We start from the raw sequence: 279,712 nt of genomic DNA, 5'->3' as shown, positions 1-279,712 counted from the left end.
TGTTTTGCAGTTAGGGACGCGTCACAAGGGCTGGAGACTGCGAGTGTGATTTGTTGGATGTCCCCACGTGGTCCCCAGCCCTGGAGACCCATCCCTAACTACAGAGCATTAGCTCCGCTGTATACCTAGATGCTTCACACTAGCGATGCAATACCAAATATGTATATAAAACATTTTTTTAACATTTTTTGGGTTTGAAATTGGGAAAATGGGACAATTTCTGTTTTTAATGGGGGATGGGTTTTCCCTTTTTTTACTTTATTTTTTTACTTTTATTTTTACACTTTAATAGTCCCCATAGGAGAGTATTTATAGCAATCATTCGATTGCTAATACTCTTCAGTGCTATGCATAGGACATAGCACTGATCAGTGTTATCAGTCATCTTCTGCTCTGGTCTGCAGGAAGGCAGATCAGAGCAGAAGATGCCGGGAAGGCAGCGGAGGCATGTGAGGGATGTGCGGCAGCGCTGCGGGCGATCCAATCATCCATTTTAGTAACCGCGATGCTGCAGATGCCGTGATCTGTATTGATCACGGCATCTGAGGGGTTAATGGCGGACATCCGCAGGATCGCGGATGTCCGCCATTACCGGCGGGTCCCTGGCTGCGATCAGCAGCCGGGACCTGCCACGCATGATCCGGGCATCACTCCGATGCTCGCGGTTATGCTTAGGACGTAAATGTACGTCCTGGTGAGTTAAGTACTAGCTCACCAGGATGTACATTTATGTCATGCGTCCTTAAGGGGTTAAATTATGGACTGTGTGCATAGCTCCGCCCACCTTAAGTGAGTGTCCATTTTATTGTATATAAAATCACCCCTGGTGCCATGTCTTATATGTCAATCTGAGGAAGGAGGAAATACCCTTTGAAACACATCATTGGAATTATACTAATAAGCACCGTGCCTCCTGGCACTTTCTTCTTACACAATTGTGTTTTACTGTCCTGGATTTGCGAACAGCACCTAGACAAGGTTCCCTTTTTTTTCTTGCTTCTTTCCTTTAGATACTGTGAAAGGCAAGGCAAAATTACTTTTTTAAGTGTACTGGAGCGCATTGTCATCCCCTTATAAGTGCATACCACATATATACATCTAAGTTGTGTACTATTTTGTTCCTACTAAAGTCTTAAGGGCTTAGTTACTGTGAAAGGCCAGCCAAAAGTACACACCTGCTGATGTTCTAGACAAACACTGAAGCGTATTGTACTCCGCTCATATAGGCACTAAGTATGTCAGACAGAGAAGTGCCAGGACGTGCACAGAAGAGTGGCAGTGGTCTATATTCATCAGGCACAGGCAGAGATCGCAGCAGACTAGGGCCGAGTGGTAGCAGGAGTCGCAGCGAGAGGCCTGACCTCCTGGTATCAGCTAACGGTCGTGTCTCGACCAGCAACCCATCTGCTGTTATTGACTGGTTAACTCGGTCATCCACTAACTCAAAAGGGACATCTGACACACCCAGTCAACAGTCGGTGGGTTGGTGGGTTGCTCAGACACAACCATCAGTTGGCATGGCCCGAGAGCAGTCCCTGTCCTCCAATTGCATCTGTCCTATGCTGTTCCCACCCCCCATAGAAGTATCCTATGCTCCACTTTTTAGTCAGGACGATCTACTAGAGAACAGTTAGCAGCCCAGCCAAGAAGTGGAAGAGACATCCCCCGTTTCCTTCGCTAGGCGGGCAAGTAGTGATGAGCAGAGTGGCGTGTTGGTGGTGTTGGGAGCACTCAGGTTCCTGAAGCACACACTGATGAGGAACCTGAGGAGGACATCAGTGATGTGCTGACACAACTCGATGATGATGAAGCCGATCGCAATCGGGAGCCAGTTGCAGAAGGGGTTTCACCATCAGGAAAAGAGGGTAGCAGGTTGCCCGTGAGGCAGCAGTTGAGCCAGCAAGGTGGTAGCATGGTTGCGAGTCAGCATGGTGACAGCAGTGGAAAGTCTGGAGCCAAATGTGCCTGGGGAAGACCACCTGCCCGGGAGGTAGTGGAACATGTCAGCGGCAGTAGCAGTCAGTCAGTGCAGATTGTTGGGGGGAAAATAAGCTACTCTGCGGTGTGGAAGTTTTTCATCAAGTATCTGGAGGATGTTAACATGGCCACATGCAATTTAAATTTTTTTTTTTAATCTTTTAAATTATGAGACCCTTTGGTCTGGTCAGGCTGCCGCCAGCTCCAGGCTGTGTCATTCTGTCACTATGTGGTCTACTCTTGCTGCTGCCACCTCCAGGCTTGGTCATTCTGCCACATTATGGTCTCCTCATGTTGGTGTCACCTCCAGGCTGTGTAATTTTACCGCCATGTGGTCTCTTCAGGCTGCTGGGACATGAACTTAAACATTTTTAAGGTAGCACTAGTTATTTAAAATCTTCAATTTAGTTGATTTTAATTTTAGGAATTGTTAAGCCTCATGTTCTCATAATGTTGCTGCCGCCTACGGGCTTGGTCATTCTGCCACTAAATGGTCTCCTTATTATTGGTGTCACCTCAAGGCTGTGTCACTGTGCTGCCATGTGGTCTGCTCATGCTGCTGGCACATTACGTAAAATAAAATAAAAAATAAAGTGTGAATTAATTTTAATATATACATTTTCATTAATTTTCATCAATAATTTTAATAAAAATGCCCCTCCAGCATACCATATGTGCAGGGCACGGCGGTGTCACACTGTTCTTCACATGGTTTGCCTTGGCAAACTGAGTCACACAGGAGAGGAACTGTTAAAAGTCATACATCAAGAAATCGAATCATGGCTTACTCCACGAAAACTGGAAATGGGAACCATGGGGACCGATAAGGGGAAGAACATCTTGGAAGAACAGGCTGCTTCAAGGAAGCCTGAGCCATGCGCCCTGCATAGAACACGTGTTCAATCTGGTTGTCAAGCGATTCCGTAAGTGTTCCCCCATCTGCAAGACATCCTAACATTTGAAAGAAAACTTTGCATGCACTTCAGCCAGTTGTCCACAGCAAAGCACATCCTTCTTAAGCTGCAGGGTCAGACCCGCATCCCCCAATATAGACTGATTTGCGACATTTCCACACGTTGGAATTCCACCCTCCATATGTTGGAAGGGCTATGTGAAAAGAGAAAAGCCATCACTGATTTCTTGATGATCCAAATGGATAGGGGGACTCCACTATGTAACTTCAACATCAATCTGTGGCAGCTTACACATGACATCTGGTGTTTGTTCAGGCACTTTGAGGAAGCCACATTATTAGTCAGTCGCCAGCATTACGGGATGAACAACGTCATTCCACTGCTTCATATCCTACAACATGTGTTGGAAACGATGGCTGGGCAGGGCACTGGAGACATGGCACCTACATCTCGTGGCCACATGAGCCCTGTGGGGGCTGATCTGGAGGAGGAGGGGGACAGTGGAGCACAGGCAAGGCTTTGCGAAATGGGTGGTTTTTATAGTCATCTGAAAGGAGAAGAGGAGCTGGCTGTCGAGCTACAGGGTGATGAGGAAGACGAGACAGATAACCCGGACACACCGTGACCATGTTGTCTCCTCATGCTGCTGGCACATTAAATGAAACTTAATCATTATCTATTTTAAATCTTCAATCAAAATTTTCCAAAATATTTTTAATCCTTTCAATTGTGAATCCCTATGGTCTCCTCTTGCTGCCGTCAATTCCAGGCTGGGTCATTCTGACAGATTAAGATCTCCTTATGCTGCTGCCACCTCCAGGCTGTGTCATTGTGCCACCATATGGTCTCCTTATGCTGTTGGCACCTTAGATTAAACTTTTAAAATGTTCATGTATCTAAAATTTTCAATTTAAATTTTACAAAAAAATATCTTCTCTATTGTGAGGCCCTATTGTCTCATCGGGCTGCTGCCACCTCTAGGCTCTGTCATTGTGCCGCCATTTGATGCCTTGTTAGATTGAGTTTTGTGGTCAAAGTAACCACCGGGACATTAAACTTGTGAATGTAATATAAATTTTAATTTAAAAAAATCTATGTAATCTTTTCAAGACAGAGGCCCTATGGTCATCGATGTCATATATTACCTGTGGAATTACCACAAGAATCCAATGAAACAGGTTGGATTGATAACAATGAACCATAACTGATTAAATGAAACATTTGTACTTTCACAGTCAGGGGGGCGCTGAGAGGCAGGGGCTGGAACAGGTGGTATTTCGCCTGGCAGAGGACCGCCAGCTCGATTTTAAGATACAAGCATGAGTTTTTTCACTGCAGCCACTTCCAGCTTTATGCACCCTCTAATTCAACAGCACAGAAACTGATTGTGCTCCTGTCTAAGTTGCTGGTACTGCAGTCCCTCCCTTAAGTGGCCACTGAGAATATGGGGGTGCGCTTAGAGGCAGGGGCTGGGACAGGCAATAGCTGGCCTCGCGATGGCCTCGCCAGCTCAATGCTCACCAAAATGGGTACTCAAAATATTTTAATACATTCAAATAAAATAACAATTACATAAAAAATCTCTTTATTCTCTTCAATTTTGATGCCATATGATCTCCCTGCTGCCACATCCATACGCTCTGCGGCAGTGATTCTAATAGCGATGCCTGTAATCCGCATGTCATACTGAATAACAGTATTATTTCACGAACACATCACACTCCCTATGCGTTTTACGACAAGGCAAAGTGTTCTACACCATTATTGAGACTCTCTGTAGGCCGGAAATAGCCATTTTTAATATTGATTCACTGCGAATAATTTTGGATCAAACTGAATTTTTTAGGGAAGATTTGGCAAATCGGCCAAATCGAATTTTTCAAAAGTTAGCTCATCTCTAATCCTAACGCTTTCAATTTTTCATTTCACCACAAAATTTACGGCCAAACCAGAAAAAAAAGTATTTGTGTGGCATAATTTTTTAAAAACCGTCATTTTGTTGGCTTCCGATTCTACGCAGTGCAATTTTCGGTAAAAATAACACCATATCTTTATTCTCAAGGTCCATATGGTTACAAGGAATTCCAATTGATTTAGGTTTTATTTTATTTTACTACTATAAATTATAACAACAGGTACCAAAAAAATTGTATGTGTAAAATTGTCATCTTCTGACCCCTATAACTTTTTCATTTTTCCATATACAGGGATGTATGGGGGGGGGGGCTCATTTTTTTGCACTGTGATCTGAAGTATTTATTGGTACCATTTTTGTTTTGATGGGACTTTTTTTTATCACTTTTTATAAATTTTTTTAGGGTTTACAGAGTAACCAAAAATACGCAATTTTGAACTTTGGAATAGTTTTTTTACTTGTACGCCATTGACCGTGCGGTTTAAATAACATTATATTTTTATGGTTTGGACATTTATGCATGTGGCGATACCACATATGTTTATTTTTATTCAAACTTTAATTACTGAAGGTTTTAAATCACATTTATTCACCTAAAAGAGAAGGGGGGGGGGGCTCAAGCTAATACCATAAGATATCAAAAGGGGGTGCTATCCGGCATAGAAAACCATGAAGACGACAAAAGCAACCAGACTGAAATGCCATAAAAGGATGCACACCCTAGACAATTATTGAAAAATTAAATAGCTTCATTATAACAACAATGAAAATAAATGATATGGGACAACACAATGTTAAAAACACTTAAAAAAGCTCCAAAGAGCCACACTACAACAGTGGGGCCAATAGTGGCCACCACAGGACATGGGTGTAAATATAGATTCCTCCTTACACTCACAACAAAATAATAACAAGATAAATGACAGTTGAGGAGTGAACAAATCCAGTGTGCATAATAAACCCTTAAGCCAAATATAAATAATACAAATGTAAAGAGCAGGCATAGAGGGGAAAATAAACACAAAATCAAACCATCAAAAAATGAAGTGCAATAACTGGAAAGGCAGACCCCAGACGGAGGAAGGAGGGGAAATAGCTCAATCAGCCCATGTCCACATAAAAAAGACCCCACGTGTTCCATCACCGATGTGACTACCCCTGAGGAAGTCACATCGGTTACGGAACGCGTGTGTCACGATGCCGGCTGGCAGGTAGTGGATCCTCTGTGCCAGAGAGGGATTGGCGTGGACCGTGCTAGTGGATCGGTTCTAAGTCACTACTGGTTTTCACCAGAGCCTGCCGCAAAGCGGGATGGTCTTGCTGCGGCGGTAGTGACCAGGTCGTATCCACTAGCAACGGCTCAACCTCTCTGGCTGCTGAAGATAGGCGCGGTACAAGGGAGTAGACAGAAGCAAGGTCGGACGTAGCAGAAGGTCGGGGCAGGCAGCAAGGATCGTAGTCAGGGGCAACGGCAGGAGGTCTGGAACACAGGCTAGGAACATACAAGGAAACGCTTTCACTGGCACGATGGCAACAAGATCCGGCAAGGAAGTGCAGGGGAAGTGAGGTGATATAGGGAAGTGCACAGGTGATAACACTAATTGGAACCACTGCGCCAATCAGCGGCGCAGTGGCCCTTTAAATCGCAAAGACCCGGCGCGCGCGCGCCCTAGGGAGCGGGGCCGCGCGCGCCGGGACAGGACTGACGGAGAGCGAGTCAGGTACGGGAGCCGGGGTGCGCATCGCGAGCGGGCGCTACCCGCATCGCGAATCGCATCCCGGCTGGAGGCGGTATCGCAGCGCCCCGGGTCAGTGGATCTGACCGGAGCGCTGCAGTGAGGAGAGTGTAGCGAGCGCTCCGGGGAGGAGCGGGGACCCGGAGCGCTTGGCGTAACAGTACCCCCCCCCCCTTGGGTCTCCCCCTCTTCTTAGAGCCTGGGAACCTGAGGAGCAGACTTTTGTCTAGGATGTTGTCCTCAGGTTCCCAGGATCTCTCTTCTGGACCACAACCCTCCCAATCCACTAAAAAAAAGGTTTTCCCTCTGACCTTTTTAGATGCCAGAATCTCTTTGACGGAGAAGATGTCCGAGGAGCCGGAAACAGGAGTGGGAGGAACAGATTTGGGAGAGAAACGGTTAATGATAAGTGGTTTAAGAAGAGAAACGTGAAAGGCATTAGGAATACGAAGAGAAGGAGGAAGAAGAAGTTTGTAAGAGACAGGATTAATCTGGCACAAAATTTTGAAAGGACCAAGATAGCGTGGTCCCAACTTATAGCTAGGGACACGGAAGCGGACATATTTAGCGGAGAGCCATACCTTGTCTCCAGGGGAAAAAATGGGAGGAGCTCTTCTTTTCTTATCCGCGAACTTCTTCATGCGTGATGAAGCCTGTAAGAGAGAATTTTGGGTCTCTCTCCATATGATGGAAAGATCACAAGAAATTTCATCCACAGCGGGCAGACCAGAGGGCAAGGGGGTAGGGAGGGGGGGAAGAGGGTGACGGCCGTACACCACGAAAAATGGGGATTTGGAGGAAGATTCAGAGATTCTGAAGTTATACGAGAATTCGGCCCATGGTAGAAGATCTGCCCAGTCATCCTGGCGGGAGGAAACAAAATGTCGTAAATAATCACCCAAGACCTGGTTAATTCTTTCTACTTGTCCATTGGATTGAGGATGATATGCAGAAGAAAAATTTAATTTAATCTTGAGTTGTTTACAGAGAGCCCTCCAGAATTTAGACACGAATTGGACGCCTCTATCCGAGACGATCTGCGTGGGCAACCCGTGAAGACGAAAAATGTGTACAAAAAATTGTTTAGCCAACTGAGGCGCTGAAGGAAGACCAGGAAGAGGGATGAAATGTGCCATTTTGGAGAATCGATCAACGACCACCCAAATAACAGTGTTGCCATGGGATGGGGGTAAGTCAGTAATAAAATCCATACCAATCAGAGACCAAGGCTGTTCGGGGACAGGCAGAGGATGAAGAAAACCAGCGGGCTTCTGGCGAGGAGTCTTATCCCGGGCACAGATAGTGCAGGCTCGCACAAAGTCCACAACATCCGTCTCCAGAGTCGGCCACCAATAGTAGCGAGAGATGAGTTGCACAGATTTCTTGATGCCCGCATGACCTGCGAGATGGGAAGAGTGGCCCCATTTGAGGATTCCGAGGCGTTGGCGTGGAGAAACAAAGGTCTTTCCTGGAGGAGTTTGCCTGATGGAGGCTGGAGAAGTGGAAATCAGGCAGTCAGGAGGAATGATGTGTTGCGGAGAGAGTTCAACTTCAGAAGCATCCGAGGAACGAGAGAGAGCATCGGCCCTAATGTTCTTATCGGCAGGCCGAAAGTGAATTTCAAAATTAAATCGGGCAAAGAACAGAGACCACCTGGCCTGGCGAGGATTCAGCCGTTGGGCAGACTGGAGGTAGGAGAGGTTCTTGTGATCGGTGTAAATAATAACTGGAAATCTTGATCCCTCCAGCAGATGCCTCCATTCCTCAAGTGCTAATTTAATGGCTAGAAGCTCTCGATCCCCGATGGAGTAGTTTCTCTCCGCCGGAGAGAAGGTCCTAGAAAAAAAACCACAAGTAACAGCATGCCCGGAAGAATTTTTTTGTAGAAGGACAGCTCCAGCTCCCACAGAGGAGGCATCAACCTCCAATAGGAAGGGTTTAGATGGGTCAGGTCTGGAGAGCACGGGAGCCGAAGAAAAGGCAGACTTGAGCCGTTTAAAGGCGTCTTCCGCTTGAGGAGGCCAAGACTTGGGATCGGCATTTTTTTTGGTTAAAGCCACGATAGGAGCCACAACGGTAGAAAAATGTGGAATAAATTGTCTGTAATAATTGGCGAACCCCAAAAAACGTTGGATAGCACGGAGTCCGGAGGGGCGTGGCCAATCTAAGACGGCAGAGAGTTTGTCTGGATCCATTTGTAGTCCCTGGCCAGAGACCAAGTATCCTAGGAAAGGAAGAGATTGGCATTCAAACAGACATTTCTCTATTTTGGCATAGAGTTGATTGTCACGAAGTCTCTGAAGAACCATACGGACATGCTGGCGGTGTTCTTCTAGATTGGCAGAAAAAATCAGGATATCGTCCAGATATACAACAACACAGGAGTATAAAAGATCACGAAAAATTTCATTAACAAAGTCTTGGAAGACGGCAGGGGCGTTGCACAGGCCAAAGGGCATGACCAGATACTCAAAGTGTCCATCTCTGGTGTTAAATGCCGTTTTCCATTCATCCCCCTCTCTGATGCGGATGAGATTATAAGCACCTCTTAAGTCCAGTTTGGTAAAGATGTGGGCACCTTGGAGGCGATCAAAGAGTTCAGAGATGAGAGGTAGGGGGTAGCGGTTCTTAACCGTGATTTTATTAAGACCGCGGTAGTCAATGCAAGGGCGTAGAGAGCCATCTTTTTTGGACACAAAGAAAAATCCGGCTCCGGCAGGAGAGGAGGATTTACGGATAAAGCCCTTTTTTAAATTTTCCTGGACGTATTCAGACATGGCAAGAGTCTCTGGGGCGGACAGGGGATAAATTCTGCCCCGGGGTGGAGTAGTGCCCGGGAGGAGGTCGATAGGACAATCATAAGGCCTGTGAGGAGGTAGAGTCTCAGCTTGTTTTTTGCAAAAAACATCCGCAAAGTCCATATAGGCCTTAGGGAGACCGGTTACGGGAGGAACCACAGAGTCACGGCAAGGGTTACTGGAAACCGGTTTTAGGCAGTCCTTGGAACAAGAGGGCCCCCAACTCTTGATCTCCCCAGTGGACCAATCCAGGGTTGGGGAGTGAAGTTGAAGCCAGGGAAGTCCAAGGAGAATTTCAGAAGTGCAATTGGGAAGGACCAAAAGTTCAATCCTCTCGTGATGAGGTCCGATGTGCATTAGAAGGGGCTCCGTGCGGAAACGTATGGTACAGTCCAATCTTTCATTGTTTACACAATTGATGTAGAGGGGTCTGGCGAGACTGGTCACCGGGATGTTGAACCTGTTGACGAGAGAGGCCAAAATAAAATTTCCTGCAGATCCGGAGTCCAAGAAGGCCACAGCAGAGAAGGAGAAGGCAGATGCAGACATCCGCACAGGCACAGTAAGACGTGGAGAAGCAGAGTAGACATCAAGGACTGTCTCACCTTTGTGCGGAGTCAGCGTACGTCTTTCCAGGCGGGGAGGACGGATAGGACAATCCTTCAGGAAGTGTTCGGTACTAGCACAGTACAGGCAGAGATTCTCCATGCGGCGTCGTGTCCTCTCTTGAGGTGTCAGGCGAGACCGGTCGACCTGCATAGCCTCCACGGCGGGAGGCACAGGAACAGATTGCAGGGGACCAGAGGAGAGAGGAGCCGGGGAGAAGAAACGCCTCGTGCGAACAGAGTCCATATCCTGGCGAAGCTCCTGACGCCTTTCGGAAAAACGCATGTCAATGCGAGTGGCTAGGTGAATGAGTTCATGTAGATTAGCAGGGATTTCTCGTGCGGCCAGAACATCTTTAATGTTGCTGGATAGGCCTTTTTTAAAGGTCGCGCAGAGGGCCTCATTATTCCAGGATAATTCTGAAGCAAGAGTACGGAATTGTACGGCATACTCGCCAACGGAAGAATTACCCTGGACCAGGTTCAACAGGGCAGTCTCAGCAGAAGAGGCTCGGGCAGGTTCCTCAAAGACACTTCGAATTTCCGAGAAGAAGGAGTGTACAGAGGCAGTGACGGGGTCATTGCGGTCCCAGAGCGGTGTGGCCCAAGACAGGGCTTTTCCAGACAGAAGGCTGACTACGAAAGCCACCTTAGACCTTTCAGTGGGAAACTGGTCCGACATCATCTCCAGGTGCAGGGAACATTGGGAAAGAAAGCCACGGCAAAACTTAGAGTCCCCATCAAATTTATCCGGCAAGGATAGTCGTAGACCAGAAGCGGCCACTCGCTGCGGAGGAGATGCAGGAGCTGGCGGAGGAGATGATTGCTGAAGCTGTGGTAGTAACTGCTGAAGCATAACGGTCAGTTGAGACAGCTGTTAGCCTTGTTGCGCTATCTGTTGCGACTGCTGGGCGACCACCGTGGTGAGGTCAGCGACAACTGGCAGAGGAACTTCAGCGGGATCCATGGCCGGATCTACTGTCACGATGCCGGCTGGCAGGTAGTGGATCCTCTGTGCCAGAGAGGGATTGGCGTGGACCGTGCTAGTGGATCGGTTCTAAGTCACTACTGGTTTTCACCAGAGCCCGCCGCAAAGCGGGATGGTCTTGCTGCGGCGGTAGTGACCAGGTCGTATCCACTAGCAACGGCTCAACCTCTCTGGCTGCTGAAGATAGGCGCGGTACAAGGGAGTAGACAGAAGCAAGGTCGGACGTAGCAGAAGGTCGGGGCAGGCAGCAAGGATCGTAGTCAGGGGCAACGGCAGGAGGTCTGGAACACAGGCTAGGAACATACAAGGAAACGCTTTCACTGGCACGATGGCAACAAGATCCGGCAAGGAAGTGCAGGGGAAGTGAGGTGATATAGGGAAGTGCACAGGTGATAACACTAATTGGAACCACTGCGCCAATCAGCGGCGCAGTGGCCCTTTAAATCGCAAAGACCCGGCGCCCGCGCGCCCTAGGGAGCGGGGCCGCGCGCGCCAGGACAGGACTGACGGAGAGCGAGTCAGGTACGGGAGCCGGGGTGCGCATCGCGAGCGGGCGCTACCCGCATCGCGAATCGCATTCCGGCTGGAGGCGGTATCGCAGCGCCCCGGGTCAGTGGATCTGACCGGAGCGCTGCAGTGAGGAGAGTGTAGCGAGCGCTCCGGGGAGGAGCGGGGACCCGGAGCGCTTGGCGTAACAGCGTGGGGTCTTTTCTGTGTGGACATGGGCTGATTGAGCTGTTTCCCCTCCTTCCTCCGTCTGGGGTCTGCCTTTCTAGTTATTGCAAAACACATTTATTAACTTTTTTCTTTTTTTCCTTTTTCTATACACTTTTTTGTAGTCCCCTTAAGGGACTATTACATGCAATCCTTGGAGTGTGTAGACTGTTCAATGCTATTCCATAGCATAGCATTGACCAATGTCATCGGTGCTCTGTGGCTCCAGCCTAGATCTCAGGCATGGAGCAGTAGAGCGGTGATCGTATGGCAGGAAGCAAGGCAAGAAGCCTCCCGCTGTCCTCTTAGTTGTTCAGGACGCCGCTGTGTCTAAAGGGTTAATACCGGACATCAGCCTGATCAGCGATGTCCGGTATTAGCCGCGGGTCCTGTTAACAACCGGGACCCACTGGGTATGAAGTGCGCTCAGCCCCTGAGTGTGCGTCACATAACGGGAGCAGGTGCAGGATGTAAATATAAGTCTTGCATTGTTGAGGGGTTAATGTTAAACCTAGAGATGAGCAAATCGAATCTGATGAAGTAAAATTCATTCCGAATTTCATGAAAAATTTAATTTGGACCGAATCCAAACTTCTACTCGATCCTAAACAACAAATTTCTTCATTAGCAACACCCCTGCAATCACCCTGTATAATTTATAGATGTGAGCGGCTTTCTCCTGCGCTCACATCTCTGCAATAGATAGGATGATCACAGCGGGTGTCAGGAGTGACACTTGCTGTGATCTGTCCTTAACTGCAGGTACTACTGTTCCCAACATGGAGCAGACTCTGCTCCATGATGGGAGCTGTAGTACCTGCATTAATAGACAGATCGCAGTGGGTGTTACTTCTGACACCCGATGCGATCGTCCTGTATAATGTATAGATGCGGCCGGCAGGCCGCTTCTCTATGGTCCCACTGTAGTATAAACATACGCCGTATATATATACCTATTATTCATATTTCCCCCAGAGAGCTGTGAGTGGCTGAAACCATCTGGCCAATCACAGCTCTTTGCGGGAAATATGAATAAGTGATTTGAAGTATAGTGCAGAGATTGGAGAGCAAAAGAAAGCCGCTTCGTCTCTGCTATCGAAAGGACAATCACATCGCGTGTCAGGAGTGACACCTGCTGTGATCTATCTATTAGTACAGGTACTACAGCTCCCATCATGGAACAGTCTGTTCCATGCTGGGAGTCGTAGTAGTCCCTAAAAATTTTCAAAAACAGAAAAAAAAAAAGTGAAACCCACATACACACAATAAACACAATATTAAAATACACTACTAATAAAAATTAAAAAAAATGAATTATAAAAAATATATTGTTTGCATTTAAATGGCCCCTTTCTACATTTTTATTATTGTCAGCAACATTTTTAGGTCCCTGCCTGTTTAAAAATTAACATTAAATTATTATTATTACTATTATTTTTTTTTTTTTTGTGGCTTTATTATTTTGTATACATTTTATACAGAATGGAGTCTACATTTTAGGCTGCTTTCACACTATGAGTAGTCATCCGTTATTAAACATCTGTTTTCTGTATTGTATGATTAAAAAAACGGATGTATAATAGTGGATTAAATAATAGGCGCTAACCGCTGAATAATGTTCGTCAAAATAACGGGCATATTCATCCTTGTTATAACATCCATTATGTACCGTTATTTTATGGCCGTTTTAACACCACACCTCTGCCTACAGACTTCCGCAGCTGGGACTACTACTACTCCCATCATGGAACTTACTTGTTTCCATGATGGGAGTAGTAGTTCCCCAGCTGCGGGAGTCTGCCGGTGGCTGGGGAGGCTACATAAGTGTTTGTTCTCGTAGCCCATCATGGAACAGAGCGATTGATCGCATCAGGTCTCACTTCTGAGACCCGATGTGATCAGAAGTTATTAAACAGGGGAGCGGGTGGCATGCTTCATGTCCCGCATGTAGGCTTCATTCATTCATTGCCGCCGCCCGACATGTCCCCGCTGCTGCCTTGCTCCTAGCGCAATCAGCGCACCGCCGGCACATGTCTATTCTCTGCTGCTCATCTCCGTACGGAGATGAGCAGCAGAGAATAGACATGTCCTGGCAGTGCACTGATTGCGCTAGGAGCAGGGCAGCAGCAGGGACATGTCGGGCGGCTGCGGTGAATGAATGAAGCCTACATGCGGGACATGTTGGCTTCATTCATTCACTGCCGCCAGTTCCCGACATGTCCCACTACTGCCCTTCTCCAAGAAGATGAGGAGCAGGTATCGGGAGAGGAAAAAAGGATGCTGGGGGGGGGGGTGGGGAATAAGCATAAGCACACTGGAGCCAACCAATGAATTATTATAAACACACTGGGGACAATTAATTATTATAAATATGCATAGGGGGCATACATTTGGGGGTCAAATTAGTAGTTTAAAAACCCCACCAGGTGCCCTGAATGGCTCCCCGGTGGTGGCTATTCAGGGTTCCCGGCGGGGAATTTAAAAGTAAAATTAAAATACACAGTACATCACAGGGGAGTGGAGCATGTTGCCCACTCCCCTGTTTAATAACTTCTGATAGCATCAGGTCTCAGAAGTGAGACCAGATGCGATCAATTCCTCAGCCCATGTACTACAACCCCCATCTTGGAACCGAGTCTGTTCCATGATGGGGGTAGTAGTACAAACACTAATGTAGCCTCCCCAGCCACCTGCAGACTCCAGCAGCTGGGGAACTGCTACTCCCATCATGGAAACAAGTCTGTTCGATGATAGGAGTAGTAGTAGTCCCGGCTGCAGGAAGGAGTCTGTAGGCAGAGATGTTAAAACGGCCATAAAATAACGGTACATGACAGATGTTATAACTGGTCTTAACGGATGAATATGCTCGCTTTTTTGAAGGACATTATTCAGCCGTTAGCACCCGTTATGTCATCTGTTATTAGACATCCATTTTTTTATTATACAATACAGAATACGGATGTTTAATAACGGATGAATACTCATAGTGTGAAAGCAGCCTAAAATGTAGACTCCACTCTTGGGTGTATAAAAAATTATAAAGCCACCCAAAAAAATGTTAATTTTTAACCCCTTAAGGACTCAGGGTTTTTCCGTTTTTGCACTTTCATTTTTTCCTCCTTACCTTTTAAAAATAATAACCCTTTCAATTTTCCACCTAAAAATCCATATTATGGCTTATTTTTTGCGTCACCAATTCTACTTTGCAGTGACATTAGTCATTTTACCCAAAAATGCACGGCGAAACGGAAAAAAAAATCATTGTGCGACAAAATCGGAAAAAAAAAACGCCATTTTGTAACTTTTGGGGGCTTCCGTTTCTACGCAGTGCATATTTCGGTAAAAATTACACCTTATCATTATTCTGTAGGTCCATACAGCTAAAATGATACCCTACTTATATAGGTTTGATTTTGTCGCACTTCTGGAAAAAATCATAACTACATGCAGGAAAATTTATATGTTTAAAAATGTCATCTTCTGACCCCTATAACTTTTTTATTTTTCCACGTACAGGGCGGTATGAGGAATCATTTTTTGCGCCGTGATCTGAAGTTTTTATCGGTTTTGGTTTCAGTATCGGTTGATTTTTGTTTTGATCTGACTTTTTGATCACTTTTTATTCATTTTTTTAATGGTATAAAAAGTGACCAAAATACGCTTTTTTGGACTTTAGAATTTTTTTGCGCGTACGCCATTGACCGTGCGGTTTAATTAATAATATATTTTAATATTTCGGACATTTACGCACGCGGCGATACCACATATGTTTATTTTTATTTTTTTTACACTGTTTTATTTTTTTTTATGGGAAAAGGGGGGTGATTCAAACTTTTATTAGGGAAGGGGTTAAATGACCTTTATTAACACTTTTTTTTTAACATTTTTTTTGCAGTGCTATAGGTCCCATAGGGACCTATAACACTGCACACACTGATCTCCTATACTGATCACTGGCGTGTATTAACACGCCTGTGATCAGCATTATCGGCGCTTGACTGCTCCTGCCTGGATCTCAGGCACGGAGCAGTCATTCGTCGACCGGACACCGAGGAGGCAGGTAAGGGCCCTCCCGGTGTCCGATCAGCTGTTCGGGATTTCACCGTGACGGTCCCGAACAGCCCGACTGAGCAGCCGGGATACTTTCAGTTTCACTTTAGAAGCGGCGGTCAGCTTTGTCCGCCGCTTCTAAAGGGTTAATACCGCACATCGCCAGATCGGCGATGTGTGGTATTAGCCGCGGGTCCCGGCCGTTGATGAGCGCCGGGACCGAAGCGATATGATGCAGGATCGCGGCGCGATCCCGCTTCATATCGCGGGAGCCGGCGCAGGACGTATATTTACGTCCTGCGCCGTTAAGGGGTTAAACAGGGATCAATTTATGTGGGCATGCAGGGACCTAAAAATGTAGCCGACAATAATAAAAATGTAGAAAAGGGCCACTTAAATGTAAAAATAATATATTTTTATAATAAATTTTTAATATTCTTTTTATTATTAATGTATTTTAATATTGTGTTTAATAAAGTGTGTGTAAGTGTGTTTCACTTTTTTTTCTCTATTTTTTAAATTTTTTAGATAGTACTACTACTCCAAGCATGGAACAGACTGTTCCATGATGGGAGTTGTATTACCTGTACTAATAGACAGATCACCCAAGGTGTCACTCCTGATACCCAATGCGATTGTCCTTTCTATTGCAGAGATGGAGCGGCTGTCTCCTGTGCTCTCATCTCTGCACTATACTCTGGCCGGCCAGTGATGTGAATAGAATTCACATCACTTATTCATATTTTCCGCAAAGAGCTGTGATTGGCCAGAGCCACTCACAACTCTCTGCGGGAAATTTTATTAAAAGGTATATATACGGCACATCCTCATACTACAGCTGGACCAGAGAAGAGCAACCGCCCGTCCGCATCTACACATTATACAGGACGATCGCATCGAGTATCAGAAGTAACACCTGCTGCGATCTGTCTATTAATGCAGGAACTACAGCTCCCAGCATGAAACAGAGTGTGCTCCATGTTGGGAGCAGTAGTACCTGCAGTTAAGGGCAGATCACACCAGGTGTCACTCTTGACACCTGATACGAACATCCTATCTAGATGCGAGAAAGCTGCCCGCATCTATACATTATACAGGACGATCGCAGCAGGTGTCAGGAGTGACACTCGGGGCAATCTGTCTATTAGCACAGGCACCACTACTCCCATCATGGAACAGTATAAAAAATGTAAAAAAAAAATTGAAAGAAGGTGAAACACACACACACTTTATTAAACACATCGTTACTAATAAAAATTTGCCAATAATTTATTCAAATCGAATCGATTATGTTTGAAAAATTCGGCAAATCGGCCGAATAGGCTTTTTCAAAAATTTGCTCATCTCTAGTTAAGCCCTATGGCTTGGGAGTCACATCGCCAGCCTCACTGAGGGAACTGATACTGCCTCTCTCATAGCTGACTTTTAGGGGTCCCTCTAGGAGCTGATCCTTACCCTGCTGCAGTGGCAATTGAAGCATAGCTTATCTGCTGTTACCCTCAGCAGGGGATCCCTGCACTCTATGTTGCTTGCGCCACACTTTACTCCCAGTCTGGCACCAGATAGAGATATGATGATTGGAGGTTGCACACTGCCATCACTAATACAGAGTTATGTACTGTTGTCAACACAACAATTGTGTCGCCCCCCCCCCCCCCCTTACATGTATTGCTTTAATCCAGTGTCATCAGTGGGATAGAAAGTCATATACATATGCACATGGTAGTGTGGAGGTATTTATGGTCTTCGTAGGCTGACATCATCACCAGTCATATAGACTCTTATTGAAATTTAATTTACCAAGACTAAGGCTAGGTATCCACACAGGATATTTTCTGGCATTATGTTTTTTTAAACTGCCACAGTAGTTTTTAAGCCAAAGCCAAAAATATATTCAAAAGGAATGGGAAATATAAAGAAGAACTTATACTTCTTCTTCCAATTAGATCCACTTCTGACTTTGGCTAAAAAATGTTGGCGCTATTTTTCCAAAAAACGGCAAAAACAAAAGACTGGGTGAAAACTTTGCCAAAATGTGCACGTCTTCAGACTTATTGTCAGGAGGCAATAGTGTACACTGGTGTCCCTACCCTGTGCAAATCGCACATGTGATTTTCACAGCATAGGGACACTAGTGTACACTATGCCCATCCTTGTCAGATATTCTACAATATACATTTCTTTCCATCATTTTTCGTAATTTGGCAATAACCAATATGGCTGCTATCACTGGCAAAAACATGGTTGTCATGACGACTGGGACTTCTGTTGGTGATTGGTTTCCGATTCTTGGTGAGCCACTTCCGCATTGGCGCATTGACTCACAGGGCGGTGTGGCGCGTCGGGGAACAGAGACAGCATCCCATGCTATGATTGTCCATTCATCGGTAGACAGCAAAAGCCTTGGAAAGTATGTGCATGTTCCGCACCTTTTACTGTAAGCACTCAACTTTTGATATGCTGATATGCACGATCGTATATGCACTTTGGTCATATGACCTCTTATGGCATCTTTGCACAGTACACTGTTTGAAATGTAATATGTATTTCCACAAAATAATGTAACAGATTACACTTTTTGCACTTTATGTACTTACTGTATTGTTGTTATGCTTGAGAAAGGCTGCAAGTGGTCAGCCGAATAGTCGCCATGGTATTTGGGTGAATAAAATACACTTGATTTTCATGGAAAAAAAAAAAAAGCAGCCAAAACATTGCCATGATATTTGGGTGAATAAAATACACTTGATTTTCACGCAATTCGGAGTGCTGCAGAATAACTTTTTTGGATGGATATTACTTATGACCCCTAACCTGGGACATTTGCCAGCTTGCACCCGTCATCACGTGCCATAGAGTGGTTGTGCTGCTTCTCCTTGTTGTATCTATCTATCTGTATATATATATATATATATATATATATATATATATATATATATATCATCTATCTATCTAAATATCTATCATCTATCTGTCTATATATCTATCATCTATCTATCTGTCTATATATCTGTCATCTATCTATCTGTCTGTCTGTCTATCTTACTACTTGTCTATCTTTTCTTCTACTACAAAACTGTTAAAGATAAAAGAATGAAATGACCTGTCACATTTTTTGTATCCAGTTGTCACATATGTGTCAGGATCCGGACTGGTATGCAGCGAGGACACTGGTGGTGGATCCTCTGTGTCAGTGGGGTGATGACGTGGGCCGTACAAGGGGAACGGAGTCTAAGGGGTTACTGGTTTTCACCAGAGCCCGCCGCAAAGCGGGATGGACTTGCAGCGGCAGGTAACCCCCAGGTCGTTCCACCCGATAGCGACTCAACCCCAGCTGACAGCTGAGACAGGCGCGGTACACAGGGACAAGGCAAGAGCAAGGTCGGACATAGCAGAAGGTCAGGGCAGGCAGCAAGAGTCGTAGTCAGGGGCAACAGCAGAAGGTCTGGGTACACAGGCTTGGGAACACACTAAACGCTTTCACAGGGCACAAGGCAACAAGATCCGGCCAGGACAGGAAGGGGAAGTGGGTTTTTATAAGGAAGGTACAGGTGCAGGTACTGATTGGGCCAGGCACCAATCAATGGCGCACTGGCCCTTTAAATCCCAGAGAGCTGGCGCGCACGCGCCCTGGAGAGCGGGGTCGCGCGTGCCGGGACTGAGCCGACAGAGAACAGGGCAGGTGAGGAGATTGGGATGTGACCCGCGGGCGGGCGCGTGCGTCCCGCTACGCAGATCGCATCCCCGCCGGCGATACTAGTGCAGCGCTCCCGGTCAGCGGGTCTGACCGGGGCGCTGCACAGAGACAAACGCCGCAAGCGCTCCGGGGAGGAGCAGGGACCCGGAACGCTCGGTGTAACAATATGTTATGGCATTCGATGTTCAAAGTTTCAAACAGAATAGAAGTGATCTGAATTGAAGGAAATTCTCCAAGGACATTTGACAGCGCAAGCATTTCCCTGGCCCAATGAAGGATATATGGAGTATGTCAGTTATTCAACGCATGGGCTGTCTGTTTAAAGTATCCCTGGCGCACACAGTATCAAGTGGGTGAGGAACCTTATGGGAGCTTAGTATATATCACCAGGCTGGAACTTTATTTCTTTTAGCACCGCAGCTTTGAGAAAAATATGGAGCAGGGTGATTCTTTAGCAATTATGTTGCCTATCACCAGCTTCCTTATGCTTCCTGAATATGTAACTGCTCTTAACATATGTCACATGGGTACCATGAGCTTAGTGCATACAATGTAGCTTGACATAAATGACAATGAGTGGCAATGAGAGACTAAGATAATTACATTCTCCCTGTAAAATCACACCGCTGAGCAAAATAAGCAATGTAGTGAATAGACTTACTATCCCAAGGGGAAATGTTCTACAGTGAAACTTAATACATCCTTTGCACTTGTTTAGTTGTTCCCTCGATTAAAAACTAATTTAGTCACATCTTTTTCTCTATAGTACATTTTCTTCCTTATAATATTCATATGAATAAGCGGTACCTATTATGCCCCGATGAAATGACATAAAATATAAAGTACAATATCATCAGAGAAAAAATATCTTCAAATATCCATGAGGATATGGAAAGAATGTATTTAGCAAATGTTATACAGTATTCTTAGGATCTAGCCCTTCAAAATTTGTAGATGAGCGTCACTAACTAAAAACTGTAGCAACAAATGACCCATTGTTTACAACTTTTCTTGTTCAGTTATGACAAATTTCATTTTTTACAATAAGGTTTCTCTTACTCTGTGAGGAAACAGTTGTGAAATGTGTGTAGTTACCAAAACAACTTATATAGGAAAATGGCAACAATATTCCAAAGCAGGGAGAAAAAGCAGCTGCAGACAGTGTGATGTATTTGTTCTGTGTTCAGTGTGACAATTTTATGTTCGGTACACTCAGGGTAAAACACACAGTTATTTAGACGCAGATTCATGCCATGAAATTATTGCTAGTGTCACACATATAGGTTGGAAAATCATCAAAATGGGAGCTCAGTATTTAGCACTGTTGCCTTGCAGCTCTGGGATCCTAGGTTAAAATTCCACCAAGAATAACATCTATAAGGAGTTTGTTCTGCCCATGTTCGTGTGGATTTCCTCTGTGTATTCTAGTTTCCTTTTACACCCCAATGCATAAATTCACATTTTAGATTTGTTGAATCCACTGCCTTAGGCAACTAATGGGGTGTGTCTGGCCCAAGTTGCAAATACCCTGTTGCCATTACTCTAAAAATGCAGCCTCTGTCTTGCACAATCATGTGAAGGAGAGGGCGGGCAACTTCATGCAGTTGTAACCATGTAGCTCAGTGCCTGCAAAGGTAGATACTTGATGTAGCACGTGTGACATCTCTACAGTTGTGCAAATCCAGCTCAACTTCGGACATCTGCCACCTATCCTTCTCTTCATCCAGGTCCTCCTCAACTGACATGTTACATTCTTCCATATAGCAGAGCGTAGCTTACACTTTTTCTCCTTCCTCCTTTCTTACGTGAAGCCAAGTTGAGATAAGCCACACAGCGGAAGAGTTGCTACCATGTCTGCAAGATGAAATCTCATGCTGGTTGCCTCCTCCTAATCTGAGGTTGAGCAACATGTTCACAGATAATGGCACAAACATTGTAGCTACACTGCGTCTAGGTGACATGTCACAATCTCTGTGTTATATCTTGTCATAACACATTTCTTAAAAAGTATATTGACCCACTAGACACTGTTCTGTTTTTTTATTAATAAATATTGATGGGCATTTACTAATCTTTTACTATGTAGTCTGGTTTTTACCCTGTTTTTTTCTACTTCATTTTTGACTATGTGCAACAAATGTACTAAATTGTTGCACTGCGTTAATAAATTTGGCACACGTAGGCAAAAGTGGGAAATTTACTTCATGTAGTAGAAAAAATAGTCTGTTCCTTTTTCCTGCTGTTGAATAGAAAAATGGCTGCTAGGTTTCCATCTGGATCTTTTTTTTTTTTTTTTTTTTTAGCTTTTTCACCACATCTAAATAATTCAATAACTAAATTGTAGTCATGTCTCAGAATAGTGGTAAAAGGCGTTTAGTGTGTGTGTGTGTTTATTAAATTTTTTAACACTGTTTTTCTCCCTAAATGTACTTACTCTTCTTTTTTTTTTTTGTTACTTCTTCTACAGATGCGTGTATCCTGTGGACTCCTTCGGATTCGGTGGACTACTTCGAGGACCAGAATTTTTCTTGGCTTGATGTTAATAAACTGGTTAATGTGGGCTTGTGTGGGGAGTGTTTTTTTGTAATAAATTTTTTTTTTTAATTGTGTTTTTTTTTTTTTTTACTTTACTGGACAGGCTTAGTAGTGGAAGCTGTCTTACAGACGGAGTCCATTACTAAGCTGGGCTTAGCGTTAGCCAGAAAAACAGCTAACGCTAACCCCCAATTATTACCCCGGTACCTAATGCCACAGGGGTGCTGGGAAGAGCCGGTACCAACAGGCCCGGAGCGTCAAAAATGGTGCTCCTGGGCCTAGGCAGTAACAGGCTGGCGTTATTTAGGCTGGGGAGGGCCAGTAACAATGGTCCTTGCCCACCCTGGTAACGTCAGGCTGTTACTGTTTGGTTGGTATTTGGCTGAGAATAAAAATAGGGGGGACCCTATGTGTTTTTTTTTTTCAATATTTAATTGTTTATTTAAAAAAAATGCATAGGGTCCCCCCTATTTTTATTCTCAGCCAAATACCAACCAAACAGTAACAGCCTGACGTTACCAGGGTGGGCAAGGACCATTGTTACTGGCCCTCCCCAGCCTAAATAACGCCAGCCTGTTACCGCCTAGGCCCAGGAGCGCCATTTTTGATGCTCCGGGCCTGTTTGTACTGGCTCTTCCCGGCACCCCTGTGGCGTTGGGTACCGGGGTAATAATTGGGGGGTTAGCGCTAGCTGTTTTTGTGGCTAACTTTAAGCCCAGCTTAGTAATGGACTCCGTCTATAAGATAGCTTCCACTACTAAGCCTGTCAAGTAATGTAAGGAAAAAACACAACAGGTTTTAAAAAATATTTTATTACAAAAACACTCCCCCACAAGCCCTCGTTAACCATTTTATTAAAATCAAACAAAGAAAAACGCTGGTGATCGAAGTAGTCCACCGAATCCAAAGGAGTTCACAGGATACACGGATCTGAAATGAGAAGAAAAAAAAAAGGGTTAGTACATTTATTATCACCTGCTCACACATCTCCCGCCCCGCACAACTACAACTGCCAGCATGCCCTTACAGTAAGGACAGGCTGGGAGTTGTAGTTGTGTGGTGCAGGAGATGTGTGGGCAAGTGACAAGCTTGTCCCCTGCCCCCAGCTGCAGGACTACAACTCCCAGCATGCCCTTACAGTAAGGTGGGGCGGAGGCCAGGCACAGTGTTTCCCAACCTGGGAGTTGTAGTTTTGCAACATCTGGAGGCACCCTGGTTGGGAAACACTGGCCTAAAACAGGCTGTCCAGGCATGCTGGGAGTTGTAGTCTTGCAACATCTGGAGGCACCCTGGTTGGGAAACACTGTTTTAGGCCAGTGTTTCCCAACCAGGGTGCCTCCAGATGTTGCAAAACTACAACTCCCAGGATGCCTGGACAGCCAAAGGCTATCCAGGCATGCTGGGAGTTGTAGTCTTGTAACATCTGGAGGCACCCTGGTTGGGAAACACTGTTTTAGGCCAGTGTTTTCCAACCAGGGTGCCTCCAGATGTTTCAAAACTACAACTCCCAGGATGCCTGGACAGCCAAAGGCATGCTGGGAGTTGTAGTCTTGCAACATCTGGAGGCACCCTGGTAGGGAAACACTATTTTAGGGGTTGGGCAACTTACTGTCTTCCGTAGGATCCAGCGCCGCACGAAATTGCCGCAAGACACTGCCGCGCGACAGTGCCGCCCGACGATCTCCGTCACCGATTGTCGCTGGAGCCTCGGAAGGGTAAGTGAACGTCTTCGCCGGTCCCCTTCAGCTGTTTAGTTTTGCAACAGCTGGAGGACTACAGTTTACAGACCACAAACCAGTGGTCTGCAAACTGTGGCCCTCCAGCTGTTGCAAAACTACAACACCCAGCATGCCCTGACAGCCAAAGCCTTTGGCTGTCATGGCTGTAGCCTGGGCTGACATTACAGTGCAGCCGCCCGGGCTCCTCATACTGCCTCCCCGCTACCCTCACTTATGGGGACACTGATATACATCCCCCCCTTGTCTCCCGCCCGCGCCGCTCAGCTCCCACTGCTACAAGACTACAACTCCCAGCGTGTCCTCCCTGTAAGGGAATGCTGGGACTTGTAGTCTTGCAACAGTTATCAGACAGATGGGAGTTGTGTGGCGCTGGCAGGTGAGAGGGGGGGGGGATGTAAATCACTGCAGTGTCCCTGTAGCGAAGTGAGGGTAGCGGGGAGAAAGTATGTCGGAGCCCGGGCGGCAGTAGCTTTTCCTGCTCCATGTTGGAGCTGGAGTAAATTTTGTCAATTTTTACGGCCGTTGCGACTGCTTATTGCGCTGCTGCGACTGTCGCAGTTAATAAATACCTGACCACTGCAAGTCAAAAATGCAAACTAGCCTAAATCTCTAGCTCTTGCTAGAGAAAGTCGCACGAAAAATAGGGTAGGCGCAATTGCGACAATTTAGTGCCAAAAATAGTCAAAAAAAATGACTAAACCCCTTAGTAAATGCCCCTTATTATTTGTATTCTGGGCGAGTCCGGATATTTTAGACTAGCGCCAACATACTTGTCTAAAAAGTATATTGGTCTGAATCATGTGCAGGACATGTCCAGGAGAATTTTGATTCTCTTAAGCAATTCTTAGGCTTTTAAGCACAACTTTCTGGAAAGCCTTAAATGGTCTTTTTCAACAATGACTAATCTGTGACACAAGAACTCAACCTTACACATGTTGATTATATGATCACCATAGAAGACAGAATCCAGCACTGTTACTATATCTTCCGCACTGTTTTTCCCCTTTAAATGTGCTGGACGGTGAATGCGTGGAGTGGGAACAGGTGCTGCTGGCGGTGCTGCTTGCATGGGACTATAGACAGACACTAGATTTGCATGAAGAAATGAACGTAGCACTCATCCTGTAAGCTGGCTGCAGCTGAATGTCTCACATCACATCCGATCGGTGAGAGAGCAGGGAGGTGGTAAATGGAAGTGGGGGATTTCAGACGTCCATTAGGTGCTTCGTCAGGCCCCTAAAGGTGTGATTCAGTCAGTGGCCCGGCTCCTGAACTCCCCCGCTTCCCCATATCTACCCCCTCCCTGCTCCGTCACCAATCGGACGTGATGTGAGAAAGCTTACCGGGTGAGTGCTCCGTTCATTTCTTCATGCGAAGCTTACACATGTTGGACTGCCTGTATCAGCATGACAGTAATCATGATGAGGACAACGACCATATTGATGACCACCGACAGAACCAGCTGGGCCCTCTAAAAGGTGGCAAGTGAGGAGACTTACATTATGCTAAATTCTTTCTTTGCTGAATTGATCTCAGCAAACAAAGAGTTAATAAACTTAAACAAGAAAAAAGTTGAATCTGTACATTAATTCCAGTAATGGTACAGTCCAGGTGAATATAAGGACCCCTCAGTTGAAGCCCCTCCTCTTTATTTGCTGCTAATGGTTAAAATAAGTACAGTATTTTTGCTCTGTATCTATATATATATGTATATTTATATAAATATATATAGAAGAAGATATAGCGAAAAGTAGCACACCTTATAGAAAATATCTCTGGTGCAGGCAACCAAATGGACCCTGGTCCCTGGTCCCCAATGTAGAAGGCAAAAAGCGATTGCAGCACACAAAATAAGTGAAAAAATAGTGGTAGCTTTAATCCATTAAGCATCTGTATTTATAATGGATTAAAGCTACCACTATTTTTTCACTTATTTTGTGTACTGCAACCGCTTTTTGCCTTCTATAAATATATATATATATATATATATATATATATATATATATATATATATGGGATGAGTATTTACCTATTTGCCTCAGGGCGAGGCCACCACTCCTGGTGTAACGGAGCTTCAGAAGGCCATTAACCTCTTCAGGACATAGGGCGTATGGATACGCCCTGCATTCCGAGTCCTTAAGGACCGAGGGCGTATCCATACGCCCGTGGGAATTCCGGTCCCCACCGCTAGCCAGTTTAGGACCGGAGCCGGATGCCTGCTGAAATCGTTCAGCAGGCATCCCGGCATATCGCCCAGGGGGTTCATTATGACCGGAATTACTGGCTGTTCGGGGCCGTCTCTGACGGCCCCGAACAGCCAGCGCCTGCAGGGGTGAGGTGGCACAAGTGCCACCTCACAATCGCCCTGATTCGTCGGCCGGATTACCGGCCAACCAATCAGGGCGCCTGCTGCGGTGTCACTCCCGCACCCGCTCCGCCCCTCTTCCGGAGGACGTGAGCGGGTGCGGGACGTGCACTCCAGGTGCTGGGGACCCCGATCCCCGGCGTCAATGTTGGGATCGGGGCCCCAGGAGCAGCGGCGGCGGTGACGACGAGGGACTGACCTCATGCGGCTGGATCGTTGGAGGTGAGTGACAGCCTCCTGCTGTTGCTTAGCAACAGCTCCCAGCATGCAAAAAGGGCATGCTGGGAGCTGTAGTTATGCAACAGCAGGAGGCAGCCCACCACAACTCCCAGCATTCCCTTATGGGCATGCTGGGACTTATGGTTTTGCAACAGCTGGAGGCACATTTTTTCTATGGAAAAGTGTACCTTCAGCTGTTGTATAACTACAACTCCCAGCTTGCACAATCAGCTAAAGTGCATGCTGGGAGTTGTAGTGGTGCATCTGCTGGTTGCATAACTACATCTCCCAGCATGCCCGTTGGCTGTCGGTGACTGCTGAGAGTTGTAGTTTTGCAACAGCTGAAGGCACACTGGTTGTGAAACTTAGAGTTTTTTTTACCTAACTCAGTGTTTCACGACCGGTGTGCCTCCAGCTGTTGCAAACTCCAACTCTCAGCAGTCAATGTGCACCATGCACCGTACATACTGGGAGTTGTAGTTTTGCAACAGCTGGAGGCACACTGGTTGTGAAACACTGAGTTAGGGCACAAACTCAGTGATACATAACCAGTGTGCCTACAGCTGTTGCAAAACTAAAACTCTCAGCATGTACAGTCTGTCAGCGCATGCTGGCAGTTGTAGTTTAGCAACAGCTTGATGTCCCCCCCCCAATGTGAATGTACAGTGTACACTCACATGGGCGGAGGATTACAGTAAGTATCTGGCTGCAAGTTTGAACTGCCGCATATTTTCTGCCGCAGCTCAAACTGCCAGTGAGAAACTACTGTGAACCCCCGCCCATGCGAATGTACCCTAAAAACACTACACTAACAAAAAATTAAATAAAAAGTAAAAAACACTACATATACACATACCCCTACACAGCCCCCCTCCCCAAAAAAAATGAAAGCGTCTGGTACGCCACTGTTTCCAAAACGGAGCCTCCAGCTGTTGCAAAACAACAACTCCCAGTATTGTCGGACAGCCGTTGACTGTCCAGGCATGCTGGGAGTTTTGCAACAGCTGGGGGCATCCTGTTTGGGAATCACTGGCGTAGAATTCCCCTATATCCACCCCTATGCAAGTCCCTAATTTAGGCCTCAAATGCGCATGGCGCTCTCACTTTGGAGCCCTGTCGTATTTCAAGGCAACAGTTAAGGGTCACATATGGGGTATCGCCGGCAGAAATTGTGTTAAAAATTTTGGGGGGTATTTTCTGCTTTTACCCTTTTTAAAAATGTAAAATTTTTGGGCAAACAAGCATTTTAGGTAAAAATTATTATTTTTTTTTTTACATATGCAAAAGTCGGGAAACACCTGTGGGGTATAAAGGTTCACTTAACCCCTTGTTACGTTCCCCGAGGGGTCTAGTTTCCAAAATGGTATGCCATGTGTTTTTTTTTTGCTGTCCTGGCACCATAGGGGCTTCCTAAATGCGGCATGCCCCCAGAGAAAAATTTGCTTTCAAAAAGCCAAAAGTGACTCCTTCTCTTCTGAGACCTGTAGTGCGCCAGCAGAGCACTTTTCACCCCCATATGGGGTGTTTTCTGACTCGGGAGAAATTGGGCTCCAAATTTTTAGGGGTATTTTCTGCTATTACCCTTTTTAAAAATTTAAAATTTTTGGGAAAACAAGCATTTTAGGTAAAAATTATTATTTTTTTTTTACATTTTCAAAAGTCGTGAAACACCTGTGGGGTATAAAGGCTCACTTTATCCCATGTTACATTCCCCGAGGGGTCTAGTTTCCAAAATGGTATGCCATGTGTTTTTTTTTTGCTGTTCTGGCACCATAAGGGCTTCCTAAATGCAACATGCCCCCCAAAAACCATTTCAGAAAAACGTACTCTCCAAAATCCCCTTGTCACTCCTTCCATTCTGAGCCCTCTACTGTGCCCGCCGAACACTTTACATAGACATATGAGGTATGTGCTTACTCGAGAGAAATTGGGCTACAAAGACAAGTAAAAATTTTGTTCTTTTACCCCTTGTAAAAATTCAAAAATTGGGTCTACAAGAACATGTGAGTGTAAAAAATGAAGATTGTGAATTTTCTCCTTCACTTTGCTGCTATTCGTGTGAAACACCTAAAGGGTTGAAACGCTGACTGAATGTCATTTTGAATACTTTGGGGTGTGTAGTTTTTATAATGGGGTCATTTATGGGGTATTTCTAATATGAAGACCCTTCAAATCCACTTCAAACCTGAACTGGTCCCTGAAAAATACCGAGTTAGAAAATTTTGTGAAAAATCGGAAAATTGCTGCTGACCGTTGAAGCCCTCTGGTGTCTTCCAAAAGTAAAAACACATCAATTTTATGATGCAAACATAAAGTAGACATATTGTATATGTGAACCAAAAAAATGTATTCGTAATATCCATTTTCCTTACAAGCAGAAAGCTTCAAAGTTAGAAAAATGCAAAATTTTCAAATTTTTCATCAAATTTACGGATTTTTCACCAAGAAAGGATGCAAGTATCGACAAAAATCTACCACTATGTTAAAGTAGAATATGTCACGAAAAAACAATCTCTGAATCAGAATGATAACTAAAAGCATTCCAGAGTTATTAATGTTTAAAGTGACAGTGGTCAGATGTGCAAAAAAACGCTCCGGTCCTTAAGGCCAAAATGGGCTCCGTCCTGAAGGGGTTAAGCACTCCGCGGGCATTCTGGATAGGGGAATATGCAAAGCAGCTCATTACATCACCTTTTCAGGTAATGTTCCCTGGTATCAGCTTAGCTCCTGTTAAGGAATATAAAAAGCTGATCGGGATTTTATGCCAAGCCAGACTACGCCCCAAAAGGGAAGTTTCTACCCATCTGCAGACAGCTGTTTCGTGGTTTTTGCCACTCGTCAATACAGAGCAGGGTGATCTGACATGGCTGGGGTAAGAGGCCTGAGAGCAGCTAAAGGGGATGAGTATTTGCCTCAGGGCGAGGCCACCACTCCTGATATAACAGAGCTTCAGAAGGCCATTAAGCACTCCGCGGGCATTCTGGGTAGGGGAATATGCAAAGCAGCTCATTACATCACCTTTTCAGGTAATGTTCCCTGGTATCAGCTTAGCTCCTGTTAAGGAATATAAAAACTGATCGGGATTTTATGCCAAGCCAGACTACTCCCCAAAAGGAAAGTTTCTACCCATCTGCAGACAGCTGTTTTTTTTTTTTTTTTTTGGGTTGAAAGAGCTTTATTTTCCGTTCAGTCATTACAAGTCGTACAATAAATTACAGTCACACAAAGCATGATAATACAATACACAGCAAAGGTTCCCTAAGCTATACATCGCACACCATGCTACTCTAACACTCAGCTCAATCCTATAGTAGAAAGGCACAAGAGATCGAACAACAAAACAATACAATCTGTGATCGGGGTAGGGGTGACTATGTGGGGGTGGGGAGGGGGCGGATCACAGGGCCAAACTGCTGGGCTGTATCTTCAGGGAGACATGGGAGAAGGAGAGGGGTCTTCACTCCTCTTCTTCCTCATCAACGGCCGGGCTGTCCAAGATGGAATAGTCTCTAAGCAGGTTCTTGATGAACCTCCGGCAGTCCCGGACAGACATGTTTTCCCTGTTGATCACGATGCGGTTCCTGGCAAGCCACACTGCATCCTTAAAACAGTTCATAAGGCGCCAGGCCTCCTGGATGGCCTCCACGTCGTGGGTCCCAGGGAACAGACCATGAAGCACCGAATGGTACGATAGGCAGCTCCTGGGTACAGAGTCTCTGAGTTCATGTTCTAGGGCGTCCAACAAACCCTGTGCAAAGGGGCACTGCCAAAACACGTGAAAAGATGTTTCCTCCACGTAGGGGCACCGGGGGCAGTACCGGGTCTTACACAGGTTGCGGGCATGCATGAATGTCCTGAGAGAGAGTCCTCCCTTGACGGCCATCCACGACAAGTCCTTGTGTCCATTGGTAAGCCGCTTTGAGGCCACATTATTCCAAACTGTCTCTGCAGTGGCTGCGGGGAGTCCCGGAACCAGCTCGGTCAAGTCCTTAGCTCGGATGAGCTTGTGGATTGTCTTCGGCTTCCATAGGTCGGGTTTCAGTCCTTCCAGCTGGTGCTCCCTCACAAACCGGACAACATCCCCATAGAACCAGGGAGTGTCCCACTTGTCCCAGCCCAGCTGTCTCCAGAGGGGCAGGAGAAGCAAGCGAGACATGGACCTGCCCGCTGAGCCAGTCTTTTCAACCAGAGTCCGCTGCACGGTGACACATGCAAAGGAGGCCCTCAGCAGAGTGGGGATGTCGGGTATTACCTTCCCACCCTTGCGGGGCTCCTTGTACATCACAGTCCTCTTGACTCTGTCCATTTTGCCCCAGATGGAGCCAAACACTGTCCGGGTGATGGCTTTGCAAACGGTGGTATGGGGAGGCCAGGCCTGTGCGGTATATTGGAGCACAGGCAAAACTTCACTCCGCATGACAAGTGCCTTGCCTTCCATCGAGAGCTTTCTGGAGCTCCACAGTCCGATCTTCGAGTTTATCCTTCCTAGTCGGTCTTTGCAAGACTTAAGGGCCGCTCCTTCCTTCCCGAACCAGACTCCAAGAATTTGAATGAAGTCCGGCTTAACTGTGAAGGGGAAGGGGGCGGAAGAAGCCAGGTGCCACTCCCCGAAGAGCATGGCCTCCGACTTCCCGCAGTTGACTTTTGCCCCCGAAGCTCTGCCGAAGTCCTCACAGGTCTGGACGAGCGCAGTCACCGAACGCTGGTCAGCGCAGAAGACGGTCACGTCGTCCATGTAGAGCGAGCACTTGACCTCGAAGCGATCTGGTCCTGGTGCGGTGATCCCTCTGATCTCTCCATTCTCCCGGACAGCAGACAGCTGTTTCGTGGTTTTTGCCACTCGTCAGTACAGAGCAGGGTGATCTAGCTTGGCTGGGGTAAGAGGCCTGAGAGCAGCTAAAGGGGATGAGTATTTGCCTCAGGGCGAGGCCACCACTCCTGGTGTAACGGAGCTTCAGAAGGCCATTAAGCACTCCGCGGGCATTCTGGCTAGGGGAATATGCAAAGCATCTCATTACATCACCTTTTCTGCAGATGGGTAGAAACTTCCCTTTTGGGGAGTAGTCTGGCTTGGCATAAAATCCCGATCAACTTTTTATATTCCTTAACAGGAGCTAAGCTGATACCAGGGAACATTACCTGAAAAGGTGATGTAATGAGCTGCTTTGCATATTCCCCTATATATATATATTTTCATTATATATATTCCCTTATTGTTTTAATTAATTTAATCCTTTGTCAATTTCTATAGATTTTCATTCTCTTCATCTCTATTTTCCATAGTTTTCTTTATATCTTTTAACACATTAAATTCCTATCTTCTCTCATATATATGCTATATATTTCTATTCTTAACTACTACTAATTTTCAATGTTACTGCGTTTTTACAATTCATTGTCGTATTGTACATTTACATGTGTCCCTGCTTCCTGCGCTTGGGCTGGTCATCAGCCACAAGCGTACAAATCACCTCAGACATAGGCATCCATATTCCTGTCACATCACTGATTCTCCTGTCAGCTGGTTACCTCGCAGATCTGTGATGTCTCTGCTTCCTGGACTTGGGGTGATGACCGGCTCCACACTCAAATCACCTCAGACACACGCAGCTCCACACTCAAATCACCTCAGAAACAGGAATCTATTTTCCTGGCACATAACTTCGGCAACCAGAGCTTTCAGTCAGTGTTCAGCTCCATTAAAATACTGCTGCCATCTAGTTTTCATTTCAGATAACTACATTCATTATAATATAGTATTTCATTTTGTTCAGATTCCTTTTCTTCAATTCATACTATTAATGTCATTAATTTAATAATAAATATATAAATAACTGAAGTCAATAAATAATTAGTAAATAATTTACTAATAAATAAATTATTCTGATAAATAAATTATAAATTAGACTAATAAATTAATAATTATTGTTAAAATGAATTCATATATATTCCTAAACTATTAATTACATACACATATTTTACAATTACCATGAAATTCTATGTATCCTTAATTTATGATATATTTTCTCTCATATATATATATATATATATATATATATATATATATATATATATATATATATTTCTCTATTCATACATGGAGAACGAGGAAACAACAATAATATCTGACACTCATAATTTTGACATTATAAATCAAAATCTATTACACCCTATGGTGGACCAGTCGGTCAATAAATCTATACAGACAGATTTATTACACAATGTAATTGCTAAATCCGTGGCTTTAGCAATGAACCGCATAACATTTCATGGTTTCCCTCAAATGAGTCCAGCCACAACCTCTGAGTTGTTTTGGTCCGCAGAGGACTCCACCTCTCATATGGCTGGTGGATTTAAACAGGGTAAAGCTACCCAAAATTGACGTCACCTCATTACCGATTCTTCTGCTGCCAAACAAAAGAGAATGGCATCACAAGCAGGGGATCAGGTTTCTATGAAGGCTTTATCTAAAAGCTCAACTCAAGAGGTCTCTAAGTTACCTCATAGACCCTCGGCCCCAGAGGAAGTATACAATAAGCGGGCAGCTAAGGCTTCTTTCCTACTAGGCCCTCATAGACCCTCGGCCCCAGATGAAGTATACCATGAGTGGGGAGCTAAGGCCTCTTCCCAGAGAAAGCCTACCTATTTCCCTACTTCACCTGATCATTCCTCCTCTGATGAGGCTGATATTATGGACCCAGGTGACGACTCACAGTATGAGGACGTTTCTGAGGAAGTAGATGATATATTGGGTGACGAATCCTCTGGTCCTGTCATTCTGGATAGTTCGAAGAATCCATACTTTGACCCGGGTGAGATTAAACACCCGTGGTCGGGGGAATGGATTCCCCATCCACAAGTTTCAAAGTTTGGTAGCCTGTGGGTTAAGATACCGCTTGATGACAAAATGGCAAGGAACAAATTAAAATTGCAGTGCCCTAGAGCCTATTGATCTATCTACTCTTAAATGTTGGGCACAATGTGCTTTATGCATGTTTGAAAATGTCAATGCCTCTATATGTATGGAGCAGAAGTGATCCAAATGGATTAATTGAAGATCCAGTGTCATTAGACTCTACCCCATCTGCTGATAAATATCTGTTTGGGGACTCATACATTGAAGAAAGAAACAAATATGTCAGACAATTATACAGAGGCCTTCCCCCACCTAGACCAGATACCTTCTCTTTACCACAGGTTTCTTATCAACCAACCCCCTTCTTTCCAAGCATAGGATGTCTACGGAGGGCTAGAGGCCATAGAGGCTTCCAACGATCGAGACCCCCTACAGGTAAGTGTTCCTCCATATTCTTCTCAAATACCCGTAGGAGGGAGAATAGCTCTTTTTTTTCATTCCTGGTCCACGATAACTTCAGACACTTGGATTTTGAACACGGTTCAAGGATATCAAATATAGTTTATTTGTCCCACTGTTCAAACTCAAGTACCTCAACCACTGATGTTTTCAAAATCAGATCACAACCTTGTTGAAATAGAAATCAAGGAACTATGTTCCAAAGGCACCATAATTCCAGTACCCTTCAATACTCCAGGCTTCCTGAGCAATTTATTCTTGTTGAAAAATAATACATCTTTTACAGGATCTATTATTACAAAATGACTGGCTGGCCAAGATAGATCTCAAAGAAGCCCATCTCACATGCACCCCATGTCTCTACCATACCTCCAGTTTTTATGGGAAGGTCAAAGTGGCAATTCACCAGCCTGCCATTCGGTCAATCCTCAGCCCCTTGCTGCTTCACAAAATTATTGAAACCAGTAATCGTTACTTTGAGGGCTCAAGGAGTTTATCTTATAATATTTCTTGACGATATTCTCATCATGGCCGATTCGTTAAATCTCATTCACCTTCACATACATTGGACACCAATCTTACTTACCAATCTTGAATTTCTAATCAATCTCGAGAAGTCAGTTCTCGAACCTTCAAAAGAAGTGGAATTTTTTGGATTCCTGGTCAATACTCAATCAGCCATACTAAGTCTTCCCCCAAGAAATTAAAAATAATTTAAGTTCAATACGATCCCTTTTGAACAAACAATTAGCCATTGTATGATTACTTTCTGCTTTCATTCAAGCAATCTTCCCAACACCTCTTCACTACAGGACACTTCAAGGCTCAACATTTGAGAAATGGCTTGAATTATTCAGATGAGATATCCCTTACTTTAGACACCAAAGAAGAACTTCAATGGTGGCTTCATCATATTTAGGCTTGGAACGGCAAAGCCAACTTCAGTTCAGTTCTGGATATGATTATAGAATGGAATGCCAGTCGTCTGGGTTGGGGTGCTCGCTTCAGTTCCCTTTCTACAGGAGGGAAATGGTCATAAGAAGATCCCTTCTTCATATCCACTGTTTAGAACTTTTGGCAGGTTCTTTTGCCCTGAAGAGTTTCGCCAAAGACAATCACATTTTTGTATTCTACTGTGGATGGACAACTGTTACGTTATGCACTCCGGCCGCACATGCTGGCCGTGAGCACATGGTCCCGTTACCTGCTGCTGCCAACGGGGCTGGGACTCACATCGTGGGACGAGCCCACATGGGAGCCCCAGTTTGTCACTCCCCGGGTGTTTCTCCTGCCCCCGCCTCTGCCTCTCTGCCCTGGCGCACGTGTCCCCGTCCGCTAGGGGCTTTGCAATTTAAAGGGCCAGTGTGCTCATTAGTGTAATTCACCTGTGGCGCATTGATAAATTCCTCCACCCTCCTCACTTCCCTGCCAGATCTTTGTTGCCTTGAGCCTGAGAGAAAGGTTTCCTGTTATTACCTTGCTGTCTATCTGATCACCTTTGCTCCGTGACCTGACCTTGTTCCTTGCCGCCTGCCTACTGACCATTTGCTATGTTCCTGACTATGCTACTTTGCTGCCTGCCCTGACCTTCTGCCATCCTTACTACGAGCTGCTTTACCCCTCCTGTGCCTCGCATCTTCTCAGCTGCCTGTGTGGTCGAGCCTTGCCAGGGGTAGCGACCTGGGTGCCGCCTGCCGCAGCAAGTCCATCCCGCTTTGCGGCGGCTTCTGGTGAAAACCAGTGGCACCTTAGACTCTGCTCCCTGGTACGGTCCGAGTCATCTGGTACACAGGTCCAGTGGATCGACATCCACCAGGGTTCCTGTCTTCTGAACGTGAGTGCTACATTAAGACCCAGCCATGGATCCCGCTGAGGTAACTCTGCCTGAAGTCGCGGATCTTCTCTCCATTGTGGTACATCAGTTGCAGCAGTTGGCCCGACAGGCACTGCAACTTTCTCAACTTTCAGCTATGATGCAACAGCTTTGTATCGTCCTTACGACTGCCCTATTGATCTTCTGCCTGGTACCACTCCTCCTCGTGGAAGGGTATACCTCCTATCGGTTCCTGAGACCAAAGCCATGGCTGAGTATATCCAGGAGAATCTCCAAAAGGGGTTTATCCGTAAGTCCTCTTCTCTTGCTGGAGCAGGTTTCTTATTTGTAGGGAAGAAGGATGGCTCACTCCATCCATGTATTGACTACAGGGAACTTAACAAAATCACGGTCAAGAACCATTTCCCTCTACCTCTTATCTCAGAACTTTTTGACCATCTACGTGGTGCCAAGATCTTCTCCAAGTTGGACTAACGCAGAGCATATAATCTCATTCGTATCCACAAGGGAGATGAATGGAAAACAGCCTTCAATACGGACATTTGTAATGCCTTTTGGCCTCTGCAATGCTCCAGCCGTGTTTCTTGAGTTTGTCAATGATATCTTCGGTGCTGCTGGCCCTGACCTTCTGCTATCCTGACTATGAGCTGCCTTATCCCTCCTGTTCCTTGCATCTCCTCAGACACCTGTGTGGTCAAGCCATGCCACTGGTCTAAGTATGGTCAAACTCATCTGCCACACAGGTCGAGCGGATCCACATCCACAGGGTTTCCTGTTTTCTGAAACAGTGTTACAACAACATTCATGCGGTACAATACATCGACTAGGAGATACCAAATTGAAAATGTTAGCCAATATCACAAATTATTTTTGGCACTTTTGTCAAAATATAATTTTTAAACCAAATTACCTCCCAGGTTTGTCCAACTCTATAGCGGGCTTGAACTCTTGTTTCCTAATCGACCACAGCAATTGGAGACTAGATCCTCTTGTTTTAAATCAGCTCAATTCTCTCTGGGGTCCCCTTCATCTGGACTTGTTCACATCCTGTCTGAATCACCAACTTCCACAATTCTTCAGATGCATTACTTCAACTCAGAGACCCTTTATGCATTTCAACCATTTGCATTAATTCAGAGATTTCTCCTATTAACCAAATTACACAAATCGACAAATATCCTGATAAGCAATCTTGGTTCCCTCAGATTCTGGGAATGTCTATAGATTTTCCTCGCATCCTATCAATTCATCAATCCATCCTATTAGATCTGTCAGGGAATCCACATGCTCTGATTTTGTCAGACCAATTGTCTCCAGTAGCCTGGTTCATCTCAGGTCATCAGAACCTGATTTTGAAATTTCGTAATCAGCTAGAGATATCCTGTCAGACGCGTGGGCTCCAGGTACCAGATCAGCTTACGGATAAGCCTAGAAAATTTGGTCTAATTGGTGCATACAACGGGATTTGGATCCCATAAATGCATCTATAACTCAAGTCATCAATTTCCTTTCAGATTCTTTTGATGTGGGTAAAGCTATCGTACTATTAGATCTGTCAGGGAATCCACATGCTCTGATTTTGTCAGACCAATTGTCTCCAGTAGCCTGGATCATCTCAGGTCATCAGAACCTGATTTTGAAATTTCGCAATCAGCTAAAGATATCCTGTCAGACGCGTGGGCTCCAGGTACCAGATCAGCTTACGGATAAGACTAGAAAATTTGGTCTAATTGGTGCATACAACGAGATTGTCACGATTCGGCTTCCAGGTAGTGGATCCTCTGTGTCAGCGAGGGATTGGCGTGGACCGTGCTAGTGGACCGGTTCTAAGAGGCTACTGGTGTTCACCAGAGCCCGCCGCAAAGCGGGATGGTCTTGCTGCGGCAGTAGCAACCAGGTCGTATCCACTAGCAACGGCTCAACCTCGCTGACTGCTGAGAAGGCGTGGGACAGAAGGACTAGGCAGAGGCAAGGTCAGACGTAGCAGAAGGTCGGGGGCAGGCGGCAAGGTTCGTAGTCAAGATGGATAGCAAGGGTTCAGGTAACACAGGCTTTGGACACACTAAACGCTTTCACTGGCACAAGGCAACAAGATCCGGCAAGGGAGTGCAGGGGCAGTGATCAGATATAGTCTGGGAGCAGGTGGGAGCCAATTAAGCTAATTGGGCCAGGCACCAATCATTGGTGCACTGGCCCTTTAAGTCTCAGAGAGCTGGCGCGCGCGCGCCCTAGAGAGCGGAGCCGCGCGCGCCGCCAGCACATGACAGCAGGGGACCGGGACGGGTAAGTGACCTGGGATGCGATTCGCGAGCGGGCGCGTCCCGCTGTGCGAATCGCATCCCCGACGGCCATGACAGTGCAGCGCTCCCGGTCAGCGGGACCGACCGGGGCGCTGCGGGGAGAGAGACGCCGTGAGCGCTCCGGGGAGGAGCGGGGACCCGGAGCGCTAGGCGTAACAGTACCCCCCCCTTAGGTCTCCCCTTTTCTTTGTACGGTAACTGCCTCCCCTGGGATGAGGACACCGGGAAAGAATGGAGGGTTTCCTCAACGGCAGGCAGCACAGCAGGAGTGGGAATGGGGAGGGAGGGCAGAGGGCGAAGCCTGGCACGGGGCAGTGTGACACCAGGACGGGGGCCATGAGGAGGCACTGAGGCTTGCCTGACGGGACTGGGAGGGGGGAAGAGGCACTTCCTATGGCAGGCAGAGTCCCAGTTCTTGATCTCCCCGGTGGTCCAATCAAGGGTGGGAGAATGAAGCCGGAGCCATGGCAGACTGAGGAGGACCTCAGAGGTACAGTTGGGAAGGACGAATAACTCAATCCTTTCGTGGTGGTGTCCAATAGACATCAGGAGGGGTTCTGTGCGGTAACGCACGGTGCAATCCAATCTGACTCCGTTGACCGCGGAAATGTAGAGCGGCTTGACGAGACGGGTCACCGGGATGCTGAATTTATTCACAAACGACTCCAAAATAAAATTCCCAGAGGCACCAGAGTCCAAGCAGGCCACGGCTGAGAGGGAGGAGTTGGCTGATGGAGAAATCCGCACGGGCACAGTGAGACGTGGAGAAGCAGACTTCATACCAAGAGACGCCACACCCACGTGAGCTGGGTGCGTGCGTGCGTTTCCCAGACGTGGAGGACGGATAGGGCAATCCACCAAGAAATGCTCGGTACTGGCACAGTAAAGACAGAGATTTTCTTCCCTACGGCGATTCCTCTCTTCCTGGGTCAGGCGAGACCGATCCACTTGCATGGCCTCCTCGGCGGGAGGCCCAGGCGTAGATTGCAACGGATACTGTGGGAGAGGTGCCCAGAGATCTAAGTCTTTTTCCTGGCGGAGCTCTTGGTGTCGCTCAGAAAAACGCATGTCAATGCGGGTAGCCAAATGGATGAGTTCTTGCAGGTTGGCAGGAATCTCTCGTGCGGCCAGCACATCCTTGATGCGACTGGATAGGCCTTTTTTAAAGGTCGCGCAGAGAGCCTCGTTATTCCATGATAACTCGGAAGCAAGAGTACGAAATTGGATGGCGTACTCGCCCACTGAAGAATTACCCTGGACCAGGTTCAGCAGGGCAGTCTCGGCAGAAGAAGCTCGGGCTGGCTCCTCGAAGACACTCCGGACTTCAGCGAAGAAGGACTGGACTGTGGCTGTGGCAGGATCATTGCGGTCCCAGAGCGGTGTGGCCCAAGACAAGGCCTTTCCTGAAAGAAGGCTCACTACGAACGCCACCTTAGACCGTTCTGTAGGAAACAAGTCCGACAACATCTCCATATGCAGGGAACACTGAGACAAAAATCCACGGCAGAGTTTAGAGTCCCCATCAAATTTGTCCGGCAGGGACAAGCGGAGGCTAGGAGCAGCCACTCGCTGCGGAGGAGGTGCAGGAGCTGGCGGAGGAGATGGTTGCTGCTGTAGCAGAGGCAGAAGTTGCTGTAACGTGGCGGTCAACTGCGACAGCTGCTGTCCTTGTTGGGCAATTTGCTGCGATTGCTGAGTGACCACCGTGGTAAGGTCAGCAAGACTTGGCAGCGGCACCTCAGCGGGATCCATGGCCGGATCTACTGTCACGATTCGGCTTCCAGGTAGTGGATCCTCTGTGTCAGCGAGGGATTGGCGTGGACCGTGCTAGTGGACCGGTTCTAAGAGGCTACTGGTGTTCACCAGAGCCCGCCGCAAAGCGGGATGGTCTTGCTGCGGCAGTAGCAACCAGGTCGTATCCACTAGCAACGGCTCAACCTCGCTGACTGCTGAGAAGGCGTGGGACAGAAGGACTAGGCAGAGGCAAGGTCAGACGTAGCAGAAGGTCGGGGGCAGGCGGCAAGGTTCGTAGTCAAGATGGATAGCAAGGGTTCAGGTAACACAGGCTTTGGACACACTAAACGCTTTCACTGGCACAAGGCAACAAGATCCGGCAAGGGAGTGCAGGGGCAGTGATCAGATATAGTCTGGGAGCAGGTGGGAGCCAATTAAGCTAATTGGGCCAGGCACCAATCATTGGTGCACTGGCCCTTTAAGTCTCAGAGAGCTGGCGCGCGCGCGCCCTAGAGAGCGGAGCCGCGCGCGCCAGCACATGACAGCAGGGGATCGGGACGGGTAAGTGACCTGGGATGCGATTCGCGAGCGGGCGCGTCCCGCTGTGCGAATCGCATCCCCGACGGCCATGACAGTGCAGCGCTCCCGGTCAGCGGGACCGACCGGGGCGCTGCGGGGAGAGAGACGCCGTGAGCGCTCCGGGGAAGAGCGGGGACCCGGAGCGCTAGGCGTAACAGAGATTTGGATTCCATAAATGCATCTATAACTCAAGTCATCAATTTCCTTTCAGATTCTTTTGATGTGGGTAAAGCTATCGTGCTATTAATGTAAATCGTTCAGATATCTCTCTTTACCATACACCAGTGCACGCTTTACTGTTAGGAAAACACCCTTCAATGTGCAAGTTATTGAAAGGTATTAAATACATAAGACCCCTTGCTCCTAAGTATCAATCTACTTCGGATGTCATGGTAGTCTTAAATTTGATCAATTCATGGGGAGATAATGATTCTATACAATTAAAATTATTATCTTATAAACTCCAAATGTTATCATGTCTCATTTCTTTTAAGAGCCTCAGACATTAGAGCTAGAGATGAGAGAATAAAAACTGACGAACCCCAATTCGCTACACATTTCAGGAAATATTCCATTAGCAATGAATGCAAATATCGCCGTGATTCTATCGCACAAATTGCTTAATTAAACTCCATTTACTGCGGTGCAGGCTCCAGGGCATCTAAAATGGCTGATCTATATGTCAGTACATGGGGCAAGGAACGCTGGGAAGGCGGGAAGGCAAGGCAGGAAGGGAAGTAGGCGGGATGACCCTGAATCACATGCAGAATGCAGCCTATCAGCGACCAGTCACCCCTGTGATGTCACAGCCCTATATAATCGCGGCCATAATTCCGGCTCCTCACTTTATTACAATACACTGCAAAAGGAGTATAGGATGGAGTGCCTGTGTGTGTGTTACAGCCGAGAAAAGCGCATTCCAGCAGCGTTTAACATTCTCCTCGTCACATCAGCGTTCTCGTGGACGGAGAGCATTGTTTTTTCACAGATTTTTACTGCAGCTGCAGGCATTAACCTCTCACTCACTTTCTTCGGCGTAGTATTACAGAGAGGGGCAGATAGCTGTGTGTTGCCTCATACATTTCAACAAGCTGCCTCAACTTCATAAATCTTAGCAAAGAAGGCAGGAAGAATTTTTCTGCGCAAGTCAGTGTCTTTGTTCCACAACAAATCCACTGCTGGTTATACTAGTCTGTAGATGGTATAATACCCAGCAGTCCATTCTTAATAGTCTTTGACAGAGTGCAATTTTGTGTTTAGTACACAGCTTTTTTTGGCCACAGCACTGTTGTGTACTGCTGGTGTTTTACAAAAATATGTTTTTTTTTAAGGGTACATTGCGCATATTTCTGCCCTCATAAGTGCATACCACACATGTACATCTAAATAGTGTACTTTTTTTTTTTTTCAAGAGTAAGATTTATTAAAGTTTTGCATAGTAATAAAGCAAAAACACAAACACAAACAGATGCCAAAACACACGCAGGTGTCTGGGCGCAGCATTTCTATAGTTAAGATGATAGCAATACATCTTAGCTCCAAGGTGGAGAGTCAACAAGACAGTTCTGAGTGTGATCTGTGGCATATCTACTATAATGCGTGAACTATGGCCACAACAAGTCGAACATGAGTAGGATAATACCGGGAATGGAGCATGACTAGGGAAAGCGGTAAGGGGGGAAGAAAGAGGAAAGAGAAAGAGAAAAGGGAGGGGAAAAGAGAAGAAAGCATATAAATGCATACCTCTCCGAAGGACGCGCAGGACGGACTCCCGGACATGGTGTGTCGGCATCAGGTAGCAACTGTGTAGAAAACAGTATGAGGGGTCGAACACTAACCGATCAGCCCTCAGGTAGGGAATCAGGGGGGGGGGGCAGGTGTAGGTCTCTGTATTCAGTAGAGGAGAGAAAATTTATCCACGGACCCCAGATGAGGTGGTGTTTGTCTACCAGACGTCTGGAATCCGCAATCAGTTCCTCCATCCTGTGGAGGTGGGAGTGTTCCTGGAGCCACGACGAGAGTGATGGAGGGGTATTGTTTTTCCACAGCCTGGGAATGACTGTCCTGGTCGCCAGTAGCATAGTGTACTTTTTTATACCTGTTAATCTGTCAAGGGCATACATACTATGAAAGAACCAACAAAAGTAATCACCCGCTGGTGTTTTACAAAAATACAGAGTTTTTAGGCGTACTGTAGCGCATTTTTCTGCCCTCATAAGTGCATACCACATTAATGTATGCAGAAGAACTTGGAACATGGAGCATGAGAAATGTGTCACATTAACCCCTTAAGGACCCAGCCATTTTACACCTTAGGACCCGACCATTTTTTGCACATCTGACCACTGTCACTTTAAACAGTAATAACTCTGGAATGCTTTTAGTTATCATTCTGATTCCGAGATTGTTTTTTCGTGACATATTCTACTTTAACTTAGTGGTAACATTTTTTGGTAACTTGCATCCTTTCTTGGTGAAAAATCCCAAAATTTGATGAAAAATTTGAAAATTTAGCATTTTTCTAACTTTGAAGCTCTCTGCTTGTAATGAAAATGGATATTCCAAATATTATTTTATTTTATTCACATATACAATATGTCTACTTTATGTTTGAATCATAAAATTGAAGAGTTTTTACTTTTGGAAGACATCAGAGGGCTTCAAAGTTCAGCAGCAATTTTCCAATTTTTCACAAAATTTCCAAAATCACAATTTTTCAGGGACCAGTTCAGGTTTGAAGTGGATTTGAAGGGTCTTCATCTTAGAAATACCCCACAAATGACCCCATTATAAAAACTGCATCCCCCAAAATATTCAAAATGACATTCAGTTAGCATTTTAACCCTTTAGGTGTTTCACAGGAATAGCAGCAAAGTGAAGGAGAAAATTCACAATTTCCATTTTTTACACTCGCATGTTCTTGTAGACCCAATTTTTGAATTTTTACAAGGGGTAAAAGGAGAAAATGTATACTTCTATTTGTAGCCCAATTTCTCTCGACTAAGCACATACCTCATATGTCTATGTAAAGTGTTCGGCGGGCGCAGTAGAGGGCTCAGAAGGGAAGGAGCAACAAGGGGATTTTGGAGCGTACGTTTTTCTGAAATGGTTTTTGGGGGGCATGTCCCATATAGGAAGCCCCTATGGTGCCAGGACAGCAAAAAATACCCACATGGCATACCATTTTGGAAACTAGACCCCTTGAGCAACGTAACAAGGAATAAAGTGAGCCTTAATACCCCACAGGTGTTTCACGACTTTTGCATATGTAAAAAAATTTAAAAAAATTTCAATAAAATGTGTGCTTCCCCCCAAATTTCACATTTTTGCAAGGGTAAGTAGCAGAAAATAGCCCCCAAAATTTGTAACCCCATCTCTTCTGAGTATGGAGGTACCCCATAAGTTGACATGAAGTGCACTATGGGCGAACTACAATGCTCAGAAGAGAAGGAGTCATATTTGGCTTTTTGAGAGCAAATTTTGCTCGGGGGCATGTCGCATTTAGGAAGCCCCTATGGTGCCAGGACAGCAAAAAAAAAAACACATGGCATACCACATTGGAAACTAGACCCCTTGAGGAACGTAACAAGGGGTACAATGAGCATTTACCCCCCACTGGTGTCTGTCAGATCTTTGGAACAGTGGGCTGTACAAAATTTTTAATTTGCGCAGCCCACTGTTCCAAAGATCTGTCAGACACCAGTGGGGTGTAAATTCTCACTGCACCCCTCATTACATTCCGTGAGGGGTGTAGTTTCCAAAATGGGGTCACATGTGTTTTTTTTTTTTTTTTTTGCGTTTGTCAAAACCGCTGTAACAATCAGCCACCCCTGTGCAAATCACCTCAAATGTACATGGTGCACTCTCCCTTCTGAGCCTTGTTGTGCGCCCCCAGAGCACTTTGCGCCCACATATGGGGTATCTCCGTAGTCGGGAGAAGTTGCATTACAAATTGTGGGGGGCTTTTTTCCCTTTTACCTCTTGTCAAAATGAAAAGTATAGGGCAACACAATTTTTTTTTTACACTAACATGCTGGTGTAGACCCCAATTTCACCTTTTCATAAGGGGTGAAAGGAGAAAAAGCCCCCCAAAATTTGTAAGGCAATTTCTCCCGAGTACGGCGATACCCCATATGTGACCCTAAACTGTTGCCTTGAAATACGACAGGGCTCCGAAGTGAGAGCGCCATGCGCATTTGAGGCCTGAATTAGGGATTTGCATTGGGGTGGACATAGGGGTATTCTACGCCAGTGATTCCCAAACAGGGTGCCTCCAGCTGTTGCAAAACTCCCAGCATGCTTGGACAGTCAACGGCTGTCCGGCAATACTGGGAGTTGTTGTTTTGCAACAGCTGGAGGCTCCATTTTGAAAACAGTGGCGTACCAGACGTTTTTCATTTTTATTGGGGAGGGGGGCTGTGTAGGGGTATGTGTATATGTAGTGTTTTTTACTTTTTATTTTATTTTGTATTAGTGTAGTGTAGTGTAGTGTTTTTAGGGTACAGTCACACGGGCGGGGGGGTTACAGCGATTTTCCCGCTGCGAGTTTGAGCTGCCGCGCAAAATTTGCTGCATCGCAAACTTGCAGCCTGATACTCACTGTAAGCCCCCTGCCCATGTGAATGTACCCTGTACATTCACAAGGGGGGGACCTCCAGCTGTTGCAAAACTACAACTCCCAGCATGCACAGTCTATCAGTGCATGCTGGTAGTTATAGTTTTGAAACAGCTGGAGGCACACGGGTTGGGAAACACTGAGTTAGGAAACAGACAATGTTTCCCAACCAGTGTGCCTCCTGTTGTTGCAAAACCACAACTCCCAAACATTCTCAGGCATGCTGGGAGTAGTAGTTCGGCAACATCTTTAGAGCCAGATGTTGCTGAACTACAACTCCCAGCATGCTTGGAGTTGTAGTTTGCAACATCTGGAGGACTACAGTTTGCAGACCACTACTACAGTGGTTCCCAATCTGTGCCCTTCCAGATGTTGCAAAACTACAACTCCCAGTATGCCAAAACTGTCCAGTCATGCTGGGAGTTTTAGTTCTGCAACATCTGAAGGGCCAGATGTTACAGCACTACAACTCCCAGCATGCCTGGACAGTAAGGGCATGCTGAGAATGTGTAGTTTTGCAACATCTGGAAGGGCACAGTGGTCTCCAAACTGTGGACCTCCAGATGTTGCAAAACTGCAACTCCCAGCATGCCCAGACGCCAAGGGCTGTCTGGGCATGCTGGGAGTTGTAGTATATAGGGTCCCAATACAGCAATGCATGTCGCTTTACGGCGACGTGCATTGCTGTAAAGGGCCCGACCGTGGCTGAAGATCTACTCACCTGTCGCCGCCGCCGCCATCTTCCCCGCCGGGATCCGGGTCTTCAGGGACGAGGTAAGTACCGGGGCCGGTCCCCAGCACTCCCCCGTCCCCCGCCGCATCCTCCGGTCTTCCTCCCGTCCTCTCCGGACTTCAAGGGGCCGGGCAGGACGGGAGGAAGTAACAGCCCCCCCTCCTGCGATTGGTCGGTTAACTAACCGACAGATCGCAGGGAATAGGAGGAGGTGGCAGGCTTGCCACCTCGCTCCTAGGCTCCAGCATGGTCCTGGCTGTCTGTGACAGCCGGGATCATGCGAAATTACCGGGCGGTCGGGTCCCAGAGACCCGATCAGCCCGGTATCGCCGCAGATCGCAAGGGCGATTTCCCTTGCGATTTGCGGCGATTGCCGACATGGGGGGCATACATGGCCCCCCTCGGCGTTTGCCCTGGATCCCTGCTGAAGGATTTCAGCAGGGATCCGCTTCCGATCTCCGCCGGGTGAGCGGCGGAGACCAGGAAAAGACATGACGTATGCATACGTCATGGGTCCTTAAGACCCAGGGTGTGATGGCGTATGCATACGTCATGGGTCCTGAAGAGGTTAAAGGGTACCTTTCATGAAAAAAAACTTTTGATATGTTATAGATTATTGTATGCAGAATAACTTTCCATTAGCATGTTATTAAAAATATGCTTCTATTTAATTTTCCACTTTGAAAAAATGAGCACTAGGGGTCTCCCTACCAGTCCTTTTTTTTTTATAGATTTCAGACTCATGTTGGAGTCCTAAATCTCAGACTGCAGCCGGAAGACAGACAAACTCACCACTGCTCACTGCCAGGGAGCAGTGTTGAGCTTGTCTGTGTCCCGGCTGCAGTCTGAGATTTAGGACTCCAGCATGAGTCTGAAATCTATAAAAAAAAAAAAGGACTGGTAGGGAGACCCCTAGTGCTCATTTTTTCAAAGTGGAAAATTAAATAGAAAGAAGCATATTTGTAATAACATGCTATTGGAAAGTTATTCTGCATACATTAATCTATAAGATATCAAAAGTTTTTTTGATGAAAGGTACCCTTTAATGTGACACATTTCTCATTGTCACGATGCCGGCTGGCAGGTAGTGGATCCTCTGTGCCAGAGAGGGATTGGCGTGGACCGTGCTAGTGGATCGGTTCTAAGTCACTACTGGTTTTCACCAGAGCCCGCCGCAAAGCGGGATGGTCTTGCTGCGGCGGTAGTGACCAGGTCGTATATACTAGCAACGGCTCAACCTCTCTGACTGCTGAAGATAGGCGCGGTACAAGGGAGTAGACAGAAGCAAGGTCGGACGTAGCAGAAGGTCGGGGCAGGCAGCAAGGATCGTAGTCGGGGGCAACGGCAGGAGGTCTGGAACACAGGCTAGGAACACACAAGGAAACGCTTTCACTGGCACAATGGCAACAAGATCCGGCGAGGGAGTGAAGGGGAAGTGAGGTATAAATAGGGAGTGCACAGGTGAACACACTAATTGGAACCACTGCGCCAATCAGCGGCGCAGTGGCCCTTTAAATCGCAGAGACCCGGCGCGCGCGCGCCCTAGGGAGCGGGGCCGCGCGTGCCGGGACAGGACAGACGGAGAGCGAGTCAGGTACGGGAGCCGGGATGCGCATCGCGAGCGGGCGCTACCCGCATCGCGAATCGCATCCCGGCTGGAGACGGTATCGCAGCGCACCGGGTCAGTGGAGCTGCCCGGAGCGCTGCGGTAGCGAGAGAGAAGCGAGCGCTCCGGGGAGGAGCGGGGACCCGGAGCGCTCGGCGTAACACTCATGCTCCATGTTCCAACGCATTTCTCCAAGGTGTTTGCAGTGGGTTCATCAGGGGTGGCGGAGAAGTAGAGACACATGAACAATACAAACAATGATACAGTATAAATACAAAATAAAGTATGTGACAATACACATGAGCCAAATGATAACAGAATGGGAGGGAAATTTAAAGTACACCAATAATAATCTCAACATGATGGAGAATAGACAGCAGTCACCGTCAAAGGTATAATCACTGGTATTGTCAGTGGTTGTCAGTCAATGACAGTAATGTTAGATACAGATAGGTTAATGATGAGAAGCAACAAACGATATACATATAAAAAGGGTCCAGTAGGTTAGTACTAAACGGACAAAAGTAATACCACAAATGGTCTATGGGTATAAAGGATGCAAAGATACACCACAATTTATCCGGAAATTATGTTACAACATGCCCCATAAATACAGTAATAACATTAAGAGGGGATTGCAGTCATAAATATTGAATGTTGTGTAATGATGAACGCTCCCATATATGACCTGTGGATACACTAGACCAAATTCTGGTCCCTTATAGAGCCGTGCTTCTCAGCATTTATATTGAGTAGATGTACAGTAGTCGCAACAAGCCACATATGGCCGGAGCAGAACCCAATTTCATATGTCTGTCACAGACTTGATGATGTGAGAATCATATTGCAGCTTCATGATGTGATATTGTGGCAAATGTGATGACTGCCTCGCTTGAAACCATGCGTGGACTGGCTTCTCCTCCACTCCTGATGAACCCACTGCAAACACCTGGGAGAACCGCGTTGGAGCATGAGAAAAGTGTCACATTAAGTTAATGTTTTTGTCTATAATTATCGTGGTGTCATTTATTTAGAGCCATCCCTTACCCCATTCCACACTTAGGTTCAGTGGGGTAAGGGATGGCTCTAAATAAATGACACCATGTTAGGCAGGGAATAGCAATTGATAGGTACTCACCTGTACCCCTATCTCCTTCTATCAGCAATATTTTGATCACATAGCCTTGATCTGACTTTGAACCACACCTTCTTTATAACATTGTAATATTTTTTAATACATGAAAATCTAGTAAAAGTTATATTTTATGCATCTATTGCCTCACGAGTGAGGTTCACTCGGTCATCCACTTCACCCAAGTGACATCTGACACCCCCAGTCAACAGTCGGTGGGTTCCTCAGACTCAACCCTCAGTTGGCATGGCCCCCATGCTGCTGCTGCCACCTCCAGGCTCTCTCATTCTGCTGCTCTATGGTCTCATGCTAATGCTACCACCACCACGCTGTCATTGTGCCACCATATGGTCTCCTCATGCTGATGCTACCACCTTCAGGCTCTGTCATTGTGCCTCCATATGGTCTCCTCATGCTGATGCTGCCCCCTTCAGGCTCTTTAATTGTGCTGCTCTATGGTCTCATCATGCGGATACTATCACCTCCAGGCTCTCTCATTGTGCTGCCATGGAAACTGCAAAACATAATTAAGGTGCTGGTCCCCAGTTTCAGAAAATCCTTGCATTAGGGTCATTTTCAGGACTCCTGATGCCACCTCTTGGCGATTCAGCCACTATATGGTATCCTCTTGCTTCAGCCACCTCCAGGCTGTGCCATTCAGACACTATATGGTCTCCTCATGCTTCAGCCACCTCCAGGCTGTCTCATTCAGCCACTATATGGTCTCCATATATTGACTGTGTATCAAAATGAATGTTTTATTTTTAGGGATTGTGAAGCCCTGGTGTCTACTTATGCTGCTGCCAACTCCAGGCTGTGTCATTTAGACACTATATGGTCTCCTCATGCTTCAGCCACCTCCAGGCTGTGTCATTCAGCCAATATATGGTTTACTGATGCTGCTGGGCCTGGGCCTAAAACATTTTTATGGTAGCACTAGCTACCATAAATCTTCAATTTAAATGTCAAAATGTATCTTTTAATCTTAGGGATTGTGAAGCCCTAGTGTCTACTCATGCTGCTGTCAGCTCCAGGCTGTGTCATTCAGCCACTATATGGTCTTCTCATGCTGCCAACACCTCCACACTGTGTCATTCAGCCACTATATGGTCTCCTCATGCTGCCAACACCTCCACGATGTGTCATTCAGTCACTAAATGGTCTCATGATTCAGCTTCATCCAAGCTGTGTCATTAGGCCAACATATAGTCTACTCATACTGATGCCACCTCCAGGCTCTGTCATTGTGCCACTCTGCGGCAGTGATTCTAAAAACGATGCCTGTAATCTGCATGTCATACTGAATAACAGTATTATTTCACTACCCCAGCACACTCCATATGCATGTTAGAACACAGCAAAGTGTGGCTCTCTGTAGGCCAGAAATAGCCACTTTTAATATAGATTTGCCGCAAATAAATTCGGATCAAACCAAATTTTTTTGAAAAGTTTGGCGAATCAGCCAAATCAAATTTTTCTAAAGTTCGCTTATCTCTAGTTAGAGCTATAGATATTTCTCACAGACAATTTTCTCTTCAAGGAGTTATATTTTTCCATAATTGAATGAACTAAGACCAACCTTTGCAAGTTGTTTTTTACCCACCAAGAAAATGTATGTGTTTGTTGCTTGAAGTCTTTCGAACTAAAAACAGAAACTCTTAGGAGTCACTCGACTTCTGAATGACTCATTTACTGGTAACTTCTCCTACCCTTAGTGATGGAAAATTTAGATTTTATAAATGACAGGAGACCAGCATTATCCCACCCATGTACCCAACCCTATCTATTTATGTTTGTTTTCTTTCAGCCTAAACAAGTTACAACTCTGGGTTTCCAGTTATTCCTTCTTATATAATGGATCACCCATCCTTAAAGGGGTTATCCAACATAAGGTGACTTTAGTACGTGCCTGGCAGACAGTAATGGACATGCTTAGGAAGGATCTGCGCTTGTCTTGGAACTTAATGGCTATATCAGGAAATTACCATAATACTGCAGCTATCTTTTTTGTGAACTGGTATTTCCTGTTTCAGTTTTCTTTTTTTAACTACAAATCCCATAATTCCAATTTCATCCACCCCACCCATTGAAACATAAATGAGCTGCATCAATTCAAAAGACCTGTGGTTTTCAAACAGGGTGGCTACAGCTTTTGTATTAGTTGCAGATTGATCCCTCCACCCATTGAAGCAGACAGGCTCCCTGTCATCAGCTGACTAGTGATGTGAGGTCTCGGCTGCATTGCAACCTGGGAAAAATCTGAGCCAACAGTCATTTTGTATGCCGTTAAAAATAAATATTGGGGTGAAAATCACAGAAGAATTGTGAGAAAACGTCACACAGATACAAACACTATATTATGAACTACACTAACGTTACAGCCCTTGTAGCATAGTCAAATAAAAAAAAAATACCCCTTTAAGTTGACCTGCAATTGGTTCCATTTCCATTCATTGTGATTTTTACACGAGGACTTCTACTTTACATTATTCTCATCTACAACTTCATCAAAGAAAGAGGAAGGGCTTCACCTGAGGGGTCCTTATGTTCACCTGGACTGTACCATTACTGGACTTAATGTACTGCTTCAACTTTTTTCTTGTTAACTGTTTATTAACTCTTTGTTTGATGCTATCAATTCAGTTATGAAAGAATTTAGCATAATGCTCTTCTCCTGTCTTTAACAAAATCTATATTTCCATCACCAAGGATAGGAAAATCTCCAATTTTTATACAATCAAGCTTTGCAGCCAGCTTACAATGCCTTTACAACAGCAAACAGCTGCCAAGCAGGAGGCCAATCTCCACTCCCCTCAGTCTCCACTCCACTGCTTTTGACAGAACTACCTCTTTAACCCTTTCAGGACTGAGCGTTTTTCCATTTTTGCACATTTGTTTTTTACTCCTTACCTTTTTAAAAATCATAACCCTTTCAATTTTGCACCTACAGACCCATGTGATGGCTTGTTTTTTTGTGCCACCAATTCTACTTTGTAATGACGTCAGTCATTTTACCCAAAAATCTACAGCGAAACAAAAAAATATATTTGTGGGAAAAAAATGCCATTTTGTATCTTTTGGGGGCTTCTGTTTTTATGCATTTCTTTTTTTTGTTAAAAATGACACCTTATTTTTATTTTTTAGGTCTATACGATTAAAATGACACCCTACTGATTTTGTTTTACTTCTGGGAAAAAATTATAACTACATGCAAGAAAATCAATATGTTTAAAAATTTCTTCTTTTGACCCCTATAATTTTTTTTATTTTTCCGCATACAGGGATTTATGAGGGCTCATTTTTTGTTTTGATCTGACCTTTTGATAGCTTTTTATTCATTTTTTCAATTGTATAGAATGTTACTAAAAATACGCTATAGCCATAGCATTGCATTGATCAGTGTTATCGGCACTCCACTGCTCCTGCCTGTATCTCAGACACAGAGCAGTGAATCGGCAATCAGACAACGAGTTTTACCGCGGTGGTCTCAATCAGCCTGACTGAGCTGCCGGGAATGCTTTCTTTGAACTCTAGCTTTCTTCATCAACTTTGATCGCCGTGTCTAAAGGGTTAATGACAGGCATCACCGTGATCGGTGATGTCCGGTATTAGCCACAGGTCCCAGCTATTGTTAGCCTCTGGGACCGACCGGATATGATGCGGGTTGCGGGAGCAGGACGTACAGGTAAACCCTGCATCCTTAAGAGGTTAAGAGGCAACAGCAGCAGTTGCAACAATAGTAGCAATATATCCAGTATGCCAACATGACATAAATATTTATCAAAGGCATGTTCAGCACCACCTGAGCAACCAGGTTAATTCATACCTGAGATGTTCCTTTTCTGGCTGACACAATCAACCCAGACTCCATGGACTTCTGGGTCACCAGAATAGACAACCACTTTTAATCTTTTTTTCATCATGGAATGAAAGGCATATGAGTTTAAGGGAAGCAAGCTTTAGATTTTACCATATAATGCTTGGCAAGACGTTATATATGGTAAATTTTTTAACCTTACCATCCATTTGTAAGTCTCTCCCACCGCCCAGTAAGTAGCCCCTTGTTGGGGAGCTATACCTACCTAGTCCCGCCACTCCAGCATTAGTAAAGCCTCTTCAGCGTGATTGCCAGCAGTTTCATCGCTCCTAAGCAGGAGCTTCATAAGCAGATGGAGCAGAACAGAGACACAGGCTGTTAATCATGCCAAGGTAGCGTCACTATGGCCGGAGTGGTGAGACTAGGTAACTATAGCTCTCCGTCGAGGAGACTTCTTACAAGGCGGCGGGGGAGACTTAAAAACTTCATATCCTCCCCATCTCTGCGGGCAGAAACATCCCCAGGGATGGTGAGGATAAAGATTTTACAATCTATAATGCATTGCCAAGAGATAAACATGGTAAAATCTAATGATTGCTTCACTTTAAAGGAAAAAAACGTAGTCAAAGATTTGTCTTATCAGGACTGTTTGTCTATGGTCAGCTCAGCTACAAAATGTACTGACAGATGCAGTTTGCAGGATGCGAGTGCCTAATAACTGTGCTGCAAATTCCTGATTAGATCATATCCATGCTAAACAGTTTATGAACTTTCCGTCATTGGAAAGGTGAAAACGAGCGCACAAATAGAGCAAATACTGTATGTTGCATTTAATTCCATAAAGAGATTAGCCTAAAATCATATCCTTCTGTACTTCAATCAAGTCTTGTATTATAGAGGTATTGCTGACATGGTGAAATCTTTATCAGAGTTTGATGAATTGAAATACTTTCTGAAACACTGTTTTCTGTTTTGTAAAGAAGCACATCTGGCCTTCTAAAAGACACTTTTATCAAAATATTCGAATGACAAATAAAAAAAAAGTCAAAAGATCAAAAATCCTTATATGATCTCTAGTCCTACCGTGTACAGAAATGCATTGAGATAGAGAAGATAAAAGGAAGACAAAGCAGAAAGCACAACAACCAGAAGTTATTGAAATGCAGGTTTACTTCATAGTTATAAAGCTACTAGTAAAAAAAATTAAGTGTAAAAAAGTCTATATCGACATAACCTAGAAGAAATTTATAAATAAAAGTATATGATAATGTCACAGCTTATTTGATAAAAACAAACTTAATAAACATTTATTTCGTACATGTGTCTTATATAAAGCCTGAAGTTTAGTTAACTTAAGCTGTATATATAGATATACATAAGTTTCCTGTCTCACTGTTTTCTATGTGGTTTATTAGTTGAACCCATGTTTTCTTTTAAATATTATTGTCTTACTTATACAACAGTGCACCCAACATTGAATAGGTATTTAGGTTCATAGACTGATTTTAATTCATCTCTGAACACAATTTGTGTTTATAGATATTATTCACAGAAAAAATGTGCAACTTAGTTTCTCTAAGCTTAGACCAACTATTAGTTGGCTCACTTCCAACCAAAATCATGTGCCACAATTTTGGTGCATTTTTGGCACATTTATCTCACGCCCCTTTAAAAAAAAAAAAAAAAAATCAACGTTAAACCTTATTACAGAGGCCTTTTTTGTGTTACCTGGTGGAAAAGTGTCTAAAATAAATGTGGTGCAAGTCATGTAAGGCAGTTTTCTGGCGCAAATATGCCCAAAATTCTGGCATTTGCACAGCAATTTGCATTCTAGTTGCTTACTATCCATACCAAACACTGGACAGTTATCCAATCTAGAAAAAAGTAAATGTCAAACTGCAAAAAAAGAATTCGACAAACTCCACTACCTTGTCAACTGTTAAATGGATCCAGAGACTGTAAAACAGGCCTCTACTATGATCAGTAGAGCATAAGTTAAACCAGCCATATATACTTTTTTAAAAGTTTAAAAAGTCATATGATTTAGGAAATATCATTGTGTCATGGTGACTTAACTAAGGGGAGATTAAAATAATGGACCAATGGTGTAATATCCAAAAGGGACAATTAGATTACAGCCAAGATATTTCCTAGGTTGGAAAATGAAAGCATCTGTCTAATTAGATGTATCAGGCGAACCGAGCACTTTTCTTTTACACTAGATATGTTATACATCTCTGCCACAATATAGTGTTGGGGTACCCGTGTCCCAGCTACAAATATGTGAAGTTGTTGTGTGGCTTAGGTATTTCTTGCTAAGTACCAACATTTGTGGGGTATTGGGAGTTACAGGGGTATTCCAGTGAAAAACTATATATTTTTTTTTCATATCAACTGACTCAAGAAAGTTAAACAGATTTGTCAATTACTTCTATTAAAAAATCTTAACCCTTCCAGTACTTCTCAATTGCTGAAGTTGAATTGTGCTTTTCTGTCTGACAACAGTGCTCTCTGCTGACACCTCTGTCTGTCTTGGTAACTGTCCAGAGTAGGAGCAAATCCCCATAGCAAACCTCTCCTGCTCTGGACAGTTCCTGAGGCAGACAGAGGTATCAGCAGAGAGTACTGTCAGATAGAAAAACTTAACTTCAGCAGTTCTTTAGAAGTACTGGAAGGATTAAGAATTTTTAATAGAAGTAATGAACAAATCTGTTTAACTTTCTGGAGCCAGTTGATATGTAAAAAAAAAATTCACAGGAATATCCCTTCAACTTGCATAACTGTATATTGCACTGATGGTATTATGAATATTCTGTTTAAGATGAATGAATCATTGACATACTCCCCAGCTATTATTTATGCATAAACTTCTGGAATGGCTGAGGGGGGAAGTCCCTAATCCAACCTAATATCTCTACCCAGAGTGGTAGACATATTTCTCCTTGTTCTGCTACTGCTAATTAAACTAGTCAGTCAGAGTCTGGCTCTAGCTAGAAAGGTGTATGCACCTAGTCAGAGTGTTCTTCTTAGCTTTAGTTAGTAAAGTTAATGCCTCTTTAGTGACCTGTTTAAGTTAAAGTCAGTCCAAACCACTGTTCCCTTTGCAAGAATGATTTAACCTGGGGCAGATCTGGGTCATGTCCACAATGATCACGGCACTGTGCTGAGTTTCTGAGGATTTCACTCAAAAGGTCTTTTTCCAGTCCACACTGTAAGTATCTTATTTCCAGCTCCAAGAAGGAGAATCTACTAGTCAGAAGTAAAGAATAAACTGAGCAAGGGATCTTCTGCAGAACAGTAATTTCTTTGTAGGCTTCCAGTCAGAATTAGTTCTGCGTGGCTCAACATGCCATTAATAGATTTTTCAGCATATGCCCTGCAAGTAAGATTTTAAGAACTTAGCAACTCTGTTCAGTAAAGTTCTTTGTTGTCTGCCAGCAACAAAAGTGTCTGACTTTTTTTATTCCAACACTACACTAAGTGTACCCTCATTGACAAAAGTGTTGCTGGGCTCACAGGGGATCAGGTTAGCCAGACTACCATACCACATTATACAACCATTTTGGGCTACCAAGGGACTACTCCTCCTCAGCCTGATTACGACTCCTACTCTTCTCATTGGTACCACTATAATACTTCTAACTATTCATTTATGTATTAGCCTATGCAATACCTCATATTTACAATTACAGTGTTTTTAAGATTTAAAAGGCTGCACATTGATATTAAGTTTAAAAAAAAAAAGGCATCCACAAAAAGAAAAAGAAAAAAAGCAAAAAAAACATCACAATTAAAAAGAAAATTAAAGGGGTACTCCACTGGAAATTTTTTTTTTACAAATCAACTGGTGCCAGAAAGTTAAACAGATCTGTAAATTTCTTCTATTTAAAAATATTAACCATTCCAGTACATATCAGCTGCTGTATGTTCCAGAGGAAGTTCTTTTCTTTTTGAATTTCCTTTCTGTATGACAACAGTGATCTCTGCTGACACCTCTGTCCATTTTAGGAACTGTCCAGAGTAGAAGGAAATCCCCATAGCAAATCTATTCTGCTCTGGACAGCTCCTGACATGGACAGAGGTGTCAGCAGAGAGCACCGTGGACAGACAGAAAGGAAATTCAAAAGGAAAATAACTTTCCCTGGAACATATAGCAGCTGAGAGGTACTGGAAGGGTTAAGATTTAAATAGAAGTAATTTACAAATCTGTTTAACTTTCTGAGAAAGAAAAAAATCCTGGGGAGAACCCCTTTAATATAGCATTAATCTAACTGTTGAATGTATTACTTTCATACCAATATATAATTATAGTGAGTTAATAACTACATAAAAAGACCACAAAAAGATAGCAGTACACATCCTTTCTTTTCATTGGAAATATCATACAATAAATTTCATATAAATTGAATGTTACATCTGCATTTCATCCATTGAGCTTATCAATACAGTATATTATAGTGCACATGCTACATTAAAACACACACAACTGACATGATAACATGTTAATGAGATACTGTACATACTGTACATATACAGTACATAATGAGGTTAAAAATAACAGTTAAAAAATAGTCCAATTTTTATTTTCATGAGCTGAAAGCCGGGTTTCGGACTCCGCATAAAACCAAACTGTTATTCTTATTTCTGTTCAGGAGTGCAAGGGAGATTGTGAAAAAACAAATGCTGGTGACACCGAGGATGACTACTCCTGAGATAAGTGCGCTGGTTACTGAGTTCATCTGAAACTGCGCACTATGTGGCTGAGCTGCATAAAAAAAGGATAGTAATGTAATTAATATATGCATCTCCAGGACGGTACCAGGTTGAACTAAAGAATTATATGCAAATATTCTTCCTGTTCAAAGTGTGTGGAAACCTATAGTCAACACATTCTAGAAGCCTTGAATTTTAAGGCCATAAGATGACAAACAAAAACACAATTGAGAATTAGAAAATATCATCTCTTTCCCAACATATGACATACTTGTATGTATTGGAGAGATATGATATGAAGTCACTCTATATCCTAACAGCTGCTATCTGCAATTTACACAATAGTTACAATAGTTCTCTCCAATGCCAGTAATTTTACCTGTTAGATGCCATCATCAGTAGCAACTGTGGCATCTAGCAGCCTTTGATCAACACCTCATGGAGCGATTGCAGAGTTCCAATTGTTTTTCATTGCAGCCAGGGACCTTTTGAAGGCCTCTGTGGCTGCCATGTTAGATTTTCAGTTAAAGATTGCCATGCCATTGTACCAGTACATGCTGGGATCTTGTCTAGGTGGTTTATAGGCTGCAGGCCTCAAGTGTTCTGTAGCCTATAAGATGAAGTAGTGAAGCAAGAAGCTGAAAGCACCATGCTCTGATGTTGCATTCAACTGCACTTGTGGAGATCTGGGATCATGGGCAAAAAGGTTTTGTGCTACTGATGCCATTTGGTGGGTCTATGGCACAGGTGATGCAATGTATCAGTGCTTCCTTGAGCAAGACTTCAAGCAGCCCAGGTCTCTAGCTTCAGGAGGCCCATGGCCAGCAATGCATTAAAGGGGTACTCCAATGGAATACATTTTTTTTCCAAATCAACTGGTGCCAGAAAGTTAAACAGATTTGTAAATTAGAAAATTATATAGGTATGTGCAGCTCACAACTAATACGCACCGAGGTCAAACTGGGCAAGCCACTATACCTTAATTGCTGGAAAAGGGAAAACCAAAAAATACACAATGTAGCCCGGACCTTCTAGGTGAGTGGATGAAAATAGATATACGTGGATCGTGCTTCAATAATAATCAATATTTATTATAAAAGTATGAATAAGATTAGGTACTTCTCACAGGGCCCTTGTGAGAAGAACATACATATTAAAAGGCAACCTAACAATATATTTAGGCATATAATAGTTAAAACTATAATCCTGGCATAAGATAATACGATAACAAAGTGAGATCGGTACCAAACAAATATGTTGAAGAGTTGCTCTTAGGGTAGATATGTCCCTTTTAGATACAGTAGCAAACAGTCTGTAGTATTAAAATTGTTACCGGTCTTTGAATGGTAACTCAGGCGATGGGTGTTGTTCCCGCAATGGCTGGGTGTCCGTGGTGCACACAGTCCTCTGTGTAGCGCTTCCTGGTCCAGTATTGTCTTCTCACAAGGGCCCTGTGAGAAGTACCTAATCTTATTCATACTTTTATAATAAATATTGATTATTATTGAAGCCCGATCCACGTATATCTATTTTCATCTACTCACCTAGAAGGTCAGGGCTACATTGTGTATTTTTTAGATTTGTAAATTACTTCTATATAAAAGCATTAATCCTTCCAGTACTTATCAGCTGCTGTATGCTGCAGAGGAAGTTCTTTTATTTTCTATCTGACCACAGTGCTCTCTGCTGACACCTCTGGTAGGGACTATCAGGAACTGTCCAGAGCAGGAGAGGTTTGCTATGGGGATTTGATTGTACTCTGGGCAGTTCCAGACATGGACAGAGGTGTCAGCAGAGAGCACTGTGGTCCAACAGAAAATAACAACTCAACTTTCTCAGTAGTATACAGCAGCTGATAAGTACCGGAAGGATTACAATTTTTAAACAGAAGTAAATTACAAAGAAAGTTTAACTTTCTGGCACCAGTTGTTTAAAAAAAATGTTTTCCACCGGAGTACCCCTTTAAGCAGCTTAAGGAGACATGGAACAGAAGTTAAGTGAGTACTGGATTTCTCTTTTTTTTTTTTTTGTAAACCTAATTTTGGGGAGCATAGGGAGCATTATCACTAATGGGGGAACTTTAAGGGCTCCATTAGTTCTATTGGGAGCACTTTGGGGGGCACTATTACTATTCGTTGAGTTATGCATAGGTGATCAGTGAGAGCATCGATCTACTACTCTGGTCTGCTAGAAAGCAGACCAGCGGGGAAAATTGCAGCAGACGGCCAGGAGCAGGTGAGTAAAGCTCCTGCAGCCATCTTGATTCATCAGATCCCCTCGATTGCACCACGGGTGGTGTCATAAATCCCCTCAGACTTCGCAGATACTTCAGATGCCATGATCAGTATTTTTTACAGCATCTGAAGGGTTACAGGTGGGCATTAGCAGGATTGATGATGTCTGCCATTATTGTTAAGTCCTGGCTGCTGATAGCAGACAGACCTCACCTGCTATGTAGCAGGCAGTGTTTCTGTTCTTGCTTCATAGCTCTGCCGTTAATATGCAGTGCTGTGCGCAAAGTTACTAACTGCTGGGCCATACATTTATGGTGCGTGTCCATAAAAAGTTAATAGCTGCTTATTAAGTAATATTGAAAGGACACAACATCAAACACTGTTATATAGGCTGTGCACTCATTACTACTACTACAGTCTAGCAGAGGGTCATTTCTTCAATGTTGTCACATAAAAAAATATAAAAAAATATTTACAAAAAATGTGATGGATGGACTCACTTATGTAAGATACTATATGAACAATACAGTTAGAGAGTTATTTATCAAAACCTGGGCAGAGGAAGAGTGAAAGCAGTTGCCCATAGGAACCAATCAGATCACTCATTTTATTTATAAAAAGGCCTCTGAAACATGAAAGAAGTGATCTGCATCACTCTTCTTCCACACAGGTTTTGATAAATCTCCCCCTTAAAGTGTATTTGAACAAGGTCATATAACGTGCAACACTGCTAAACTTCTACTTCAATCATGTCTATGATTACTTATGTCACCCTTCTCATTGACATACATAAGTATACATTGTGGGTATATACTGGAATATATTAGATCATTTGATATATTAGATGTTTATAAAATCACTTTAGGAAGAGAACATTTCAGTTTGCTAAGGTGAACAAGAAAAAATACATATTTTTTTTTGTTGTAGAAAATCCATAGTTCTTGCTGCCCATGAAATACATTAAAGTGCTGTTGTGTTTAGTTTATGTACCTGTCTTTCCACATTCACTCAGTTTTCTTCCACATTCAGTATTTGTTAAAGCCAAATTTTGTTAAGCTGATACAAAACATATATGCGTGTATGCATACAAATAACAGTACCTTTGAATATTAATGACAGCCAAGCAGACGTAGTAGCACAGCATTCATCTTTTAGTACAACAGTTATTATGAAAATAAAATAAACTTACCAAGCTGTGAATTGTTTGTGGGTGTTTCATCTGGAACAAAACATAAAACATATTCAGCTGTTTGCTCTGCTTGTAAGGCGATTTACAAAAACTACTAAAGAAGACATACAAATAGATGGATAGATAATAGATGGATAGACTCAGAGATTCATTCCCCTGTCCGGCATCCAGAAACAAGGGACACTGGATGCCATACAACTGATGCACATTCATGTAATACGGAATATTATTATTTTTTTAAAGTTATCTATTTCCTTTTTTACAGTTAAATGAAACAAAAAGAAATAGATGTTTGGTATCATTGAAATCTTACTGGCTCATAAATTAAAGTAAGCATGCCAGTTTTACTGTATTGTGATCTTCAGAAATATTGTTGCCCAACATAATTGGCCAATGCCATATTTTTTTTAAAGTTTTTCTCTCCCTTTCATTTTCTTCGCAATACATTATATGATAAAATAGTATAAGTACGCCAATGAAAAATACAACTTGTCCCACAAAAAAAATTATCCTTAATACAACTTTTTTAGAGCAAAAATAAACAAATTATGGCTCTCAAAATATGAGGAAGAAGAAACCGTAAGCCACAAATCAGAATTTGAGGGATCGTGGAGGGGTTAACTGAACTTTTTTATGTAAATTGATTCGTTAAATGAAGTAGATGCCAAATTACAATTTTTAAAGTTTGCAATGGTTTGCTTTTCTTTGTTAGCACATCTTCACACTAGTTTTATTTTTAGACATACTATATGTCTTGTCTAAAAATGAACCAGAAATGATTTTTCGATGGATAACAATTTGTACAGACTGCAATTATTCAATTATCAGTTTGTGTCAGTTTTGTCAGTATCTGGTTTAGTTTTAGTACAGGATTTAAATGTACTGAAAATGAAACTAGATACAAAGTCTGATTAAAAGCTGATACAAATTGACACAATTTTTTTTACATGTTATATCTAACTAGTTTGGCTAAATTGCACAAAAAATGAAGATTCAAAACATACATTACAGTAAGAATAAGTTCTATTCATGTGTTGGTCAGGAGGACTATATGTTGGTTTATGACTTGAGTAAAATAACAAAAGAGAGAGACAATCACACATTGACATATTAGAAAAGAAAGTTAGAAAATATTACCATCTCCAGATGTCCACAGTCAATATCAAGGATATGACTAGAGAGCAATAGGGGGGGAAAAAGGGGCGCTCCCTTGTGTAGTTTATCAGTTGGTGTGCAACCATCCACCACATAGAAAAATATTGACCTTGTTGAGTTGTGCTTAGAATAGCATGAATATTTGAGTGGTATCCGAGCTACTGCACTCCAACCTAATCCCACTCCTAGGGGAGCGGATAGGCAACAAGGAAGTAGAAAACAGAGGCAGAATTTGGTCTTGGAGGCACTGCTAAGTGTAGACACAAATACGACTGAGGAGGAGGAACAAGACAACATGTATTTTATTGAGTTTAAATGGGACAACATGTTTTGGCACTACCTAGTACCTTCTTCAGGTCAGCCAGAATTATTCAAAATAAAAGCTAAAATTGAAGTATATGTATTTTTATTTTTGTCCCACTCCCAGACAAAAAAAATGTCCTCAACTGTATGCACAAAAAGAGACATTAACCTTTGAAATGTATGGCAAGATCCAGGGAATTAATTCTGCCCACTACAATAAGCCAGTACCATACATGCATTCCTAATCAAGTTCTTAGTGTTAGCCTGTAAAACAGCTAATGCTAACTCCCTTATTATTACCCCAGTACCCAAATACACCGGGGGGTACAGGGAAGAGCTGGATATCATCATGGCTCAAATATCAAACATGAAGCTCCAGGTCTGGAGTAGGTGCAGAGGGACATTTTTAGGGTGAGAAGAGTTAAAATAAATGGCATTTCCCATCCTGGTATTACTATGGTGCAGCAGGCTTTGCGACTAGCCCATGGAGTTTAGAGACAAATCCAAATCAACAGTGGAATGCAAAATGAATTTGATGGTAGATTCACAAGAAACCTACCTAAACAAATCTTGGGTGGTTCACTTATTTATGTCTGTTAATAATATATTTACAAATATGTTTGTGTAAGTTGAGTAAATGCTCAGTGTTCATCAAAGGGAAATTCATACCATCAAAATTGAAAGAGGGAAGCCAAAAAGCTTGCATACAAAAGTCGCAAACAAAAGTAATTTTGCACCAGCGTATTTGATTTTTAGACCAGCATATGAAATGTCATTTCATTTTCACCAAAATCTTTAAATTGTGGAATTTAGTCTGTTTTTACATACGAATTGGAAAAATCATTCAGTCTCACACTATGGGCTGCAGAGATCAATAAAGGAGTAATACATTGGGTGATACCCAGCTTTTCACAAAGTCACCATCTTACTGCCACTTAAATATTAAGGGGATTTACTGTTTTAGAAAATAGATGTTATTCCTTTAAAAACAAACAAATAAAAGGTAATACAATGTTGCAAAATGCTATGAGGTCGTATTGACAACTGGAAATCTTTATTGGTAAAAATCTGTCCTGATCACGCAATAGACACACAGGAGCAGTACTCGTACAAAGGCACAAAACTGGTATATGTTCTACACATGCTCTACACATGTGTTCTACACATGTGTTCATATAATCTAGAAGTAAATTTACAAATTTGTTTTACAAATATTAACTTTTAGTTATTGAAACTTTGATTATTAAGCCACCCATATTCATTTTCTACATGTAAATACTATATTCTATCTTCATGTGACAATTAAAGATGAGCAAATATTAGAAAAATTTGATTCGGCTGATTCGGACACATTTTTTGAAAAAATTTGATTTGATCTGAATAAATTCACGGCAAATCGATATAATAAAGTGCGTGTGTGTTTTTAACTTTTTTTTCTTAATTTACATTTTTTTTAAGGTAGTACTACTATTCCCAGCATGGAACAGACTGGGAGTAGTAGTACCTATTCTAACAGACAGATCACCCTGGGGTCTAACACCCGTTGTGATCCTCCTATATAATGTATAGATGCGGGCGAGCAGCCGCTCTTCTGCGCGATCCTGCACTATTTTCTGCGATGTCAAGTTCTTCCCATCACAGATTCATATTTCCCGCAGAGAGCTTGGCCAGATGGTTCCAGCCAATCACAACTCTCTGCGGAAAATATGAATAATAGGTATATATATACATTATAAAGGACCATTGCAGTGGGTGTCAGGAGTAACACCCGCTGTGATCTTTCCTTTATTGCAGGTACTACTGCTCCCAACATGAAGCACACTCAGCTCAATGCTGGGAGCTGTAGTACCTGCATTAATAGACAGATCGCAGCGAGTGTCACTTCTGACACCTGTTGCGATCTGTCTTTTAATGCAGGCACTACAGCTCCCAGCATGGAGCTGAGTGTGCTCCATGTTGGGAGCAGTAGTACCTGCAGTTAAAGCACAACTGTCATGGATTTTAACCCCCATAAACTAGCCCCAGGAGGACAAAGTTGTTAGAAATTATGGTTCAAGCATACCTTTTGCTACTTTCTACCAGGTTTTTTGTTTCTTTTATTAATCATTGCATAACCTTACAGAATATTAAAGCAATAGACATATACACCATACTTTTGAACATGCATAGGACGTTGAGTATATGGATATATAAACCTACAAAAGTATATTATGACGGGCTTTCAAAAAGACTATCTTGGTGGCCCGAGGGCTTCAAAAGCCACAGAGAGAACAAAGCAAAACTAAAAAGTAAAACAAAAAAGAAAAGAAAAGAAAAAAAAATCCCTCCTTCTCTCCAATTCCGAGATTAGTATCGCTATCTATTTAGCCAATTGTTCCAAATCAAACTAAATTTGTCTGTTTATCCCCTCTTATATAGTTTCTCCCATGCCACCACCTTCTCCATCTTCTTAATAAATTGTTTTATAGTTGGAGGTTTTGGGTCTTTCCAAAGCTGAGCTATTCATTTTCTCGGATTATATAGCAATCTACCAAGAGCTATTTTAGTGTACGCTAATATATTTAAGTTATCAAGATATCCCAATATGCAAATTTTTTATTCTACAGCTATATCAATTTCCCATACAACCCCAAAATATTCTGTGATTGATTTCCAATAACTTTGGATATATGGGCAATCCCAGAACATTTGTATGAGATCTGCGGGGTCTTGCAGGCACCGAGGGCATTTTGCATCTTTTCGATATCCGATTTTCAAAAGAAGGGCCGGGGTTCTCTTCCCCTAATGCTTGACTTGGGATATTATTGAGAACGGATTTCCATTGTTCTCTATTTTTATCTGCTTCCACTTGCCATTTATGAATGCCGGTGTCGACTGTATAGTCCAACCCTTTATAGCTAGTAGTTGACATGTTCTGTAAATAAACCCCACCTGTTTCTTTTCTTTTATTATTAAATCCAGAATTGGATTGCTAGTTGCAATTAAAGAAAAACACTTTTGCTGGGCAGCGATTGCATGCCTTAACTGAAAATATTGAAAAAATACTTTACCAGGTACATGGAAATCCTCTCGGAAATCCCTAAAAGAATGGAGACTATCAGATTTAAAAAGGTATTTTACCCAGACCACCCCTTGCCTTCTCCAATTATTAAAACCTTTCAATTTGTTTAATTCTGGGAGCAGTGGATTTTCCCATAATGGGCTATATTCATTAATTTTGCCCACCACCCTAATTTGTTTTACTTTAATCCAAGTTTTATGTATTAAATTGAAAGTTGGGAGGGAGAGATGTTTTTTCTTCTTAAATTCATTTTTCTCTAGGGCCAATATTAAGTTATTACCAGAAAACACTCTTGCTACAATAACCATATTGGGATTGGAAAGATCTAGATTATCCCAACTCCTAAAATCCTGTTTCTGACGCTGTAGGTATTCTAGTTTTAATTTAGGCTTTCGCCCATTCCAGATCAAATCTCGAAATTGGGTGTTGATTCTTTGGAAAAGACCAAATGTTAACCAAATAGGGGAATTATGTAACAGGTATAACAGCTGTGGCATCACAATCATTTTAATACGGGGGATCTTCCCACTGGGGATAGACTTAATTTTCGCCAGGCAGTACTTTTGTTCTTAATACGATTAAGCAAAGGTGTTATATTTAGCTTCTCAAAATTGGAAATAGAAGATGTTATTTCTATACCAAGATACTTGATTTGAGTGGCACATTCTATACATAAATTCTCATTTACCTGCACATGGGGAACTAAATACGATTTATAACAGTTTATAGCAATTCCAGAGAATTTGCCAAAAATGACTAAATTAGTTATTACCCCGGCAACTCTGCAATGCTACCCTGAGCGTGACACGGGGTTACCGCTCCAGGCAGGGAAAATTAACCCAGAGTCACGCTCAGGATAACTGCTAAGAAGGTTAAGGGATGACCCCATATAATTCAAAAACAACAGAGCGTCATCCGCATTTAGCTAGATCTTTTTTGAACAGTCTCCATACCGAAACCCTTTTATCTCCGGGCTAGCACGAATAAATTCCGCCCAAGGCTCAATTGCAATCGCGAATAACAGTCTTGTTCCGCGATGCAATAGAAAACTCAGAGAAACCTGCCCAATACGTGCTATTGGATCTTTATATAGCAGTCCAATCCAGGCAATTAACCTTGGGCCAAATTCCATTGCCTCCAGAGTCACCCAAAGACAGGGCCATTCTACTGAATCAAATGCTTTTTGTGCATCTAAAGAAAATATGGCCCTGTATTTGGGGGGAGTCGGGAGGAACCTATAAACTTAGAAAAAGCCGTCTAATATTTGTTGATGTTGATCTGGTTGGAATAAAACTTGTTTGATCCGGATGGATCAACTTAGCGACTACTTTATTTAACCGCAGTGGTAAGACCTTAGCCAGTAGCTTTCCATCGCTTGTTAACAAAGAAATGGGTCTATAAGAAAAGGGATCTATTGGGTCCTTACCCTTTTTCAATATAACCACAATAATAGCCTCCCGCATTGATGGAGGTAGAAAACCATCATCAAATGATTGATTAAAGAGATCCAAGTACATTGCCATATTTCTTGTATATTTCTACTGGAAAACCATCTATACCAGGTACTTTATTATTAGAGGATATATTGACAGCCTGTTCCAGGCTTCAGCCTTTGAGAGTTGGGGAAGTCTTTCTTGTTTGAGGAATTCCTGCATGTCGCTGGAAGAATATTCACCTCTAGATAGAATAGAATTCCACGAACACATTCAATATTTCCACATCACGGTACCATGTTTATCTGCTACCAATGATATATGTGATGAGGAATCTTGAGCTTTCACTACATTAGCCAGTATATCCCCCTCCGCATATTCTATCTGTTGGTCCATCATCCTCCTGTTGTTAGCTGCATCTAAAAAGATGTCATCTCAATTCAGTTTGAGCTTTGTACATTAATTCCTCCATTCGGCCAGATGGGCCCTCCAAGAATCTTATTTCTGCAGAGTGCACAGAATCATTTAATACATCAGTTTTTAAAGCAGTGCTATGTTTTTGCGTTGCAATAGATTTTAGTAGGATACCCCAAATGAAAGCCTTCATAGCATCCCATATAATTTGGGTAGATGCAGTATTATTATTTAGCATAAAATATTCAGAGATTCATATTCTGGGCATCCTCCAAAATAGAAAGCCAATATGGGTTAAGCTTCCATACAGGCTTTCCCTGCTTATCATTTTTCACTACAAATTTTATCTGCAATGGGGAATGATTGGACAAAGTTCTAGGCACATAAAAGATATTGTTTATGTAAGAAAGAATCAGAACGTTCCCCAGTGCCAGACCGATCTTTGAGAGGGAGAAATAAGTAGCTGAACCGCATGAATACTGTCTCGTGAATGGATATTTTATGTGCCACAGATCTGACAACCAAGCTTCTATAATCAAATTACCAAACGGGGTGATTTTACCTTTATCTACACCCATATAAAGGGAGCATCTATCCAAAACAAGGTCTATTACAGTATTATAATCACTAATCATCAGTAGAGGGACATCTGGATGTAGTGCAGCAATAGAGAGAATTTTACGTAAGATTACAGATGAGTATGGTGGGGGAATATATACATTCATGATCAGAAATTTTCTATCATGAATATTACATACAATACCCACATATCTTCCCAGATCGTCCACATACTTTTTGATAAATGAAAACAATAACTTGCGGTGAATTAAAATGCTCACCCCTCTCGAAAGGTTGGTAGGAGTTGAGTGATAAGATGCTTTTATCCAAGGTTTCTTAACAATATGTAAGCGATCTGGGGTGAGATGTGTCTCCTGTAAGCAAAAAATTGAGGCGTGTGATTTAAGTAAAAAATGAAAAACTGCATCCCGTTTATTATGCCCTAGTAGTCCCCGAATATTCCAACTAATTACAGAAACAGACATGGCTTTTTTTTCTCTTAAAGAGGTAATGAAAGGAAAAAAATTGTTGGGAGCGGAAGGGGAAAAAAAAAATTTAAACACCACAGATAAAAAAAAAAACACAATAATATATACCACCAAAAGGGCCATAGCATAATGCATTCAAAAAACTTTATTATGGAAAACCCGCCACCCATTACTAAATCTAACCTGTCCAGAATTGGAGAGTGGAAGGTACTTATTTCTATACCTGACCCTAACGAAACACCCATAGGACATTGGTTTTTCCACCTCTAAATCATATGTCCTTGAGTGAAATATTAAGCCCCCTTATAACTAACACAAATCTAGTTTCTTCCTGACCCCTTTTCAGAGGGCTGAGACTTATAGTGGCTAATACGACCCTCATTAATATCAAGCCATTTGCATGCTTCCTCTGCACTTTCAAAAAAAAAAAATCCAGAGTCCAGAGCCACTACTCTGAATCGTGCCAGAAGTCTCTTTTTGACCTCTTTGAATTTGGTCCTGAGTTTCTCAGCCGTCTCAGGGAACCCCAGGAATCGAATATTGTTTCTCCTAGAATGATTTTCCACATCATCTATCTTAGTAGTTAGAGCAGAAATTTCTTTGGTATTTATAACGTATTGTTTACTGCACTCAGCCAATTTGTCTTCAGCAGTAGTAAGCCTTTGCTCTGCATGTAGTACCCTTAGGGACATTTTTTTTTAAATTATTTCTCAGGATTGAGGGGATGCATGTATTAATGGAGAGGCGTTAACATCAGATACCGCCTGTTGAATTAATTCAGCCTCCATTAGAGATGTATTATCCACTGTAAATGATCTAGAGGATTCTGGATGCCCCCCTGATATGGGTGAGGCTTCCATACTTTCACCGGCAAGTTCCTCATTATATTCCTCAAGCCCTGTCAATTATGTTTCGGCTACAACAGCCTCCTGGATAGCCAATGCTATAGCTAAGGCTGTAGCGCGTCTTTTAACAGCTTCCATAACTGTATCCTTGTCCTCCCCACTGGTTATTTTGCCCACTTAGGCCCATTCACCACTACAGTTGCTCCTCAATAAAGACAGTGCATGCTATAGCAGTTATCCAAAAAAAAATATAGCAGTTAAAATTTTCCAGCATATAGCGTCACTCACCCCCCTCCGCAGGAGTACCTGACATTCAGTCTAGGGACAGCCAACTCTTCCCCTGATCCTCTGCTGACAAACAACAGGAGTTCTGTCACAGCACAGCTTGTCCGGACCTCCAGTTTTGCTCCCCATATCGCTCCCCATATGGCAGGGGGAGCAGCGAGCTCCTCCACAGCGTGACCTTTCCAGATCCTCCGGCCGCACTTGCCCAGTCACGTGGGTTCAGTGCCGCCCACCAAGGTCAAAGTGCAGAGGCAGGATCCACCAATAGGGTAGCTCTCCTCTTCCGGGACACAGGAGCACAGCACAAGGGCCTCCACCAGGAACCAGGGGTCGCAGCGGAGCCACGGAGACAACGTTAAGTAGTGCAGTGGGAAAAAAGAAACACCAGAGCACTGGGGGGGAGGAATAGTATCCAGGGGATTGACTCAGAAACACCGGGACTCATCTCAATAGAGCCTAGATTCTCGGGATCGTGAGAGTGAGAGGCAGCACCGGACCCCAACAGGCCCCTTTCTAACAGCTTTTATTGGGCTAAAAATTTTTTATGAAAGTCAGCAACAGTCGGATATCCCCTGTATGTCAGGGCTGGGACCGCAGTGTGATTGACTTATTGATTCTTCTTATATGTGGGTAGCGCATATGCAGTGCCCGTTCTCCTGTGCCCAGCAGTGATGCGATGCGGGCAGCCACAGCAAGCGTACGGTTCCTAAGGCCCTATGCACGGCGCAATGCAGTAGCGGAATGAGCCGGCAGCCCATTATCCTGTCTTCCTAGAGTGAACAGCGGTGATGCGATGCGTGTGGCCAGCTCATTCCGCTACTGCATTATGTCGCCCACGGGGAGAGAGCTGTGAGAGCTGACCGCCCGCATCGCAACACCGCTGTGCACAGGAAATTAGACACTGTTTATTCTTTTACAGTAGAAAACTCGCCACCCACATATTAGAATAAGGAGCCTATGTGCTGGGACCTGTGTGTCAATCACACAGCGGTCCTAGCACTGACATATAGTGGATATCCGACTGTTGCTGACTTTCATAAAAATCATTTTTAGCCAGATTAAAGCTGCTAGAAAGCAGCAAAAGGTATGCTTGAACTGTAATTTCTAACAACTTTGTCATCCTGGGGCTAGTTTATAGACAGATTGCAACAGGTGTCAGAAGTGACTCCCGCTGTGATCTGTCTATTAATGCAGGTACTACAGCTCCCAGCATGGAGCTTAGTGGTGATCGACCTGTATAATGTAGAGATGCGGGGCATGGCCGCTCTTCTCTTGTCCCATGCACTGCCATATATATATATATACATACATATAATATATATATATATATATATATATATATATATATATATATATATATATATATACATACATATGTATACAGTCATGGCCATGAATGTTGGCACCCCTGAAATGTTTCGAGAAAATTAAGTATTTCTCACAGAAAAGGATTGCAGTAACACATTGTTTTGCTATACACGTTTACTCCCTTTGTGTGTATTGGAACTAAACCAAAAAAGGGAGGAAAAAAGCAAATTGGACATAATGTCACACCAAACTCAAAACATGGGCTGGACAAAATTATTGGCACCCTTAACTTAATATTTGGTGGCACACCCTTTGGAAAAAATTACTGAAATCAGTCACTTCCTATAACCATCAATAACCTTCTTAAACCGCTCAGCCGGAATGTTAGACCACTCTTCCTTTGCAAACTGCTACAGGTCTCTCTTATTGGATGGGCACCTTTTCCCAACAGCAATTTTAAGATCTCTCCACAGGTGTTCAATGGGATTTATATCTGTACTCAATACTGGCCACTTCAGAACTCTACAGTGCTTTGTTGCGATCAATTTCTGGATGCTTTTTGAAGTATGTTTGGGGTCATTGTCCTGCTGGAAGACACAAGATCTTGGACGCAAACCCAGCTTTCTGACACTGGGCTGTATAGTGTGACCCAAAATCCATTGGTAATCCTCAGATTTCATGATGCCTTGCACACATTAAAGGCACCCAGTGCCAGAGGAAGCAAAACAACTCCAAAACATCATTGAACCTCCACCATATTTCACTGTAGGTACTGTGTTCTTTTTTTTGTAGGCCTCATTCTGTTTTCGGTAAACAGTAAAATGATCTTGGTCTCATCTGTCCACAAGAGATTTTCACAGAAGGATTTTGGCTTACTCAAGTTCCTTTTGGCAAAATGTAGTCTTGCTTTTTTATGTCTGTGTCAGCAGTGTGGTCCTCCTGGGCCTCCTGACATAGCGTTTCCTTTCATTTAAATGTTGGCGGATAGTTTGCGCTGACACTGATGCTGCCTGAGCCTGCAGGACAGATTGAATATCTTTGGAACTTATTTGGGGCTGCTTATCCACCATCCGGACTATCCTGCGTTGACACCTTTCATCAAGTTTTCTCTTCCGTTCATGCCCAATGAGATATGCTTCAGTGCTATGGGTTGCAAACTTCTTGATAATGTTGCTCACTGTGGACAAAGGCAAATCTAGATCTCTGGAGATTGTCTTGTAACCTTGAGATTGTTGATGTTTTTCCACCATTTTGGTTCTCAAGTCCTCAGACAGTTCTCTTCTCCTCTTTCTGTTGTCCATGCTTAGTGTGGCACATACATAATCTCAATGCAAAGACTAAGGGAACTTCTCTCCTTTTTATCTGCTTTCAGGTGTGATTTTTATATTGCCCACACCTGTTACTTGCCCCAGGTGAGTTAAAGAAGCATCACATGCTTGAAACAATCTTATTTTTCCACAATTTTGAAAGGGTGCCAATAATTTTGTCCAGCCCATCTTTGGAGTTTGGTGTGACATTATGTCCAATTTGCTTTTTTCTCCCTTTTTTGATTTAGTTCCAATACACACAAAGGGAATAAACATGTGTATAGCAAAACACTACTGCAATCCTTTTCTGTGAGAAATACTTCATTTTCTAGAAAAATTTCAGGGGTGCCAACATTTACGGCTAACTCTATAAATATATATATATATATATATATATATATATATATACACATACATACTTATTATTCACATTTCCCGCAGAGGGTTTTGATTGGCTGGAACCATTTGGCCAATCACAGCTCTCTGCAGGAAATATGAATCTGTGATGTGAAGAACTTCACATCGCAAAACATAGAGCAGGATCGAGAAGAAGAGCGGCCGGCCGCCCTCATCTATAGTTTCAGTTTCAGGGTCTTGGCAATCTTCTCATGGCCTAGGCTAGAACAACAATTTTTTTTTCAGATTCTCAGAGAGTTCTTTGCCATGAGCTACCTTGTTGAACTTCCAATGACCAGTTTTAGAGAGTGATGTGGTGACACAAAATTTAAGACACCTGCTCCCCATTCAAACCTGAGACCTTGTATCACTAACAAGTCATATGACACCAAAAGGAAAAATGGCTAATTGGGTGTACTTTGTTGGTTGCTAATTGGGTGCTAGTTTGTTGCCAAGGTTAAGACATTAATGGTTTTGTGTGTAGAGTTATTTTGAGGGGACACAACATTAAAACTGTTATACAGGCTGTGCACTCACTACTTTATATTGTAGCAGAGTGTAATTTCTACAGTGTTGTCACAAGAAAAGACATGATAAAATATTTACAACAATGTAAGAGGTGGACTCACTTATATGATATAGCTAGATAGATTTAAAAAAAAAGGATAAGTTGGCCAGCACATACTGATACCAAAATACTGCATGGACCAGGCATTCAGGTGCACGCTGCTATAAGATAGATCATTTTTATAGATAGATAGACAGATAGATAGATATAGAGGCTGGGACAAATTGAGTATTTTAGCTGACTATTAGCTTTTGTTACATATTGTAATTATAATGTATTTTAACTGGTAATTGTAGCTGACCTCAATGGTAACTTTCAAGCTGTGGGATACATTCTTGCTGTAGCTGACATTGTCACTGGGAATACATCATGACTGGCACTGTGTATGCTTGTGATGGGAGGTAGAGGTATTATATAAACTGTATCAAAACAGGGACACTATATAAAGGGACACTGTGACTGGGACACTGTATCAAAGTGACAGAGTACTGTCAGAGTACAGACCTTAAAGCACACACTGGTAATACTGGGGCATACTGTAACTAAAATGTTTGTGGGCACATTGTGGCTTTTGCTATATTAGTGGGCATACTATGTTGTGCACACTTTACAGAGTTACATTGGGCATCATAAAGAAACTGTAAATGACTGATTTGGAACACACTGGTCTTGATTTACTATTGTGAACACAACCTGCTTGTGTTGGGTTGTGCACTGAAATGGTCACAATATTGATTGCACAATATTGCACATTGACCATCAATAAACCTACAAACTTGGCAAACTTGGAAAGTCGGCATGGTCGCCCCCCCAAAAAAGGACATGTTCTGACAACCCAACCTATTTACTATTGAATTCACACTAAATTCTGTGGGGAAAAAAAGCTGATCATTACTTTTCCGACCTTTGAATCCCCACAGTAAATAGACTGGAATCCCACACTAATAAAAACCCAACAGTCTTAGTAAATCAGGGCTACTGTGTATGTCTGGAGTCAAAGTAAGGGGATCTATGTTAAACATTTTTATTTTTTATTTTCTTACTCTTCCCATCCCATCACTGTGTTCTCCTGAGTTGGTGGGGAGCAGTGGCGGATCCAGGGGGGGGGGGGGGCAATGGGGCAATTGCGGGGCACAGGGCAGGGGACATTATAAGTCTGGGTAACATGTCAGGGGGCATTATATGTGAGGGGCACACGACGGGGCATTATATGTGGGGGCACATGACGGAGGACATTAAAAGTCAGGGTCACATGTCAGGGGGCATTATATGTGGGGACACATCATGACGGGGGCATTATATGTGAGGGGCACAGGACGTGGGGCATTATATGTGAGGGGCACAGGACAGGGGACATTATAAGTCAGGGTCACTTTGTCAGGGGGGCATTATATGTGGGGGCACATGACAGGGGGGCATTATATGTGAGGGGCACATGTCGGGGCATTATATGTGGGGGCACATGAGAGGGGCCCCCCTGTCATGTGCCCATATAATGCCCCTCTGACATTTGCCGCTTACTTATAATACCCAAGTGCCCATCACTTATAATGCCCCCTGTCCTGTGCCCCTCACATATAATGCCCCCCTGTCATGTGTCCCTCAAATATAATGCCCCCCTGTCATGTGCCCCCCACATATAATGCCCCTGTCATGTGCCCCCACATATAATGCCCCTCTCATATAATGCCCCATGTCCTGTGCCCCTCACATATAATGCCCCCCTGTCATGTGCCCCTCATATATAATACTCCATGTCCTGTGCCCCTCACATATAATGCCCCCTGTCCTGCCCCCTCATGGGATATTATATGTGAGGGGCACAGGACATGGGGCATGATATGTGAGGGGCAAAGGAAAGGGGGCATTATAAGTCAGGGACATATGTCAGGGGGGCATTATATGTGCATTATATGGGCACATGACAGGGGGGGCTGTCCTGTGCCACCACATATAGTGCCCAATGTCCTGTGCCCCTCACATATAATGCCCCCTGAGGGGACTGGACAGGGGGCATAATATGTGAGGGGCACAGGACAGAGGACATTATTATTATGTGGGGGGAACAGGACGGGTTATAATTATTATATGTGGGGGCACAGGATGGGTGAAAACCAGGAATCCTATGGGAGGACTATATGGGAGGACTAAAACACAACTTCCCATACCGGGAGTCGAACCCGGGCCGCCTGGGTGAAAACCAGGAATCCTAACCGCTAGACCATATGGGTTGACCTAGGGGCAAAGGATGGGCACAGGATGGGCACAGGATGGGGCATTATTACTATAAGTGAGGGTTACAGAGTGTTTTGCATTTCAGAGGTATAGGCCGGCATTTACCATTGTAGGTGTAAGTGAAGTATTTTTCTGTGTAGGAGCACCAAATTTATTAAAAGGTAGAAGAGCATTTGATAAATTTTGTGCAGGTCACATTTTCTAAAATTTCACTCTTCACATACACCAAAAAGCTAAGTCTGGGCTGGTGTAGTTTTAGAGACTCTTCAGTGGCTTTGCGCCTTTTTTGCGCCTTTTCACAAAAAGACGCAGTTCATAAAACCTGTCCATATCATGTGTATTGCCAAAATCAGTGGATTACAACTCAAAAAAGGCACAAATAAACCCTGCTTGCACCTTTTTTGCACCGTTTTTAGACACAAAAAAACAGTCTAAAGACAATTATACATGTCGGCCATAGTGTATATTATAAGGAATTTTTGGGGTAGTATGGTTTTTATGGGCCACAATACATTACGGTATTGTATTCAGAGGGTGCATGGCAAGGTTATATTCAGAGAGCACAGTGTGTGGTAGTATTATATTCGGAGGGTTCAGTGTGTTGTAGTAATATATTCAGAGGTTCGGTATGTGGCGGTTTTATATACAGAGGGTACGGTGTGTGGTGGTTTTATATTCAGAGGTTACGGTGTGTGGCGGTTTTATATTCAGAGGTTACAGTGTGGCGGTTTTATATACAGAGGGTACGGTGTGTGGCGGTATTATATTCAGAGAGTACAGTGTGTAGTAGTATCATATTCAGAGGGTACGGTGTGTGCCAGTATTATATTCAGAGGATACAGTGTTTGGCAGTATTATAATGATTATTGTTTTCATATAGAGGATCAGAATCCGCTGACATAGTGAGGAACCTTCAAGTTCTGCTGAGTGAACATTTAGCTGCAACAAGTTCTGGTGGTATGTACTATCTGAATTAGATAAGGAAAGACTAGAGAAGACGTCACCTGTAATCACTGATATTATTGTGTATTCTCCTCACTATAGAGAAGACGTCACCTGTTGTCACTGATATCATTGTGTATTCTCCTCATTATGTCCTATCAGAGCTGGAGTCACTTGTAAGCTCTGCAGTAATGATGGGTGAAACAACAACTCCCAGCATAACCTTACCACATGCTTAAGGTCATACTGGGAGCTGTAGTTTTAAATGGTAAAAACGTCTTTAGCACTTTCCCATTCTGTGGCAATTGGTATCTTTGATTATTATACTGGAAATAATTTTCTGCAACATGCTACAGCGCGGGCATCACAACATCCTACTGCGCAGGCATCACAACATGCTACAGCATGGGCATCACAACATGCTACAGCACGGGCATCACAACATGCTACAGCGCGGGCATCACAACATTCTACAGCGCAGGCATCACAACATGCTACAGCGTGGGCACCACAACATGCTACAGCGCGGGCTTCACAACATGCTACAGCGCGGGCATCACAACATGCTACAGCGCGGGCATCACAACATGCTACAGCGTGGGCATCACAACATGCTACAGCGCGGGCATCACAACATGCTACAGCCCGGGCATGACAACATGCTACAGCCCGGGCATGACAACATGCTACAGCATGGGCATCACAACATGCTACAGTGCGGGCATCACAACATGCTACAGCGTAGGCATCACAACATGCTACAGCGCAGGCATCACAACATGCTAAAAAAAAACAGGGCCTATATCCCTTAATGTTATGTTTTTGCAAATATTCATCCAGTTGCTGTTTAAACATCTGTACAGACTAATAAAACCGCATCTGCAGGCAGAGGATTCCACATCCTTATTGTTCTTAGTGTAAAAAAAACACTTTACTTTGCCTTAGACAAAATCTCCTTTCTTCCAGTCTAAAAGTTGCTGAGTTGCCCATAGCAACCAATCAGATCACTTCTTTCATTTGTAAAAAGGCCTTGGTTGCTATGGGCAACTGGTCAACTTTTCCTCTGGACAGGTTTTGATAAATCTCCCACTAAATGTGTGACCCTGTGTCCTATGTGTAGTCCTGTTTATGTAAACATTCTAATATATTATGCGTAAACTGCTTAAAATGTCTTATGATCTTTGTTATATTGATATATCTGTTTAAACATATCCTATCTGTCCGCAGGGAACATCTCTGTGCGGACAGCCGTCTCCTAGATGGCTAAGCATTTTGTGCGGTGTCTGCAGAAAGAATGAACATGTTCATTCTTTCTGCGGAGACAGAAAACAGAATTTCCGTGCTGGAAACATCTGGCATGGATATTCTGCCGTGAGCACAGCGCAGCAGAATCCTGTTGAATTACATGGGACTCTGCTACAGCGGAATTCCCGGGCCGAATTCCGCATTGGAAATTCTGACGTGAACATGGCCTATGAGTCTAAAACAAGGTTAGGACTGTATGATACATTTAATATTGTAAGTACCTTAAGCAACACCTTATTTTCTGTCCGCCAACACAAAATACTCTAATAGTGCCCCTCCTGAGACTAAACTCTGGATCTGCCCCTGGTGGGGAGGAGAGGGGTATGATTGGGTTAAAAAAAAAAGTGATGAAAAAAAATGAGGATAGGATATGAAGTCAAAAGCTTCCTCCTTCCTGCCGGGTACTCAGCTTGTATATAAAAATAAAAAAATGACCCTTTTTCTTTAACCTCATCCAACCCTGAGCTGAATTTAACCCAAACAAGTGTTTTATTTTAAATCTGATAAGATGGTGCATGCAAGATAGTTACTAAGGTTATGACCATTAATGTTTAAAGTTTGAAGTGTTGATGAGTAAAAAGTTTTTTTTTTTATGACACTTTTATTGCAAAACATGTCCCTTTTTTTTTATTCCTGCTCAAATTCAATATTTATATCAGGCTCCTGGCACTAAATCTCAAGCTGTCATAAGGGTTGTATTACTTTAGTCCAAATAGGCTTGTGGTATTTGTGGAATCATTTAGCCTCGGAGAAGCATCACTAATTGCAAAGGATTCTGCATGCCTCTGCCAGTGCCGCACATATACCAATAGCTGGCAGCATTAAGCCACCACTTAGAGTCGAATTAAAAACAAATACCACATTTAAAAAGCTGGCCCAGTCAGCAGGCACACCTATCACAGCATTAGAATGCAAGGGCACTAGACTTTAATTAAAAGTGCCTTATGTGTTATCACTGGACGTTTGATAAAGAATGAATTCCACTTCAGAAGAAATATCTGTCAGGAATTCATCTTCTAGAGAAATGATAAGAGCACTTCATTTCATAAGTGCTTGTTTGCTGCAATATTGATTAGTGGCTTATAGTGGTATTGATTGTACAATACTGATGGATCTAAGGGATGTTATCCAAGCCGCTTCTTCCGAAGAGTAGCGAGGTGTAAAGTTTTGTACTTCACTGTCAAGTCCTGTCATTTCTTTTGCAATCGCTCTTTTGTTCTATACAGACCTGGAATAACTTGCACGTAAAAAAAAATGTCCTGTCATCTTTCCTATACATTTTAATGTCAATGCTTTGAGTAATTTGTATGCTAAACAAGCAGTTTAGTAAGCTTATCAACCTGGCTGGAATGATAAGTAACCAATTCTGCATGCTAATTAATCATTTCCTTTTGAGAGTTCTGTCTACTCCTGAAGTGCATAGGTAACACAGAAGGAGAAAGTCACTCGGCCTCCTTCACACAACAAAAACTTCAGTATACTGTATGTCTCAGAGACAGCTCTTACAAAACTTGAGGACTATGGATGGAACGGTCTAGAAATACAACATAAAAAGCAAGTGTGAGATAGGGAATTACTTGAGCCAACCAAATGAAATGATTTTAAAAAGGGCCCCATTTGTCAGAGAGCGCGTGTTGACAACCGCATGAATCATCTGTCAACACGCCCCCTCAAAACAGTGCACAGCGCTATGGCAGAGCAGAAGCGCTGCCTTCGGCAATCTCTGGCCCTGCCATAGTGTTGTATATGTTGGCTGCCGCATTGTGCCGTGGTCAACACGCACTCTCTGGCCAGCGAGCTGAGGCCCAGTACGGGAGATCGGGGGGGGGGGCCTAGCGGTTGGATCCCCCTGTGATCTGAACCATATCCCCTATCCTTAAGGTAGGGGTTGAGTTGTTCTACACTGGACTACTGCTTTAAATTTAACCCTTGTGCTTGATTCACAGTTTACAATGTTAAAGGGGCTATCCAGCATTTGGTGATTTTAGTACGTACCTGGCAGACAGTAATGGACATGCTTAGGAAGGATCTGCGCTAGTCTTGGGGCTAAATGGCTATGTTGTGAGATTACCATAATACTGTGGCTAGCTGTTTGTGAACTGGTATTTCCTGACTTTTCTTTTTTTTACTTCAAATTCCACAATTCCATTTTCCTCCCTCCCACAAATCAGCCACCCCACCTATTGAAACATAAATGAGCTGCATCCATTCAAATTAGTGTGGTTTTCAATCAGGGTGCCTACAGCTGTTGCAGATTGATCTCTCCCCCACCAAGCGATCGCTCCACCCATTGAAGCAGACAGGCTCTCTACCACTTGGGGACGCAGGGCATAAAGGTATGCACCTGTTCCCGAGTTCCTAACCCCTTGAGGGCACAGCCCATTTTCAACTTAAGGACCAGAGTGTTTTTTGAAAATCTGACTACTGTGACTTTAAGCATTAACCTGTTAAGGACCAAGGGTGTACAGGTACGCCTTTGCTCCTTGGTACTTAAGGAATTACTTAAAGAATTTTGGTCCCCGCCCGACACGTGATATCGATCAGCAGCACCCCGCGCAAATGCCCAGGGGGGTCATCAGACCCCCCCCCCCCATGTAGGCGATCGCAGAAAACTGCAAGTGAATTCACACTTGCGATTTTCAGATATTCCGGTGATGCGGGTCACGTGTGGTGTGTGGTGTTAAGGCTCACTGTATGCCTTGTTACGTTCCTTGAGGGGTGTAGTTTCCAAAATAGCAGGCCATGTGGGGGGTTTTCTGCTATTCTGGCACCATAGGGGTTTCCCAAATGGGACATGCCCCCCAAAAACCATTTCAGCAAAATTTGCTTTCCAAAATCCAAATGTGGCTTCTTTTCTTCTGAGCATTGTAATGTGCCCGCAGTGCACTTGATGTCCACACATGGGGTATTTCCATACTCAGAAGAGATGGGGTTACACATTTTTGGGGGAATTTTCTACTATTACCCCTTGTAAAAATGTAAAATTTGGTGAAAAAAACAGCATTTTAGTGAAAAAATAATTATTTACACATCCAACTTTAACAAAAAGTCATCAAACACCTGTGGGGTGTTAAGGCTCACTGCACCCCTTGTTACGTTCCTTGAGGGGTGTTATTTCCAAAATAGCATGCCATGTGTTTTTTTTTTTTTTTTGCTGTTTTGGCACCATAGGGGCTTCCCAAATGGGACATGCCACCCAAAAACCATTTCAGCAAAATTTGCTTTCCAAAATCCAAATGTGACTCCTTCTCTTCTGAGCATTGTAGTTCGCCCACAGTGCACTTGACGCCCACACATGGGGTGTTTCCATACTCAGAAGAGATGGGGTTACAAATTTTAGGGGGGATTTTCTCCTATTATCCCTTGTAAAAATTTAAAATTTGGGGAAAAACCTGCATTTTAGTGAAAAAAAATTTCATTTAAACATCCAACTTTAAAGAAAAGTCGTCAAACACCTGTGGGGTGTTAAGGCTCAGCAGACACATTGTTACGTTCCTTGAGGGATGTAGTTTCCAAAATAGTATGCCATGTGGGAGGTTTCTGCTGTTCTGGCACCATGGGGCTTCCTAACTGGGACATGCCCCCCAAAAACCATTTCAGAAAAACTTACTCTCCAAAATTCCACTGTCGCTCCTTCCCTTCTGAGCCCTCTACTGCACCCGCCAAACATTTGACATACACATATGAGGTATTTCCTTACTCAAGAGAAATTGGGTTACAAGGAAGATTTCTCACCTTTTACCCCTTGTAAAAATTCAAAAACTGGGTCTACAAGAACATACCAGTGTAAAAAATTAAGATTTTGAATTTTCTCCTTCACTTTGCTGCTATTCCTGTGAAACACCTAAAGGGTTAACACACTTACGGAATGTCATTTTGAATACTTTGGGGGTACAGTTTTTATTATGGGGTCATTTATGGGGTATTTCTAATATAAAGGCCCTTCAAATCCACTTTAAAACTGAACTGGTCCCTGAAAAATTCGGCTTTTGAAAATTTGGTGAAAAATTGGAAAATTGCTGCTATACTTTGAAGCCCTCTAATGTCTTCCAAAAGTAAAAACCTGTCAACTTTATGATGCAAACATGAAGTAGACATAGTATATGTGAATCAATATATAATTTATTTGGAATATTCATTTTCCTTATAATCAGAGAGCTTCAAAGTTAGAAAAATGCAACATTTTCAATTTTTTCATAAAATTTTGGAATTTTTCATCATGAAATGATGCAAGTATCAACAAAAATTTACCACTAACATAAAGTAGAATATGTCACGAAAAAAAATCTCGGAATCAGAATGAAAGTGAAAAGCATCCCAGAGTTATTAATGCTTAAAGTGAAAGTGGTCAGATGTGCAAAAAACACTCTGGTCCTACAGTGAAAATTGGCCTGGTCCGTAAGGGGTTAAATGGGTACTCCGGTGGAAAACTTTTTTTAATCAACTGGTGCCAGAAAGTTAAACAGATTTGTATATTACTCCTATTAAAAATCTTAATTGTTACGCCGAGCGCTCCGGGTCCCTGCTCCTCCCCGGAGCGCTCGCGGCGTTCCTCTCTCTGCATCGCCCCGGTCAGACCCGCTGACCGGGAGCGCTGTACTGACACTGCCGGTGGGATGCGATTCGCATAGCGGGACGCGACCGCTCGCGAATCACATCCCAAGTCACTCACCTGTCCCGGTCCCCGGCTGTCACGTCCTGGCGCGCGCAGCTATGCTACTTAGGGCGCGCGCGCCAGCTCTCTAAGATTTAAAGGGCCAGTGCACCAATGATTGGTGCCTGGCCCAATCAGTCTGATTAGCTTCCACCTGTGCACCTGTCTATATAACCTCACTTCCCCTTCCCTTCCCTTCCTTGCCGGATCTTGTTGCCTTGTGCCTAGAGAAAGCGTTTACAGTGTTTGCCTTACCAGTGTTCCTGACCTCTTGCTATCTCCATTGACTACGAACCTTGCCGCCCGCCTCGGCCTTCTGCTACGTCTGACCTTGTCTCTGTCTAGTCCTTCTGTCCCACACCTTCTCAGCAGTCAGCGAGGTTGAGCCGTTGCCGGTGGATACGACCTGGTTGCTACCGCCGCAGCAAGACCATCCCGCTTTGCGGCGGGCTCTGGTGAATACCAGTAGCAACCTAGAACCGGTCCACCGACACGGTCCACGCCAATCCCTCGTTAACACAGGGGATCCACATCCAGCCTGCCGAATCCTAACATTAATCCTTCCAGTACTTATTAACTGCTGAATACTACAGAGGAAATTACTTTCTTTTTGGAACACAGAGCTCTCTGCAGACATCACGAGCACAGTGCTCTCTGCTGACATCTCTGTCCATTGTAAGAACTGTCCAGAGTGAGAGAAAATCTCCATAGAAAACATATGCTGCTCTGGACAATTCCTAAAATTGACAGACATGTCTGCAGAGAGCAGTGTGCTTGTGATGTCAGCAGAGAACGCTGTGTTCCAAAAAGAAAAGAGTTTCCTCTGTAGTATTCAGCAGCTAATAAGTACTGGAAGGAGTAAGATTTTTTTAATAGGCGTAATTTACAAATCTGTTTAACTTTCTGGCACCAGTTGATTTAGAAAAAAAAAAGTTTTCCACTCGAGTACCCCTTTAATAACTCTGGAATGCTTTTACTTTTCATTCTGATTCCGAGATTTATTTTTTTGTGACATATTCTACTTCATGTCAGAGGTAAATTTTCATCGATACTTGTATAATTTCTTCAAAAATTTGATGAAAAGTGTGAACATTTAGCATTTTTTTTTACTTTGCAACTCTCTGCTTATAAGGAAAATAGACATACCAAATAAATGAGATATTGATTCACATATACAATATGTCTACTTGTAAGTCGACATGTTTTTACTTTTGGAAGACATCAGGGGGGCTACAAAGCTCATCAGCAATTTTCCAATTTTTCACAACATTTTCAAAATCTTAATTTTTCAGGGACCAGTTCAGATTTGAAGTGGATTTGAAGGGCCTTCATATAAAAAATACTCCATAAATGACCCCATTATAAAAAATGCACCCCTCAAAGTACTCAAAATGACATTCAAAAAGTGTGCTAACCGTTTAGGTGTTTAAGAGGAATAGCAGCAAAGTGAAGGAGAAAATTCTAATTCTTAATTTTTTACACTCTCATGTCCTTGTAGACCCAGTTTTTGAAACTTTACAAGGGGCAAAAGGAGAAAAAGCCCCCCTCAGAAAGGAAGGAGCAACAATGGGATTTTGGAGAGTGAGTTTTTCTGAAATGGTTTTTGGGGGGCATGTCACATTTAAGAAGCCCCTATGGTGCCAGAACAGCAAAAAAGAAAACACTATTTGAAAACTACACCCCTCAAGGCACGTAATAAGCAGTCCGGTGAGCCTTAAATAATAAATGTTCATTAAAGTAGGATGTGAAAAGGAAGAATTAGATTTTTTTACACTAAAATGCTGGGGTTACCTCAAATTTTTCATTTTCCAAAGTGGTAACAGAAGAAAATGTCACCATAAATTTGTAAATGCATATCTTTGGAGTAAGGACATACTTCATATTAAGATGTAAACTGCTCTGCGGGTGCACACCAGGTCTCGGAAGAGCAGGAGCGCAGTCAGGGGCCTCATTTACTGAGCTACTATGGAGCCAGAACTGCGGGACCCCCCTCAAGGAAAGTTAGATGGGGTACACTGAGTTAGTAAAGTGGGGTACAGTAGGCCATAAAATTACAAAATAGGTAATGTTCCAAGAATGATGACCCAGAGCATAGCCAAAACTAAAAAATCTGCCCACCCCTCTGAATTATCATTCTGGGAATGTGATGGGTGTGGCTTTCTCTAACATGTTGCCTCAAATGGGCACCCCGCTCAGGTGGAGAGAGAGTGCTGCGCATTTGAGGCAGCATAAAAAAGTCCCTGATGATAGTGACTCAGTGACCCATGACACATATTTGGAAAAAATTCCCTCAGAGGTCTTATCAATTTTTTTCATGAAATTAGGCAATTTAGTGGTTTATGGGGTTAACATTTGGAATGTACTCTGGACTCGGTACATTGGGGTCAAATTAAGAGAAATTAAAATGAAAAGGGAAAATTTAGTACTGCATGGAAGTGTCATACTCCCTCAAGCAGTTTTTAATGCAGAGGCCCGGATGATCGGGGCAAGTGTCACATTGAGTGGTGGTGTCCTTCCGTATCCCCTCTTGTGACACACTTTGCATTTTTTTGGGGATCATCCCTTCTTTCCAGTGTGGAGGACCTCACTCGGAAAGTGCTGGCCTGGGACGATCCTGGCACCTATATTTCCAGTTCCTTGAGAACTCCGGCCTGCTCTTTCACGGTCACCAAAGATCATGGCCTTTAGGACTTCTTCTTGGAACTGGAGGTATGTCCTTGTGTAGCCAGCGTACTGGGACAGTACAATAGAGTTGTACATGGCAACCTGTACCAAGTAGACCACAACATTTTTTACCATACCCGTGTTTTCCGCATAGCCATGTTTGGCTTGAGGACTTGATCAGAGAGATCAACTCCCCCCATATACTGATTGTAGTCCAGAATACAATCAGGCTTGAGGACTGTTGTACTGGTACCTCGCACAAGGACAGGTGAGCTGCCGTTACCATGAATAGTGGTCAGCTCAAGGACATCCCTCTTATCCTTATACCTGACCAGCAACAGGTTTTCATGGGTAGGGGCACGGGACTCACCCAGACATAGGTGTCTGTACAAAATTTAGAGGGAGGCCTCTCTGGTGCTTCTGCACGATCCCACAAGCAGACGTGGATCTGGCGGCAAAGGATGCTGGTATAAAAGTTATCCATTTAAAGGTGGTAACCCTTTACATGGATAATGGAAATGGGTGCACAAGGTCCCAAACAAGAGTGGTGGGATATCCTGGGGGTTCAATATGGGAATCCCATCCCTCATATACTCTAAATTTGCAAGTGTACCCGTAGGTACTCTCGCAAAGTTTGTAGAGTTTCACACCATACTGTGCCCACTTCTAGGGAATATACTGGCAGAAGATGAGTCTCCCCTTAAAACTGATAAGAGATTCATCTACCGAGAGCTCCCTGAGCGGTATGTAGGCTTCCCAAAATTTGGCCCCAAAGTGATCTATGAACGGCCTCACTTTGTAAAGCCGGTCACAGGCAGGATCACCTCGGGGGGGGGACATGCCGCACTATCAGTGTAATGCAGGCATTTCCGAATGGCTTCAAACCGCTTCTGTGTCATGGCCAAGTGGGGTCTGGTAGAGGATGTCCCCACTCCAGTACTCGGTTTTTTGACTAGGCCCATGTGCAGCACGAGGCCCCAAAATGTCCTCATTTTGGCTGCATTGATGGCGTACCATCCATTGGGCCTAACCAAAAACGAGGCAGGAGGGAGGGTGTGTGGGGGAGGGGGTGGCCAATTGTGTAGTGTATATGTTTGGTGAAAACTTTATAAAACAGTGTGCGATTGTAAGTCAAACACCGTTATAAAAAAACAAAAAAAGCTATAGCAAAAAAAAAAGGGGGGGGGGAAATGCAGCACCCTGAAACCCTAATAGGTCGCGGTGCAAAATCAGCGGTGGACCCTTGAGGACCTATTAGGGGGTTGGGGGAATTTTTTTTTTTAACCTCATACCTGTCCCTGTACTGAAGCCCACACTGCACTAAAAGCACTTCTTCAGCCCTGAGGGGCACAGATCTTCACAGGGGGGGGGGGGGGGTCCCTGGATTCTTCTCTCAGCTCTACCCGCTGACTGAGCTCAGAGGGTGAACAGAGCTGAGAGAAGGGGACATTAACCCCTACTCTGCTGGCTACTATTGGTCAGACTGACCAATAGCAACGCTCCTTAGGAAGTGATGGGATCGCCACCTCCCCCCAGCTACAGGAGGTGATTGGCGGTGTATAGTACACCGCCGATCAACTTCTGAATGATTTCAGCTGGCATCCCGGTCCGGTCCCAGCCCGGCGCGGCAGGGACTAAAAGTCACACAAGCATACAGGTATGTCCTGTGTTCTTAAGTACCAGGACGTCAGGGCATATCTGTACGCCCCCTGTGTCCTTAACGGGTTAAGGACTCAGGGCGTACTTGTACATCCTGAGTCCCATTACCAGGTTTTAAAGCATTCTCACGAGTGCTTCAAACCCCATGGGTCCCGACTGCTACGAGCAGCCAGGACCAGTGGTTAATGCATGGCAGCACCAATCAGGTCGATGTCCGGCATTAACCCTTTAAATGCCTTCATCAGTTAAAGGGGTATTCCAGGCAAAAACTTTTTTTTATATATCAACTGGCTCCGGAAAGTTAAACAGATTTGTAAATTACTTCTATTAAAAAATCTTAATCCTTCCAATAGTTATTAGCTTCTGAAGTTGAGTTGCTGTTTTCTGTCTAACTGCTTTCTGATGACTCACGTCCCGGGAGCTGTGCAGTCCCTATGGGGATATTTTCCCATCATGCACAGCTCCCGGGACGTGACATCATCATTGAGCAGTTAGACAGAAAACTTCAGAAGCTAATAACTATTGGAAGGATTAGGATTTTTTAATAGAAGTAATTTACAAATCGGTTTAACTTTCCGGAGCCAGTTGATATATAAAAAAAAGTTTTTGCCTGGAATACCCCTTTAATCGTGGCATCTAAAGTGAAAGTAAAACTTTCCCCGCAGCTCAGCATAGCTGATCGAAACTATCGCGACAGAATTGCGATGTCCCGATCAGCTAACTGGGCGACAGGATTCGCTGATCCACTGCTCCAAGTTTGTAAAAAGTGTAAAAAAAAGTGTAGAGAAAAAAGTGTAAACATTTAAAAAATAAGAGAGAATACATGTGAATAAGCCCCCCTTTTCCTATTTTTTAAATAAAATAATTTAAGAAAAAAAAAGAATTTGTGGTACCGCCGCATGTGTAAATGTCTGTCTATTAAAATATAAGGTTAGCTAAACCGCACGGTCGATGGTGTACACGTAAAAAAAATACCAAAGTCCATAAAAATATTAATAAAAATTGATCAAAAAGTCAAAACATCAAAACAATGGTACCAATAAAAACTACAGACCACAATGCAAGAAATGAGCCCTCATATAGTCCCATATGCAGAAAAATAAAAAAGTTATAGGGGTCAGAACATGCCAATTGTAAACATACTCATTTTGGTGCATTTAGTTATAATTAGTAAAATAAATAAAACCTACATAAATCGGGTATCCCTGTAACCGTATGGACCTACAGAATGAAGATAAGGTGTCATATTTAACGAAAAGTGTACTGCATAGAAACGGAAGCCCTAATAATTTGCAAAATGGCTTTTTTTTTTCATTTCACCCCACAAATATTTTGTTTTGTTTTGTCGCATATTATATTATAAAATAAGTAATGGCTGTTACGCCGAGCGCTCCGGGTCCCCGCTCCTCCCCGGAGCGCTCGCTACACTCTCTCCGCTGCAGCGCTCCGGTCAGATCCACTGACCCGGGGCGCTGCGATTCTGCTTCCAGCCGGGATGCGATTCGCGATGCGGGTAGCGCCCGCTCGCGATGCGCACCCCGGCTCCCGTACCTGACTCGCTCTCCCTCGGTCCTGTCCCGGCGCGCGCGGCCCCGCTCCCTAGGGCGCGCGCGCGCCGGGTCTTTGCGATTTAAAGGGCCACTGTGCCGCTGATTGGCGCAGTGATTCCAATTAGTGTCTTCACCTGTGCACTTCCCTATATCACCTCACTTCCCCTGCACTTCCCTGCCGGATCTTGTTGCCATTGTGCCAGTGAAAGCGTTCCTTGTATGTTCCTAGCCTGTGTTCCAGACCTCCTGCCGTTGCCCCTGACTACGATCCTTGCTGCCTGCCCCGACCTTCTGCTACGTCCGACCTTGCTTCTGTCTACTCCCTTGTACCGCGCCTATCTTCAGCAGCCAGAGAGGTTGAGCCGTTGCTAGTGGATACGACCTGGTCACTACCGCCGCAGCAAGACCATCCCGCTTTGCGGCGGGCTCTGGTGAAAACCAGTAGTGACTTAGAACCGATCCACTAGCACGGTCCACGCCAATCCCTCTCTGGCACAGAGGATCCACTACCCGCCAGCCGGCATCGTGACAGTAGATCCGGCCATGGATCCCGCTGAAGTTCCTCTGCCAGTTGTCGCTGACCTCACCACGGTGGTCGCCCAGCAGTCACAACAGATAGCGCAACAAGGCCAACAGCTGTCTCAACTGACCGTTATGCTACAACAGTTACTACCACAGCTTCAGCAGTCATCTCCTCCGCCAGCTCCTGCACCTCCTCCGCAGCGAGTGGCCGCTCCTGGGCTACGCCTATCCTTGCCGGATAAATTTGATGGGGACTCTAAGTTTTGCCGTGGCTTTCTTTCCCAATGTTCCCTGCATCTGGAGATGATGTCGGACCTGTTTCCCACTGAAAGGTCTAAGGTGGCTTTCGTAGTCAGCCTTCTGTCCGGAAAAGCCCTGTCATGGGCCACACCGCTCTGGGACCGCAATGACCCCGTCACTGCCTCTGTACACTCCTTCTTCTCGGAAATCCGAAGTGTCTTTGAGGAACCTGCCCGAGCCTCTTCTGCTGAGACTGCCCTGTTGAACCTGGTCCAGGGTAATTCTTCCGTTGGCGAGTATGCCGTACAATTCCGTACTCTTGCTTCAGAATTGTCCTGGAATAATGAGGCCCTCTGCGCGACCTTTAAAAAAGGCCTATCCAGCAACATTAAAGATGTTCTGGCCGCACGAGAAATTCCTGCTAATCTACATGAACTTATTCACCTAGCCACTCGCATTGACATGCGTTTTTCCGAAAGGCGTCAGGAGCTCCGCCAAGATATGGACTCTGTTCGCACGAGGCGTTTCTTCTCCTCGGCTCCTCTCTCCTCTGGTCCCCTGCAATCTGTTCCTGTGCCTCCCGCCGTGGAGGCTATGCAGGTCGACCGGTCTCGCCTGACACCTCAAGAGAGGACACGACGCCGCATGGAGAACCTCTGCCTGTACTGTGCTAGTACCGAACACTTCCTGAGGGATTGTCCTATCCGTCCTCCCCGCCTGGAAAGACGTACGCTGACTCCGCACAAAGGTGAGACAGTCCTTGATGTCTACTCTGCTTCTCCACGTCTTACTGTGCCTGTGCGGATGTCTGCCTCTGCCTCCTCCTTCTCTACCGTGGCCTTCTTGGACTCTGGATCTGCAGGAAATTTTATTTTGGCCTCTCTCGTCAACAGGTTCAACATCCCAGTGACCAGTCTCGCCAGACCCCTTTACATCAATTGTGTAAACAATGAAAGATTGGACTGTACCATACGCTTCCGCACGGAGCCCCTTCTAATGAGCATCGGATCTCATCACGAGAGGATTGAACTTTTGGTCCTCCCCAATTGCACCTCGGAAATTCTCCTTGGACTTCCCTGGCTTCAACTCCATTCCCCAACCCTGGATTGGTCCACTGGGGAGATCAAGAGTTGGGGGCCCTCTTGTTCCAAGGACTGTCTAAGACCGGTTCCCAGTAACCCTTGCCGTGACTCTGTGGTTCCCTCAGTAACCGGTCTCCCTAAGGCCTATATGGACTTCGCGGATGTTTTCTGCAAAAAACAAGCTGAGACTCTACCTCCTCACAGGCCTTATGATTGCCCTATCGACCTCCTCCCGGGTACTACTCCACCCCGGGGCAGAATTTATCCTCTCTCTGCCCCAGAGACTCTTGCCATGTCTGAGTATGTCCAGGAAAATTTAAAAAAGGGCTTTATCCGTAAATCCTCCTCTCCTGCCGGAGCTGGATTTTTCTTTGTGTCCAAAAAAGATGGCTCCCTACGTCCTTGCATTGACTACCGCGGTCTTAATAAAATCACGGTTAAGAACCGCTACCCCCTACCCCTCATCTCTGAACTCTTTGATCGCCTCCAAGGTGCCCACATCTTTACTAAATTGGACTTAAGAGGCGCCTATAACCTCATCCGCATCAGAGAGGGGGATGAGTGGAAAACGGCGTTTAACACCAGAGATGGACACTTTGAGTATCTGGTCATGCCCTTTGGCCTGTGCAACGCCCCTGCTGTCTTCCAAGACTTTGTCAATGAAATTTTTCGTGATCTGCTATACTCCTGTGTTGTTGTATATCTGGACGATATCCTAATTTTCTCTGCCAATCTAGAAGAACACCGCCAGCATGTCCGTATGGTTCTTCAGAGACTTCGTGACAATCAACTCTATGCCAAAATTGAGAAATGTCTGTTTGAATGCCAATCTCTTCCTTTTCTAGGATATTTGGTCTCTGGCCAGGGACTACAAATGGATCCAGACAAACTCTCTGCCGTCTTAGATTGGCCACGCCCCTCCGGACTCCGTGCTATCCAACGCTTTTTGGGGTTCGCCAATTATTACAGGCAATTTATTCCACATTTTTCTACCGTTGTGGCTCCTATCGTGGCTTTAACCAAAAAAAATGCCGATCCCAAGTCGTGGCCTCCTCAAGCGGAAGACGCCTTTAAACGACTCAAGTCTGCCTTTTCTTCGGCTCCCGTGCTCTCCAGACCTGACCCTTCCAAACCCTTCCTATTGGAGGTTGATGCCTCCTCAGTGGGAGCTGGAGCTGTTCTTTTACAAAAAAATTCTTCCGGGCATGCTGTCACTTGTGGTTTTTTTTCTAGGACCTTCTCTCCGGCGGAGAGGAACTACTCCATCGGGGATCGAGAGCTTCTAGCCATTAAATTAGCACTTGAGGAATGGAGGCATCTGCTGGAGGGATCAAGATTTCCAGTTATTATTTACACCGACCACAAGAACCTCTCCTACCTCCAGTCTGCCCAACGGCTGAATCCTCGCCAGGCCCGGTGGTCTCTGTTCTTTGCCCGATTTAATTTTGAGATTCACTTTCGTCCTGCCGATAAGAACATTAGGGCCGATGCTCTCTCTCGTTCCTCGGATGCCTCAGAAGTTGAACTCTCTCCGCAACACATCATTCCACCTGACTGCCTGATCTCCACTTCTCCAGTCTCCATCAGGCAAACTCCTCCAGGAAAGACCTTTGTTTCTCCACGCCAACGCCTCGGAATCCTCAAATGGGGTCACTCCTCCCATCTCGCTGGTCATGTGGGCATCAAGAAATCTGTGCAACTCATCTCCCGCTTCTATTGGTGGCCGACTCTGGAGACGGATGTTGTGGACTTTGTGCGAGCCTGCACTATCTGTGCCCGGGATAAGACTCCTCGCCAGAAGCCCGCTGGTTTTCTTCATCCCCTGCCTGTCCCCGAACAGCCTTGGTCTCTGATTGGTATGGATTTTATTACTGATTTACCCCCTTCCCGTGGCAACACTGTTATTTGGGTGGTCGTTGATCGATTCTCCAAAATGGCACATTTCATCCCTCTTCCTGGTCTTCCTTCAGCGCCTCAGTTGGCTAAACAATTTTTTGTACACATTTTTCGTCTTCACGGATTGCCTACGCAGATCGTCTCGGATAGAGGCGTCCAATTCGTGTCTAAATTCTGGAGGGCTCTCTGTAAACAACTCAAGATTAAATTAAATTTTTCTTCTGCATATCATCCCCAGTCCAATGGACAAGTAGAAAGAATTAACCAAGTCTTGGGTGATTATTTGCGACATTTTGTTTCCTCCCGCCAGGATGACTGGGCAGATCTCCTTCCATGGGCCGAATTCTCGTATAACTTCAGAGTCTCTGAATCTTCCTCCAAATCCCCATTTTTCGTGGTGTACGGCCGTCACCCTCTTCCCCCCCTCCCTACCCCCTTGCCCTCTGGTCTGCCCGCTGTGGATGAAATTTCTCGTGACCTTTCCATTATATGGAGAGAGACCCAAAATTCTCTCCTACAGGCTTCATCACGCATGAAGAGGTTCGCGGATAAGAAAAGAAGAGCTCCTCCCGTTTTTTCCCCTGGAGACAAGGTATGGCTCTCCGCTAAATATGTCCGCTTCCGTGTCCCTAGCTACAAGTTGGGCCCACGCTATCTTGGTCCTTTCAAAATTTTGTGTCAAATTAATCCTGTCTCTTACAAACTTCTTCTTCCTCCTTCTCTTCGTATCCCTAATGCCTTTCACGTCTCTCTTCTTAAACCACTCATCCTCAACCGTTTTTCTCCCAAATCTGTTCCTCCCACTCCTGTTTCCGGCTCCTCGGACATCTTCTCTGTCAAAGAGATCTTAGCCTCTAAAAAGGTCAGAGGGAAAACTTTTTTTCTAGTGGACTGGGAGGGTTGTGGTCCTGAAGAGAGATCCTGGGAACCTGAGGACAACATCCTAGATAAAAGTCTGCTCCTCAGGTTCTCAGGCCCTAAAAAGAGGGGGAGACCCAAGGGGGGGGTACTGTTACGCCGAGCGCTCCGGGTCCCCGCTCCTCCCCGGAGCGCTCGCTACACTCTCTCCGCTGCAGCGCTCCGGTCAGATCCACTGACCCGGGGCGCTGCGATTCTGCTTCCAGCCGGGATGCGATTCGCGATGCGGGTAGCGCCCGCTCGCGATGCGCACCCCGGCTCCCGTACCTGACTCGCTCTCCCTCGGTCCTGTCCCGGCGCGCGCGGCCCCGCTCCCTAGGGCGCGCGCGCGCCGGGTCTTTGCGATTTAAAGGGCCACTGCGCCGCTGATTGGCGCAGTGATTCCAATTAGTGTCTTCACCTGTGCACTTCCCTATATCACCTCACTTCCCCTGCACTTCCCTGCCGGATCTTGTTGCCATTGTGCCAGTGAAAGCGTTCCTTGTATGTTCCTAGCCTGTGTTCCAGACCTCCTGCCGTTGCCCCTGACTACGATCCTTGCTGCCTGCCCCGACCTTCTGCTACGTCCGACCTTGCTTCTGTCTACTCCCTTGTACCGCGCCTATCTTCAGCAGCCAGAGAGGTTGAGCCGTTGCTAGTGGATACGACCTGGTCACTACCGCCGCAGCAAGACCATCCCGCTTTGCGGCGGGCTCTGGTGAAAACCAGTAGTGACTTAGAACCGATCCACTAGCACGGTCCACGCCAATCCCTCTCTGGCACAGAGGATCCACTACCCGCCAGCCGGCATCGTGACAATGGCATTACAAAGTACAATTGGTGACGCAAAAAACAAGTCCTTATATGGGTCTGTAGGTGCAAAATTGAACACTATGATTTTTAGAAGGTGAGGAGGAAAAAACAAAAGTGCAAAAACAGAAATTTTTGGAGTCTTTAAGGTGAAAATGGGTCCATAAGGGGCTAAACTCCCTCATAAGCATCTAAAACAAAAAAAAAAACCTGAATCATATTTTATTTTAATGAGCCATGCGAATCCTGCCTGGAAGTACAGCTTCACTTTCACCCCTTCCCTCCCCAGGACATCCTGGGGGGGGTCGGCTTTTGAGCAGGATTCTGACATGTTCCCATTCTGTACCAGACATCCCCCTGCTGGAATCAATAGCCAGGGACCACAGCTAATAGCCTGAAAACCTATTAACCCTTTATATATTAAATAACAAAAAAAATTAGGCATAGGGAGAGATCTATCAGTCAAGACCAGCAGGCAGCCTGAAGGTACCCTGATCAATTATGGTTCAGGCAGCATGAAAGTGATGACAGATTCCCTTTAAGGGCTCATTCACACACCTTCTTTCTGAGACCTTGAAACTGCTTGGGTTTAAAGGGTACCTCTCATCAAAAAAACTTTTGATATATTATTGATTAATGTATGCAGAATAACTTTACAATTGCATGTTATTAAAAAATATGCTTCTTTCTATTTAATTTTCCACTTTGAAGAAATGACCACTAGGGGTCTCTCTACCAATCCTGGCAGCAAGCATTTCAGACTCATGCTGGAGTCCTAAACACTACGAGCTGCCAGTCTGCTTTGTTCACAAAGGAGAACACTCAGAGCTGCCAGCCTGCTTTGTCCACAGCCTCTTTGGCTGTGAACAAAGCAGGCTGGCAGCTCTGAGTGTTTAGGACTCCAGCATGAGTCAGAAATGCTTGCTGACAGGACTGATCGGGAAAAATACAATAGAAAGAAGCATATTTTTCATTAACATGCTATTGGAAAGTTATTCAACATTCATTAATCTAAAATATATCAAAAGTTTATTTGATGAGAGGTACCCTTTAAAGCGGTACTCCGGTGGAAAACAAATTTTTAATCAACTGGTGCCAGAAAGTTAAATAGATTTGTAAATTACTTCTATTTAAATATCTTAATCCTTACAGTACTTATCAGCTGCTGTATACTGTAGAGGAAGTTCTTTTCTTTTTTAGCTTATTTTCTGTCTGGCCACAGTGTTCTCTGCTAACATCTCTGTCCATGTCAGGAACTGTCCAGAGCAGGAGCAAATCCCCATAGCAAACCTATCCTGCTCTGGACAGTTCCTGACATAAACAGAGGTGTCAGCAAAGAGCACTGTGGTCAGATAGAAAATAAATTAAAAAAGAAAAAAACTTTTTGTGGAGCACACAACAGCTGATAAGTAAAGGAAGGATTAGGATTTTTAAATAGAAGTCATTTACAAATCTGTTTATCTTTCTGGCACCAGTCGATTTAAAAAACAGTTTTCCACCGGAGTACCCCTTTAAAGAGTGCCTGTCATCAAACCATATTTTCCAAACTAACTGAGATTATATTCCCGAACGACTCCTAACACCCCTCCTGCCCTTAAAAAAAATGTTTTGAGCTTTAAAAAGCTCTGTATCATACCTTTCCCCTTCCTCACAATATGTGAGCTCCCGGCAGAAGAAAGTGGGCATTCACCAGCAGGAGCATTGTCACTGCAGCCTGAGAGAACTGTGCCTCTTCATGCCCTGCATGCACTTCCTGAGTTTGGTCTCTGTAATGGATTTTTTTCTGCATTCAATTCTTTGATCATGTGATTGCATAATGTTTTATGAAGAATATAAAAGAAACAAGAAACATACAAAAATAATGTAGGCTTTTTTTTTTAATAAGCAGTTAAAAAGATGTCATGTCTAGAGGAGAAAAACACCTTACATTGGGTAAACAGTGACACTGACCTGAAAAATAACACCTGTAACATCCGCAATCCGGCAAGACACGTTGGCCTGAGTGCTCTGTCATTTCCCCGCTGCTGGCGGGGCTGGGATTTGCAACGCGGGACGCGCCCGCATGCGAATCCCAGCCCATCACTCACCTCCCTGTCCTCGCAGCCCCGGTGCACGTGCCGCCGCCTTCTAGAGCGCTTGCGCGCCGGAGCTCTCACTCTTAAAGGGCCATTGCTCAATTAATCAAAGTGTCTACACCTGTCTCCTGTCCTTAAATATCAGCTCCTCCCTTGTTTCCCTGCTGGATCTTTGGTTGTCTATTGCCATAGTGAAAGTCCTGTGACCCTGTTACTGTGTACCTGTTCCTTGCTACCTGCCCTGACCCTGCACCTGTGCCACCTTCCCTGACCTACTGCCATCTTGCCACGTCCTTCCAGTCTCCTTCTGTGCCACGCCACCTCCCAGCTACATGTGTGGACAAGTCGTGCTGGGGGTAGCAACCTGGGTGCCGCCTTCCGTAGCAAAACCATCCCGCTTTGCGACGGGCTCTGGTGAAAACCAGCGGCACCTTAGACTCCGCTCCCTGGCACGGCTCATGTCATCATCCACACAGGCCCAGAGGATCCACCACCTGCTGTGACCCTAACAACACCAAAAAAAAACATTATGGATACAGAAATTTATATTTTCCAATTGACTTCTAGCGAACAAAAAAAAAAGAAAAAAAATGCAGATAAAACAGCTAAAAAAACAAACACAAAAAAGTTACATTTTTCTACCGAAATGCCTCACCATAATATGGTTTCTTAGGTTTTTTTTTTTAAGCCATGCTTCCCTTCTGTTTGCGTTTTTAATTATGCATTGAAGCAATCTGTGGAATTATGATTGTAAACTGTTGTAATATTTCAGCCAGTATTGGAAATTAACCTCACTTACCAAGCCAAATGAATCTGGAAGCATTATAAAAACTTGTGAGAATGTGATCAAACTGGCCATTAAATGCCCAGCGCTCAGTTTGACTGGCACAATAATGTGTTGCTAATGTATTATCCTGTGCTAGCAGAAAACTGAAATGATCTCTTATTTAAACTGATAATATCCACACTATATCAAAAACAATAAATAAAAAAATTGCATCTAATGGGGAATTTGCGCATGTCAGTTGCTGTTATGGAAATTTTTGCAACAGTATGACATATTTAAAAATTTGAAAAAATCCATGAACTTACCATCAAAGCAACCCCAAGATATGTGAATCCACACTAAAGTTGGTTAAACACATAAGATAGTTGTTATTCAGTCCACACCTATCTTTATCTCTCCCCATCCCACCATACACATGCACACTTGGTCAATCATGCATGTCTTCTCAGTGGGTAAAAGTGAGGAAGCCATAGTCAGTCTTCTCTGCTTCCTGCGTATCTCCCCTGGAGCAAACGGATCAGGCTGTTGAAACCCGACATGCCTGATTCCTCTCTCCTCTGCCATTTGGCTTCATACATATTAAAGGGAAGAGAGATAGCGGACACCCCTGCCTCGTTCCACGGCCCAGGGGGAAGGCAGCAGACACATCTAAGTTAGTATAAATACGATCCCTAGGACCATCATATGGCAAGCGGACCCATGTGCAGAATTTAGGGCCAAACCCAAACGTACCTAGAACCTCTCACAAATATGGCCATAACACAGTCAAAGGATTTGTAAATATCCAGACTGACTACCACTTCAGTAGGGAAGCCCTCCCCCACCGCAGCTATGTTAAGTTGCAGACGATTCACATTAACGTCTGTGGCCCTACCTGGCATAAACCCAGTTTGGTCAGGATGAATGATAGCGCCAATCACCCCATACAGGCGAGTAGCCAACACTCTAGCCAAGATCTGAATATCAACATTCAACAGGGAAATAGGTCTATAAGAATCAGGTAGCAATGGATCCTTCCCAGGCTTAGGAAGCATTACAATCAACGCTTCCTGCATAGTGTCTGGAAGAGCCTCGGCCTCAGCTATTGAGTGAAATAAGTGAAGGAGTATAGGGGCCAAACACTTCTCATTCATTCAATACAAATCCACTATCATCCCATCCAAACCAGGGGCCTCCCAAGGGGAAGGTCTCGTATGACCTGTTCCACCTGTTCAATTGTAAAGGGGGCATCTAACGCCACCGCTTGTGCATGACTAAGTGTGGGAAGGGATTAGTCATGTTGGAAGAACAATAGTTCCCCTTGACAGAGCAAAGAAAGGGGCAACTTATAAAGACGAGTACCCTTAATACAGGGGATAGAGGCAGCAGGACGACTAACCCTCGCCAAATATGCCAACAGTTTACCATTTATGTCCCCGAATTCAAAGAGGGCAGCCTTCCTATCTGTTAACCGCAACTGTACCCTATCCTTCTGAACAACTAACAGGGATCTTTGAGCTTTGGCCCATGCACTCTTATTCACAGGGTAGGGATTCCTTACATACTCTGCCTCCAGAATACCTACCTCCTGCATCAGCCTACCCTCCAACTCTGATCTAATTTACCGCTGGCCTGCAACTCCCGCTATAAAGGCCCCTCTAATCGTGGCTTGTATGCATCCCATTGAACTAAGGGGTCAGGATAAGCAGCATTCTGCTCCCAGTAGTCAACATGAGCTACCCCCAAAGCCTCAACAACAGCCCCGGCCTGTAGCCACCCAGGGTGCATGTGCCAGATACGGTAGGGGGGAGTGGGGCCTAAGTATAAGCTTATCAACACAGCAGAGTTGTATGAGATCCCCCTAGTGGTATATGCTCTGTACCTTGAACCCGTACAGGACCCAGGGCGTATGCATACGTCTTCTGTACCTGGGTCTTAAGGACCCAGGGCGTACTTGTACCTGGGGGGATCGGACCAGGGTGACTGTTGATATCGATCAGCAGGCACCTGGCGCAAATGCCCAGGGGGGGGTCATCAGTCATGTCGACGATCGGCGCAAATCGCAAGTGAATTTACACTTGCGATTTGGGCCGATTCCGGGTCATACGGGTCTATGGTGACCCAGTGACCGGGAATATAAGGGGGATCGCTGTTGTCCATGACATCTACGATCCCCCTGAAGGGATAGGAGTGAGGTGGCATGGGGCCACCCCTCCTATCCCTGCTATGGGTCGACAAAAGCGACGACCAATAGCAGATCGGGGGCGACGGGGTTAACTTTCGTTTTCCCTGTTCTGCCCACCCACAATAGGCCGGGCAGAACGGGGAACTGAAGGGGACTGGGTGCCAAAGATACACTTACCCATCGGTGGAGGCTGCGGTGATCGGCGCGGGCGGCATGTTGTGCGGCAAAAGAGGATGGCTCCCTGGATCCAATGGAAGCCGGTAAGGTGCCTAGCAACATCTAGAGGGCTACAGTCTGAGACCACTATACAGTGGTCTCTACACTGCAGCCCTCCAGATGTTGCAAAACTACAACTATCAGCATGCCCAGACAGCTGTTTGGGCATGCTGGGATTTGCAGTTTTGCAAAAGCTGGAAGTCTACAGTTTAGAGACCACTGCACAGTGATCTCTATACTGCCCTCTAGATCTTGCAAAACTACAACTCCCAGCATGCCCACACAGCAGTTTACTGTCTGTGCATGCTGGGATTTGTAGTTTTGCAACATCTGCAGGTCCACCGTTTGGAGATCACTGTGCAGTGGTCTCTAATTGTAGCCCTCCAGATGTTGCAAAACGGCAAATCCCAGCATGCCCAAACAGCTGCGTACCTCCAGCTGTTGCATAACTACATCTCCCAGCATCAGTACATGCTGGGAGTTGTAGTTTTGTAACAGCTATAGGCACACTGGTTGGAAAATACTGAGTTAGGTAACAGAACCTAACTGAAGGTTTTCCAAACCGTGTGCCTCCAGCTGTTGCAAAACTACAACTCCCAGCATGCACGGTCTGTCAGTACATGCTGGGAGTTGTAATTTTGAAACAGCTGGAGGTTTGCCCCCCCCCCATGTGAACGTACAGGGTACATTCACACGGGCAGGTTTACAGTAAGCTTCCTGCTTCAAGTATGAGCTGCGGCAAATTTTTCGCCAGTGTGAACGTACCCTAAAAACACTGCACTACACTACACTTACACATAATAAAGGGTAAAACACTACATATACACCCCCTTACACTGTCCCCCCCCCCCCCCCAAAAAAAATATGAAAAACTTATTGTACGGCAGTGTTTCCAAATCAGAGCCTCCAGGTGTTGCAAAACAACAACTCCCAGCATTTCCGGACAGCCACTGACTGTCCAGGCATGCTGGGAGTTTAGCAACAGCTGGATGCTCCCTGTTTGGGAATCACTGGCGTAGAATACTCCTATGTCCACCCCTATGCAATCCCTAATTTAGTCCTCAAATGCGCATGGCGCTCTCTCACTTCGGAGCCCTGTCGTTTCAAGGAAACAGTTTAGGGCCAAATATGGGGTATGTCCGTACTCGGGAGAAAATGCACTACAAATTTTGGGGGGCTTTTTCTCCTTTTACCCCTTATGAAAAGGAAAAGTTGAGGTCTATACCAGTCTGTTAGTGTAAAAAAATTAAAAAATTTACACTGACATGCTGGTGTTGCCCCATACTTTTTATTTTCACAAGTGTTAAAAGGAAAAAAAGACCCCCAAAATTTGTAACGCAATTTCTCCTGAGTTCGGAAATACCCCAGATGTGGGCGTAAAATGCTCTGTGGGCGCACAACAAGGCTCAGGAGTGAGAGCGCACTATGTACATTTGAGGCCTAAATTGGTGATTTGCACAGGGGTAGCTGATTTTACAGCGGTTCTGCCATAAACGCAAAATAAAGAAATACCCACATGTGACCCCATTTTGGAAACTACACCCCTCATGGAACGTAACAAGGGGTAAAGTGAGCATTAACACCCCACAGGTGTTTAATGAAAATTCTTCAAATTTGGATGGAAAAATGAAAAAAAAAAATTTTCACTAAAATGCTGGTGTTACCCTAAATTTTTCATTTTTACAAGAAAAAATAGGAGAAAGCCCCCCAAAATTTGTAACCCCATTTCCTTTGAGTAAGAACATACCCCATATGTGGATGTAAAATGCTCTGCTGGAGCACTACAATGCTCAGAAGAGAAAGAGCACCATTGGGATTTTGAAGATATAATTTGTCCTGAATTGAAGGCCACGTGTGTTTACAAAGCCTTCATAGAGCCAGAACAATGGACCCCCCCCCACGTGACCCCATTTTGGAAACTACACCCCTCATGTAATGTAATAAGGGTTACAGTGAGCATTTATGCCCCACAGGTGTCTGACAGATTTTTGGAATAGTGGTCCGTGAAAATTAAAAATTTAATTTTTAATTTGCACAGCCCACTGTTCCAAAGATCTGTCAAATGTCAGTGGGGTTTAAATACTCACTGCAACCCTTATTAAATTCTGTGAGGGGTGTAGTTTCCAAAATGGGGTCACATGTGGGGGGGTTCCACTGTTCTGGCACCACGGGGGGCTTTGTAAACGCACATGGCCCCCGACTTGTATTCCAACCAAATTCTGTTTCCAAAAGCTCAATGGCGCTCCTCCTCTTCTGAGCATTGTAGTGCGCCAGCAGAGCACTTGACATCCACACATTGGGTATTTCCATACTCAGAAGAAATGGGGTTACAAATTTTGGGGGTCATTTTCTCCTATTACCCCTTGTAAAAATAAAAAATTTGGGGAAAAGGCAGCATTTTAGCAAAAAAAATTTTTTTTCATTTACACATCACATCCGAATTTAATAAAAAGTCATCAAACACCTGTGAGGTGTTAAGGCTCACTGTACCCCTTGTTGCATTCCTTGAGGGGTGTAGTTTCCAAAATAGTATGCTATGAGTTTTTTTTTTTTTTTTTTGCTGTTCTGGCAGCATAGGGGCTTCCTAAATGCGACATGCCCTCCAAAAACCATTTCAGCAAAATTGGCTTTTCAAAAGCCAAATGTGACTCCTCTTCTGAGCATTGTAGTGCGCCAGCAGAGCACTTGACGTCCACACATGGGGTATTTCCATACTCAGAAGAGATGGGTTACACATTTTGGGGGGCATTTTGTCCTATTATCCCTTGTAAAAATTAAAAATTTGGGGGAAATGGGGAAAAATTTTGATTTTGAATTTTCTCCTTCAATTTGCTGCTATTCCTGTGAAACACCTAAAGGGTTAACAAACCTTTTGAACACTTTGAGGGGTGCAGTTTTTATAACGGGGTCATTTGTTGGGTATTTCCAATAAGAAGGCCCTTCAAATCCACTTCAAAACAGAACTGGTCCCTGAAAATTTTCGATTTTTAAAATTTTGTCGAAAATTGCTGCTGTACTTTGAAGCCCTCTGATGTCTTCCAAAAGTAAAAACATGTCAACTTTATGATGCAAGCATAAAGTAGACATGTTGTATATGTGAATCAATATATAATTTCTTTGGAATATTCATTTTCCTTATAAGCAAAGAGCTTCAAAGTTAAAAAAAAATTTCAATTTTCTCATCAAATTTTGGAATTTTTCACCAAGAAACAATGCAAGTATCAACAACATTTTACCACTAACATAAAGTAGAATATGTCACGAAAAAACTATCTCGGAATCAGAATGAAAGTTAAAAGCATCGCAGAGTTATTAATGCTTAAAGTGAAAGTGGTCAGGTGTTCAAAAAATGGCCGGTTCCTACAGTGAAAATTGACTGGGTTCTTAAGGGGTTAAGGGATTGTGACAGAGGGACCAGGTGACCCTGACACCCAATGAGAAATCCCCAAACCTAGCCCATATGTAATGTAGTCGGGGTAAGGAGTTGTTCTGTATGGTTAAGTTAGGAGGAGAGTTCAGTCAGTGAGGAGCTGCAGTCCAGTACAGTTGCACTAAGGAGAGTGTGTTCCTGCTAGCAAGCTGAGATAAGCAAAGCTCTTGGGGAAAAATCTCTACTTCAGTCAGTCAGTCAAGGTAGGTCTTTCAAGTCAGCATGTGCTGCTTATAATCTTAAAGCTGCATTCAATAGCAACTAAAACTCCCAAGGCTTCCCAGGTTCTACTATGCCCATCCTTCTGCACAAGAGACTTTATTGTTTGAGATCTGCTACCTCCATCAAAGTAAAGACATAGTTATCCATAACCTGGCATGGGTGTATTTATTATCCTGGGCCTGGCCCAGGAGAAGCGGTTGTATCCTTGGACAGTGTAAGTGAACGGTGCCCTGGTGTCACAAAGTGATACATCTTACCACCCCGAGTCACGCACAGGATCTATACATCCTGCACCCCAGTCAGTAGCTAGCACTAGTAGCTGCTATATATATATATATATATATATATATATATATATATATATATATATATCATGCTTAAAAAAGGCTCCATTGAGGAGCTGAAACATTGCAGTTTATTTGTGTGACATGAGGAAATAAATTAAATACAAAACTTTTGCATTGGAGTGCTGCACCATTTTTGTGATATCTACTTTGACTGTGATAGAGTCGGAGCGCTGGCATCGGGAACTGAGTGGTGAAGTAGTGCTGCATTTCTTTGAGGAAATATGTATATATATATATATATATATATATATATATATATATATATATATATATACATACATACACACAGCTTCCCCTCGAGGAATCAGCACCATTCACTAGGTCTGGATAAAGTGCAGGCTTTATATTGCATCAACAAGTGCGACATTTTGGCTAACAAGCCTTTTTCAAGCATGATACAAACATCAATAAGACATTCTTATATGGGTACCAAATGCACCTGATTGGTGGAAACACAAGTGCAAACAATATGACATTATTAGTTCAGACCACCTCCTAAATCTCATATGTTTACATATAGGTCATGTGGCTTAAGAACTGTCAAACAATATAATAACATGAGATGTACAATAAATAAAATGTGTATCATAAAAACCAGCGGAAATACAGCATTAGGGGGACTCCACAATGCCCATCTAACCTTCAGATGTTTCATAACTCACGGAGGATCCATTTGCCGTGTTCAATCCACGCTCCGTCCTCTGTTTGTAAACAGTAAGACTGCGGCTGCTCACAGATGCTGCGCGTCATCTGCCGGTAGTTCCGTCTCCTCTCATGTCATTGCGTGCACTTGCACTTATTCGCAGTGCAACCAGCGCCACCTGTCTGTAGTGAATACATGGATCTAGCTGTCAGATCATAATGACCAATGGTACTGTATTTCACTGAGGTCGACCAATAGAATGGAAACAGGAGGAACATAGACTTTATGTTTAACATAATGACAGAGCAATGTAATACACAGATAATATAATGATGTTTAGGACTGTGGAATCCCCCATGCGTTTTCTTCTCCCTCTGGATGTGGCATACATATAGTGTGAACAGTGCCTATAAAGAATGAAAAATATATATATTTTTTTAAATCAACACCTTTTAGTCATATATACAATAAATAAGTTAACATATTCCTACAGGCAGACATATGAAAAAGAAAGAAGAAATAAGGAAGGTTCCATAAAATGGAAAATGGAAAATGAAAATAAGGAGGGAAAATGAGAAAAAAGACCGGGAAAAAATAAATAAATGTGGACAAGCAAAACATTTGTTAAAAATAATAAAAAAATATAGAGAAATGAAAAAAATTAAATAAATAAATAAATAAATATGTAAACAAAAAAATAAGTAAACAAAAATGTGAAAAAATAAAAATATAAACAAATACATAAAATAAAGTTCCAAGAATAGGAATGAAAAAGGAGAATGATTAGAATAGAAAATAATGAGATAGAATAGGGGGAAAAGAAGGGGAAGGAGGGGAAAAGAAGGATTGAAAAGGGGAGAGAGGAAGGGGAAAACTAAAGAAAAAGGGGGGGGGCAAAGAAGGGGGGCTACAGCAAAGGAAAGAAAAGGGGAAAGAAAAGGAAAAAAGAGAAAGGAAACATAGAAAAAGAAGGAAAGAAAAATTGATAAAAGGTCGAGGTACAAAAGGAATCAGATCACAGGTAAGGTTTGAGGCTTAAATCTACTTTTAAACCATAAGAATGTAGGGTATTTAATTTATGTATCCATTTCAATTCCTTTTATTTCAAAATTTTCTATCTCCTCCACATCTAAGCGGGGGCACATGATCGATCACTCAGAATCTCAGTTGACTAATGTTATGGCCAGCCTCTTTAAAATGCCTCGGAATGGGAAGATACACCTTCACTGTCCATATCGAGGATTGGTGACCGCTAAGGCGAATACGACATTCATTCATCACGTAATAGGACCCGCAGGGGCATTGCAACAAATAAATAACGAATGACGACCTGCATGTATATCTACCCCTGATGATTAATTTTTGACCTGTTTGAGGATGGAAAAAGGTATCGCCCCTGATGATACTATTACAGTGACTGCAGGCTTGGAAAATTACCTTTTCTGGAACACAGCCACATGTCATTCTCTTTTTTATTCTTTTTCAAACTCCCGATATCAAACTTTACCAGTCTGTCTTTGAAGTCACGTCCCCTCTGGTAAGCCGTTATCGGGGGGCTTGTTAAATCAGTTGTACGCTATATAATACTCCAGTTTTGTCTCAAAATATTAGCTATCTTATTACTAAGAGTGGTGTATGTGGATACAAAGGGAATCCAGTCCATTTTGTCTCTCTGTCGAGTGTGTAATCATTCCTCCCAAGTTTTGTTGGGTAGTCTCGTCCTGTGTTGTCGCAGCAGTCTATGTGGGTAACCCCTACTTTTGAATTTATTGCACATTTTTTCAAATCTGCCTTCCAGATCCTCTGAGAGTGTAGCAATTTGCTTCACCCTCAGTAACTGGCTCCAAGGTAAAGATTTAATCATTGGTCTGGGATGAAAGCAGTCGAAAGACAACAAATTGTTCCTTTCCGTCTCCTTTATATATAAATCTGTTGTTAATCTGTTGTTAAGTAACCAAACTGTTGTGTCTAGAAACTGAAGAGACTCAGTTGAACTCACCATCGTGAATTTTAACTCGCAGTAGATATTGTTCAGTTCCTCAAAAAGTATTTTAGTTGTATTTCAGTCCCTGTTCAGATAACAAAGGTGTCATCAATATAACGGAGCCACGTCTGTACAAATCTGAACAGGGAGGAGGTGTATATGTGAGATGTTTCTACGTCCGTCATGTATATATTTGCATAACATGGCGCTGCCGTTTCCCTGTTCTAAATATAGAGATCATCCCCAAACAGAAAATAATTCTGTCTGAGGATGATCCCCAATAAGTCCAGAACAAGGGAATGGACAACGTCGGTCATAACTGTATCTCTAAGACATTTGGCGACCGCCCTATTGCCTCGATTCTGATCGATCGAGGTGTAAAAATTAACAATATCGAAAGACACCAGGATGGTATTTGGGAGGCACTCAAAGGACATGACTTCATTCAAAAAGTCTGTTGTGTCTTGAACATGAGAAACAGCATTAATGGCAAAATTATGCAATATTTTATCCAGGTACAACGCTATAGGAGAAAATATGGAGTCCTATATAGGCCTGTATACAGACCGTCTCTACACAAATTGACAAACTAAAAATGTTACCGAAGGATGTAGGTAAATGGCATAGTGTATCAAGAGAGGAGATGACCGCTATCAAGGGTTTGGAAAAAAACTATCTGTTTACTATTAAGCACACGGATAAAGGGGGTGCCATGGTTGTGATGGACAACCCCCCAATATCTAGCAGAGATTAATAGTCAATTGGAGGATATTAGTGTATATACCAGAATATGCACGGATCCCTTGGGCAAGATTCAGGAGATGATTGGGAACATTTTGTCCCAAGCCAGGAAGAATGGCACAATAGATGAAGATTTACATTGTTTCCTAATTAAAGACATACACCTGTGTTTTACACAGTGCCAAAGATTCATAAGAATTTGCGGAGTCCCCCTGGAAGGTCTATAGTTTCTGGGCGGGACATCCGTATTTTCTCCTACAGCGGTGTACCTAAATATTGAGTCATTTAGCCATTAATGTTGTTTCTTATGTTCAAGACACAACAGACTTTTTGAATAAAGTCATGTCATTGAAGTGCCCTCCAAATACCATCCTGGCGTCTTTCCACATCGTTAATCTACACACATCGATCTATCATGATCGAGGCATTGGAGCAGTTGGCAACTGCCTTAGAGATACAGGCATGACAGACGGTGGCCATTCCCTTGTTCTGGACTTATTGGGGATCATCCTCAGACAGAATTATTTTCTGTTTGGGGATGATCTCTTTGTTCAGAACAGGGGGACGGTGATGGGCTCTAACGCAGTCCCATGTTATGCAAATATTTACATGACGGACGTAGAAACATCTCACATATACACCTCCTCCCTGTTCAGATTTGCACAGACGTGGCTCCGTTAAATTGATTACACCTTTGTTATCTGGACAGGGACAGAGATACAACTAAATGACTTTTTTGAGGAACTTAACAACATCTACCCCTAGTTAAAATTCACGATGGTGACTTCAACCGAGTCTGTTCAGTTTCTAGACACAACAGTTTGGTTATTTAACAACAGATTAACAACAGATTTATATATAAAGGAGATGGACAGGAACAATTTGTTGTATTTTGACAGCTTTCATCTCAGACCAATGATTAAATATTTACCTTGGAGCCAGTTACTGAGGGTGAAGCGAATTGTTTCACCCTCAGAGGATCTGGAAGGCAGATTAGAAGAAATGTGCAATAAATTCAAAAGTAGGGGTTACCCAAATAGAAATCTGCGACAACACAGGACGAGACTACCCAACAAAACTAGGGAGGAATTATTACACACTCGACAGAGAGATGAAATGGACAGGATTCCCTTTTTTTCCACATACACCACTCTTAGTAATAAGATAGCTAATATTTTGAGAAAAAACTGGAGTATTATACAGCGTACAAATGATTTAACAAGCCCCCCGGTCATGGCTTACCAGAGGGGGCGTAACTTCAAAGACATACTGGTAATGTCTGATAAAGGGAGTTTGAAACAGAATAAAAAAGAGAATAGCGTGTGTCTGAGTTTCAGGAAAGGTAATTTTCCAAGCCTTGGATGCAGTCACTGTAATAGTATCATCAGGGCCGATACCTTTTTCCATCCTCAAACAGGTCAAAAATTTACCATTAGGGGTAGAAATACATGCAGGTCGTCATTCATTATTTATTTGTTGCAATGCCCCTGCGGGCTCTATTATGTAGGGGAAGCAACAAATGAATTTCATATTCATCTTAACGGACAAAAATCCTAGATACGGACAGCGAAGGTGGATCTTCCCATTCCAAGGCATTTTAAGGAGTCGGGCCATAACTGCGATTCCGAGTGTCCTCCCGCTTAGACGTGGAGGAAATTTTGAAAAAAAAGGAATTGAAATGGATACATAAATTGAATACCCTACATCCTTATGGTTTAAATATAGATTTTAGCCTCAAACCTTACCTGTGATCTGAATCCTTGTGTACCTCAACCTTTTATAATTTTTTTTCTTTATTTCCTTTCTCTCTTTTTTCCTTTCCCTTTTTCTTTCATTTGCTGCCCCCCTCCCCCCTTCTCCCCCCTCTTTCTTTAGTTTTCCCCTTCCTCTCTCCTCTTTTTCCTCCCCCTTCTCTCCTCGTCCCCCTTCTTTCCCCCTATTATATCTCATTATTTTCTATTCTATTCATTCTCCTTTTTCATTCCTATTCTTGGAACTTAATTTTTATGAATTTATTTTTGTTTATATTTTTATTGTTTCACATTTTTGTTTACTTCTTTTTTTTATTTTACATATTTTTTTCTCTATTTTTTTATTTTATTTTTCTTCTATTTTTTTGCTTGTCCACATTTAATTATTTTTTTCCCAATCTTTTTTCAAATTTTGCCTCCTTATTTTCATTTTCCATTTTCCGTTTTATGGAACATTTCTTCTTTCTTTTTCGCATGTCTGACTGTAGGAATATGTTAACCTATTTATTGCATAAAGTGCAAATAAGAAGAAGGAAAAGACGGGAGCAACTCACCCGAGACCCAAGGGGTTAACAAGGTAAATTCTTTATTCCATAAAGTGCCAGTGCAAATATAGACCACGGGAGGCAGATGTTACAGTGGGGGAGCAGCAGACAGCGGCGGGCCACGGTCCGTATCGTGCTATCAAAGCACTTTGTCAGGCCTGAGCAATTCCAAGCAATTCCACAGTCCTGAACATCATTATACTATTTGTGTATTGCATTGCTCTGTCATTATGTTAAACATAATAGCCCCATATTTATCAAAATGTGTGAGAGAAAAAGTGGAGTGATTTTCCCACAGCGACCAATCACAGCTCAGCTAACGAGTTCTGGTAAAGTGAAAGCTGAGCTGTGATTGGTTGCTGTGGAAAAATCTCTCTACTTATTCTCTCACACAGTTTGATAAATCTGGGCCATAGTCTATGTCTCTCCTGTTTAAATTCTATTGGTTGACCTGAGTGAAAGACATTACATGGACCCGCTGCCATTGGTCACACAGTGACATGAGAGGAGCCAGAACTGGCGGCAGATGACACGCAGGATCTGTGCACATTCGCAGTCTTACTGTTTAAAAACAGAGGACGGAGCATGGGTTGAAAACAGCAAATGGATCCCCGTGAGTTATGAAACATCTGAAAGCTAGATGGGCATTGTGGAGTCCCCCTTATGCTGTACTCCCAACGGTTTTTATGATACACATATTATTTATTGTATATCTTATGTTATTATATTATTTGACAGTTCTTAAGCCACACGACCTATATGTAAACGTATGAGATTTAGGAGGTGGTCTGAACTAATAATGTCACATTGTTTGCACATGTGCTTCCACCAATCACATGTATTTGCTACTCATATAAGAATGTCTTATTGATGTTTGCATCATGCTTGAAAAAGGCTTGTTAGCTGAAACAGGAGACAAAAAGAAGAGAAGAAACCACACAGGCGCCTAGTGCATTATCCCAAGACAGCAATCAGGTAAGAAAAGATGGTTAATATTGTGCTCACCTAGAGCGCAACAAATATGCGCATATCACTGTATCACATACCCAATGCAAGGGGTACTCGTATCCCGGGAGTTCTGCGAAGCCATAGGGAAGTGGAAGCCGGTGCAGGGCTCTCCACAGTGCATGCAGTCGAATGGGTGAAAAAATCCCTCTATAGGCGCTGCTTCTCCCAAATGGAGGACTCGAATCATCCATTTGGGAGAAGCAGCGCCTATAGAGGGATTTTTTTCACCCATTCGACTGTTAGTTGAAACGTCGCACTTTATGCTCTGATGCAATAAAAAGCCTGCACTTTTATCAGACTTAGTGGATGGCGCTATTTCCTCAAGGTGAAGAGGTGTATCTAAACCCGACGGTTGGCAAGCGGGTGGAGAACGTGCACCTCACTGGTGATCATCCAGTGCTGGTTCCTTTCTACTGGAATATCTAAATATTGTGATACTGTGGCAAGGAAAGGGTGTGTTTCCCTGGCTCACCCTGGAGAAACCTCCTCCTGTGGCCTAGTTAATGAGGCAGCAGGGAAGGGAGGTGTGTTTATAAGGGAGAGAAACAGTGTAGTCTTTGCTCTCCCTAGAAAACAGCAGGCTGGCTGTAGGGGAGAGACACGGGTCCTGCTGAGGAACACACAGCCTGAGCAGTGAGTAGCCCAAAGAGAGGTGTGAACTGTGAGTAGAAGGTTGCAGGAGGCATATGTTTAACTGGCTGAGGGTGGCTCACCAGTTATTAGTCAGGGCATGCTGATCTGTGTAGTTAGTGACCAGACGGTCTAGGATTTTATTTTGTTCCTGCTTTATGTTTATTTTTTCCTGCAACCTGTCTAAATAAAGCTGGCAAGGTGCCAGACTTGCATTAAAACTGTTGTCTGCCGGTTTATAGAGAGGAAACGTGTCCCGTGGCAGTGTCCAGGACGATCCCGGAGCTATCCCCAAGGAGGAATCCTTACTATATATATATATATATATATATATATATATCACTGGCCAATGTGTTCTTTCTTCAATAAAGTAACTTAAAGACTAAAAGGGTATTGGTATAAGATTTAAAGGGTATTGGTATCTGAGAATTTAATTTAAAAGTGACAATCCTTTTACAAAAGAAATATCATTTAGAAGTGCTGAAGGTGGCAGTAAAACATAAAAACACATGTACAATGTTTGCCAGTCATCAATCCTTTGCAGGTGACATTTCAATGATGCCAGTCCTGTTGGTGAGTGCTTCCAGTTCTCCATTTTGACACATAGTTACATAGTTTATAAGACTGAAAAAATACAAGTTCAACCTTTATCTCTATTGTGTTCCTATTATGTTGATCCAGAGGATGATGCCAATTGCCCCATACTAGGGAAAAATTCCTTCCTGATTCAAATTATGGCAGTAAGAATAAATCCCTGGCTCACTGTTCTGTCCCTATAAATCTAATATCTACAACCTGTAATGCATCCAGGCCCTTTTGACCACTTCCTCTGGGAGAGAGTTTCTCTGCTCTTACAGTAAAGAACCCCAGTCTGTGGTGGTGTAGAAACCTTCTTTCCGTAGACGTAGAGGGTGCCCTCTTAATATAGATACGGTTCTGGGTATAAATACTAAAAAAAACATAATTCTGATCATCTTTTTGGGCACTGTAGTCCTGCCATTCATCTTATTACTCTGGCTGCTTGTCTTTGAACCCTCTCCTGCTCCACTATATCTTTCTTGTACACCGGTGTCCAGAACTGTACACAGTATTCCCTGTGTGGCCTGGCTAATAATTTGTACAGTAGTAGAATTATTTCCTTATTGTGTGAATTTATGCCCCTTTTGATGTACCCCATGATATTTTTTGCCTTGGCAGCAGCTGCCTGACCCTGGAGTCTACAATTAATTTTACTGTTAACTAAAACTTCTAAGTCCTCTTCCATGTCAGTTGTCCCCAGTATTTCATTAGCAAGATCGCTGATGTCTGCCATTACCGGCAGGTCCCTGGCTGCTGATAGCAGCTGGGACCTGCCATGCATGATGCGAGTATGCCATGCATCATGCTCCGATGCTTGTGTCATCTATAGGGCATAAATGTAAATAATGGCTGTCACGCCCCCACCCACAAACTTGCATTGAGGGGGCAGGGTGTGGTGACATGAGAGGGCGGGGCTATGATGTCATGAGCTCCCGGCGCCGGCTTTGTTCCAAATGCTGAGCAGCGGAGTATCCCTTTCAGTTCCAGGGCTCCAGGACATACATTTACATCTTATGTTGTTAAGGGGTTAACATTAAGTCCAGAAGGGCTCCCCCTCTCGCCTGGTCCTGCACTATTTGGGACAGATAATTATCTTTAAAGAGGCACTGTCATAGTTAAAAACGTTTTATATATTATAGAACTAGTCATATGATAGCTTTTTACAATTTTTATAAGAAAAAATTTCAATTTTCCCTAGAAATTTAATCTAAAAATAGCCACCACTAGGGGTCATTTGGTCTGTATTTTGCAGCATACCAGATACCGGCCGTAAAGCATGCCGGTATCCAGTATAGGCGATCTCCGCTGTATGCGACAGCTTATGCACGGGCACGCACTGGCTGTGAACTAGCGCAGAAAGCATGCACACACAGTCAGCGTGGCTGCTATCTGTCAAGAAGGGCCTGCCCACAGACTCACTCACCCTCAGGCTGGATTGATCCTTAGAGCAGCGTGCACCCACAGGAGCAGGCATCTAGAGGAGCGGGCATCATAGAGGGGAGGCTGCAGGGTAATCAGCGGCAACAGGAGTGCAGGGGAGCAGTGCTGCCGCCTGGGCCTGTAGAGCAGCGCTTGCGCTGAGCAAAAGGTCGGCGCTGGTGTGACAGATGTCTGTTGGAGTGCACTGAGCATGGGAGCCACATTAGCAGGGGAACCTGCAGCAGGGGAGGGAGAAAGCTTGGGCTCTATAGAGCAGTGTTTCCCAACAGGGTGCCTGCAGCTGTTGCAAAACTACAACTCTTAGCATGCTTGGAAAGCCGTTGCCTGTCCTGGCATGCTGGGAGTTGTAGTTTTGCAACAGCTGAAGGCACATGTGCAGCATGAAAACACAGAGGAAGGGGTTACGTTGCAGCCTGGAGTGACTGGATGACTGCCAGGCTGACTGAGTCATGTCATGCTGAGACCTGCACAGTGAGGCCACGCCCCCTCTCTTGGAGAGGAATTCATGCATGTGAGCAACAATAAAAGTGTAATAAAAATAAATACATAAAGGTACTAGACACATAAAAATTAGATATACATGGTCAGGATGAGGTACTGGGTAATATATAACTTTTTTTTTGCACTATGACAGGTACGCTTTAATTATAGTTAGAAACCTGTTTCCTTTATGAGATTCACAGCTCTCAGTTTCCCAGTTTATATCGGGATAAGTCCCCCATTGTTGCCTCATTGTGATTTGCTGCCTTATCTATTTGCCTCAGTAATTGTTCTGTTACATCTTCCGTTATATTTAGTGTGGGGTCCCGGTACCGTATCATATCCGGTACCTTAGTGTGTGGGTCCCCTTAGCCAGAGTCCCTAGGACGTCGGGGTTCCCTTTGTCTAGTTCACCCCTGGTCACCTCTCGTCCAGATAGTTATTTCACTAATAGCTTACTTAGGGAGCATGTAAATATGATATCAATGTCTTTAAATAGTTAATTACCTGTCTATAGCGTAGCATGACCTGCGGGTCACGTGGTTTGAAGAACTCTATGGTATTTCTGCTTAAGGACCTTTGGAGGTCCTTGTGACGTAGTCAATCCCATCACACTGTGTAACAGTGAATGACGGATGTTCGGACCAATCAGATTCACCCCGCCCCTGCCCATATAAGGGAGCGGCGGCCATTGTTCTCCCTCTTGTTCCCGGGCTGTGAGTTAGGCCTGAGCCTTGCGGCAACGGCTGATCGATCTAGGATCGCGAGTGTATCAATCCCTAAGCACTCTGCAGGATCACCGGACCTTATGTATCCCCTAAATCTGGACAGATCTGCAATAATTACCCTAAATTCTGAGACTTTAATTTCATTCAAGGTCTGCAACAATTTTCAGTCATTGAGATATATGGAGACTGTTTGCCTGAGACTGTTGTTGTTCATTGGATGTACTGCAAGCATCTAAGTAAAGTTCTTCAAGTTAAAGTTCAACTACTTTGTGGATCTTCAGTCATTTTATTACATGCACCTATCGTTACTGGGAAGGGCGGCGATAGGCCGGAGAATTACCTCAGCATACTAGCCCTCAGCCTGGCGTCGCGAACTATAGGGTTAACATTAACCCCTCATTTACCGAAACAATACCCCCACTACTAACATCCCCTAAGGGCTACCACATTAGCGGCTTACAGTAAACCCCTATCATTATTTTATAATTTTTCTCTCCATATACTTCTACCCGTAAGGATTCCACATTATCATTTCCATGACATACATCTTCCCGCAGTGCGGCCTTTAGACTGGACTTTAAAGAAAGTCAAACCCCTCCCCCTTGCTGATATTTCAGATCCCTCCTAAATAGTGTTGGGCGCGAATATTCGCATTTCAAATTTTTATTACGAATATCGCAAATTCGTGAATATATTCGCTATATATTCAAAATTACAAATATTTGCTTTTTGCCGCATATGCGCTTATTCGCATGTGTGAATATTCGCATATTCCTTCTTTTCACTTGTGGGCCAATTAGAATTAGAATTAGCTCACGGCGTTCTCCTCTCTGCAGTGCCCTGGTCAGACCCGCTGACCGGGAGCGCTGCACTGACACTGCCGACGGGGATGCGATTCGCATAGCGGGACGCGCCCGCTCGCGGATCGCATCCCAATCCACTTACCCGTCCCGGTCCCCGGCTGTCACGTCCTGGCGTGCGCGGCGCCGCTCTCTAGGGCGCGCGCGCGCCAGCTCTCTAAGATTAAAAGGGCCAGTGCACCACTAATTGGTGCCTGACCCAATCAGTCTAATTAGCTCCCACCTGCTCCACGCCTTTGTAACCTCACTTCACCTTCCCAGCATTGCCGGATCTTGTTGCCCTTGTGCCTAGAGAAAGTGTTTCCTGTGATTGCCATACCAGTGTTTCCAGACCTTCTGCTATTGCCATTGACTACGAATCTTGCCGCCTGACCTGACCTTCTGCTACGTCTCACCTCGCCTGTCTAGTCCTTCTGCCCCACGCCTTCTCAGCAGTCAGCGCGGTTGAGCCGCAACTGGTGGATACGACCTGGTTGCTACCGCCGCAGCAAGACCATCCCGCTTTGCGGCGGGCTCTGGTGAATACCAGCAGCAGCTTAGAACCGGTCCACGGGTACGGTCCACGCCAATCCCTCGCTGACACAGAGGATCCACATCCAGCCTGCCGAATCCTAACAGTAGATCCGGCCATGGATCCCGCTGAGGTGCCACTGCCAAGTCTCACTGACCTCGCCACCGTGGTCGCCCAACAAGAACAGCAGCTGTCACAGTTGTCCGCCATGCTACAGCAGCTTCTGCCTCTTCAGCAGCAGCCATCTCCTCCGCCAGCTCCTGCACCTCCTCCGCAGCGAGTGGCCGCTCCTAGCCTCCGCTTGTCTCTGCCGGACAAATTTGATGGGGACTCTAAACTCTGCCGTGGTTTCCTGTCCCAATGCTCCCTACACTTGGAGATGTTGTCGGACCAATTTCCCACAGAACGGTCAAAGGTGGCTTTCGTGGTTAGTCTCCTGTCTGGGAAGGCCTTGTCATGGGCCACACCGCTCTGGGACCACAGTGATCCTGTCACTGCCACTGTTCAGTCCTTCTTCGCTGAGGTTCGTAGTGTCTTCGAGGAACCAGCCCGAGCCTCTTCTGCCGAAATTGCCTTGTTAAACCTTGTCCAAGGAAATTCTTCTGTGGGCGAATACGCCATCCAATTTCGTACTCTCGCCTCTGAATTATCTTGGAACAATGAGGCCCTCTGCGCGACCTTCAAAAAAGGCCTATCCAGTAACATCAAAGATGTGCTGGCTGCACGAGAAATTCCTGCCAACCTGCATGAACTTACCCATTTGGCCACCCGCATTGACATGCGTTTTTCTGAAAGACACCAGAAGCTCTGGCAGGAAAAGGACCTTGATCTCTGGGCACCTCTCTCCCGGAATCCTTTGCAGTCTACCCCTGTGCCTCCCGCCGAGGAGGCTATGCAAGTGGATCGGTCTCGCCTGACCCATGAAGAGAGGTCTCGTCGCAGAGATGAAAATTTATGCCTCTACTGGGCTAGTAATGAACATTTCCTAGTGGATTGCCCTATGTGGATTTCTCCTTCTGCCAATTCCTCCTTCTCAGCTGTGGCCTTCTTGGACTCTGGTTCTGCAGGAAATTTTATTTTGGCCTCTTTTGTTAATAGGTTCAGCATCCCAGTGACCCGTCTCGTCAAGCCGCTCTACATTTCTTCGGTCAACAGAGTAAAATTGGACTGCACTGTGCGTTACCGCACAGAACCCCTGCTTATGAGCATTGGACTGTATCACGAAATCCTCCCCGTAGCGCTCGTGGCGTTCTCCTCTCTGCAGCGCCCCGGTCAGACCCGCTGACCAGGAGTGCTGCACTAACACTGCCGAGGGGGTTGCGATTCGCATAGCGGGACGCGCCCGCTCGTGGATCGCATCCCAATCCACTTACCCGTCCCGGTCCCCGGCTGTCACGCCATGGCGCGCGCGGCTCCGCTCTCTAGGGCGCACGCGCGCCAGCTCTCTAAGATTTAAAGGGCCAGTGCACCACTAATTGGTGCCTGGCCCAATCAGTCTAATTAGCTCCCACCTGCTCCACGCCTTTATAACCTCACTTCACCTTCCCAGCATTGCCGGATCTTGTTGCCCTTGTGCCTAGAGAAAGCGTTTCCTGTGATTGCCATACCAGTGTTTTGAGACCTTCTGCTATTACCATTGACTACGAACCTTGCCGCCTGCCCTGACCTTCTGCTACGTCTGACCTCGCCTCTGTCTAGTCCTTCTGTCCCACGCCTTCTCAGCAGTCAGCGAGGTTGAGCCGTTACCGGTGGATACGACCTGGTTGCTACCACCGCAGCAAGACCATCCCGCTTTGCGGCGGGCTCTGGTGAATACCAGTAGCAGCTTAGAACCGGTCCACGGGTACGGTCCACGCCAATCCCTCGCTGACACAGAGGATCCACATCCAGCCTGCCGAATCCTAACAAGAATGATGCAAATACACTTGTCAGAGGTTATCAACAACATCCCTAGCAACCAATAGTAAAGTTGCCCACCCCCTCACTGTTTTCTTCCTCCTCGAATACGCGAATATGGGAATATTCACATATGCGAATATAACGAACACGAACGCGCAATTTGCAAATCTAGGACAAATATTCGTCTATATATTCACGAAATATCGTGAATTTTAATATGGCCAATGCCGCTCAACTGCATTTGATATTATTCACCAAAAAAGCCTTATCAGGGCAATCAAATGTGAGAATGTCATGTGACCTGCCTTGAAGGAGGGAGATTGTTTTACCTCATGTCTTGGGGATGGGGATATAAAAATTGGACATTTATCAAAATCCGTTTAGAGGAAAAGTTGCTGAGTTGCCCAAAGCAACCAATCAGATCACGTCTTGGGGTTGAGCACCTCCTGCTTTTTGAGACCATGTTTTTTCTTCTTGAAGTTAAAATCCGTAGTATAGTGCATCCCAAAGATAATCAGAAAGTGTCTTGAGTGACATTTCATTACAAATACTTTCTACAGTTCTGCCAGCTCTTCTTGTTTTGTCTTAAAATCAGATAAAGTGAACTTTATTTGGCTCGAATAGTTGGGAAATAAGAACTTCCCAAGAAATCAAGCAGAAAAATGAATTATAGAGTATAGTAATTGTTAAATATGTGTTTGTCATTGTGCTCCAACAACCATGTATTACTTTCATTGTTCTCTCTTCTGTACTATAAAATCAGATTAACAAACATTACATTATCTAGAGAAGAAAGTAATAGCTGCCTTCTATGATACCTTTATCTTTGAATTAATATCCAGAAGTGCACATATAAAAGGGACACTAAACCTCACAAAATATAAAAATAAATAATGACATGTAGCAAAATGTCCCCTATAAATAAGCCTGCTAGACTTCAGTTTTGCTATTTTTTAGGCATAGAGGGAACTTTTTTCGCCCAACCTCTTCTATCCTTAGCTTCATACTCACTGTTGTCAGCAATGTACATCAGCTTGACAGTTTATCCCATATACTGTAAGGCAATGTTCAAATATAGTTTTTTGAGCCATAATTGTATGGTTCCAAAAATGGCTGTATGCCATTGGGGCATATTTTGGGGTGTGGCCTAAAATATGGAAGTACTTTGAGCAGTAACCAGCCAAAAAAAAAGAGAACAATTATTTATATAGCTGCAGTAATTGCAACTGTACATTTGCTGAGAAAATGTGGGGGATTTCTTTATGCAGGACAGGATACTGTTTATGTAAAATACCCACAATGCTGCAATTATATATCATCTTGGGGGGTAGTTATGTGTGAAAACCAACCTGAGCCAATAGTGTCACATGGCTTTGCTTTAAGAAATTTGACTCATAATAAAAAGTCCATGTGTGTATCCAAACGTATTCTACATGCACTGTCTAAGGGTGTTATTACATGCTTGATTTGAATGGCAACCAAGTAGATCAGCTCTTGTTCAGGCTGTGTTCACACATGGCGTTTAATTAGCTGTACAGTCTCACTGCACTTTTACTGCTATAGGCAAATAAGGCTGTTACTGGCTATATCCCAGTATACAGTATGATAACCAATATCACAAGGGACAAATAATGTTGCTACACCATGACCACATATTACCACTACATAGTGACGGAATATTACCGCCAAACTGTGACTCAACAAAACCCAGTATACAAGACCAACATAAGCAATAATATTACTATGCAATGGACAAATAATAACACTAAATCATAACCACATATTGCCATTACATTGTGCCATACCCTCATAACGTTGCTAAAATGATCACAGTATGCAAAAAACAAATACCTACCATATAGTGGTAGACACCAGTAATACACAGGCTCTGTCGATTGTATGATTATATTGCAGTTATGAAGTGATCTAGACTGAGGATTGCAAGCTACTGATGCCTCTGACGTGAGGGAGTAATGTGGAGAGGAACCCTAAATGAAAGAGAGCCCAATCCCAGAAGGATAGCTGATACCTGATACAAAAGTGGAAGCTGATGCGAGGTCAGTTTCATTGAGATGCCGGAACCGACGTTGCTCCCACAAGCGCCTTGACTGTCACACTGACACGCCGACAGAGAAACTGCTCAGAAGAAAGTGAAAGCTTCCGGAGCAGAAAGGAGCACGGGGCAGTGAGTAGGGAGCCACGAATAAGCGAGTGCGCTGCTGACAGAAAGGAAGAATAAACCCAGCAAATCTGGTAAGATCCCCGATATTTACAAAATTGTGTATATGGACTGTACCAGTTGGGAGTGGAGGAGAAAGTGTAAGATTAAAAGGGATTATCAGTTGTAACTGGTGTATTGCCGTGCGAAGGGAGAGCCCAGGTGTGTCAGGAGGCTGCAATCTCCATTGACTTTATGAATGCTTTGCGAAGCTTGGACATAGTAAGCTTAATAAACCCAGAAAACTGGCAGTTATAGGGTCTCAATGCCCCTGAAGAAGAAAATCACCTCACCTGGCCACCGCAACCTGGGGTCCTCTGGGAGGCAGGAGAGACTGGACGGATTTGTGCGCTTTGGAAATGGAAGGGGGCTGGGTGATCTTTCGGAGCTTACAGTAAACCAGGTAAAAAGTGGAATACAGCCTATAAGTAGTAGAGGACCAGAGGTGAGAGTGGGACAGCAAGATACGGATGAGTGGGATTGGAAAGCCTATGTGAAATTGCTCCCGACAAAAACAGAAATGGAGGGCTTTGTGGAAAGACTAGAGAACTCTTATAAACAGGAGCTAAATATACTTAAAGTACTGGTACAAGAGGTGGAAAATAAGGTGGAAGTGTTATCAGAAAAACAGCTCTAGTGGCTCAGGTGGATGAACTATTTAATCAAGCAAAAGGGCAGGATATCCCCATACAACTATATTGAATGCAAGAGGACATAGAAAAACGTGAACGTAGAAATAATATTCACATCTGTGGCCTACCAGAGAGTGTTAAAGGGCCAGAACTTATTAATATCCTGCAAGGGGTCTTTTGTGAAATTCTGCAATGGTCAGTGTCCAGTGAACTGGAGATTGATAGGGCCCATAGGGTTCTGGGCTCAAATAATGTGAACAATGTAAGCCAGCCGAGAGATGTGACATGTAGACTACATCATTATAAAGTTAAGGAAGAACTAATGCATTCAAATCACATTCTATAGAGAATATTGATGTATCCACCTTTTCCAGCCCACGGGAGCACCGGAAAGCTGAACTAATTTATGCAGGAAAGTCAGCAACCGCCGAGCCGAGAAGTTTGTGACAAATCGAATTTACTGTGAGTTCGCTCATCTCTAGTCCATACAAAAGTGATGGGGTGCACACAGTCACATTAGATCCTGGTTGCAGATCCTTCCCAATAGTAAACGAACAGGCAACAGCACTCCCATAAGGTGCAAATAAACAGTCCTTTATTCACATAAATGTGGTGGCAACGTTTCGGCTGGCTCACCCAGCCATTGTCAAGCCATTGTCAAGGCTTGACAATGGCTGGGTGATCCAGCCAAAACTTTACCACCACGTTTATGTGAATAAAGGACCGTTTATTTGCACTTTATGGGAGTGCTGTTGCCTGTTCGTTTGCTGTATATATATATATATATATATATATATATATATATACTGTATATATATATTTTTTTCTTTTTTTCCCCTTTGATAATCATTATTAATATTATATATAAAGGTTAAATAATAATAAGAGGTGAAATAAGGTCTCTACGGAGGGGGAGGTGGGCAAAGTGACCATTGTTCTCTTATAGAGAGCCGCGGAGGCGTCGTTGAAACAATTTTCTAGCCACTGCACGGTTAGTTCCTGGCAGTGTGGAATCCCTCTCTTGGGGTTCTAAGTTTTGTGTTTGGGATTACCTTTTGATTTTTTTTCTTCCTTCTTTCCGCCCCTCTTTTCACACACTTTGCTTGGGGTTGTAATTTATTTTTGGTATAAGGATATATTATAAGATGTTGGTACCATTGCTATCATTTGCTTCTATTAATGTGCGAGGTTTCAATGACCCCATTAAGTGTTCACAGATAACATATATGATGCATAAAAATATATCCAAATATTACTTTTACAGGAAACACACTTTAGAGCTGATCGTGAACCACGACAGTTGCCCAAGTATATTTCTTACTGGGTGCATATCACAAACCCAATTTCAAAATCTAGAGGTTTTCTATAGCACTTCATAAGGGCTTACAACACGTAGTTCTTGACGTTTTGGTTTCACCGGAGGGGAAATATGTTTTTCTTAAGATTAAAATTCTTGAGCAAATTTATACAGTGGGTAATGTATATATTCCAAATGAGGACCAGGGAAGGGTATTGAGAGATATATTATTGAAGGCAGATTAATTTGTGGATTGCATCTTTTTAATGGGAGGAGACTTTAAAATGACCATAAATCCAGGAATAGATACTTCAACAGGAAAATCATCGGTTCCACAAAGTTCAGTTAAACTGGCAAAAGCTGCTTTAACTTTACACAGGCTGATTGATATATGAAGAATTTTGCACCCAGGAGAAAAAGATTATACTTATTTTTCCCCTGCACATGGGTCATACAGTCGGGTTGATATGTTTTTAATATCTCAATATGCTATGCTATATAACCCTAAAACATTGATTGGAACCACAGTTTAGTCAGACAATGCCCCTATCTATTTAAATATTGATATCCGGGGGGGGGGGGGGGGGGGCTAAGGAATGGACATGGAGGTTAAATGAGACCCTGTTGAGTAATATAGACTGCAAAAATGCAGTCTCTAGAGCCATAGAGATATTTCTTACAGATCACATTGAGGACCCCACCTTTCCTCCTATACAGTGGGAGGCTGTAAAGTATATGGTAAGGTGGGGGTTCTGATTCAGTATGGGGCATGGGTGAAGAAAGCAAATGAGGCTAAGCTAAAGGGTTTGCTGGAGGAATTAGGTAAGATCACAAAGCAACATAAAAATCAGAGTGAACACGAATGCTTTGTACAACTGATAGTGGTCTGGGAGCAGATTAAAAATCACATGGCCCGAATGGCAGGAAGGAAAGCAGAGAAGAAGCAGTGTTATCTATTTGCGGAGGCTAATAAATGTGGTAGAGCCCTTGGCAAGAGTATTGCATCCACAGTCGGCCCCTGTACATATTCCGGCAGTGTATGGGTTAGAGTGGAAAGTGGTACACAAGTCTAGGGACATATCAGAGACTTTTGGTGCCTACTATAAGGAATTATATAATATCCCTAGCCAATGCTTTGAAACTGCGGCAACTAAGTTGTACACCAAAATTCTCGAATATGTATCGGAAACAGCTCTACCTACAATAGTAAATGAAAACCGTGGTAAGTTTGAACTTTTGAGCCTTTCACGGAGGAGGATATAGAGGAAATTATCTTAGCCCTAAAGAACGGGAAAAGGTCGGGGCCAAATGGCTTTACAGCGATATTTTTTAAAACCTTTAAAAGCATATTAATCCCTTTTATGACACGTGTTTTTAACAGTATTTCAGCAGAATGCCCATTTCTGAGACAAGAATTGGAGGCTCATGTGGTTGTATTACCTAATCCCAATAAAGATCCATTTTTGTGGGAACTATAGAGCTATCTCATTAATTTATTGTGATATTAAAATATACTTTAAATTGCTGGCAGCAAGGTTGGGGGAGGTGATACCAGAGGTCATTAATAGGGATCAAGTAGGCTTTGTGCCCAGATGAGAGGCAAGGATTAATACTTTGTGTACAATATTAATAATAGCATATATGCATGCACATGGAATTCCTATGTGTCTACTGTCAGTCAATGCCAAAAAGGCCTTGGATAGGGTCTGTTGGAAGTTTATTTTTGCATCTACTTTTGGCCTATCTTTTATTAACAAAATAATGGCATTATATACATTACCAACCCCTAGGGTGCAGGAAAACAGGATCCTATCGAAGGCCCTTTTAATCAGCAATGGTACTCGCCAGGGGTGTCCCCATTGCTGTATATTATTACAATGGAACATCTTGCCAGAGCTCTACGGACAAGGGTCGACATAAAGGGTATTGAAATAGGGCAGACACAGCACAAACTGGCCCTTGATGCAGATGACCTGTTGATGTATATATCTTCCACGCATATCTCATTGCCCTTAATAATTCAAGAATTTGAACATTTTGGCTATTTGAGCAACTTTAAGGCAAATTTAGATAAAACAGAGGCATTGAATGTGACATTGCCCCATAGGGATGTGATATCCCTGGGAGGTAATTTTTCATTTTAATGGAAGAGCAAGAGCATTACATATTTGGGGATTCAGATCCCACCAGATTTACAAATGTTATATGAATTGGATAACCTTCCACTGTATAGGAAGACTATGGCGGACCTAGAGTCTTATCAAAATAAATACCTGTCATGGTTTGGTCGTATGAATAATGACAAAATGGATATTTTTTACCCAGATTACTTTATGTGTTTCAGACAATTCCAATTGCTATCCCAAGAAAATACTTTAGATCGTTGCAGCGGGCCCTTTCTCTTTTTATATGTGAAGGGGGTAAAATTAGACTAAAACAACGTACATTGACTAAAACAATAAGGCGGGGGGGGGGGGGGGGGTCGCCAGATTTTGAATTATACCATGAGGCAGCAGAAATTAAAGGTATTTTGGATTGGACACATGGAGATAGCCCTAATGGCTGGACAGTAGTTGAGGCCTCTGTGTCCCCTGTAGAGCTGGAATTAATTCCATTAGCTGTTGAAATTTGACAACTTAGTTCTCTCTAGGGAGACAGAAAAGGGGGCCCTGTCAGAATTATATAAGCTTCTGTTAGCTTTGAGCAATAATGGCAGGGCCAGATTTATTGACTACTGGGAGAGGGATATGGGGATGGCATTTTCTGACAGGGAGAGTCAGCAAATTTGTAGTTGTTCGTATGGTATGTCATCATCTCCCTGTATAAAAGAAAAAACTATAAAATAGCTTTCCAATGGTATCTGAAATTAAAATGTTTTGGGAGAAAAATGTTTGTATATATAGGCAGTTTTCTGGAAGAATGTTGTAAAATTCACCAATTATTGCTTTGTTGTCCCTCTTTCCGGGCTCCTAGACACTTCATAAGAAAAACGTGTAGAAATTTTTAATTGCAGCAGGCAGAATGGTAATTCCTAGGCACTGGAAGTCACCTGTGGTACCCTCATTAGTGGAATGGTTCGAAGAAGTGCAGTTCATTATGCGGGTGGGGAAAAAAATGGCAGAGATGAGTGATAGCTCTGAAGGCTTTTGGAAAGGGTGGGGAGAGTGGATACTGTTTGATTCCCCAGGATTCCTGAGAAAGGGGTTGCTTGTATATTTCGTTTTGTTCTTTCTATATTTCGTTTTTTTTCCTTCTTCCTTTGGGTATCAGGGTGTTCTTTTTTTTTTTTTTTCCCTTTCTTTTTTGTTCTTTTTCTTTCTTGAACAGAGAATAATCTGGGTGTAGTAAGTTAATGCTGGGAGGGTAGTGGGTAGATGTAAAGTAGTGTTGATTAGTTTAGTGTGTATAGGTTGACTACCTGCATTTGTGTGTATTATGTTCTGTTTGCTTATTGTTAGGTACTGAAAAAAAGATTATGGAGGGAGGCCAATAGGTAGATGTAAGACAATGTTGATCAGTTAATTATGAATAAGATGGCTATCTGTATTTGTCTGTATTATGTTTTGTTTGTTTATTGTTTTGTAACGGAAAATCTTAATAAAATTTAGAGTAAATCTACATCTGGTGATTCACAAGAGGCGTCTTCTCTGATCAGAGTCATTCTCCTTCCTTTTCTTCTCCATCTGGCTCAGACTGCAACTGCCATGAAGAATTTTCGCAGCCACAACACCTCTGCAGAATTTGCCAGACAAACATCTTAGGCTTCACACTTTTCAAGCATTACCCTCACCTTTTCCCCCACCCATTGTGGTTCAAACAGTTATACTTACCCCCTTGGTAGGTTGGTCCCATCAGTAGGTAGGGGAGTAGGTTCCCTCAGTAAGTAGATAGGTGCCACAGGGAGGTAGTTAGATCTCCTTATAACATAGATGAGCTCACTCAGTATGCAAACAGATGCCCCAAGTAGGTTGATAGCCCCCAGTATGTAAATTGATTGCCCTGTAGGTAACTTGGCTCCCACTAGGCAGATAAGTCCACCAGTAAGTAGATAAGTGCCCCTCTATAGGTACATGGGTGCCCCCTGTTGGGAGTTAATTCCCTGTTGATAGATGGGTGCCCCACTATAGGTAAACAGGTTTTCCTGTAGATAATTTAACAGGTCCCTCTGTAGGTAGCTGAGTGATCCCTGTAGGTGGACAGGTCCTTCAGTAGGCCCCCCTTGTAGGAAGGCAGGCTCCCTTGGTAGGTAGATTGGCATCCTTCTGTACGTAGACAGGTCCTCTCTCCCAAAAGTAAAAAGCTTTTGTCACGATGCCGGCTGGCAGGTAGTGGATCCTCTGTGCCAGAGAGGGATTGGCGTGGACCGTGCTAGAGGATCGGTTCTAAGTCACTACTGGTTTTCACCAGAGCCCGCCGCAAAGCGGGATGGTCTTGCTGCGGCGGTAGTGACCAGGTCGTATCCCCTAGCAACGGCTCAACCTCTCTGGCTGCTGAAGATAGGCGCGGTACAAGGGAGTAGACAGAAGCAAGGTCGGACGTAGCAGAAGGTCGGGGCAGGCAGCAAGGATCGTAGTCAGGGGCAACGGCAGAAGGTCTGGAATCACAGGCAAGGAACACACAAGGAACGCTTTCACTGGCACTAGGGCAACAAGATCCGGCGAGGGAGTGAAGGGGAAGTGAGGTGATATAGGGAAGTGCACAGGTGTAAACACTAATTGGAACCACTGCACCAATCAGCGGTGCAGTGGCCCTTTAAATCGCAAAGACCCGGCGCGCGCGCGCCCTAGGGAGCGGGGCCGCGCGCGCCGGGACAGAACTGACGGGGAGCGAGTAAGGTACGGGAGCCGGGGTGCGCATCGCGAGCGGGCGCTACCCGCATCGCGAATCGCATCCCGGCCGGAGGTGGTAACGCAGCGCCCCGGGTCCGTGGAACCGACCGGGGCGCTGCAGTGAGGGAAGTGTAGCGAGCGCTCCGGGGAGGAGCGGGGACCCGGAGCGCTCGGCGTAACAGTACCCCCCCCCTTGGGTCTCCCCCTCTTCTTGGGGCCTGAGAACCTGAGGATCAGACTTTTGTCCAGGATATTGTCCTCAGGTTCCCAGGACCTCTCTTCTGGACCACAACCCTCCCAATCCACTAAAAAAAAAGTTCTTCCCCTGACCTTTTTAGAGGCCAAAATCTCTTTAACAGAGAAGATGTCCGAGGAGCCGGAAACAGGAGTGGGAGGAACAGATTTAGGAGAAAAACGGTTGAGGATGAGAGGTTTAAGAAGAGAGACGTGAAAGGCATTAGGGATACGAAGAGAAGGAGGAAGAAGAAGTTTGTAAGAGACAGGATTAATTTGACACAAAACTTTAAAAGGACCAAGATAGCGTGGTCCCAACTTATAGCTCGGGACACGGAAACGGACATATTTAGCGGAGAGCCATACCTTGTCTCCAGGGGAAAAAATGGGAGGAGCTCTTCTTTTCTTATCTGCGAATCTCTTCATGCGAGAAGAAGCCTGTAAGAGAGAATTTTGGGTCTCTTTCCATATGGTGGAAAGATCACGAGAAATTTCATCCACAGCGGGCAGACCAGAGGGCAAGGGGGTAGGGAGGGGGGGAAGAGGGTGACGGCCGTACACCACGAAAAACGGAGATTTGGAGGAAGATTCAGAGATTCTGAAATTATACGAGAATTCGGCCCAAGGTAGAAGATCTGCCCAGTCATCCTGGCGGGAGGAAACAAAATGTCGTAAATAGTCACCCAAGATCTGGTTAATTCTCTCTACTTGTCCATTGGATTGAGGATGGTATGCAGAAGAAAAATTTAATTTAATCTTGAGTTGTTTACAGAGAGCCCTCCAGAATTTAGACACAAATTGGACGCCTCTATCCGAGACGATCTGTGTAGGCAACCCGTGAAGACGAAAAATGTGTACAAAAAATTGTTTAGCCAACTGAGGCGCTGAAGGAAGACCAGGAAGAGGGATGAAATGTGCCATTTTGGAGAATCGATCAACGACCACCCAAATAACAGTGTTGCCATGGGATGGGGGTAAGTCAGTAATAAAATCCATACCAATCAGAGACCAAGGTTGTTCGGGGACAGGTAGAGGATGAAGAAAACCAGCGGGCTTCTGGCGAGGAGTCTTATCCCGGGCACAGATAGTGCAGGCTCGCACAAAGTCCACCACATCAGTCTCTAGAGTCGGCCACCAATAGAAGCGAGAGATGAGTTGCACAGATTTCTTGATGCCCGCATGACCTGCGAGATGGGAGGAGTGACCCCATTTGAGGATCCCAAGGCGTTGGCGTGGAGAAACAAAGGTCTTTCCTGGAGGAGTTTGCCTGATGGAGGCTGGAGAAGTGGAAATCAGGCAGTCAGGAGGAATGATGTGTTGAGGAGAGAGTTCAATTTCAGAGGCATCTGAGGAACGAGAGAGAGCATCGGCCCTAATGTTTTTATCAGCAGGCCGAAAGTGAATTTCAAAATTAAATCGGGCAAAGAACAGAGACCACCTGGCCTGACGAGGATTCAGCCGTTGGGCAGACTGGAGGTAGGAGAGGTTCTTGTGATCGGTGTAAATAATAACTGGAAATCTTGATCCCTCCAGCAGATGCCTCCATTCCTCAAGTGCTAATTTAATGGCTAGAAGCTCTCGATCCCCGATGGAGTAGTTCCTCTCCGCCGGAGAGAAGGTCCTGGAAAAAAAACCACAAGTAACAGCATGCCCGGAAGAGTTTTTTTGTAGAAGGACAGCTCCAGCTCCCACTGAGGAGGCATCAACCTCCAATAGGAAGGGTTTAGATGGGTCAGGTCTGGAGAGCACGGGAGCCGAAGAAAAGGCAGACTTGAGTCGTTTAAAGGCGTCTTCCGCTTGAGGAGGCCAAGACTTGGGATCGGCATTTTTTTTTGTTAAAGCCACAATAGGAGCCACAATGGTAGAAAAATGTGGAATAAATTGCCTGTAATAATTGGCGAACCCCAAAAAACGTTGGATGGCACGGAGTCCGGAGGGGCGTGGCCAATCTAAGACGGCAGAGAGTTTATCTGGGTCCATTTGTAGTCCCTGGCCAGAGACCAAGTATCCTAGAAAAGGAAGAGATTGGCATTCAAACAGACATTTCTCTATTTTGGCATAGAGTTGATTATCACGAAGTCTCTGAAGAACCATACGGACATGCTGGCGGTGTTCTTCAAGATTGGCAGAAAAAATCAGGATATCGTCCAGATATACAACAACACAGGAGTATAGTAGATCACGAAAAATTTCATTAACAAAGTCTTGGAAGACGGCAGGGGCGTTGCATAGACCAAAGGGCATGACCAGATACTCAAAGTGTCCATCTCTGGTGTTAAATGCCGTTTTCCATTCATCCCCCTCTCTGATGCGGATGAGATTATAAGCACCTCTTAAGTCCAGTTTGGTAAAAATATGGGCACCTTGGAGACGATCAAAGAGTTCAGAGATGAGGGGTAGGGGGTAGCGGTTCTTAACCGTGATTTTATTAAGACCGCGGTAGTCAATGCAAGGACGTAGAGAGCCATCTTTTTTGGACACAAAGAAAAATCCGGCTCCGGCAGGAGAGGAGGATTTACGGATAAAGCCCTTTTTTAAATTTTCTTGGACGTATTCAGACATGGCAAGAGTCTCTGGGACGGACAGAGGATAGATTCTGCCCCGGGGTGGAGTAGTGCCCGGGAGGAGGTCAATGGGACAATCATAAGGCCTGTGAGGAGGTAGAGTCTCAGCTTGTTTTTTGCAAAAAACGTCCGCAAAGTCCATATAGGCCTTAGGGAGACCGGTTACATGAGGAAGCACAGGGACACGGCAAGGTTTACTGGGAACCGGTTTTAAGCAGTCCTTGGAACAAGAGGGCCCCCAACTCTTGATCTCCCCAGTGGACCAATCCAGGATTGGGGAATGGAGTTGAAGCCAGGGAAGTCCAAGAAGGATTTCAGAAGTGCAATTGGGGAGGACCAACAGTTCAATCCTCTCGTGATGAGATCCGATGCACATTAGAAGGGGCTCCGTGCGGAAACGTATAGTACAGTCCAATCTTTCATTGTTTACACAATTGATGTAGAGGGGTCTGGCGAGACTGGTCACCGGGATGTTGAACCTGTTGACGAGAGAGGCTAAGATGAAATTTCCTGCAGATCCAGAGTCCAAGAAGGCCACAGCAGAGAAGGAGAAGGCAGAGGCAGACATCCGCACAGGCACAGTAAGACGTGGAGAAGCAGAGTAGACATCAAGGACTGTCTCACCTTTGTGCGGAGTCAGCGGACGTCTTTCCAGGCGGGGAGGACGGATAGGACAATCCTTCAGGAAGTGTTCGGTACTAGCACAGTACAGGCAGAGATTCTCCATGCGGCGTCGTGTCCTCTCTTGGGGTGTCAGGCGAGACCGGTCGACCTGCATAGCCTCCACGGCGGGAGGCACAGGAACAGATTGCAGGGGACCAGAGGAGAGAGGAGCCGGGGAGAAGAAACGCCTCGTGCGAACAGAGTCCATATCCTGGCGGAGCTCCTGACGCCGTTCGGAAAAACGCATGTCAATGCGAGTGGCAAGATGGATGAGTTCATGTAGGTTAGCAGGGATTTCTCGTGCGGCCAGAACATCTTTAATGTTGCTGGATAGGCCTTTTTTAAAGGTCGCGCAGAGTGCCTCATTATTCCAGGATAATTCTGAAGCAAGGGTACGGAACTGTACGGCATACTCGCCAACGGAAGAATTACCCTGGACCAGGTTCAACAGGGCAGTCTCAGCAGAAGAGGCTCGGGCAGGTTCCTCAAAGACACTTCGAATTTCCGAGAAGAAGGAGTGTACAGAGGCAGTGACGGGGTCATTGCGGTCCCAGAGCGGTGTGGCCCAAGCCAGGGCTTTTCCAGACAGCAGGCTGACTACGAAAGCCACCTTAGACCTTTCAGTGGGGAACTGGTCCGACATCATCTCCAAGTGTAATGAACATTGGGAAAGAAAGCCACGGCAAAACTTAGAGTCCCCATCAAATTTATCCGGCAAGGATAGTCGTATTCCAGAAGCGGCCACTCGCTGCGGAGGAGGTACAGGAGCTGGCGGAGGAGATGATTGCTGGAGCTGTGGTAGTAACTGTTGTAGCATAACAGTCAGTTGAGACAGCTGTTGGCCTTGTTGCGCAATCTGTTGTGACTGCTGGGCGACCACCGTGGTGAGGTCAGCGACAACTGGCAGAGGAACTTCAGCGGGATCCATGGCCGGATCTACTGTCACGATGCCGGCTGGCAGGTAGTGGATCCTCTGTGCCAGAGAGGGATTGGCGTGGACCGTGCTAGAGGATCGGTTCTAAGTCACTACTGGTTTTCACCAGAGCCCGCCGCAAAGCGGGATGGTCTTGCTGCGGCGGTAGTGACCAGGTCGTATCCCCTAGCAACGGCTCAACCTCTCTGGCTGCTGAAGATAGGCGCGGTACAAGGGAGTAGACAGAAGCAAGGTCGGACGTAGCAGAAGGTCGGGGCAGGCAGCAAGGATCGTAGTCAGGGGCAACGGCAGAAGGTCTGGAATCACAGGCAAGGAACACACAAGGAACGCTTTCACTGGCACTAGGGCAACAAGATCCGGCGAGGGAGTGAAGGGGAAGTGAGGTGATATAGGGAAGTGCACAGGTGTAAACACTAATTGGAACCACTGCACCAATCAGCGGTGCAGTGGCCCTTTAAATCGCAAAGACCCGGCGCGCGCGCGCCCTAGGGAGCGGGGCCGCGCGCGCCGGGACAGAACTGACGGGGAGCGAGTAAGGTACGGGAGCCGGGGTGCGCATCGCGAGCGGGCGCTACCCGCATCGCGAATCGCATCCCGGCCGGAGGTGGTAACGCAGCGCCCCGGGTCCGTGGAACCGACCGGGGCGCTGCAGTGAGGGAAGTGTAGCGAGCGCTCCGGGGAGGAGCGGGGACCCGGAGCGCTCGGCGTAACAGCTTTCAACTGCGGGTACATCCTAAGAACATGCTTGTGGTAAGAAATGACACTCCAGGGCAATTGCCCTGGACACTCCAGTGCCAGTGCACCCTCTAAGTGCATATGGTGCCTTAGACAAGTGCCTATGTTTGACTTTCTATTGTCCTGGCCTGGTTTTGAGCACTTTTTCTATAAGAATATTTTATTTAACTAAAAGCTGACCAACCAATTTTTACTTTTCCCTAAAGCATCTGAAAAAGTTATAGCTAAGTACCTTTGTACTTTACCCAGAACAGAAGGGTACTCCCAAGTTAAAATGACTATTTGCAAATAAAATCAATTCATGGGTTGTCATAAGTAGCTCTGCAGAGCTATAAAGCAATATTTTAGTGTCTACTCTACTATGCATTTTCAACACTTTTGTTAACATTGCACCAAATGCTGGCACAAAATCTGGAGTACGTTAAGGCCAACTAAAACTAGACAGTCTTTATGTGTACCAGATTTTTTACCAGCTAGATACACTGTGATAAATCTGTCAGATTTGATGTCTGTCGGTCTCAGTTTGCACTGTATATGGATTAGACAGTTTTAGTAAGTGGACAAAGGATTTTCTTTTTCAGTGATGGTTTGTTGTTTTTTTTTTTTTTAAATTGGTGCTCAATCCTCAAATGTAGATTATCATACGCCTGAACTTACTGTAGCACCTAATCATATATAAAAGGAATAAAATGTATATTTCAGAAATGTGTATAACCATGGTAAACAAAGGTTAAAAAAAGAAGATTCTCTTGCTTGGTGTGGAAATAGGAGAGGTGAACATTTTTATATTTTTGATGGCAAATAGGGATCATTATTCTTAAGGAAGGGTAACTACATACTTACTGAGGTGACCTATCTACCTACTTACTGTGAAGACTTACTTACCACCTAGGGGGACATACATTTCTTGGGGAGACCTACCTACATATTAGGGAGGTTCACCCAACCTCTGGTGGTACCTATTGGGGGGGGGGGGGATCTACCTATGTCTGTGGTGACCTGTCTACTAACTGAGGTACTCACTTACCTCCCCACTCAACACTCAACTCACATACATACCCTTTCTTAGAGTGTGGGTACAATGGGGGAGGGGGCACAACTACCATGCATGGCATCAAGGGGGGAATTATGAATGGGAAGTTTGTTTAGGTGGGGAAAAGGTGAAAACCTTGCTGGAAAAATGCATTGACTATGATGTTGTGAGTGATTTGAGATGTAGTTTTAGGAAGTCTTCATAATGATGGAAATGATGGATCAGATGAAAACAAAAATGTATTACTTCAATCAGACTGGATGTCACCTGTTTTATCTGTAACTGTTCAGGCACCTGTAACTGTGCTAAAATCACCTATAGGGTATGCAGACAGCTTATTGAACCCTATGATACTATTTTTTCAACACAATATGGTAGTGTTCTTGGTGTGATATAATATTTGTAGGTATTTGTACAGTGACTAGACATATAGTATATAGTATGTTACTGTGTTGTTGCTATGATATCTGAGCATTTGTTCATGGTTACACTTAGTCTAAATGGACAAAAAATACATAATATGTTGACAACATCAATAAAGTTTAGCATCCATAGAGTACTACATTTGTGTGAATTGTGTATGGGTGGTAAAATTAAAAATAACATAGAGAGATTTATACTTAAAGGAGTAGAAATTCTGTACATGACAATAACATTACCGCTTCTTGTAATAATGGGACCAGCAGATACAACTGCATTTCCAGAGAGACTTTGTGGGGCAAGTGTAGTCTTTGTATGTGCATCTCTTCTTTCTCTGTTGTGGCATGTCTGTAGGATTATAGAATAGATCATATTTGCAGAACAATTCATTTATATCACATTTTTAAGACAAGACAAATTAATTTAAATGGGCACTGTCAGATTCAAAAACTTTTTATATGTTGTACATCTTGGCAAAACATCAACCTTTCTAATATACTTTATAAGAAAATGTCATTTCCTTTTTATAGAAATGATGGCTTATAAAATCATGGCTTTGTCAAAGCTAAAGCACAGGCATGGATAAAGTCCAGTAAGCGAGGGTGGGCTAGCACTCCTCTGTGCTCTCTCCTGTCTGATAGGACTCCTCTGTATTCTCTCCTGTCTGATAGGACTCCTCTGTGCGCTCTTCTGTCTGATAGGACTCCTCTGTGGTCTCTCCTGTCTGATAGCACTTCTCTGTGCTCTCTACTGTCTGATAGGACTCCTCTGTGCTCTCTCCTGTCTGATAGCCCTCCTCTGTGCTCTCTCTTGTCTGATGGAACTCTTCTGTGATCTCTCCTGTCTGATAGCCCTTCTCTGTGCTCTCTCCGGTCTGATAGCACTCCTCTGTGCTATCTACTGTCTGATAGGACTCCTCTGTGCTCTCTCCTGTTTGATAGGACTCATCTGTGCTCTCTCCTGTCAGATAGGACTCATCTGTGCTCTCTCCTGTCGGATAGGACTCCTCTGTGCTCTCTCCTGTCTGATAGGACGCCTCTGTGCTCTCTCCTGTCTGATAGGACTCCTCTGTGGTCTCTCCTGTCTGATAGCACTTCTCTGTGCTCTCTCTGGTCTGATAGCACTCCTCTGTGCTCTCTCCTGTCTGATAGGACTCCTCTGTGCTCTCTCCTGTCTGATAGTACTCCTCTGTGCTCTCTCTTGTCTGATAGTACTCCTCTGTGCTCTCTCCTGTCTGATAGTACTCCTCTGTGCTCTCTCCTGTACTATCAGTTTTCGTATCTGACAGTGCCCCTTTAAGTATTAGTTCATCATGTTTACAATCCTAAACATAGGAAGAAATGTATCAAGACTGGCATCTAACATGCTAATCTGTAAGGGGTTATCCATGAAAAAACTTGTTTTTAAATATCAACTGGCTCCAGAAAGTTAAACAGATTTGTAAATTACTTCTATTAAAAAATCTTAATCCTTTCAGTACTTATGAGCTTCTGAAGTTGAGTTGTTCTTTCTGTCTAAGTTCTCTCTGATGACACGTGTCTCGGGAACCACCCAGTTTAGAAGCAAATCCCCATAGCAAACCTCTTCTAAAATGGGCGGTTCCCGAGACACGTGTCATCAGAGAGAACTTAGACAGAAAAGAACAACTCAACTTTGGAAGCTCATACGTACTGAAAGGATTAAGATTTTTTAATAGAAGTAATTTACAAATCTGTTTAACTTTCTGGAGCCAGTTGATATATAAAAAAAAGTTTTTAACCCCTTTAAGTAAAAGAAGTCTGGTGTAAGATGTGAGAAATCTATTAAGAGATACAAGCATCTTAGTGATTTTGGTGTTGGTACAAATCTAATTCAGTCATAAGCTAAAGTAGATTGCTGGTATAACTTACTTTAACCCCTTAACCCCTTAAGGACACAGGTTTTTTCAGTTTTTGCACTTTCGTTTTATCCTCCTCACCTTTTAAAAATCATAACCCTTTCAATTTTGCACCTAAAACTTCATATGATGGCTTATTATTTGCGCCACAAATTCTACTTTGCAGTGACATCAGTCATTTTACCCAACAATCTACAGTGAAACATAAAAAAAATCATTGTGCGACGAAATTGAAGAAAAAACGCCATTTTGTAACTTTTGGGGGCTTCCGTTTATATGCAGTACATTTTTCAGTAAAAATGACACCTGATATTTATTCTGTAGGTCCATACAATTAAAATGATACCCTACTTATATAGGTTTGATTTTGTCGTACTTCTGGGAAAAATCATAACTACATGCATGGAAATTTATACGTTTAAAATTGTCATCTTCTGACCCCTATAACTCTAATTTTTCTGCGTATGGATCGGTATGAGGGCTCATTTTTTGCGCCGTGATCTGATGTTTTTAGCGGTACCATTTTTGTATTGATCGTACTTTTTGATCGCTTTTTATTCATTTTTTCATGAAATAAAAAGCGACCAAAAATACGATATTTTGGATTTTGGAAATTTTTGCACGTACGCCATTGACCGTGTGGTTTAATTAATGATATATTTTTATAGTTCAGACATTTACGCACGCGGCAATAGCACATATGTTTATATTTATTTTTATTTTCTTGGAGTTTTTTTATGGGAAAAGGGGAGTGATTTGAACTTTAATTAAGGAAAGGGTTAAATCACATTTATTAACTTTTTTTTAACACTTTTTATGTGCAGTGTTATAGCTCCCATAGGGGGCTATAACACTGCACACACTGATCTTATACAATGTTCACTGCAAAGCCATAGCTTTGCAGTGATCAGTGTTATCGGCGGTCGATTGCTCAAGCCTGCATATCAGGCTTGGAGCAATCAATCGCCGAAGGGACACGCCGGAGGAAGGTAAGAAGACTTCCGATCGTGTCCCAGCTGATCGGGACACCGCATTTTCACTGTGGTGGTCCCGATCAGCCCCAATGAGCAGCCAGGCAGTTTTCACTTTAATTTTAGACGCGGCGTTCAACTTTGATCGCTGCCGCGCGATATTAGCCCTGGGTCCCGGCTTCAGGTACATGCCGGAACCGACCCGATATGACATGGGGTCACTGTGTGGGAGCCGGCCAAGGATGTAAATATACGTCCTTGGTCGTTAAGGGGTTAAGGACTCAGCGTTTTTCAGTTTTTGCATTTTCATTTATTCCTCATCACCTTCTAAAAATCATAATGCTTTCAATTTTGCACATAAAATTCCATATGATGGCTTTTTTTTGTACCACCAATTCTAATTTGCAGTGACATTAGTCATTTTACCAAAAAATCCACGCCGAAACGGAAAAAAAATTAATTGCGCGACAAAATGGAAGAAAAAATTTCATTTTGTAACTTTTGGCTGCTTCTGTTTCTACGCAGTGCATTTTTCGGTAAAAATTACACCTTCCCTTAATTCTATAGGTCAATATGGTTAAAATTTTACCCTACTTATATAGGTTGGATTTTGTCATACTTCTGAAATAATTCATAACTACATGCAGGAAAATTTATTCGTAAAAAATTCTCATCTTCTGACGCCTATCATTTTTTTATATTTCTGGCTACGGGCTGGTATGAGGACTCATTTTTTGCGCCATGTTCTAAAGTTTTTATCAGTACCATGTTTGTATTGATCAGACTTTTTTATTGTTTTTTTATTTATTTTTTCATGATATAAAAAGTGACCAAAAATAAGCTTTTTTGAACTTAAATTTTTTTTTTTGCACGTACCCCACTGACCGTGCGGATTAATTAATGATATATTTTTACAGTTCGGACATTTACGCACACGGTGATACCACATATGTTTATTTTTATTTAAACATTTTTTTAATGGGAAAAGGGGGGTAATTCAAACTTTTATTAGGGAAGGGGTTAAATGACCTTTATTGACTAGCGTTCTAGGGGCTCGATTGCTCAAGTCTGTAGCTCAAGCCTCTGCTCACGTCCTAGCTGATCGGAACATCGTGATTTTATCACGATAGTCCAGATCCGCCCGACTGAGCTGCCGGGAAGCTTTTACTTTCTTTTTGGACGAGGCAATCAACTTTGATCGCCGCGTCTGAAGGGTTAATAGCGCGTGTCACAATGATCTGTGCCGTGCTCTATTAGCCCAGGGTTCCGGCTAGCATTAGCAGCCGGGACCGACCCGGTATGATGCGGGGTCACGGCGTGACCCCGTTTTAAATACCAGGACCGGGCGCAGGGTGCACAGGTACGCCCTGCATCCTTAAGAGGTTAATTTTACATTTAAATTGTGTTACATCTGCCATGCCACACCCCCTTCTGAAAAGCCCCACCCACTTTTATAAATTATGTGTTTCATCATATGGTATCTGCATGAAAATATTGTGTTAAATAGTACTTTCAAGAGTCTAGCTCCAAAATACAACATACAGTGGAGAATGTGAAATTTTTTTATGCACATGGCAAATCTGTATAGCAGGAATGTATTCATGAATATATATATATATATATATATGTATATATATATATATATATATATATATATATGTGTGTGTGTGTATGTGTGTGTGTGTGTGTGTGCTATTTTAACAGGTGCTGTATGCTCCAGAGTAAGTTGTATAGTTCTTTTCTGTATGATCACAGTGCTCTCTGCTGACACCTTTGTCCATGTCAGGAACTGTCTAGAGTAGGAGCAAATCCCCATAGCACACCTCTACTGCTCTGGACAGTTCCTGACATGGACAGAGGTGTCAGCAGAGAGCACTGTGATCAAACAGAAAAGAGCAACTCCACTTTCTCTGTAGTATATAGCAGCTGATAAGTACTGAAAGGATTAAGATTTTTTTATAGAACTTATTTACAAATCTGTTTACCTTTTTGGAGCCAGTTGATTACAAAATAAAATAGTTTTCCACCGGAGTACCCTTTTAACCCCTTAACCCCTTAAGGACTCAGGGTTTTTCCGTTTTTGCACTTTCGTTTTTTCCTCCTTACCTTTTAAAAATCATAACCCTTTCAATTTTCCACCTAAAAATCCATATTATAGCTTATTTTTTGCGTCGCCAATTCTACTTTGCAGTGACATTAGTGTAAAAATTACACCTTATCATTATTCTGTAGGTCCATACGGTTAAAATGATACCCTACTTATATAGGTTTGATTTTGTCGCACTTCTGGAAAAAATCATAACTACATGCAGGAAAATGTTTACGTTTAAAAATGTCATCTTCTGACCCCTATAACTTTTTTATTTTTCCACGTACGGGGCGGTAGGAGGACTCATTTTTTGCGCCGTGATCTGAAGTTTTTATCGGTATGATTTTTGTTTTGATCAGACTTTTTGATCACTTTTTATTCATTTTTTAATGGTATAAAAAGTGACCAAAATACGCTTTTTTGGACTTTGGAATTTTTTTGCGCGTACGCCATTGACCGTACGGCTTAATTAATGATATATTTTTATAGTTCGGACATTTACGCACGCGGCGATACCACATATGTTTATTTTTTATTTTTTTACACTGTTTTATTTTTTTTTATGGGAAAAGGGGGGTGATTCAAACTTTTATTAGGGAAGGGGTTAAATGACCTTTATTAACACTTTTTTTTACATTTTTTTGCAGTGTTATAGGTCCCATAGGGACCTATAACACTGCAGACACTGATCTCCTATGCTGATCACTGGCGTGTATTAACACGCCTGTGATCAGCATTATCGGCGCTTGACTGCTCCTGCCTGGATCTCAGGCACGGAGCAGTCATTCGCCGATCGGACACCGGGGAGGCAGGTAAGGGCCCTCCCGGTGTCCGATCAGCTGTTCGGGATGCCGCGATTTCACCGCGGCGGTCCCGAACAGCCCGACTGAGCAGCCGGGTCACTTTCAGTTTCACTTTAGAAGCGGCTGTCAGCTTTGACCGCCGCTTCTAAAGGGTTAATACCGCACATCGCCGCGATCGGCGATGTGTGGTATTAGCCGCGGGTCCCGGCCGTTGATTAGCGCCGGGACCGACGTGATATGATGCGGGATCGCGACGCGATCCCGCTTCATATCGCGGGAGCTGGCGCAGGACGTAAATATACGTCCTGCGTCATTAAGGGGTTAAGGACTAAGCCCATTTGGTCCTTAAGGACATAGCTATCTTCATTTTTGCATTTTCGTTTTTTCCTCCTCCCCTTCTAAAATGTTTTATATATATCTTTTTTTTTTTCCATCCACAGACTTATATGAGGGCTTGTTTTTTGCATGACCAATTGTAATTTATAATGACACCTTTTATTTTGCCATAAAATGTAAGGCGCAACCAAAAATTATTTATTTTGTGAGTAAATTAAAAAATGTTGCACCTTCTGGAGGGTTTGTTTTTATGCATGTTATCCATGTTAACATGCTTTACAATTACTGTACCAATTTAAAAAAAATCTCAAACTTTTTTAAACAAAATTTGTATGTTTTAGGTTGCCCTATTCTGACCCCTATAACTTTCAAATTTTTCCGTATATGGGGCTGTATGGGGCTCATTTTTAGCCCCATGATCTGTAGTTTTTATTGGTACCACATTAGCATATATGTAACTTTTTGATCACTTTCTCTGGGATGTGATGTGACCAAAATGCAGAACCTTCGGACATTTTTTATTTTTTTTACATTTACGCTGTTTACTGCACAGGATCATTAATATTATATTAATAGATCAGACATTTATGCACGCAGCAATACCAGATATGTTCATTTATTTATTTATTTTTACACTTTTTTTGTAAAAAGGGAAAAGGGGGATAAAAAATGTTATTTGGGGAGGGGCTTGTTCACATTTTTTTTTAATTTTTTTTGTTACTTTTTCTTTCTACTTTTATTATACTTATATATTCACCATAGTGGACTATTTATAGCAATCACTTGATTGCTAATACTGTGCAGTGCTATGCATAGGCATTGCACTGAACAGCATTATCGGCTATCTGCTGCTCTGGTCTTCTCAATTGCAGACCAGAGCAGAAGACCTCGTGATGACAGCAGGAGGCAGATTAGGGGACCTCTGGTCACCATCCTGGGTAACCGGATCCCCGTGGCAGCGCCACAGATGCTCGATCGCTGATTTCCATCATTACCGGCAGGTCCCTGGCTGTGCATGAGGCGAGCACTGATCTGGTGCTCGCGTCATATATAGGATGTAAATGTATGTCTTGGTGCGTTAAGTTCCACCGCACCGGGATGTACATTTATATCCAAAGTCGTTAAGGGGTTAAAAAGAACACAACTAAGCATCCTCAATAGTTTTTTTTATTACTGCAAAATATATTCTAAAAGTACTTACAGGTGTTAAGTAAGGGCAGTCATCTGATCTGCACAGTTTAGTTACACAGTGCAAGAAAACAGTGGACATTTTCTGGTTTTTATGTTTGACGAACCGGAACACTTCGAAAGAAAATCTTCCCATTTGACTTTTACCATTTTCAAAAATTGTTGTCTGTGGGTCTTTATCACAGCTTTAAATAAAAGATTAAGAGGACAGTGAATATTCATGTAAGTAAGGGAATCAATTATAAAACAAATGGACACGTATGTTAACAAATACTTTCCCATTTTTGTAGCTATAAACAAATACAAATGCTAAATATTAATTAAATTTCTGGTATGGTTTATCAGAATATCATTATTACCTAAGGAAGAGATCATATCTGATGTCTTCATTTGGATTACCCGAGGGAGTTGTATAACAATAGTCCATTAAAACATTCCACCTATGGGATAAAATCATCAAGAAATAGTAACTATCATGAGAAATAAAAAATAAAAAGTAATTTTATCACACACATAGAACAACCGTCATTCTGCAAAGGGTGGTAAATATTTGTACATGAAAAAAAATATAAACATTAGTTAATACATTAGATTATCTGAACTTCTATCACTTAGTGATGGTTGGGTTATGTCGTAATATGAAAATACATTGCAGGATGAAACGTCATTGAGTAGAGCTGTGAAACAAACATCAAAAAAAATTGCTTCCTTGCTACATCCCTCCCCCCCTTGGAAACACGCATGGCAGTTTTTTTTTGGGCAAAAACTGCCACTACTGATTTTAAAGTGGTACTCTGCTGCCCCAGTGTTTGGAACACATTTTGTTCCAAACACTTGGAGCAGGCAGTTAGGCTGTGACATCACGACCACGCCCATCATGATGTCACGTCTCACCTCCTCAATGCAAGTCTATGGGAGTGGGCATAGCAGCCACCTCGCCCCTCCCATAGACTTTGATTGATGACCATGACGTCACGACCCCGCCGCCTGCACTCAGCATTCTAAACGAATGTGGAGCACCCCTTTAAGCTAAAGTCAGAAATGAATTCTGCAGGAAAGAGAAATATTAAGCTAGGTTCACACTATGGAATTTTCAAGATTCCGATTGCGCCCAGCTCTAGAAGGTAGGACCATGTGCACATGGCTGTCCTTATAGATGGCAATTTATTTCAGGTGGATTCCGCCAAAAGAATGAGCAACATTATTCTTTCGGTGGCAGAATTTCAGTGGCGAAACATCTAACTGTGAAATTTAATTTAGAAATTCCAATGCAAGCAATGGGATACTGCTGCTCCATAATTTCAGAGTGAAATTTGATAGCAGAGTCCCAAACTGAAATTATCTAGTGAAAACTAGGGATGAGAGAATCAATTCTGACGAATCCGAATTCGCTACGGAAAAATGTGTTTTGTAATGAATGCGAATGTTGCCACTATTCGATCACGAATATTCAATTCTATTTAGTGCAGTCCAGGTTCCTTGGCATCTAAGATGGCGGATCCACATGTGAGGACATGAAGCAAGGAATCCTAGGAAGGCGGGAACAAGGGTAGGCGGGATGACCCTGAATCACATGCAGCATGATCAGCAGTCAGTCACCCCTATATAATTGGCAGCCATCTTGCAGCCAGTCAAATCAGCGTTCTATTGCAGAGAGAGAGGGACAGAGAGCAGTGTGTGTTGCACAGAAAAACATTTTTAAGCAGCGATTCACCTCCCAGTCACATCAACGTTCTATTGCAGAGAGGGACAGAGAGCAGTGTGTTGCACAGAAAAGCTTTTTTACAGCAGCGATTCCCCTCCCAGTCACATCAACGTTCTATTGCAGAGAGGGACAGAGTGCAGTGTGTTGCACAGAAAAGCTTTTTTACAGCAGCGATTCAACTGAAGCCCAAATCCGGCCTAGAAGCACAGATAGGGAAAGGAGTGAGATTGAGAGAGAGAGAGAGAGAGTGCAATTTTGGGTGTAGTACACAGCGACGGTGTGCTGCAGCACTGGTGTGTACAACAACTGAAAAGCTAATAGTGGCCAGCCAGTTAGGGTGAGCAGAGCACTAAAACCATATTCTCCTTTATTAAGTGTAACCTATTAAGTGTAACCTGTGCGTACAAGTGGTGTACCATTTTTTTCCTGTAAAAGTCTAGATACTGTGAAAGGCCAGCCAAAATATACACCTGCTGGTGTTGTAAACAAATACTGTTTTAAGCGTACTGGAGTACATTGTCCTCCCCTCATAAGTGCATATCACATATGTACATCTAAGTGGTGTACCATTTTGTTCCTGTTAAAGTCTTAAGGGCCTAGATATTGTGAAAGGCAAGCCAAAAGTACACACCTGCTGGTGTTGTAGACAAATACTGTTTTAAGCGTAGTGGAGCATATTGTACTCCCCTCATATACGCACTGAGTATGCACAGGCAGAGAAGTGCTAGGACGTGCACTGGGGAGTGGCAGAGGCCTAAATTCATCAGGCAGATGTCGCAGCAGACTAGGTGTGAGTGGCAGCAGGAGAAGCAGTGAGAGGCCTGAGCTCCCGTTATCACCTAGAGGTCGTGTCTCGACCAGCAACCCATCTGCTGTCATCAATTGGTTAACACGGTCATACACTTCATCACAAGTGACATCTGACACCCCCAGTCAACAGTCAGCGGGTTCCTCAAACACAACCCTTTGTTGGCATGGCCCGGGAGAAGTCCCTGTACTCCCATTGCCTCTGTCCTATGCTGTTCCCTCCCCCCGCATAACTATCTTATGCTGTGGGTTCCGCTGTAACTACGGTCAGTGACAATACATGTCCTTTAAGGCCCACTGGGTAAATGTGGTTCCTGCACAGCCACAATAGCAACTTGGAGAGGTCACATCACTTCTTCCTCCACGTTCTCAGGCCATTGGTCCTGTGACAGTGTGCGACTCTGCCTCCTCATCCTCCACCATGACCTCAGTCCCTCAGTGCCCCTCCAGCATACCATGTGTGCAGGGCACAGTGGTGTCACGCTGTTCTTCACATGGTTTGCCTCGGCGAACGGAGTCACACAGGGGAGAAACTGCTAAAAGTCATTTATCAAGAAATCGGAGCATGGCTTACTCCACGGAAACTGGAAATGGGAACCAAGGTGACCGACAACGGGAAGAACATCTTGTCTGTGATGCGACAAGGAGTCGGCGTTTCATTTGGCTTTTAGTTTGCACTTTTTTGTTTGTTTTAATGGATTAAATAAAGAATTTAAGCTTTAGGAAGCTGGATTATATACATTTTATGCTGCGACAAGGAAGCCTGAAACATGCGCCCTGCATGGCACACGTGTTCAATCTGGTTGTCAAGCGGTTCCCCCCCTTCTGCAAGACATTCTAACATTGGGAAGGAAACTTTGCATGCACTTCAGCCACTTGTACACAGCAAAGCACACCCTTCTTGAGCTGCAGCGTCAGAACGGTATCCCCCAACAGTCTGATTTGCGACATTTCCACATGTTGGAATTCCACCCTCCATATGTTGGACTGACTATATGAACAGAGTTTTTAGGTGGAAATAGGGAGATGCTCCTGTGTGGGGCTGCCCTATTTAGGGCGAGTAACACTTGCTAAAAAGGGAATTAATAATGCGAGAGTAAGGCCTTACAGGGGAAGTTTTTACCCCCACCGGTTACAATGAACCTCACTTTGCTCCCTTCCACCTTTTAGAGGTCTTTGCAGCACATCAATAGTGTTGGGCGCAAATTTGCATATGTGAATATTCGCATATTCCTTCTTTTCACTTGTGGGCCAATTAGAATGATGCAAATACACTTGTCAGAGGTTATCAACAATATCCCTAGCAACCAATAGTAAAGTTACCCACCCCTCACTGTTTTCTTCCTCGAATACACGAATATGCAAATATTGACATATGCGAATATTTGCATATGCAAATATGCGCATATAATGAATATGGAAAATTCACGAATATAGGATGAATATTCATCTATATATTCACAAAATATCGCGAATTCGAATATGGCCAATGCCGCTCATCACTACACATCAATACTTGGTGGTGTAGGTGGCACATGGTGTTTTTGCACACCTTTCCTTTTGTTTGATTTAAAAAAAATATTTGGGTACATATATTTTATCCTTAGAATATTATTAAAAGTTAAGTTTTACGTAATGTTTACCCTCAATACTTGTGCAAGTTAACACTTTTAGAAAAAAAGACCATTTTCGTCTGCCTACCTACCTCAGCTACTATTCTGATCCTGCCACCTGCTTGATGCCACAAATCTGATGCCTAGTTATCCTTTTTTCACCCACCTTCATCACCGGGTACTGGTATTGCAACCCACTGCCCCACTATGTCACGGGGTTACTTTCAGCACTCCTGATGCTGCTGATGCCACCTCCAGGCTGTCTTATTCTGCCACCATAAGTTCTCCTCATGCTGCTGCCACCTCCAGGCTGTCTCATTCTGCAACTATATGGTCTCCTCATGCTTCTACCATCTCCAAGCTGTGTCATTCAGCCACTATATGGTCTTCTCATGCTGCCACCAACTCCAGGCTGTTTCATTCAGCCACTGTATGGTCTCTTCATGCTGCCGCCAACTCCAAGCTGTGTCATTCAGCCACTATATGGTCTCCTCATGCAGCCGCCAACTCCAAGCTGTGGCATTCAGCCACTAGATGGTCTCCTCATGCTGCCGCCAACTCCAGGCTGTGGCATTCAGCCACTATATGGTCTCCTCACACTGCCGCCAACTCCAGCCTTTGTCATTCAGCCACTATATGGTCTCCTCATGCTGCCGCCAACTCCAGACTGTGTCATTCAGCCACTATAGGGTCTCCTCAGGCTGCCTCCAATGCCAGGCTGTATTATTCAGCCACTATATGGTCTCCACATACTGAGGCCACCTCCTGGCTCTGCCTTTGTGCTGCTCTGCGACAGTGATTCTAATAGCGACGCCTCTAATCTGCATATCATACTTCAATAACAGTATTGTTTCACTAACCCAGCACACACCCTATGCATCTTACAGCAAGGCAAAGTGTTCTACACCGCTATTGAAGCTCTCTGTTTTTAATACAGATTCGCCGTAAATAAATTCGGACCAAACCAAATTTTTTTCAAAAATTCGCTCATCTCTAGTGTGAACCTAGCCTTAATCCTTCCTTTATATTGCCCATTCATTTTACAATCACTTCTGTGTTTGGCTGAAACACTGAAGTGGTTGTTTTGTGAAAAAAAAAGAAAAATAACCATGTGTGCCTCTAGCCATAGGCTAGGACTCCACTGAGATTTTTGCCCTGCGATTTTTGTTGCATAAAAAACACCAGAAAAACTGCCACAGTTTTTCCCTGGGTTTTGGCGTTTTTTCTGGTGTTTTTACCTTTGTGTGGAATTAGATTTTTTTGGCCCCTTTTGCGTTTTTTTTACAAAATAGTTGGGTACCAAAAAAAAAATAAAAATAAATTATTTAACTAAATGTTTATTTTTTATAACAAAGTTTGAATACATTTTTTTGTAAAGTGTGTGTGTGTTTAACTCTTTTTTCTCTTTTTTTCAAATTTTTTATGTAGTACTACTACTCCCAGCATAAAAACACTGTTCCATGCTGGGGGTAGTAGTATCTGTACTATAGACATATCGCCCCGGTTGTCAGTTTGACACCTGATGCGATCGTTCATAATATAGCAGAGAAGCGGAGTGGCTCTATACAGCGCTCGCATCTCTGCTCTGTACTCTGAGTGATGTTCTATTCATATTTTCCGCCCAGAGCTGTGATTGGCCGGATGGTTGCAGCCAATCACAGCTCTGAGGAAAATATCAATCAATGAGCGTCTGGCCCGGAGTACAGTGCAGAGCAGGGATGCGAGCGATGTATGCAGTCACTCTGCATCTCTGCTATAGACAGGACAATGTCTGCAGGTACTACTACTCCCAACATGGAGCACACTCTGCTCCATGCTGGGAGCTGTAGTACCTGCATTAATAGACAGATTGCAGCAAGTGTAACTTCTGACACCTGCTGCGATCTGTCTATTAATGCAGGTACTACAGCTCCCAGCATGGAGCAGAGTGTGCTCCATGTTGGAGTAGTAGTAGGAAAGATCACAGCGGGTATCACTCCTGACACCCGCTGTGATCCTCCGGTATAATGTATGGATGCAGCGGCCGCTGCTCTCCTATGGTCCCCTGCACTCCGTATATATACACATTCCGATTTCTCACAGAGAGCTGTGATTGTCTGGAACCATCTGGCCAATCACAGCTATCTGCGGGACATATGAACAGGTGTATATATACGTCGGTGCAGGGGACCAGAGAAGAGCGGCCGCCGCATCTATCAATTATACAGGATCGCAACGGGCGATCTGTCAATTAGTGCAGGTAACTACTACTCCCATCATGGAACAGTGTGTTTCATGCTGGGAGTAGTAGTACTAACTAAAAAATGTTAAAAAGTAAAGTGAAAAACACGCACACACTACATTTTTATTATTGTCGGCTACATTTTTAGTGCTTTACCCGCTCACATAAATTGATCCCTGTTTAAAAATTAATAAACATTTCATAATAAAAAAGATACATTTCGTTAGATACAATTTTTTCCATCACTACTGTATCTTTTTTATTATTATTTTTTTATGGTACCCTATGAAATTTTAATAAAAAAAAAGGTATCTCCATAATTTTTTAGGATTGCTAAAGTCCAAAAAAGAATTAAGAAAAAAAGTCTGAAAAACACAAAATTTAAAACCAACATGGCATTTTTCTTGGTGTTTTTGCTCTCCCATGGACTTCTATGGGAGGAAAACGCCACGATTTCAGGGCAAAAAATGCCAAACTAGGTTTTGTCGGGCGTTTTGAAAATCCAGCCTCTGAGCCCGAAATTGCTGAAATACGCCAAACTGAAAAACGCCAAGTGAATCTGGCATTTTGCAGTTTACTATTGACTTGCAGCTAACATCTGTCCGCAGCGTTTTTTCACTGAAAAAACGCTGTGCGGGAAAATTGGCGTTTTTAATGCCGTTTTTGCAACAAAAAAAACCTCAGTGGAGTTCCAGCCTAAAGGATGAACAACACACTGGGGCATTCTGAGTCAGTATAGATGGGTATAGAATTCCATTTTGAAATATTGTACAGATATTGGGGGAAGTTGCAAAATAATATCTGACCTTGGTCTGAATGATCTGTAAAACTGATGATTTACATTATCTTATTATATTACATTATGTTATTTTTGTATCCTAGTATGTTCAGCCTGACAGATGACTTTTTATTATTATAGACTTGCAGTTATTCCTGTAGTATCAAGCATAGAAAACTTCCAGCAGAAAAAAAGATGTTACAAGTTTTTGGAGAAATCCACTGTGAGCCTTAATTGTAAAATAAGCATATATATATATATATATATATATATATATATATATATATATATATATATATATGCTTATTTTACAATTAAGGCTCACAGTGGACTTCTCCAAAAACTTGTAACATCTTTTTTTCTGCTGGAAGTTTTCTATGCTTGATACTACAGGAATAACTGCAAGTCTATAATAATAAAAAGGTTGTGTGTTTATACCATCCTGGAGAATAGTCTCTCAGCTATTTCATCATGAAGTTGGCATTTTCAAAACTGAAGCAGCCCTGGCAACTTCCCAGCAATAATCCTCCGCTGTAAAATCAAGTTGCCCTTGTACTTTTGTACTTTACCAGCCCTGTTGAATCTCCTTGATAGTTAAATATAATTATTTGTTTGAGGGAAAAGTGTTACATGCAACTGATATTTGCTGGTAATTTTTCTGCACTAACCGTATTGTAACAAGATTGGAATTTGTTAAAATGTTGATATTCAGGTGTCTCTGGATGTTCTATGACTCTAGGGCTTATCGTTGATTCATTTACTAGAGGTGACATCTACACACATTCTTCATCTACACCGCATGTTTTGTGAATCATTCATATGCAAGGACAAAAGACAAAAAACAAGCAGGAACAATAAAAAGCTGCATCAAAATACCGTCCGTCAAGGTTTGTTGCTCTCACTGCTGCATATATTTTTGTCTTCAATGGCAATCCAGTGCTTGGAACTAGCAATTGCTCTCTGTAGGTTGAATCCTATAATTCATATAAATTTATTCAGAATGGTGACAAAATTGGCTCTGTTAAGCAATGCATGGAATCAATAACAAGCAATTTATTCTTAATAATAAAAAAGTATGATATAAGAGTTTAGGATTATTGGACGTGTGTTGTCTTTTTGCTTGGTGTTGGTTTACTTTTCTTATAGATACACTACAACATTATATAAGCTCAAACAGTCTCATGTTTCCCTAAGTTTTGGTTTGCATTCTTTTACCCTCCTTTTCAGTTTTACTGATAACGTAACACTTTACTATAGTGTAATAGCATAGCTAGTTTACTTAAGCCGAGTCTTAAGTGTGAAATGTATTTTGTATTTTTCTCCCATTCTACCAAACTGTTGAGATGTTGAAACTTAAAGCACTCTGTTTTTTTTTTTTCCCCATACCATGCACACTCACTATCGCTAGTCCTACAGCGCCATTTTTTTTATTCCAGTGCAGCTGATTCTATGTGTTTTATTACTCTAATTTGGTTATGTGATCACATTCTAACTATCCAAACCTTCCAATGCCTAATAGTTACAACAATTTGCATAATTTTCATAATTGCATTTCGGTAATTATTTGCAAAAATGCACCCAGTAATTAGCTGAAATGTGTGAAAGAAGCCTATAATGCAGTTAAAAATGTGTTAAAAAAATGCTGTTAAAATGCAACATAATGACATCAAATCTTAAAAAAACTAAATATTGTTATTATAGGTCAAATAACTTTCTACTCACGACAATATTTCTCTAAAAGACGAACTTTGAGTAAGAAAATGCATCAGAAGTAAATATCGTGAATTGACACCAATACACTTGTAATTCTAATGAGTTCACTTGAGTAACCTCCAGCACTAGCAACCTATGGTACCCACACAAGCTTGTCCCCAGCGCATATTACAATGCGGATCCGCCGCTGAAGGACTGCTGTATTCTACCTTTCAGGTGCCTGCTCGGAGTGGCAATCCGCCACTACAAGCCGACACACTGCGATGTGTGAGTTGCCGTACGCATGCACAGTGTACTCGCACATCGCAGCAGCTCTCGGCCTAGCTCATAGAGCAAGGGGAGCCGCCCCGATGTGTGAGAGTACACCGCGCATACGCAGCGACTCGCACATCGCTTCAGTGTGTCTGCTTGTAGTGGCGTATTGCTGCTCCGAGCAGGAACATGTAAAGGCAGCATACAGCGGTCCTTCAGTGGCGGATCCGCTTGTGTGAACGTACCCTAATAGATGACCAGATGCAATGATGACACTCCCCACCCAAAGTCATAGGATTTATGGGAAATGTAGGCTGCACTACCTAATAAACCCCATAATTGAGCTTTTGTAAACCAACATGGAGCCTATCCCATGTATGCCATATCAACAAAAAGAGGTAAGAAAAAGACATACACAAAAAGCTCTACATTGTTTTACTAATAATAGCTACAGATATAGGGGGAGATTTATCAAAACATGTGTAGAGAAAGAGTTGTGCAGTTGCACATACAGTCATGCCTGTAAATGTTGGCACCCCTGACATTTTTCAAGAAAATAAAGTATTTCTTACAGAAATGGATTGCAGGAACACATGTTTTGCTATACACATGTTTATTCCCTTTGTGTGTATTGGAACTAAACCAAAAAAAAGGAGGAAAAAAAGTAAATTGGAAATAATGTCCAAAAACTCCAAAAATGAGCTGGACAAAATCATTTGCACCCTTAACTTAATATTTGGTTGCACACCCTTTGGAAAAAATAACTGAAATCGGTCGCTTCCTATAACCATCAATAAGCTTCTTACACCTCTAAGCCGGAAAGTTGGACCAATTCTTCCTTTCCAACTGCTCCAGGTCTCTCTTATTGGAAGGGTGCCTTTTCCCAACAGCAATTTTAAGATCTCTCCACAGGTGTTCAATGGGATTTAGCTCTGGACTCATTGCTGGCCACTTCAGAACTCTCCAGTGCTTTGTTGCCATCCATTTCTGGTGCTTTTTGACATATGCTTGGGGTCATTGTTCTGCTGGAAAACCCAAGATCTTGGACGCAAACCCAGCTTTCTGACACTGGGCTGTACAGTGCGACCCAAAATCCGTTGGTAATCCTCAGATTTCATGATGCTTTGCACACATTCAAGGCACCCAGTTCCAGAGGCAGCAAAACAACCCCAAAACATCATTGAACCTCGACCATATTTCACTGTAGGTACTATGAGGGACATTTATCAATGTTTGCTTATGTATTCTTTTTTTTTTTAGTAATTTTTTCCTTACTTTTTTTTTTGCTTATGTGTGACTTATTTATCAACTGGTTTCAGCCTGTTGATAATTTTCTTTCACGCAAGCAATTTTTCCTTTTTTACTTTGGTAGTAGCTTTTTCTGCGCCATGTTCATTTTCATCTCATTTTAAAATTATTACTACATAGTTAATTTTTGGAAAACTTGCTTTTCTCACTTTCCAGTTGCACGAAAAATCGCGTAGTCGCAGTTGCGACAATTTTGCGACTATTATAGTAAAGAAAACCTGACTAAACGCGTTGATAAATGTCCATATATGTTCTTTTCTTTGTAGGCCTTATTCCATTTTCAGTTAACAATAGAATTATGTGCTTTACCAAAAAGCTCTATCTTGGTCTCATCTGTCCACAAGATGTTTTCCCAGAAGGATTTTGGCTTACTCAAGTTCATTTTGGCAAAATGTAGTCTTGCTTTATTATGTCTCTGTGTCAGCAGTGGGGTCCTCTTGTGTCTCCTGTCATAGTGTTCCATTTCATTTAAATGTCGACGGATAGTTCGTGGTTACACTGATGCCAACATTTATGGCCGTGACTGTAGAAACCAGATCAGATTGGTAGCAGCCGGGACCGTGCGGGTATGATGCGAGCTCAGCTCCTGAACTCGCTTCATAACCCTGCTGTGCCGAAGTGCTGTTTATAAACAGTGTTATGCTGCAAGGGGTTAAAAAAGTCACATTTTGCACCAGGAATCTAAAGGGGCACTGTCCTTTACAAACACTTTTTATATAATGTAGAGTACAGTAGATGTATATTTGTGATATACAATGGTTAAAAATATTTATATTTTTTTGTGAAAAATTTTTTGTTTTCTCTCTGCAGCTATTGCTTGTGTGTTTCTGTGCAGAGACAAAATACATGAAGTGCGGGCGGAACAAGCAGGGCTCTGTGCAGAGAGGACAAGCAGGGCTCTGTACACTGAGGACAAGCAGGACTCTGTACACTGAAGACAAGCAGGGCTCTGTGCACTGAGGATAAGCAGGGCTCTGTACACTGAAGACAAGCAGGGCTCTGTACACTGAGGACAAGCAGGGCTCTGTACACTGAGGACAAGCAGGGCTCTGTGCAGCGAGGACAAGCAGGGGTCAATACACTGAGAACAAGCAGGGCTCTGTACACTGAAGACAAGCAGGGTTCTGTACACTGAGGACAAGCAGAGCTCTGTGCACTGAGGATTAGCAGGGCTCTGTACACTGAGGACAAGCAGGGCTCTGTACACTGAGGACAAGCAGGGCTCTGTACACTGATGACAAGCAAGGCTCTGTGCAGTGAGGATAAGCAGGGCTCTGTACACTGAAGACAAGCAGGTCTTTGTACACTGAGGACAAGCAGGGCTCTGTGCACTGAGGATAAGCAGGGCTCTGTACACTGAGGACAAGCAGGGCTCTGTACACTGAGGACAAGCAGGCCTCTGTACACTGAGGACAAGCAGGGCTCTGTACACTGAGAACAAGCAGGGCTCTGTGCACTGAGGACAAGCGGGGTTCTGTACAGTGAGGACAAGCAGGGCTCTGTACACTGAGGATAAGCAGGGCTCTGTACACTGAGGACAAGCAGGGCTCTGTACACTGAAGACAAGCAGGGCTCTGTACACTGAAGACAAGCAGGGCTCTGTACACTGAGGATAAACAGGGCTCTGAGCACTGAGGACAAGCAGGGCTCTGTGCACTGAGGATAAGCAGGGCTCTGTGCACTGAGGAGAAGCAGGGCTCTTTACATAGTTAAATGTGCTGACAACAAAATCACACAAAAATTATCAATGGAAATCATATTTATCAACCCATGGAGGTCTGGATATGGAGTCACACTCAAAATCAAAGTGGAAAACCACACTACAGGCTGATCCAACTTTGATGTAATGTCCTTAAAACAAGTCAAATGAGGCTCAGTAGTGTGTGTGGCCTCCATGTGCCTGTATGACCTCCCTACAACGCCTGGGCATGCTCCTGATGAGGTGGCAGATGGTCTCCTGAGGGATGTCTTCCCAGACTTGGAATAAAGCATCCACCAACTCCTGGACAGTCTGTGGTGCAACGTGGCATTGGTGGATGGAGCGAGACATCCATGAGTTCTAGCATTGTATTGCATTAGGAGGAACCTAGGGCCAACCACACCAGCATATGGTCTCACAAGGGGTCTGAGGATCTCATGTCGGTACCTAATGGCAGTCAGGCTACCTCTGGAGAGCACATGGAGGGCTGTGTGCCCCCCCCCCCCCCCCCCAAAGAAATGCCACCCCACACCATTACTGACCCTCTGCCAAACCGGTCATGCTGGACAATGTTGCAGACAGCAGAACGTTCTCCACAGCGTCTCCAGACTCTGTCACATCTGTCACATGTGCTCAGTGTGAACCTGCTTTCATCTGTGAAGAACACAGAGTGCCAGTGGCGAATTTGCCAATCTTGGTGTTCTCTAGCAAATGCCAAACATCCTGCATGGTGTTGGGCTGTAAGCACAACCCTCACCTATGGACGTCGGGCCCACATACTACCCTCAAAGAGTCTGTTTCTGACCGTTTGAGTGGACACATACACATTTGTGAACTGCTGGAGGTCATTTTGCAGGGCTCTGGCAGTGCTCCTCCTTGCACAAAGGCGGAGGTAGCGGTCCTGCTGCTGGGTTGTTGCCCTCCTATGGCCTGATGGACTGGCCTGTTTCCTGGTAGCGCCTCCATGGTCTGGACCCTATGCTGACGGACACAGCAAACCTTCTTGCCACAGCTCGCATTGATGTGCCATCCTGCATCACGTCCAAACGGCTAAAGATATTAACATGAAACTTGGCAAACATGTTACTTATATGTAAACAACAAACATAGGATAGGTGGTTTGACCCTTACTCACCCCCATATGCTAGGGGCGGGGTTTATGTTTAAAGTCCCATACAAGTCAATGGAAAATATATGTTACTGCATAACTTCCAAACGGCTGGAGATATTTTGATAATACTTGGTCACATGTTACTGATATATCCACTTAAAATATAGTATAGTTAATTTAATCCTTAACTATCCCCATTTGTGAGGGTTGGGGTTTTTGTTTAAAGTCCCATGCAAATCAATGGGAAATATATGTTCCCACATAACTTCCGTACGGCTGGAGATATTTCAATACCTGGTACACATATTATGGGTCGGGATAGGAGGACAGGATAGGCGGATGGGATAGGCGGATGGGATAGCAGGATGGGATAGGAGGCCGGGATAGGAGGACGGGATAGGAGGATAGGATAGGAGGCCGGGATAGGGGGACGGGATAGGGGGACGAGATAGGGGGACGGGATAGGGAGACGGGATAGGGGGATGGGATAGGGGGACGGGATAGGGGGACAGGATAGGAGGACGGGATAGGAGGTCGAGATAGGAGGTCGGGATAGATGGACTGGATGGGAGGACGGGATAGGAGGTCAAGACAGGAGTTCAAGATAGGTGGACAGGATAGGAGGTCGGGAAAGGAGGTCAGGATTGGAGGTTGGGATAGGAGATCGGGATAGGAGGTTGGGATAGGAGGTCGGGATAGGAGGTCGAGATAGGAGGACGGGATAGGAGGTCGGGATAGATGGACTGGATAGGAGGACAGGATAGGAGGTCGGGATAGGAGGTCAGGATAGGAGGTCGAGATAGGAGGTCGAGATAGGAGGAGGGGATAGGAGGTCGAGATAGGAGGACGAGATAGGAGGACGAGATAGGAGGTCAAGATAGGAGGTCAAGATAGGAGGATGGGATAGGAGGTCGGGATAGGAGGACGGGATAGGAGGTCGGGATAGGAGTTCGGGATAGGAGGTCGGGATAGGAGGACAGGATAGGAGGACGGGATAGGAGGTCGGGATATGAGAAGGGGATATGAGGACGGGATGTGAGGATGGCATATGAGGCCGAGATAGGATGACGGGATAGGAGGTCTGGACAGGAGGTCGGGATAGGAGGACGGGATATGGGGTTGGGAAATGACAACAATATATTAGGATGGGATGTGAAGTCAAAAGCTTCCTCCTTTGTTTATTTTCCTCCCCAACAAGGATTAGAAAGGAAAAACCGGGCAACGCCGGGTATTCAGCTAGTATATAGATATATATAAAACTCAAAGTGTGTGTGTATGTGTGTGTATGTTCCAGCATCACGTCCAAACATCTCAAGATATTAACATGAAACTTGGCACACATGTTACTTATATGTCAACAACAAACATAGGATAGGTAATTTAACCCTTACCCACTCACATTTGCCAGGGTCAGGGTTTTTGTTTAAAGTCCCATACAAGTCTATGGGAAATATTTGTTACTGCATAACTTCCAAACAGCTGGAGATATTTCGATAATACTTGGTCACATGTTACTTATATGTCCACTAAAATATAGGATAGTTAATTTAACCCTTAACTACCCCCATTTGTGGGGGTCAGGGTTTTTGTTTAAAGTCCCATGCAAATCAATGGGGAATGTATGTTCCCATATAACTTTCGCACGGCTGAAGATATTTCAATAATTCCTGGTACACATATTACTTATATGTCAAATAAAAATATATAATAGTTAAATTAACCCTTACCTACACCCTTATATTAAAGATGGGTTTTTGTTTTAAGTCTCATGCAAGTATATAGGACTTCAAGTCCATTACTCCACAAGCTCCGCATCTCCTGGTGAATGTGTTGGTTGGGAGGTTGGGATATGAGGTCGAGATAGGAGGACAGCATAGGAGGTCGGGATACGAGGTCAAGATATGAGGACAGAATATGAGGACGTAATATGAGGAAGGGAAACTTTATTGTTTCATTAGTTATTTACAAGTTTCTGTTTGTTTACAGCCATTGACATGTCGTTGAGGTTAACACGTGTCTAGTGAATGCAGTAACCTGGTCATTGCAGCAGATTTCAATGCAAGACACCCTATGAGATCAACCATCTCTCATGTTACAGTTAGCAAACTGCTTGCTAAGTTTCGTGAAACTGGTTCAGTGTTGGATTTGCCAAAATGTGGACGCATGTAATCTGTCACTAATGAAGAAACATCAGTGGCTGTCCTAGCTTCATTCAGCAAGAGCCCACAGTGTAGCACTCGCCGCATGTCACTGGAGAGTGGCATTAGTCGAACATCCCTTCAGCGGATATTAGCTACTCACAAATGGCACTCTTACAAACTCCAGCTACTGCGGCATCTCAACGAGGATGACCCAGATCGGCGCACTGAATTTGCAGAATGGGCAAAACAAAAATTGGAACAGGACCCTCAGTTTACGCAGAAGATTTTGTTCAGTGATGAGGCAAACTTTTATGTGAATGGTAAAGATAACAAACAAAACCCCCGCTATTGGTCTGACACTAACCCACATTGGAACACAAAAATTGATGGTATGGTGTGGTATATGGGGTACAAAGATAGTGGTGCCATTCTTCACCAATGGAAACCTCAATGCCACTGGATATGCAAAATTGCTACATGATGATGTGTTTCCCTCTTTATGCACTGAAGCTGGCACTTTCCCTGAATTTTTCCAGCAAGATGTTGCACCACCACATTATGGGTGTCAGGTCCAAGCATTCCTAGATGAACAGTTTCATGGAAAGTGGATTGGTCGTCGTGGGCCAGTTGAATGGCCCCCAAGGTCTCCCGATCTGACCCCCTTAGACTTTTATCTTTGGGGTCATCTGAAGGCAATTGTCTATGCTGTGAAGATACGAGATGTGCAGCACCTGAAACTATGGATACTGGAAGCCTGTGCTGGCATTTCTCCTGCGGTGTTGCTATCAGTGTGTGAAGAGTGGGAGAAGAGGGTTGCATTGACAATCCAACACAATGGGCAGCACATTGAACACATTCAGAAACTTGTAAATAATGAAAGAATATTGACATCAACAATTTCTATCCGCTCCTCACGTGTTAACCTCAACGACATGTCAATGGCTGTAAACAAAGAGAAACTTGTAAATAACTATTGAAACAACAAAGTTACGTTAAAACCAAGCACATCCTTGTTTTTCTTGTGAAATTCCCAGTAAGTTTGATGTGTCACATGACCCTCTTCATATTGAAAAAACTAAAGTTGGATTCAAAATGGCCACCATGGTCACCACCCATCTTGAAAAGTTTCCCCCCTCAGATATATTAATGTGCCACAAACAGGAAGTTAATATCACCAACCATTCCCATTTTATTAAGGTGTATCCAAATAAATGGCCAACCCTGTATATATATATATATATATATATATATATATATATATCTGAGGACATTGCAGCTGTTTGTGTTATCTGCATTTTTCTATGCTTTGAATACACACTACAGTGTAGTTGTACTACTATCACTTTCTCCTCTGAATATTTTAATGACACACAAGATGTTTTATTTTGTACTGGATCATTGTAGTTAGGCATTATAACATCCAATAAATGACTAAATAAAACAAGCAAACATATTGTTGGTACTTACATTATACAGAAGTAAATTCAATGTGCTGATGAATGTACCATTCCCATCTTTCACAGAAATAGCAGCTGAAGATCTGGATTGATAAATTTACAATTATACTCTGTAAAAATGAAATTCTTGTCGATATACATTACCTTTATTGCATGCCCTGCTTTGTTTATAGACTAACATTTTCTTTATTCTAGCTACTGTAAATTCCATGTCAATGCAGCATATCCACTTTTGTGCATGTGAAAGCATATAAAAAATACAATACAAATGTCACTAAAAATGATATTGCCATTGTGATTGGTAGAGTGAAATGAACATGTCAACACTCACAATGACTTTTGATGATTGGGAGTCAGAGGCTATGATTTTAGATGGCAGTGGGCTGCAAATGGTTTCACTTGGTGATTGGACAATGAGATATTTTTGCAATGATGCCTGGGGATATATTGTGAAATTACCAGACAAAGGATCTTTGTACATTGAAAATTATTTTCCAAGGTGATTAGCACATTTCTATGAGCCGCAGGTCATTTTTAACAAAGTCTATTAGATGCTTGACAGGGGAGACACGTTCAAACATTAATAGCAGGTGATCCCGAATTTGTGCTAACGAACTGCCTTGCAGCTTTGTCATAATGAGTGATGTTATTAGTAAAATGCACTGAGGTAAATTACCACAAAAAATTTATTAATAAATAGGGAAAAAAACTGTTTAATCTTCTGTTTTGGACAAGCTGTGCTCAGGCTAATCACCAAGGCCTATACAGTTTAGGATGAGGGGGTACTGTCACTGAGCCCCCTCAGTCAAGCAGCAGGAGCCTGGCTGTAATACTTATACAGGACACTGCTGAAACTGCTGGGAACAGGGATGAGTCCATTCCAGTTTAGCCCCTTAAATGGGTATTCCAGCTTTATACATCTTATCCCCTATCCAAAGGATAGGGCATAAGATGTATGATCGCAGGGGTCCTCCAGCTGGGGACCCCCGGGATCACGACCACGCCTCCTAGTGATGTCACGCCACGCTCCCTCCATTCATGTCTATGGGAGGGGGCTTGATGGCTGTCACGCCCCCTCCCATAGACATGAATGGAGGGGGCGTGGCAGCACTAGGGGGCATGGTCGTGACGTCACATCCCCAGCGGCGGGACCCCTGCGATCATACATCTTATCCAAAGGATAAGATGTATAAAGCTGGAATACCTCTTTAAATGTCGCTCCCTCTGTTACCATCAGCAGCCTGTGATCACAACTATCAATGGTTACCATGACAGCTGAAGGGCTAACAACAGGGAATAAGTGTTTGATCATGGGGGATCAAGAGATCTTGAGAACAGAACTCCTGAGCAGAGTGGGAGTACATACACTCAACCGCTTCTTCATTCCTTACCTATGGGAGTGCTGAAGAAGGCCGTGTACAATGTACTGACACTCTATTCAGACTCGCATTCTGAAGTCCCATTCTCAAGATTGCAGGGGTTCTCAGGAGTCAATAAGTGACTGTGGTGAGAAAAACCATTTAAGGGAGGGTCACAATTAGGTTTGGAGACCAGCTGAGCGCCTTTCAGTTACGTGTGTGCACTCATTCCACTTATGAATCTCACTGCAAACACAGGGCTGCGGCAGGGAAATCTGTGTGTGTCTGCTGATACGCATACGCAGTGATTTAAGATATGGTATGCGCTGTGTGTGACCCTACCCTAAATATGTAACTTCACCCAACTTAATCTACACATACATAACTGACCCTATGCACTTGATTATGAACAATACAGAGGAAAAAGCGTTTTAGAAACAAAGCATAAGTTTTATTGATACACGAAAAAAAAACATACATACATACACATAAAAATCTCACTGTTAACAAATAAAAACAAATGGGGAGATTTATTAAAACCTGTCCAGAGGAAAAGTTTCCCAGTTGCCCATAGCAACCAATCAGATCGCTTCTTTCATTTTGCAGAGGCCTTTGTAAAAATGAAAGAAGTGATGTGATTGGTTGCTATGGGCAACTGGACAACTTTTCCTCTGGACAGGTTTTGATAAATCTCCCCCACAGAGTATACAATGATGCCAAGAGATGAAACATGAAAAGCTGGGGGATCACATTAACAACAGGTTATAATAGGAAATAAGCAAAGGGGAGGATATACAGTAAATAAACACAGCAACTGATGTTGTATCACAACTTAGACATAAATATTTACAAGTGTCACCAACACAAGTATATCAATACTAAAACCTGTGGTAAAGAAGAAAAAACATAAAGAAAACGTGAAGAAAAAACAAGTTAAGAGCATAATTTTAACAAATTACAGAGAGATAGTCAGGTTAGCCATAACACCCGACGTTTCACGCACAGAATGGCTTCTTCCAGGCCGTGAGAACAGTGAGCTTTTTAATGTGTTTATTAAATGTATGTCCTTTTTTGCTTTTATGTATCAATAAAAGTTATACCTTGATTCAAAGAAACGCTTTTTCCTCTGTATTGTAAATATGTAACTTGTATCAGTTCTTGAATTTACAGGTCCAAAGTTAATCTAAAGATTGGTGCACGTAACAACATTTGTTCTGATTTTTCTCAATCAAACTATCACTCATGTTAAGTTCAGAATCAGAACTGGCTTGAATGTGCATATGATATACTTATCTCAACATTATACAACTATACAGATACATTTACTAAACAGAGCAATCATATTCTGTCCAATTATTAAAGCAAGTTAAGCTCTGATTGGTTGATATTAGTGTTGCTCGCGAATATTCGCAATTCGAATATTATTCGCGAATATCGCATATTCGCGAATTCGCGAATTTCGCGAATATAGCGCTATATATTCGTAATTACGAATATTCGTTTTTTTTTTTTTTCTTCACAGTACACATCACAGTGATCACCCCTCTCTGCTTCCAGTTTGTGTGGTGTAAAGAAGGCTGTAATACTACTGTGTGAGACTGGCGTGCGAAAATTCGCATATGCGAAAGTAGCATATGCTAATTTTCGCATATGCGAATTGTCGCGTATGTTAATTTTGTATATGCTAATTTCCACATACGTTAATTTTCGTATACGCGAATTTTCGCATATGCGAAAATAAAACGAGAATATAACGAATATGCGAATATTCGCGAATATATGACGAATATTCGTCCATATATTCGCGAATATTCGCGAATTCGAATATGGCCTATGCCGCTCAACACTAGTTGATATGGGTAACATAGTTTTTATTTCAACTGAAAACTCCATTTTGATCCAGGGAAGTTCAAAAGGCAAAATACTTTGTTCCGAATCAATACATACAGGGTACAAACAGACTTGAGGTAACATCATCTGTGAATGTACTTCAACATGTGTCAGCCTCCCAAACTGTGCTCTTAATCATTGTTACTAGTAGAGATAAGCAAAGTTACAGTGATTCGATTTTTCACGAACTTCTCGGCTCGGCAGTTGATGTCTTTAGCCTGCATAAATGAGTTCAGCTTTCAGGTGCTCCAGTGGGCTGGAAAAGGTGGATACAGTCCTAGGAGAGAGTCTCCAGCCCAACGGAGCACCTGAAAGCTGTACTAATTTATGCAGGCTAAAGTCTGCAAATGCCGAGCCGCGAGGTTCATGGCAAATCGAATCACTGTAACTTCCCTCATCTCTAGTTACTAGTTACCTTCCTTCTCCTAAACTCACAGGGTATTGACACCATTTTACAAAGTTCAGCTGAAGCAAACTAGCCAATGTTCATTTGCATTCCAAACAGAATATTTTTTCCTAAATATTGGGCCAAAACTGGGCTTGCAAGATTAATTCGCTCAACTCTATTTAGAAACAGTGTGAAAAGTTTTGCGTGTATATATAGTACATGGTTGCTGAACTTTTTCATCATTTTATCTTGACAAACTGTAAAAATAGTGTGCAACCCTGGAATTGTACCTTTGAGAACATTATAGTAAATTGGACTTCATTTACACTTTTCTGTGCCTGGATAATATGGGTCTTATTCCAAAAGTCTATAAAATAAATCATCTGCATCCTAAATTAAGAGATAGAGTTGTGCAGGACATATAGCATAATGGATTTAGAATGTAGTGGATACAAGAGCCGATATGGTGAGATAATGTAATGGATCTTATTAATGCTTGATCAGATAAAGCATCAACACATAAGTGTGGCATGTACTAGTTGATATCTGTCAAACATATTGTTTCCTTCAAGGCTATGCATCAGTGGTGGAACATGGGAGGAGCCCATATCTCATAAATACATTAGACTCCTGCCTTACAGCGATCCAAACTTTATTTTAACAAACCAATAAAGAAAGCTTATGAGTTCTCTATTGAGATTGACACATTGGAGCCCCTTAATAACTGGATTGGAAAACACACAATACTGATTAGAAATTCTAATATGATGTTGCTAAACATAAACAAAAATATGACCTATACTGTATGGCATATGGTGGGGAGTGACATAAAACATAACTTTTACTAGTTCATCACTAAAACACATATAATATATTGTGAGTAAATAATTGAGCAAGTGGTTTGCCCTACGTCAGGCACAATCCAAGTCGCTACTGTATCGACGACTTGGACTTGATTACAATTTTGATCTACTAACAGAGTATTGATCAGTATATGCTAAATCTTATTGATTGAGTCACTGTCTCCTCTTATGCCCCTGAGGAAGACATTTGACTGTTGTCAGAAACGCGTCGGGCTATATATTGGAGACGTGTAGTCTGAGATAGTGACTATACACATTAGCATTTCGATTATGCAATTGTTTAATATTGACTTTAACAGGAGTCTATTTTTGCGTCATTTTGGAGGGCAAACCACTTGCCCAATTATTTACTCACAATATATTATATGTGTTTTAGTGATGAACTAGTAAAAGTTATGTTTTATGTCACTCCCCACCATATGCCATATTGATATTGACTGGGAGCACTGCATATTTGGGTATTTGGATACCTGACTTATCCTTTATTGTTATTGACCTATACTGTATGTCACATCATGTTGAAAGAAAGAACAGATTAATACTGACACATTAAGAATAAAAATATGGTACTAATAATAAAGCTTTGTTAAAGTATTTATGTTTCTTGTTGTTCTAATTTGTAAAAAAAAAAAAAAAAAAAAAGTTAAGTAACTGTAAGTAAAAGACAAACAATTTCTCATTCTTTCCTAATTTTAAGTCATTTTACTGTACTCTAATGGCAACTGCCTTGATGGAAATGTGTATTTTCCAAGATTTGACAAACCTATGCATTAATAACATATACTTACGAAGCAAGCTGAGTATTGTTGACCAAGTACTCCAAAGGATAACTGCAGCTAAACTTGTACAAAAGTCCAGGCAAATAGCTAATAATTGTCGGAGGGTCTGGCGTGTCTATATATCCTGAAATATTTCCTATTTGTACCATTGATGCATTTCCATAAACATTGACTCCAGGTACAGATGACACCTGTTACCACAAAGCAAGTTACCACAAAGCGAATTAGTATGTATTCTGGAATAGTTCACAAAGTTCTACAATACCATTATCCCTGGGCTAGATAATAGGAGGCTTACAACTGTTACATTGTTTTAGAATTGCACAACAGCCACACAACAGAGGAATGAGATTGACCATACTAATTATTATTCTAGACCAGGGGTTCTTAACCAGGGGTATGTGTACCCCTAGGGGTACGCCAATTCGCTGACAAATACAGGCCATGCATTGGCCAGTATTTGTCAGCGCAGATCGGGGATTGGATGCCGCAGTCGCCGCGGTAGATCACTATATTGTACTGCGGCCAGAGCTGCAACTGCCGCCAATTTATGTGAACTGCAGTGGTTGCTGGGCCTGACGTGTGAAGTCCCTGATGTTACACGGAGGTGCCGGCACAGCATAGAAGGACGTCACCTGTCAGTGCGGCCCTCCGACTCCACCAAACGGGATAGACATAGGTCTGGTAAGCATGTTAAACTAAGTTTAACACCGCAGTATGGGAGGGTGTTATTATATGTATCTCATATATTGGCCCAGGGGGATTGGAGGGGGGGAATAATAACACAAGGGGATTAAGATGGAGGGGGGGGTAATGGCAAAAGGGGATCAGAGGGAGGGGGGGAATAATGGCACCAGGGGATTAAGTATCGTATTAGTATTGCATTAGAAAGGTAAGCACATGCCATTATGAAATGAAGTACCTTTATTACTTATTTTGTCCGTCAATATCCCTCACATGTAAGTTCTGCCCGAACTTATGCGCGAGGGGTACCCACGGACATACTTTCACTCTTTGGGGGTACAGTCATGAAAAAGGTTGAGAACCACTGCTCTAGATTATATAAATAAGAGCATTTGGAAAATTGAAAAAAATATATGCAATAATACAGTCAGGAAGGGAATCTTTTTTTTTTCCCCAAAGTTCTAACTTTCAGATGGGTAGAAGCTATAATTTCTAATGCCATTGATAACATGTTTAGACACTTCTTGAACAAGCAACCATCTGGGGATTATCAATGTTCAATCAGTCAAATCTAGTAGTAGCAACAAGAATAACAAGCTGCCTTTACAGAGCCTTATAGCACAGGGGCAAGTGCTACGCTATTTCAAATGTAAAAGTCACCTGTTATAACCCAGGTCTACTAACATCAATGAATTCCCTAAAATATATTAAGCACTAGTGCTCATTGTAGTCTGTACCCATAGTTAGGCCATATCTACTATGTATGTAGGGGTGCAACCTAGGAAATATTCCATTATTTATTTATTTTTCAGTAAGCAAATAATATAGATAAAGTACAAACATCTGTATGGCATTACTGATAAAGGTTCGCCCACTACACAGAATTATCCATGTATTTGTGCCACTTGTACAAAATGGGCAATAAAAGAGAAGTTCTCACTCATTATTTATACATTTACATATATTTGGACCTTTTCCTCTGCTAACATCTGCATTCAGAAATTAGCAGTGAAGAATCAGCATAAGTAATCTATGAGCTCTTGATTTTAAGACTATCTCAATGTACTGTAAAATCTTGTGTCATGGGGTTGGGGAGTCCATAACTGATGATAGCTTACAAGCCTTACATGATTTCTGAACTAAGTATCCATTCTCATTATGTAGTACAGTATTACAAATATAATAAAACATATCTATTCTGTTCAATAATATCAGATAAAGAAGGGTCAGGGTGCCCAATTAAGCAAAATGTAATTTACATTTACTTACCCTTCCCTTCTTTTCAGTCCTCAGCCTCTTTTTATTAAAAAAAAAGAGCCACGAAAAATAAAAAGTAATCCTAAAAAATAAAACAAATGTTTGTAAATCCACATGTCTTCTCTCTTGATCACAACTCAGAATTATTTATTTTTTAATGTTTCAAAATCCCACTTCCAAGTCATTACATGGTTTTATTCATCACCATTTTCTCTATAATTTGCACTTGAAGGGAATTGCAAGTTATTAAAACTTTGGTTATTTTATAAAATGCAGAAGAAAATAATTTCTCATGAATTCTTAGTTGACATAGGGCCAAAATTGTATTAGATTGTATTGTCGATTATATCATTGATCATATATTATAAAGCACCTCAAAGGTTGTAAAAGACAAAAAATGTTGGATCAAGAAGAACAATCATATGGATTTACAAATATTTGTTTTCTCTAGACATTTTATTTCTATAAATTTGTAATTAACATAACATTCTAACAAATACAACAATCAGAAAGGGAGCACACAGCTAAAACTCGAATCGTATTCCTGAAATTTTCAACAGAAAAGGACCTTTTGTTTAAATCAAGTTTTAGGAAAGGTGGAATTTTGTATATTTCCATATGATTATCTATATTTAAAAAGAAATTCTTAAATGGGCACTGTCAGATCCAACAACTGTTCATATGTTGTAAAGCATGCAAAACCAATAGGTTTTACAATTGCTTTCATTAGAAAATTTTCAGTATTTCATACGGCAAAAGCCAGTCAAATAACTGCCCCCCTGCCTGCTTGGACACATACTAGTCCTGCTGTGTCCATGCATCATCACCTATGTCATGAACACTTCCTTGATTGACAGCTGTGAGTGCAGGGTTTACAGCTGGAGAAAAAATCCTCCCACTGTCATCTTGTGTCCCGCTACTGTCAGTGAGGACAAGCTGGGAGTTGTAGTTTTGCTAATGCTAGGGGAGATGTGAGCAGACAGCATACTGAGGGAGGGGGCGGAGACCTGCACAGTGAGGCCCCCTCTGAGAGGAATTCAGACTAGTGAGCTAAATAAAATGTGTAATAAAAAAATAAATAAAGGTGCTAGACACATAAAAATTAGATGTAGATGGTCAGGATTAGGTACTGAGTGATATATTTAAAACACTATTTTTTTTTTGGGATCTGACAGGTACACTTTAAATCAGATTGCACCGTGTCTCGACCAACCCTGGCCAGGCGCTCTGTCCATTCTTTTTATTCCATAGACTTAGCAGTGAAGGTCGGACAGCCTGGATGTAAGGTGAACAGTGCTGTATACTTCACCTGACTCTAACTAGCAATGGAAGCAGGTCTGCAGAGTGAGTTATGGTACGATCTAAATTTTTGACATGTCTGGACAACATGTCAAAAGTTTATTAAAATGACATTGATGCTTTAGTGTAGCTCTTTATACCTTTCTTTCATTTTTTTAGCTGCATGGAATAACACAGCAGAGTGCACTATCCCATACCAAGAAATAGAGGTAAAAGATAGATATTCTTTATACAGTACAATCTGTATACATTCTTAACAATTGTAGCATAGGGTAAGGTGAAAATGCAATTTTATATAGTGGCTTCTGTCAGAGGTATACAGTACATCAGTGGTATATGCCAAGGGATGCTCTCTGTATATAGCTCCAGTGCCATATGTCATTAACAGTGTATACAGTGCCTAGATACATTATGCAACATAGCTTCCATCTACTGTTGTGAAACAGACTGATAAATAATGTATATCTTGGAAAGATAAATATAATATAACACATTAGCAAACTGAAAAAAATATGTTCTACACAATTGAAAAAAATTGTATCCAGATGTACATTTCATACAAGGTCCAGGTAAGTTTTGAAGAGTCCAATTAAATTTAGCCTCATATACAATCCAGATAAATACTGTATGCAGTGTTCAGATAAACAGTGCTTACAGAAATCCAGATAAAGGGAATGCTACTGTGTCCTGATAAATAGAGCATGTATTACTAAGATTGTGTCATATAACCTCCAATTAAATAATGGCATGTGTCCATATACATAATCACATACTTTAGCCAGCTACATTCATTGACAAAAATATATTGTTGGATTGTTGATGCATGCATATATTGTCTCATTAGACACTGGGTTTTGCTACAAGAAGGCATAATAGTGCTCCCCGATAGAGTGACACACTGCCCCAAATGCTGCTGTGATGATCTGGGCATCCATATCACATGACAGTCAGTCTTCCCTGGTAGTGGTACAAGGGATACCAACATACTAGCAGCTCAGCTCAAATAAATGCTCATCCACACACAGCAGGGGTTTCCCAGGAATGTCTCAGGCCTGCCCACTTACCAGATGTATTGCAAATAGAGAATCTATGGGTTGCAACATCTATGGGCAATGTGTCACAGGATGCCATACGGAACCTGGTCCAACAGGGCACTTGTTTCAATTGACCAGTTTCCGCCAATGAACTTATCCTTTAGCTCTAATATTGTAATCACTATATGAGACTACATACACTCATTGGGGAAAAATATAATGCACCAAGAAGGAGTTGTTTAAATTAAAGGAGAAGCATCTCGCAAGAAAATGTATCCCCTATCCAAAGTATAAGGGATAAGTTTTAGATTGTGGGAAGTCCGACCACTGGGACTCATGAAATCTCCTGCATGAGGCCCTGGCTCTCCCCAGGAAGGGGGCATGTTGACCCCCTGACGAAGCGGCGGTTGACATGCCCCCTCCATGTATCTCTATGGGAGAGCCGTTTGGCTATCTCTGGCTCTCCCATAGAGATACATGGAGAGATACACCTCTTTTTGTGTTGGTTGACACACTCCGTTGAGCCAGGGCCCCATGCAGATGATCGTGGGGGTTCCAGTGGTCGGACCCCCGCAATCTAAAACTTATCCCCTTACCTTTGGATAGGGGATAAGTTTTCTTGCATGATACTTCTCCTTTAATTTCACAACTCCTTCTTGGTGCATTACTTATATATTTTTTTGTCTGTCAATGAGGTTGTCTTGTTTCATATAACTGCTAAACCCTCAAGGGTCCAGAATATTTTTCCAGTTACCATTTAGGTAGATATTTTCATTTAGCTTCCAGTTAAATAGTTTCATATAGCATTTAGATAAATAGTTCCATGCAATATCCAGATAAATAGTAGAAAATCATCTAAATAAAGAGGCTCAGACTGTGTGCAATAGCTCTGTACAAAGTCACTTCATGAGGGAATGGTGCTATCTATTTATATCTTACAACTTCTCAAATGTTACTTTCAACATTTTATTGTTAAAAAATAATAATTAAGGTGGTAATCCGCCCCTAGACATCTTTTCCCCTATTCAAGGATAAAGGATAAGATGTCTGATCGTGGGGGTCCCACCGCTGGAACCCCCGCAATCTACGCTGTGTTTGGGCGGTCATGGAGGGGACGTGGCATGACATCACAAGGGGGCGTGGCATGACATCATGACCACAGCCACCAAAAACCAGCATTATGAACATAATGTTCTGGACGCCAGGGGCTGCACAGGGATAGCAGGGGGACCCCCGCGAACCGAACATCTTATCGCCCTATCCTTTGGATAGGGGATAAGATGTCTAGGGGCAGAGTGCCCCTTTGAGAGTTTTTCATTGTGTTATTGACTACTCCTATTCTTGTTTCTACTTGTGGGCAGAAACTGCATTTAGTAGAGATGCTGCATATTTGCTCACTTTTGCCCCCCAAATATTTAATATGATTCATGCCCTCATCAATAGTATTCTATGTTACAATCCCTGGGTGGCACTACTACATCAGAAAACACCTGCTCTTGCACACACTCAGTTTCGCCTTTTGACGTTCATTTTTATGCAGCTAAACAAATTCTAACTAGTAGATATAACAAAAAGGCAGAAAGTGTAGCTTACCACTAGGTTATTTGCACAAGATTCCAAGGTGCTGAGGCTGATGGTAAAAATGACCACTGCAGGAAAGGTATTGTTGTTTATGAAACCTCTGCAATGAGCATCTCCATGTTTCCCATTAAGTGATAAGTCTGTTTCCGAATAGCCAGAAAAGAGAACTGTGCAAAAGTTTATCTTCATTGTAATTGTCTGTACACCGCAGTAGACACTGATATCTCTTTCCGCTGAGAACAACACAAACAAACATAAAGAGCAAATATTGTGCTGAATTTTAGAAACTGATAAACATCTTTCCCTTGTCCCACAACATGGAAACATTTCTTAATGCAACTTATAACGCATGGAAATATTAGAAGATAATAATATGTAACAAAGAAGTAGTAAGTGCAAGCACTTATGCATCTAAAAAATTGTCTACTACGGTAAATGTATGAGAGTTGTAGTTGGCAAAGGCATGCAAATAATATGCAATCCAAACTTAATATGAAAAGTCAAATACTATACTAAAATTAGGGAAACAGCCTGAACCATTTATTACCTCCTATATCTAATAAAAGCTTGGTCAGTGAGGATCCAACCACTGGTTCCCCCTACTATTTGCCAACATTTTCCTGCTGCTTCATACAAACTTTATGGCTCTGATAGAAACAGCTTGGACCCCAAAAAATCATTATTCTTCTGAAATTCAGAGAGAGGTGTGATACATTCCCTGAGAAGACCCAGTTCTATAGTATTCTATAAAAACACCTAGCCCTATATGCATAAAGTGCCTACAGGTTTTCTGTGGTTGGAAACATGGCCCTCGTTGTTGGGGAGCAACTAAATGGAACACACGTGTGACTTAAATGTTTCTTCAAGACACATAACATAAGGGAAGTTATTGCTTGCAATGTTCACAACATTTATCATAATGGATTCCCTTCCACCACATCTATCGTAACCTGCAGATGACATTCTATAAAAGTTACATCCTGGTATGAAAAAATATGCCATAGAGGTAAAAGCATCAGCTGCTACAGAGTAAAAGCTTTACTGTAATACTTAAAGGGGTACTCTCCTGAAAAAAAAATTTAATCAACTGGTGCCAGAAAGTTAAACACATTTCTAAATTACTTCTATTTAAAAATATTAATCCTTCCAGTATTCATCAGCTGCTGTATGGTCCACAGGAAGTTGAATTTCCTTTCTGTCTGATCACAGTGCTCTCTGCTGACACATCTGTCCATTTTAGGAACTGTTCGAATCAGGATAGATTTGATATGGGGATTTGCTTCTACTCTGGACAGTTCCTAAAATGGACAGAGGTGTCAGCAGAGAGCACTGTGGTCAGACAGAAAGGAAATTCAAAAATAAAATAACTTTCTCTGGAACAAACAGCAGCTGATAGTACTGGAAGGATTAAGATTTTTAAATAGAAGTAATTTACAAATCTGTTTTACCTTCTGGCACCAGTTGATTTTCAAAAAAATGTTTTCCAGTGGAGTACCCCTTTAATGCACAGCTTTTAAAATGTACAGTACAGTTAATACAGTTGTTATTCACATTATAGAAGCGTCCAAATCCTACATATAGCTTCAATTGACCTTGACTAACAGCATACGTAGTGTTATTGACATTTTTCTCTCCATGCACACATCTTAGCTGGAACACTGATAAATGCTAAATTTTCCTTTTTAAATGCAGATTAGTTTTAATTTTTCTTGTCAAATTCATACCACCGGAAAAAAAATTAAAATTGTGTTTCTGACAACACAATTGAGGTCTCATGTTTTTTTTTTTATTTGACATCAAAGGGGTTGTCCGGAGTAAATGTTTTTTTTGTTGTTGTTTTTATTTATTTATTTTATTTTTTTTTAAACCTACCTAGTCAGGCATGCCACAAAATGTTTGTAAAGGAGCAGGGACTCCTGTCATGACAGGATTGTCTACTTCTGTACCCTGAGAGGCATGTCATGAAAATGCATTTAGCATTGCCACTCAACTTACAGACACTGAATGCATTCACTGGGCAGGATGTGAGTGTGAGTGAAGTGAGTGACAATACACAATACTGTGTACATAGCCATTTACTGTACAATATATTTTGGGCTGGGTAGGAGAATGCCCATATTAGAAAATGTACTATGATGAATATAGTACAGTGTATGTACAGCCACTCACATACACTTGACTGGCACATTGCAGTACTACAATGTCACGATGCCGCAATCATGTTGATGACAGCAGCATCTGTATGTTTTAGCTATATTTATATACATAGATGTTAAATAATTTACTTTTCAATCTTATTTCTTTCAATCAAAGAAATCTGAAGACTATTACAGTCTTTGGGACATTATCAAGTACAGCTGTGGCGCCCACTGGTGATGATGGTGGGGTGACTGAATAAAGGGTTTAGGGTGCAATTTGTGATGCCAGAGCAACGTTAACCTTCACATTCCGAGGATGAGATAGATACATTACAGTACAGACTTTAGTGCAGAGGGAAGTGCAGAGTGATCTAGTGAATAAAAGCAATAACAGGAGAATTGAATACAGGTTGCAATATACCCTATCTGCCTGTTACACAAGAAAACTTCTACAATGTTGTCCACAATCTCAAATGGGTCAAATCCATTTAATGACTTATTGATGTTTTTACCAATATATGGATAACATGCAGCTGATTAGAAAACAAATATTTGCAAGAATAAAACTGTAATGTACTAGATGTATGAGAGAATATACCTTACAAAGAAAAATAAGATATAAGAAAAATAAGATGAAGAAAATAATATTTAATTGAAAAAAAAGCATTGAAATAACTGGAACTTGATAACTTCTATGCAACATTTTGTTACATTCAGTGCAGCAAAGAGATGAAGAAAAAATATTCACATATCAATAGATAACAAACAATCCCTGCACAACCTTTACAACTACACTACTCTTAGCCTGATAAAGAAAATTGACTTACTCTAGCGATGAGATTTCCACTTTACTTTCTTCCTTCCTGTGAATCACACTGAGACGTGCTTATCAGCAGCTCTTGGGTCTCATTTTATAGCACAAATGAGCATTTTAGGGGAATATTTTTCTCAGAAAGTCAGAAAGAATGAAGATCTCAACGAAGTTACTTCGAAATAATTTTTGCAATTTATTGTTCGAAACATGATGTTGTTTTTTACCTATTTAATTTCTTGACAGCATTCTGGTTTGATGGCATTGAACTCTGTGTATAGCATGTGTCAAGCTGTCAGCTAGCACTGGGCTTTTTCTCTGTACTGGCGCATTAAGGAAAAACATTTAATGTTGTCATTGTTTGCAGAGTAGAAATGTTATATTGCTACAATAAAATATTTCTTCCTTTAGAAGACTGTTCTGTGTGCTTATTTGAAAATGTGATCTTTGTTACTCATGGACATCTTTTACGTAAATAGTATACTTGTGCTTGTAAGCTTGATAATGTGATCAAAACAAATGAAATGGCCATGCATGAACTAGTCACACTCAATAGACAAAAACATCTGTATCTACTTTGATGCTTCTGTATTATGTTGTAAATTATTCTTACAGAAAACCTAAAGGCGCATGGAGTTTCAGGGGACCTCTATGGGAAACATTTTCTATATGTAACATTTTTATATGCTGCACCCATGTAAAGCTCCCACCATTTTTGTGCAAAAATAAATAAACAAACACAACTTTTATGCAAAATCTGTGATTTTTGAGCCAATACTCCAGTGGCGTGGCTTAGTGAATACCCTTCCCCCCAACCCCACCACTCTTATTTATTCCAGAGGACCAACTGGATAGGGATGACCTGGCAGGCTTCCTCTTGTCCATAAAAATTTGACTTATGGCCTGCGGCGCATCACCCGAGGACACAGTGGTGGTGAGAGCAATGGGTCTTTTAATTGGTAAGTATACAAGACAACTGTGTGGACAACGCGTTTCAGGAACTCTGACCTGAAGAAGAAGGAAGAGTCCTTTGAAATACGTTGTCCACACAGTTGTCTTGTATATTTACCAAATTAAAGACACATTGCTTTTACCATCAATGTGTCCTCGAGTGATGCGCCTCAAGCCTTAAGTCAAATTTTTATGGAGAAGGGGAACCCTGCATGTCATCCCTATCCAGATCGTCTACTTGTATCCCGCACCGTTGTGACAATGGTATCTGTCTATTCAAAAGCACTTCACAGTGTTGTGCCTGATAGCGCAACACTTTAAAGGGGTACTCCGGTGGTCAAAGTGTTTTTCCGCTTTTGACTTACCCTATTTGTTTTGTTTCATTTCTATTCTTGTTGTTTAGCCTACTCTATTTCAGTTCTTTGTTGTCTTTTTATCCCCCACTTTGTTTTCCTATCTTTGCTTCTATTTCCTGTTTCTTGCTGTGTTGTGCTGGTTCGGATACACTGTCATACACACACACAAAAGGGACTACAACTCCCAGCATGTGTCATTCAGGAGTCTTCAGTCTGTGGTATAACACCAGAATGCTGCCTCTGTAGTCTCCTGGGGGTTGTAGTTCACCAAACCTCTGTAGGGCATACACCAGTGTTTCCCAACCAGGGTGCCTCCAGGTGTTGCAAAACTACAACTCCCAGCATACCCTGACAGCCTTTGGGCATGCAAGGAGTTGTAGTTTTGCAACAGCTGGAGGCACAATGGTTGGGAACACTGGTGTAACATGATGTGTATGCTGAATAGGCTGGAACAGTGTTTCCCAACCAGTGTACCTCCAGCTGTTGCAAATCTACAACTCCCAGCATGCCCAAAGTCTGTCAGGGCATGCTGGGAGTTGTAGTTTTGCAACAGCTGGAGGCACACTGGTTTGTAAACACTAGCACACACACACACACACACACACACAACAGGGACTACAACTCTCAGCATGTGTCATTCAGGAGTCCCCCCCCCCCTCCCCCTTCACATATCTGGGGGGGATTTATCAAAACCTGTGCAGAGGAAAATTTGCCCAGTTGCCCATAGCAACCAAACAGCTTGCTGCTTTCATTTTTATGAAAGCCTGTGAATCTGATTGGTTGCTAAGGGCAACTGGGCAAGTTTTCCTCTGCACAGGTTTTGATAAATCTCACCCATAGAGACCATTCCCAGTATTCCCTGCAATCCATACATCCCCAGCCTGTGCACCTTATCATCCTCCCCTTCAGATAACACTTATCTTCTTTGTGTTCCTTCTCCTGTGCAGACCTGCGTCCTTAGAATACAGAGCAGGGGGAGGGGAAGTGAGGAGCTGTGTACTCAGCTGGATGAGATGAGGGGTGTGGCTTATTCCTCTCATGCAGACAGAGAATAAAAAAAAGAAAAAAAAAAAAAACTGGGACATCTTGTCCACAACAGACTCAGAACTGTGGACAACAGTAAAAGAAAACCCTCTGAACTACAGAACTTCCTGCCCAACAAACAGGTAAGAAAAACACACACATGCTGCCAAAACATATAACACATGTATATTGCAAAAAAACTAAACTTACAAAGAAGATGCCATATAGTCAAAAAATGTTACCACCGGAGTACTCCTTTAAGGTAAACATATCCATCTACTTACTGTATCTACCGATATCCATCTGAAGTGACTGCACTATATAGCGCCATCTCTGGTCTCCCCTTTTTTTCATATAATTTCCATTATTTTTTCCAGAGACATACTGAGTATTCTTCTGTAGGATTTATATAAAAAATGAAATCATTGTATTATGCACTACATACTTAACTATAAACTATACTCTCCTAGAAACATTACTTCTCGGGCATAAATAGGCAGGACAGTATGCTGTGTTGGGATATCCTAATGCATCAGGGATCAAGATAAGGCAATTGAGGAGTAATGTTAAACATAGGTTTTTGTTTTGTGTTAGGGAAAGTTATCTCAACTTCGGGAGTGAAATACAATATCTAAAAGTGCCAGAGATCAAGATGAGGTTGGCTATATCTGTATAATTCATAAATAGAATAATATGGTTTGGCATTAGACATTCTGTTTTCTTTTCTGAGAGGAATTTATATGCTCATTTAGGGTACGTTCACACGAGCGGATCCCAGTGCGTATTACGTTGCACATCCGACGCTGAAGGACTGCTGTATGCTGCCTTTACAGGTGACTTGTTGGAGCGGCAATCCGCTGCTAGAAGCAGACACACTGCGATGTGTGGGTCGCCGCACGCATGCGCTGTATACTCGCATATCGCGCCTGCTCTCGGCCTAGCTCAGGGAGCAGGGGGAGCGGCCGCGATGTGTGCGAGTACACCACGCATGTGCAGCAACTCACACATCGCAGCAGTGTGTCTGCTCGTAGCGGCGGATTGCCCTCCAAGCAGGCACATCTAAAGGCACCCTGTGGGGGCCCTTCAGCGGCAGACCTGCAGCGTAAAATACACTGTGGATCCGCTTGTCTGAACGTACCCTTAGGGTGTATTCACATGTGATGTATCCTGCGCATATTTAAAGCTCAGGATTTCAAGCTGCAGACTTGAAGCTGTGTTTAGTCACTTGGTTTACATTAAAATCTGCAGAATAAAATCTGCAGCTTCAAATCATGCACATGTAATAAGTGCAGGATACTGTAAGTGTGACTACACCCTTTACTGGTTATTCCAATCTTAATAATGCCACCAAACATATTTGATTAAAATAAAAATAGATTATTCAGGTATTTGTGTCAGTAAGTTTAGTTGTCCTAAATATCCAGCAATAAGCACAACCTGGGTATTCATGCTTGTTTGTGCCTGCCTGTGTGAGTATATCATTGTGTTAGTACTGATATATCCCCATGTTTTATAAAAAAAAAAAACACATAACCCATTAAAAAAAGCATCCTGGTAGAAAAAACAGACATGGACGCACATCCACAATTTTGTATTATGATCTAATTGCTTCTCAGCATAATTTCAAAAACTAACAGGTTGTTAGTATATACGTTTTGATCAAAAGGTACAAAACCCACTTGCCACGTCAAGGCCACCTATTGAGAGTGGGTCCCTAGCATAAAATGGCGTAGCACTGGGCGGCGCCCACCACGCCGCGACACAAGTGCCCACAGGGGGAATGACCCACTGGCAGAGCGGCCCCAGTGCCACCCAAATCAGTCTCCGGGCGGCACCCCCCGCAGACACGGCACCGTGTCTGTGGGGGGTGCGGCCCGGAGACTGGTTTGGGTGGCACTGGGGCCGCTCTGCCAGTGGGTCATTCCCCCTGTGGGCACTGGTGTCGCGGCGTGGTGGGCGCCGCCCAGTGCTACGCCATTTTATGCTAGGGACATTAGGGACCCACTCTTAATAGGTGGCCTTGACGTGGCAAGTGGGCTTTGTACCTTTTGATCAAAATGTATACTAACAACCTGTTAGTTTTTGAAACTATGATGAGAAGCAATTAGATCATAGTACAAAATTGTGGATGTGCGTCCATGTCTGTTTTTTCTACCAGGATTCCCATTAAAAAAGCATGTTCTTGTGCATTCAAAGTACTAAACATAGACACAAACCATTATAAAAATAAATGCTATAACTGAGGTCTTATGCAAAACTGTGTGCATGCAGCTTCAATGATGGAGTCATTATAGATCTACTGTATAATAAGAGTAGTAGACACTCTTATATGGTTCCATTACTTATAGGGAGAATACCATGACATGTAATATACTACAATTGTTTTCTTGCAGATTCCACATGAAACCATGATAAAAACCCTGTGAATGCCTCAGAGGAATATAGAAGTATATAGGGGTATATAGAGATGTTTATGCATCTTCTACTATTGATTAGTATAACACAGATCCATGGTCAGATGGTCATGTACATGTGCACTTATAGCAACATTTCCACATTTAAAGTGGGGATTCAGTTTTGAAAAAACATTTAATATCTTTTATTACAGAATTCAGGGATCCCATCTCTTGAACAGATTGAAGGACCTGTCTAACCCATTAGTTACAATGTAATAATGAGTTTCTGCTGGGGGTGACTATGCAGGGAAATAGCAGAACTTATTGTAGGTGAGCTTTATGTCTATGAAACATCAGAAGATAGAAATTAAAGAGTACCTGTCACCAAATTAAACTTTAAATATATTGTTCCTTATGTAATTATAAGACACTTTGCCATTTAATTGCTGTAAAAATTCTCAACCTTTATGTGTTTTTAATGTAATTGAAAAACGGCCATTAGGTGGCTCTGTTCTGTTCTCTGTGCAAGTCAAACAGTTAGTTTGGTCTCCTCCCGGCCTGGCAGGAGACCAAACTCAGGAAGTGCGTGCAGGTCATGGCGAGGCACAGCTCTTGCAGGCTTCAGTGATGTCACGCCTGCTGGGGAACGCAGGAGGGGTGTTAGGAGTAGTTATGGAATATACTCTGAGTTAGTTTAGAAAATATGGTTTAATGACAGATACTCTTTAATATGAGATGCTCATTTTGGCGCAGTATGGGTGTACAATCAACTTCACAAGAGGGGGAGACTTAGGCCTTTTTCCTTTTGCCGTGGGGCTTGACTATGTGGAGCTCCATCGGCAATTATGACTACTTTAGTGGAGAAAAAAATAGTGCATGAACTATTTTTTCCCTGCCAAACTCTGATAAACTACTGGATCTCCAACAGACCCTATTCAAGTCAATGGCATCCGTCGTGACCCTGTGGAATCTGTTTTGCTCTGCCCCCTTTTTGAGGCTGTTAAGAGCCAAGGCAAGTGCTCTCTATTACCCAAAGTGAAAGAAAAAGTGCAAACGTGTCACACTAAAAGAAGTGCACAAAGCATGCAATCTATCGCTAAGCCCTTCTTCAACAGGAGAGAGGCCCCCCAACAAACCTTCCCTTCACCTCCGAGCCAAAAGGCACCTGCAAGGATCCAGGTTCGATGCCCCTTTTTGCTGAAGCTACTAAGGGTCCACAAATGCACCTGGCTTCAACCTAGGCGTTAACCAAAGTATCAGCCAAGGAGCCGTATACTGATGGCATCTCGACCGAAGCCAAGATGCCCGGGGTTTGCAGGGAGGTGAGGACCATTTGGCGAAAAAAAGAGACAAACTGACCCTTAACGGGACAGAGCACAACAGCAATGTGAACTTAGCCTTTCTCTTCAGCAGCTCAGGGAATACAGGGGGAGGAAAGCAGCTTTGGTAAGATGTTAGCAATATATGATGACTGCTATCCATATGGGCTGCAGCTGAAGCTCCTCCCGCAAGATATATTTTGCTAAATAATACCTCGCTAAAAAAGAAAAGGAAAAATGTAATAAGAAACATTTAAAAGAGGATTCATTGTATTGTATTTGTATGCATTTTATATTAAGGTTGAGATTCACTTTGATATATTAAAATAATAACTGATTTAGACTAACAATAATGTAATGTTAAGTGACAAGACATATGTTTTGTTCTTTTCAACAAAGAAAGAAAAACATGAGGCAAAGGATAAAAAAAAAAAAAAGAATTGAAAAAAAAAAAAAAGAAAGAAAGAAAGAAAGAAAAGAAATCCATCAAAACAAGTTAAACTTCCAAAACAAGTGGAAAATGTTTCTAGGAACACCTTTCATATATCATAAATGTCAAAGTCTAGTAAATACAGCACATTGCTGCTCAACAAAACAGCAAAAAAAGGCTTACAAAGTCTAATGAGAAATATTACTGGTGATTATGGAGGCATACCCTTCAGTAATCAATAATGAACACTTAAAGGGGTACTCCTGTGCTTACACATCTTATCCCCTATCCAAAGGATAGGGGATAAGATGCCTGATCGCGGGAGTCCCGCAACTGGGGACGCCCGCGATCATGCACGCAGCACCCCGTTAGTAATCAGTCCCCGGAGCGTGTTCGCTCCGGGTCTGATTACGGTCGACCGCAGAGCTGGCGGCGTGTGACGTCACGCTCCGCCCCTCAATGCAAGCCTACGGGAGGGGGCGTAAGGGGATAAGATGTGTTATCACCGAAATACCCCTTTAAAGTACAAGAGAATGGAAGTTGGCCCCTGGAAGAATTATGGAACAACTAAAACAAAATCAAGAACACAACTAAATATTTTATCACAAATAACAGAAATGAATGTTGTAAAGAAGAATCCACTTTCCTATACTGTGTACAGCTGAACTATAATTTCTAGATAATGACAGGAAGCCATATATCCAGTGGAGCAGCCACATACATTATATACAATGATTTATAGTGCAGGTTACAGAGTGATTCTTAAAGAGAATTTCTACAATAAAAAGTATTACCCGTTATATGTGCAGAGTCCACCCAAGGGATAGGCAGAGTAGGAAGTCTGTGTGATGAAGCTTGAGACAATACTGCAGAGCTCTGAGAATGTCGGCAACATTTTAGCTACCTCTGATGTACACACCAGTAATATCCAGCCATTTCGCCATTTTCTCTTTTTTGAAGGACAAGGAGTATACAAAGCACCTTGAAAACTTCATGGCCCAAGTATTTTACATGGCCTAGGAGATGCACTTTTAACATGTACTGTTATGCCAAGCTATATCCCCATACATCTCCTCTGCCGCCTGCCTACTGAACTCCTGCTTCGCTTTGACTACGCTACTGTGCCGCCTGCCCTGAACTTCTGCTATCCAGACTATGAGTTGCCTTATCCCTCCTGTGCCTCGCATCTCCTCAGCTGCCTGTGTGGTCGAGCCATGCCAGGGGTAGCGACCTGGGTGTCGCCTGCCGCAGCAAGTCCATCCTCTGGTCCTGGTGAAAACCAGCAGCACCTTAGACTCTGCTCCCTGGTACGGTCCGAGTCATCTCCCACGCAGGTCCAGCGGATCCACATCCACTGGGGTTCCTGTCTTCAGAAAGTTACAGTAAGATCCGGCCATGGATCCCGCTGAGGTACTCCTGCCTGAAGTCGCTGATCTTCCCTCCATTGTGGTATGTCAGTCACAGCAGCTGGCCCACAGCAATTTTCTCAACTTTCAGCCATGATGCAACAGCTTTTGGCCTTGCAACAGCAGCAGGTACCACAATCTGGCCCACTCCCACCTACAGCTCCTGCAGTGTCTTCTGGCTCCCAGCTGTGCCTGCGCGGTATGTAAAACTGTAAGATAAGCAGGAGGGTCTTGACAGTACAGTGGATGGGAGACCCTGGTGGTGGTGGTTCAAGTCCCGGGGTGGGATGGAGTGTTACAGTGTTGTGGTTAAACTTTACTTTCCTGGAAAAGCTGCTGAGTTGCCCATAGCAACCAATCAGTTCGCTTCTTTCATTTTTCACAAGGCCTCTGCAAAATGAATGAAGTGATCTGATTGGTTGCTATGGGCAACTCAGCAGCTTTTCCAGGAAAAGCTGCTGAGTTGCCCATAGCAACCAATCAAATCGCTTCTTTCCTTTTGCAGAGGCCTTGTGAAAAATGAAGGAAGCGATCTGAGTGGTTGCTTTGGGCAAGTCATCAGCTTTTCCTGGAAAAGCTGCTGAGTTGCCCATAGCAACCAATCAGATCGCTTCTTTCATTTTGCAGAGGCCTTGTGAAAAATGAAAGAAGCGATCTGATTGGTTGCTATGGGCAACTCAGCAGCTTTTCCTATAGGGAAGGGGGGGAGAGGGGGGGTGCTCTGCATATACCTATAGGGAAGGGGGGGAGAGGGGGGGTGCTCTGCATATACCTATAGGGAAGGGAGGGAGGGAGAGGGGGGTGCTCTGCATATACCTATAGGGAAGGGAGGGAGATGTGGGGTGTAGCTCTGCATATACCTTTGGGGAAGAGGGGTGTAGCACTGCATATACCTATGGGGAAGAGGGGGGGTGTAGCTCTGCATATACCTATGGGGAAGAGAGGGGGGGTGTAGCTCTGCATATACCTATGAGGAAGGGGGGTGTAGCTCTGCATATACCTATGGGAAAGAGGGGGGGTGTAGCTCTGCATATACTTATGGGGAAGGGGGGGGGTGGCTCTGCATATACCTATGGGAAAGAGGGGGGTGTAGCTCTGCATATACCTATGGGAAAGAGGTGGGGTAGCTCTGCATATACCTATGGGGAAGGGGGTGTGTAGCTCCACATATACATATGGGAAAGAGGGGGGAGTGTAACTCTGCATATACCTATGGGAAAGAGGGGGGTAGCTCTGCATATACCTATGGGAAAGAGGGGGTGAGGGTGTAGCTCTGCATATACCTATGGGAAAGAGGGGGGTGTAACTGCATATACCTATGGGAAAGAGGGGGGTGTAGCATAGCTCTGCATATACCTATGGGAAAGAGAGGGGGGAGTAACTCTGCATATACCTATGGAAAAGAGGGAGGTGTAACTCTGCATATACCTATGGGAAAGAGGGGGTTACCTGGCTACCTACCTACCTGCCCTTTTACTGTGCAGGACACCAAGGAGGGCATTATTACAGTTTGGGGGCCTATAGATGGAAAGATTGTGTAGAGGAGGGGAGGGCACTGAATATATACAGAGTCTGACATGTTTTTCCTGCAGATGTTAAGAGATCCACATGGCAGTCTTATCCGGGCGGAGAAGAAAAGGAAAGAGGATGCCGTTGATCAGAAAAGACGTAATTGTGAGTCCCAAAATGTTACTGTAATCACTTATATGGTATACACATCCTGTGTACAGCTGATATCTACCGCCATATGGTCCTGTATATAATCACTTATATTGTATACAGATTCTTTATAGTATACTGGTCTGTATATAGTGGTTTTATTCAGTACAGTATGGCGGTATTATCCAGTTATTGTGTGGTGGTTTATATTTACTCCTTGTATACCAGTATTATTGGTCATGGAAATTTACCTACGTTAAAGTGTTTCTTACATATATAAATTTTAATTTATTGTGTGTGGGATTTGGGTGGAATAGGAGCATGGTAGAAGATTGACGAGCTGCAGAGCCTAACAGGGGCCCTTGCCTTTTTTTTTTGTACGGGGGCCCCGAGTGTTGTCAGTCCGCCCCTGGGGGGAGGGGAGGGAGGGGGTGTAATTAATGGGGGTGCGTGTGTTTGTGTGTGTGGGGGGGGGGGGGTGCCAAACAAAGGGTCCACCCCGGGTGCCAAATGCTCTTGGTACGCCCCTGGTCATATGTCCAAATAGTTGTTCAGCTCCACCCTCTATCCCAGGATTAGAGGTTGAGATCAAGTGTCTGTTTTGTCTAGTCAGTGAAAAATGTTGCTCAAGTAAAGTGAACACACATGCTCTGCAGCTCCTGTCACCACATGAGGAGTTTGCCATAGGGAGCCTCAAGTGTAGAAAGAGTCAGGGACACCTTCTACAAGTTGAAGAAAGATGATACCCAGCACTCAACAGTAATGCACAGTGAAGATTTATTATGCCATAGTCTAGTACAAGGAGGACTTGTTTCGGCATGGGAGCCTTCCTCAGCTGTCTGCCTGGGCAGACAGCTGAGGAAGGCTCCCACGCCAAAATGCATCTTCCTTGTACTACACTATGGCATAAAAAATCTTCACTGTGCATTACAGGTGAGTGCTGGGTATCATCTTTCTTCTACCTGTGGCTTTACCCTACCTTGTGCACCACCACAGATTCCACAGAAGTGCCAATATATCCCTATATTGAACCTTCTACAAGTTGGCCACAGTATTCCTAGTCCTGAGTACAGTTGGGTATATCTGCCTAGCCATTGTCGTACTATTAGGGTAAAAGTCTTTTCAGAAAGGAGTACTGAATCAAGGTAGGATTTGAGAGAAATAAATTAAAGGACCCAATTGCAAAAGAAAACTAAATATCACTTGCCTCAGGTCCTGGACCAGTAAAACACTATTAAATCAAGGGATTCCTTTTGGATACATTACAGGACTCGTGTCTCAGCAGAGGTCACAGAAATTAGTGGAGGGGAATTCTGCACATTTACCATTGTGAGTTTGCTCAATAAACAGAACACAAGCTATGACAACACAAAATCAGTCTACATTCTCAAAGGAACATTCTAAAAGTCCAAGTACAGGAAGAGTTCTGTAGTAGACCTTCACCAGAAAGAACCAAAGTAGAAGTACAAGTACAGCAATAGCACAAAGCAACAAATCTGCACAAAGCTAAAAGTCTTCTTATAATGTACAATTCTAAAGAAACATACCAACCTATGTAATCATCATCATGTATTTTCCTGGCATCACATGCAATCCCCATGAATCACCAATCATGCACATGATCTAATAGAACATTCATATGTTTTGTTGCTTTTTTTCTAAAATTGCATGTTTAAAGAATATCTAAAATAAAATGTAATGTTGATATTAGAATGGTTATTGTAAAGAAAGTTGTAACACTTATTTGGTTGGAAAATAATGGGCATTGCCAGGTTTGGACTAGCCCACTGGGGAACTGGTGCAGTGGAGAACCTGGTGGGCCCCAAGCCGGTAGAGGTCCAGCGGTAGGTTACAGTGATTTGTGCAAAATCACAGTTAAAATGCTTTAATTTTCAGTACATTTCAAAGCATATAAATCAACCTTCAGCCCTCTAACTCCTCCTGCTGCAAGGAACCTATACTCAGGGGCGTCTTTAATGCGGGGCAAAAGGGGCAGCTGCCCTGGGCCCTGTCATTCCTGGGGGCCCAAAATAGCTGGCCCTTTAGCCCCATGCAAAAGCAGCCTGACGCTGCCACCCCTGGCTGCCGCTGCACCGCGGCTTGCTGTTGTAAAGCGGCCACGGCGCAGCCCAAACTGCTTAATTAAGCCTGCCCCGACTTACTCATGCAGACGTTCTTCTCTCCTGTGGCATCTGCGACGTTCCTCCGCTACCCCGCGCAGGAGGACGTCACTGACGTCACACGTCAGTAGCGGCCGCCGCAGGAGAGAAGAAGGCGTGCACACTGCGGACACAGTGCACCACCTGAGCCTGCTGTACTCACAGGTCAGGTGAGTGTGTGCTAAGGAGAGGCAGCAGTTTAGGGGCGTTAATTAAATGGCACAGAGGGGAGGGAGGTTAATGAATTGGCACAGTGGGGGAGGGGAGGGGGGTTTAATGAATTGGCACAGTGGGGGGAGGGGGTGTTAATACATTGGCACAATGGGGAGGAGGGGAGGGGGGTTAATGAATTGGCACAGCTGGGAGGAGGGGAGGGGGGTTAATGAATTGGAACAGTGGGGGGGAGGAGGGGAGGGGGGTTAATGAATTGGCACAGGGGGAAGGAGGAGAGGGGGTTAATGAATTGGCACGGGGGGGAGAGGAGGGGGGTTAATGAAATGGCACAGGGAGGAGAAGGGGGGGTTAATGAAATGGCACAGAGGGGAGAGGGGGTTAATGAAATGGCACAGGGGATGAGAGGAGGGGGGCAATGAAATGGCACAGGGAGGGGGATTAATGAAATGGCTAAGGTGATGGACGGGTTAATTAAATGGCACAGGGGGTTGGGGGTAATTAAAATGGCACAGGGAAGGGGGGTTGTCAATGAAATGACGTAGGGGGTAATTAAAATTGCACAGGGGGATCAGAGGGGCCACCTCAATTCCCAATCCCCCCTCTGATTCCTTCTGTGCCATTTCAACCTATCCCCCCTCCCATGATCCCCCTGTACCATTTCAATGCCCAGTTCCCATCCTCTCCTCTGACCCCCTGTGCTATTTCATTCTCTCTCCCTATCAGAAGGCATGGCACAGAGGGGATCAGAAGGGGGAATTGAAATGGTACAGAAGGGGGGGATTGGGAATTGAAATGGCAAAGAGGGGATCGGCAATGGAGAGCACTGGAAACTTGTTTGTCCCGTAGATGCTGAAGAGATAATGTTTTGGCTGGAAGAAGACATCATGGCGGTCTGAGCCAGATGGAGAAGAAAAGGAAAGAGGACACAGCTGGTATATACCACTATATGGTCCTGTATATAATCAATTATATGGTATACAGAACCTGTGTACAGCTGGTATATAGCAATATATGGTCCTCTATATAATCACTTACAGTATATGGTATACACATCCTGTATATACCACTATATGGTCACTGTATTGGGGGGGGGTGAGGTAGTTGTGGAATCTTGGTTTGTATATAGTGGATGTCATTAAATAAAATCCACTATATACTATACACACTATATAGTGGAGTTATCCAGTCACTAGCAGCTTTGTGGTGTAATGGTCCTGGTGTGGCGGTATTGTGTGTCCCTTATATAGGTGTAATATTGGTAATATCTATCTTGGTATAGCGGTATTATTGGTATTTATGGTCTCAGTATGTCCGATCTGGTCAGGCTACAATAATGTAAGGTAATATTTGCTCCTTGTTTAGTGGTATCAATTGATAACTGCACAACTAGTATATTTAGGTAAACAGTATTGTCATGTTAACAATATATATGTGCATGTGTATTTTTTTTTTTTTTGGAGGGGGGGTGTCGGGGGGGTGGCAGCATTTCATTCTTGGACCAAGGTAGTACAATGTCTTGGACCGGCTCACTGTTCTAAAGCACCGCAGGGGCCTGTCGCGGTAGTGTGCTGTCTACCCTCATGTGGGGAAACTATGCTGTCTACTTTATGTGGGGGAACACTGCTGCATACCTAATGTGGGGGTACTATGCTGTCTACCTAATGTGGTGAAACTATGCTGTCTACCTAAAGTGGGGGAACAATGCTGTCTACCTAATGTGGGGGAACTAAGCTGTCTACCTAATGTGGGGGAACTATGCTGTCTACCTAATGTGGTAATGAGGTATTGAGATTGACTGCGATGGGGGGTGGTCCAATCAAAATTAAAGACTGCCCTGACTATACTAGTAGAACTGTCTGCAAAGACCTGTCTGGCGATGTCATCACAGACCCTTGCAGGCTACTTTATGTTCTGCAGCAGCAAGGAGGATCAGGTTAGAGTAAAATAATAGGGGATAGGGGGACATGATTTGTAAGGGGGGCCTTTGCAACACTATATATATGGGGGGAAGCAGTTAAGAGGGGAGCATCAGTATATTTGAAGGGGGAAGCAATATATATAAGAGGGACCTTTTCAGCATTATAAATATGAGGGAAGCAGTATACATGGGCTAGCAGTATATTTGAGGAAGGCCTCAATTTATGTGATGAGGGCATTGCAATAAAAATATATGGGGCAGCTGTGTATATATATATATATATATATATATATATATATATATATATATATATATATATATGAGAGAAAGAGCCATAAGTGTAAGTCTATGCTAGTCTATGAGTGACAGTCCATGTGAGGGGCCCCTGAGGAGTAGTGTATGCATGGTCTTTGGTCTGGTTTTGGGGCTGAATTCATTTTACACTTTTGTTTAGGGCCCATTATTTTATAATTATGCTTCTGATGTGTTCTCTATCCCTCTTATCAGTCTCTGTCTGCTATATGTAAAGAATAGTATTTGGTAGTATTAAGCAGCAAAGTTGATAGGGGCACATGAGACAGCAATAGGGGCACATGGGGCAGCAGCAGACACACAGAGTCAAAAAGACAAAATATTCACTGAAGAATTTAGTTATAGATTGACCTTAGATGCATCTCTCTTATTTGGGGCTTAGACTGGATTCACACTGGATCAGTAACTGGGACAATGTATACTCTAAAACAAACAACAGATCCCAGAACAGGAAACCAAGAAAATCCATCCCAGTGGAAAAGTTTTGGGAAAGGTTGTTCTGCTTACTTGATGGTTTTCCACAGTTTTTTATATAAAGCATACAGCATTCAAGCTGACAACAATAGATTATCGTAAATACGGCTGTAAAAAGGTGTCAAATGCAGTCAGATGTCTGTCTATAAATTATTTAATAAAATGAATAAACTATAAAAATATATGTAAACCACATAAAATGTATTTTTTACCACTGTGTTCATAATCATCTGTGAAATAAAGATAAAATATTATTTATGCTGCATGGTGCATAATGTAATGTGTATGGCATTAAAAAAAAAAAAATGCCCTCAAAAAATGAATACAAATAAAGAAAATGAATGGTATGTGCACCCCCAAACGGTGTGATTTGGCTAGATGAATAAAACAATAGGAAAGTTAGAACTCTTGGAATGCTGTGATAAAAAAAAAAAAAAAAAAAACAGCTTAAAGGGGTTATCCAGGAAAATACTTTTTTTTATATATCAACTGGCTCCAGAAAGTTAAACTGATTTGTAAATTACTTCTATTAAAAAACCTTAATCCTTTCAGTACTTATGAGCTTCTGAAGTTAAGGTTGTTCTTTTCGGTCTAAGTGCTCTCTGATGACACATGTCTCGGGAAACGCCCAGTTTAGAAGCAAATCCCCATAGCAAACCTCTTCTAACCTGGGTGTTTCCCGAGACACGTGTAATCAGAGAGCACAACCTTAACTTCAGAAGCTCATAAGTACTGAAAGGATTAAGATTTTTTAATGGAAGTAATTTACAAGTCTGTTTAACTTTCTGTAGCCAGTTGATATATAAATAAAAGTTTTTTCCTGGAATAACCCTTTAAATAAATAAATATGTGTGTGTGAATGTGTGTGTGTGTGTATATTGTGTGTAGTGTTGCTCGCGAATATTCGCAATGCGAATCAGAGAGCACTATATATTCGTAATTACAAATATTCGTTTTATTTATTTATTTTTTTTTCACAGTACACATCACAGTGATCATCCCTCTCTGCTTCCAGCTTGTGTGGTGTAAAGAAGACTCTAATACTACAGTGCGAATTTTCGCATATGCGAAAATTTGCATATGCAAATTTTCGTATATGCTAATTTTCGCTTATGCTGATTTTGTATATGTAAATTTTCGCATATGTTAATTTTCGCATTCGCGAATTTTTTGCTTGTGCGAGAAAAAAAAACGCGAATATTACGAATATGCGAATATTCGCGAATATATGACGAATATTCGGCCATATATTCGCGAATATTCGCGAATTCGAATATGGCCTATGCCGCTCAACACTAATTGTGTGCCTATTGCAGCATCCAGAACTTCTAAAGTAAACAAGTGATATTTACATGTTACTTTAAGATGGGCCTTTAGAATCTTTTCTACGGGTGGACCCCAGGTACCCCGACAGTGGAATAAACTGATGCTTTTTTCCCCCAGCAGAAGACAGGGAAGACAAATGGTATCTAATGTGTACATTTTATGCCCTATATTGGTTCTTATGCTAAAACACACTTTGGTTGTAGGTTATTAATATTAGAAGTTTATTTATGGAGCTAACTTCACAAGGTTCAAAGATGAAAACTAAAGTATACTAGACTTTACATCTCTTAAAGAGGTATTCTGTCTTAATTAAAATGATTTCTTAAATCTTATTTCTATGGCCACGTATTGAAATACCCCCCCCCCCCCCCCCCCAGCACGTTTCTGAGAAGCAGGAGGAAGACAAAGAGAACAGAGGATCAGAAGATGCAAAACAGAAGCTTTAGGTGAAGCTAAGTATCACTTATATTTCTATATTTATGTGGCCCCAGAAATACAAGAGTTCTTTTAAAATGCCACTTTAAAGGGGGTTGGTTTTCTGGGACTTTTTTTATTGATAGCCTATGTATAGGCTAGGTCATCAATTGCTGATTTGGTGCCTTGCACCATACAATATCTGGGGGCCAGAAACCTTGTGCAGTTTAATATATATAACACCTACACTCTCCTATTGAACAGTCCAATATAATGCAGATAGCAATAAACAACAGAATATATATACACCTACACTTGATATCCCCCACCAATGACCACAATCATTGGTTTAATATATAGTGTTGGTGAAAGGTAACTCAGATACACTTTGTGGTTGAATAGCAGAGGGCAGTAGGTGCTGTACTGAGAAGTAAGGGAAAAGAAGTCCATGTTTGTGTACTACCAGCAAACTGCTTTAGTCCCACACCCTGTAATGAAGAGAATGAGATCTAGCTGTGCACCATAGAGGGGGCAGCAGTGAGAGTTCTAAAATCACCTTCTCATCACTCTAGACGGTTAATCTAACAAAACTATGAGTTTTTTAACCCCTTAAGGACCCAGCCATTTTACACCTTAGGACCCGGCCATTTTTTGCACATCTGACCTCTGTCATTTTAAACATTAATAACTCTGGAATGCATTTAGTAATCATTCTGATTCTGAGAATGTTTTTTCGTGATATATTCTACTTTAACATAGTGGTAAACATTTTTGGTAACTTGCATCCTTTTTTGGTGAAAAATCTAAAAATTTTATGAAAAATTTGAAAATTTAGCTTTTTTTCAACATTGAAGCTCTCTGCTTGTAAGGAAAATGGATATTCCAAATAAAAAAAATTTTTATTCACATATACAATATGTCCACTTTATGTTTGCATCATAAAATTAACAAATTTTTACTTTTGGAAGACACCAGAGAACTTCAAATTTTTCACAAAATTTCCAAAATCACAATTTTTCAGGGACCAGTTCAGGTTTGAAGTGGATTTGAAGGGTCTACATCTTAGAAATACCCCATAAATGACCCCATTATAAAAACTGCACCCCCCAAAGTATTCAAAATGACATTCCGTCAGCATTTTAACCCTTTAGGTGTTTCACAGGAATAGCAGCAAAGTGAAGGAGAAAATTCACAATCTTAATTTTTTACACTCGCATGTTCTTGTAGACCCAATTTTTGAATTTTTACAAGTGGTAAAAGGAGAAAATGTATAATTATATTTGTAGCCCAATTTCTCTCGAGTAAGCACATACTTCCTATGTCTATTTAAAGTGTTCGGCGGGCGCAGTAGAGGACTCAGAAGTGAAGGAGCGACAAGGGGATTTTGGAGAGTACGTTTTTCTGAAATGGTTTTTGGGGGGCATGTTGCATTTAGGAAACCCCTATGGTGCCAGAACAGGAAAAAAAAAACACATGGCATACCATTTTGGAAACCAGACCCCTTGAGGAACGTAACAAGGGGTAAAGTGAGCCTTAATACCCCATAGGTGTTTCACGACTTTTGCATATGTAAAAATTTTTTTTTTTAATTCACTAAAATGTGTGTTTCCCTCCAAAGTTCACATCTTTGCAAGGGTTAATAGCAGATTATACCCCCCAAAATTTGTAACCCCATCTCTTCTGAGTATGGAAGTACCCCATAAGTTGACCTGAAGTGCACTACGGGCAAACTACAATGCTCAGAGAAGAGAAGGAGTCATTTTGGCTTTTTGAGAGCAAATTTTGCTTGGGGGCATGTCGCATTTAGGAAGCCCCTATGGTGCCAGGACAGCAAAAAATACCCACATGGCCTACCATTTTGGAAACTAGACCCCTTGAGGAACGTAACAAGGAATAAAGTGAGCCTTAATACCCCACAGGGGTTTCACGACTTTTGCATACGTAAAAAAAAATTATTATTTTTTCACTAAAATGTGTGTTTCCCCCCAAATTTCACATTTTTGCAAGGGTTAATAGCAGAAAATACCCCCGAAATTTGTAACCCCATCTCTTCTGTGTATGTAGGTACCCAATAAGTTGACCTGAAGCGCACTACGGGCGAACTACAATGCTCAGAAGAGGAGTCATATTTGGCTTTTTGAGAGCAAATTTTTCTCAGGGGGCATGTCGCATTTGGTGCCAGGACAGCAAAATAACCGCCCCATGGCATACCATTTTGGAAACTAGACCCATTGAGGAACGTAACAAGGGGTAAAGTGAGCATTTACCCCCCACTGGTGTCTGTCAGATCTTTGGAACAGTGGGCTGTACAAAATTTCAATTTGCATAGCACACTGTTCCAAAGATCTATCAGACACCAGTGGGGTGTAAATTCTCACTGCACCCCTCATTACATTCCGTGAGGGGTGTAGTTTCCTAAATGGGGTCACATGTAGGTTTTTTTTTTTGCGTTTGTCAAAACCGCTGTAACAATCAGCCACCCCTGTGCAAATCACCTCAAATGTACATGGTGCACTCTCCCTTCTGAGCCTTGTTGTGCGCCCCCAGAGCACTTTGCGCCCACATATGGGGTATCTCCGTAGTCGGGAGAAATTGCATTACAAATTTTGGGGGGCTTTTTTCCCTTTTACCTCTTGTCAAAATGAAAAGTATAGGGCAAAAATTTTTTTTTATTTTTTTACACTAACATGCTGGTGTAGACCCCAACTTCACCTTTTCATAAGAAAAAGCCCCACAAAATTTGTTAGGCAATTTCTCCCGAGTACGGCGATACCCCATATGTGACCCTAAACTGTTGCCTTGAAATACGACAGGGCTCCAAAGTGAGAGTGCCATGTGCATTTGTGGCCTGAATTAGGGATTTGCATAGGGGTGGACATAGGGGTATTCTACGCCAGTGATTCCCAAACAGGGTGCCTCCAGCTGTTGCAAAACTCCCAGCATGCTTGGACAGTCAACGGCTGTCCGGCAATACTGGGAGTTGTTGTTTTGCAACAGCTGGAGGCTCCATTTTGAAAACAGTGGCGTACCAGACGTTTTTCATTTTTATTGAGGAGGGGAGGGGGGCTGTGTAGGGATATGTGTATATGAAGTGTTTTTTACTTTTTATTTTATTTTGTGTTAGTGTAGTGTAGTGTAGTGTTTTTAGGGTACAGTCACACGGGCGGGGGATTACAGCGAGTTTCCCGCTGCGAGTTTGAGCTGCCACGCAAAATTTGCTGCATCGCAAACTTGCAGCCTGATACTTACTGTAAGCCCCTGTCCATGTGAATGTACCCTGTACATTCACTGGGGGGGGGGGGGGGATCTCCAGCTGTTGCAAAACTACAACTCCCATCATGCACAGTCTATCAGTGCATGCTGGTAGTTATAGTTTTGCAACAGCTGGAGGCACACGGGTTGGGAAACACTGAGTTAGGAAACAGACAATGTTTCCCAACCAGTGTGCCTCCAGTTGTTGCAAAACCACAACTCCCAAACATTCTCAGGCATGCTGGAAGTAGTAGTTTGGCAACATCTTTAGAGCCAGATGTTGCCGAACTACAACTCCCAGCATGCTTGGAGTTGTAGTTTTGCAACATCTGGAGGACTACAGTTTGCAGACCACTAATACAGTGGTTCCCAATCTGTGCCCTTCCAGATGTTGCAAAACTACAACTCCCAGTATGCCAAAACTGTCCAGGCATGCTGGGAGTTGTAGTTCTGCAACATCTGAAGGGCCAGATGTTACAGAACTACAACTCTCAGCATGTCTGGACAATAAGGGCATGCTGAGGATGTGTAGTTTTGCAACATCTGGAAGGGCACAGTGGTCCCAAAACTGCGGACCTCCAGATGTTGCAAAACTACAACTTCGAGCATGCCCAAACGCCAAGGGCTGTCTGGGCATGCTGGGAGTTGTAGTATACAGGGTCCCAATACAGCAATGCATGTCGCTTTACGGCGACGTGCATTGCTGTAAAGGGCCCGACCGCGGCTGAAGATCCACTCACCTAACGCCGCCGCCGTCTTCATCCCCGGAATCCGGGTCTTCAGGGACGAGGTAAGTACCGGGGCCGGGCCCCAGCACTCCCCAGTCCCCCGCCGCGTCCTCCGGTCTTCCTCCCATCCTCTCCGGACTTTCAGGGGCCGGGCAGGGCGGGAGGAAGTAACCGCCCCCCCCCCTGCGATTGGTCGGTTAGCTAACCGACGGATCGCAGGGGATAGGAGGAGGTGGCAGGCTTGCCACCTCGCTCCTAGCCTCCAGCATGGTCCTGGCTGTCCCAGAGACCCGATCAGACCGGTATCGCCGCAGATCGCAGGGGCGATATCCCTCGCGATTTGTGACGATCGCCAACATGGGGGGCCTACATGGCCCCCCTCGGCGTTTGCCCTGGATCCCTGCTGAAGGATTTCAGCAGGGATCCACTTCCGATCTCAACCGGCGGAGACCAGGAAAAGACCATGACGTATGCATACGTCATGGGTCCTTAAGACCCAGGGTGTGATGACGTGTGCATACGTCATGGGTCCTTAAAGGGTTAAAATCATTTAAAAAAAAATAGGTGCACTTTTATTTTAATACATTTTTTCCACCAGGATCTAGCATTCTTCTTATATGAGGTCTTTTTTTTATTGATAAATAACAGTTTAATTTGAACACCCTCATTTTGAAGACAGTGTTTCCATATCTCCTGTCAACTTCTGCAGTAAATTATTATAATTTTATTGGCTTCAACTGAATCTACCAGATGAAAAGCCCAGAGCAAGATGAAATGCTGAGTTCAAACACACACATATATTAAATACATGTATAAAATATTTTACTTTTGATTTAATTAAACAAGCATTTGTGGTAACTTAAAAGATAGATGAAAAGCACACACACAAAAAAGAAAAATCGCAGTTCAGTTTGCTCTTTTCATTTCATGACCTATTTTACAAGAAATGCAAAGAAAAAGAGTTATTCTCTTTGTTATATCCTCAAAATATTTTTCGGTTCCATGTCTTTAATGTTACATTTGTTTAAATATCCTTTAACATAAAGGAAATGGGAAATGTTCTGTAAAATGAACACACTATTAGAACACACTAGGACTCTGTGTCATTGAATAAATTGCAATATATAAAGCTTTACTGTTATTTTTACAAATATTTGACATGTCCCCCAGATATGCCAAAAGTTTAGATCACACTGGGTCTCAGTGCTGAGACCCATTATGATCATAAGTTATAGCCAGGTGAAGCGTGCTTTAAGCTCAGGCTGGCCACCAGATCCAACTTAGGTGCTTTATTATAGACTATAGAGTGCAACAGTTCTTTGCGCTTTACCCAGCTATAACTTGTGACTGGCAATGACTGCGGTCCCAACCGATTGTAACTTTTCATATGTCTGTGCAATGTGTCAAAATGTCAGTAATGTTTTAAATGGACACTGTCAGATTTAAAAAAAAACTTTTTATATGTTGTACATCTTGGCAAAACATTAACCTTTCTAATGTACTCAACGAGGCATGGACAAAGTCCAGTAAGTGAGGGTGGGCTAGCACTCCTCTGTGCTCTCTCTTGTCTGATAGGACACCTCTGTGCTCTCTCTTGTCTGATAGGACTTCTCTGTGCTCTCTCCTATCTGATAGCGCTCCCCTGTGCTCTCTCCTTTCTGATAGGACTCCTCTGTGCTCCCTCTTGTCTGATAGTACTCCCCTTTGCTCTCTCCTGTCTGATGACTTCTCTGTGCTCTCTCCTGTTTAATAGGACTCCTCTGAGCTCTCCTCTCTGATATGACTCCTCTGTGCTCTCTCCTGTCTGATAGTATTCCTTTGTACTCTCTCCTGTCTAATAGTACTCCCCTGTGCTCTCAGGACAGGAGAGAGCACAGAGTAGTGCTATCAGACAGGAGGGAGCACAGAGGAGTGCTATCAGACAGGAGTGAGCACAGAGGAGTGCTATTAGACAGGAGTGAGCACAGAGGAGTGCTATCAGACAGGAGAGAGCACTATAAAACAGGAGAGAGCATAAAGGAATATTATCTGATAGGAGAGAGCACAGAAGAGTACTATCAGACAGGAGTGAGCACAGAGGAGGGCTACCAGACAGGAGTGAGCACACAGGGGTGCTATTAGGAGAGAGCACAGAGGAGTACTATCAGACAAGAGGTAGCACAGAGGAGTGCTATTAGGAGAAAGCACAGAGGAGTGATATCAGACAGGAGAGAGCACAGAGGAGTACCATCAGACAAGAGGGAGCACAGAGGAGTTCTATTAGGAGAGAGCACAGAGGAGTACCATCAGACAGGAGGGAGCACAGAGGAGTACTTTCAGACAGGAGAGAGCACAGAGGAGTACTATCAGACAGGAGGGAGCACAGAGGAGTACTATCAGACAGGAGGGAGCACAGAGGAGTGCTTTTAGACAGGAGAGAGCACAGAGGAGTCCTATCAGACAAGAGAGAGCACAGAGAAGTGCTAGCCCACCCTCACTTACTGGACATTGTTTATGCCTGTACTTCAGCTTCGACACAGCAATGATTTTATAAGTCATGATTTCTATAAAAAAGGAAATAACATTTTCTTATGAAGTATATTAGAAAGGTTATTGTTTTGCCAACACGTACAAGAAACTTTTTGATAGCTGACAGTGCCCATTTAAGGATCATTTGGAGGTATTTTGCATAATTATTCTCTCTTTTAAATAGTTTCAGATTTTTTTTCCCCATCAAAATAAAATATCCTCATTAGAGATGAGCAAATGTTTTAAAAATTTGATTCGGCCGATACGCCAAATTTTCCCCCCAAAATTGGTTTAATTCAAATTTATTTGTGGTGAATCAATATTAAAAATGGCTCTTTTCAGGCTACAGAGAGCCTCAATAGGGGTGTAGAACACTTTACCTTGTCGTAACATGCATAGCGAGTGTGCTGTGTTAGTGAAATAATACTGTTATTCAGTATGACATGCAAATTACAGGCATCACTATTAGAATGACTGCTGCAGAGCGTCTGGATGTGGCAGCAGGGAGACCATATGCCGTCAAAATTGAAGAGAATAAAGAAATTATTTATGTAATTTAATTTAATTTGAATTTATTTAATTTTTTTGAGTACCCATTCTGGTGAGCCTAGAGCTGGCAGTCCGCCAAGAGGCCAGCTACCACCTGTCCCAGCCCCTGCCTCTCAGCACACCCCCATACTCCACTTGGAAAGGGAGGGACTGCAGTACTAGCAACTTGGACAGGTGCATATTCAGTGTCTATGCCGTTAGATAAGTGGGTGCATAAAGTTAGAAGTGACTGCAGTGAAAAAGCTTGCACTTGTATCTTAAAATTGAGCTGGCGGTCCTCCGCCAGGTGAGATACCAACTGTTCCAGCCCCTGCTTCTCAGCTCTCCCCCCCCCCCCTCCCAACTGTGAAAGTGCGAATGTTTCATTTAATCAGTTATGTTTCATTGTGATTGCTCCAAATTTTTTAATTTGGATTCTTGATGTAATTCCACAGGTAATATATGATGTTGATGACCATAGGGCCTCAGTATTGAAAGCTTTCTTTTTTATTTAAATTTAAGATTTATATTAGATTCCCAAGTTTAACCCCTTAAGGATGCAGGATGTACTCAAACAGACCATTTTCTGAGTTCTTAAGGACTCAGGACATTTGAGTACGTCCTGTCAAATCCCAGCCCCCCACCGCTAGCTGGAGGGGAGCTGGTGCCCGATGCCTGCTGAAATCGTTCAGCAGGTATCGCGGCATATCGCCCAGGGGGTCATGATGACCCCCCATGTCGGCGATGGCTGCAGATCGCTGGACAATTCAGTCCAGCGATCTGCGGCAGATTCCGGGTCAATCGGGTCTCCAGTGACCCGGAATTACAGGCTGTTCGGGGCCGTCTCTGATGGCCCCGAACAGCCATAGCCAGCAGGGGTGAGGTGGCACTGTTGCTACCTCACGATCGCCCTGATTCGTCGGCCGGTTTCCCGATCAGGGCACCTGCTGCGGGTGTCACTCCCGCAACCCGCTCCGCCCCTCTTCCGGAGGACGTGAGCGGGTGCGGGAAGAAGACCTCGGGAGCTGGTGACCCCGATCCCCGGCGTCAATGTTGGGATCGGGGCCCCAGGAGCGGCGGCGGGACTGACCTGTGCCCAGAGCAGCAGCAGGAGGTGAGTGACAGCCTCCTGCTGTTGCTTAGCAACAGCTGCCAGCATGCAAAAAGGGCATGCTGGGAGCTGTAGCTATGCAACAGAAGGAGGCAGACCACCACAACTCCAAGCATTCCCTTATGGGCATGCTGGGAATTATAGTATTGCAACAGCTGGAGGCACATTTTTTCTATGGAAAAGGGTACCTTCAGCTGTTGTATAACTACAACTCCCAGCTTGCACAAACAGCTAAAGAGCATGCTGGGAGTTGTAGTGGTGCATCTGCTGGTTGCATAACTACAACTCCCAGCATGCCCGTTGGCTGTCGGTGACTGCTGAGAGTTGTAGTTTTGCAACAGCTGAAGGCACACTGAGTTAAGTAGCAAATCAGTGTGTCTCCATCTGTTGCATAACTACAATCCCCAGCATCCCCAGCCAAAGTAGTATGCCTCCAGCTGTTGCATAACTACAAGACCCAGCATGTCCGTACATGCTGGGGGTTGTAGCTTTTGCAACAGCTGAAGGCACACTGGTTGCAAAACACTGAGTTTGTTACCAAACTTGGTGTTTCACAACCATTGTGCCTTCAGCTGTTGCAAAACTACAACTCCCAGCATGCACTGATAGACCGTACATGCTGGGAGTTGTAGTTTTGCAACACCAGGATGTCCCCCCCCCCCCCCCAATGTGAATGTACAGGGTACACTTACATGGGCGGAGGATTACAGTAAGTATCCGGCTGCAAGTTTGAGCTGCGGCAAATTTTCTGCCGCAGTTCAAACTGCCAGCGAGAAACTACTGTGAACCCCCGGCTGTGTGACTGTACCCTAAAAACACTACACTACACTAACACACAATAAAAAATAAATAAAAAACACTACATATACACATACCCCTACAAAGCCCCCCTCCCCAATATAAATGACAAACGTCTGGTACGCCACGGTTTCCAAAACAGAGCCTCCAGCTGTTGCAAAACAACTACTCCCCGTATTGTTGGACAGCAGTTGACTGTCCAGGCATGCTGGGAGTTTTACACCCTGTTTAGGAATAACTGGTGTAGAATACCCCTATGTCCACCCCTATGCAATCCCTAATTTAGGCCTCAAATGGGCATGATGCTCTCACTTTGGAGCCCTGACGTATTTCAAGGCAACAGTTTAGGGTCACATATGGGGTATCGCCGTACTCGGGAGAAATTGTGTTACAAATTTTGGGGGGTATTTTCTGCTGTTGAGGCACCATAGGGGCTTCCTAAACGCGGCATGCCCCCAGAGCAAAATTTGCTTTCAAAAAGCCAAATGTGACTCCTTCTATTCTGAGACCTGTAGTGCGCCAGCAGAGCACTTTTCACCCCCATATGGGGTGTTTTCTGAATCGGGAGAAATTGGGCTTCAAATTTTGGGGGGTATTTTCTGCTATTACCCTTTTTAAAAATGTAAATTTTTTGGGAAAACAAACATTTTAGGAAAAAATAATTTTTTTTTACATATGCAAAAGTCGTGAAACCCCTGTGGGTTATTAAGGTTCACTTTACCCCTTGTTATGTTCTCCGAGGGGTCTAGTTTCTAAAATAGTATGCCATGTGTTGTTTTTTTTTTTTGCTGTTCTGGCACCATAGGGGCTTCCTAAATGCGGCATGCCCCCAGAGCAAAATTTGCTTTCAAAAAGCCAAATGTGACTCCTTCTATTCTGAGACCTGTAGTGCGCCAGCAGAGCACTTTTCACCCCCATATGGGGTGTTTTTTTGAATCGGGAGAAATTGGGCTTCAAATTTTGGGGGGTATTTTCTGCTATTACCCTTTTTAAAAATGTAAAACTTTTGGGAAACAAAGCATTTTAGGGAATTTTTTTTTATTTTTTTACATATGCAAAAGTCGTGAATCACCTGTGGGGTATTAAGGTTCACTTTACCCCTTGTTATGTTCCCCGAGGGGTCTAGTTTCCAAAATGGTATGCCATGTGTTTTTTTTGCTGTTCTGGCACCATAGGGGCTTCCTAAAGGTGACATGCCCCCCCAAAAACCATTTGTCGCTCCTTCCCTTCTGAGCCCTCTACTGCGCACGTCGAACAATTAACATAGACATATGACGTATGTGCTTACTCGAGAAAAATTGGGTTTCAAATACAAATAAAATTTTCTCCTTTTTACCCCTTGCAAAAATTCAAAAATTGGGTCTACAAGAACATGCAAGTGTAAAAAATGAAGATTGTGAATTTTCTCCTTCACTTTGCTGCTATTCCTGTGAAACACCTAAAGGGTTAAAACGCTAAAATGAATGTCATTTTGAATACTTTGGGGGGTGCAGTTTTTATAATGGGGTAATTTGTGGGGTATTTCTAATATGAAGACCCTTCAAATCCACTTCAAACCTGAACTGGTCCCTGAAAAAAGCGAGTTTCAAAATGTTGTGAAAAATTGGAAAATTGCTGCTGAACTTTGAAGCCCTCTGGTGTCTTCCAAAAGTAAAAACACGTCAATTTTATGATGCAAACATAAAGTAGACATATTGTATATGTGAATAAAATTTTTTTTTATTTGGAATATCCATTTTCCTTACAAGCAGGGAGCTTCAAAGTTAGAAAAATGCAAAATTTTCAAATTTTTCATAAAATTTTGGGATTTTTCACCAAGAAAGGATGCAAGTCACCACAAAATTTTACCACTATGTTAAAGTAGAATATGTCACGGAAAAACAGTCTCAGAATCAGAATGATAACTAAAAGCATTCCAGAGTTATTAATGTTTAAAGTGACAGTGGTGAGAATTGCAAAAAATGGCCGAGTCCTTAAGGTGAAAAAGAGCTCAGTCTTTAAGGGGTTAATGTCCCGGCGTTTACTTTGAACTAATACTGTATGACCGCAAAACCCAATCCAACAAGGAGTCAAATGGTGGCACAATGACAGAGTCTAGAGGTGGCAGCAGCCCGACGAGATCATAGAGCCTCACAATAGAAAAGATTAGAGATATTTTGTAAAATTTTAATTGAAGATACATGAAATTAGATACATGATTTTAGATACATGAAAATTTTACGAGTTTAATCTAAGGTGCCAACAGCATAAGGAGACCATATGGTGGCACAACAACACAGCCTGGAGGTGGCAGCAGTATGAGGAGACCATAATCTGACAGAATAAGACAGCCCGGAATTGTCGTCGGCCAGAGGAGACCATATAGTGGCAGAACGACCCAGCCTGGAGCATGACAAGACCATAGGGCATTACAATTAAAAGGATGAAAGATATTTTGGAAAATTTTAATTGAAGATTTTAAATAGAATATGATTAAATTTAATTTAATGTGCCAGCAGCATGAGGAGAACTCATGACCACAGTGTGTGTGGGTCCTCTGTCTCATCTTCCTCATCACCCTGCAACTCCACAGCCTGCTCCTGCACTTCCTCTCCTTTCAGATGACTATAAAAACCACCCATTCTGCAAAACCTTGCCTGTGCTCCACTGTCCCCCTCCAGTTCAGCCCCCACATGGCTCATCTAGCCTCGAGATGTAGGTGCCACGTCTCCAGTGCCTTGACCAGCCATCGTTTCCAACACATGTTGTAGGATATGAAGCAGTGGAAAGATGTCGTTCATCCCGTAATTCTGGCGACTGACTAATAATGTGGCTTCCTCAAAGGTTGACATTGAAGTTACACAGGGGAGTCCCCCCATTTGTTTGGATCATCAAAAAATCGGTGATGGCTGTTCGTATAATCGGCCAATATATGGAGGGTGGAATTCCAACGTGTGGAAATGTCGCAAATCAACTATGTTGGGGGATGCTGTTCTGATGCTACAGCTCAAGGAGGATGGGCTTTGCAGTGTATGAGTAGCTGAAGTGTATGCAAAGTTTTCTTCCCATTGTTAGGATTTCTTGCTAATGGGGGAATACCTCAGGAATCGCTTGACAACCAGATTGAACACATGTGCCATGCAGGGCGCATGGCTCAGGCTTCCTTGAAGCAGCGCAGACAAGATGTTCTTCCCCTTGTCGGTCACCATGGTTTCCATTTCTAGTTTTCGTGGAATAAGACATGATTCCATTTCTGGATGAATGACTTTTAGCAGATCTTCCCCTGCGTGACTCCGTTTGCCAAGGCAAACCATGTGCCACCGCCGTGCCCTGCACACATGGTATGCTGGAGGGGCATTTTTTTATTAAAATTATTAATTAAAATTTCTTAAAATTAGAATTAATTTATTAAAATTAATTCAAATTATTTATTTAAAAAAAACATTTATGTAATGTGCCAGAAGCACGAGCAGACCACATGGTGGCACTATGACACAGCCTGGAGGTGGCAGGAGCGTCAAAAGACCATATAGTGACAGAATGACCATGCCTAGAGGTGGCAGCAGCATGAGGAGACCATAGGGCCTCACAATTACTAAAATTAAAAGATATGTTTTCAAATTTTAATTGAAGATTTATGGTATCTAGTGCTACCATAAAAATTTTTAGGTAATGTCCCAGCAGCATGATGAGACCATAGGTCCTCACAATTCCTTAGATTAAAAGATACATTTTCAAATTTTAATTGAAGATTTATGATAGCTAGTGCATAAAAACATAGAAACATAGAATGTATTGGCAGATAAGAACCATTTGGCCCATCTAGTCTGCCCAATAATCTGAATCCTATCAATAGTCCCTGGCCCTATCTTATATAAGGATAGCCTTATGCCTATCCCATGCATGTTTAACCCGTTGGGACGAAGGGTTTTTCCGTTTTTGCACTTTGTTTTTTTTCCTCCTTACATTTTAAAAATCATAACCCTTTGAATTTTGCACCTAAAAATCCATATGATGGCTTATTTTTTGCGCCACCAATTCTACTTTGTAATGACATCCCACTGCTGCCACCATGCTTACTCCCAACCATGCTACCACCTTGCTGGCTCAACTTCTGCCTCACAGGCAACCTGCAACCCTCTTTCCTGATGATGAAACCCCTTCTGCACCTGGCTCCCAAGTGCGATAGGCTTCATCATCATCGAATTGTGTCAGCACATCACTGATGTCCTCCTCAGGTTCCTCAACAGTGTGTGCTTCAGGAGCCTGAACGCTCCCAACACCACCTACCACACCACTCTCCTCATCACTACTTGCTTGCCTAGCGAAGGAAGCGGGGGATGTCTCCTCCACACAGGCCAATACAGACATGACACCTTCACTGTATTTGCAACGACCACTTCTGCAGGAAGGCTATTCCATTCATGCACTACTCTCTCAGTAAAGTAATACTTCCTGATATTACTTTTAAACCTTTGCCCCTCTAATTTAAAACTATGTCCTCTTGTTGTTTTTCTTCTTTTAAATATGCTCTCCTCATTTACCGTGTTGATTCCCTTTATTTATTTAAAAGTCTCTATCATATTATATGCTACCATAAAAAATTTTAGGTCAATTTAGGTAATGTCTACCATAAAAAATGCTACCATAATTTTTTTTTAGGTAATGTCCCAGCAGCATGATGAGACCATAGGGCTAAGTTTAAAACATACATTTTCAAATTTTAATTGAAGATTTATGGTAGCTAGTGCTACCATAACATTTTTTAGTTAATGTCCCAGCAGCATGATGAGACCATAGGGCCTCACATTTCCTAAATTTAATATTTTTAATAGCTAGTTCTACCATAAAATGTTTTAGGTAATGTCATAGTAGCATGAGGAGACCACATGGCTGCAAAATGACAAAGCCTGGAGGTGGCACCAGCATGAAGAGATCAAAATGTGGCAGAATGACCAAGCCTGGAGGTGACAGCAGCAAGAGTAGACCATATGGTGACAGAATGACACAGCCTGGAGGTGGTGGCAGCCTGACCAGACCAAATTACCTCACAATTTAAAAATGAAAGATGTTTTTTAAAATTGCATGTGGCTATGTTAACATCCTCTGGATACGTGATGAAAGACTGCCACACAGCAGAGTAGCTGATTTTTCCCCCAACAATCTGCATTGACTGACTGCTTCTGCCGCCAACTCCAGGGACCCCTGTTCCACTACCTCCTGGGCAGGTAGGCTGCCACAAAACAGGTGGTCTACCCCAGGCACGTTTGGCTCCAGACTTCCCACTGCTGCCACCATGCTTACTCCCAACCATGCTACCACCTTGCTGGCTCAACTTCTGCCTCACAGGCAACCTGCAACCCTCTTTCCTGATGATGAAACCCCTTCTGCACCTGGCTCCCAAGTGCGATAGGCTTCATCATCATCGAATTGTGTCAGCACATCACTGATGTCCTCCTCAGGTTCCTCAACAGTGTGTGCTTCAGGAGCCTGAACGCTCCCAACACCACCTACCACACCACTCTCCTCATCACTACTTGCTTGCCTAGCGAAGGAAGCGGGGGATGTCTCCTCCACTTCTTGGCTGAGCTGCTGACTGTCCTCTAGTAGATATTCCTGACTAAAAAGTGGAACTGAACCCACAGCATAGGATACTTCTATGGGGGTGGGAACAGCATAGGACAGAGGCAATTGGAGGACAGGGACTGCTCCCGGGCCATGCCAACTGATGGTTGTGTCTGAGGAACCCACCAACTGTTGACTAGGCATTTCAGATGTCACTTGCGATGAAGTGGATGACCAAGTTAATCAGTCAATGACAGCAGATGGGTTGCTGGTCGAGACACGACCGCTAGCTGATACCAGGAGCTCAGGCCTCTCGCTGCGACTCCTGCTGCCCCTTGCCCCTAGTCTGCTGCGACCTCTGCCTGCACCTGATAAATTTAGGCCTTTGTCACTCCTCTGTGTACGTCATGGTACTTCTCTGCCTGACATACTTAGTGCTATATAAGGGGAGTACAATACGCTTCACCACACGTAAAACAGTATATGTCTAGAACAGCAGCAGGTGTGTACTTTTGGCTTGCCTTTCACAGTAACTAGGCCATTAAGACTCTAACAGGAACAAAATGGTACAACACTTAGATTTATGTATGTGGAATGCACTTATGAGGGGATTTCAATGCACTCCAGTACGCTTTAGAGTGGTATTGCACTAGAAAACATATTTTTTTTAAATCAACTGGTGCCAGAAAGTTAAACAGATTTGTAAATTACTTCCATTAAAAAATCCCAATCCTTGCAGTACTTATCAGCTGCTGTATTATACACAGGAAGTTCTTTTCTTTTTGAATTTCCTTTCTGCCTGACCACAGTGCTCTCTGCTGACACCTCTGTCCATTTTAGGAACTGTCCAGAGTAAGAGAAAATCCCCATAGCAAACCTTTCTTGCTCTTGACAGTTCCTGACATGGACAGAGGTATCAGCAGAGAGTACTGTGGTCAGGCAGAAAGGAAATTCAAAAAGAAAAGAACTTCCTGTTTATTATACAGCAGCTGATAAGTACTGGAAGGATTTAGATTTTTTTAATAGAAGTATTTTACAAATCTGTTTAACTTTCTGGCACCAGTTGATTTAAAAGAAAATGTTTTCTAGTACAATGACAATTCTAGGACAATGCGCTCCAGTATGCTTAAAAAAGTATTTGTGTACAACACCAGCAGTACACACCAGTGCTGCAGCACACAGTCGCTTTGTACTACACCCAAAATTGCACTCTCTCTCAATCTCACTCCCTTCCCTATCAGTGCTTCTAAGCAGGATTTGGGCTTGAGCTGAAACACTGCTGTTCTGTTCAACACACTGCTCTCTGTCCCTCTTTGTAATAGAATGCTGTAGTGACTGGGAGGTGAATTGCTGCTGTAAGAATGCTTTTCTGTGCAACACACACTGCTCTCTGTCGTTCTCTCTGCAAAAGAACGCTGACGTGACTAGGAGGTGAATCGCTATCTCTCTGCTATGAAAGGCTGAAGTGACTGGCCGCAAAATGGCGGCCGATTGTATAGCGCTGTGACATCACAGGGGTGACTGACTGCTGATAGGCTGCATGCTGCATGTGATTCAGGGGCATGCCACCTACCCTTGTTCCCGCCTTCCCAGGATTTCATGCCCCAGGTCCTCACAAGTGGATCCGCCATTTTAGATGCCCTGGAGCCTGGACAACACTAAATGAAGTTTAATTAATCGATTTGCGTGATCGAATCCTGGCAATATTCACATTCGTTGAGAATCGAGTTTTTCGTGAAATTCGTAACTAATTCGGATTCGTCAGATTTGATTCGCTCATCCCTAATCCATATATAGATATATCATAATTTATATTTGTTCATTTGTGGAGCACTGGTGTACTTTTAGGTATAACTATCCTGTGCCTCTGGTTTAGAGTATACTTTCATGAGCTCATTCTCTAAGCTGCAGGGAGAGATCTTTATCTACACAATGGCAGCTACAGAGAAAACAAATTACCTACTGTTGCCCGGGAGCCTATTGGAAACTTGAAGACTTTTATTTCCACTTTAATTTCATTTTTTTAAATAATATTCCATCTACTGAACAAGAACATATTTTAAGCATTTTTCATGACTCTGTTATTACAATGGTTTCTCCCAGTTCTAATTTAATAAACATTTGTTACTCTTGTATTACAACTTAGAATGTAGGTTTTGTATTTGTTAAGAATGATATGTGTCATTTCTGTAGATATACCTCTTAGCCCAGTTTAAGATAAGCATAATACGGAAGCATGTCTGTGCCCATATTATTGCTTTAGTCCAGTTTGGGTCCAGCCCAAACCCCGGATCTAATATCTGGAACTGACATCATCATAGGGATCTATGTTTTTATATAACGCTTATTTGGAACTGGCCACAAAATTATTGTTAACACCTTAACGACGCAGGACGTATATTTACGTCCTGCGCCGGCTCCCGCGATATGAAGCGGGATCGCGCCGCGATCCTGCATCATATCGCTTCGGTCCCGGCGCTTATCAACGGCCGAGACCCGCGGCTAATACTACACATCGCCGATCGCGGCGATGTGCGGTATTAACCCTTTAGAAGCGGCGGTCAAAGCTGACCGCCGCTTCTAAAGTGAAACTGAAAGTATCCCGGCTGCTCAGTCGGACTGTTCGGGACCGCCGCGGTGAAATCGCGGCGTCCCGAACAGCTGATCGGACACTGGGAGGGCCCTTACCTGCCTCCTCGGTGTCCGATCGACGAATGACTGCTCCGTGCCTGAGATCCAGGCAGGAGCAGTCAAGCGCCGATAATGCTGATCACAGGCGTGTTAATACACGCCAGTGATCAGCATAGGAGATCAGTGTGTGCAGTGTGTGCAGGGACCTATAACACTGCAAAAAAATGTAAAATAAAAGTGTTAATAAAGGTCATTTAACCCCTTCCCTAATAAAAGTTTGAATCACCCCCCTTTTCCCATAAAAAAAATAAAACAGTGTAAAAAATAAATAAATAAACATATGTGGTATCGCCGAGTGCATAAATGTCCGAACTATAAAAATATATCATTAATTAAAACGCACGGTCAATGGCGTACGCGCAAAAAAATTCCAAAGTCCAAAAAAGCGTATTTTGGTCACTTTTTATACCATTAAAAAAATGAATAAAAAGTGATAAAAAAGTCCGATCAAAACAAAAATCATACCGATAAAAACTTCAGATCACGGCGCAAAAAATGAGTCCTCATATCGCCCTGTACGTGGAAAAATAAAAAAGTTATAGGGGTCAGAAGATGACATTTTTAAACATATACATTTTCCTGCATGTAGTTATGATTTTTTCCAGAAGTGCGACAAAATCAAACCTATATAAGTAGGGTATCGTTTTAACCATATGGACCTACAGAATAATGATAAGGTGTAATTTTTACCGAAATATGCACTGCGTAGAAACGGAAGCCCCGAAAAGTTACAAAATGGCGTTTTTTTTTTATTTTGTCGCACAATGCTTTTTTTTTTCCATTTCGCCGTGCATTTTTGGGTAAAATGACTAATGTCACTGCAAAGTAGAATTGGCGACGCAAAAAATAAGCCATAATATGGATTTTTAGGTAGAAAATTGAAAGGGTTATGATTTTTAAAATGTAAGGAGGAAACGAAAGTGCAAAAACGGAAAAACCCTGAGTCCTTAAGGGGTTTAAGGGGTACTCCTCTGGAAAACATTTTTTTTTTAATCAACTGGTGCCAGAAAGTTAAACAGATTTGTAAATTACTTCCGTTAAAAAATCTTAATCCTTCCAGTACTTATCAGCCTCTGTATGATCCACAGGAATTTCTTTTCTTTTTGAATTTCTTTTCTGCCTGACCACAGTGCTCTCTGCTGACACCTCTGTTTATATCAGGAACTGTCCAGAGCAGGATAGAATTGCAATGGGGATTTGCTTGTACTCTGGATAGTTTCTAAAATTGACAGAGGTGTCAGCAGAGAGCACTGTGGTCAGACAGAAAGGAAATTCAAAAAGAAAAGAACTTCCTGTGGAGCATGTAACAGCTGAAAACTACTAGAAGGATTAAGAATTTTAAATAGAAGTAATTTACAAATCTGTTTAACTTTCTGGCACCAGTTGATTTAGAAAAAAATGTTTTCCAGTGGAGTACCCCTTTAAGGTAATCTATTACCATTTGTATGTGTATCTTGTGTGTACACTTTTTAATACATATATCATTTCAAGCCCCAAAAATCCCCACATTCCTCCTTGTCATCCAAAATTATTTTAAAGGGGTATTTTGGCCTTAGCCATCTTATCCCCCAACAAAATGATAGGGGATAAGATGTCTGATCCCACCGCTGGGACCTCCTGCAATCTCCATGCAGCTCCCGGCATTCTATGCTGGGCGCTGCTCCCAAGACATGCCACTCTGCCTCTATTCATGTCAATGGGAGGGAGCATGATGGCCGTCATGCCCCCACCCATTGACATGAATGGAGAGGGTGTGGCCTGACGTCACAAGGGGTCGTGGCGTGATGTCACTTCTCCATCTCGGAAGCAGCGCCTGGCACAGATCGCCAGGAGCTGCATGGAGATTGTGGGGGGTCCCAGTGGTGGGACCCCTGCAATCAGACATTCTATCCCCTATAGTTTGGATAGGGGATAAGATGTCTAAGGCTGAAATACCCCTTTAAATTTTATTTTTAATGTCATTCTTTATACTACCATAAAATATAATGGAAACTTGAGAGTTTCTTTCTTGTTAAACTATTCATTGTTCAGTAAAGCTGAAATGTTAACTTTATTCTGTGTGTCAGTACGATTACAAAAACATATATAGTTATATGGCTTGCTATATTCGGACCTCTATAACTTTATTTTTCCATCTACAGAGCAGTCTAAGGGTTCCTTTTTAAGGGTAGATGAGACTTTTTGCCCATCGCCTATCATGGGAGGCCATAATAAAATAAGAATCATAGATCATATCTGCAAAGGTCTTCAAAAGGCCCAAGGTTGCCATGAAAATTGATCAGCAACCAGCGATTGTGTAAGATGGAGGACATTAACGGATAACAGAAGGGACTGGAATGTGGATTTTAACCACTTAGATGCTGTGGTAACCTTTGACTGCAGCAGCTAAATAGTAACATTTCTGAAATAGGAGCTAAATGACAGCAGCTAAGCAGTAGGGATCGACCGATTATCGGTTTGGCCGATATTATCGGCCGATATTCACAATTTTGGGAGTTATCGGTATCGGCAATTACCTTGCCGACAATCCAATAATGCACTGCCCCCTACCGCACCGCCCCACTGCCTGGCCAGAGACCGCCCCCGCCCGCTTCTCTCCCCCTGCTGGTCCTTAGTCCAACCACCGCCACTGACCTATTGCCTCCTTCACTCCCGGTTTTATAATTACCTGTTCCCAGGGCCCGGGGTCCGTGCTACTTCTGGCTCCTGCGTTGTCCAGTGCGCACAGTGACAGCTCAGGATGCTGCCAGAGCCAGAAGTAGCACGGACCTCGGGCCCCGGGAACAGGTAATTATAAAACCAGGGATTTGGGAGGCAATGGGGCAGCGGCGGTGGTTGGACTAAGGGCCGGCGGGGGAGAGAAGCAAGCGGCGGCGGTCTCTGGCCAGAGGATAGGGGGTTGGACTCAGGAGGACCCCAGGACAGGCAGGGGAAGAGAAGCGGCCCCGCAAAAGCTGCTGCAGTTCATTGATTTAAAGTGCCTGCTTTAAATCAATGATCTGCAGCCACTTCTTCGGGGCCGGGGGGGGGGGGGTGGAGAAATAGCCGATAACTTATACCGGATTATCGGTATAAGTTATCGTCTATCGGCCTGAAAGGCCACAGATTATTGGTATCAGCCCTAAAAAATCAATATCGGTCGATCCCTACTAAGCAGTCACTGGGTAGGAACCAAGATTTGCTCCTAAACCCATTCTATGCATCCTTGATGTCATAATAACATACATGTACAACATAGGGCATTAAGCAGTTAATAGATCAATAACATTAACCTCCTAAAGACCAGCCTATTGTAAGCCTTAAGGACCAAGCTATTGTTGTTTCATCCTAACATTCCAAGAGCCGTAGCGGTTTTTGATTTTTATTAATGTGGCTGCTGGACAATTTGCATTTTAATTGAAATTATTTGTGGGTACCTATAATGTATTGATTAGTTTTATTGTCATTATTATTATTATTATTAATTTTTCATATGATTATTGTTTTTTTTTTTTTTTACAAATGCAAAAACAGTAAGCAAGATCAGTGGTAACAAATATGTATTTTCAATGTAAACTATTTAAGATAAATAAAAATGCATGGAAACTCCTTGGAACCTACAAAGTGACCATGATATTAATACAATTGCTAGAATCTGAGTTATCTCTGAACTCGGCAATTATTACCTAAGTCTGGGATGTTTTAGAGCTATGCTCCCATTGTGATTTTGTAAGTACCCTGGACAGGACACACAACATTTCTATCACTATGTAGGATGGCAAAGTTTGGATATATCCACTGATCATTATTAAGTGGTTAGTACCTCTTACCTGGAAACCTGCTATGTTGACTTGCATCACAGTTGTATCCATTAAACTGTGCACCCACTGGAAACATGTAAATTGACAACAGCAGCAACAACCATATCGATTCCATGGCCAAGCCTATGCAAATATAACAAAAATTAGATTTACACCATACAAGGATGTTTTACAATCCCTAGAAACATTAGGATCATGGTTAAAAGTGAAAACAGCACTTACAGAAAGTATGTGACCGTATCGTATGTTATGGTTTATGTCAAATTAGTTTGAAATGTTGTTTCTTCCTCTCTTTTAAACTGAAAGTGAGGTAAACCTCCTATTCTGCCCTTCACATGTCACTTTAAACATTGTTACCATTAAATGTATGGCAAAATGAAATTATTCTTATTTCTGGGTAGATTTAAAAACAACAATACAATTTTAAAACTTTTGCAGGTTAAAAACAATGTGTACTCTTTTTTGTGGGACAACCCAATAAAAACAATACTCAGTTTATGTTGCTTTTCTAATATTCTACCGCTTAAAAAAGTAAAACTTACAAATAATAAATAACCAAAACAGTATACTAGCAATTGCCCTAATCTGACCCCTTTATTTTTTCCATATACGATGCCATATAAAGGCTACATGTTTGCGTTGTAATCTGTAGTTTTTATCAGTACCATAGTTGTTTAGATTTTTTAAACTCTTTTACATTTTTTTCTACAATGTATTTTTTATGTTTATACTGTACACCATTGTGCTGTACACCTTATCAATTGATAACCACTTTGTAGCTCCGGTGAGAAGGTGAGAGGGGAATGCCATTAAATAGGAAATGGCAGTCAGGGATTGGAGGGGGAATAGATTCAAAGGCGCGCACGAACCTTGAAATAGACAGGCCTTGTGCGGCCACTGCTGGATGCAGGGTGGAGGGAACAGTCCAGAGCCTGCAGCGAGGAGAGGAAGCTGTGTGTGCTGTTTGGCCAAGGTAGGCAGCAGAATTTGGTACATGTTGGCGGCTGCCAGCCACCAGCCTTACAACCGTCTGGGATCATAAACATTATATTGTTTATTTTTGGACAGTTCTGCACAAGGCGATACCAGATATGTTTATTATTTTGTCATGCAGTTCTGCATGACAGAATGTTTGTCATTTTGCCATGCACCTTTTAGCACTTGGATATCACTTGCAGGCCGCTATGTGTTGTAGCCCCTTATTACCCTGCTACTGAGCACTAGGAAATGATATCTTTTTAGTTGCCAGTTTGCTGAAGGAGATGCCAGTATCACCACAAGCCAAGTTAGTGCCTGATGCTGACTTAATGGTGTGCATTGAGTAACAGTGCTAGTAGTAGAGGAAGACAGGAGTCCTTAACAGCGAATGTTTTGGTGCCAGATGGGGAGTAAATCGTGTAAATGCATGTGGAGCCTAAAGTTTTTAGGTAAGGTTTATGCACAGAGTCTTTATGTAACCGCAATGAGACTACTAGTGAGAGATAGAGACAGAGACCTGGAGAGGAGCTGTACAGAAAGACCTGAGGTCATCACTAAGCTGGTCTAGAGAGCTTTTTGAAATTTGGGAGCAATTTCTAGGAGGGCAGGCTGAGGAGGTACCAGCCTAGAGATAGGGAGGAAGCAAATGGTAAAGAAAGGCTGCACCGGAGACTAGTCGATAGTGAGAAACTGGGTGTACTGGAACCAAGGGAGAAGCATGAACATTTTAATCCGGAGAGAGTAGACTGGTAGTGGACTAGCTAAATGAGTAAAAGTAATTTCTTTCAAAAACAGACCCACACATATCCTCTAATCCTGTATAACCACTTCAAATATCACATTATGACCTTGAAAATCAAATTTGCCCATGTGAAGTTACAGAAATTATTATGTTGCTAAAGTTAGCCTGTATGAAGACAAAGTTAACCTGCATGAAGTTACCATTAACAACGTATTGCTGTGTTGCTGGTAAGTTAATGTTGAGTGGTGCCCACTTTGTAATCTGTGTCCATACAGCAATTGGATGATCACAGTTAGAGATGTGCGAACTTACAGTAAATTCGATTTGTCACGAACCTCTCGGCTCGGCAGTTGATGATTTATCCTGCATAAATAAGTTCAGCTTTCAGGTGCTGCGGTGGGCTGGAAAAGGTGGATACAGTCCTAGGAAAGAGTCTCCTAGGACTGTATCCACCTTTTCCAGCCCACCGGAGCACCGGAAAGCTGAACTAATTTATGCAGGCTAATGTCATCAACTGCCGAGCCGAGAAGTTTGTGACAAATCGAATTTACTGTAAGTTCGCTCATCTCTAATCACAGTAGTGGGTGGTTGATCCAATGTTCTATTAGCCAAAATAGAAAAATATATTGCACTGTAATATTGACTTTTGAGTCTGCTGTGAGGATTAGGGGTTTCTTCCCCCTTCCCCACCCAGCAGAGATTGAAGGAGACAATAAACACAGGGAAGAGAGAAAAGGAGGTAGGAAGGATGTTTAAAAGCCATTTGGGCTAATAGAAGAGTGGATCTGTTCCTGCATAGCATTGTAGCATAGTGTTCTGACAGTTTCAATTTAAAGGGAAACTGTGACGTCTTTTATGCTGCCCTTGCTAAGGGGAGCATAGCATAGTAACAGACACACTGATTCTACTGACCTGTAATTGAGATCTATAGCACACAACTGATGCTGCAGAAGGAATTACCATATTTAAAGAGTACCTTTCATCAAAAAAAGTTTTGATATGTAATAGATTAATGCATACTGATTAACTTTCAAACATCATGTTATTTAAAAATATATTTCTTTTTATTACAGTATTTTCCGGCATACTCGCCGTCTAAGACTACCCCTCTACCGCGATACAATACCTTACCATTGTTCCTCCACACTAGGTTGTCAGCATAGTTCCCCCACACTAGGTAGGCAGCATTGTTCCCCCCACATTAGGTTGTCAGCATAGTTCCTCCACACTAGGTTGTCAGCATAGTTCCCCCACATTAGGTTGGCAGTATAGTTCACCCACATATGGTTGTAGTTCCCCAACATTAGGTTGGCAGTATAGTTCCCCCACATTTGGTTGTAGTTCTCCCACATTAGATTGTAGTTCCCCACCTTAGGTTGGCAGTATAGTTCCCCCACATTAGGTTGGCAGTATAGTTTCCCCCACATTAGGTTGCAGTTCCGTGGGGCTGCAGAAAGGTAACGCGGGGCTACAGAAAGGTAACCGGGACACCCTTGTGTCTCAAAAAGATCTTTCGGGACACAGGGATGTCCGAATGTGACAGGGTAAGTTAATCTAGGCCGGGACGCCCAGGGTATGGATAATCCATATCCCAGGCATCCCGGCCAACTGCAGCACCTGGTGCATAAGACAACACCCGGAGTATAAGGCAACCCCAGACTTAGGGTTAAAAAGTCGTCTTATATGCCGGAAAATACAGTACTTTTTCAACTTTGAAAAAAAGACCATTAGGGGTCTCCCTACCAGTCCCGGCCACAAGCTTCTTATAGATTTAGGACTCATGCCGGCCTGGCATGAGTCCAAAATCTCAGACTGCAGCCGGGACACAGACAAGCTCTACGTAGCTCCCTGCCTGTCAATCAGAAAGGCGGGAGCAAGTACTATGCTCGTAGTACAGCAGGGCGCACTCCTGACTCAGCCGGCTAGCCGCATCTTCAGGCTCTGCCCCCTTACAAGTAGAGCCTGAGCGTTGGCGCTGCTCTGCACTTTGAAAACATCAGGTTAATCACACACATTTATATATATATATATATATATATATATATATAGGCAGAAGTTAGCCAAGGCAGGCTTAAGCTAACATCACGCCTGCCGGGCCACTCCCCCTTCCTTTCTCACAGATGGCCAGCAGAATGAGCAGAAGGGATACAAGGAGGTGATGTATTTATCTGCTGTTTTAAGCAACAACAAAAAACACAGGGATAGTGTCAGTAGGTTCTCTTTAAGAATGGGCAGTGGAGTACCCCTTTAAAGGGGTACTCCACTGGAAAACATTTTATTTTTAATCAGCTGGTGCCAGAAAGTTAAACAGATTTGTAAATCACTTCTATTAAAAAAATCTTAATCCTTACAGTACTTATCAGCTGCTGTTAGTATCCACAGGAAGTTCTTTCTTTTTGAATTTCCTTTCTGTCTGACCACAGTGCTCTCTGCTGACACCTCTGTACATTTTAGGAAATGTCCAGAGTAGGAGCAAATCCCCATAGAAACCCTATTATGCTCTGGACAGTTCCTAAAATGGACAGAGGTGTCAGTAGAGAGCACTGTGGTCAGATAGAAAGGAAATTCAAAAATTAAAGAACTTCCTGTGGATCATAACAGCAGCTGATAAGTACTGGAAGAATTATAATTTTTTTAAATAAAAGTGATTTACAAATCTGTTTAACTTTCTGGCACCAGCTGATTAAAAAAAATGTTTTCCAGTGGAGTACCCCTTTAACCCCTTCAGGACTCTTTCAGGACAGCCCATTTTGGCCTTAAGGACCTTCCTCCTCGCCTTCTAAAAATCATAACTCTTTTATATTTTCATCCACAGACTAGTATGAGGGCTTGTTTTTTGCGTGACCAGTTGCCCTTTGTAATGACATAACTCATTATATCATAAAATGTATGGCGCAACCAAAAAACACTATTTTTGTGGGGAAATTAAAAAGAAAAACGCAATTTTGCTAATTTTGGAAGGTTTCGTTTTCACGACGCACAATTTACGGTAAAAATTACATGTGTTCTTTATTCTGATGGTCAATACGATTTAAATTATACCCATTATTACATACTTTTATATTATTGTTGCGCTTAAAAAAAATCACAACCAAATTAGTACGTTTATAATCCCTTTATTTTGATGACCTATAACTTTTTTATTTTTCCGTATAAGCGGCAGTATGAGGGCTAATTTTTTGCGCCATGATCTTTCCTTTTTTTATACAACATTTGCATATAAAAAACTTTTAATACATGTTTAATAATTTTTTAATTTTTTTAATTTTTTTATTTTTTAAAAGGTATTTAAAAAAGTAGCAATTTTGGACTTTTTTTTAACGTTCACGCCGTTCAACGTACGGGATCATTAACATTTTATTTTAATAGTTCGGACATTTACGCATGCGGCGATACCAAATATGTCTATTAAATTTATTTTTTACGCTTTTTGGGGGTAAAATAGGAAAAAACGGACATTTTACTTTTTTATTGGGGGAGGGGATTTTTCCCTTTTTTTTACTTTTACATTTTTTTACATTTTTTTTTACACTTGAATAGTCCCCATAGGGGACTATTCATAGCAATACCATGATTGCTAATACTGATCTGTTCTATGTATAGGACATAGAACAGATCAGTGTTATCGGTCATCTTCTGCTCTGGTCTGCTCGATCTCAGACCTGAGCAGGAGACGCCGGGAGCCGGACAGAAGCAGGTGAGGGGACCTCCGTGCGGCGTTCTGAATGATTGGATCCCCGCAGCAGCGCTGCGGGCGATCCGATCATTCATTGAAATCGCGTACTGCCACAGATGCCGGGATCTGTATTGATCCCGGCATCTGAGGGGTTAATGGCGGGCGCCCGCTAGATCGCGGGCGTCGGCCATTGCCGGCGGGTCCCTGGCTGCGATCAGCAGCCGGGATCAGCCGCGCATGACACGGGCATCGCTCCGATGCCCGCGGTTATGTACAGGACGTAAATGTATGTCCTGGTGCGTTAAGTACCACCTCACCAGGACGTACATTTACGTCCTGCGTCCTTAAGGGGTTAATGGACAACAATGTAATACTTGATACTAGCTTTCTAGCTTAGAAAGAAAATGTCATTATTGAGTAATTTATCTTTTACAGGATTGTGGCATTATGTATTGCATTAGGTGTTTGAAGTTTTTTTCCTGACTGTACAATATTTGTATTTTTTATTTTCAGCAATATTCATGATTAATTATCTGTATATCTCACATTTTAGCTCTCTATATTTTATTCCTGCAGTGCAACTCTCAAAATGGCTAAATAATATTCGAGCCCTATCAATGATTTCACAATGAAAATAGATGTATTATATGGCTCTTGGAGAACTAAATAGTGATTATCTTTCAGGGGACCAAGAGACATTATTCAACATTGACTGCTTGAACATTTTTAAATTAAATATGTAATTGAACTGAGAAAGAGGGAGACTAAATGAATTTAGAAGAAAAAAAATGAACAAAACTTTTATCTTCATCTTAGCAAATAAATATAGATTTAGTGGTGCATTGGAGGGAATGTCTGACTACATGCCAATGCTACTGTACAATTCTTTACCTTGTCTGACTAAATGAAGTCTTCAGTTACATTTTCATCACAAAAGTAAACAAGATAGCTTTATTCTATTGAACTTCCCAGCATGTGAGATTTCCAATCAATATCATCCTATTAGAATGTTGTTCCAGGACTTGGTTTCATTAGTGAAACTGGCTCTATGGGACATGCAACACAAGATTCTCAGACCCCCTAGGGAGACTGCTACATATACAGTAACAGATGTATTGATCTTAATTGTCATCAGAATCTTTCACATTCTAGTAGACAGGTAACAGCACAACTAAATAACCAAGCATTGTATTGTTCTGATTAGGGATGAGCGAATCGAATGTGACGTATCTGTATTCATTACGAATTTAAGGAAGGAATTTGGAAACCATGGTGTCTAAAAACAGGAAGAACATCTTGTCTGCGCTGCAACAAGGAAGGCTGAGCCATGCGCCCTGCATGGCACACATGTTCAATCTGGTTGTCAAGCGGTTCTTGAAGTGTTCCCCCAATAAGCAAGACATCCTAAAAATGGGAAGGAAACTTTAAGTGCACTTCAGCCACTCATACACCGCAAAGCACACCCTCCTTGAGCTGCAGTCTCAGAACGGTATCCCCCAACATAGTTTGATTTGCGACATTGCCACACGTTGGAATTCCACCCTCCATATGTTGGACAGACTATACGAACAGAGAAAAGCCATCACCGATTTCTTGATGACCCAAGCTGATAGGGGGACTCCCCTGTGTAACTTCAATGTGAACCAGTAACAGCTCATAAGTGACACCTGCCGTTTGCTCAGGCCTTTGTGGAAGCCACATTATTAGTTAGTCACCAGGATTATGGGATAAATGATGTAATTCCACTGCTTCATAGAAACTATGGCTGGTCAGGGCACTGGTGAAGTGGCGCCTACATCTCACGGCCACATGAGCCCTGTGAGGGCTTTACTGGAGGAGGAGGGGAGGGGCAGAGTGGTGCACAGTTTAGGTTCTCGCCAAATGGGTGGTTTTTCTAGTCACCTGACAGGAGAGGAGGAGCACGAGCAGCCAGAGGAGCTAGAGGGTTATGAGGAAGGCGAGACAGAGGACTCAGACACACCATGGCAGTATGCAGTGAAGATGAAGGCAGGGAGTCCCTCCGAGTCACTTGCACAAATGGCATGATGCATGCTCACTGTAGTGACCACCGAATTTTCACCATTCAGCAGTGGGATGACTTTTGTCTCCCAACCTTATTGGACCCTTGCTCCTGGCACAAAATGGGGGCCTTTTTTTACACCCACTGAGAGGGAGGACAAACTGACCTACTACAGAGACATCCTACGTAGTCAGTTAGAAAGTCAAATTAGTAGTCAGTCAAATTACAAAATGGTGTTTTTTCTTCAATTTCGTCGCACAATGATTTTTTTTCCCGTTTCGCTGTAGATTTTTGGGTAAAATGACTGATGTCACTGCAAAGTAGAATTGATGGTGCAAAAAATAAGTGATCATATGGATTTTTAGGTGCAAAATTGAAAGGGTTATGATTTTTAAAAGGTGAGGAGGAAAAAATGAAAGTGCAAAAACCGAAAAACCCAGCGTCCTTAAGGTGTTAAGCAGCAAGCTTTTTTCGGATTTTGCACTTTCGTTTTTTCCTCCTTACATTTTAAAAATCATAGCCCTTTCAATTTTGCATCTAAAAATCCATATGATGGCTTTTTTTGAGCCAACAATTCTACTTTGTAATGACATTAGTCATTTTACCCAAAAATCTACGTTGAAACAAAAAAAAAATCATTGTGTGACAAAATTAAAGAAAAAACGCAATTTTGTAACTTTTGAGGGCTTCCGTTTCTATGCAGTAAATTTTTTCGGTAAAAATTTTCGGTAAAAACAGATCAGTAGAATCAGTGTGTCTGTTACTATGCTATGCTCCCCTCAGCAAGGTGGAACAGATCCACTCTTCTATTAGCCCAAATGGCTTTTAAACATCCTTCCTACCTCCAGTAGGTGTAGGCAGCAGAGTTAGAGTCACCCCGCAAGTAGGTGTAGGCAGCAGAGTTAGAGTCCCCCCCAAGTAGGTGTAAACAACAGAGTTAGAGTCCCCCCAGTACGTTTAGGCAGCAGAGCTAGAGTCCCCCCAAGTAGGTGTAGTCAGCAGAGTTAGCCCCCCCCCAAGTAGATGTAGAAAGCAGAGTTAGCCCCCCCCCCAAGTAGGTGTAGACAGCAGAGTTAGAGTCCCCCCCCAGCCCCCCCCCCCCCCCCCAGTAGGTGTAGGCAACAGGTGGAGAGAGAGGAGAGATAGAGAAGATTTTTTTGTTTTTGTTATATATATATATATATATATATATATATATATATATGTATATATATATATATATATATATATATATATATATTAGCTGAATACCCGGCGTTGCCCGGTTTTACCTTCCTCATCCTTGTTGGGGAGGAAAATCAACGAAGGAGAAAGCTTTTGACTTCATACCCCGTCCTCATATATTGTTGTCATATCCCAACCCCATATCCCATCCTCATACCCCGACCTCCTATCCTGAACTCCTATCCAGTCCTCCTATCCCGTCCTCCTATCCAGTCCTCCTATCCCGTCCTCCTATCCCGTCCTCCTATCTCGACCTCCTATCCCGTCCTCCTATTCCGTCCTCCTGTCTCGACCTCCTATCCCGACCTCCTATCCCGACCTCCTATCTTGACCTCCTATCTGGACCTCCTATCCCGACCTCCTATCCCATCCTCCTATCCCGTCCTCCTATCCCGACCTCCTATCTCGACCTCCTATCCTCCTATCCCGTCCTCCTATGTAGACCTCCTATCCAGTCCTCATATCCTGACTAGAGATGTTGCAAATTATTTGCCCGTGAACAATTCCCGGCGAACTTAGCATGTTCGTGTTCGCATCGCCGGACGAACATATGTGAAGTTCGATTCGCCACCTATACTTTAACATTGCGGTACACTTTGACCCTGTGAGTCAGAGTCAGCAGACACATTACAGCCAATCAGCAGCAGTCGCTCCCTTCCAAACCCTCATACCTCTTGCACGGACGCCATTTTACCTTCATTTGGGATGCTGCAGGCTTAGAAAGTGGAGGGACAGAGAAGCTGCTCCTGCTGTATAGGGAAAGCGATAGCTAGGTTGCTGCTAGGTAGTGTATTCAGGGTCCACTTTACTCCTAAAGCACTAGTCTAACATCTGCTTTAAGGACAGCACCCAAAAAAGCCCTTTTTAGGGCTCAAATATCAGTCCGTGTGTCTTGCAACAGCTGGAGGGGTACTCCAGTGTAAAACTTAAGTTCCTTCAAGCAACTAACTACAGTATTAAAAGGGCTATAATTTCAGTCCGTGTGTCTTGCAACAGCTGGAGGCATCCTGGTTGGGAGGGAACCGCTGGTTAAAAGGGGTACTCCGGTGTAAAACTTTATTTCCTTCAAGCAACTAACTACAGTATTAAAAGTGCTATAAGTTCACTCCATGTGTCTTGCAAGTGCTGGTTGGGGACCTCTGCTTAAAAGGGGAACTCCGCTGGCAACCTTTTTTGCTCATTGTCACACTGATGAAAATCACATTTGGTGTGACAGTTGTTCAAATAAAAAATAAAAAAAATACCTTTTTTTGGTATTATTTTATGTATAATGAGGTAATTTGTATAGGAGGAGTTGTTCTCTATTTTGTGTAAGCTGTAAAATAAAATAATAAAAAACATTTATAAAAAATAAATAAAAAAAAGAGTTAGTTTCCCCCTACCCAAGTAGGTGTAGGCAGCAGTCCCCCCCACAGTAGTTGTAGACAGCAGAGTTAGAGTCCCCCCCAAATTAGGTGTAGACAACAGAGTTAGAGTTCCCCAGTAGGTGTAGGCAGCAGTGTTAGAGCCCCCCCAGTAGGTGTATACAGCAGAGATAGATTCCCCCCCAGTAGGTGCAGTCAGCAGAGTTTTAGTCCCCCCCAGTAGGTGTAGGCAGCAAAGTTTGGTACCCTCCAAGAAGGTGCAGAGTTAGAGCCCACCCAGTAGGTCTAGGCAGCAGAGTTAGAGTCCCCCCAGTAGGTGTAGGCAGCAGTTAGAGCCCCCCCAGTAGGTGTAGACAGTAGAGTTGGAGTCCCCTCCCCCAGTAGGTGTAGACAGCAGAGTTAGAGTACCCCCAGTAGCTATAGGCAGCAGGGTTAGAGTCCCTCCCCCCCCCAGTAGGTGTAGGCAGCAGAGTTTTCCCCCTCCCCAGGTTGAAAAAAAAAAAGATGCTCACCTGTATGTGTCCCACGCAGCGATCTCCTCTGGAGCACAGCAGGGGCCCGCGACTTCCTTCCTCCACAGTGCAGACGCTGATGAGTGACATCATCGGCGCCTGCGCTGCGGGGGGGGGCGGAGGTCACGTCTCCTCTGTGTAAGTCACAGATACGGCTCACATAGAGGGGCACATTTTCCTGTATGTGCGTGTACTGCACATACAGGAGAAAGCAGAGGTGTCTGCTGGGCATCCGGGACAAGTGTCCTGGATCCTCAGGAGCGGTGGGCCCTGTACCTGGCCAGACCCTCAGATGACATCTGATCAGACCGGCCAGTCAGTCTGCCCTGGTTTGAAAATTACTTCTATTAAAAAATCTTAATCCTTCCAGTACTTATAACGTGCTGTATGATACAGAGGAAGTTCATTTCTTTTTTAATTTCTTTTCTGTCTGTCCACGGTGCTCTCTGCTGACACCTTTGTCCATGTCAGGAAATGTCCAGAGCAGGATAGGTTTGCTATGGAGAGTTGTTCCTGTTCTGGACAGTTCCTGACATGGGCAGAGGTGTCAGCAGAGCACCATGGACAGACAAAAGAGAAATTCAAAAAGAAATGAACTTCCTTTGTATTACACAGCAGCTGATAAGTACTGGAAGCATTAATATTTTTAAATAGAAGTAATTTAAAAATCTTTTTAACTTACTGGCACCAGTTGATGTTTTCCACCGGACTACCCCTTTAATATCATAGCAATCTGCTGTAAATATCCTACCAGACAGATAACGTTCCAAGTGAGCACCGCAGATCTAGTATAGAGGCCACAGGTCGATGGGTGATGGGCAGAATTATAAAGTAAGGGTGTGTGAATGTTTTACATTGAGGGACGTGTATGCCTAATTCACACCCCCTGACTGTATAATCCCTGTCATTATTCAGTCCCATCATTTAAATTAAGTTCATACTCTTAGAAATGATTCCTATAAACCCATATTTGTCAGCATACAAAAAAAAAACTGTTAAAAGGTTCAGGCAAAAAGTTAACCGGCACTTGAAAAAAAAAAAAAAAAAAAAAAAAGCCCAAGCCATGCATAATGGGGGCATAGCAATCTTTTTCTGGAAGATATACAATGATTTACACCTGTTAAACTACCTGAAATCAAAGTTGCAATCAATATCAGCTCAAGGGTGGTGTAGCGTTCAAAGTGCTATGACAGGGCAGCTGCTCATGTGACACATGGGAAACACTGGTCTTAGAAAGTTTGTCCCTTTTAGCATATCACAGAGTGCCTCAACATAGGATGAAAACTAATAAGCAAAGAAAATAAAGCATTTCTGAAAAATCACAATTTAAAAATTCAGAACATTGCCGAACTAGCTGCTTTACATTGATAGAAAATAACATACATGTAAAAACTAAAAGGAATTCTAATTTCCATGGAAAAGTTAAAAAAATATTAAAATCATCACCAGTGCAAGCTCCTTTTTACTGAAAGGAAATGAAATCACAACAGAAGAATATGCATGTTTAATATTTTATACTATCATAAAGCAGGCATTAAATGTTGCAGAAATTCACTTGAAAAAAAAAACACTCTCTAGGGCTTTGAAAATGTCATAAATTAAATGTAAAAATTCAGACAACCTACGATGTATAGTGTGAAAATCACATTTGTTTTTTGTGTGAAAGCTATTAAAAATGTAGTGAAAATGTCACAACTAAATCTTGTGATTCCTTTTGAATATGTCCCCCCATTGTTGTCACAGAGTTATAAAAATAACAATAGTAGAAGTCCTCAAGAATGTGGTCAGGTGTTGAGAAAATGAGTAAAGTAAGTAAACCAATTAAAAGATTAGTTTTAAATATTTATTATAAAATTAGTATAACACAAATAAATGTTTACAAGGGCCTCGTGTTAAGTTTACACCAAAGCATATTTAACATTTATTTGTGTTATTCTAATTCTTTAGTAAATATTAAAGTGTACCTGTCATTAGCACAAACCTTTTATGTTATGTAAAGCAGGACAAGCAGTGCTCTGTACACTAAAGACAAGCAGGGCTCTGTGCAGTGAGGACAAGCAGGGCTCTGTACACTGAGGACAAGCAGGGCTCTGTAAACTGAGGACAAGCAGGACTCTGTGCAGTGAGGACAAGCAGGGCTGTGTGCACTGAGGAAAAGCAGGGCTCTGTACACTGAGGACAAGCAAGGCTCTGTACACTGAAGACAAGCAGGGCTCTGTGTAGTGAGGACACACAGGTCTCTGTGCACTGAGGACAAGCAGGGCTCTGTACACTGAGGACAAGCAGGGCTCCGTGCACTGAGGACAAGCAGGGCTCTGTGCAGTGAGGACAAGCAGGGCTCTGTGCATTAAGAACAAGCAGGGCTCTGTACACTGAGGACAAGCAGGGCTCTGTGCACTGAGGACATGCAGGGCTCGGTGCACTGAGGACACGCAGGGCTCTGTGCAGAGAGGACAAGCAGGACTCTGTGCAGTGAAGACAAGCAGGACTGTGCAGTGAAGCCCTGTGACATGCTCCCGGCTCACACAGCAGGATGATTGACAAGCCAAGAGCCCGCACAGAGCCCTACACTTCGTGTATTGGGTTTCTTCACAGATAAACACAGCCATTAGCTGCAGGGACAGCTTTTTTTTCACCCAAAAATATACACATTTTTAACCAATGTATATTACTAGAGATGAGCGTATCGAATATCACAAATCTGAATTAGTTACAAATTTCATGAAAAATTCAATTTGCAATGAATGCGAATATCGCCGCGATTCTTTCACGCAAATCGCTTCATTAAACTCCATTTAGTGCGGTCCAAGCTCAAGGGCTTAAAAGGCAGATCCACATGTAAGGACAATGGGCAAGGAACTCTGGGAAGGCGGGAACAAGGGTCGGCAGGATGACCCTGAATCACATGCAGGATGCAACCTATCAGCAGCCAGCCACCCCTGTGATGTCACAACCCTATATAATCGGCATCCATATTCCGGCTAGTCACTACATCCTTTCCCTGCAGAGAGATAGGACTGTCAGAGCTTTTTCCAGCAGCGTTTAACCTCCGAATAACATCAGCATTCTGGTGGACAGAGAGCATTGAGTTTTTCATTGAACATTTTTTTACTGCAGCCATTAACCCCTTAAGGACTCAGGGTTTTTCCGTTTTTGCACTTTCGTTTTTTCCTCCTTACATTTTAAAAATCATAACCCTTTCAATTTTCCACCTAAAAATCCATATTATGGCTTATTTTTTGCATCACCAATTCTACTTTCCAGTGACATTAGTCATTTTACCCAAAAATTCACGGCGAAACAGAAATAAAAATCATTGTGCGACAAAATCGAAGAAAAAACGCCATTCTGTAAATTTTGGGGGCTTCCGTTTCTACGCAGTGCATATTTCGGTAAAAATGACACCTTATCTTTATTACGGTTAAAATTATACCATACTTATATAGTTTGGATATTGTCGTACTTCTGGAAAAAATCATAACTACATGCAGGAAAATTTATATGTTTAAAAATTTCATCTTCTGACCCTTATAACTTTTTTATTTTTCCACGTACAGGGCGGTATGAGGGCTCATGATCTGAAGTTTTTAACGGTACAAATTTTGTTTTGATCAGACTTTTTGATCACTTTTTATTCATTTTTCAATGGTATAAAAAGTGACCAAAATATGCTTTTTTTGGACTTTTGAATTTTTTTGCGCGTACACCATTGACCGTGCGGTTTAATTAATGATATATTTTTATAGTTCGGACATTTACACACGCGGCGATACCACATATGTTTATTTTTTTTTTTATTTACACTGTTTTATTTTTTTTATGGGAAAAGGGGGGTGATTCAAACTTTTATTAGGGAAGGGGTTAAATGACCTTTATTAACACTTTTTTTTTACTTTTTTTTTGCAGTGTTATAGGTCCCATAGGGACCTATAACACTGCACACACTGATCTCCTATGCTGACCACTGGCATGTATTAACACGCCTGTGATCAGTGTTATCGGCGCTTGACTACTTCTGCCTGGATCTCAGCCACGGAGCAGTCATTCGTCGATCGGACACCGAGGAGGAAGGTAAGGGCCCTCCCGGTGTCCTGTAAGCTGTTAAGGACGCCGCGATTTCACCGAACAGCAGTTCCGAACAGCTCGACTGACTAGCCAGGATACTTTCACTTTTGCTTTAGAAGCGGCGGTCAGCTTTGACCGCCGCTTCTAAAGGGTTAATACCGCACATTGCCGCGATCGGCGATGTGTGGTATTAGCCGCGGGTCCCGGCCGTTGATGAGCGCCGGGACCGACGCGTTGTGATGCGGGGTCGCAGGACGTAAATATACGTCCTGCGTCGTTACGGGGTTAAAGGGGTACTCCAGTGGAAAACTTTTTTTAAAAAAACAACTGGTGCCAGAAAGTTAAACAGGTTTGTAAATTACTTCTATTAAAACATCTTAATCCTTCAAGTACTTATTAGCTGCTGAATACTACATAGGAAATTCTTTTCTTTTTGGAACACAGAGCTCTCTGCTGACATCATGAGCACAGTGCTCTCTGCTGACATCTCTGTCCATTTTAAGAACTCTCCAGAGTAGGAGAAAATCCCCATAGCAAACAAATGCTGCTCTGGACAGTTCCTAAAATGGACAGAGATGTCAGCAGAGAGCACTGTGCTAGTGATTCAGCAGAGAGCACTGTGTTCTAAAAAGAAAACAATTTCCTCTGTAGTATTCAGCAGCTAATAAGTACTGGAAGGATTAAGATTTTTTAATAGAAGTAATTTACAAATCTCAAAAAAAGGAAAAACAATTTCCCCCACCTCAAGGTTAGTGTTTAAGATATTAATATTACAATAAGACCGTGCTTCAATTATTTCAATATTTTATTAAAATTCATCATATATGTTTATATTCCACTCTCACAGGGCCCTTGTGGGAGAAGAAATGATATTAAAATACAGATAAGATACAGTATAATCTATATGCCACTTATTTGTTATATTTGTTGTTAGTAACACTGCAGAGTTATATTCATTAATGGACACCAATAGGTTTGTTAAATGTAGCCGTCCTTTATATTGCAGCAATGGTTGCTACAGCATTGTTATATTGTCTCTAGTCAGATTTTTCTATATGAACTGCAAACTGTAGCAAATGTTATAATAAATAGTAATCTATTACCAGTTCCTATGGTGCTCCTTTATGGTAGGCAATCACTCGCTAAGTTGCAGATATACTTGCAAAAACATGTGCTGGCGTGCACAGATGGCGGCTGGTCCTGACGGCGCAGGGCCCGGGTAATACCGCCCGATGGAGTCGAGGAGATGGATGCAGAGCCTCGTGTCTTCAGCGTCTGACATCAGAAGTCATGTGGACCATAGGAGCTGGGACTGGTTGAGTACAGACTTAAATGCAGGTAAGTCCTGAAATGGGTTCCTCATTTAAAGCTGTAGAAACTGTCCAGAGTGTGGCTGTCCGGAGTCTTTGCAGTAATAGCTCTTTAGGCAATAAGTGGCATATATAGCATAGATAAAAACAACTAGACGCGTTTCAGGGTACTTGGTAATATCTGACCCTTTTTTCAGTAGTCATATTATCTAATAGCAACAATGGTAAATTACCGGCTGATGTTTTACTCCAATACGTTTTTTAAGCGTACAGTAGCGCACCTACATCTAAGTAGTGTAAAATTTTGTACCTGTTAATCTGTCAAGGGCCTAGATACTGTAAAAGTACAGCCAAAAGTACACACCTGCTGCTGTTCTAGACAAATACTGTTTTAAGCGGAGTGAAGCATATTGTACTCCACTCATACATGCACTAAATATGTCAGGCATAGAAGTGCCAGGACATGCACAGAGGAGTGGCAGAGGTCGCAGCAGAGTAGGGGCGTGTGGCAGCAGGAGTCACAGCAAGAGGTCTGAGCTCCCGGTGTCAGCTAGCAGTTGTGTCTAGACCAGCAACCCAGCAGCCGTGCTTGATCGTTTCACTCGGTCATCCACTTCATCCCAAGTGACATCCGACACCCCCAATCAACAGTCGGTGGGTTCCTTAGACTCAACCCTCAGTTGGCATGGCCCTCATGGCCTCATGGCCCCACCTCCAGGCTCTGTCATTGGGCCACCATATGGTCTCCTCATGCTGATGCTGCCACCTCCAGTCTCTCTCTCATTGTGCTGTTCTATGGTCTCCTCATGCTAATGCTGCCACCTCCAGGCTCTCTAATTGTGCCGCCTTATGGTCTCCTCATGCTGATGCTGCCACCTCAAGGCTCTCTCATTGTGCTACTCTATGGTCTCTTCATGCAGATTATATCACCGAAAAAACACTAAGACTTAACCTTTAATATGTATGACACTAGTGATCATCATCCAAAAAATACAAAAAATAATAACAAACTAGGTACAGTCACCTAACTAAGCATTGTAATTATTGACTGTACCTAGTTTATTATTATTTTTTGTATTTTTTGGATGATGATCACTATTGTCTGTAAGTTCAATCATAATTGTTCTGCTTCAGTATTATTTGGAATGGTCTAGAAGACGTATCTTGAGTACTTGTCTGTGGCTCAGACCCCGATCGGGGGTAATGTACATGAACACAGGAACAAGTCTTGATGATTATTACCAAATTGGTTTTCTTCTTTTTGTTGTTTTTGATTGATGGTTTGGGACCTGGTTTTTGGATCCCTTTTTAGTTTCATACATATTAAAGGTTAAGTCTTAGTGTTTTTTCAGTGATATAATTTCTAGTTTGATACACTAATTTGATCTGAATATGGTGATTTCCTCTTCATGCTGATGCTGCCACTTCCAGGCTCTCTCATTGTGCTGCTCTATGGTCTCCTCATGCTGATGCTATCACCTCCAGGCTCTCTCATTGTGCTGCCATGGATACTGCAAAACATAATTAAGGTGCTGGTCGCCAGTTTAAGAAATTACTCTGCATTAGACCACAAGTAAGTATTGAGGATATGCATTAGCTAAAACTTAACTTTTCTTAGGATAAAATATATGTATCTAACATTTTTTTGAAATCTAACAAAAGGAAAGGTGTGCAAAAAACATCATGTGCCACCAACACCACCAAGTATTTATGCACTGCAAATACCTCTAAAAGGTGGAAGGGAACAACGTATGGTCCATTGTAATAGGTGGGGGTAAAAACTTTCCCTGTAATGCCCTACTCTCACACTATTAATTCCCTTCTTGGCAAGTGTTACTCGTTCTAAAAAGGGCAGCCCCACATAGGAACCTCTCCCTATTTCCAATTAAAAACCAAGGGAAATGGCAGTGTTTTTAGGTGGAAATAGGGAGAGGTTCCTGTGTGGGGCCCCCCTTTTTAGGACAAGTAACGCTTGCCAATAAGGGAATTAATAGTGCGAGATGGGCCTTACAGTGGAAGTTTTTATACAGGGGAAGTTTTTACCCCACCTGTTACAATGGACCATACGTTGTTCCCTTCCACTTTATAGAGGTCTTTGCATCGCATAAATACTTGGTGGCACATGGTGTTTTTTGCACACCTTTCCTTTTGTTAGATTTAAAAAAAAATTGGGTCCATATATTTTATCCTAAGAATGTTAAAAGTTAAATGTTATGTAATGCATATCCTAGAATTCATACTTGTGCACACCAACACTTTGACAAAAAAGACCATTTTCTTCTGCCTACCTGCCTCAGCTACTATTCGGATCCTGCCACACATCGGATGCCACACATCGGATAACAAGTTCTCCTTCTTTCACCCACCTTTGCACCGGGTACTGGTTTTAACACCCACCACTCTACCAAATTGTACCAAAGTGCACGGCATCGCTGATGTGTGGAGCTGTAACTATGGTCAGGGACAATACATGTCCTTTACAGCCCACTGGGTGAATGTGGTTCCTGCACAGCCACAAAAAGAACTTGGACAGGTCACGCCGCTTCCGCCTCCACGCTCTCAGCCCGTTGGTCCTGCGACAGTGTGAAACTCCGCCTCCTCATCCTCCACCGTGCCCAATAGTCACCCCAAGGAGAACTTGTCTATCCACAAAAAATGTGGAGAAACTGACTTTTGTGAAGATGAATCAGGCATGGATCAGCCAGGATTTCCACCCACCAATGCCTGATGCATTAGAGTAGATTGACCCTGTTGCCACCCCAACACTTTACAAATATGCATAGTGCCAAATAGATTCAAGGCGCTGCTCTCCAGTTACAAACATTCCTCCGCATCACGCCTTTTTTCACCCACCTTCGTCACCAGGTACTGGTATTGCCACCCACCACTCTGTCACTGGGTTACTTTCAGGACTCCTAATGCTGCTGCTGCCTCCTCCAGGCTGTCTCATTCTGCTACCATATGGTCTCCTCATGCTTCCGCCAACTCCAGGCTATTCCATTCAGCCACTTTATGTTCTGCTCATGCTGCTGCCAGCTTTAGGCTGTGCCATTCAGCCACTAAATGTTCTACTCATGCTGCCGCCAACTCCAGGCTGTGCCATTCAGCCACTATATGTTCTACTCATGTTGCCGCCAACTCCAGGCTGTGCCATTCAGCCACTATATGTTCTCCTCATATGCCAACTCCAGGATGTGCCATTCAGCCACTATATGTTCTCCTCACACACCGCCAACTCCAGGCTGTGCCAATCAGCCACTATATGTTCTACTCATGCTGCCACCAACTCCAGGCTGTGCCATTCAGCCACTATATGGTTTACTGATGCTGCGGGGCCTGGGATATTACCTACAAATTTGTATGGTAGCACTAGCTACCATAAATCTGCGATTTCAATTTGAAAATTCATCTTAAATCTTAGGGTTTGTGTAATTCAGCCACTATATGGTTTACTGATTATGCTGGGCCTGGGACATTACCTAAAAAAATGTTTATGGTAGCACTAGCTACCATAAATCTTCATTTTAAATTTGAAAATGTATCTTTTAATCTTAGGGTTTGTGAGGCCCTATGGTCTCCTCATGCTGCCGCCAACTCCAGGCTGAGTCATTCTCCCATATTATGGTCTCCTCATGCTGCTGCAACCTCTAGGCTCTGTCATTGTGCCACCATGGGACTCCTTGTTAGATTGGGTTTTGTGATCATACAGTATTAGTTCAAAGCAAACACCAGGACGTTAAACTTGGGAATCTAATATAAATCTAATTAAAAAAAATCGATATAATCTTTTCAAGACTGAAGCCCTATGGTTGTCGAGGTCATATTACCTGTGGAATTATCACAAGAATCCAATGAAACAGCTTGGAGCCATAACCATGAACCATAACTGATTAAATGTAACATTCGCACTTTCACAGTCAGGGGGGTGCTGAGAGGCAGGAACAGGTGGTATCTCGCTTGGTGGAGGACCGCCAGCTCGATTTTAAGATACAAGTACGAGCTTTTTCACTGCAGCCACTTCTAGCTTTATGCAACCACTTATCCAATGGCACAGAAGCTGAATGTGCTCCTGTCCAAGTTTCTGGTACTGCAGTCCCTTTTCAAGTGGACCCTCAGAGTATGGGGGTGCGCTGAGAGGCAGGGCCTGGAACAAGTGGTAGCTCACCGCGCGGTGTACCGGCAGCTCGATGCTCACCAGAATGGGTAATCAAAAAATGTAAATAAATTCAAATTAAATAAAATAAAGTTACATAAAAAATCTGCCACATCCAGACGCTCTGCGGCAGTGATTCTAATAGCAATGCCTGTAATCTGCATGTCCTACTGAATAACAGTATTATTTCACTAACACAGCACACTCCCTATTCATGTTAGAACAAAGCACACCCCTATTGAGCCTCTCTGTAAGCCAAAAATAGCTGTTTTTTAATATCGATTCACCGCAAATAAATTCGGACCGAACCCAATTTTTCGGAAAATTCGGCGAATGGGCCAAATTGAATTTTTCAAAAATTCGCTCGTCTCTTTATATTACAAATATACATATAATGGTATTATCTGCATTATATAAAAAGTTTTTGCTAATGATAGGTACTCTTTAAATACTAATCTTTTAATTGCCTATTACTTCTTTTACTCATTTTATCAACAATTGACCCCACCCTTGGGGACTGATACTCTTTATTTTTTTTTAGATAACTATTGAGGGCAGAGTCAGTAAGATGTCACTGCCTCCCTATGCTCTTGAGATGCTGTGCCTAAACACCATAGGATCGGTATCCAACAGCATAGGTGAAGTTCATCAGTATTTTGTACCTGTGATCTCTCCTGCAAGTGTTCATGACCTTTAAACACATTCTTTCATTTCTAACACAACAAAAAAAAATGGCAGTGAAATCTGATTATCTTCTATTTTCACGTGCAATCTCCTGTGTGTATTCTTCTTTTCAAGTCAACTCCACGCTTCTATCTATGGAATACTAAACTCCTTTGTCTCATATCAGCCAATAACATTCTGCATGTATATCCTTTACTGCGTTTATCACACACTTTCTCATTTAGACATATTGTATATATCTCCTTTGCTGGTCCTTCTGCCACCACCTTTGAGTAAGGCAAGAGGAAAGGAATAAAACTAATTTGATGTCATTAACTATAATTTTAGAAGTACTTCCAGGAAATGTTCTAAGTGTTTCTCAGCAGCTCGGCAAATTGGTAAATCTTTACAGTAATTCTAAAGTTACATGCATTGTCAATGCACAATCTGGTTCCAGCATTAAAGTTAATTAAAGTGTTTGCATCCATCATTTCCAGAAACAAAAATGATGGTTTAGAACAAAAAGCATTTATAAGGCCTCTGCCAAGTGCCCAAGCAGTTCCTTACAATTTATAATTTGACAACACAACTGTGTAAACAGTAGACTTTCTGAAATATCATCTTCATGTTTTCTACAGACATGCTTCATTCTCTGTCGGAGACAGACATTGTTTTTCAATCCCTTTACACTTCAATAAAACTGCATAGCATTAGTCACTCAAGAATTTGTTTATTCGCAAACACAGGAACATAAAAGTATATAATTGAATGTTCTGAAAATATTTGTCATTTCATCTCAGTTTCTACATTTTACACGTCAAACACATTGTTAAAAGTAACCAGTTTATATCTGTCTGCAAGTTTTAACTAGTTTTAACTTATTATAATTAAAAGCAATGGAAATGGTTTCCATAAATCTTTTTTTTTTTTGAGAAGCTGCTCCTGTGGCTGCTTTAAATTGAAAGTTTTAGAATCCATGAAAGTCATGGTCACCAACTGTATGCATATTGCAAGAGATCCTGCATGTGCTACTATATGGGGCATCTGTTGAGTATCTCATTCTTACTTAGAAATAGTGCTTCAATACTTCTATTGTGCATTGGAACATGTGTAGATATTTTCTTCTAGATACCTTATTGATTTGTGTAAAAAATTTAATTAACAACAATAAAAATAAAAAAAACTCCTGTATAAAATGGTACATTGTGGTCTCCTGTCAGGTTAAAGATACATAGGCCAGAGTGGGATCTAGTCTTTTCACCTATTCCTCTCTCCTGGCACCTAGCATCTGAGGCACATGCCCTGCTAGCTACCTGTAATAATGTCTCTGCCACACACTATAGATCAGTAATTTAGCAGAGTGCATAAACCCCTTCACTCCTATTACTCAAGCAATCCTTTTACATATATTATAAAGACAATACTGAGATTATAGAAGAGTAAATTCTGTTTATCACTTTCTCCTAGCTAGACCTGAAAGCACAGCATGCATGTCTGCTCTAGGAGACCATGTCCACTGAAAAGCAGCTTGTTAATATGCCACCTGGTCAGGTGGCATATTTAAGGAAAATGGTCATCCTGTTCACCCACACTAAACCCAATACACTTGGTTATAGTGCAAGTGAACAGGAGACCAATGCGGGGTCTCTGACTAAGATACATACCTTCAGTCCGGTGCCCGATCCCTCTGAAGATCGGTTTCTATCTGCGCTGAATTGCATGCTGGAGGTGGGCCTGCAGGGGGGATCTGAATATTCATGGTCGCTGGTCATGTGAGCGCTTGTGCCTAATGTGCACTCACAGGACCAGCAACCATGAATATTTAAATCCAGCTGGTGGGCCCGCCTCCAGCACGCAATTCAGCGCAGATAGAAGCGATCTACAGAGGGACCGGGCACCAGACTGAAGGTATGTATATTATTCACCCGCACTATAACCCGGTGTATTGGGTTTAGTGTGGATGAACGGGATGACTGTTTTCTTTTAATGAGCTGCTTTGCACATTATTTACAGCTGCTTTGCATATTCTTCTTCCCAGAATTCCTAGTGGAGTGCTAAAAGTCTCCACAAAGCGTGGTCTCCTTAAGGAGAACAGATACCCTCTTACTTGTCCACAGAGAAAGAAATGGATAGCGCAGTCTCCTTTATTGAACTGAGAAGGCTTTAGAATTTTACATTGCTTACAGACTTAGATGGCTCTTCCCACACACGCAGTTTTTTTTTTGTGCTGACAAAGCTAACAAGGTAATTGTATAAACAACTACATACAGAGAATTTAGATAAGCCTTTACTAGCCTAAATAGCATCCAGCTCCAACCCAGGCACTCTCTGTCATTTGGACACTTTATTTAGGTTAACATTTCATTAGTTTACTGCTGGTTACAATAAAAGTTATAATATGTAAATGTTCACTTTTATTTAACACATGCTTATAAAAGGACATTAGCGCTATCAGCTCAATACAAAAACAAATGTAAGATATATTTAAAGCCACATTTTACATTCAATGGTTTAAGAATTAATTTAAAAACAAAGCAGGTGTATAGGACATGTTCAGAATTCCGATATAATTAGACCTGAAATATTTGATGTCATCTGTGGATGCAACACCAAAATCCTGCAAAAAAATAAAAAATATTCCAGCCTTATCTGATTTTTTCAACCATTGTTATGTATACCCATTGGTTTATAGGCAATATCATTTGGCAGACTTGGGGAGATATATCTAATGGACAACTTACAGAACGCTCCTCCCTGTGAATTACATTTCTTTTTGTATCTATAGTCCACCCACTTAACTACTTAGTCCAGAGATTTACATGCATAAATGACATGTAATACCGGAACGTCTCCTCACAAAATTATATGTCAATCTTCTCCCCCTGCTCTATGACATAATGCCTGCAGATTGGACTGTATTTTAATATTTCAGGTTCCCTCAGCTTCTATTCAATGCTGCACTCATTTAGGAGCAATGGCACAGCTTATTTGGGGGCAGTGGTACAGTTTAATATGAAGTATAATGGCACAGGTCATTAGAGGGGCCATTCATTAAAGGGGCACAGAGACATAATTTATTGTTTCAAAGAGTACAGTGGCATAATTATTCAGTTCAAGGCACAGTGTTTAATTATATTATATTTAGGTTGCACAGCATTTACAGTATTGTATTCATGGTGCACTATGTGGCCGTATTATATACAGAGGCATAGTGTGCCGCAGATATATATTTTGGGGCACAGTGTGTAGCATTTTTATATTAACCCCTTAAGGACTCAGCCCATTTGGACCTTAAGGACTAAGACAATTTTATTTTTACGTTTTCGTTTTTTCCTTCACCCCTTCAAAAAATCATTATTCTTTTATATTTTCATCTACAGACTAGTATGAGGGCTTGTTTTTAGCGCAACCAGTTGTCCGTTGTAATGCCATCACTCACTTTACCATAAAATGTATGGCGCAACCAAAAAATACTATTTGTTTGGGGAATTAAAAAGAAAACCCCAATTTTGCAAATTTTGGAAGGTTTTGTTTTCACGCCGTACAATTTATGGTAAAAATGAAATGTGTTTTTTATTCTCTGGGTCAATACGATTAAAATTATACTCATGATTATACACTTTTCTATTACTGTTGCGCTTAAAAAAAAATCGCAAACTTTTTAACCAAATTAGTACGTTTAAAATCCCCCTATTTTGAAGACCTATAACTTTTTAATTTTTCCGTATAAGCGGCGGTATGAGGGCTCATTTTTTGCGCTGTGATCTTTACTTTTTATTAATACCATATTTTCTTATACAAAACTTTTATTAAATTTTTTATGAATTTTTTGGGAATAAAATGTTATAAAAAAGCAGCTATTTTGGACTTTTTTTTTTTTTACGTTCACGCCGTTCACCGTACGGGATCATTTACATTCTATTTTAATAGTTCAGATATTTACGCACGCGGCGATACCAAATATGTATATAAAATAATTTTTTTACACTTTTTGGGGGTAAAATAGGGAAAATGGGACAATTTATGTTTTTTTGGGGGGAGGGGGTTTTTCCACATTTTTTTACTTTATTTTTTTACTTTTATTTTTACAATCTTATAGTCCCCATAGGGGACTATTTATAGCAATCACTCGATTGCTAATCCTGTTCAGTGCTATGTATAGGACATAGCACTGATCAGGGTTATCGGTCATCTTCTGCTCTGGTCTGCGGGAAGGCAGATCAGAGCAGAAGACTCCCGGAAGGCAGCAGAGCCAGGTGAGGGGACCTCCGGCTGCCGTGCAGGATGATCGGATCGCCGCGGCAACGCTGCGGGCGATCCGATCATCCTGTTAAGTGACCGCAATGCTGCAGATGCCGTGATCTGTATTGATCATGGCATCTGAGGGGTTAATGGCGGACATCCGCGGGATCGCGGGTGTCCGCCATTACCAGCGGGTCCCTGGCTGCGATCCACAGCCGGGACCTGCCGCGCATGATGCCGGCATCGCTCCGATGCCCGCGGTGATGCTCAGGACGTAAATGTACGTCCTGGTGCGTTAAGTACCACATCACCAGGACATACATTTATGTCCTGCATCGTTAAGGGGTTAAGGGCACAGTGTGTAGCAGTACTCAGGTCACACTATTAACTGTAGATTTTCTTCCCACACACACTTAAGGAGTTTGTTTTAACCTGTGCCTTGTTATTAGCAAATTACTAATGTTCTGCAACTGGCAGTGCCTCTCTAACATGGCAGTCAGGCCACTAGGTGTTATCAAGGTCTTATCATTGTGGGCCCTTACTAAAAGTAAAATTCAGAAATGGTACTGAATCCCTGCAATGAGGTCTGTTGTCACATGATCTCTACTCAGAAAAACTAGTGTCACTTGCATTGTGTTTGGAACATGTTTCCAATTGAAAGTGACAAGGCTTTGATCAATTGTCCAAAACCTATACATTCAGATAGTTTTTACAACCATTTAAAAACTAATTAAAGGGGTATTCCAGGAAAAAACTTTTTTTTGTATATCAACTGGCTCCAGAAAGATTTGTAAATGACTTCTATTAAAAAATCTTAATCCTTTCAGTACTTATGAGCTTCTGAAGTTAAGGTTGTTCTTTTCTGTCTAAGTGCTGTCTGATGACACGTGTCTCGGGAACCGCCCAGTTTAGAAGAGGTTTGCTAAGGGGGTTTTCTTCTAAACTGGGCAGTTCCCGAGACATGTGTCATCAGAGAGCACTTAGACAGAAAAGAACAACCTTAACTTCAGAAGCTCATAAGTACTGAAAGGATTAAGATTTTTTAATAGAAGTAATTTACAAATCTGTTTAACTTTCTGGAGCCAGTTGATATATAAAAAAACTTTTTTCCTGGATATCCCCTTTAAGGTTAAAAATATCCACTTAATGTTAATATCTTAAAGTCTACCTTTCATTAGTAAACACTTTTTACATAATGTAGAAAAAAACATTATATGTATATTTGTAATATACATTGGTAAAAAATTTGTATATTTTTTGTCCCTACAGCTATTGTCTGTGTGTTTCTGTAAAGAGAAAGTGTGAATGGACAGGCCGGATTCTGTACACTGAGGATAAGCAGGGCTCTGTGCAGTGATACAAAGCAGGACTCTGTACACTGAGGATAAGCAGGGCTTTTTGCACTGAGGTAACTAATGGTTACTTCACACAACCAATGCGTTTTTTTAGTTTTCACCAATGTGAGCTAACAGGTAAATGGTGCTATTGTACACCATATACAGCAACTGATATACAGATATACTTGGGCAAAACTTTCACCGCGAGCACATGACACCTGATCAGCATGTATTCACAAAGAATTTACTCAAGACCACCATGTTCAGGTGGCATATTTCTTTCCTTATTTGCATGACTTCACATTCTTAGGGTATATATCTATAATTGGTATATAATCCAGACAGGTAAGTTGACAAATGCCTCTGCTCCAGCCTGCCCCGCTACATAGCGGGGAACCACTAACTTAAACATGCGCATGATTAACTCCTTAACAACCACAGACGTAAATGTACGTCCTGGTTTGCCGGTACTTCCCGCACCAGGACGTACATTTAAGTCCTGTGTATGACCGTGAGCATCTGAACGGTGCTAGCTTCATACACGGCTGGACCCGGCGGTAATGGCCAACAACCGCGATCGTGTGGATATCCGCCATTAACCCCTCAGATGCCATGATCAATACAGATCACGGCATTTGCGGCAGTGTGGTACTTTGAATGGGTGATCGGATCACCCGCAGTGCGGCGATCCGATCATCCAGCATGTCGGCCGGAGGTCCCCTCACCTGGCTCCGTCCGCCTCCCAGGGTCTTCTGCTCTGATCTGAGATCGAGCAGACCAGAGCAGAAGATCACCGATAATACTGATCGGTGCTATGTCCTATGCAAAGCACTGAACAGCATTAGCAATAAAAATGAATGCTATAGATAGTCCCCTATGGGGACATAAAAAGTGTAAAAAAAAAAAGTTGAAAAATGTAAAAAAAAAAAAAAAAAAAAGGGAAAAAATCCCTTCCCCCAATAAAAATAAAAATTGTCAGTTTTTCCCATTTTACCCCCAAAATGCTGCTTTTTTTGTCACATTTTATTTTAAAAAAGTATAAAAAATGATCTAAAAGATTTATGTATGCAAATGTGGTATCGATAAAAAGTACAGATGACGGCGCAAAAAGTGAGCCCTCATACCGCCCTATATACGGAAAAATGAAAAAGTTATAGGTGGTCAAAATAGGGCAATTTTAGATTACTGATTTTATACAAAAAGTTTTAGATTTTTCTTAAGCGGTACAAAAATATAAAAGTATCTAACCATGGGTAAAATGAGAGGTTTCATTACAAATTACAATTGAAAAAAAATGGGGGGAAAGAACCAAGCTAGCAACTATAGAGGGATGCACACCAAGAAAATATATTTATATATCTGACAAATATGCAAGTAAAAAATATATTCCTTTATTTATAATTCTGGACATACAAAAAACCAAGAGTACACAAACATTTAAAATAATTTAAAACACATATATAATGATCAGGCGGAGGAATGTAGTCCTGCAACGCCTACCCCGTACTGGAAGTAATATATGTGTCCCAGCGAGCGCTCCGGTCATCACATCCGGACCGGAGCACCCGCTGCCTCAGCCTTCAGTCCCGGGGTCTCTCGGTCAGTTGCCCTGAGCGGGAGCGCAGGCTCCACAGCTTCAGAGATGCGGCTGGCGTGGCGGCTGGTTCCCGCTCACGCGCCGCATCCCTGCCCGGCTCACTTGATCCTCGGCGCACGGCTCCCTGCACTCCTGCATCCCGGCACTCACGGCCCCGCTCTCTAGGGAGCGCGCGTGCCGGCTTCAGTAAATTTAAAGGGCCAGCGCACTGGTAGTTGGTGCGCTGGTTCCTCACTTCCTACTGTGTCCTTCCTATATAAGCTGCCTCCTCCTTCCTGCCTTGCCGGATCTTTGTGCCTTGTGCCTCTGAGAAAGTGTTCCCTACTGTGTTAGTTTGCCTTGCCAGTTGCCAAACCCGTTGCTACCTTCTTCTCGCCTGTGAACCTTTGCCGCCTGCCCTGACCTCTGCTACGTCCGACTACGCTCTTGCCTACTCCCTGTGTACCACGCTATATCACCTCCCCCACGTTCGGGAAGCGCTCGCACCTAGTGAATGTGGGAGAGGCATTACTAGGTGTGGATTCTTCCTCTCCACGTCTCATTATATCCAAGTCCTTCTTCTCTGCTGCAGCCTTCTTGTACTCCGGGTCAGCCGGCAACTTCATCCACACCTCCTTGGTCGACAAGTATCAAATTCCTATAATCCATCTGCTCAAGCCGTTCCTCATTTCTACGGTCAACGGGGAGAGACTCTCTGCTACGGTACAATACCGTACCCAGCCCCTGCGGATGGACATTGGGATGTTTCATACAGAGACTCTGGAATTTTTTGTTCTTCCCTTTTGCTCTTCCGAACTCCTGCTGGGTTTACCGTGGTTGCAACGCCATTGTCCTGTCTTGAATTGGCCCACCGGTGAGATTCTGCATTGGGGTCACTCCTGCTCTGACCGGTGCCTCAAGCCTGCTCCTATCAAACGGGACCCGCAAGTTCCTCCACCACCAGGTCTCCCCAAGCCTTACCACCGTTTTGCGGATGTCTTCTGTAAAAAGCAAGCGGATACTCTTCCTCCTCACAGGCCTTATGATTGTCCTATTGACCTGTTACCTGGCTCTACTCCACCTCGGGGCAGAATGTATCCTCTCTCACCTCCTGAGACTCAGGCCATGTCTGACTATGTACGTGAGAATTTACAGAGAGGGTTTATTAGGAGGTCTTCTTCTCCTGATTTTTTTCTTTGTGTCTAAAAAGGATGGTTCTCTCCGTCCCTGCATTGATTATAGAGGACTCAATAAAATTACCATTAAAGACCGTTACCCTTTGCCTCTAATCTCTGAGCTGTTTGACCGTCTCAGAGGAGCCAAGATTTTCACCAAGTTGGATCTCCGCGGTGCCTACAATTTGATCCGCATTCGGAGGGGAGACAGTGGAAGACCGCTTTTAACACCAGGGATGGTCACTTTGAATACTTAGTGATGCCTTTTGGACTCTGTAACGCACCTGCAGTCTTCCAGGAGTTTGTTAACGACATCTTCCGTGATCTTCTTTACACTTGTGTAGTAGTATACCTGGATGATATCCTTATTTTTTCCTCTAATTTCGATCAACATCGAGTCCATGTCCGACAAGTTCTCACCCGTCTCAGAAGCAACCGCCTCTAAGCCAAGATTGAGAAATGTCTGTTTTAGCGTTCCTCCTTGCCCTTCCTGGGGTATATCATCTCAGCCCAAGGACTTCAAATGGATTCTGCCAAGCTCTCTGCCGTTCTGGACTGGCCACACCCCTCTGGTCTCCGAGCCATACAGAGGTTCCTGGGTTTTGCCAACTATTACAGACAATTTATTCCACATTATTCCACCCTGGTGGCTCCTCTTGTGGCTTTGACTAGAAAGGGTGCTAATCCCAAAACCTGGCCTCCTCACGCTGAAGATGCCTTCCAGTCCCTGAAAGCTGCCTTTGCTTCTGCACCTGTTCTTTCCCGGCCAGATTCTTCCAAGCCATTCTATCTTGAAGTGGATGCATCCTCGGTGGGAGCTGGAGCTGTGCTAACTCAGAAGTCATCCAGAGGCAAGACCATAACTTGTGGCTTCTTCTCTAAAACCTTTTCTTCCGCCGAGAAGAATTACGCTATTGGGGACAGAGAACTGTTGGCAATTAAATTAGCCTTGGAGGAGTGGAGACATCTTCTCGAGGATGCTCCTCACCCTGTTACCATTTTCTCGGACCATAAGAACCTAGTCTACCTCCAGTCAGCTCAGAGACTAAATCACCGCCAAGCCCGTTGGTCCATCTTCTTCGCCCGCTTCAATTTCCAGATTCATTTCCGCCCCGCTGCCAAGAACATCAGGGCAGATGCCGATTCTCGCTCTTCAGATGTGGTGGGCGACGTACCCACTCCTCAACACACATTATCCCACCAGAATGTCTCATCTCGGTTGCACCTGTGGACTTGAGGCTTCTTCCCCCGGGTAAGACCTATGTTCCTCCTCGTCAGCGGTTGCAAGTTCTTAAGTGGGGTCACGCTTCCCTCTTTGCCGGTCATCCTGGGGTTGAGAAATCTCTTCAATTAATTTCCCAAAGATATTGGTGGCCCACGCTGGAGAGAGACGCCACAGAATTCGTCCAGTCCTGTGCGATCTGCGCCCGTGACAAGACTCCTTGTCAGAAACCTGCGGGTCTTCTTCTGCCCCTTCCTGTTCCGGAGACCCCTTGGTCACACATCGCCATGGACTTTATCACTGATCTTCCCTCCTCCCATGGTATGACGGTCATTTGGGTCGTGGTGGACCGATTTTCGAAGATGGCTCACTTTGTGTCCCTGCCTGGTCTCCCGTCTGCACCTCAGTTGGCCAAACAGTTTTTTCTACACATCTTCTGGCTCCACGGTCTTCCCAGACACATCGTCTCTGACCGTGGGGTGCAGTTTGTTTTCAGATTTTGGAGGGCTCTCTGTGGTCAGCTCGGGGTCAAGCTGGACTTTTCTTCCTCGTATCACCCTCAGTCCAATGGCCAAGTAGAACGGGTGAACCAGATTCTGGGAGATTATCTACGCCATTTTGTGTCCTCCCGCCAAGATGATTGGTCGGACTTACTGCCTTGGGCAGAGTTCTCTTATAATTTCAAACAATCTTCCGCCTCCAATAAGTCTCCATTTTTTGCTGTTTATGGTCGTCATCCTCTGCCACCTCTACCTTGGATCTCCACCTCCTCTTCTGTACCATCTGTAGAGGACCTCCTTCAGGATTTCTCTTCTATTTGGCGAGAAACCCACTCAGCCCTCCTCAAGGCCTCGGCCCGTATGAAGTTCCAGGTCGATAAAAGTCGTAGATCTCCTCCAGAATTCAGTCCCGTTGACAAGGTGTGGCTCTACTCGAAATACATCAGATTTAAGGTACCAAGTTACAAGCTGGGCACTCGTTACTTGGGTCCCTTCAGAGTCAAGAGCCGCATTAATCTGGTGTTCTACCAGCTCCATCTTCCTCCCTCCCTCAGAATTCATAACTCTTTCCATGTCTCCCTTCTCAAACCTGCTATCTTTAATCGCTTCTCTCCTAAACTTCTTTCTCCAACCCCTGTCACTGGTACCTCAGATATTTTTTCGGTCAAAGAAATCCTAGCTACCAAGGTCGTTCGGGGGGAAAAGATTTTTTTTGGTCTACTGGGAGGGCTGCGGTCCTGAGGAGAGGTCTTGGGAGCCTGAGAATAACATCTTGGACCGCAGTCTCATCCTCAGCTTTCTTGGTGCCAAAAGGAGAGGGAAACCTAAGGGGGGGGTACTGTCAAAGCGAGCGCTCTGGTCATCACCTCCGGACCGGAGCGCCCGCTGCCTCAGCCCTCAGTCCCGGGGTCCCAGCGTCTCTCGGTCAGTCGCACTGACCGGGAGCGCGGGTTCCACAGCTTCAGAGATGCGGCTGGCATGGCGGCTGGTTCCCGCTCACGCGCCGCGTCCCTGCCCGGCTCACCTGATCCTCGGCGCACGACTCCCTGCACTCCTGCATCCCGGTGCGCACGGCCCCGCTCTCTAGGGGGCGCCGGCTTCAGTAAATTTAAAGGGCCAGCGCACCGGTAATTGGTGCGCTGGTTCCTCACCTCCTACTGTGTCCTTCCTATATAACCTGCCTCCTCCTTCCTGCCTTGCTGGATCTTTGTGCCTTGTGCCTCTGAGAAAGCATCCCTACTGTGTTAGTTTGCCTTGCCAGTTGCCGAACCCGTTGCTACCGTCTACTCGCCTGTGAACCTTTGCCGCCTGCCCTGACCTCTGCTACGTCCAACTACGCTCTAGCCTACTCCCTGTGTACCACGCTATATCAGCTGCCAGAGAGATCGAGTTGTTACTGGGGGACACGACCTGGTAGTTACCGCCGCAGCAAATCCATCCCGCTTTGCGGCGGGCTCTGGTGAAGACCAGTAACTGCTTAGAACCGGTCCTCCAGTACAGCCCGCGCCATCGCCTCTCTGGTCCAGAGGATCCACTACCAGTCCTGCCGGTTCGTGACAATATGATCCAACAACCAAATGCATGAGTCCTAAATAACAATAATGTAATACACCAGGTATAAATAAATATATATAGGATCATATAATATCCAAACCGCACAAATGAGAAAAAATAAATAGAACCTGTGCTTGAAGCTGAAAAATATATGTATGTATGTAACCAAAAGGCATCACTGAAAAAGCACACACGGTGTCAACAAATATACACTAGTGCAAATATGAGTGATAGGTGCTAGTACCCCAACCAAAAATAGTACAACGTACACATGATAACCCAAATGTGGTAAGCTACAAGCCAAGTGTATGTGCTTTGAATGAAAATACCAGGACCGCATGCATCTGAGTACGGGGGAAGCTGACTCCACGTGTTCTGCCTCCAGCTATGGAGGCTTCCTCAGGAGTCCCTTGCATACAAATTACAATTGGTCACGCAAAAAACAAGCCCTTATATGGGTCTGTAGATGGAAATATAAAAGAGTTATGGATTTTAGAAGGCGAGGAGGAAAAAACGAAATGCAAAAATAAAATTGGCTTGGTCCTTAAGGGGTTAAGGGGGTGGTTCCCCGCTATGTAGCGTGGCAGGCTGGAGCAAAGGTATTTGTCAACCTGCCTCTCTGGGAGGTATACCATCGTACCCCAATTATAGACGTCATGTACCCTAAGAATGTGAAATCATGCAACTAAAGAAAGAAATATAAAAGAAGACCTGAACGTGGTGGTCGTGAGTACATTCTTTGTGACTACATCCTTATCGGGTGTCATGTGCTCGTGGTGAAAGTTTTGCCCCTGGTATATCTGTATGCACTGAGGACAAGCAGGGCTCTGTACACTGAGGACACACAGGGCTCTGAACACTGAGAATAAGCAGGGCTCTGTACACTGGGACAAGCAGGGCTCTGTACACTGAGGGCAAGCAGGGCTCTGTGCACTGAGGAAAAACAGGGCTCTGTGCACTGATAACAAGCAGGACTCTATACACTGAGGATAAGCAGGACTTTGTGCACTGAGGACAAGCAGAGCTCTGCACACTGAGGACAAGCAGGGCTCTGCACACTCAGGACAAGCAGGGCTCTGTGCACTGATAACAAGCAGGGCTCTGTACACTGAGGACAAGCAGGGCTCTGTGAACTGAAGACAAGCAGGGCTCTGTACACTGAGGACAAGCAGGGCTATGTGCAGTGAAGACAAGCAGGGCTCTGTGCACTGAGGACAAGCAGGGCTCTGTACACTGAAGACAAGCTGGGCTCTGTACACTGAGGACAAGCAGGGCTCTGTACACTAAGGATAAGCAGGGCTCTGTACACTGAGGACAAGCAGGGCTCTGTACACTGAGGACAAGCAGGGCTCTGTACACTGAGGACAAACAGGGCTCTGTACACTGAGGACAAGCAGGGCTCTGTGCAGTGAGATCAAGCAGGGCTCTGTAAACTGAGGATAAGCAGGGCTCTATATAGTGAGATCAAGCAGGGCTCTGTGCAGTGAGATCAAGCAGGGTTCTGTGCACTGAGGCTCTGTGCCACACTCCGGGCTCACACATCAGGTTGATTGACAAGCCAGGAGCCTGCACAGAGCCCTGCTTGTCCTCAGTGCACAGAGCCCTGCTTGTCCTCACTGCACAGAGCCCTGCTTGTCCTCACTGCACAGAGCCCTGCTTGTCTTGCTCACACTTCTTGTATTTGGTCTCCTCACAGAGACATACAGGCAATGGCCACAGGGACAAAAAAAATTCACCCAAAAATATACAATTTTTTTTTATCCAATGTGTATTACAAATATACATATAATAACTAGTGTTGAGTGGCATAGGCCATATTCGAATTCGCGATATTTCGCGAATATATGGACGAATATTCGTCATATATTCGCTAAATTCGCATATTCGTAATATTCGTGTTTTATTTTTGCATATGCGAAAATTCGCGTATTCTAAAATTAACATATGCAAAAATTAGCATATACAAAAATTTGCATAAGCGAAAATTCGGATATGCGAAAATTAGCCTGTCTCACACAGTAGTATTAGAGCTTTCTTTACACCACACAAGCTGGAAGTGGAGAGGGATGATCACCGTAATGTGTACTGTGAAAAAAAAAAATAAGAATATTCGTAATTACGAATATATAGTGCGGTATTCGCGAATAAAATTTGCATTGCGAATATTCACGAGCAACATTAATAATAGCATTATCTACATTATAGAAAAAGTTTTTGCTGATGACAAGTACACTTTGATATTTCATATTATAGGGTCATCTACATACTGTAAATAATTTCTATTATTCTGCCTTAGTTCTCATATAACAGAAATTAATTATACATTAACACTGGATCTATCTGTGTAACTGCAACAATTGCAGTTGGATATAAGACTTTTTCTATTTATTGGTAAATGTATCTAGATAGGCATCTCTTGCTTTTTAATTCCATTATAATATAGTGAAGCTAAGGCTCAGATTTGTAGCTAATCTATTTTTTGTGGAAACATACATACTGTATGTGTACGCTTTTTTATTTAGCATAACTCTACATGTTGCAGAGGTTACAATTGCACCCATGTCCTGGTTCCTGTGGACCTTTAGGCCAGGACACTAATGCTTTAAAGGGGTACTCTGATGGAAGACAATTATTATTATTATTTCTTTATTTAAAATCAACTGGTGCCAGAAAGTCAAACAGATTTGGAAATTGCTTATATTAAAAATCTTAATCCTTCCAGTTCTTATCAGCTGCTGTATTCTACAGGGGAAGTCAAGTTGTTATTTTCTGCCTGTTCACAGTGCTCTCTGCTGACACCTGACAACTTCCATTGTAGTATACAACAGCTGATAAGTCCTGGAAGGGTTAAGATATTTTTTATAGAAGTAATTTACAAATTTGTTTAACTTTTTGGAGCCAGTTGATATGAAAAAAAAAAAAAGGACGTACCGGTACGTCCTGAGTCCTTTCCCTTTCTTTAACGCGGGGCCCGTTATAGCGGGTCAGGCCCGTCCGGGACCCGTGGCTAATAGCGCGCGGCAGTGATTGCGGTGCCGTGCGCTATTAACCCTTTAGACGCGGCGATCAAAGTTGAATGCCGCATCTACAGTGAAAGTGAAACCATGCCGGTTAGCTCAGGGAGCTGTTCGGGATCGCCGCAGCGAAATCGCGGCATCCCGAACAGTTGTAGGACACGAGGAGGGTCTCCTACTTTGCCTCCTGGTGTCCGATCGCCGAATGACTGCTCAGTGCCTGAGATCCAGGCATGAGCAGTCAAGTGTCAGAATCATTGATCACTGGTTTCCTATGAGAAACCAGTGATCAATGTAAAAGATCAGTGTGTGCAGTGTTATAGGTCCCTATGGGAGCTATAACACTGCAAAAAAAAAGTGAAAAAAAAGTGAATAAAGATCATTTAACACCTCCCCTAATAAAAGTTAAAATCACCCCCCTTTTCCCATTAACCTCTTCAGGACACAGGGCGTATGGATACGCCCTGCATTCGGAGTCCTTAAGGACTGAGGGCGTATCCATACGCCCGTGGGAAATCTGGTCCCCACCGCTAGCCGGTTGGGGACCGGAGCCGGATGCCTGCTGAAATCATTCAGCAGGCACCCTGGCACATTGCCCAGGGGGGTCAAGAGCCCCCCCCCCCCCCCATGTCGGCGATCGGAGAAAATCGCATGTCAATTCAGACATGCGATTTTCTCCAATTCCGGGCTGATGGGGTCTCTGGTGAGCCGATCACCCAGAAAATAGGGCTGATTGGAGCTGTCAGCAACAGTCCCGATCAGCCTAAAGGATAGGAGTGAGGTCGCAAAGCTGCTATCTCCTCCTATCCCCTGCCATTACTCAGAACGGAGTTCTGACCAATGGCAGTGCAGGACAGGGGGTTGCCATGGCAAGCCCCAGTTTTGCCCGCCCCTGGATGTCGAGGGGCTCTGGGAAGAAGATGGAGGCCGTACCTGCAGGAGAAGATGCCTGGGGACCTGGGATCTTCGCTGGAGCCTGCTGGATCTTTGCTCAGGTACGGAATCGACAGTGGGGGTGGGGGGGAATTGAAAGTAAAAGTAAAACGATCTCTACCATGGCAACCACTAGGGGGGCCAAACTGCAACTCCCAGCATGCCCAGACAGCCAAAGGCTGTCTGGGCATGCTGGGAGTTGTAGTTTGGCAACATCTGGAGGGTCACAGTTTGGAGACCACTGTTACAGTGGTGCCCAAACAGTAGCCCTCCAGATGTTGCCAAACTACAACTCTCAGCAGGCCTCAACTGCCCAGGCATGCTGGGAGTTGTAGTTCTGTAACATCTGTCCCTCCAGATTTAGCAATTTTCATGAAATTTTTGAAAATTGCTGCTCTACTTTGAAGAACTCAAATTTTTTCAAAAAGCAAAAGTATGTCCATTTTATGATGCCAACATAAAGTGGACATATTGCATTTGTGAAGAAAAACAAAATTTATTGTGAATATCCATTTTTCTTACAATTAGAGAGCTTCAAAGTTAGAAAAATGCAAAATTTTCAAAATGTTCATGACATTTTTGGATTTTTCACAAAAAAAGGATGCAATTAACGCCGAAAATTTACCACCAAAATAAAGTAGAATATGTCACGAAAAAACAATCTCAGAATCAGAATATTCGGTAAAAGCGTTTTCGCGTTATTAATTCGTAAAGTGACGGTGGTCATAATTGCGAAAAAGGGCTCAGTCCTAATGGTGAAAAAGGGTGCAGAAATGTCCGAATTATAAAAATATATAATTAATTAAACCGCATGGTCAATGGCGTACGCGCAAAAAAATTCCAAAGTCCAAAATAGTGTATTTTTGGTCACTTTTTATACCATTAAAAAATGAATAAAAAGTGATCAACAAGTCCGATCAATACAAAAAGGGTACCGCTAAAAACTTCAGATCAAGGCGCAAAAAAAGAGTCCTCATACCTCCCCATACGTGGTAAAATAAAAACATTATAGGGGTCAGAAGATGACAATTTTAAACGTATAAATTTTCTTGCATGTAGTTATGATTTTTTTCAGAAGTACGACAAAATCAAACCTATATAAGTAGGGTATCATTTTCATCTTATGGACCTACAGAATAAAGAGAATGTGTCATTTTTACCGAAAGATTTACTGCGTAGAAATAGAAGCCCCCAAAATTACAAAATGGCGCTTTTTTCAATTTTGTCTCACAATGAATTTTTTCCGTTTCGCTGTAGATATTTGAGTAAAATGACTGATGTCATTACAAAGTAGAATTGGTGGTGCAAAAAATAAGCCATCATATGGATTTTTAGGTGCAACATTGAAAGGGTTATGATTTTTTAAAGGTAAGGAGGAAAAAACCAAAGTGCAAAAACGGAAAAACCCCTGGTCCTTAAGGGGTTAAATTATTTTGTGGCAGTTCTAGACTACTGCACATCTCTGCCTTCTGAAAATTTACACAAACTTCTTGAGGTAAATTTCTAATTTAGGCTAAAATTACAATCTAAATTGTATGAGCCATGCCACTGGGAAATACCCTGCATCTGAATAATGATGCAGGATTCTGTGCACAAATTGGCGCTGTTTAATTACATGTACTCGCTTGTGCAACAGATGAGGCAATAGAAGTTCACTGATGAGAGGTTTAAAGTCCATTGCTCTGTGTTTAATCTATTAAACTAATTGCATAATTAAGTAGTTTTTTAATTAAACACGGTTAAATTGGACTGAATGAAGACACCAAACAGGTAGCTTTACCGCTCTCTAAACAGCATAACAATTAGCACAAAAACAAATTTTGCAGTAGATGTCATCCTAGGTTAAACTAATGAGCAGAACAAGTGCTTGAAACTTCAACTTGAGAGTCATATAAAATCATAGATACTTGTCTCCAAAGCATTCATTGAAATGTTTCATTAAACCTCCAACTAAAAACAACAACACATATAATACCTATGCATATCTAGACTAAAATGACAATTAAGAAGTGTTTTTCTCTAAAAAAAAAAAATATTACCTGGAAATATTAGTACCTGAGTTGCCACCTTTAAATATTTTAGTCCTCTCCTACAGAGATATCGTTGAGATCATGACCTTCTGTCATCAAGTGTATATACTGAGTCAGATAAATAAAAATGGTCTCATTCTTAGTGTAAAACAGAGCAAAAATAAAAACAGTTTTTAAATCAAATGGTACCAAAAAGTTATACAGATTTGTACATTCTGCTATTTTAATCCTTCTAGTACTTATCAGCTTCTGTATGCTCCCCATAAAGTTGTGTGATTCTTTCCAGTCTGAGCTATGGGGATTTTCTCCTGCTCTGGACAGAGGTGTCAGAGAACTGTGATCAGACAGAAAAGAAATTCAAAAAGCAAATAACTTCATGTGGAGCATACAGCAGATGATAAGTACTGGAAGGATTACTATTTTTAAATAGAAGTAATTTACAAATCTGTTTAACTTTCTGTCACCAGTTGATTTAAAAAAAATGTTTTCCACTGGAATAACTTATCACTAACCCAAATACCCAAATACAAACAAATTGCTATTTCTAGTAATTTTTTAAGTATAGCAAAACCATGGAAACAGTACAGAAAAGTCAATTGTAAACAGAACATTAAGACATGTCACACTATTGGGTTTGCTTAAAATTTTTTTTCCATTGGAGTACCCCTTTAAGGGGATTAACATTTTGGTTTATCACTAACCCTGAAATACAAAAAAAAAAAAAAAAAGAAATTTGCTATTTTTTTGTAATTTTTTAAGTATAGCAAAACCATGGAAACAGTACAGAAAAGTCAATTGTAAACAGAACATTAAGACATGTCACACTATTGGGTTTGCTTAAAAAATGTTTTTCCATTGGAGTACCCCTTTAAGGGGATTAACATTTTGGTTTATCACTAACCCTGAAATACAAAAAAAAAAAAAAAAAAAAAAGAAATTTGCTATTTTTTTGTAATTTTTTAAGTATAGCAAAACCATGGAAACAGTACAGAAAAGTCAATTGTAAACAGAGCATAAAACATGTCACACTATTGGGTTTGCTTAATAGCGTAAGTAATTGTTTTAGAAGAACAACACTTAAACTAAGGAAAATTCAAAATCTTGTTTACAAAAATTTTAATTATTTAGAAAGTGAATTATTTAATTGTTTGCTTGGTAACACATGATGTACAGTTGAAGATAAAAAAAAACCTTAGATATGATCTTATTATTATAAATAAATATACTGTATGAATAGTCAATACAAAGAACAAGACATGTAATTTATTTATTCCAAGGACTGTACAAAGGACCAGGGGACACGGCGAAAAGGTTATTCGTACATCAATATGAATCAATACATGAAGCTATGAATTTTTCTACCAACACAGTTATTTATTTTATTCAACCTGGTGTGTAACTATTTCTATGTGAGGGAAATATTGTTCACCTGTATGTATTTTTTCATTAAAAAAATGGAAATGGTTCCTAGAACGAAGAAGAATCAAAAGAAAACATTCTCAATAAAATGTAAAACATTTTTTTATCCTTTTTCCTGGTACCTGTTCCAATTTTTTGAGGAAAATACCCAACAGGAGGACAGATCTCCCGAATCAAGTGTAAATGCAACTTTATAGCCCAGGGCTATGTTCTTAGTTCTGCTTGTTTTTATTAGAAAAAAAGCCAATACATTTTAAAAGCTCAGTTTGGCTCCTTAAGTGCAGTGGGCGATGTGGTTAAAATGCTGAATGGTACCTGTGGCAATGAGTAAACTTCCCAGAATGCAAATCATCAGCAAAATCAATTCCATTAAAATCAATAGGAGACATACAGCGAGACTCTAAGAGCCTAGGAGCCTATTCTGTCTTCCACATTCTTTCATTGATAATTGGTAGTCAATGCTACAATATATGAAGAATTGAATAAAGTCAACCATAGAGTGTATATCGTGAACAAACTACTTTCCGTAAACGCAGAAACTTCTGGAGGCGCTCTTTAAGTTGGATTTCTTACTTAAGCTCACATAAATAAATGAAGAAGAAGATATTAACATACGTTGTTTTGCAAAACACAATGGACTTGCTAACAGTGATTCAGAATCAATAAAACAAATGTTGCCTTAAAATGTTATTGTAAATTCAGCTACAGAGAACACTCATATATATTCATGAGAACTTGTTTATTAGATCTTTTGCCTTTTTAAACAAATTGTAATATCCCCGGAGAATTATGAGTACTTAGAGTTATACATTTCAATAGTTTAGATTTGTATCTTTAAAATTAAGTAAGATAAACTGTAAATGTTTTGTCCTAATACAGGGGGAAAAAAGTCTCTATAATATAGCTAGAAGTAAACCAACAGAACCCTTGAGGGTTAACTCAAGTTAAATATTGGAAAGCAATAAATCGCACAGAAAAGCTCAATAAAAAAAATCTTAAGATAAAAAAAAAAAACGATGAGCAAAAGGTGGTTCTTGCAGAATTTGTTACCGTGAATGCCAAAATGTTGGCTTTGAAGGGTTAAAGAAAGCCTCTAACTGTAAGAGTGCAACAAAAAACTGAAAGAGAAGACCATGACACCTTTTTTTTCAAAGGGGGCAGTTAGCAATTAGAATGGGCAAAACATCTTTTAACGTCACTAATGTTAACCTTGGTTAACATATGGGTAGGCCCTTGTGTCCTGGTACTCAATGACCTGTACACCCTGGTCCCATTACTGGGGTTTGAAGCCTGCTCTCTAGATGATCACATTTCAAACCCGGTGGGTCCCGACTGCTATCAGCAGTCAGGACCCAGGGTTAATGCCGGTCATTGCCGATCGAGCAGATGCATGGCATTAAACAGTGTATGCAACTATCAAAATATAAGGTTAGTTAAACCAGAGGGTCGATGGCATACACGTAATAAAAAATTGTGCATTTTTGGTCACGTCATATACCATAATAAAATGAATAAAAAGTGAACAAAAAATCCTATCAAAACAAAAGACCAAGATAAAAACTAAAGACCACAGTGCAAAAAATGAGCCCTCACATAGCTATGTATGCAGAAAAATTAAAAAGTTATAGGGGTTAGAAGATGACAATTTTAAACATACTTATTTTGGTGCATGTAGTAAAATAAAACCTACATAAATTTGGTATTCTTGGGACCGTATGGACCTACAGAATAAAGATAAGGTATCACTTTTACCTAAAAGTTCACTGCATAGAAACGGAAGCCCCCAAAAGTTACAAAATGGAATTTTTTTTATTTCACCCAACAAATAAGTTATTTTTTGTTTAGCTGCAGATTATGTCATAAAAAGATATGTCATTACAAAGAACAATTTGCAACGCAAAAAAGAAACAAGCCCTTATATGGATCTGTAAGTGCACAATTGAAACATTATGGTTTAGAGTGTGGAGGAAAAAACAAAGGGGCAAAAATTTAAATTGGCCGGGTCCTTAAAGGGGTATTCCAGGATTTATTTTTTATTTGACTATGCTACAGGGGCTGTAAAGTTAGTGTAGTTCATAATATGGGATGGAAACGATAATGTGGAGTCATTATGGGTAGAAATATATGGAGATTATAATAAAAAAAATTCTGATAGGGGTTTGCTATATGCCACCAAACATAATGGAAGAACCAGAAGATCAATTAATGAGGCAAATAAACAAGAATGATGTGATAATAATGGGGGGCTTTAACTATCCTGATATAAACTGGGAGACTGAGACCTGTGAATCTCATAAAGGAAACAGGTTTATGACTATAGCTAAAGACAATTATCTGTGCCAAATGGTGCAGAGCCCGACCAGAGGGGGCGCCCTACTAGACTTAATATTAACCAACAGACCTGACAGAGTAACTAATGTGCAAGTAGAAGGACACCTAGTACATATGATCATAATATAATACATTATAGCTTGTTCTTCAATAAGGGAATCTCTCGACGGGCCACAAAAACAATGAACTTTAGGAAGTCAAAGTTTGATCAACTCAGAGAAGCCCTTAACAATATAATTTGAAATTATCTCCTCAAAAACATGAATACTGACACTAAATGGGAAACTTTTAAAAATATCTTAAATTCTCACTATAAATTCTCACCTTATTGGAATAAAAGGGTCAGAAATAAAAGAAAACCAATATGGATGACTAAAAAAGGTTAAGGGGGCAATAAATGACACAAATAAAGCATTTAAAGGGGTACTCCCATGGAAAATCAACTGGTGCCAGAAAGTTAAACAGATATGTAAATTACTTCTATTAAAAACTCTTAATCTTTCCAGTACTATTTAGGGTCTGTATACCACAGAGGAAATGGTTTTCTTTTTGGAACACAGAGCTCTCTGCTGACATCATGACCACAGTGCTCTCTGCTGACATCTCTGTCCATTTTAGGAACTGTCCAGAGCAGCATATGTTTGCTATGGAGATTTTCTCCTACTCTGGACAGTTCTTAAAATGGACAGAGATGTCAGCAGAGAGCACTGTGATCATGATGTCAGCAGGGAGCTCTGTGTTCCAAAAAGATAACCTTTGTTCTCTGTAGTATTCAGCATCTAATAAGTACTGGAAGGATTAAGATTTTTTAATAGAAGTAATTTACAAATCTTTTTAACTTTCTTACACCAGTTAATTAATAAAAAAAAAAAGTTTTCCGCTGGAGTATCCCTTTAAACTACTAAAACAGGATGGCAGTGAAGAAGCATTAAAAAGCAATAGAGAAAAATGTAACATATGTAAAAAAAAAAAAAAAAAAAGACGCAAAAATAGATACAAAAAGACTCATTGCCAAAGAGAATAAAACTAACCCCAAAATGTTTTTTAACTATATAACTAGCAAAAAGGTTAATAATGAAAATGTTGGCCCTTTAAAAAATGATGAGGAAGAAATTTATAAACGGGGATCAGGAAAAAGCTAAAATATTAAACAAATTCTTCTCCACTGTGTTCACCGAGGAAAATGGAATGCCAGGTGAAATACAGCAAGATAAGGTAAACTCCACAGTACAGGTCACCTGTCTAACCCAGGAAGAAGTACAGTGCCGGCTACAAAAAATCTAAATAGAAAAATCGCCAGGTCCAGATGGCATTCACCCCCGTTTTCTAAAGGAATTAAGTAATGTAAGAGACAGACCCCTATTTTTTATATTCTGGGACTCTATAGTAACAGGGACTGTTCCCCAGGACTGGTGCATGGCAAATGTGTTGCCAATATTTAAAAAGGGGTCAAAAGGTGACCCCAGAAATTATAGCCCTGTTAGTTTAACCTCTGTTGTATGTAAATTGTTTGAGGGTTTTCTAAGAGATGCTATTTTGGAGTACCTTGATAAAGTTAAATGTAAGACTCCATATCAGCATGGCTTTATGAGGGATCGGTCCTGTCAAACTAACCTGATCAGCTTTTATGAGGAGGTGAGCTCCAGACTGGACCAAGGGCAATCGCTGGATGTCGTATAAATGGATTTTTCCAAAGCATTTCATACAGTGCCTCATAAAAGGTTGGTGCATAAAATGTGAATGCTTGGACTGGGGGAAAATATGTGCAAGTGGGTAAATAACTGGCTCAGTGATAGGAAACAAAGGGTGGTTATTAATGGTACTTATTCTGATTGGGTGACTGTTACTAATGGGATACCATAGGGGTCAGTCTTGGGTCCTATTCTATTTAATATATTTAACCCCTTAAGGACTGAGCCCTTTTTCACCTTAAGGACTCGGCCATTTTTTGCAATTCTGACCACTGTCACTTTAAACATTAATAACTCTGGAATGCTTTTAGTTATCATTCTGATTCCGAGATAGTTTTTTCGTGACATATTCTACTTTAACATAGTGGTAACATTTTGTGGTAACTTGCATCCTTTCTTGGTGAAAAATCCCAAAATGTTATGAAAATTTAGAAAATTTTGCATTTTTCTAACGTTGAAGCTCTCTGCTTGTAAGGAAAATGGATATTCCAAATAATTTTTTTTATTCACATTTCCAATATGTCTACTTTATGTTTGCATCATAAAATTGACGTTTTTTACTTTTGGAAGACACCAGAGGGCTTCAAAGTTCAGCAGCAATTTTCCAATTTTTCACAAAATTTTGAAACTCACTTTTTTTCAGGGACCAGTTCAGGTTTGAAATGGATTTGAAGGGTCTTCATATTAGAAATACCCCACAAATTACCCCATTATAAAAACTGCACCCCCGAAAGTATTCAAAATGACATTCAGTCAGCGTTTTAACCCTTTAGGTGTTTCACAGGAATAGCAGCAAAGTGAAGGAGAAAATTCACAATCTTCATTTTTTACACTTGCATGTTCTTGTAGACCCAATTTTTGAATTTTTGCAAGGGGGTAAAAAGGAGAAAATTTTTACTTGTATTTGAAACCCAATTTTTCTCGAGGAAGGACATGCCTAATATGTCTATGTTAATTGTTCGGCGGGCGCAGTAGAGGGCTCAGAAGGGAAGGAGCGACAAATGGTTTTTGGGGGGCATGTCACCTTTAGGAAGCCCCTATGGTGCCAGAACAGCAAAAAAAAAAAAAAAAAAACACATGGCATACCATTTTGGAAACTGGACCCCTTGGGGAACATAACAAGGGGTAAAGTGAACCTTAATACCCCACAGGTGATTCACGACTTTTGCATATGTAAAGAAAAATTAACATTTTTTTTCCTAAAATGCTTGGTTTCCCAAAAGTTTTACATTTTTAAAAAGGGTAATAGCAGAAAATACCCCCCCTAAATTTGAAGCCCAATTTCTCCCGATTCAGAAAACACCCCATATGGGGGTGAAAAGTGCTCTGCTGGCGCACTACAGGTCTCAGAAGAGAAGGAGTCACATTTGGCTTTTTGAAAGCAAATTTTGCTCTGGGAGCATGCCGCATTTAGGAAGCCCCTATGGTATCAAAGAGCAAAAAATCCCACATGGCATACTATTTTGGAAACTAGACCCGCCGGGGAACGTAACAAGGGGTTAAGTGAACCTTAATACCCCACAGGTGTTTCACGACTTTTGCATATGTAAAAAAAAATTTTTTTTACCAAAAATGCTTCTTTTCCCAAAAATTTTACATTTTTAAAAAGGGTAAAAGCAGAAAATACCCCCAAAATTTAAAGCCCAATTTCTCCCGAGTACGGCGATACCCCATATGTGACCCTAAACTGTTGCCTTGAAATACGACAGGGCTCCAAAGTGAGAGCGCCATGCTCATTTGAGGCCTAAATTAGGGATTGCATAGGGGTGGACATGGGGGCATTCTATGCCAGTGATTCCCAAACAGGGTGCCTCCAGCTGTTGTATAACTCCCAGCATGCCTGGACAGTCAGTGGCTGTCTGGTAATACTGGAAGTAGTTGTTTTGCAACAGCTGGAGGTGCTGTTTTGGAAACCGTGGCGTACCAGACGTTTTTCATTTTTATTGGGGAGGGGGCTGTGTAGGGGTATGTGTATATGTAGTGTTTTTTACTTATCATTTTATTTTGGTTTAGTGTAGTGTTTTTAGGGTACAGTCACACGGGCGGGGGTTCACAGTAGTTTCTCGCTGGCAGTTTGAGCTGCGGCAGAAAATTTGCCGCAGCTCAAACTTGCAGCCAGATACTTACTGTAAACCTCCGCCCATGTGAGTGTACCCTATACGTTCACATTGGGGGGGAGAAACATCCAGCTGTTGCAAAACTACAACTCCCAGCATGTATTGTCTATCAGTGCATGCTGGGAGTTGTAGTTTTGCAACAGCTGGAGGCACACTGGTTGTGAAACACCGAGTTTGGTAACAAACTCAGTGTTTTGCAACCAGTGTGCCTTCAGCTGTTGCAAAAGCTACAACCCCCAGCATGTACGGACAGCGGAAGGGCATGCTGGGTCTTGTAGTTATGCAACAGCTGGAGGCATACTACTTTGGCTGGGGATGCTGGGGATTGTAGTTATTCAACAGCTGGAGACACACTGGTTTGCTACTTAACTCAGTGTTTCACAACCAGTGTGCCTTCAGCTGTTGTAAAACTACAACTCTCAGCAGTCACCGACAGCCAATGGGCATGCTGGGAGTTGTAGTTATGCAACCAGCAGATGCACCACTACAACTCCCAGCATGCACTTTAGCTGATTGTGCAAGCTGGGAGTTGCAGTTATACAACAGCTGAAGGTACACTTTTCCATAGAAAAAATGTGCCTCCAGCTGTTGCAAAACTATAAGTCCCAGCATGCCCATAAGGGAATGCTGGGATTTGTTGTGGTCTGCCTCCTGCTGTTGCATAACTACAGCTCCCAGCATGCCCTTTTTGCATGCTGGGAGCTGTTGCTAAGCAACAGCAGGAGGCTGTCACTCACCTCCTGCTGCTGCTGCTCCGGGCACAGGTCAGTCCCGCTGCCGCCGCTCCTGGGGCCCCGATCCTAACATTGTTGCCGGGGATCGGGGTCCCCAGCTCCCGGGGTCCACATCCCGCACCCGCTCACATGCTCCGGAAGAGGGGCGGAGCGGGTTGCGGGAGTGACACCCGCAGCAGGTGCCCTGATTGGTCGGCCACCTCACCCCTGCTGGCTCTGGCTGTTCGGGGCCGTCAGAGACGGCCCCGAACAGCCTGTAATTCCGGGTCACTGGAGACCCGATTGACCCGGAATCTGCCGCAGATCGCTGGACTTAATTGTCCTGCGATCTGCGGCCATCGCCGACATGGGGGGTCATCATGACCCCCCCTGGGCGATATGCCGCGATGCCTGCTGAGCGATTTCAGCAGGCATCGGGCACTGGCTCCCCTCCGGCTAGCGGCGGGGGCCGGGATGTGACAGGACGTACTCAAACGTCCTGAGTCCTTAAGGACTCGGAAAAGGGGCCGTTTGAGTACGTCCTGCATCCTTAAGGAGATAATAATGACCTTGTAGAGGGGTTGAATAGTAAAGTAGCAATCTTTGCAGATGATACTAAACTCTGTAAAGCGGTAAACACTATAGAGGAAAGTGCACTGTTACAAATGGATCTGGATAGGATGGAGGTTTGCGCTGGGAAGGGGCACATAAGGTTAAACACTGATAAATGTAAGGTAATACACATGAGGAATAAAAATCCAGGCTGGGATTATGTATTAATTAGGAGAACACTTGGGACAACTGATGAGGAAAAGGACTTAGGGGTCTTAGTTAACAGTAAATTTAGCTGTAGCGACCAGTGTCGGGCAGCTGCTGCCAAGGCAAATAAAATCATGGGGTGCATCAATAGGGGCATAGATGCCCACGACAAGGAAATAATTCTACTGCTGTACAAATCACTAGTCAGACCAAACATGGAATACTGTGTACAGTACTGGGCACCAGTGTACAAGAAAGATATAGTGGAGCTGGAGAGGGTTCAAAGATGGGAAACCAGGGTAATACGGGGAATGGAAGGACTACAGTACCCACAAAGATTATTAGAATTAGGGTTATTTAGTTTAGAAAAAAGAAGGCTTAGGGGAGAGCAAATAACTATGTATAAATATATCAGGGGACCTTACAGAGATCTCTCCCATGATCTATTTATACCCAGGACTGTATCTATAACAAGGGGTCATCCTCTGGGTCTTGAGGAAAGAAGGTTTCTACACCAGCACAGGCGGGGTTCTTTACTGTAAAAGCAGTGAGACTGTGGCATTCTCTCACGGAGGATGTGGTAATGGTGAACTCTGTAAAAGAATTTAAAAGGGGTCTGGATGCATTTTTGGAGAAGAATAACATTACAGGTTATGGATTCTAGATCTATATGGACAGAAGGTGGATCCAGGGATCTATTCTGATGCCATATTTGGAGTCAGGAATGAATTTTTATCTCGAGTATGAGGTTTTTTTGCATTCCTCTGGATCAACTCAGTAGGGACGCATTAGGGCTATAGGTTGAACTTGATGGACTTTGGTCTTTTTTCGACCTTATAAACTATGTTACTATATAGTGTTTGCACCTGTGTGTGACAGTTTTCTCACAATTCTTATGTGATTTTCACCCCAATATTTATTTTTAACAGCATACAAAATGACTGTTGTCTCAGATTTTCCCCAGGTTGCAATGTGGTCGAGACCTGACCTCACTAGTCAGCTGATGACAGGGAGCCTATCTAATTCAATGGGTGGAGCGATTGCTTGGTTGGAGTGAAATCAATCTTCAAATAATGCAACAGCTGTAGGCACCCTGACTGAAAACCTCAGGTCTTTTGAATGGATGCAGCTCATTTATGTTTCAATGGGTGGGGTGGCTGATGTGTGGGAGGGAGGAAAATGGAATTATGGGATTTGTAGGCAAAGAAGAAAACTCAAAAAGGAAATACCAGTTTACAAAAAGCTAGCCACATTGTCATGGTAATCTCACAACATAGCCATTCAGCCCCAAGACAAGCGCAGATCCTTCCTAAGCATGTCCATTAGTGTCTGCCAGGTACGTACTAAAATCCCCTTATGGTGGATAACCCCTTTAAGGTGTTAATTTCTGTCTCACTAAGAGATAGTTGTATGAATTCCTACAAGGAATGTCCTGGGACTGTCTGCAGACTTGCCCTGAAATTAATTACCCTGGCCTCGTTTAACCTTCTTGTGCAGTACCCTACAATTCAGTACCAACACATTTCTTCTGGATAGTCTAATTCCTCAGGGATCGGGTAGGAAAATTATGAAGTGTACAATGCAGGTACACAGAGATTTTGAAGTGTAGAATGCAGTTTCTCAGTACTACAATAAGAAAAAATGGAAAAAAGAAGTATAGAAATATGTGTGGTCAATAAAGCTCAGTGGTATTAGAATGTGGACAAATGCTTGAAGATATGTACTTGTGAAAAAAGCACATGGCTCTTGGCTCTTTTCATGTATAAGGGTCATTATTTATGTGTAAAATAATGTGTGGCCAAACCTTTATGTTGTTGAGCCATTTTTTTGCTATGGTTTTCCACTGCTCTGTTTGGAAACATTGGGGTGTGTCATATACTGGTCTTGTGTAAAATCCCACCTACGTCCACTGCACTGCATTTATTGAGAGGCGCAGGCCTCCCAATAAATTAGGTGCATCTGGCACCTTTGAAAAAATATATGCCTGCTTGGAGCTGGCATACATTTAGGCTAAAATGTAGGCCTTTTTGCAGGCATAAATGGTAGGGGGAAAAATGAAGTTTTCGTTTTTGCAGCTCTGCACCAGATACAGCCCTTTTATATAGTTGTTTTTTTAAGATTTAAGCTTTCAATTGGCATATACCCCTTATATGACATTACTTCTGGTCTCTGCTGGTCTAACCCTATACTTAGAAACAGAACTATGATTTGTAGTGTTAGGGGTCAGTTATCTTTTTTTTTGGAAGATCAATTTACCCATCACAACTTATGTCCCTTCAGTTAAGAAGACTTGACATAAATAGGATAACAGATCTCTACTTCCTCAATCCTTATAGGGTCCACTTTGGGATACTGGAAGACTGAGGTTCCCCGACAGTGAAGCGTACATCATCAAGTCCTAAGTTAAAAGACTAAGACTTCGAGGATAGCTAGAGCTAAATAAAACAGCAGACTTACTGTACAGAATATGCACAAATATTAAATAAACTTGTGCCTAACAGCAATCTCTCCTGGCAGGCATTCAGCACATATTAACAAGAGATAAGCATACAAAGCATACATAGATAGTACAGTTAACATTAAAGCAAAAACAAATTCAGAGCTGCATTTCAACCTATACCTTGATAAACTCATCTATTACTTATAATTCAGTATAATATTACTAGCACATGGTTTTTAGCTAAATATCTTTATCTATATATATATATATATATATATATATATATATTTAGAGTTATGCTTCCTTGATAGGTCATTCGATAGAGAAATATCAACAGACAAAATCTGGGTTCTATCTATTTGTCAAATATCTATGTATATATCTATCCACAAGTAATATTACTGACAGATAGTGACACTTTAAGGATAGAGGCAATTCCCCTACATAAAGCGAAAGTCCAGGAAGATCAAAGTTGACCTGAAGAGAGTGTCACTAGTGAGCAGTCCTGCAGGGACTGAGCCTCATCCTCCAAAGCCTTCTAGTTGCACTTTTGATACAGGATGTTCTTCTTGGGCTTGTGGATTTGTGCCAATCTGATTCCACAACCAGAGACACTCAGCCTGTACAGCTTTGAGACTGTCTGTCTCTCTGTAGAAACTGGCAATTTGTTAGTTTTTTGTGATCCACCATAAGGTGATTTTAGTACGTACCTGGCAGACAGTAATGGATATGCTTAGGAAGGACCTGCACTTGTCTTGGGGCTAAATGGATAAATGTTGTGAGATTACCATTGCACTGTGGTTAGCTTTTTGTGGACTGGTATTTCCTGTTTGGCTTTTCTTTTTTTGACTACAAATCCCACAATTCCATTTACCTCCCTCCCACACATCAGCCACCCCACCCATTGAAACATAAATTAGCTGCATCCATCAAAAGACCTGTGGTTTTCAATCAGGGTGCCTACAGCTGTTGCAATAGTTGCAGATTGATCCCTCTCCCACAAAGTGATCACTCCACCCATTGAAGCAGACAGGCTCCCTGTCATCAACTGACGAGTGAGTCAGGTCTTGGCCGCATTGCAAGCTGGGAAAAATCTGAGACAACAGTAATTTTGTATGCTGATAAAAAATCACAGTGAAAATCACATAAGAATTGTGAGAAAACAGTCACACACAGGTACAGACACTATATTATTATAAAGTTATACTACACTAACTTTTCAGCCCCTGTATCATAGTCAAATATAAAGAAAATCCTGGAATACCCCTTTAAGTCATTCCTCCATTCATTGATGTATTCATCTTAGACTAATGTACAAAAATACATGTTATGTATCTGGCCACACTGTGTGTTTGCGGTAGTGCCAACGTCTCTCTCCAATTCTCACTTCTACTATATGGACATGAGGAGTGGAAGACGTTGTGCTACCACAAGCGCACAGCATTACTGGGAAATCACCTGAGTCCCTGCCACTGCAGGGTTCCTAGCTGCTCTGCTGCCTTTTGTCAGCACCTGTAAGTAGCATTTCTGCTGGACTGTATAGGGAAAGGCATTGCTACTTTTAGATGCAAATTAACAATAAACTTGTCTCCTTCTACGGAATTCCTATGTATTTGTACAGGGTCTCATTGTGAGTATGCATCTCCATTACTACATAGCAGTATATCTTATATACACCAATGCTGGATGGGGTAAGATTGAGAATTGCATTGTTTCTTCCCCATGATTTTTGTTGCTGACTTGGATATGTACCATCGGACTTTCCTGGGAATGAGCGTCCTTGAGCTTCTGCATTCTGGTATTACTAAACCAGTTGCCTTCATTATAAGGTTCATGCCATAAGAGCCTTTGTTAGGTCTAACGTGTATTCAGTTTGACTAGTAGTTCTTTGGTATTAGTGAATGTATCTGTAAGTGTAACTGTAAGAGAGCAGTTGTCTAGTACTGTGAGGAGAAAGAGAGTACAAGCCAATTTTCACAAAAATGATTACAAGTTGCACAGAGAACAGTAGACAAGCTGAATAAAAATGTAGCATTATTTTTATGTTTACATGAACTTTTACTATAGGTGGCTAGGCTCAGGCATAATTTTGACCTCTCTGATAAGGCTAAGGCATTATTTTGTTCTGCGTGTTGAGGCCCCAGTTTCCATCAACTAAATGCTTGATTGAAAATGTATATTGGGGAAAAACATTAGATATACATTATTTACAATATTCACATCAGAGGGATTTTCACATCGCTGTGCTCTTTGAAAAAAAGTACATTTTAAAAAGTACATGATAAAATAGCAGTACCAAGAATTGACTGGTGATGTTTATTAGAGATAGGGGAATCGAAGCTGACAAAGATTCACCTTGAATCACACCAGCCAGCCTTGTGATGTCACAACCCTATATATTCGGCAGCCATTGCAAAAGATGGGCATTTCCAGACTGTGTCATTGTGCGGCCATAAGATCTCATGCTGCTGGTTGCACCTTAAACTCGTTAATCTCTTTAAACTGTTTAATTGACATCTCAAAAATCTCTTTAATCTCTTCAATTGTGATGCCATATGGTCTCCCGACCCTGCTGCCACATCCAGACTCATGTCATTGTGCCACTCTGTGGCGGTGATTCTAATAGCGACGCCTGTAATCTGCATACTGCATACTGTAATACTGAGTCTTATTTCACTACCCCAGCACACTCCCTATGCGTTTTACAGCAAGGCAAAGTGTTCTACACCCCTATTGAGGCTCTCTGTAGCCCGGAAACAGACGTTTTTAATAGGGATTCGCTCAAATATATTTGGATTGAACCTATACAAATCGGCCTAATCAAATCTTTTAAAATTTTACCCATCTCTAATTGTTATCCATTCTCAGTTCTCTTCTGCCTTATCACTATGAAGGAAAAATCACCAGGTATCCTTTTAAATAAGGTTATGTCCATCCAGGTACTGGGTTATGGCTACGGGACATTCCTGTTTAAGTTTTAGTAATATACCAGGTGATTTTTATGATGAGTTATTAGTGTCATTGTCTCATAACAGTCTGAACAGATATCTGCAGACCACATTCCCCATGACTTGTAGAAGCCTGAAATATTTAGAAAAGCATTCATATGATCTATAGAGACCTTGAATACATTCTTTTACAGTACATTTTACTTTGTGAATTATTCTATTTTGCGTTCAAGTCTCCATTTACTCGGTTGCAGCATGGACATCTCAATCACCATAATGCCATTTCCCCCCGAAAACTCTTATTGAAACAGAGAGTCCCATCAACTGCGAAGCTCTCCTGAATGTAAATTTCACATCTTGATTGTTTGAAATATTGATATGCCACTGACTGTAAGAACATGCTACATCACCTGTCCTGGTTTGAAAGAAAAGTTCCTCTTGCTATTGTGCTCCTTTATATGCTGTTGTGCACGCTATGTTAATCAGATTGTAGGCCAAACCGCTAAGCACCCTGCATCTGAAATATTATTCTCAAGTATGAGACTTGCAAAGCATTCTGGGTATCCATTTGGATAAAAGGTGCTATATAAATGCAAATGTGTTATTTATTGTTATCATCACACTGGAGCAAGAGCTATGGAGCGGTTAGAGTAATTTGAAAGGTATCTTCATAACAAGAATAAAGCTTTAGTAAGTTATGTTGCTGCCCTGACTTGAGGTATGAATCTACTGCCAAACACGTTATTATTTCCACAATGCAATTGCAATTAAATAGAAAACAAAACAACATCAATTTATTTTCTTCTTTCAGTAGGGTATTAGGATAGTTCCATTGAAAAGAAATTGCAGATATGCCAAATTCTAATTTATTCATCCCAGTCTGTCAATTTCCCTTTGTTAAAAAGGTAATTACAAGAACAGACAGACTGGACCACAGACTGAATGACCTCCTCCCTTCTCATTTCAAAGGATATGTGGCCCATCCATATGCTAATTAAAAAGAACATTTAATTAAAGGGAATTGTTCTAATTTACTAAGTGTAATGCGGTTTTACTTTTGCCTAAAACTAATAAAAATGTAATTAATCCCTTCTAGACATCTAATGGAATCAGCCGCTGTCCCCACATAATTTAACTTCTCTTTACAGGTAATTAAAGTTAGACAGGAACAAAAAAGGTGTTGAATGGACCAGTTTACTGAAGCGCAGGTATAGATGAGAGACTGTTAAATGCAGTGACATGATTCATAAATATTATTGGTTCCTTTAATGAATGTTCTATCGTCCCTTTCTACAGGAATCAACACCGTATAAATCACAGATGAATGCGTAGCAGATGGCATCTATGGCTGCATGTTAAAGAGGGAAACTTTGTAGCAAAGACTGCCTTGCCAGTTCTAAAAAGGAATCATATGTACAAATTGTATAGTAACATCCAAATAATCTGTGGTTACAGATTTCTGATTTCTGACAAATGACCTAACTTAAGTGATGCTAAAAATATATCAGTTTACCTAAATACTTCCAACATCTTTTTATGTAGTTGTCTCTTTAAAGTTCACCATGCTGCTGATCAGTTTTTTTTAAATTAGTTTGTATACTATAGAACAACCTTCAAAATAGCTATCTATCTATCGTTTAAATGCACACACACACATATATATATATATATATATATATATATATATAGTGACTAGCTTCTCACATCAATAATGCACTATATCCCAACAATACATTGTGCAATATAGCGACTGAGTATATTCAGGCTATTTCCCGTATTTCCACATTTATTTAGCAGTATTTAATAGCAAGAGAGACAATTTTTTTAAGTTCCACTAAATAAGCGTATCCATGCAGAAAGAGGATCAAAGATAGTCACTAGCTGGTTATGTTTGGACCACTAAATTAAATGGGACCCCAGATGGGATGTTGACATGTCGTGCTGCAATTTTGTACATTTTTAGGGGGAACGTGTCAAAATGTCAGCAGCGGAAACTGTGTTGCGCAAGACTCTGTCCCCAAAGTCTCTTACTGAACTGAATTTAGACACAGTCCAGTTCAGTAGACCAGCAGGTGGTAACTAAGTATTTTGTCCATAATACGAACACTAAAATGCAGCAATAATATAATCTTCAGAAACCTGACAAAATCTTTGGAGCATCTTACATTATTTTCCCATTTAAATAACTATCCCAACTGATACACAGGAAATAACTAAAGTCAAAGACATTATTTTATAGGACTTTTACTAGTAACTTTTAAAGCTCAATACAAAAAAGAAAACTAATACGGAAAACAAAATATTAAACCAGCAATTAAAAAAATTTTACATTTTTCACACAAAATTTTTTTTGGGGGAAAACAAGTATAATTGTGACAATTCTTGTAATTTCCCAGTGCACCTTCAACAATTGTTCATAAAGTAGAACCCTTTCTTAAATGCAACTCAAATCTGTTTATGGTATCATGAATTCCTATATTTTGAGTAACATCGATAAGATAGGCATCTATGACCGGGTAAATTTTGAGAATATGTTACAAGATGTTGTGTAATGAAATTGATTAATAAAGTAATTTGAATGTGACATGGGTAAACAAACTAAAAGTCCAATCTCTGTTATCTAGATAAGGAATTGGGAACTCACCCAAATACCCCTTTGTAGTCCAGTCAGCTGTCCTCCATGTGTTCCTTTCTGCTGCATGTGATCAAGTGCCTTAGTGCGCTGGTCTACACAACATTTTTTCAGCGTGTATTCCAGCCCTCTAAACAGGCTAAAGAGATATTCATTTATTACCAAAGACCTCTTGTTGAAATAGACAAGGATTTAGATGGGAATATTGAATAGATCTCACATTCCTTTAACAGAAAATGTCTATAATATCCTGAAATCCGAGTGGTGCTTCTCATTTATTTCTTTTTTTTTAATGGAGAGTTGTGGGAGCGTTCTAGCTGAAAGTATTCAAGAGGCTCAGGGTGCAAAAGATCTGTCTAGTGAAATTATTCTGTCATCAGCTTTTTCAGGGTAAACTTTGGTGGAACAGGCTAGCTTGTGAGATAAGCAGTGCTTGCTAACCTGAAAACTTTTCAGTTGTCTATTGTTTATTGTGAGAATTGTCTAGCCTTTTCACTATTATGCTAGACCTCTACAAAAAAAACTGAAAGCAGCTACAATGCAAGTGGAGATGAAACAGTGATATGGATTGTCATCATCAAGATTTATGTCATCGCAATGGTAATTATCGCCAGGAGTTAGAACAGCAGATGAGCACAATTGTAAAGATCAAATGGTAATGGGAACTACTTCACTGCATCTCCTCTTGTATCTGAATTCTCGCTCTTCTCTCCTGCCATTTGAACATCATTATATTCATCGGTACAGACACGAACCTCTGACAACTTTGGCGCCACATCGTTTCATTCCTCTGTGATCAACTTGGTAAAAATTCATTTGCTTATAGGGAAATTTCCTTTTTTCATCCTTTCCTTCATATAACTCTGCAGTTGCTCATTTTGAATCACATATTGCTTAGCCTATATTTACAATGTAGAAAACAGAAATAAAACATAATCAATGGTGAAAACAATTAAACATAATTTATTTAAGAACTTGTAATCCTTTGTAGCAATGACAAAGCAATTCTAATTTTATGCTTGTTCAAATTGTGACGCATTCTCACATTGAAAGTCCTTTCAGAAGCTGGTGTTTCAGCACCAGGAACACTTGTCATCGTAAGAGAACCACAACATTACTGCAGACATAATGAAACATGACAGAGCACACATGGAAGTCAGTAGGCTTCCATCGGAACATTACTTTTAATGAGCAATATGTGGTCTTCCCATTTATAATAGTCATGGCTCTGAGTTATTGTCAGCATAGGATTTCTCTCAATTAAATAAATCCTTAGAGGACCCCCAGGGGTTGTCTCATTGAGCTTATAGGCAACCTGTCACTAGTTATATGCAGACCAAACCACAGGCAGCATGAAACATTGAAAGGCTCCTTTATCCTAAAAAATCTATGCCATTTTTAAGTATTCATAGTTGTTACTTTGGCTAGGAATGAAACTTTAAGCCACTATGGCAGTCTATGGGCCCTGATTGTTGGATATCATTAGAGATTCGCCAAATTTTGAAAATTTGATTCGGCCGATTCGCCAAATTTTTCCAATAAATTCAGTTAGATCCAATTTGCGGCAAATCTATATAGAAAAAGGCTATTTCTGGACTAAAGAGAGCCTCAATAGGGGTGTAGAACACTTTGCTGTGTTCAAACACGCATATGGAGTGTGCTGGGGTAGTGAAATAATACCGTTATTCAGTATGACATGCAGATTACAGGCATCGCTTTTAGAATCACTGCCGCAGAGCGGCACAATGACAGAGCCTGAAGGTGGTATCAGTATGAGGAGACCATATAGTGTCTAAATGATACAGCATGGATGTGTTGGCAGCATGAGGAGACAATATAGTGGCTGAATGACACAGCTTGGATGTGGCTGAAGCATGAGGAGACCATATAGTGGCTAAATGACACAGCGTGGAGGTGTTGGCAACATGAGGAGACCCTATAGTTGCTGAATGACACAGCCTAGAGCTGGCAGCAGCATGAGTAGACACTAGGGCTTCACAAAAGATTAATTTTGAAATTTAAATTGAAGATTTATGGTAGCTAGTGCTACCATACAATTTTTTAGGCCCAGGCCCAGCAGCATCAGTAATCCATATATTGGCTGAGTGACACAGCCTGGAGGTGGCTGAAGAATAATGAGACCATATAGTGGCTGAATGAAGCAGCCTGGCGTACGCTGAAGCATGAGGAGTCCATGTAGTGTCTGAATGGCACAGCGTGGAGTTGGCAGAAGCATGAGGAGACCATTGAAATATAAGATTTTTAAATAGAAATTTTAACTCCCAAGTTTAAGTGCCCTGGGCCCCGGCGTCTGGTATAAAAAAACAAATTTAACAAGGAGTCACATGTAACATGGCGGCACAATGACAGAGCCTGGAGATGGCATCAGAATGAGGAGACCATATAGTGGCTGAATGACTGCCTGGAGTTTGTGGCAGCAGGAGGAGACCATATAGTGGATGAATTGCACAGCCGGGAGGTGGCTGAAGCATGGGGAGACCATTGAAATTTAAGATTTTGAAATTTAAATTTAAGATTTTGAAATTTAAATTTAGATTTTTGAAATTTTAATTTTAACTCCCAAGTTTTAGTGCCCTGGGCCCCGGCGTGTGGGTACACAGGACCAAATTTAACAAGGAGTCACATGTCACATGGCAGCACAATGAGAGAGCCCTGTGGTGGCAGCAGCAGCACGAGGGCCATGCACACTGAGGGTTGAATTTGAGGAACCCACCGACTGTTGACTGGGGTGTTGGATGTCACTTGGGATGAAGTGGATGACGGATCAATCAAGGCTGCTGGGTTGCTGATCGAGACACGACTGCTAGCTGACAATGGGAGCTCAGACCTCTTGCTGCGACTCACCTCTGGCTGCCACACGTCCCAACTCTGCTGCGACCTCTGCCTGCACCTGATGAATTAAGGCCTCTGCCACTTCTCTGTGCACGTCCTGGCACTACTCTGCCTGACATACTTATTGCGTATATGAGGGGAGTACAATAGGCTTCACTATGCTTAAAACAGTATTTGTCTAGAACCGCAGCAGGTGTATATTATTGGCTGTCCTTTCACAGTATATAGACCCTTGATAGGTTAACAGGGACAAAAGAGTACACTGCTTAGATGTAGGTATGTGGTATGCACTTATGAGGGCAGATAAATGCGCTACTGAACGCTTAAAAAATTAGTTGAGTAAAACACCAGCAGGTGATTACTTTTGGCTGTCCTTTCACAGTATGTAGGCCCTTGACAGATTAACAGGCACAAAATAGTACACCACATAGATGTAGGTATATGGTATGCACTTATGAGGGCAGAAAAATGTGCTGCTGTATGCTTAAAAAAACGTATTTTAGTAAAACACCAGCTGGTGAATACTTTTGCCTGGACTTTCACAGTATCTAGGCCCTTGACAGATTAACAGGTACAAAATAGCACACTACTTAGATGTACATATGTGGTATGCACTTGTGAGGGCAGAAAAATGCGGTACAGTATGCTTAAAAAAACTTATATTTGCACAACACCAGCAGTACACAACAGTGCTCCAGCACAAAAAAGCTGTGTACTAAACACAAAATTGCACTCTGTCAAAGACTATTAGGATGGTCTGCTGGGTATTATTTCGTCTACAGACTAGTATAACCAGTAGATGATTTTTTTGCAGAACAAAGACACAGAATTGTGCTGAAAATGTATTCCTGCCTCCTCTGCTAAGGTTTAAGAAGTTGAGGCAGCTTGTTGAAATGTATGAGGCAACACACAGCTATCTACCCCTCTCTGTAATACAGTACAATGCTGAAGAAAGTGACTGGGAGGTTAATGGCTGCAGTAAAAATCCTTTTCAGTGAAAAAAAAAAACACTGCTCTCTGTCCACCAGAATGCTGATGTGACTATGATGTGAAACCCTGCTTGAATGAGCTTTTCTGTGTAAGACACACACAGGGCTGTCCGTCCTATCTCTATGCAGTGTAATGAATGATATGACGAGCCACAAAATGGCTGCCGAATAAATAGGGCTGTGACATCACACGGGTGATTGACTGCTGATAGGCTGGATCCTGCATGTGATTCAGGGTCACTCCGCCTACTTCCCTTCCCGCCTTGCCTTCCCAGCGTTATACTGACATGTGGATCCACCATTTTAGATTCCCTGGAGCCTAGACCTCAGTAAATGGAGTTTAATGAAGCGATTTGCTTGATAGAATTGCGGCGATATTCGCATTTGTTGCAAATCGAATATTTCATGAAATTCGTAACAAATTCGGGTTCGTCAGCTTTGCTCATATCTAGATGTCATCCTATTTGCATGTAACCCCTGGGATTATTATTTTATTAACCTGCATTACCTGAAGTGTCCTGTAGACCAACAAATGAACTGTACAGTTACTAAAGCTGTAAGGTTTTGTTCACATGTTCTGATGAGAGGCAACAAACTGAGAGGAAGCAGAGAAAAGAAGGATCTGCCCCCAAGAGTGCTGCAGCAGCTGAGAGAGACTTGCTGACAAGTTGGAGAGATCCAGAACTGATTCCACTACAGCCTCTGTGAGCAGTAAGAGACACTGCAGCTGGAATGACCTGATTACTGTTGGAGTAAGGGCAAGCCTAAAGCCCTTGTTCCCTGTCTCACAACAAAGAACTCTGTACACACAGAGTAAAGGCCTTGAGGTCCAGTTGTCTGGAGACAGTTGACTCTGCAGAGCAGGACTTGTATGGCCTCCATCTCTTCCATGTGTACCAACAGCGTTTAGGGCGAAGATCAGGGTGGGCTGGAGGTGTACTTGTGAGTGGGTAAGGAGAACCAATATTCACATTGTCTTTTTTGACTCTGTGTTATACTCTTTTACACAGTGTTATGTTATGCAATTCCTTCATGTACCCCAGCACCCAGGAAGTGGAGGCTCAGGATCAGCCTGCCAAGCGCAGAGAGGTAACAAAGCCCTGTTATGCACAGATATGTAAAACTCAACCTGTGTGTGTGTGTATTTTCTAGCATAACCTCCAAATGGCTGAAGATATTTTAAAGAGGCGTAGTACACGTTACTTATATGAAAAATAAAAATATAATAGAGTTAAATTTACCCACCTTCATTTGCAATGGTGGAGATTTTAGTGTATGGGACTTTCGGCACATCGCCTGATCGTGTTACTTATGGGCTGCAGAGATGGCCTAGGACTTAAAAAAAAAAAAAACCTGCCCACTGTCTGGTAGGCAGATGCAGAGAATAGTTAGTGGGGGGACAGTATCTGAGGTCCGGATATTAAATGTCATGATATCTTGAAATCATATTACAAAGTTAAGGAGAAGGGGAGGCAGTGCAAAATGGAGGGTCTAGCTCCGGAGCCGAATTGATAGCTTAGACTGTCCAATACTACTCAATAATGTCATCCATGCTGCTAATTATTTTATGGATTTCCTAGAAAACATTAGTAAAATAGCATCCTATGCAGATTGTGTGTGAGAAGTGTATGGGACCAAATTTAGAGCCTAAGCTACATTAACTATGGTGCTGTGTTCAGGAAAACTTTTTAAGATGGAGCCTACAGAGGGGGAAGAGGATGAAAAAAAAAAGATAGTTGCCTCTATCTCAAAAATACATATCTATAAGTTATATTTATCAAAACATTGTGCTAATCCTCACACACACACACGAAAAAGTTATTTTAAAAAGTATTGTTGATTAAAATTAAATTAACAATGGAAGATGGTTTAGATTTGAAATCATTCTTGTATCTCCATTGTCAGTCATTGTCCACATGGGCAACCAATAGGCCAACCTAAAAAATACCTGACATTTTAAAGTAATGTCCCAACATGTCCAAAACTGCAGGAAATTGAGTATCAAATAATGAAGAAATCTACTTATAAGACTTATTTTTGACAGGAAACTGCTCCTTGAGGACTATGTAAGTATTCCCTAAATCGGTCTCTCAGTCAAAAGACAGCATTGCTAGATCTTGAAGTCACAGTGTCTAGTCCAGCCAGTTTGCTTTCATTCTCATCATATTCAAGTCACATAGGCTCCTGGATTAACACAAATTTATCTCTTATCCAGATTGCAGAAGTCAGTGATTGGCTGAGCAGGTAGTCACTGCCGAGGCCAGTTCATCTTGGAAGTTGGGGGGCCACAGCTCTGTGCAGGAAGAGTCAGCCCCATTTTGAAGATCACTGGGATTCTCCCCAATCAGACTCTTATTCCCGTATCCTTTTGATGGGAAACACATTTTTTATTTATTTATTTTTTAAAGCTGGATAACCTCTTTAAGATCAGTCCACGGCTAGAAGGTGAAGAGGAGGACAGCGCGATCTAAAGTAAGAACGAAGCAGGCATCCTGGCAATTCTAGTAGCTGTACCCCAGCTCTCCTATCAGCAAACAGCTACCACTCTGCCGTGCCAGCCTGCAGGATCGCGATCTTCAGTTTCAATTCTATCTCGGTTGGTGAGCGGTGCCGTGCATCAATCTGTTGAACTGTTTATAATATCACAGACTCATTGATCTGCAGGACATTTAATATCACAGACTATATAACCAGCGACACCTTCCAGCATTGTTCATATATGTTTTATAGTACATGTATATTTATTTAAATTATTTAGTTGGTACCAATTTATCACAGAGTTATAATATTCTTTTTACTATTTCATCTACATTGTATCCCTGAAACCCCTACATCGGACGCATGGGCCCTGCTAAGATGTTAGTTGGTCAGTTTTAACAGTAAATGTATATTAAATATTTGAATTTTAACTAGCCATATCGCCTACTAATTTGATATTTTACCTCTCAATTTTACACTTGTACTCATACCTAGAAGGTCTGCATCCATTGCTATTTTTATTAGTGTTTTATATTTCCTGACCCGTTTAATTTGTTCTGACATACAGTTAACCTGTTCATCCCCTGCATCTCCTGGTTTTGTCTGCTGTATACTTATCCTCATATCTAGTCTTGTTTATATCATATCTGCCATTTACCTTGATTCCGGTTTCTGAACTGTATGTTATTCTGCTATCTCCTGCCTTGTTTGTATTTATATATTAGACTGGAAGATTTCTCAATTTATCACTTGCAAAACGAAGTATGTGGTTTATGTGGTCCTGTGTCCTTGTGGGTCTTTTTATATTGGCAAGACAATCTGTTGCTTGCACACAAGGATACAGGAGCACATACGCTCAATTAGAACCGGTCATGGCTGTCCACGTTTGTCCATGTCAGGAGTGTTCATGCCGGTAAGCCAGATGTGTTGGTTTTCTCAGGATCGGAGACTATTCGAGTACGAAAGGACGGTGGTGATCGTCATAAGATACTACTGCAGAGAGAATCAGCCTGGATCTTAAGTCCCCCGGGACTTAATGACAAAAATGATATGATTGTATTTTTGTAAGCTTCATATTACCACTGTTGTTGTTATGCTGCATGTGCTGCTTTGTTCTTGTTTTTAATTTTTGGTTGCGCCGCCGCCACATCACAACCAGTGAGCTGGAAGAAGCGTGATCGTGCCTGTTTGTCTTTTGCACCTTTTCTGCTTAATAAAGTAGATCGTGGATCAGAGTGAGTAGCCGCCCGATCTATTCTTACTGCTTAGATCTACTTGTTCACTCTGCCGCTGGGACCGAGCACCACTCTATCGGATTATATACAAGCAGCGGTAGCAGTGCATTGAAGGGGGTTGCATGTGTATTGACATGTGGTAGTGCCAACTTTATTCCTCTTTCGTTGTATTGATATATTTGTTTGTTGGTTATTGTATTCACGTTATGTTCCTGACTTGTTCCCCCACTTTGTACAGTTCTGTTTGCTTTGCTGACTTCTACGCCCATGCACTTTAGCGCAAGGAAGGGACCGGCTCCAAGTTGTCGATCCATCATTTAGGACAGATGGGCAAAATGGCACAATGGAAATGTCCGTCCTAGATGGTCTGTTCCATCATGTCCCTAGGAGGTAGAAGCAGTGTCGACCCTAGCAGTGGGGGAGCTGGTGGCGGTAGATGTGGTGGGAATACTGTAAGGCATCATAGTGGATATGCTGAGGGGGCAAGAAGCCCATGACTAGACATCAGAAGTTCATGTAGAGAGGAGAGGATGTAGTTTTTAACAGGACATGGCAACCAGGTGAGGCAGAGGTGACATGTTAAAGGGGTTCTCCACTGCCCTGCCTTCCGGAGCTCCGCTCGCAGCATCCGGAAGTTTATTACTCCGAACGCTGTGTGTCGGCTTCCGTGTTCGAGGCCGCCCCCTCGTGATGTCACGCCCGCCCCTAATGACATCACGCCCACACCCTCGTGATGTCATGCCCCCCCCTTCAGCAAAAGTCTGTGGGAAGGGGGCGCGACCGCTGGATAGGGGATAAGATGTATTAGGGCCAGAGTACCCCTTTCAGTCTATAACGCTCTTTTTCTTTCTTTTTTTTTTCTTTCTTTTTTGCACCAGTAACTTTGACATTATGGTTAATATACACGTACCATAATAACAGGTTAGAAAATGGCTTTGCAGCAGATAACTTGTTGCAGAGAGACTTAGGGAAGCACACTACATTTTTAGAAATATATAAAAAATACAAAGGGCTTTGTGCCGGTTGAAGGGTTCCAATTTACAAGTTTACACGCTCCTTAATCGTGTGCCTTATGGTCCTGAAGGAAAAACTCTACGACAATTTCCCACTTGTGTTTTGTGAAGGCTAGTGTTATGGCGCAGAAAGATTGTGCCATTTGTGTAATTTGCAATTCACTGACCATTGAAGACAGCTGAGTGAAGCGGCAATTGTTTGGATGAAAACATTAATTGCAGTCAAATGTACAGTAAGCGAACAGCTGAAGAAGACAATTTGCTTATTGTTCTGCAGCTACAACTGCAGAGAATATTTTGTGACTTTGTGCAAGCCACCAGATGCTGTCCAATGATTTCCTCATTAGAAACAGGTAATAGCCAGTTAGTTTTACAATGTATTAGAGAAAACTAAAATTTTGGTCTACTTTATGATCAGTTATTCTATGAAGTATAAACAGCTTTGTAAATGAGGTTTACGCAAACCAATGAAAAGGTAACAATAACATAGACTTAATGCCAGGTAGGTCTGCCAAGATGTTATTGGAGCAGGGAACTTCACCCAAAATCCATACACAAACCTGCATGTAGCAAAACAGCAGGAAAAAAGATTTGCCAGATAGACTTTTTTTAACTACTATGTACTTTATAATTTGCACTGAATGGCCCTCATTTACTATTCTAAACCCGACCTCTTTTGTCTGGTTTTTTTGTCGCATCTTTGTCTGCGCCATGTCGCAGACATCGTGCGCCAGTCTGCGACACCATGCAATATTTTTTCCCGATGGACCCGATGTGGATTCTCCCAAACCCGAAAAAGGGGCGTAACCCGACATTTCTGAGCTTTCCCACGTATTTATAAAGGTTTCCAACCCGAAATTGTTGTATTGTTGTGGATTTTTTCCCGACAGCTCAGAGGAGTTGGAAACCAAAACCAACAAAACCCACGTGCGACAAACAGGATGCGACATAATAATAAATACCAGGGGGAAAAAGCAGTTGGGTAAGAAAGCAACATAGACTTACAACCCGATTTTCTTAGTAAATGAGGGCCAATGTGTATTGTGTCAACCTAGTCTTATCAAGATCTCACATGATCCACCATGCTGATGCAAATGTTGAGAACCACAGTGTTTAATAAGAATAGGTGTATTTTTAATGATATCATTTTTAGCTGGTAGATCAGTAGCAAAGTCTTGCATACAGAATGCTTTTATAATGATGGGAAATTCATTATAAGGAAAAACATTACGTCTTCAGTCCCACAGCACAGGCCTCTATGCAGCCAGCACCCAGTTGTGATGAGGAACACTAACCTCCAAATAGCTGTATACAGATGGGTATTGTCTCCTCCCTGGGTAGTATTCTGGCTTGGCTAATTAAATCCCCAGTTATATTCTAAAGGAACCAAACATTGGCTTGAAGGAAGAGCCACCAGAGAGCTGGTTAATTCAGTTCTTATCAGGTATTTTTCATGCAAGGAAATCCTCAGTTAATTTGGTGTAATGAATAAGTAAGTAATGGAAAGATTTAATTGACACAATTTTCTGGTTTGCCCTTTAGGCTATGTTCACACGTCAGATTTCCGCACAGGGATTCCACAGCAGCAGGGTCCCATTGAATTCAATAAGATTCTGCTGCGCTGTGCACACAGCACATTTTCCTTGCCAGAAATTAGAAAATTCTGATTCTAGTTTCCTCCAAAAGAATGGACATTGCCATCTACGGAGACAGCCCGCAGTAATACGGATTTAGTCTATTAATAGTGACTCCTTAATTGAGGCTTTTTAACCAGTGCTAACCAGGCAAAATCAGTTGGCTTTAGTTACCATGCCATTCTTAATCCACATAGGATGGACAGTTGTACACTTAGAATGATCCTCCCATGTTAGCTTGTATCCTAAATATATACTTTCATAGCCATACATAATTAGAGCCTAATTTAAAAAAAAGACTGGCGCTTTATCCTTGGAACTTTAGTCAAGGTTGTGAAAACTTTTAGTTCTAAAATATACCAGATGGGCAACAAATAAATACATTTAAGAGTAATTAAATAACACTCTGTGATGTGTTGTCAATCCACTGAGAAAACTAGTTATTTAGAGGTTTTTATATGTATAGTATATATTACACATTAATGAACACAACATGATTCACCAGCAGAAAATTATTTCATCTAGCCAAGACTAATTTGTGTTCCTACATTAAAGAAAAATTAAAAAATGTACAGCGAGAATGTAAAGCAGCATAATGACTTATAGAGAACTTGTCAACAACAGAGATGTAACCTTAAATTCCTGAACCAAACGCTAAATCTGTAACAGGGCCCCTATCCCATTTTATAATTCTAGGCTTTTTATGTAGAAAAATTGCTTTTTTAGCTTTAGTTGACCTCTTTTAGAATAACAGTGTTACTGCAATGTTTGCCCTGGCCCTTGTTCTCCCCAGTATGGCAGATTGCCACCTTATTAAGGTAGAGGAGGCACCAAGATAAATCTTTCTAGTAAAACCTAGCTATACTAATGGTTTTCCTTCTCCTGGCACAGGGTCACCTGAATTAAAGGGGTACTCCGCCCCTAGACATCTTATCCCCTATCCAAAGGATAGGGGATAAGATGTCAGATTGCCGGGGTCCCGCCGCTGGGGACCCCCGCAATATAGCAAGCTGCACCCACCTGTAACTGCTTCCGGAAACACTGGAGGGACCCCGCTGATCTGACATCTTATCCCCTATCCTTTGGATAGGAGCTAAGATGTCTAGGGGTGGAGTACCCATTTAAGAAGCAGGCATTCCTCGGACTAAGTGCTAGCCAGCCTCAAGACATGTGCATAGAAAAAGTTGCCCAGTTGCCTATAGCAACCAATCAGATTGCGTCTTTCATTTTTAACAAGGCCTCTGCAAAAGGAAAGAAGCAATCTGATTGGTTGCTATGGGAACTGGGCAACTTTTCTTTTGCACAGGTTTTGATAAATCTCCCCCATTGTGTGCTGCGACCACCCTTATTCTTTTTTAAATGTGGAGTATGGGTGACAGAAAAGAGTTTTGCTTAACGTTAATAGAATAAATTCCTCACACAAATGTACGTGATAAGAAGAGAAGAAATTACATTTTTTGTAAATCAACTGGTGCCGAAAAGTTAAACAGATTTGTAAATTACTTCTATTAACCCCTTAAGGACTCAGCCCATTTTGGCCTTAAGGACAATTTAATTTTTACGTTTTCATTTTTTCCTCCTCGCCTTCTAAAAATCATAACTCTTTTATATTTTCATCCACAGACTAGTATGAGGGCTTGTTTTTTGCGCGACCAGTTGTCCTTTGTAATGCAATTTTGCTAATTTTGGAAGGTTTTGTTTTCACGCCGTACAATTTATGGTAAAAATGACATCTGTTCTTTATTCTGAGGGTCAATACGATTAAAATGATACCCATTATTATATACTTTTATATTATTGTTGCGCTTAAAAAAAATCACAAACTTTTTAACCAAATTAGTACGTTTATAATCCCTTTATTTTGATGACCTCTAACTTTTTTATTTTTCCGTATAAGTGGCGGTATGGGGGCTCATTTTTTGCGCCATGATCTGTACTTTTTTTTTATACCACATTTGCATATAAAAAACTTTTAATACATTTTTTATAATTTTTTTTTTAATAAAATGTATTAAAAAAGTAGGAATTTTGGACTTTTTTTATTTTTTTTCGTTCACGCCGTTCACCGTACGGGATCATTATTATTTTATTATAATAGTTCGGACATTTACGCACGCGGCGATACCAAATATGTCTATAAAAAATGTTTTTTACGCTTTTTGGGGGTAAAATAGGAAAAAACGGACGTTTTACTTTTTTATTGGGGGAGGGGATTTTTCACTTTTTTTTTACTTTTACTTTTACATTTTTTTACATTTTTTTTTACACTTGAATAGTCCCCATAGGGGACTATTCATAGCAATACCATGATTGCTAATACTGATCTGTTCTATGTATAGGACATAGAACAGATCAGTATTATCGGTCATCTCCTGCTCTGGTCTGCTCGATCACAGACCAGAGCAGGAGACACCGGGAGCCGCACGGAGGAAGGAGAGGGGACCTCCGTGCGGCGTTATGAATGATCGGATCCCCGCAGCAGCGCTGCGGGCGATCCGATCGTTCATTTAAATGGCGAACTGCCGCAGATGCCGGGATCTGTATTGATCCCGGCACCTGAGGGGTTAATGGCGGACGCCCGCGAGATCGCGGGCGTCGGCCATTGCCGGCGGGTCCCTGGCTGTGATCAGCAGCCGGGATCAGCCGCGCATGACACGGGCATCGCTCCGATGCCCGCGGTTATGCTTAGGACGTAAATGTACGTCCTGGTGCGTTAAGTACCACCTCACCAGGACGTACATTTACGTCCTGCGTCCTTAAGGGGTTAAAAATCTTAACCCCTCCAGTACTTATCACCTGCTGTTATGATCTACAGGTAGTTCTTTTTTTTTATTTTCCTTTCTGCCTGACCACAGTGCTCTCTGATGACACCTCCGTCCATTTTAGGAACTGTCCAGAGCAGAATAGGTTTTCTATGGAGATTTGCTCCTGCTCTGGACAGTTCCTAAAATGGACAGAGGTGTCAGCAGAGAGCACTGTGGTCAGACAGAAAGGAAATTCAAAAAGAAAATAACGTCTTGTGGATCATAACAGCAGCTTATAAGTACTAGAAAGATTAAGAATTTTTTTATAGAAGTAATTTACAAATCTATTTAACTTTCTGGCACCAGTTGATTTAAAAAATGTTTTCCAGCAGAGTACCCCTTTAAGAGTAAATATGTGTTTCTATCAGGAATCCAATCTGCTGCAATCTAGTCATAGGCTTTTCAAAATATATATATATATATATATATATATATATATTACCTCACATATATTATGCTGACAGTGACAATAAGAAGGTAGGTAGTTCTTCCATGTAATAGCCTCTGACAAAGTGCGTATACTTAACAGCAGATCCACTGGGAAGATCCTTCTTGATTAGATTCTACATTAACAACACAGAATACACACACCCTACATAACCCAGACCGAAAAGTATAAAGGGGGAACATGTCATAGTAAGTTACTTATAAATACATTTTATACTTACATTCCAGGTTGCCATAAGTCTAAGTTTCCACTTGTTTTTTTTTTCTTGTTTTTTTTCTGCCACTGCAGTTTTTCAGCCAAAGTCAGAAGTGGATCCATAAGGAAGGAGAAGTGTAAATCCTTCCTTTATATGTCCTATTCCTTTGAAAACACTTCTGGTTTTGGCTCAAAAACTGCAGTGGCAGATCTCCAAAAACTGCCAGAAAAAAAATCAAGTGGAAACTTAGCCTAAGTCATATTCCATTATAAACTTTGAGATACTGAAGTCATCTATCACCGATTGGGGGAACATTAGTGGATCTAGATATATCAAACCTGGGTGGTCTATCTGAGCATCAGGGACTTCACTGAATGTAACCACCAATAAGGCCTAAACACTTAGATTAAAACATATCCTTTACCGGATTATTTTAAAATGACAATTCAAATGGCCTACAAACAAACAAAAACAATAAAGAAGAATTGTTGCATAAAGTGGAAGGCACTGAACCAGGGAAGAGGAAACAAACAGGGGAAATTTGCCCGGTTCCTGTTACGCCTAGCGCTCCGGGTCCCCGCTCCTCCCCGGAGCGCTCACGGCGTCTTTCTCCCTGCAGCGCCCCGGTCAGTCCCGCTGACCGGGAGCGCTGCACTGTCTTGGCCGTTGGGGATGCGATTCGCACAGCGGGACGCGCCCGCTCGCGAATCGCATCCCAGGTCACTTACCCGTCCCGGTCCCCTGCTGTCATGTGCTGGCGCGCGCGGCTCCGCTCTCTAGGGCGCGCGCGCGCCAGCTCTCTGAGACTTAAAGGGCCAGTGCACCAATGATTGGTGCCTGGCCCAATTAGCTTAATTGGTTCCCACCTGTTCCCTGGCTATATCTAGTCTCCTCCCTTGCACTCCCTTGCCGGATCTTGTTGCCTTGTGCCAGTGAAAGCGTTTAGTGTTGTCCAAAGCCTGTGTACCTGAACTTCTGCTACCCATCCTGACTACGAACCTTGCCGCCTGCCCCCGACCTTCTGCTACGTCTGACCTTGCCTCTGCCTAGTCCTTCTGTCCCACGCCTTCTCAGCAGCCAGCGAGGTAGAGCCGTTGCTAGTGGATACGACCTGGTTGCTACTGCCGCAGCAAGACCATCCCGCTTTGCGGCGGGCTCTGGTGAAAACCAGTAGCCTCTTAGAACCGGTCCACTAGCACGGTCCACGCCAATCCCTCGCTGACACAGAGGATCCACTACCTGGAAGCCGAATCGTGACAGTAGATCCGGCCATGGATCCCGCTGAGGTGCCGCTGCCAAGTCTCGCTGACCTTACCACGGTGGTCGCTCAGCAATCGCAGCAGATTGCCCAACAAGGACAGCAGCTGTCGCAGTTGACCGCCACGTTACAGCAACTTCTGCCTCTGCTACAGCAGCAACCATCTCCTCCGCCAGCTCCTGCACCTCCTCCGCAGCGAGTGGCCGCTCCTAGCCTTCGCTTGTCCCTGCCGGACAAATTTGATGGGGACTCCAGACTCTGCCGTGGATTTTTGTCTCAGTGTTCCCTGCATATGGAGATGATGTCGGACTTGTTTCCTTCAGAACGGTCTAAGGTGGCGTTCGTAGTAAGCCTTCTCTCAGGAAAGGCCTTGTCTTGGGCCACACCGCTCTGGGACCGCAATGATCCTGCCACAGCCACAGTCCAGGCCTTCTTCACTGAACTCCGGAGTGTCTTCGAGGAGCCAGCCCGAGCTTCTTCTGCCGAGACTGCCCTGTTGAACCTGGTCCAGGGTAATTCTTCCGTTGGTGAGTATGCCGTACAATTCCGTACTCTTGCTTCAGAATTATCCTGGAATAACGAGGCTCTCTGCGCGACCTTTAAAAAAGGCCTATCCAGTCGCATCAAGGATGTGCTGGCCGCACGAGAGATTCCTGCCAATCTGCAAGAACTCATCCATCTAGCTACCCGCATTGACATGCGTTTTTCTGAGCGACACCAAGAGCTCCGCCAGGAAAAAGACTTAGATCTCTGGGCACCTCTTCCACAGTATCCGTTGCAATCTACGCCTGGGCCTCCCGCCGAGGAGGCCATGCAAGTGGATAAGTCTCGCCTGACCCAGGAAGAGAGGAATCGCCGTAGGGAAGAAAATCTCTGTCTTTACTGTGCCAGTACCGAGCATTTCTTGGTGGATTGCCCTATCCGTCCTCCACGCCTGGGAAACGCACGCACGCACCCAGCTCACGTGGGTGTGGCGTCTCTTGGTTCCAAGTCTGCTCATCCACGTCTCACGGTACCCGTGCGGATTTCTTCTTCAGCCAACTCCTCCCTCTCAGCCGTGGCCTGCTTGGACTCCGGTGCCTCTGGAAATTTTATTTTGGAGTCGTTTGTTAATAAATTCAGCATCCCGGTGACCCGTCTCGTCAAGCCGCTCTACATTTCCGCGGTCAACGGAGCCAGATTGGACTGCACCGTGCGTTACCGCACAGAGCCCCTCCTCATGTCTATTGGACCCCACCTTGAGAGGATTGAGTTCTTCATTCTCCCCAACTGTACCTCTGAGGTCCTCCTCGGTCTGCCTTGGCTCCGGCTTCATTCCCCCACCATTGATTGGACCACCGGGGAGATCAGGAACTGGGACTCTGCCTGCCACAGGAAGTGCCTCTCCCCCCCTCCCAGTCCCGTCAGGCAAGCCTCTGTGCCTCCCCATGGTCCCCGTCCTGGTGTCACACTGCTCCGTGCCAGGCCTCGCCCTCTGCCCTCCCTCCCCATTCCCACTCCTGCTGTACTGCCTGCCGTTGAGGAAACCCTCCATTCTTTCCAGGTGTCCTCATCCCAGGGGAGGCAGTTACCGGACAAAGAGAAGGGGAGACCTAAGGGGGGGGGTACTGTTACGCCTAGCGCTCCGGGTCCCCGCTCCTCCCCGGAGCGCTCACGGCGTCTTTCTCCCTGCAGCGCCCCGGTCAGTCCCGCTGACCGGGAGCGCTGCACTGTCTTGGCCGTTGGGGATGCGATTCGCACAGCGGGACGCGCCCGCTCACGAATCGCATCCCAGGTCACTTACCCGTCCCGGTCCCCTGCTGTCATGTGCTGGCGCGCGCGGCTCCGCTCTCTAGGGCGCGCGCGCGCCAGCTCTCTGAGACTTAAAGGGCCAGTGCACCAATGATTGGTGCCTGGCCCAATTAGCTTAATTGGTTCCCACCTGTTCCCTGGCTATATCTAGTCTCCTCCCTTGCACTCCCTTGCCGGATCTTGTTGCCTTGTGCCAGTGAAAGCGTTTAGTGTTGTCCAAAGCCTGTGTACCTGAACTTCTGCTACCCATCCTGACTACGAACCTTGCCGCCTGCCCCCGACCTTCTGCTACGTCTGACCTTGCCTCTGCCTAGTCCTTCTGTCCCACGCCTTCTCAGCAGCCAGCGAGGTAGAGCCGTTGCTAGTGGATACGACCTGGTTGCTACTGCCGCAGCAAGACCATCCCGCTTTGCGGCGGGCTCTGGTGAAAACCAGTAGCCTCTTAGAACCGGTCCACTAGCACGGTCCACGCCAATCCCTCGCTGACACAGAGGATCCACTACCTGGAAGCCGAATCGTGACAGTTCCTATCGTATGCCCCCTCACAGCTCTCCCTGCTTTTTGGGGTACCAATCTCCTTAACAGGATGGCCGCAACAAACATGGGGATTGTCCTTTCCTCACCTAAAATTTGGAATAAAGAGAAAAAAATCTCCAGAGATATCAATGCCACACAGGTTGAAAGTAATATATGAGTGGATTCTAAGTGTAGAACCAAAATGCATGATGGCTCAAAATGCCATGAACTTTTTGAGATCCATTAAGCATTTCACCTGATAATTGTCAACCACCTCAAAGTGTAAGTGTCATTTGTAAAAACTTTTGAGATACATATAGTCCAGTCATGTCATAATTTTAGATTGCAGAAGCTCTCTTAACACCCCATATGCATTTGTTAGTTATAGCCGGGTGAAGCAGATGGTAGTGTGTTTTACTCCCTGGCCAATAGTGTTGGGCGCGAACATTCGCATTTCAAATTTTTATCGCAAACTCGCGAATTTATGAATATTGCGAATAT

The 279,712-nt window shown here is 42.8% G+C and overlaps 1 protein-coding gene and 1 non-coding gene across 7 annotated transcripts; both read right to left on the bottom strand.

Moving 5' to 3' along the window:
- Nucleotides 1-56,146: 56,146 nt before the first annotated feature.
- LOC130355729 (zona pellucida-like domain-containing protein 1) lies at nt 56,147-262,343 on the bottom strand. 6 transcript variants are annotated; one of them, XM_056556279.1, is made up of 11 exons: nt 262,009-262,343; nt 206,666-206,779; nt 166,443-166,663; nt 160,585-160,766; nt 155,308-155,380; nt 146,493-146,590; nt 138,852-138,932; nt 138,506-138,677; nt 131,469-131,577; nt 60,054-60,083; nt 56,147-56,682 (listed from the first exon to the last, which is right to left on the bottom strand). In XM_056556279.1, the coding sequence occupies exons 2-11, from the start codon at nt 206,769-206,771 to the stop codon at nt 56,504-56,506; spliced, it is 1,251 nt and encodes a 416-aa protein (XP_056412254.1). In that variant the 5' UTR covers nt 206,772-206,779; nt 262,009-262,343; the 3' UTR covers nt 56,147-56,503. The 6 variants fall into 6 exon arrangements, 5 of the variants coding, with proteins under 5 accessions (XP_056412254.1, XP_056412255.1, XP_056412256.1 ...); XM_056556280.1 differs by lacking the exons at nt 206,666-206,779; nt 262,009-262,343 and adding exons at nt 169,607-169,702; nt 171,576-171,691; XM_056556281.1 differs by lacking the exons at nt 206,666-206,779; nt 262,009-262,343 and adding an exon at nt 171,576-171,661.
- Nucleotides 74,334-74,405, bottom strand: TRNAE-UUC (transfer RNA glutamic acid (anticodon UUC)). Its single transcript has one exon. It is a non-coding gene; the product is annotated as a tRNA-Glu (tRNA).
- Nucleotides 262,344-279,712: the final 17,369 nt, after the last annotated feature.

Source organism: Hyla sarda, chromosome 2 (genome assembly GCF_029499605.1).
Source record: "Hyla sarda isolate aHylSar1 chromosome 2, aHylSar1.hap1, whole genome shotgun sequence".
Lineage (NCBI taxonomy): Eukaryota > Metazoa > Chordata > Amphibia > Anura > Hylidae > Hyla > Hyla sarda.
This window is presented reverse-complemented; position numbering and strand designations above follow the sequence as displayed.

Coding starts and splice junctions, on each gene's coding strand:
- LOC130355729 (XM_056556279.1), bottom strand. CDS start 206,771: ATGGAATCGATATGGTTGTTGCTGCTGTTGTCAATTTACATGTTTCCA. Junction 160,767..166,442: donor CTTGTGCAAATAACCTAGTG/GTAAGCTACACT, acceptor TTGTGGTAACAG/GTGTCATCTGTACCTGGAGT. Junction 138,678..138,851: donor AGATATGATCTCTTCCTTAG/GTAATAATGATA, acceptor TTTTATTTAAAG/CTGTGATAAAGACCCACAGA.